This window comes from Halichoerus grypus, chromosome 11 (assembly GCF_964656455.1).
Source record: "Halichoerus grypus chromosome 11, mHalGry1.hap1.1, whole genome shotgun sequence".
Lineage (NCBI taxonomy): Eukaryota > Metazoa > Chordata > Mammalia > Carnivora > Phocidae > Halichoerus > Halichoerus grypus.
The window spans coordinates 23,661,052-23,949,409 of NC_135722.1; the positions used below are offsets into that span (position 1 = coordinate 23,661,052).

Genomic DNA, 288,358 nt, shown 5'->3' on the forward strand with positions numbered 1-288,358 from the left:
CGGTGTCACGTCTTGCAGATGAGGAAACCGATTCACGGAGAAACTAAGTCATCAAAGGTCCCAGAGCTGCTAAGTAGATAAGTTGGTTTCAACTCAAAGCCAGGCGGCATGACTCCAGGGCCCTTATCCACCAGTGTCAGTGCTTCTCAAGATGTGGTCCCTGGACCAGCAGCCACAGCACCTGGGAATATGTTAGAAACGCAGATTCTTGGGCCCCCCTCAGACCTGCAGAATCAGAGCTCTCCAGGTGATTCTGGGACGCCTTGAAGTTCGAGAACCCCTCACTATGCACTTGTGCTCCCCCCTCCACCTGCAATTCGTCCTTCTGGAGCCCAGAGGAGCGCCGGCCGCTTACTAGATGAATGAATGAGCGCTGTCACCCGCTCATAACTCTCATTCACAGTCCTTCTTCCTGTCCCTGAGGTCAGAAGCACCAGAAGAAAACCCCGCACCGTCAATGGAAGTGCCCTCCTTCATCCTCTTGGGGCACCTGCACTGGGTTCTCCTCAGACTGGACAACTCGGCCATCAGATTCGCTCACCGGTCAAAACCGGTGCCGGAGAGGGGCTGGCTGGATGCTGAGACGCTCTTTGGTTCCCAGCCCAAACCTGGGCATCTCCAGCGACGGCGCGGCAAACAGGTGGCAGCCCGGGCCCGGCCCTCCGCCCCAGCTGTCCCCGCCTTGGCAGCGGGCCCCTGCTCCGTGCCCCCTGTCATATCCCGCTGGAAGCCGACTCAGCGGGCGAGGCAGCCCCGGGCAGGCAGCTGTGTGTTTGCTCACCAGAGAGCCGGGCACCGGCTTATGTGGAAGGCTCACGAAGGCAGGACAGGGGCAGCCACGAAAATGCCAGCATGTCTCAGCCCCCCCGCCAGCCAGGGGGGCTTTTCCTCGGTGATTCTGTTGTTTGTTAATGATGCCATGACAACCACGACTGAGCGCTTCCTGTGGGTCAGGCGTCCTGCATTACAACAACCCTTCGGTGGAGACGCTTATGATCATCCCCGTGTCACACGTGAGGGAAATGGATCCAAGCTGTCAGAGCGGATGCGCAGTGAGGACAGGACTCAGACCCGGGTCTGTGGGACCCCACGCCTCTATGGTTAACCATGGCTCGAGGGAGGGAACCAGCATGGCGCACGTGAACTTGGGCCTGAGCAGGCTAACAAGGGCTCTTCATGTGGCTATGACCCACTTCCCCATTCTTCCGGGAGCATTTCTCAAAGGCTGCCACTGTTCACAACCATTTATGGAGCAGGTCCTGTTTTTGTTTAGAATTATGACATCTTGTTTCCCATAAATATACAGTCCATGAGAACAAGGATTTTTTTTTTTGGATCCCTGCTGATTTCCAGCCGCTAGAATAGTACCCGGCACACGGTACGCACGCAATAAGTATCTGTTAAATGAATGAGTGGCCCTGACCTCCAGATCTTGACCTGTTGAAGCCACAGGGAGGATGTAGTTCTCTATTTGCATGATTTTTTAAAAACTCCATTACCACAGGGGCAGGGCTAGATCTAATCAAGATAAATGCTTTTGAATTGCGGGATGAGTAATGAGCTATGAGGCAAAGCTAAGTGTGTGGTGCGCCCGTTGACTCCCCAGAGCACATTCTAACACCTACTGAGGCTGTTGCTGCTGCAGACTCTGGACGTGGGTGGCATTACTTGGATGGATGATCTTGGAACATTCCTCCTCTGGCTTTTGCAGTCCCTGGAGACATGCTGACTTTTGGTGTTCTTGTCTTGGAAAGTGAATTCCGGGAGGTGGTAAGGCAGAGGGACGCAAAACTTAGGCTCTTTGCAGTGCTATGACTTTGAGATAGGCCACGCACCTTCTCCAAGTCCCATTCTCCTCCTCTGTAAAATGGGGCTAATAACAGAACTTCCTTCCTATGATTACTTTTATCACCACCATCACCACCCCCAGCCATCATTACCATCATGCTTTGAGTCTCTAGGGAGCTCCCCGTGTCCAGTCCTGGCCTGTCAGGCCCCTGGTTTCACCAGGGATGGACAGAGAGGTTATGGGCGCTTCCAAAGGCAATGGAAGCAGAGGTCAGAGTGAGGTAGCCATGAGATGATGTGGCAACCTCTAGAAGCTAGAAAAGGCCAGGAATGGATCCGCCTCTAGAGCCCTGAGCAGAAATGCAGCCCTGCCATCACCTTGATTTTAGCCCAGTAAGACCACTTCAGTGAGACTGAGACTCTGATCTCCAGAAGTATAACTTAATAAGCCACTAAGCCCAACAGCATTAAGAAACTAATACAAGGGCCTCTAGTCTAGCTTTATCCTTCTCTGAAATCAGGACTCCAGCTTCTATTTTATTCCATAAAAATCAAAACACACTTTTTTATATTAATTAGTTCTAGCCTGGAGAAAATACAATTTTCCAATAATACACTCTAAGGCCTGTCCCATGGGTGTTTCTGGCCCTGCACTAGTCTGCGTATACCTGTTTGTGCTCTGATCTATCCACCACCTTCCCTCGCTCAGCTCCACACTGCAGAGAACTACATTTTCGAGAACCTCCTGGCAAATGGCTTCCAGCTAGTTTTGGCCAATGGGCAGCACTGACAGAAGGTACGAAGAGGGGAAAAGCCATAGCAGTTCACTTTCTCACTCTGCCTTGGGTGGCATCTCCATACTGGGATGGGAGGACAGTCAGAAGCCTGGGTTACGAGCTGAGTTTGCAGTACTGCCGTTAACAGGGGACCGGGGGGACCGCGGTGGGGTCATGAGCCATGGGGTGCAAACCAAGAAAGTCCCCCCAAACCTCTCCATCTACCCTGTCCCTAGAGCTGAGGAGACAGCACTTGTCCCGAGGGCCTCTCTCTTGGGGGGGGGGTGCACAGACCATGCCCAGCACTGGGCCACCAACAGGCCGTACCCCCCCACCGCAGACAGCTGAGTCTGGCAGGAGGGGCAGCGGCCAGCTCCATCGCCCTAACTGCCGTGTGGTTTGCTTTCATCAAGGAAACAGCAGGGATTCCAAATTAAATTCCAACGTGCAATTTATTCAAGATGTAAGGCCCATCGAGAGACTGTCTGCAGACTGCCCGGCCCTCCCGCTCGGAGGCAGACGTCCTGCTGCCCGGGCTGCCACAGCCCATCCTGGTCTCCTGGGACCGAGGCCCTCCAGAAGGGGGATTCTCCCTGGGCTGCTGGCCAGCTGCTTTCCCATGTTACAGATGGGGCTGCTGAGGCACAGAGAAGGATCTTGAACATGGAAACCGTCCTGGGAACACGGAGGCCAGCGCCAGCATGGGCTGGTCGGTCTTTGGGAATTGTGCATGATGAAGTATCTGTCTGGCACACCCTGAGGATGACAAATGAGCTAATTGTGAGCGGTAGTAAGGGCCGTGGGAATCTCACTTGGAAAACCCAATCAGTCCGTCAGCATTCATTTGCCTGAAAGAGGCTTCTGAGCAGAGCTCAGGCTTCAGACCGATGGGCCACCCCCTTCCGGGCAGATCCACCTGCCAGGGCTTCCGGACCCGTGCCTAGCACCTATTCCCCCCCGGAAGGTTTCATGAGTCACACAGACCCCAGAATGGAGATGACAAAGTTGATGGGAAAGCACAGAGGTGAGGAAGCCCCTGAAATGAGTAGGTACCTGGTGGGGACGGCTCGTGCGCACACGGGGCTGCACTCTGGCTCTTTCCTCGTTCAGTTCTGCGCTGACAGGCAGGTGGGGGGTGCCGGGCCCTGAGAGCCCGCCTCTGGGGCAGCAGCCTGTGATGGACATCAACAGTTTGCGGCCAGAGACAAATTCCTCCCAGGAAAGCTTTGCATTCAGATGAGAATTAGAGCAACATGCCCAAACACCCTTTGGGGTTCAGGGGTCCCTACTGTGCGGGGGTGGTGTAGGGACACCAGAGTGACGTGTGCTGAAACCCAGATTATGTGCGTTCTGGAAGGAAGACTTTGCAGCCAGCCAGCCCTGGCTGACAAAGCTGTGTTTCTCTGGGTTCCTGGGGTCAGCTCCCGAAGCAACACCGACTTCCTACCATTTAGCAGACAGCACCGCGCCTTTGGGGAGTGGATTGATTTTGAGGGCAGTACGGCAACAAACGATCTCTAGAGAAGCAACATCCAGTTCTGACTGAGAGCCCGGAGGTGGGAAGTGGACATTTCGATCCAGGCCTGCTGCCATCCTTTGAAGGAGGCAGGCAGTGACTATCACGTACCAGTTTCCTTGGAGGAATGGGGAATGGAGAGGAGGGGACACTGCCACAAAATGACTGGAAGTCTAAAACTTAGTGGTTGCAGCCTGGCCTTTGAACTCAAATCTGACATTGAGGCCTTTCTATGTTTAGGTCTTAGAACAAGCTCTTTTATGTCTCAGGCCCTCAGTTTCCCAATCTGGAAAGTGGGTGGAATAATAATATCCAACTCTCAGGCTTCATTCGGAGCAAAGATCAGCAAGTTTTTCCATTAAGGGCCAGATGGCGAATATTTTAAGGCTTTTGGGCCAAATGGACACTGTTGCAGCTACTCTACGCTGCCATTGTGCTTTGAAAGCAGCCATAGAAATAATAAAGAATAGTAAATGAATGGACATAGGTGTGTCCCAATAAAACTTTATTTACAAAAATAAATGGTGGGCCAGACTCGGCCTGTGAGTTACAGTGTGCTAACCCCTGATTAAGAGATTATATGAGCCAGTGCAAATGATAGCAAAAGTGCTTGGCACAAAATTGCTGACCAGTAAATGTTGCTATCATCATCATCATCGGCATTATTGCTCTGCATTTGGCCATTTGGATCATCAGGTGCTGCCTACTAATTATCTCTGTCTCCTCTCCCTGCCTTTACCAACTTGTTAAATCAATTTCCAAAAGGGTACTTAAGTGGATTAATTCAGACTCCTGGGTGCAAATGCATTCAGGATTTTGCCCTGAAGTGGTCTGCTTAATGCGGTTTCCCAAATCTCTTAGCAGGACGTTTCTCCAAAGAAGACATACAAATGGCCAACAGACACACGAAAAAATGTGCAACATCATTCGGCATCAGGGAAATACAAATCAAAGCCACAATGAGATACCACCTCACCCCAGTCAGAATGGCTAAAATTAACAAGTCAGGAAAAGACAGATGTTGGTGAGGATGCGGAGAAAGGGGAACCCTCCTACACTGTTGGTGGGAATGCAAGCTGGTGCAGCCACTCTGGAAAACAGTATGGAGGTTCCTCAAAAAGTTGAAAATAGAGCTACCGTACGACCCAGCAATTGCACTACTGGGTATTTACCCCAAAGATACAAATGTAGGGATCCGAAGGGGCACGTGCACCCCGATGTTTATAGCAGCCATGTCCACAATAGCCAAACTAAGGAAAGAGCCCAGATATCCATCGACAGATGAATGGATAAAGAAGATGTGGTATATATATATGACGGAATATTACTCAGCCATCAAAAAATGAAATCTTGCCATTTGCAATGATGTGGATGGAACTACAGGGTATTATGCTAAGTGAAATAAGTCAATCAGAGAAAGACATGTATCATATGATCTCACTGATATGTGGAATTTGAGAAACAAAACAGAGGAGCACAGGGGAAAGGGAGGGAGAATAAAGTAAGACGAGATCAGAGAAGGGAGACAAACCATAAGACTCTTAATCATAGGGAACCCACTGAGGGTTGCTGGAGTGGAGGGGAATGGGGGGATGGGGTAACGGGATGACAGGCATTAAGGAGGGCATGTGATGTAATGAGCACTGGGTGTTATATGCGACTAACGAATCACTGACCTCTACCTCTGAAACTAATAATACATGATATGTTAATTACTTGAATTTAAAAAACCCTGGAAAAAGAAAAAAAAAAAGAAAGCAAAAATATCAATAAATCCACTATCCAGAGATTAAAAACAAACAAACAAACAAAAACCAGGCAGCTTGAATCCCCGCTGAAGTCACACTGATAAGACCTCCCATTCAGGGTTTCTATTGCCCTTCACCAGGGACCTCATTTGCAAGATGGCACGGAGTTCCCACTGTTGCTTGAGGAAGTAGAGACGATTACAACCATTTTGTGGACAAAGAACTGAGCTTTGGTTAGACTGAGTGTGTGAAGTCACGCGGAGGGGCGGGAACTGGGCTGAAATTTGGTCTCAGGTCTGTGGACTCGAAATCCAGGGCTCCGTCCCTGCTACCATGCAAATTTGCTGGTTTAAGCAGGAAAGGAATTCACTGAGTCAGTGGCTTGGAGAATCTGTGGGAGGAACAGAGAATCAGGGTTGGGGCTGGGTAGGAGAACACCACCCCAGCGATATTTGCTGGGGGGTGGGGCGGCTCCTGACACGGGAACCACAGCCACCCCAGAGACGCTGGGCACCTTTGGGTGCTTGCCCCTGCTGCGGCCTGGAGCCGGACGTGCCTCTGCCACCTCAGAACCAATTATTCCATCTGCCTGGTGCCTCCTTCTTCACCTCATTCTCTTTCAAAGGGGAGTCTTCAAGTGAGGGTCCTAGGAGCGGAGCCTCGGTCACGTGTCAGGGCCCTAGGTCCCAAGGAGCTTGCACAAGTGAGTCACTTCTTCCTTGGGGAGGCAGGACTCCTAGGAGGGGACTTACCCCCCAAGGTGCGGGGCCAGCTCCCCTTGTGGGTATACACCCCGAAGAAGTGAATGCATGGACTCAAAGATCCACCTGCACACCCTCAAACACGCGCCAAAAGGTGGCAACAAGTCATCACGCCCGTCTGAGGATGAATGGATAAGCTAATTGTGGGAGATACCTACAACGGAATCTTATTCAGCCTTAAAAAGTCGGAAACCCTGCCACGTGCTGCCACACGGGTGACCCTTGAGGCCATTGTGCTGAGTGAAATAAACTAGACCCAGAAAAGCACTTCCGCTCATATGAGGTCCCTGGACTCTTCGTGGAGACAGAAAGTAGAACAGTGCGTGCCAGGGCTGAGAAAACCGGGTGGGGGGGGGGGCGTTACGGTTCAGTGGGGACAGAGGTTCAGTTTGGGGTAATGGACATTTTCTGGAGATGGATGGTGGTGATGGTGGCACGACAACGTGAATGTGCTGAGCGCCACTCAACTGTACACATGAAAGTGGTTACAATGGTAAATTACACGGTATGTATTCTCTTACCACACACACAAGTAAAGGTGCTGGGCATGACAAACGTCCATTGCCAGAACTTAGGTTTGCATTTTCCAGAAGGGGAAATGGAGGCCCAGAAAGTGACAGGACTAATTAGTGCCAAAGTTGGCAACTGTCTCCGTCCCCGGTACTTGCTCTTTCCAGAAAGACACTGCTGGTGGAAATTTGGATGCCGGCTCCTCAGCCTTGCTCCCTCCAGGTTCTAACAAGTTGGACAGGGGCCAGGCAAGCAATTAAATAAGTGAAGTGGACTGGATGGGAGACGGGAGGGAGACACGGTGGCCATGATGAGCAAACGTTCCATGCGAACAGGCCAGGGGCTCCTCAGCGCTGGCAAGCCCGACGTGTTGGAAGGGAGCCCATGTGCTCTAGCTTATAGTTCTTCCAAAGAAGCCAGACATCCAGATATGTATGTGAATTTGCCTGAACCTTAATCATTGGCAACAGATTCAAACAAAAAAAATAGTCAACAAGCCGATGAAAATATATGTATGGATTGAATACTACCCTTGGGTTTCTGGTTTGCAAACTCAGTGATGGGTACAGAGGCAAGGACCCAAGATAAAAGTTTTGATAATAAATGCAAGTGCCTGGTAATTTTTCAAAGTATAGGCTCCCCAGTAAAGGTCAATAAGTAAAACATGGCTATTAACTAAGACCCAAAGGAGAGCCTTCTGTTACATTCTATCTCCCAAATGTAAAACTTTGGATCTTCCAGGGGAGGATTAGGACTGCAGATTACACTCGGAGGGCTCTGAGTCACCCCGCTTGCTCCAAGGAGCATGAAGAGACCTATCTTTAAATCTCAGTAAGCAAGGAACGGAGCTTGGGAGGGAGGACAGGAAGGAGAGGGGAGGAGAGAGAGAGGCGGACAAGTAGGACAGGAGCAGAAGGGTGGGAGAGAGTGGATGTGCATTCCCCTTTCAAGGCTGACTCTTCTGGAATCTCTGAACTCTTGTTCCTGCTTCGAGCGATCTGTTCTCTGGTTGACATGGCCCGATTGATATGTTTACCTGATTGACTCTTACCTAGTAAATTTGCTTCTGGGAGGTGTTAGTGAGCAGGGGAAGGGGCCAGAAGCCTTACACTTTCCAACGTTTTTTGGCTTCCAACTTATTTGACTTGACAGCCAAACCTAGGGTCAACCCACCGGCCATTTCTCTCAGGGGAGGAGGCATGGATCTTACTCTCATCTGCAGGAAGCCGCTCACGCAACACCCACAACTATCCCATTTTGAGTTTCCTTGGGACCCTCCGTGGGCAGTAGGAAGTTCTGTTCAGGGTCAAAACAGATTATTAGTAAAAGTAACTCCAAAGCAAAGCCTTTCCTATTTCCTGACACAAATTGTCCAAACAGCTTACCAGAAATTATACCAAATAATATAATGGAATCATCCCAGCATTGAAAACGATGGACTCCAACGATTGGGTATACCTAGAAAAATTAAGGGTCAAAAATGAAATTCCCTTTCCTCATGAATTACAAAGAACTTAAGGTCCAACCCTCGTTGGACCAATTTGCTACATAATAAGAAATCTCACCTGGAGGATGGAGGGTCTGTTCTGGAAACGACTGCTTGGCCCGACATCCTGGTCCCCCCAGTGGGCTGAGGGCCCGTTGGCTCCATTCTCACCTGAGGTTGGGAACCGTGCTTCCCGGAATCCCCTTCCCCGAACGGCTCCAGGGCCAGTGTGCCCATGAAGGGAGCTCGTGTGAGGCATGGAAGGCAGAAGGGCAACGGCATCGTTCTTCTTGGGGCTTTGGGGGTGAGATCTGGCTCATGGCTTTACAGTCCTGTGAGCTCTCCCGCCATGTGCCATTTTGGAGTTAACGTGGCTTCTCCACTGCCTTGTAAGCTCTGGTTTCTCCCCATCCCTGCATGAGGCCGGCGACATTGGTAAGGCCATCACTCGGACAGCTCTTGCCACATCCGCGTAAGCCCTCATTTCCACATTCAATCCCTTATTTCTGTAATGCTTGCGGGGGCTCTAACAGATCCCGGCAGATACACACCGGGCAAACATGAACGTCATCTTCACGAACGAGCCACTCACTAGATTTAAGCCGAGCCAGCAAGTGGGGTCAAGACACTCACTTTCAGTCATTTCCCAGCAACTGATTCCAACGGGAGGGGTGAGTTATTTAAGCAGCTTCCTTTTCACTTAGAAGGAAGCCATCTCCTTCTTTTCTTTCTATGATAACTCTGTAACTCCTCCCTGTTGGAGCTAGATGCCCGCGCCTCATCCCTGACCCCAGGATGCCACCATTTCCGAACAGGGACTGGTGATCCTAGGAAGTTTCCAGGCATGTCGGTGTGCCCTTTAGCTGATTCACAGACTGATACACCAGAACGTACTCCAGGATGAAGGTCTGGTTCAAGTTCTTCTGCAAAAGAGTCCCGTGTCATGCAGGGTCGCTGAAAGAGCAGGCCCTCTGTGGACTTGTCTTCAAGTACCACCTCCATCCCTAGGTCCTCTCCTGCACAGTCCAGTGTATTATCTCTAAAGTCAAGGTATTTCTTAAGTTGGCTCACCTCTTGACCCTTGGATAATATTAGCATTGGTCCAAATTACATTTCCAGACCATACTTTTCGAACACACTCCCCAAAGCTCCTTCCCAAGTTCCCATGTACCACTTTGGTCTAGGAATCCCCCCAAATCATATAAGTGGTAACTAGATCTTAGTCAAGAGTGAGCTCTGATATTTCTCTCTTCCAAGAGTCTCCAAGTGGCCATAGCTGAGGCTGCCAAGATGGCAGTATGAAGATTCTAAAGGGACGTGGGTCATGATGGTTCTCTGATGGAGAAGAGTATCCCACGTGTCTGGAGATGGATGTTCCAGGTAATAGGAATAGCAGGAGCAAAGGGCCTGAGTGGGGAGTGTGCCTGGTGGGTTCCAGAACTAGCAAAGGGGCCAAGGCAGCTGGAGCAGTGAGATGGGGGAGGAGAACAGTAGAAAATGAAGTTGGATAGGTAATGGTGGCTGATGGTGTAAATGTCTAGCAGACCACAATTTTGACTTTTATTCCGAGTGACTTGAAAGTTATTCAAGTATTTTGAGAATTAGGTTGAGGGAAGGCAATCTAAGAAGACAAATGATAAAAGATATGTGGGGTTGAGAAATCGTCCTAATAGGGGAGCCACATTTGCTTTGGACAGAAATTTTCACGATCCTGGACACTGAATCTGGTTAGATTCAGAATCTGGTTGGGTTTCTTCTTTGGGGAAGGGACGAGTGTATTTTATGGGAGGAAAGAAGTGTACGAACATATATTTGGTCGCTGGTGCCAAAATCCACTTCTGGTTCTTCCAGGACACATATCCAATCTACCCTCCCAGCCTCCCTGTAGTAGGTGTGGCCGTGAGACTGACCAGACCCTGGGCAAGGATGTGAATGGAGGGGTGTGACCACTTCCAGGTCTGGCCCATAAATGCTGCCTGTGTGTGCTCCATTTTAGAGAAAAGTCCATAGGATTTCTCCATGTACCTTTTCCTCTGCTGGCCCACTGGGACGATTTATCAGGATGAACTTAAAAGCCCAGCAATGGCAAATACTGCCTGGTACTGGAACTTAGCAAGAATCATCCTTGCTCAGTCCACAGACCCACACTGGGTCTGAAGCATCAGTCATGTTAAAATAAACAAGCTTGCCCAATACTGCATCCCAGTCCCCCATGGTCATGCCTTCAAGCCCCCACTGTGATGGGGATTCAACCTCTCAGCTCCTGTGACACCAGCTGTCCCAGAATTTCCAAGCTGTGGTTCTCTGGATATTGATGCATCCTAGTTCTAGGTGGGCGGGGGGCAGATAAAAGGGTTAATTTGGAAAGCTTAGTTAACAGCGTGCATAATCAAGTCTAAGTCTTTGCATAGTGTAACAAGGGTGAAAAATGGGACTGTATTTTTGATCCATCAACTTAAAAATCCTGTGCAAGTTGGGGATGACTCTTGGTGGGATAACTGCACCATTTCTATGCTTCCAGGGGTCTGGGGACAGTCCTGAAGCCCACAAGACAGTTCAGGCTTCCTTAGGGCGGAATTCCTCCTATATGGCTTTATCCATGTGACCTACACCAGATGAAGATCTCATAAAAGCATACCTAACCCAGGCCCAATGTACCTGTGGCCTGAAACTGACCTACCTCCTAGAGGCAGGCTAGAGAAAGGCTCTGGTCTCCTGAAATTTTCACTGTTAACACTGCCTCTGCTCTTTTCAGACCTACGCTGCCTGAAGCTTGAAGTTACATGCGTTTTCTTATGTGTACCAGAAATTGTGCCAGCCAGTTGTGGGTCCCATTCCTTGGTGAGGCTCTACAGTAGACATATTGGTATTTTGTCTACTACCAGCCCCTCCCATATGGGAATCACCCCTTTCCCATTTCATGTAATTCTGGCAGGACGGTAAATCAAGAGACTGATTCCCACCCACGGTAGTGGCCGTATGACCCAGGATGATCAGTCATAACTCCATTTAAGGGAGTTTCTACAGACTCTAGGAGAAGAAATAGTATCTCTTTTTCTGAGATTGCAAACTTAGATCTTCTGGGACCCTCTTTTTCACCTAACGTAAGGCCATGACACCAATGCTGAGCAAAGCAGGGCTCTGAAGTTGAGAGGGAGAAACAGATTCCTAATGACAGCTATTGAGCAACTAGATCCAGCCCAACCTGAAACCAACAGTTCCACAACCTTGGTCTTAGTTGCATTAGCCAATATATCTTTTCTAAAATTTAATACAATTAAGCATGTTATGAACTGGAATTCTATCACTTGGGGGTAATTGGGGGTGATCCCATGATCTTACCTAACTATAAGATGTCAAGGGAGTCAGTTTATTTTCTCACTGACGTTTTTCCTGAGGGTCTCACTGGGTGCACTTATCACACCTCCACTGTAGTCATCTGAAGCCCCTTCCTTTTTTATAGTTCTCTCTTTGAATCTACTGCCTTGCCTCAGGGTGGCAAGCTAAATGGAGAATATGGACAATACTTCTCAGAGCACTCATGGCCACGGACCTTTCTCTGAAAGACAGACTGTTGTGTCAGTTTATCATGTTAGAGAATCCCTAGCGAGAGTAATTTTTTGACTAGGACCTCTGCGTTCAAAACAACTGTTTAGGACCTCATTGGGAAAGCCTCCACTCATCTTAATCCTGTATTTTCTTATTCACTGGAAAAGAGCTTATAGGGTCAATTAAAATTAATTTCACAGGTCCTTGAATTGCTTGCCTCATAAGTTCTCCTATTTTTATTTTTATTTTTTTGGAGACTGGTGCCATTTTAAGGGTTCTAATATTCCAGGCCATTATTAACATACTCTTTCTCTTCTATAATGCCTCTAGCCATGGATTCATGACCCCAATGTAGGAATGCTCTTTTATATCAAGGGATGGGGGATCCCAGCCCACGGGCTAAAATCCAGTCAGCTGCCTATTTTCGTATAGTTTTATTGGCACACACCCACACCCATTTATTTACTGTCTACAGCCGCTTTGGTCATGGCTACAGAGACCATATGGCTGCAGAGCCAAAAATATTTAATATCTGACTCTTTACAGAAAATGTTTACTGATTTCTGCTTCTCAACCATTTCTTCATCCTGGCACCCAGTAAATAATGGTACTTAGAGAGATGAAGGAGTTAATATCTTGACAAACCTCTGGAGGATACTGCTTGGGAAGGTCTCCTCTAGAACACCTGAGGCAGGACATGGCCTGGTATATACTTGGGACACCTCTGATAGCCCAGTCTTCTTTTTGAGACACCTGGGGACAAATACATGACCTAAACCTTGGTTCCGTACATTCTGTGTTTAGAAATCCATATGGACTTCAGTCTTGGCCAAGGCCAGGGTTATTGCTCTGGCTCGTGGGTGATCTCTTGGGCATCCTGACTTTCTGTGGAAACTATCCGTGCAGCGTCAATTAATATATAGTTCCAAAATGAGACTGAGGAAAGCACAAAGATGTTACCATCACTGGTGGGGCCAGTGATGAGCCCCAGTCTGAGCCAGTGGGGTTCAAAACTAATGACCAGCTACCTGTTCAGGAGCTGGGGTGTGCCCCTGAATCTGTGGTCAGAATCTGTTTCAGCTGTCACAGTCACTTGTCCTGTTCCCTCAAATGGCACGCTAGTGACGGCAATTAGTGTTCATCTTCTGAACCGACACTCTGGGTCCCATGATCCTCACTGGTGTCCATGACTTCACTTCTGTATTTCAACCCCACGAGCTATGGAATCCTTAACGCCCATCACATTTTGAGGTCCCATCACTACACTCTTCCTTTTTCTCATTTTATTATGGCGTAAATTCACTGCAGAAGCCACGAGGAGTGACTGTTCACTCTTCATATTGCCATAGAGGAGAAACATGGGTTAAGAACTATTCACACCAATAGAAAGAATGAAACTGCAAGTTTATTTGAAAGTATAAAAATTAAAAAAAAAAAAACAAAAAAAAAAAACCCAAACCAAAACCTAACCAAAACACAAAAAGCAACCACACAACAAACTTTCCAGTTTACGTCAACTTTGAACATCGCACACTACTTGTCAACCACTTTGTTGCATTTTTTTTAAAAAGTCAATTTTGGAGGGCGGGGGCTGAGTCAGGGGATAAGCTATAGGTTACAGGGATGCGAATTTGAACATGAAAATAAAAAGAACTTGCTGGTCTCATTTGAGAAAAAAAGAGCAGAGATGGTTTTCAGGCGGCTGTAGAATTAGGCAATGTATAAAAAAATAGCCTGGATGGAATGAGTTAAAAAATATTGCTGGCCACTTATTTGCCATCTTGAGTAGGGGGAAAAAAAACAGGAAAAAAACCCTGCAGCTTTGGTGTCTTATTTATAGATTTTTAAAAAGATTCATTAAAAAAATCACATCTATAATAAAAATGTCCCTGTATTTAAAAAAAACAACAACATTAATAGGCTTTCTTATCTACTAAGACCATTTGTTTTTCCTAAGATGCCTGGAAGCAGAAAAGCGAGTGAGATTAATTCACTGCGCAATTAATTAAAATTAGAATCCCTTTCTCTAAACAACTTCCAAAATACCAGAAAGAAGCACGGGCCGATCAAAGGGAGAAGAAATAAAGTCATTCTGACTCACAGGAGATGAAAAGCTCAGCCAGAGTTCCTAACACACTCCGGCTCCCATTGAAAGTTCTTTCTTTATTGGCTTACGCAGAAAATAACTCGTGTTATTTTAAAAAATGAAAGATGCAAGCAACTAGGCTCCTTTTCTTTAACTTAAAAAAGACAGAAAGAAATCACCAAGTGGCTAGCTTTCCTGTAACACAGTTTGGATTTGGTTTAAAAAAAAAAAAAAGTCCCGAGAACAGGATCATTAAATGCCACGTTGTCCCCCCACTCGTGCAGGCTGCACTGAAATTCGCATCAGCGAGGTCACTGAACATTTCTTCTGCTACGTAAGGAAGTCCTGAATGGGTGACCGCTGCCTGGAGTGGCTCCACCTGGTTCCAGTTTTGTCCCCCATCAGTGTGGGTTCTTGCCAACGAACGCCCACATTTCTCCCCACTATTTCTCCAGGGAGTGGGCCCTGTGGCTGGCTGGGCACAGAGAAAGAGGAAAGCTGGCATAAACACAGAGACTACGAACCGAGGGAGAAAGGCATCCCTCTTTCTGCATCCTTCAAGAACTCGATAAATAGCAACTCAAAGTGCAACAATGCACAAAGGCCCGGCACACAGGTCAGTCTGGAGTGACTCGGTATCGAGGCTCAGCGGGACAAAGGTGTGATCTCCCTTCGCATCTTTCTTTGGACCTCACTCAAGGAGAAACAAACAAAGAAGACAGCTTTCCTATACACATATAAATAATCCCTTAACTAGAAGGGAAAAACCAAACACACTGTTTCAAATGCATTTCTAAGAGATTAAAAAAAAAAAAAAGTCCGAATGGCAAATATCGACTCCAAATTATCTACTGACCAAGTCTTTTGGAGGAGAAACTATGGCAGGTCAGAAGAAGCCTGAGCCTGACTCTAACCCTGACATGAATGCTGAATCAGGGTGCTGGTTTCTGGGCCTTGGGCAGGAAGCGCGTGCAGCACAGGGAGCCAGGGGCTCTGGTGGGAGGTACTGAATATGGTTCTCATGCGTGTCAGGAACCACAGTGTCCTCAAGTCCAAATGCACAGGTACAATGACTTCTGGAGGTTAAGGTAACCTGGGAAGCTAGTGCGGAAAGCTGCATGAATGGGCAAGACAGGCTGGGAGTGCTTTCCAGGGACAGAGGACCAGATCCGATTTTTGGCCAATTCAAGTTGGGTCCTCCTTCCTTGGCTCCCGGCAGGTCACAGCTGGAGGGGTGACAATCCAGAAGCCAGGGAAGGACTGTGGACCTAAGGCAGGCCCAGGCTCTAGATAGCCTGCATTTTAGGAGCTGAGAACTCAGATGAATGTATGGCAGGGGCTCCCTGCCTATCCTGGGATGAGGCTGAGGACAGATGCTGCCAGAGAAAACCCTCAAAACGAGAATTCTCGGGCAAGTTTCAGAGTCGTTCAGAGAACCAAAATGGCCCTGCTGATAGCTAAAGGGCATAACTCTTGGCCAACGTCTCCTCTGGCCACTGCTCCGCCAAACTGAGGACAACATGCACGAGCGTGCAAGGCGGGGTTTGACGCTCACCCGGATTCTTCGAGGGTGGCCATCCATGCCGGCCTCCTGGGAGGGTCATCCAACCCCCGTCTCCCACGGAGCTGCAAGGCAGAGGCCCACAGAGAATGTGGTCCAGGGTCTCCTGCCCTTCTGAACATCCACCATGGCATGGAAGCACTGCGTTCTCGAGGGCTCCCCAACTCCTGCCTTACCCTGCTGCCTGCACACTGAGGCTGCCTATTCAGCAAGATGCCACCAGTCACAGAAGAACAATATGACAAGTGAGGTCATGATCCTGGGCCCCAAAGGCCGAGTGACCTCCCAGACAAGATGCACAATACATCAGGTCACCCGAGAGGCCAGCAAAATGCCAGGTCTCCCTCGAAAGGACATCCCTGAAATCTGGGGCGGGGATGGGGGGGTGGGAGGGGGAACAGAGAGACACCCTCCTTGAGGCACCCTGAGGAGCTTCCCACGAGCGAAAGTTGTTAGGATGGTAACAAGTCAGAGCAGATGGACCCACATGGACCGTGGAAGCGGCGGATTTAGACTTCTGCGGCGCCCTGGCCTGGCACGGAGTCCCTGGGCCCCGCGGCGCTCTCGGGAGGAGGGCCGGCCTGCCCGGGGCTGCGGCCGCCGTCTTCGGCGCTCAGCAGGCTGCTGGCCGCCTGGGAGCCCGCGCTGTCGGTGCTCCCGGAGCGCGAGCGGTAAGGGGGCAGGGCGGCTTCGTTCAGAGACTCGGTGTCCGACGAGTAGGGCGGCGGCGGAAGGTCGTACCACGCGGGTCTGCAAGGGAGAGAGCAGGATGGGGCGGGAGAGGCAGGGGAGAGCAGAGGGAAGACAACGCGTTAGGAGCCAAACCCCCCTCCGCCCCTGCCGCGGGATGCTGATGTGCCCCCCGAGGAGGACGGCTATCCGCGGACTAGGGTGACCCCTACAACAAGACCAAGGGAGCGGGGAAAGGTCGGGGTGCTGTGGCTGGCGCGTGCCGAATGGGCAGTGCCCAAGCCATGTCCTCCGGGTCGGCCCAGGGGCGGAGGATGCACAGCACCAGCCAGGGAGGGGCCCTGGGGCCGAGTGGCTGGCCGGCTGATCGGGCTGAACCTCTGATGGTCCACAGAATTTGGGGTTCTTACTGAAAGCCAACTTTTCCTGGCTGGCTGGGCTTGGGGGAGCGGGGATCTTCCGATTGCCTGTCCCCTCTGTCGAAGGGGATAGTAGGGACACTGGCTTGCCGTGCAGGAACTTTGCAGAAAAGACAGTTTATTTTGCAGCCCTTCCTGCAGGCTTCCTGCGAGCCGAGCACACGCTACCTGCTTTACCTGCACCACCTTACTTAACGCTCACGAGAACACTAAGCGGTGCGCGTTACTTTTATGCCCATCGTACAGGGGAGTGAACGGAGGCAAGGGGGCGTGAAATGACTTGTGTAGGATCACAAATAACTAGCAAGCAGCTGCTCTGGAATCGAAACCCAGGTGTTCTGTCTTCGGATTCGGCAATTTTAACTTGACTCTACACTGGCTGGTCCAAATGAAGAGGCTGAGTGGTGAGGGAGGTCCTGGGCTCTTCCCCTTATTTGCAAAGATGTCCTTAAACACTGCCCTCCAATGTTACCTCCACCTTTTATGAGGAGGAAAAACAAAGATTCAATAACACAAGAGCTGCCACAGGAGAGGGTCCAAGAGCTGCCCAGTCAGCCCGGGTGCATGACCCACAAAATGCCTCTCGCCACACACGCTGAGCCCCGGGCTCAGAGGAGGAGAGCACAGGGGACCTAGAGCCAATCGAACTTCCAACATGGGTTCTCTGGGATACCCTGGAGGTCACCAAAGAAGGGAGGAGGAGGCTGAGCCGGCAGGATTCAGGTCCACCAGCTGCTTCCACTATAGAATTCTGCCTTTTGACTCTCTGTTGCGCTTTCTGGTACAATCCCATTTGAAATGAGGGTCTTACTGTTTTAAAAAGCTTGAGAGTGCTCTATGCTACCTCCTTTATTTTATAAATGGAGCCAAGCAAGGAACCCATCATTCATTCATTCATTTATTCATTCACAGTACAAACCAACCCTCTAATACAGCCTGGCCACTGTTCTGTGGTAGCAGGTGAGGCGCTGGGCTAGCCAGCAGCCTGGACATGGGTCAGCATGGCATCACCAGGCAGGAACAGGGCTCTGAGGTGGCCAGGATCCTAGCTCTATATCCTTGGACAAGTCGCTTAAAATCCCAGAGTCAGTTTCCTCATCTGTAAAAACTGAGGCACTGCCCCAGCGACCTGCAGAGAGGATTAAATGAGATGATACGGGTGCCTGGGTGGCTCAGTGGGTTAAGCGTCTGCCTTCAGCTCAGGTCATGATCCCAGGGTCCTGGGATCGAGTCCTGCATCGGGCTCCCTGCTCAGCGGGGAGGCTGCTTCTCCTTCTCCCTCTGCTGCTCACCCCTGCTCATGATCGCTCTCTCTCTCTCTCACTCTCTCTCAAATAAATAAATAAAAATCTTAAGAAAAAAAAAAAAAAGAGAGAGGTTGCATGTGAATTGTCCTGCCAGGACCCAAGACACGCAGGGCCCTGCTGCCACCGCCAGCAGCTGGGTGCCCGCATCCCGCTTTCCCCAACGATGACCTCCTCCCCCGCCCCAAACCTCCGCCGTCCAGCACGCACCTCTGGTCCAGGAGGGCCTCTGAGTAGGAGGGCGGGGAGCCCACTTCCGAGGCGTTCTGCTCGGCCTGGCTGGCCACGTACTGGATGCCGTTGTTGACGTTGTAGGTGACGTTGCAGTGGTGGGGGTGGTCCAGGACCACCAGGCGGGACAGCAGCACGGGGTGCTGCAGCCGGTGCACGGGCAGCGTCATGAGGTTGTTCCTCTTGCGCTGGTGATGCAAGACGAGCGCCAGCAGCGCCACCACCAGCACGAAGATGACCGAGCTGCCGATGATGGCGTAGGTGATGCTGGGGTAGTACACGAGCTGGTTCTCCGACGTCACGAACACCTGCCCGCTGCCTGGCTCTGAGAAACCCCGGGCGGGGGTGGGGGGAGAGAAGGGGACAGAGCTTACCGCTTTGGCTCATCCTCCTGCTTCAGACTCAGTCCCAGCAAGTGCATGCAAGTGTTGGGAGCGACCCGATTCCCAGCAGCCAGAGAGCCCAAAACCACCCCCGGTCCAGGAACTGGCGAATGGCTAAACAAAACGGGGGACAGCCACACGACGGAGTATTATTTGGCCATAAAAAGTACTGATACGTGTTACAACATGGACGAACCTCAAAAACATCATGCCAAGCCAGATAAGCCACGCACAAAAGGCCACCTACTGTGTGATTCCCTTATTACATGAAATGTTTAGGAAAGGCAAATTTATAGAGACGGAAAATGGGTCAGTGGTTGCCTAGGGCTGGAAATTCACCAGAAATGTGTACAGAAGTGAAGAACACTGGTCGGTACACGTCTGAGGTTCCTTATGTCTGCAGTGTGCTTACTTTACGCCCGGCCCTAGCCAAGCTTCCAAGATAAAGAGCCAGCGGAGCACAGGAGAACATCGGGGACTCCGGAACCAGACTAGGTTCCGATCGCTGCCTCTGTGCCGTCTGGAACGTACTAGGCACCCCTTGTAACGTGGTAGCCTCTCCGTGCTGTAATCTCCTCATCTGTAAAGCGGGGAGAGTCGTGGTGCCCACATCGCTGGGCTGTGGTGAGCATGAAGTGGGTGAATTGTGACAGAACGCTTCCAACAACAGCGGACCCCGCCAGGCAGGTACTGTTCCAGACAGACACACGCTTTATCCCCTCTACTTGCCTCACAGCAACTCCGTGCATCGGGTGCGGTAACTGCCACCTTCTTTTTAAGGGGAGCAAAGTGCATCTCAGAGGGTCCAAGCCCCCTGGTGAGGGTCCCAGGGTTAGGAGGTAAAGACTGGTCTGACACCAGCGCCTTGCCCCTCACACTGTGTCCTGCACCCCCTGACCAGACCCGCTAGGCAATCTGCAAGCATTTCCTCAGGGCCCTCAGGCAAAAGTCTGGGACACGTCCAACCCCCACAGGTTGCCAACACCCCCCTCTCCCAGTGTACTAACAAGCCGTGCTTCAAACACCCAGGTAAGGGAGGGGCTTTCCAGTCAGTGGGACATGCCTGGCAACCAAGACCCGGTGCAGGCTGGCCCAGGAAACCAGCGTAGCCCCTCCCCGTCAAGAGCTAGGGACCCCTTGTCTCTGCAGACGGAACCACAACCACCCACTGCTGTGGCCCAGCTGGAAGAAAAATCAGAATACAGCCCAAGTGAGCAAATCTGGTGGCCACCCCCGTACCCGTCCCACCTCTGCAGCACTGAGGTTTTCATGGATCCACAGGAAAAACGTAGCCGTGATGCAACAGCAAGAGCAGGGACCGCCGTGTGCTAAGCTTTACTAATCCCTCGTTACTAGACGTGCACCTGTTCTGTTCGTCACAGTATCCCCAATCGGTCTGCAGGATGGTGCAGGCCCTCACTACATGCCTCAACTCAGTGGGAAAATTATCTGTGTATTCGCACACTCTGGGAAGGTAAGCGCTATCACTATTATTATTATTATTATTATTATTATTATTATTATAATATTCCTATTTTCCAGATGGCAAACTGACTCAGAGGTAAATTAACCGATAGGTCTCTAGTCAAAAAAACCACACAATGGGAAACACTCTATCTCCTCCCCTTTCCTGATATAAGCATCTCTTGATTCCCAAAACAATCCGAATCTGCGACAAATGAAGATCTTCCCCCCTCAAGCTCCAGGCTTTGTGTTCATTTTCTTTCCAGTCACACTCAACCAGGAGTGAAAAGCTTCGATGTTCTGGCAGGCCACCGTTTCAAGGATTAACTGACAGTAAGCTCCTCAACAAAATGCAGAGCATGCGGCAGACAGTGGAGGGACGGAAGCAGTTTGGGATTTTTCCCGAGACAATTAGCTGTGGCACTCGGGGGGTTGCTGGTGTTCTGTCTGCTCTCAGTTTAGCTAACTAAAAAGCGGGTGGGAGCTCATGTGTGTGCGTGTATGTTTCAGAGCTCAGGCTTAAAAGAAAATATCCTCTTTATTTTGTGATCTCCAGCGCAGAGCTGAGGGGTCGAATCCTGGGGCCATCACTTCTAGCTGTTGCTCAAGCAAGTGACTGCACTCTTAGGAGCCTCGGGTGCCTCCAAGTTTAAAATGGTGGTGGCGTGGGGTGCCTGGGTGGCTCAGTCGTTAAGCATCTGCCTTGGGCTCAGGTCATGGTCCCAGGGTCCTGGGATCGAGCCCCGCATCGGGCTCCCTACTCGGCGGGAAGACTGCTTCTCCCTCTCCCACTCCCCCTGCTTGTGTTCCCTCTCTTGCTGTCTCCCTCTCTGTCAAATAAATAAATACAAAATCTTTAAAAAAAAAAAAAAAGAAAAAAAAGCTTTAAAATGGTGGTGGTGGTGGTGGCGGTGGTGGGTAAACCACGGTAGCCAAGTCCTTGGGAGGGTAAAATACAATATATATGCACAGTGCCTGGCAAAGGTTTGCCCTCGGTCAGTGCTCGTTCTTTTTTGCTTTTTTATTGTGGTAAAATATATACATAACATAAAATTTACCATTCTCACCATTTTTAAGGGTTTGGTTGAGTGGCACTGAGTACATTCATGGAACTTTTCATCATCCCAAACTGGCTCATGCTAATTCTGAGTGGTCACATTCTTTCCATTATCCTCATACCAACTTCTCAGAGGCAGAGGCGGGGAGAGTCCCCTTTGCAGGGGGCAGGATGGAGGTGGGAGTAAGGATGGAGTGGGTTCCTTTTTAGAGAGTTGTGTCTCCTAGAAAATGAAAGCCGGTGGATTTTCCTCTGGAAAACAAACAGGCCCAGAGATTTTAAAACCCTGACTTCTGTGTAACCACTTGAAGTTTTAAGAACACAAGAGGGAGCGCTTTAAAATGAATGGAATATGAAATGACTGGAAATCTTAACAGTCTCATTTGTCTCTGAAAGCAGGCCCTCTCCAGATCGGCCCACTTTGGCAGGCGAGAAGCGGCAATCACATTTACTCGAGAAATTATGATGTTACATAACTCAGTGGTGCCTGGTCTCGTTTGTGCTCTGTGTGTAAAATGTCATCTTGTATTAATTCATTAACTAGATTCACTTTTCTTAAGAGCTTAATGAGCCTGCTGGCCAAATTACTAATCTCAGAGTTGCCTGGGCCCTGAGTTCTAAGTGCATAATCCATGGATAATGAAGTTTCCATTTATTCTGGCTGTCCCTCAAGCAAATGCCCTCATGCTCTGCTGTCAGACAGCTTGAATTCCCGTCCCGGATCTGCCGCTAAGACTGTGTTATTGCAGGCAATCTGGTCACCACCCAGAGACCACTGCACTCTCGAAACTGCCAGAAGCTGCCGCCCGCTGCGCTGCGTGTGGGAGGGCGGGCTGTGTTGTCCCCAGCTCCGGGGCTCTTCTTCGCCTCAGGGTCGTCACAGATTTCTACAGTTATCACAACAGTTTTCTGCCAGGTGGCAGTCAAGTGTCCTGAGGAGGCGTGCCTTTTCCTAATGCACAGAGAGGTGCTGTCTGGTTTGATGGAGGCAAGGGGGCGGGGTGGATGTGACACTTGAGACGTGGTGTTCCTTTGCTTCTAAAACATTCCTTCCTCCAGAAGCAAATCGAATTTCCTAGAAGGTACAATTTCTCACCTATCACACTGGCAAAGGCAAAGTTGGAATTTCCCATTTTTCGGGCCAGGTCTTGGGATGACAGGTGTTAATTATTATTCACGAATGCAGCTGGTGGGAGGGTGAACGGGTATCACCCAAGGTGGTGACGGGGTTCACCATACACATCAAAATAAAAATGTACATGTCCTTTGGTCCAGCCATTCCACCCTCAAGAATCTATTTAGTAGATAGACTCACGCACACGAGAAGTAACTTTTTAATATGCATATTAATTGAAGCATCATTTGTAATAGCACCCATATCACGAATGATCTGAATGTCTCCCAGTGGCAGCCGGGCTAAATTAACCATGGTGCCTCCATAGGATTCCACACCTATTTAAAAAATCAGGGCAGCTCTACATATGCTGATGGGGAACAATCTGAAAGAGATCTTGACCCATGAAAAGAAGCAAAGTTCAATAGAGAACACATGGAATATTTCTAGGTGGCCGCACGGAACTGTTAATGCTGGTAGGTCCCAGGGTGGAGGAGAGAGATGAAGGCAGATTTATTTACTCCCTTCTACTTTCTACTCTTGGTACTACATTGTCCCTTCTAAAACCATGCCTATTGTCCACCACCTTTGGTACTGCCTAGGCTGACGTGTCTGTTTGTTTTCCTTCCTTCTCTCCCTGTAATGTGAGGACCCCTCGGGGTCCATGCCTCACAGTCACTCACTCACTTGACAACCCCCACTGACTCCCCACTCCCCGAGTATGGCACCATCGCCTCCCACCTGACCTCTGGAGTCCTGTTCTGGAATGTTCACTGTCCCATTCAAACTGACTCATCACTCCTCTGAAAGATCAACTCCTGTGTGCCTTAAAAAAAAAAAAAAAAAAAATTTAAAGTCTGTTTTTCTCCAGATTACATATCTTAAAAAGTCAGGTTGCTACTGGGTATTTACCCCAAAGATACAAAAGTAGGGACCCGAAAGGCTACGTGCACCCCGATGTTTATAGCAGCAATGTCCACAATAGCCAAACTGTGGAAAGAGCCAAGATGTCCATCAACAGATGAATGGATAAAGAAGATGTGGTATATATATACAATGGAATATTATGCAGCCATCAAAAGGAATAAGATCTTGCCATTTGCAACGACATGGATGGAACTGGAGGGTATTATGCTGAGCGAAATAAGTCAAACAGAGAAAGACATGTATCATATGACCTCACTGATATGAGGAATTCTTAATCTCAGGAAACAAACTGAGGGTTGCTGGAGTGGGGGGTGGGGTGGGAGGGATGGGGTGACTGGGTGATGGACACTGGGGAGGGTATGTGCTCTGGTAAGCGCTGTGAATTGTGCAGGACTGTTGAATCTCAGATCTGTACCTCTGAAACAAATAATGCAATATATGTTAAGAAAGAAAAAAAGAAAAAGAATGTAGCAGGAGGGGAAGAATGAAGGGGGGGAAATCGGAGGGGGAGAAGAACCATGAGAGACGATGGACTCTGAAAAACAAACTGAGGGTTCTAGAGGGGAGGGGGTTGGGGGGATGGGTTAGCCTGGTGATGGGTATTGAGGAGGGCACGTTCTGCATGGAGCACTGGGTGTTATGCACAAACAATGAATCATGGAACACTATATCTAAAACTAATGATGTAATGTATGGGGATTAACATAACAATAAAAAAATTAAAAAAAAAAAAAGTCAGGTTGCTTGAGGTATCTATAATTTGCACACAATCCAATGTCCCCTTTTAAAATGTGCAGTGAGAGGAGTTTCACAGAACGGAACAGTTGCATAAGCACGACCACAAACGAGACACGGAACCTTTGCATCCCTCCCCAGAAGTTCTCTCGTGCTCTTCTGCAGTCCATTCACCGCCCCTGGAAAACACTCATCTGTTTTCTGCCCAAATGGATTTACTTTTTGTCACTGGAATCATACAGTATGGAGCCTGTTGTCTGGTTTCCTCCGCCCGGCATGGTGCTCCTGAGATTCCTCCATGTTTCCGAGCATCAGTACTGCCCTCCTTCAGAACATGCAGTCGCACCCCGCTGTACGCAGGGATCACGACTTGTGTCCAGGGAAGGAACTGGGTTGTTTCCAGTTTCCGGAATACAGATCGTTGCATGGACATATATTTTCTGATTTCTTGGGTTTACACCTTAGGGGTAAGGCTGCTGGGCCACACAGGAAGTGTACGTTTAACTTTCTAAGAAACCCTCACCCTGTTTCTCCCCGCAGGTGCCCTGCATCCTCACCAGCACTTAACACAGCTAGCCATGCCAGCAGGTGCATAGTGATGGCTCCCTGGCGTGTTCAGTGGCATTTCCCGGTGACTAATGATGTCGCACCTCCGCTCACATGCTGATTTACCACCTGTAGATCTTCTTAGCTGAAGTGTCTCTTTAAATCTCTTGCCCATTTTAAAATTTGGTCATTTGACTTAGTGAGTAGTAAGGATCCTCCATACGTTCTAGGATACAAGCCCTTTTCCAGAAATGTGTTTTGCAAGTATTTTCTCCCTGCTTGGTGGCTTGTCTCTTCCTTTACTTTACAGTGCCTTTTTGAAGATAAGTGCTCAAAATTTTTTATGAAGTCTATTAATGATTTCTCTTACGCTTCCCGTTTTTTGTACTCTATCCAAGAAATCTTTGCCTAGGAGACATTTCATAGCTTTAGCTCCTACATTTATTTCTCCGATCCACTGCAAGTTAATTTTTGTTTATGGTACAAAGTGAAGTTCAATGTTCTTTCCTCCCCTCCCTTGGGATAATCAACTGTTCCAGCACCATTTGTTGAAAGTCTATCTTTTCCTATTGAATTACCTTGGCACCTTTGTTGAAAATCAACTGACCATACAAGTCTGGGTCTATTTCTAGATTCTCTATTCTGTTTGACTGAACCATATACCAATCTTCATGCCAGTAAGTGTGCTGGTAACTAGAGCTTTACAGTAAGTGTCAAAATCAGGTATTGTGAGTCCTGTATGCTTCTTTATCTCCCAAACTGAACTTTTTTCTGATTATAAAAATTCATGAAGAGTTGGGGGAAATAAAAAAAATCCATTAAAATTAAAAGCAAAATAGAAATGTTCATTGCCCTCCCTCCCCCGAACCTACTAGAACAAAACAGTTAAGAGTTTGGTATAGACCAGGGTTAGCAACCTTTTTCTGCCAAGGGCTAGATGGTCAATATTTCATCTTTGTGGGGCACACAGCTTCCCTCACAACTATTCAACTTCACTGTTGTCATACAAAGTCAGTTGCAGACGAAATATATCAGTGAATGAGGATAGCTGTGTCCCTTACATAAATAAGCAGCAGCTTGGCTCACGGGCTGTAGTTTCTTGATCCACAGGGTGTACGGTTCAAAACTATTCTCCATGCACATCTACACACACAAGGCCTTTTGTTCCTGCTATACAGATATTTCTGTGTGTGGACATCTTTCCTCATCCACCCATACCTTTGTTAAAGAGTAGCTGTGTGGGATCCCACTACTTAGATGCATCACAACTTACAAGCAACACCTCGCTGATGTACATTTAGGTTCCTTCCTGTTTTGTTGTTGTTGTTGTTGTTGTTGTTGTTGTTGTTATGACCAACAATGCACAACACCATTCAGGTAGACCATGTGGACCGTGAGAGCCATAAGAGTGGAGCCAGGCTTGCTTTCTCCACCATTCTGCACCTGGTGCTCAACACATGTTGAATAAGTCAATGACCTGTGGTCACTGGTGTCATTTCTTAGGACAGACTCCCAGATGCTGGTCATGTCCTTGGCCCTCTGTTCTCCCACGTCTGAACATTCAGGCTGTCTTGAGCTCTCTTCTCTGTCCACATGGAACCACTATGTGTGGTCAATTTCTACTGTGCGGTGTTTCTCCAGTCTCCGCTTCTGGGCTCCAACTGCATGGCCTCATCCATGCCCAGGCTAGGAAGAGAAACTGCCTTGGAGGTCTTTCCATCTTCAGCCTCTTGTCTTCCAATCCTTCAGGCAACACACCCATCAGTCCGTGTCACTGTGTGATTCTTGTAAAATTCTTTGAATGAAGGCCCCTCAATGGCTCACATGGCCCTCGTTGGCTAGGCATTCAGACTCTGCCTTGGCTTCCCAGCACCAACCCGCAGGAGGTATGGGGAAAGAAGTCTAGGGCTGGAGAGAGAAACGCTATTTGCCTTGGGACCTATACCCCACTCCTGATGTGAATTAAATAATATACTAATAATACTAACCACCACCACTATCCATATTGGCTTTGGACTCAAAAACAGAGTAATAATAATGATATTACCATAATAATGATCACAGCAGTTCTTGCCCTACCAGCAGTATCTTCTGTGTTGGATGTATATTCATTCTTAGATTTCTTCCACCATCGGTCATAAGCTGAATGATGTCCCCCCACCCCAAAGATAGGTCCACTTGGAATCTCAGACTGTGATCTATTTGGAGTAAGGGTCTCTGCAGATAAAATTAAGGTAAAGCTCTCAAAAATGAGATCATCCCAAATGAGGGTGAACTCTCCATCCAGTGACGAGTGTCCTTATAAGAGGGAGAAAAGGAGAAGATACCAAACAGATGAGGGAGAAGGCTGTGTGAGGTGGAGACAGGGAGTCAAGTTGTGCAGCCCAAGCCAAGGAGAGAGGCAAGGACGGATTCCCCTCAGAGCCTCCACAAAGAGCCAACCCTGCCAGTGCTTTGATCTGGGGCTTCTGGCCTCCAGAGCAGCGAGAGAATACGTTTCTGTTGTTTTAAGCCATCCAGTTTGTGCTAGTTTGTTATGGCATACCTAGGTAACAAATACGCCATCTTATGGAGCACACCACTTTATAGAAGAGGAAGTGGGAACCAAGGGAGGTGAAGTAACATGCCCACGTGCTCCAAAGCCTCGGTTACTATTCACAAATACCGCTATAGCTTTCCAGCAGAAAAACCGACTGAGCCACCAGGCGCCCCAACGAACCCTAGGTATGATCGATAGCTACAGTACAGGACTTCTCAGAGGCTTTACCAGGCAAATGTTCACTGTGATGCCTCACGAAAGGATGTGGCTATTTCACCAACCTCGGTGCTATCTGAGATGGACAGGACCCCCATCATATTCCAAAAAAGCACATTCCCATCATTCAGGAAGTTGTCGTTTTACAAATCAGATAGGGGCATCCCTGGCCCTATTGTCAGGAGGAAGCTCTCTGGCTGCAGCTAGCCTCTTAGGAGGCGGACGCTGGGAAGCAAATGCCTCGGCCCCCTCCCCTCTCGGTGCAGAGCAGCCCCCACCCCCACCCCCGGGAGGCGGTGCCCGGTTAGGATTCAGCAGCACGGTCCCGATGGAAGCTGGCCCAGCACCAGGAGCCTCGACCATGCAGCAGCTGCTGAGTGAGAGACGTGAGAGTGCGCCCGGAGGGCTGCATGACACCCTGGCCCCCTGACACCTGACAAGACGGAGTCGGCAGGAGCTGATCCTATTCAAATGTGCGTGAAGCCCAAGGCTGCCTTGGGTCTGCGAGTTCGCAGGGCTCCTGCAGATCAGCTCACGGGTGCGACGCCTGCCCGGGAAACCTGATTACCCAGGGAACTGCTCAGTGGGCGCCCTTGGAGCCTCTGAATGCAAAAACTTTCTGAATAATTTAGGGGAAGTGGCTGAAGAGAGAAACATTACGAGAGGGGCTCCCAAGAAGGAGCTTTACTGACATGAGTGAATTCCCCCCTTCTGGAGATTTCAGCAAGTCTCAGCAATATGACTCGGGGCCCCCACACCCCAGAGGGAAGGGCTGTTTTGCATACCCGGGGGTCGGGTGCCCCCATCCCAGTGCTCCCAGTGCTCCCAGTGCCAGCAGGATGAGGACTCCTCAAAGAGGAGCCCAAGACACAGCTGATCCCAATGAGCACCCCGCACACCAGCCCCTGGCTGGCCGGTTGTGGTCTCACACCCTCCACCACAGCCACCCTTGTCCCGGCCGCGGTGGTCTCTGCCCCACCCCCACTCACCCTCTAGCCTCTGTTCCTTTAGCTGAACAGTGCGCCTTCTGAAACCTAAATGCCTTTGTTTGTGGCATTCCCCTACTCAGAACCTTCCAGCAGCTTGCCATATACTCAGTATAAAGTCCAAATCTTCACCATGGTCTCCTCTTCTGTCCCTCCCTGGCTTCTTGTGCTGCACACTCACTGGCCTCCTTTCTGTGGTTTCAGAACATGCCAAGCACATGCCTGCCCCAGGGCCTTTGCCCTTGCTGTGTTCTCTGCTCTGGATGCTGCTCCCCGGGCATCTGCTCACACTCTATCCCACCCAGCTCCCTGCTCCTAGGTCAGTGTTAGCAGGAGGCCTTCCCGAGCCACCGCCATGCCTCTCCATCCATCCCCTCCCTTCCTTCATGACACTTGACACCCCCTGTCATGTCCACTGTATTTGTATGCAGTCATCTCTTTCCAACAGGAATCTAACTCTGGGTGGGCAGAGCTGTATTCTGCTCAGTCATCCCTGTATCCCCCGTGCCCCAGAGGGTGCTCTGTACAACTGTGCCGGAGGAAGTGGGCAGAGCGTCTCTAACCCCGGTGGCTCTCGAAGTCTGGTCTCAGCATGCTGTCCTCCTGCCAGAAGCACTGCGTCTTCCACATGAGACTGAGCCCCTTATGTGCCAAGTGCTTCATGGCGAGGAGCTCAGCCTCACAGGTGAGAAAAGTAAGTCCCAGAGAAGTCAGGTCATGAGTCCGGGGTCACATAGCTAGGAAGTGACAGCGCTGAGACTAGAGCCCTGGTCTGTCTGACCAACACCCAGAGATTCACAAGGTAGAAGCTCTGCCAGCTCAGGATTGTAGAAAGCTCTGGGTTGTAGAGAATTGTGCCAGTGTTCAATGTACAAAAACACAGTCCCATCCTTCTAGAACCTTCCTTCTCAAAAATTAGATGGGGGCATCATGACCCCTTCCTAGAGTCATCTAGAGACCTACCACCTCACACGGCTGGGAGTGTGGAGCCCGCGCACGTGGGCTCCTCTCCCGAAGTAGCCAAGATGGTGCCCAGAGCCAGCCAGGCCAGGCCAAGCCTGTGGAGCCCTGCAGACTTGACCGGACTCTGCCGCTGCCCCCAACCCTGCCTGACAGTCGCTAATAATACCACGCACCCGTCTGTTCTCATAGGGAGGGAAGGTGCAGCACGAATGGGGAGAGCGGGACCCAACTAAAAAGGTGGTTAGTCCATGTCTAGGGTTTTGACTGACTGGCTCAGAGTTCTGGTTTTGCCACAGACCACCTGAGTGACTTCGGGCAGTTGACTGCACCTTTGTAAGCGTCCTCTGTAAAACGGATTAAAAACCCATACCCAGCACAGAGTTGATATGAACGTTAGAGGCTACTGTGTGAAATCGGAGCCAAGGGAGCCGACGGTGAGCTCGCTTCTGTGACTTCCTAGCATCCGCACAGGCTGGTCCCCTCACGTGGTTAGAAAGGGCCTCGTGAGTGCAGGCTAGCGGAGAAGACCACTGCCCAGGGAGGCAGGAAGGACGGCGGGATTTTAGGGACACAGAGGCTGTGGCCTTCCAAGGAATGAAGGGAACTGACACTCCCTGGTGGGCTAGTGGTTAGACTTCCACACTCTCTCCAAGGATGGAAGGGAGGAGCCGAGGAGGAGAGTCAGGCCGGGAGCACATTCATTTATCCACTTACGCGGCCCAGACTGCGGGGCAGGCCGCGTGCTCAGTGCTGGGGATTCTAGACCCAAAACAGCAGAGACCTAACCAGGAGGAGCTCACTGCACAGACAGGCTCTGGGTCCCACTTCTCTCCAGCTCCCCGATGACCTCTACTGCCTACGGCCCATTCTCTCCAGCTCGGAAGGTTCCAGGAGCTGTCTTGGCTACTGTAAACCAAAAATATCCCCAACCCATCCTGACTTTCTTGTTTAAAAAACAAAAAAAGTCCCATGGGGGCTGCAGCACCTTTAATGGGTCCCTATTCCAAGCACATCTGGTGTCCCAATTTAACGGCGGACTGAAAAAGTTTACTTTAAAGGGCAGACCGGCAAATGGCTGAATCCGAAGAGAACCACGAAAACCCCACTGAACCATTACCATGGCAACTCAGGTTTCTAAAATTAACTGGAAGGGGGGGGGGGTCCATGCTGCCAGCCTGCCCCACATCAGATGGACCTGGCAGGAGCCGGGCCGGCCTGAGCTCGAGGGAAATCAGGGGACCCATCTACCAGGAGGGAGCTAGGACTCTAGGACCATCCAGGGCCAGGAGACAAGCACCAGGAGATCAGATGCAAAATGGGAGAGAGAGGGGAGGGGAAAAAGACACAAGAAAGTTGTAGAACTGAAGACAAATGGAAGCAGACATCTTCCTGGGAATTCTCAGTTGTTCTTATCCTAAGAGATCAAAGGGGTTTGGGCCCTCCCCGCCCCTCACTTATGCCTACTCTTGGGCAAAGGGGGCAGGGAAGCATCCTTGAAAGGCCCTGCATTTTCAGCAGGCTCTACTGAGACAGAGAGCATTGCCAGTGGCCCCTAATTTACAAGCTGCTCCTGCCAAGGAGGGCGTCCTGGCTTGGCGGAAACCGCCTGTGATCCTGGAGCTCTCTGAGCTCTCTGAGGCCTGCTAAGGACTGCTGCACACCCTCAGAGCTTGATCCCGGCCTCTGATGAGGGAGGGTGCCAGTGATAACCTGGGGAGCGAGCTGGTGAAGGGCCTCTGCTAAGGAACAGGCACAGGGCACTTACAGAACTCGCTGGAGGATCAGGAACTTAATTGGCTGCTTAAGGTGGAAAAGGGCATTTTTTATTAGGAACTCAGCTCGCTACCAAAACTCAGTGCTGAGGGTAATTGGAGCGAAGGCCCGGGTGGCCTTTTTAGAACTCTGTTCAATTGTGTCATGGCTTTTAAAAATGTCAACAGAGCGCGGTGGAAGGCAGGGGGAGGGACGGACGGTAATCTAGACCTTTGGTGCCTCTTCTACTGCAGACTACAGGAAGCAAAAGCCGGTGGGAGCCGCACGGGAGGGGTGTGGGTCTTGGTGATGAGCTCAAGGACTGGGATTCATGTTCTCAACTTTCCAACCATCAAACGGGAGACCCCCGCGGCACTCTCTCTCTGCTGTGCGAAGGGTGGCTTCAGGCAACCCAGGTTCCCCACCTGACAACAGAGGCCGCCCCTGCACGCGTGTGCACACATGTGCACGCGTGTGCATGCGTGTGCACGTGTGTGCATGCGTGTGCTTGCTTCCAATGGAAGCCCCGGCCTCCTGCAATTTGCTGAGTCAGGAGGGCCGTGCAGAATTACTCTTTCTACTGTTTACTGTATCTCTTAACCTAGAGTGTTTGGTGCAAGCTGCAAAATTAAATGCTCAGCAGACATTCTTTGAACTCGATGGTCAGTTGGTTTCTGGTCCGGTAATAAGGCTCGGGTCTGTGGAGACCGCAGCGTCAGCAGCCCAAGCGGAATCCTGCTAACTCAAGCAGGATGTAGGGGCGGGGGGGTGATGCTCTGATGAGTTGGTGAGTCCCGCTTAATCATACCCAAACAGCCTTGCAGGGAGACGCTCACCTTAAAAACCAGGGAGAGGGAGAATCTACCTCAGGCATGCCGTCCTCACGGCAGATAAGATCTCATTAGTGGGAGCTGAGGACACAAATAGCGTCAAGTGGGCGCCTGGGTGGCTCAGTCGTTAAGCGACTGCCTTCGGCTCAGGTCATGATCCTGGAATCCCGGGATCGAGTCCCACATCGGGCTCCCTGCTCAGCAGGGAGTCTGCTTCTCCCTCTGACCCTCCCCCCTCTCATGCTCTCTCTCTCTATCTCATTCTCTCTCTCAAATAAATAAATAAAATCTTTAAAAAAAAAAACAAAACAAATAGCATTAAGTATCCATTACGATCCCCCAGGGGCATCCCCGGCCCCCCCAGAGCCAGACGTCCCAGCTGGGTCCTGCCTTTCCTTTTCCATTCACGACCAACTTGTGTCCAGGGGCAGGTCCTGCCAACTCTGCTCCCGGATTCTGGGACAAGCTACCACGATCTGCTGCTTGGATTCCCATATGAACTTCCTAGCTGGCTTCGCACCGTCCAATCTTGCTTCTCTCCATTTTCCACAAGGCATGCAGAGAGCTTTTTTTAGGAAGTAAATAAGATGGCTGCTTTGTCCTCGAAATCCAACTTCCTAACAGCGGCCTCCAAAGGCCTCTCTGATGTGGCCCTTGACGCTTCGACAACCTGACTTGAGCCATTTGCCTTCTAGCACCCCGTGCTCTAGCACGGCCTGGCCTGCTGCCTGCTTCTAGAAATAAAGTTTTCCTGGAATACAGCCATGGCTGTTTTTTATGTCTAGTCTCCGTCTGCTTTTATGCTACCGTGGCCGAGCTGCATAGTTCTGATGACAGGCTCTAGGGCGCACCAAGCCCCAACTACTGACAGTTGGGCCCACACGGGTCTAATTTTGATCCCTGGAGCAGACCGACATGTAATGAGCAATGAGCTGAGAGGTACACCCGCTGCTTTCATCCAGGGCACAGTCTCTTTGGGAAGTCACTCTAATATCCAAAACGCGGCAGTCGTGATAAGCTGACAGAACTGCACAAAGGAGACGGAGAAATAGGGATATCAAGGAAGAAATCAAGCACACCCCTTCCCACCATGCCTCCCCGGCTCTGGTTTTTTGTTGCTTGTAGAAGCTGGTGACTGAGATTTCCCAGAGGACGTGACAGACTTGGCGTCAATCCAGGATATGAACTACCCAAATGGTTAAAGATTGGCTTGCTCTCTGTGGTCACCATCTCCCCGACAGGCTGCCCAGTCCTGTCTTCTGAGAGGTGTTGGGAGGTCTCGTGTTTCCACTTCCTGAAAGGAAGACTGATGGAGGTTTTAATGTTCTCTAAGACAAGGTGCTGGAGGATCCCTTCTAACACCAGAGGGCCTCCTGGGCACTGGGTCAATGAACCTGCCTGTTCCAGAAGAGATGGGTAACTACAGGGCTGGAGGCAATGGAGGATTCAGTTACCTGTTTGATTCTTTAAAGATTTTTTTTTAAATTTATTTATTTGACAGAGAGAGACACAGCGAGAGAGGGAACACAAGCAGGGGGAGTGGGAGAGGGAGAAGCAGGCTTCCGGCTGAGCAGGGAGCCCGATGCGGGGCTCGATCCCAGGACCCTGGGATCATGACCTGAGCCGAAGGCAGACCCTTAACAACTGAGCCACTCAGGCGCCCCCCTGTTTGATTCTTTAAAGAGGAGACCATCATCACATAGCCCCCACGGCCATTTTCAAATCCACGCATCCCTGTCAAAATGTTTCCAGACACCGAAAACAGGCCAGAGAGCTCAGGCAAGCATTTTTTAAACACTAATGGGGCTGTGTTAAAACCAGCAAGTGAAGAGATCAAAGCCTCCTGTCACTGACAGAGGACCCAAGCTGGCCTCCTTAAGGAGAGAAATAAGAGGACGTGATGTGATCAGTCCTACAATGGGCAAAAAGCAGAGAAACATGCGTATTCATTGACCATTTACTGAGCATCCACTGGGGGACAGCCAGGGTGTCAGGAGATTCTGGGTCACTGCCATGGGGCTGGAGTTACTGGAGAATGGACAGGGAGTCCAGGGAACCTCAGAGCTCCCATGGCTGCTTAGATTTTTTTTTAATTTATTTTTTGAATAGGCAATAGATGTCTGGTTCAAAACTCAAAAGGTAAGTAAGGATCTGCAGAGAAGAGTAAAGCTGTTTCCCCTATCTGTCCCCCAGCCACCAGAGTCCCCTACCCAGAGGCAGCCACTGGTACCATTTTCTTTTTGTGTGGGCTTCTAGAACAAGTCCAGGCACATATTAGCAAATAGTTACTACTTTCAGTACACATTTTAAACACCTATTATTTTTAGTTAAGGTTCTTTTTTTTTACCTAATGAACCACATCAATACACTAATTTTTTTAAAACCAAGTACCATTTTGCCTATTTAATAAATACCTATGCAGCCCTTACTATAGGCCAGGCTCTCCTTTTTTACTTATTTTGAGGTAGGTTTGGATTTATAGGAGAGTTACAAAAACAGAACAGAGAGTTCCCATATATCCTACATCCAGCTTTCCCCAACGTTAACGCCTTACCCAACCACAGAACGACAGTCGAGACTAAGAGGTGACGTTAGAACGATTATATTCACTAAATTCCAGGATTTTTTCAGACTTTTCCACTTCTCCACTGATGTCGTCCTTCTGTCCTACCACCCAAACCAGAGCATCTGCTTCTAAGCTGTGACAGCTTCTTGGGTCTTTCCTGACCTTGACCCTTTGGAGGAGACTGAGAAGTTATTCTGTAGGCTGTCCCTCCATGTGGGCTTCTCTGACGTAGTTTCACGATCAAAGAGAAGATGTGTTCTTGGGAAGACCGTCGCAGAAGTGCTGTGCCTTCTCAGCGTGTCCTCCCAGGGGACAGCTGCCACGTATCCACTGCCGATAACCATGGTTGTCTGGTTCACTGAAGGAGGCATCTGCCCAGACTCTTCACTGTCAAGTTACAGCTTTTCCTTTTGTAGTTAATACAACCTTGGAGGAGATCCTTTGAAGCTATGGAACTATCCTGTTTTCTGCTTAGACTTCAGACTTTCCCCCACTGATGTTGGTATTCATCAGGGATCTTGCCCGCAGTAATTATGACTCTGCTGTTCTAATGGGGCTTCTCAATTTCCCTCATGCCTTCTACATTCGTTACCTGGAATTTAGCAGGAAGGAAGAGTTGCCCCTTCCTCCTATTTATTTATTCAGTTACTTATTTACAGCAGATAGACTCATGAATATTTATTTTACTCTCCAAGCTATAATCCAATACTATTATTATTTAACTTGTTACGTGGGTTGTTCCAACTTTTGGCCACAGGGCACTTTTCCAGGCTGGTTCAGCTCCTGTAACCTGTAACCTTTCAACACACCCCTATGAAGAAGCAGACTCCCCGCCGAGCAGGGAGCCAGACTCGGGGCTTGATCCCAGGACCCTGGGATCCTGACCTGAGCCGAAGGCAGACGCTTAACCGACTGAGCCGCCCAGGCGCCCTGACTCTCTTTTCTCAAGTAGCTACGTGGTGTGTTCCTTGTAGAGGTGTGCCACTGCTTATTTAACCAGAACCCATGACGGGCACCTAGGGTCTACTTCCAATCTCTTCCTATTATCATCTTTTACAACAAAAACGTCCTTGGGGATGGGTCATTTCGCAGTTCAGCCATTGTTAAAGTAAAGCCTAAAGTCTTTACAAAGGCCCCCGAGGCGCTCTCTGACCTCAGGTCCTGTCACTCCTTGCCTGCCTACCCAGGGTGGTGGGCAACCCTGAAGATGGCCCCTCTGATTCTCTGCTCCTGGGATTCAAGCTCCTGTGCGATTCCGTTCCTGCGAGTCGGGCTGGACTTATTTTCTCACTTCTAATGAACAGAATATGGGAGAAATTACAAGCTGTCACTTCGGAGCTCCAGTGGCGCAATCGGTTAGCGCGCGGTACTTATACAAGCTGTCACTTCCAATATCAGGTGAGAGCCTGTGGCTTCTGTTTTGTCTTAGGTGCTTGTTCTCTCTCTCTCCCTTGCCTGCTCTGAGGGCCACGGTGGGAGCTGTGTTAGAGAAGTCTGGCAAGGACCTGAGGGAGGCCTCCCTCTGCCAGCCGGCTGGCAAGGAGTGGGGGCCCTCACCCCAGCAGCCCACCGGGACCGGAACCCTGCCAACAGCTACACGAGTGAGCTTGGCTGCGGCTCCCCCCATGCTGAGCTTTCAGATGAGACCACAGTCGCGGCCAACAGCTGTGAGCGCTAAGGAGACACAGCAAGAGGTACTCGTGTACAAAGGGTTAAGTCAACTCACGTCTTAGAAACTGCTGGAAGTGGAGAGCAGTCTCACTAGTCACAGGGCTACAGGTAAATCATTCTAGATGCCCTTCCTTCTTAGGACTGTCGCTCTCTTGGCCTACTGTGTCCTTCCCAACATGTCCTCCTAGCCACATCCTCAGCGGTCTTCAAGGCTCAGACGGCCACTGAGCTACTTTCTCCATGACTTCTCCCCCACCCCCCAGCCCTCCAACTAGAAATAACTTTTCTCTGCTACAACCTCCCACTGCCCCTCACCTGATCCCCCGCAGGGCACTTCTTATTCTCTCCCTTGCTATAGAGTTACTGACACAGCTGATTTCTTACAAATTTCTAAATTTCTTGAGTGTTGGATTCCCATTTTAGTCACATTTATAGCGTGTTCCTCTTGCTTCCAAGCACTAAGTTCAGGCTTACACACCTATATCGGGTACTTCATAGTATCTGTAGAACCGGTAAGTAATAATAAGCCTTAAATTATGGGTTTAGAATCCACTTACAGTCACAATGCTTACCACACACAGTATCAGCCATTATAAGCATTATTATCACCACTCGGTATTTCATAAATGCATGTTCTCTTTTCTCACAAGGATTTAGTTCCCTGGGCTCCCCATGGTTTTCCTCCCCAATTTTAGAACTTCCAAGTTTAGAGGAAACAAGAGATAATTCCTGGCCAAGAGCTGGGGACCTCGGGCTTAATTCTGTTGTTTCAATGTATCAAGCGTCCCTTCCAGTGATGCCTTCACCCAGAGCAACAAGGAGACACTGGTGTCAATGCCAACCTCAAATCTGTGCTGGAGCCGCAGGGCAGAAGCTTCCAGGCAGAAGCCAACCAAATTCCTGTCAATTAATATTCTACTCATCATTTCTGAGAGTTTGCTGGCCACTCTATCATCCCAGCAAAGCTTTCCTGCAATAGTATCTATGTCCAGTTGCACTAATTGAACACACAAATGAGGGAGATAAAGGAAGACTCAGCTCATTGTATATTTTTTGTTGGCTCCAGAGGAGGAAAACTCATCATCAGGCATGATTACAGACTCCCCTTGAGGTCTCCACAGTACAGACCGAGGCTGGAGCTGTTCTGAAGCATCTTGTCTGATGGCAGATAAACAAGCTCTTAACCCTTTCTTGCTCCATACAAGACTTAAAAGGGAATAAGAGGAGATGCTGATTTTCTTGCTTCCTTTGGTCTCGAAGCTCCTTTAACCCTGAGTCTTAAGCTAAAGATGCTGTCATTTATGGCATTTCTCCCATCATTGGTTCTCTTTGTGGATAAATGATGAAAAAAAAAAAAAATACAGGGCCAACCCTGAGAAGCCCGTGACTGTCTTGACCCTTGAAAGTCACTTTTCAAGAAGCAGAGGGGAGAAACAGACGTGCTGAAGGAGAAGGCCCTGGGTCTTCATGCTCTGCAGAGACGAGCTGTGGGCTTCCTTGGGCCTTTCACACTGATGGGAGTCAACTGTGGGGGGGGAGGTCCTGCTGATGGTGGGATTCTCAGGGATGTCCCAAGTTTGTGGAGACCAAGAAGGGACCATGGTTTGTCACCTTACCTTCTGAACTCACAGGTTTTGTTCGAATTAAGAATAAGGCAAATGCAAATCGAATGGGACAATTGAACATTGATCTTGAGCCCTGGGCAGAGCTTGGAACATATAAATCTTAGTTCCAGAGAATTCTGGCCTCCTATTAATGAAGAGGACAAGGAGCTGGGAGCCTGGGGAAAGTGGGGGCTGGAGGTGCCCAGGGGCAGGTGGTCTGAGCCTTGGGCCAGTAGCTCTCAGCAGACTTCTGCAAAGTAAGTGTGACCTAATGACCCGAACAGGATGCTGGTAGGAGGTGGGAATGTCTAAGGGTGGAACACTACCTTGGGAAAACTTTGTAAACGTAAGAACCAGAGGAAAAGTGAAATCATTAACAAAGAGACTCTGATGACAACAAGAAAACCCCAAAAGGCCCAGAGGAGAGAGAAGCCCCATGAGTGCAGCCCCACTGCATACCCTGGGAGAGGCAAGGGATCGGGAGGCGGAGGACGGGGCCTCGGTCAGGGTGGCCACTGGCTGGTTTGCTCTCCAACTTTGGGCAAACTGCTTACTTTCTCTGTGCCTCAGGTCCTCACCTCCTGATGCTGCCCCTGACACGGCATAAAGACTCGGCTCAGACCTGATCCACCTGTAATGCCATGTTTATGATGGGGAGATATCCAGGATGTCGTGCCCGGAGCCTCCTGGTCTCCCTCTGACACACACACCGTAACACGCTTCTGTCTCACTTCAGCGAGTCCGCCCATAAATACATTCAGCCCCAAATTGCTTTAATTACAGAATGAGGAAATTGCTTCACTTGGCGAAAGGTTCTTCCCAGTTCAACTAATGGCAGTCTGGTATGAGCGTGGGTGATGGGATTTTTTTTTTTTTTTTTTTACCAAAGCCATCAAGCTTAATGAGAATTGGAAGAGGGCCATGGAATCAGCATTCACTGGGGCCCAACCCGGCCCTTCTGGTGAGCTGTAACTGCTTGCAGAAATCACACACCATTCCAGATAGTCACCACTGACCTCCAAGAGACTGAGTGCTTCAAAAATCAAAAGTAGTCACTGACTAAGAGAGCTGGACCTAACAGAGAGGGGAAAAGGCTGAGAGGTCTTTCTGCGGTTGTATATTTGGAAATGGGAACCTCAGAAAACATGCTGTGTGTAAAATAAAAACAAGACCCTCTAACGAATGCAGTGAGACACACTCTATATTTCTCTTATTCTTTGCTCTGGAGATTCTAGAAAGTTCTTGACAAGCACCCAACTATCACCTCCTTCGAAAACAGGGAAATCTCCCGAGACTGCCAACCCTTAAGACTTTGGCTCTTGCCACCAGTGGGCAAGACTGAAGATGGCCTTTGTAGGGCCATGTGTTCCTACCTGGTGAGCGGCTGCCCCTGGACATCAAAAAAGGGTTGGGAAGATGATGCTCTGATGTCCAGGACAGGCTCTAGCCTCTGGAGGCTGCCAGACCTGCGTTTGAATCCTGGCTCTACCAATGATTAGTTTTGCTGATCTGATCTTAGCAAGTCACATAAACTCCTGAGCCTCAGTTTTCCTCATCTGTAGAATGGGCATAACAGCAGCCTTCTCCTGGGGTGTTTGAGAAGATCAGACTTGGTCGTTATAAAGTATGTAGCACAGTGGCTGGCAAATAGTATGAGAGCTCAGTAGACATTTGCTGCTGCCCCTGGAAGTACCCCCATCTCTACCACCTCTGTGATATTATTCTTCACAGCTTCTTGTTGGGGCCTTGCTTTACTGGCTGAGATACCCCTGGGATGTCCATCTATAGCAGGAGGGCAACCTCAGAAACACAAGCAAGTTGAATAAATTCCACATGTGGCCTCAAGTGAGGACTTCAAGGATTTCTTTCTTTTTTCCAGCGTGGACAAACATGAGAGTGAACGAGTGGCAAACCACATGGGTCTTAGGGTCAGAAAGAGGAGGGTTCAAGTATCGCTCCGCCATTAGGCAAGTGACCCTGGGCAAGTTCCTTAAGTCTCAGATCTCAGTGGCTAGCCAGATGAGAGAGAATAATACATGTCAAGGGCTTAGCATATTGAGTGGCCTGCAGTAACAGCTCAACCCAGGAGATGTTGTTCTTAATCATATGCTTGTTATAACCCAACTCCTATATCCTGAGCTATAGAAAAGGATGCCCAAGGAATGCCCAACGAAGGGTCTTTGACACAGGCTACATTAAAACAAAGTGGCCTAGGGGTGCCTGGGTGGCTCAGTTGGTTAAGCGACTGCCTTCGGCTCAGGTCATGATCCTGGAGTCCCTGGATTGAGTCCCGCATCGGGCTCCCTGCTCGGCAGGGAGCCTGCTTCTCCCTCTGACCCTCCCCCCTCTCATGTGCTCTCTCTCTCTCTCTCTCTCTCTCTCATTCTGTCTCAAATAAATAAATAAAATCTTTAAAAAAAAAAAAAAAAAAAAAACAAAGTGGCCTATGTGCCAGGGTTGAGCGATGCTTACTTGCCATCAAAATGATAATCTAAGGTATTATTGTTCAGGCCACACCCTGGACAACACTGCATGCCATGCCAAGGGTCCAAGAAAGTCAGAAGTCTACAGAATTAAGAAGAGAGTTTAGAAAAAAGACACCTGTCACTTTCTGCTTCATGATTCTGGGAGCTATTTGTTTGGGGAGGCTTTGCTAATAGTTTGGGAGACTGAAACACAATGCAGGCTCCCCAAGCTAAGCCAGCTAAAAGTTTAATTAAATACAACTGCTTGCTGTGCGTTCCTTTCCCAAATGGCCTCATACATATTCATCACGGTAATTACAGTAGTGAAAAAATCCATGCTCCCCATCTTTCACATGCCTAGAATTTTTGCATAATTACTGTTGAAATTAATTGCAAGTTAGTTAATTTTATACTTTGTTCTTTCAAAACTTAACTGAAAATTAATTTAAAAGATACAAAAAAAAACCCCACACCAAAACCAAAACACAACCCAACAATCACACAACAAAACCCCCAACACCAGCCATTATGGCAAACCTGGTTACTCAGACTTAGGATGCGCATTTAAAATGTGACATGATTCCTTCTAACTCAAATGCAGGGTTGTAGGTGTCAAGCTATAAGAGGCAGGTCCCTGGAGTCAGACCTCTATTTTTCTACCATCTAGCAACAGAGACAAGATTTGTGATGGGTGGAGAGGCCTGCCAATGGTCTGGCTATCTTCTGGCTTTGGGCTTATTGTTCTATGTTGCAACAGTAATTGCATTTCCAGCCTTCAAAGAAGGACAGCACGTGGCCCCCATTATCACCCCACCCAGCTTCCACCCTCAAATGTCTCTACTGATTCCCCTTTTCAGGACCCACTGCAATCTGGCACCCAGGGCACTTCGCTTTCATGCTTAACGAAACGAAACCATTTCTTTCTCCCCATACGGTCACCGCACTGGGCGATCACTAACTCCTTTACTGGGTCACTCTTGCTGACCCCGTTCCTGGGCTCCGTTCTGTGTGGGGCCTGACAGGAAGCGTTTCCTGGGTGCCCACCCTGTCTTGCTCTTGGGTCTTAGGCATACACAGGAGTTTCATTTCACTGCAGCACTTGACATCGTGCCTGATACATGACAGATAACCAACCACCCAATCAACCCATAGTGATTTCTTGACTGACTGACTGAATAAAGAACACTGCCAGGACCCATCAATGCATAAATAAAGAACCGCTGGCAAGCCCACGATCCAGCATCCCCAGCCCCACTTCTACAGAGCAGGAGAGGTCCGTTCAGACAGATGAAGTGTGTCTCTCGAGTTCACATAGCCAGTAAGCGGCTACTCTCCTTCTACCATGCTGGGTTCCTGCTCCATCCTCCTCTTGATGCCCTACCATCCCGACAGTTCAGATGTCTTCTACCAGCCAGTCTCTTAGTAACGTGCTTTTCTCACCCCCGAGTCCTGAAAACTGTTGGTGATGGCCTGAATATTTGTGTCCCCTCCCCAAATTCCCATGAGGAAGCCCTAACCCACATGTGATGCTATCGGAGGTAGGGCCTTTGGGAGGCAATCGGGGTTGGACGAGGTCATTGGCGGGGAGGGGGATTCTTCTCCTAGGATCAGCGCCCTTTTAAGGGGACACCAGAGAGCTTGCTCTCTCTCTCTCTCTCCCTGCCATGCCAGGACACAGCAGGAAGGTGGCAGGAAGAGAGGCTCAGAGGAACCAAACTGGCCTGCACCTCTCCAACTAGGATAGGAGAAAGAAATTTCTGTTGTCTAAAGCACCCAGTCTATGGTATAGGGCAGTTAGGGCAGCCTAAACAGACCAAGACACCATTCCACGGTGTTACTGAAGGACCTTGGTTACTCACCTTATACAGTGTGGACTGATTCAAGGTGAAGCTGTGAGAGTATGAAGGGAAAGAGAAGTGAAAACCAAGTCAAGACAAGTCTTTGTGGCACAAAGGAAGCTGGACGGGGTACCGTTAAAAGGCCAAGGCAGGCACATGCTGACGGCAGCTGTCACCGCACCTGGAACGGGACAGAAGGCATATATATGCTAACAGGGTCCTCAGCCAGAAAGCCGACGTGTCTTCAACTGTGCCACAGAGGAAAAGAATGAATCAACCTGTCACTGAGTAGAAGGGGAGGAGAAAGAGCTAGAAAGTCAATTGCCAGAGCACAAGGCCACTGATGGTCTTTCTTTTTTGAGTCCATGAAAGTATCTCTTTTAAAAGTGACTCAGAGTGACCCAAGCCTTCAGCAATTTCAAGACAAACAATTCATCCTCCAAGAGACTAATAAGGTTTAGGAGTCTCTTATGACCCGAAAAGCAAATTCCTCAACAGGAATTCTTTAGAATTCAGGATCCCAACATAGAGAGGTACTTTAAGAAATAAGGTGATGGGCATGCATATAAATTCTTCCTCCACATGTTAAGCAGAGGCTCCCGGACCAGATAAGCCTTTAAATGCTGGTGGCAAACCCGAGGTATGTTTTCAGAGGGAGCCATAAAGTTTCTGGGTACCATTTACACATGAGAATATGCTCCAGGGAGGCTGGAGGCTCCCTGCAGGGGCCGGTGGGGGGGGGGGCTGTGCAGATAGAGGGGAGCCCAGGCACCGGGCGTGGGACAAGAGCTGCAGGTGGGTGTAAGGAAGGGCCGGCTCCGGTACAACCATCCTGCCTCGCGGGAAGGCGGGGGAGGGCTGGGCCAGGGCGGTAAGCAGCTGCGTCACCAGCTGGAGGGTCCAGAGTGGCTCTCAGCCATCAGGAAGTCAGTCCCGACGGCTGACCCACAAAGGTGTCTGTGGTATGCTGCTTGGTGAAAGAAAGCACTTTCGGGGAAAGTACGTATTCTTTAAGAGCAGGATGCTATTTCTGGGGATGAGGAAACGTGCGTGCGTGCGTGCATGTATTTTTATTCATTCATAAAAAAGATACGTACAGAGACTGAGTAAAATGTTAATAGTGGTTATCATGGGATGGATGAATTATCACAGGTTTTTTGGTATTTTCCTGTATTTTCTGAGTTATTTTGTAATGAACTAATGCTTCGCCTTCCTTTGATCTCAGGACAATCATCCCCTCCTCAGGGAGGCCTGAGATGACCTTCCTGATTAGGACAAGTCTCCTCATTTGTGTTCCCCTGGAAGGAGTTACGTCCCCCTCAGCATGGCACATTCTAGTGGTGCTGTTTTACTCCCATCTTGTGTGTAGGGTCAGCCTCACCCAAGAAACTCTGTGCTCCATACAGAGAGGGACCACGTGGCTTTTGTTTTGTTCTTGTGCACAGTTCTGTTCCCAGCATCTAGTAATAGTAATGATAATAATAATAATAATAATACTATGAACAACAGTAGTGGCAAAGGCGGTGGGACAGTTCAACATTACTTACTACGGGCCAGGCACTATTCCGAGGACTTTAGAACAAGAAAAGTACGGTTGGTAGCCCCATTTTACCAAAGGGGAAACCACAGCCCGGGAAGGCTGTGTGCCCCACACAGTGATTAAGGGCCGAAGTCAGGATTTGCACCCCGGCCGTTGGCTCCTGCGTCCGTGCTCCTAACAACTACACTTTTATCCAGCCCTTCACTTAGCACACAGGGGTCCCCGACAAAGAGCTGTCACTGAAACGCTGATCACATATTACTTTTTAGAATTCTCAAAATGGTCTCTCTTTTCTTAGATGAACGGAAAAAAAAAAATCACTCCCCTGAGAATGAACCATCAGCATGAAAGAGGTTGTTTTGACCAATCAGAGTTTTCTGGAAAGAAATTTTCTTTTTCAGACATCTGTGCCTGGCTCAGAAGAAAAATGTCCCACACGAGGTTCATTCGTTACGAGAAGTCCCAGTGTTTTCACTTCCCTGAGTCCAGAAGGGACGATGGGGCAGACAGGGCTCAATGCCTTTTTCTTTCCACGTTCTACAGCCGGGCCTCTGGCCTCAAGTTCCCATCACTGGATAAAGTCAAAGGTTCTGGTTCCTCGTAAGTGGCTAATCAAAGGGAAAGACAATCCTTCATTTAAAACCTTCCCAGGCTCACGGTAAGAGAACCCAGCCCCCGAGGACAGGCGGTGTCCTACTGCTAAGGTTAAGACGTGCCAAGTGCCTGGCATGTTGCGTGAGGGATTTGGGTAAAACCATGTAGGCATGGGGAATTACTGAGTCCTCCCCCCCCAAAAAACAGGCAGAAGTGGTTTTATTTGCATGGTCTTGGCAGAACAGGACTGTCTGTGGAGCTAAAGGGCCCCCTGTGCATTGTTAGCTAGAAATATTTAACGGATTAGGACCACGGGTACTGGCAGACAGACCTGATTTAAGTTTTTCACATGATGTGGATTCCCCAGGGTAAAACCCAACACGCTGGCATCATTCCAGGGGGTAAGCGGGAGATAAAACTGGAAGAATTCAGGCTGCTCCATTCATTGCAACCCAAGGAAGAAAGCGCCTCCTTTCTAGCTTATTGTTTCAGGATTAGCGTGTGTAATGTCAGTGCCCGGCTGCATACCGATGAGATGCAGCCTCACGTCATTAAGCATGCGAGACGGGTAAACGTACACACTTCAGAGCCTACAGGAGTCACCCCACACTGACAACCTGTCCTACACACGGAACGCGATGCTCCACTCCCCCCTCTTCCGATCATCTCAAAATCAAAAGAAAAAAACATACATACTTTTCCCAACTCCCTTGTGTCTTAGAGTAAGATAAGGACCCATTTTCTACCATTTCTTCAATTCTTTGGCTCATGCCAATGTGAAATAGCTCAGTGAGGCCAGATGCACCCGATTCCTGCCAGGGCTTAGAAACAGATCCAGCTACCAGGCAGCTGTGAAACAGCAGCAAACTGTCAGGATTTAAGGAGGCCAGCTTTTTGGGTGGGGTACACTTCTTTCTTTTTTGTGGGGGGGGATGGATATTTTGGCAAAAGGCTGGGATGGACTAGGACTGTGGCATAAGTACGTCCTTAATTCAGGGGATGTCTGCCTATCCCAGTGGCACGGTGACATCCCTTTCTTTACTCGATGACCCTGAACCTGAGCAGGTATAGACCCGGAAGTGTCCGCATTTTATGCATAAATGGGGAATGAGCAGTGGTGTTTCTCTGGCTCTCCTGTCCTTCCTGCCAAACCCACCATGTGTCATTGTCTGGTCCAGCATCCTGGGTGACTGAGCCCCAGAGGGACTCAGCATGTATTTTTTTTCCTAGGAACAGTGACGGAGATCTGGCCATAGAGAAGCACACCCAGGCACTCGTCTGATGTATCACGGGGACGGTTTTCAGCCCTTGAGTCTGGCTTTCAGAATTATTAGCCGTTTTCTCCTTTTTAAAAAATGTTCAGTTCAGGTTCAGCTGTTCTTCCCGTACTCTGAACCTTAGCAGTGAAAAGCCACTTGAATGTTCAAAAGGGATTAGATGGTGGGACTTCAGAGGCCAACAAACAACAGTGGATCAGCTGGAGCCACATACATGGCCAATCACAAGGGATTAGCTGGAGCCAGCCCAATATTATCAACAGTGGTGAGGTGCGACCGCAGTGGTGGTCCTTACCTGGTACTCCGGGTCCGCGAGAAACAAGCTCTCGGGGACTAATGTGTGATGCAAACAATCATTTGTAATATGGTTCTTATAAGAAAATGCAAAACCTTCCTTATGGGTGCAACACCTTTCCATTCCCACCATCATTCATCTTCATCCTAAATACTATTACAATGATGGTGAGAAGGAGGAGGATGGTGGTGATGACAATGAAACCTTGCCAAGGCTTTCCACATGCCAACATCTTAATGAAATGTTCTCTATGGGTTCTCTGCCTCACTTCCTCTTTATAATAATCCTATAACATAAGTACGGTTGGTTATCATTCCCATTTTAAAGACGGTAAGACTGAGGTACAGAGTTTTAGGAACTTGCGCGAGGTTGCCAGGAACTGATGCAAGCCCAGGTGGGTGGGCTGTCTCCAGAGCCCATTCTCAGGCACTGCAGTGACCTGCCTGCCCTGCCCAACTGTCAGATCTGAGTAGGCAGAAACACGGCTATCATCACCACACTGTTGTAAACACAATGGTGCTTGTTATACTGCAGGTCTCGACAGATACAGTATTTATTGAGTAAAGGAATAAATGAGTGGGTGAGTTGAGGATGACAGAACTTTAGAGGACTGGGGTCCCTGAATATCGGTCAGAATTTCAGACAGGATACAACTTTCTTCTTCGTGCATCCTCACTGCTTGGAGGAACGGCTGAGTCTTTAGACAACTGGGTTTGTTCTTGGTTTCTGACAAAGGTTGTAGATCAGGGAGGGAACCGTGAACCCCTGCAGAACAGGGCTGTATCTCATCACCAAGACTCCAAGTGCTTGGCAGAGATCCGTACACCCAGCAGTGACAGAGGCTTTCCAACAGGCATCTCCACGTGCAAAGCAAGGGGTAGATTTCCGGAGGATATGGCAGTCATTAGGGGGTTGACCAATGTTCCTAAACTTCTCTTCTTCCAGATACACATTAGGATTAGACCTCCCTGTCCCATTAAACATTAGACTTGCCCAGGGACTTTGCTTTGGTCGATGAAATGTGAGAGGTCTAGTTCCCTGGGTGACTAGAATGAGAAGGGCTTGCCCTACCAATCCATAATGGATGTGCAGGGTGAACAAGAAATCAACATCTATTGTTTTAAACTGCTGGGACTTGGGCCCACATGTTACTACAGCATTAGCTAGCACACACTGACTGATACAGAGGGGTAAGTTACACGAACAAAATATTCAGGCCCCACACCTGAGGATCCAGTGTTGTATCAAAGCAACAAAACATGCACACATGAAACAATGGACAGAAGAAAATTCATATGTAAGCAACTGAATGCCAGGTGTGATACTAAGGGACTTATGTGGCTATTTCCCTTTTTTTAAAGATTTGATTTATTTATTTGAGAGAAAGAGAGAGAGAGAGAGTGCGAGGGAGCATGAGCAGGGGTGAAGGGGGGCAAGATGGAGAAGCAGGCTCCCCGCTGAGCAGGGAGCCCGATGCGGGACTCGATCCCAGGGCCCCGGGATCATGACCTGAGCCGAAGGCAGACTGAATGAGCTCCCTATGTGTCTATTTCATAATGATCTCATACAACACTTCACTTTTCAAGGTCCTCATCTGGAAGCTAGGAATAATGACACCATTCCCAGCTCACAATTTTTCATTTTACAAGTGAGGACACTAAGAGGTAAAATTATGTTCCTAGGGTCTCAGCTAGTCCGAAGCACAGCTAAGATCGGAACCCAAACCTGTCAGACTCCAAAGCCTAATGCTCCTTCGCACCGCGCTCAGGGGGAAGTTTGAGCCAAACTGCACGAGGTCAGCACTGGTTACAGCCAGGCGCGCTGCCGAGCCAAGATGACCAGAAGTGACTAGAGCAGCCTTTCTGATGGAAATGAGTTTCCAATCAGCTCCTAAAACAAGTGATGTTCTTACGAGGGAAGCTGGGGAGGGCTCGCGACGGTGTGCAGCCCGCCGCGGTGGGACACACAAGCGTGCACGAGGAGTAGGGTGACCATGCGGGCAAAGAGGTAAAGCAGGAGAGCGGGGAAGGAGGCAGCTGTGTGATGCTTTAAATAACAGGCTGGGGATGTTGTGATTTTATAACCACCGTGGGCTCTTCAGTGGGGGCAGGAAGTGATAAAACCAGTGTTTCTGAAAAATTGTTCCGGCAACTGTGTGGAGGACGAGCTGCAGCAGAGACCCGGAGAGAGACTCACGGCGGCCAGGCAGGAGGTAGGCAGGCCTGGGTGAGGACACGTCAGGGTGAGGGAAGGAAGGAAGGGAGAATTAACTTCCCGACCTGAGCTCTTACTAGTTGCCAGGTATTATAGGCCACGTAATTTGTCCACATCAGCTCACAGAACGTTCACAACAGCCTCGGGAGACGCAGTATTCCCCCGTTTTACGAATCAGGAAACTGAGGCTCAGAGAGATTGAGTGACTTTATCAATATGACACAGGTAACCTAATACTGAGTTGAGAGCTCATAGTATGTGACAGGTACTGTTCTAAGAACACACCTTACGTCCTGCTATTTCATTCTACACTGTAGGGACTACGGTTCTCCCCATCTTACAGAAGAGAAAACACAGGTTCAGGGAAGTGAAGTAACTTAGTCTGAGTCACACCCAGCTGAGAAGCAGCAAGGTCAAGATCTGAATCCCGTTTGGGTGGGTTCCAAAGCTCCTGCCCCGACCCATTACGCTCATGAGAGTGTCTGGCCTCTGTGGCCCCCGGGGCTGGCTGGGCTGCCTGCCCACGAGCAGGCACAGGATCCCGTCTCAGAAAAAGAGCCTCTGCTCTTCACCCCAAGAGGTGCTCTGGGATGAATCAGGTAACACATCCCGTGTCTGCAGTTTGTAAGGAATGTGCCACAACCAATGTACCTAATCCAGGCTCGCCTCGGATGGTGGGAGAAGAGAGAGTAAATCCTTATCCTACTCCGCAGATACAGGCCATGTGGTTTTGCTCTGAAAACCAGGGCAGAATTATAAGTTACCACACAAAGGCGCCTTTGTGCTGCTTTGTGTGGGACCCAAACCCACTTAGAGGGCACCCCGGACACTTCTTCTGGTTTCCGGTAGACCGACATGCTCAGAATTGGATTTTTCAATAAACCACTCACCCTACAGTTATGCTGCACAGAAGAAAGTCAGGTCACGGCTTCCATCACCAAGATGGACCTGGGCTGGGAGACGAGGGGGGTGCCGTGTGGTTCACGTCCAGGCCATCTGCGGCGAGGCCGGGGACCCCACGAAGGAGCTTTTTCTCAGACAGCACACTTGTAAGCCCAAGCGTGGTTACGGACCAATTGTTCCTCCCCGAGCATTCTTCAATTTCCATTTCTATTTTTATCAAAGGAACACGTGCACACAATGTAGAGTCAGAGAGTTATGTGGGCTGTGATAATGGAAATCATATTCTTTGGCCGTCCTGTCTCAGAAGCAATCATGTCCCCCTATTTTCGGTTGGGTCTTCTTGTTCAGCTCCCTACCTCTGCATAACATGCTGATAGGACCACCTCTTGATTGCTCAGGGTTGGGAACTAGCTGCTGACTTAGCACTCTGGAGGAGGAGGACTTAGCCCCGGTTTATGGCCACACACTTTACTTCTAGGCAAAAGTTTCTGTTTTCCCTGGAGTGAATACAACCTTCCCTGCCACCATGTTCTACGGATTTCTCACGGATCCAGACACAGTGCTGTCCCCAAACACGTCGTCCCCAGCTTGGTCAACCTCCTCTATGTTTCAATCCATTAGCGATTCTATCAGTGTCTTCACAGAAACGTCTCCATGAGCATGAGCCATGCCAGGCAGCATGGGGGCTCCCGGAAGCCACACAGCCACCAGAGGGATGCCCTTCACGGCATCCTGGATGGCCTCATTCGCACTCGCTCAGGTTGGATTCCGATTTTCCCTACCCTGTGTCTTCCTTTGTCTTGCTTTACACTCTTCGTTTTGGTAGAGCATATTCATTGGTAGTTTTCTGGAAGGGCTGTCTAGAAGTCTCTTTCTTCTCACTTCTGAAAATGTCCTTATGGTACAGAATCTGAAATTACTTGCTTCAGAAGTGTTGACTCACATCCAGTGTTATTAAGAAGTCAGATGCCATTTTGATTCTTGAACTTTTGTATAAAACCTGTGTTTATGCATGTATTTCTTTTTTTTTTTTTTAAAGATTTTATTTATTTATTTGACAGAGAGAGACACAGCGAGAGAGGGAACACAAGCAGGGGGAGTGGGAGAGGGAGAAGCAGGCTTCCCGCCGAGCAGAGAGCCCGATGCGGGGCTCAATCCCAGAACCCTGGGATCATGACCTGAGCCGAAGGCAGACGCTTAACGACTGAGCCACCCAGGCGCCCCTATTCATGTATTTCTTTATTTTTGAATATTCTCTCTGGAAGCTTGTAGGATCTTCTTTTGGCCCAATGTTCTGAAATCTCATACTGGGGGGCCTGGTGTGGTTTATCCTCATTCAAGGATCTGAACATTAAGGTGGGTCCCTTCCTGTCTGGAAACTCTGTCCTTGGTTCATGGGGAATTTCCTTCAATGTTTCTTCTCTCCTCCCTGGAAGTCCTATTATTTGGGTGTAAATCTAACCATGTCCTTCATTTTTCTTACCTTCAATCTTATTTTGTATTTTTTTCTGTTTTTATAGTTCCTGGGATATATCCTTAAATTTATGTCAAGACTTTTTCATATTTTAAATTTCTGGGTTTCTTCCTGTTGGCTCCTTTAAAAAGGGAGAGGGGGCATCCTGTTTTTATTTCAAGAATGCAAGATTTTCAGCTATCTTTAAGTTTTTTTTAGTTAGTTTTTTTTTTTTTAAGTTCTCTTCATATAGCCTGTTTCCTGTAAGGTACTTCTCCCTCCTCTTGTCTTCTCTATCTCCGTGTGTGTGTGCGCGTGTGTGTGTGTGTGTGTGTGTGTGTATGTGTGTGTGTGTGTGGTGTGTCTTTCATATTCAAGGCTTTCCCCAGGTGGTGGGTGGTTCTCGGCTGCCCGCTCACTTTTAAGCGTGGATACTAAAAAGCTCACGGCGGGCTTCACCATCTGATGATTCCATTGGGCCATCTCACTGGGTATTTCCAACCCCTTAAACCAGTGAGATTCCCCCAGAGAAGATTCTTCTAAACTCCTGACTGGAAGGAACTGGCTGACTATTCTGGGAAATGGCCTGAGGAAAAAGATGAGTGGTTTCAACAATCACTATGGCAACTGGCACTAATCCATTTTCAGAAAGGAACCTCCATCCTCAACCAGGTGCTTGACACCTGGTGTTCCAGAGACCCTGCTGCCCTGGTGTGGGAGGGGCAGTCGCCAGGCAGGCTGCGCCACGCAGGGAGGGGATCTGCAAGGGTAACAGCATCCTGATTGAAATTCCAACCCATCTTCCTGTTTTTAGCCCCACTGTTTTTAGCCCCACAGATAGCTGCCACGGCTATCTCACGCTGCCCATCCCCAGGCCTTCTGGAAGTGAATTCGGTGGCTTCTTAGTTCTCTTGCGTGCCAGGGAAGACTGTATTTTCTGAGCCCACTAAGTCAGTTTCTGCTCATGCAACCGTTCTCCAACTTCTACATCTTTACTGCTGTTGCTATTTCTTCTCCTCTTCTCTGTCCTTGTGAGTTTACCCTTTAAAATACCATTTGAGTGGATTTTCAGGAGGAAGCAGAGGTAAATGTGTGTGCCCGGGCTGCCATTTTAAACCAGAAGTCTTGGAGGTGGGTCGTCCTAGCATGTCCTCCTGAACCCCAACTATCTAAGGCACCTGGGTTTCAGGGAAGCGCTGCTACCAGGATCCCTGGTGTCTGTGTGGTGGAGAGCAATCTCTTCCTGGCATGGTGCTCTTTTCAGTGTGGAAAGAACAGTGGGCCAGGAGTAGGAAAGAAGGGATAAATCCTAGCTCTGATTCCTAGTCGTGGTTATCCTTGGTCTCACCCCAACCCTATGCACTTTCAGGGTTCTAAGTGGGATCAAATGGGGTAACGTGTGTGAAAGCACTTCAGAAAGCATAAATTGCTACAGAAACACATGGCTTTGCTATTACTTAGAGACTCCCTTTCATCTCCCGAAATCCAACGTAATATTATCTCGGCCTATCACTGGGGGGAGAGAGGTTTGTCTCCAGTCATCTAACAAATCACCCTTGAGACGTTCAAAAGAATGTCCTCCAGTCACACAGGCAATACGACACAGGATAGTGTTTCTCACTCCACCAACACTGTCCAATCAATTGCTCAAGCCAGCCAGGCTCCACATTACCCAAACGAAGACTCCAGAATCCCAGGTAGTTTAACCCAAAAGGGATGAGTGAGATGGAACTCTCTTTGGGGGTTCATTCCACAATAGGTCTGCCTCTCAGCTGAGCTATATATGTCCATCTTGCGTCAGGTTAGAAATACAGAAAAAAAGAGTGGCTAAATATATCTAAACAATTAGACATATTACAGCCATTGAAAAAAAGAGTGGGGAGGTAGCTCTATTTGTGGTGATGTGAAAAGCTAACCACTATCTATTAAGCGATAAAAACAAGATGCAGAGCCATGTGAATGAGCTTATCTTTAGAGTGAAACAACAAAACCTTATATATGGATATGTATTGATCTACATACCTAAATATTTGTGTGATATAGATACACACACACCGAGAAAGGGCCTGGCTACATTCTCACCAAACCACCAACGCTAGGCACTTCTGGGAAATGGGATTGGAGGCGAGGAAAGATGTACATTCTCTACTTTATACACTCCTGGGTGGTTGAGAATTTTTTTCTTAACATGGATATATTATTTTTGATCATAAAAAATATTAAATATAAATTCAAGAGTAACAAAGAGAAAATCTGGGAAGAAAAGTAAAGGCAGTAAGAAGTCAGACGAAGATGTGCGGGTGGAGAAATGGCTAAAGAAGCTGCCGGGGTCGGCAGGAGTTGGGGGCAGGTCACACACTTCTGCTAGAGACACACAACAAGTGTACCTCCACACAGCTGGTGACCACAAAAGGAACTTCCTCAGGCCATGACAACAACCTGTGCATTTAGGCAGGCTCCACTACCAACTTAAGGGGAGGAAAACCTCATTTAAAAAAACCTGTAATTTTTGTACAATGAAATGCACACATCTTGAGTTTACAGTTCAATGACTTTTAAAAAATGCAGATACCCAGGCAACTCACGGGGAATTCGTTTTTAACATAATCTCCTAGCTGTATGTGACTGGGTGGGGGGGGACTGAGCTCATTAGCCAGGATCAAACACAGGAATGGGTTGACTGTCTCAACCCCAAAAGCCTAAGATGGGTCAGGGGCTGTTGCTCGGTGTGGGACCTGCCCAGTGGTGCTCTCCAGCCTTCTGTCTGCCATTTCCCAAAGACTCCCTGATTCTAGATCCTCCTAATATGGGTGTCTCCTGGCTCAGCAACTCCTATGTCTCTTGGCAATGACCGTCATAACCCTAGACCACACATGCAATCGGTCTGGCAAGGGTGTACTAAGTGGAAAAGATCCTTGGCTGTGGACCAGCTCTCTCCGACAAGCCAGCTACCACTGTCAATTTCCTTTTTCAGAACGGGAGCTCTTAGCCCCCGTGACGCGCTGGTCCAGGGCACTGTTTTATATGCGTTCACAGTACCCGCACACAGTTGCTCTGGGCTAGCATAATAATCATGGTAGCTCACATTTATTGAGTGCTTGCTATAGCCAAGCATTCTATTCGAAGCAATTTACATGATTTATCTTTACAACAACACCATGAGATGGGTAGCATCATCATGTCCATCGTATATTTGATGAACTCAGGCAGAGATGTGAGTAACTTGCCCAAGGTCGCAGAATTAGTAAGTGTCAGGAGCGGAACCCCGTGAGGCTGTGCGCTGTCTCACTGGGGAAGGACGGGAAGAACCAGGGTTGAAAATGTCATCTCCTGACTTCCTGGCCACAGCTTTCTTTGCCAGACTCCGTGGCCTCTGTGTAATATATAAAACTGTCGAGTCCATCTCTCTTCTAAAAAGAGGTAAATATACAGTCATCTCTAGGTACTGCTAGGGCCACAGAGGGGTCTCTTAGCTCTGTCTAGACACAAAACCAACAGAGCATAATGCCTAACAGTGTTTTATAGCCAGAGGTTTTTATCTTCTTGTTTCTTCTCTGAGGAGCTGGCTGATAAATCAGGCTTCACAGGTGGAGAGGAACGTGTGTTTTCAAGAGTGACTTTCAGGAGCAGAGTGAAGGGCAAGCAATAATGTGGCAAAGTGAAGCATCCTTCAGAACCAGTGGAAATCTCACCTCAAGAGGCCAATTAATCCATTTGAGGGAATAATGAAGACGAGAGCGACGGAGCCCGGGTGCGGACTGTCTACCCGATTTTCCATGACGGAAGCTGGAGCACTCTTTCCCGCCTGCATTTATCAGTCTCTGTCGGGAACACGAGCCGCCCTGTAGCCCCGCATCAGTCAGACCGTGTGCGCTGGCTACAGGCGCCCAGAGATCAGGAGAGGGGATATTAGCTCCAGTGCATCTGGCCTCCTGGGCTCCTAACTCCCTGAATCCCCAGCATCTAAGGATTCCCAGCCTTTGGGGCATCCCCATCGCCTCAGCTTCTAAGAGCAGCATTTGACCTTTTTTTTTTTTTTTTTTAAAGATTTTATTTATTTATTTGAGAGAGAGAATGAGAGATAGAGAGAGCATGAGAGGGGGAGGGTCAGAGGGAGAAGCAGACTCCCTGCTGAGCAGGGAGCCCGATGCGGGACTCGATCCTGGGACTCCAGGATCATGACCTGAGCTGAAGGCAGTCGCTTAACCAACTGAGCCACCCAGGCGCCCAGCATTTGACCTTTTTATTGCACTTAAGTAACTGCTGCTTTCAGATTTGGGCCATCTCATTTGACATACCCCGAGATACCTTAGGGAGAACAAAAGTGAGAGACTTGGGCAAAGACAGGTAAAGCGTTCTACCAAACAACAGGCCAGAAGCAGACCTTCTGTCCTCTGCTCTATTAATGTGGGCTAGAGTGGACAGAGGCATGCTTGTCAAACTCTAGCATAGAGACTTCCAGTTCTGGTCATATGGTGGGCTAGCTATTCAAACCAACTTTCCTATCGGAAAAAAATAACTTACAAAGCTGGAGCAAAATATTTTTTTAAAGCATCTTAAAATGATTGAAGAGGTGATAAAAAGTAAAGGGTGGACATCTGGAAAACCGAGGTAACTTTTCTCCTAAGAGCAGTGGTGGTCTGCACCAGCTTGGGTTTTGGTTTTGCCAAAGACTGAAGTCAAGATCCAGGGCTTGCCCAAAGTGGGAATCTAAGGGAGACCCCTCCTTTACGCTGTGACTCAAAGAGCTAACTCTTAGGGTCAGGAGGAACCAGAAGTAAACCTCCTTCCCCTTGCCTAGAGGACTACAGGGAGTGTTATCTTTGCAACAGGTACAACGAGGGAGATATGGAGGAATTTATTACCACGGGTAGCCTCTCGTGGACTGGGTACCTTGGGTTTGCATTACTTAGATGGTCTCAGGAACCTCATCAATTGGGATTGAAGTGATATTTTACTGGAATACTCCCAGGCACCTAGCAGAAGCCAAACTCTATCTCTCTGAAGAAAGGCGTATTTATCACAGGCTTTAATGAACCCCCACAAACAATTTTTCAGAGACACTGAGCAAGAGGCAGCCCAAAATAACAAGCCCTTGAGGAACCAATGCGCCATGATTAAACCAGTAGGAACAACCGACATCAGACACAGATCCACAAAGACTTCAAATATTAAAACTATCACGCCAAATCATAAACATGCTTGCTATTTTTAGACACAAAAAGGGTCAAATACATCCATGTGCAGGGAATAGTAAGCTACTGAAAAAATGACCAAATAAATTAGAAAAAGAATCACACAGGATATCTAGAAATAAATAATACTGTAACTAAAACCGAAACCTCAACAGACCAGTTCACCAGGAGATTAGAAACAGATGAAAAGAGAATGCATGAACTGAAAGGCAGCTCAGGAGGAATTACTCAGAATGCAGCAGAGAGCAGCACAAAAAGATGGAAAAGACAAAGAAGAAGCTAAGAGACATGGAGTGAGGTGGTCTAAAGGAAATTCAAACTATGATGTGCAACAGAATCACCTCTGGAGCTTGTTGAGATATGGATTCTGGGGCCCTAATGCCACCCAAGTCGCTTCTTCAGGAATACTTTAGGTTCCAGGAATATGCAACATTAACAGGTATGGAAGCCAACTATACTTAAGTAGTGGAATTGAAACTTCTGGGTGGCAGACTTCAGAAGTTAATTTTCTTTCTTTTGTCCAATCTATATGAAGTTTTTCACCTCTCCTTGACTATACCCTTCTCACCCACAACAGCTGGGCAGAATGTGTAACAGACCTTGTGTTATGGCCAATGTACTTGAATTCAGTTGGGGTTTAGACAGCAGAACCAAAACAGGTTTGAAACCCAGTATTTCTACGCAGTTGACCCTTGAACAACATGGATTTGAACTGCATGGGTCCACTCATACATGGGTTTAAAAAAAAAATAGGTATTGTACTGTAAGTATATTTTCTCTTCTGTATGATTTTTTTTTTAAGATTTTATTTATTTGTTTGAGAGAGACACAGCGAGAGAGGGAACACAAGCAGGGGGAGTGGGAGAGGGAGAAGCAGGCTTCCCGCAGAGCAGGGAGCCTGATGCGGGGCTCGATCGCAGGACCCTGGGATCATGACCTGAGCTGAAGGCAGACGCTTAACGACTGAGCCACCCAGGCGCCCACTGTATGATTTTCTTAATAACATTTTCTTTTCTCTAGTTTACTTCATTGTAGGAATACAGAATATAATACATAAAACATACAAGATATGTGTTATTTGTTTATGTTACTGGTAAAGCTTCCGGTCAACAATAGGCTATTAGTAGTTAAGTTCTAGGGGAGTCAAAAGTTACACACAGATTTTCAACTGCACAGGGGCTTAGCACCCCTAACTCCTGTGTTGCTCAAGGGTCATGTGTATTTCCAAAGCAAATGATTTTGAAAAACATTGTTTAAATTTTGCTTTGACTATGTGTGAATTTGCTACTGATGCTTAACATGGTGTTTGGTAAAAGTACATGCTGCCTGTCTTTCACTCACTCCAGCCTATGAAAAGTGCCCCCCAAAAGCTAGCTAACTACCACTGTGTGTCTGGGGCTAGCTCACTTCACCTTTCCATGTCTCACCTGTCCCACCTGTAACATGAGCATCCCACCATCCACATTCCTGGCAGCATGCGTGAAGAGCTCAGCACAGCGCCTCGTACACCGTAAGTGCTCAAAAACTTGGAAGGCATTTTTAATAAATGATGAATCCATTTCCTGAATTGTAACCCCAACCTTACAGACTTCTCTTGTTTTCTCTCCAAATTCCTTGTGCTTTTTCAAAGACAGCACCTTCTGGGCACCACTGTTGCAGCCTTCTCCTTTGTTTGACTCTTAATATCAGGCTGTCCGTGTGTGTGATCATAATTAAGAGCCCGCATGATTAGAGGACACATGTGGTCCCTGGTAATTCCAGGAATGTTGTCCCAAAGATGCAAAAGGTGACAGATAAGGGGGAAAGCCTTTGTGACTTGCCATCATGTTCTTCCCTATAAAATGGTGTCCTGCCGCTGTCAGGGGTCTGCAAGAGCTTCAACAGGGAACCGAAGGTGGCTGGCAACTTTCCACTGTCCCCACTTCAGAAGGCGTGAACAAGGAGGTTGTAGAATCTCTAAAGCCCAGCGACAAGTCTCTCAGCAGCGCAAATGCACTAATAAAGCAGCAGACGTTGCCAAGAACAGAACCTACTCCTTTCTTCTTAAAGGAGAGCAGGATGGGGTGGAAGTGAATGGGGGGGGCAAAAAAAAATATTGAGACGATGTCAAAAATTTGAACCTGGGGGACTGAATTCTGAAGATCACTCAAAGCCCTTATACTTCTTGTCTACATTTCCCAACTTCCTTCCTACGTCCCTTTAAACCCCGCCCCCCCCCCCTTTCTGGTGTGCCTTCCAGCTCTGAAACCTGCAAATTTGCAAACCTCTTGGTGATCAGTGTTCTATAGTTTCAAACCTCATTTATTCTATCTGGAAAGGACTGGATCACAAGCAACAACTTCATGCCTCGGACATAAATTCCATCCCGGGATCATTTCCAAGCAAGCGGAATGCAAGGCCACCTCCTGTTTAAAGCTGAGCAATTTATCCTTCCGAGTTAGTCTCAGTGCACCAATTCCTTCCCGGTCATTTCCACGGTTCCTGTCGAGATAAGCTCTTCATTTCTGCTGTCTGCAGGCTCAGATCAAAGGGTTAGACCCAACATTAGGGAAACAGGATAAGATGTTTCCTAGCAGCTAAGATTGGTCAGCCTGACCTTTTATTTCAAATGCTTTGGGTTGACTGTGAGCTTAAGCTGTGTATGTGTGTATGAGGGAGAGAAAAAGAGAGGGAGAGAGGGAGGCAGGCAAAACTGACTCCCGTCCCCCCCTCAGGGCCCTCTTATTAACAATTTAACGACACTTCACATTTTCAAAGTGTTATCAAACCATTAATAATTGAGCAACTTCTCAAAACAATGTTGGGCTGCCTTCTCAGGAGAGAAGGAAAGCTGTAATTAGAAATATGGCAGTCTATTGAGAGAGGCAACATTTAATTAGTCCATTTTAATTTAATTTAGGTAGGGTCTACACAAAGTAGCTCGCATCCAGCCCCATAGCAGGAGATGCCAGAGAAGTTTCAGAAGGCTCCTTCATGAAAGCCTGGGGCACTTGCTGCCAGGACAGTGGTCAAGGGCTGAGGCTTCTGTGTCTGAAGACCTACCACGAACCCCTGCCTTCACAGGCCTTGGGTAAGTCACTCCCTTTAACTCCATTTCCTCATCTGTATGATGTGAAAAAAGGTATCTACATTTCAAAGATTTGATACGAACATTATTGTGAGGAAATGCTTCTCAAGCACCTAATTGGCTCAGGGTTGGGCCTGCATAACATATAGAAACACATCATCTGGAAAAAAAAAAAAAAAAAGCAAAAAGCAAACTGAGCAATAACTATCCCGGGACAGCAGGTGTAGCGAGGAAGACTTACTTCTTCACCCAAGTCCTGTACTCTTAAAAAGTTAATGTTCAGCCATGTATGTGGTGGAGTTTCCAAACTGTCCCAGAGATCACCCACGGGAGGCCACACTCAACCTCAAGGGTGATATGCCCCCAGATGAGCTCCTGATCTGTCCTTCTTGCAATGCACCGCCCCCCCCATTTCTGCCATTGTTTGTTCCACCCTGCCATTTCTTCAGGCCAAACATGTCGGTGTCATTGTCAACTCTTCTCATACTCTACACCCAATCCATAAGCAATTCTAATTGACCCACTTCAAAACACAGCCTGATTCTCTCCAACCGCTTCTCACCACGTCTACTGGTACCGCCACCAGTCCTGGGGGCGCCCCTCCCATGCCTGGATCACTGTAGAAGCTTCCATCCACCTGCTTCCCTGCTCCCACCACCACCCTGTAAAATCTATTCTCAACAGAGTGGACACAGAGATCCTGTGACAACAGGAGTCAGACCTTGTCATGTCACTCCTCTGCTCAAGACACTCCATGGGCTCCATCTCCCCTGGAGGAGAAGCCAAAGTCCCTCCCACTCTCCCAGTGCATTCACCATCTGGTTCCCAGGCTCCTCTCCATCCTGGCTCCTCCCACTCTCCTCCCTCACACTGCTTCAGCCTCACAGGGCTCCCTGCAATGTCCTCCTAACCTATTTATCATGTTTCTAGTCTGTCTAGAATAGAAGCTCCTTGAGGATGGGGACTTTTACTCATTTTGTTCACTGCTGTGTGTCCAGTGTCTACATCAGTGTTTGGCACAGAGCAGATACTCAACAATATATGTTGAAGAGATGGCACCAAGAAAAAGGTACTCTAAGAAAAGCAGCATGGACACTGTGTCCGTGGCAACTCAGGTCCATCCAGCCACAAGCAGCAGAAAGAGGCAAAGAAGCAGGTGCAGAAGAACTGTGGCTTATGATGGAAGGGACCTTCAAGCAATGCTGGGGGCAACCAGGATGCAGAACTGGATGTGGCACTTTGGGAAAGAAACCAACATTCACAGTGTCTACTGTGATCAAAGCCCCAGGGTGGCCATGTGGAGGGAGACAGCACTGGGCAGTGAAAGATGGGAAATGACAAGGTCTGTTTGGGGAATGATAATCAATCCAGTTTTCCTGGGGCATGGGGACAGGGTATGAAGAAGTCCACTGGAGTCCAAGCTCTGAAGGCCAGGGTGAGGAGCCTACTCTTCTTCTAAAAGGCAAAGGGGATGGTCTTTGGAAAAGGTCTGGGTGGGGAGTTAACACTGGGAGGAAGATTGGGAAAGATAAATCTGACACTGAGTGTAGGATGGATTGGTCTGAGGGAGAACAAGAGGATGGGAAGAACACTTGGTAGATGAACCATGGAGGGCAAAGAAAGGTGCCAGTTTCTGGAAGGAGAGGATCCTCCACAGTAGAGGGAGAGGGGCAGTAGGAAAGCCAGAGCCCAAGGTGGAAAGGATGTTGAGGAAACTCATACTGGGTAGCCTTAATCTTCTCTGTAAAGTGGGAAGCATGAGTTTCTGCAAGATGGGGCTGGAAGACCGAAGAAGAGGATGGTTTAAACTGTGGTAGTAGATGGGCCACCAACTTGTAGTAGATCAATAAGAAGGATCTGTGTCACCCAGTACAGGAAGGGTCTAGCTGAGGCTGGATAACCAGAGTCTGCACTGACATGAGTCAGGACGCAGAAGACTCTTTTGGGGGGAGTGAAAAAGCAGAGTGAGTCTCACCACGGGAACGCAGAGTCACTCATGTACCATTCTTCACAGCCACACTTCGACCTAACTGTCAACACTCGGACAAGCATCATTTTCAAGCTCAAAGAATGACGAGGGTTGTGTTCAGTCTGAGGTCCATTTTGAGGCAGTCCTAAGAGTCAACTTGATTTGCTGAATTAGGTAGCTGAGAAATCACATTATCTCGGAGTTTGGTTTCTCCATGCTATCACTGTTAAGAACTCCACTCTTCCAGAGTAATTTTGTTTCTTCACCACTGATTTTGATTGATGCCCCCGGCGAAAGTTGAATTCACTGGTGTCAGACTTCAGCATGGGGTGCGCATGCACGTGCGCGTACACGCACATACACAAAATTGTTGCTGAAAAGTGAAATAAGTGACATTTACAGCTTTGCTTTCCTTGTGGAGGCTACCCTATTGATCACAACTGACATTTACTTAAACATTTCCTGGCAAAAAATAAATAAATAAATAATAAGAATACCTCCTGATTCTACCTCCTTCTGAAAATGCCAACAAATGTGCCCGAGGCAGGGGAGAAAAAAACCACCCAGCATAAAATCATCTATCTGTTCCCCTACAAAAATGTTATTTTGTTAATATTATAACCTCAATTATTTCTTGGGTTCCTGATAGCTCATGTTGTTAGTCTAACCCTCACCCAGGTATTGATTCTTCTCCTGTTAAAAACAAGCATCAGTAAGGCACCAAGAATTGCCTGTTCAAGTTTCTTCCTATGCCGGGAGGTTATATCACGCATATTAAGTTTGGACAGCATTTAGGTTAAAGCAATCTTAACTTTATGATCTTGTTAGTTTTTAAAGCAAATGTTAATGAAATATGCATTACTTATGGCAAATGGCAATCCCAGTGGGGTACATTTTAATTAGTATAGTTTGTTCAAATGAAAAGCAAATTTAACTCCTCATCGGTCACCAGGCTGCCCTCTAACCTGAGGGCAGAGTGAAAAGAAAAAGTAGAGGAGGAGACAGGTGAGCATTTTCAGACCAACTCTCGAGTCGGGGAGAGAAAAGGGGTGCCCTGACCAGTTCCTTCTCAGCCACAGGAGCACTGAACTTCTCTTCTATGAAGCACTGTAGTGTGTGCACTTTCCAGACTCTGGTCTATCTGGGTCTATCTTTCAATGCAGCAGATTTCCAGAAAAGTCAAACAATGATGTTCGTAGGCTTGTCATTGGCTTATGACTTAGGATACTGTATTAGTTTTCAAGGTTTGCCCTAACAAAGTACCACAAACTGGGTGGCTTAAAACAACACAAATTAAGGTTCTAGTGAATCCTTTCTTGCCTCTTCCTAGCTTCTGGTGGTTGTTGGTAATCCTTGGCATACCTTGACTTGTAGATGCATCATTCCAATCTCTGTCTCTGTCTTCTCATGGCCCTCTGTGTCTGTGTCCAAATTTCTTTCTTCTTATAACAATGCCAGTCATATTGAATTTAGGGCCATCCTAATCTGGTAAGACCTCGTTGTGATGGTTAATTTTATGTGTCAATATGGCTAAGCTATGGTACGTAGCTTTTAGTCCAACATCAGTCTTAGATGTTGCTCTGAAGGTATTTCTTTAGACGTGGTTTACATTTAAATCAGTAGACTCTGAGTGAAGCAGATTACTCTCTATAATGCGGATGGGCCTCCTACAATCAGTCGAAGATCTTAAGAGAAAAGACTGATGATCTCCCAGGAAGACGGTGGCTTCAGACTCAAGACTGCAATCTCAACTCTTCCCTGGCTCTCCAGCCTCCTGGGCTGTCGTGCAGGTTTTGGACTTGCCAGCTCGCACGATCATGTGGTTCTTTCAAATTAGTTAATCAAATCTCTTCTCTCTCTCCAAAGACAGACAGATAGACATAAAGATAGATATTGATTCTGTGTTTCTGGAGAATGCTAATATGCTCATCTTAACTTGATTACATCTGCAAAGATGATTTCCAGATAAGGCCACATTCTTCATTCCTGGATGGATATGAATTCTGGGGGAACATTCTCAAATCCAGCACAGATATGTGGATGAGGGCCCCACTATTCAAAGTGTGATGCCTGGATCAACGGCAATGGTGTCTCCTAGGAGCCCGGTAGAAATGCCATCTCTCTGGCTCCATCCTGAACCTAATGAATCAGAACCTTCATTTTAACGGATCTCCAGGTGATTTGTATGCACAGGAGTTTGAGTAGTCCTGGACTAGAAGATCATGCTTCCAACTATCGTGGCATTTATAATAAAAGGCTTGGAGTCCAGACATTGTAAAAGTCAGACAAGTCTAAAGTAAAGGGTCAGAGAAGAGGGACTGAGAAATAAAGTAGAAATAGCAGGGAGTTTCGAAATAGGTCACGTCTCATTAATATGCACCTTACCAACAGCTGAGACTAGATAATATTTGTCACACGAGAGGACAAAAGAATAAATGAATAAACTGGGCTCTTTAAGATAGAGAGGTTTTCTAATAAACTGGCCCCTATTTACAAGGAAAGCCCTTAGGCGAAAGAGAGAAAGAAATCTCATTTCCACCATCCGAGCCAGGTCACCTCTCTCCCTTCATTCATAGAGGCACCGCTATGCTGATGTGATTACTTGGGGACAGTGTCGCGCTCGAATACTGACGTCCTTCTCTAGGCTCCCACTGTAACTCATGTTGACATGGAGAAATGTTTCATTTTCAGATCCATATGTATGAATTTTTAATGAACTGTGTCAAAGAAATCAAATATTTCCCCCTCTACCCCCACTCCAAGGAATCAGATTTTGACCTCCTGCCAAGCAACTATAAATCATGTTCAGCACGAAGAGGAGCAGGAACCAGGGGCTGCTACACATGGATTAGCCAGTTAATTTCCCTCTGTCAGACATTCAGCTAAACTGTCACAGGATGGGAAAGGGAGGGAAGGAGGGAGGGCAGAGGGAGGGAGGGAGGGAGGGAGGGAGGGAAGGAAGGAAGGAAGGAAGGAAGGAAGGAAGGAAGGAAGGAAGGAAGGAAGGAAGGAAAGAAGGACTGGAAAGAGTAGGCACCCAATGGCTATTGACTAAACAGTTAAAGTCCAAGAAATTAAATCCAGATAAGGTCGTTCGTTGCCTGAGAACTGGGTGGCCCTATCAATCACCAGATACTTCAGAATATCAAGTCCCTGCTCTTGTAGTTGGTTATAGATTTCCTCATGTAAGGTGACTTAAAAGTGGGGGGTGGGGTGGGGGTGGAGAGGAGAGCTTTCAAAGAGTAGAATGAAAATAAATTATTTCCTTTTTCAAGAGCCCTTTCCTAGAATTTCCATGAACTATGCAAAATACAGCAGGGTCTTCCTAAATAAAGCTTCAACCAACACTTAAAGGGGGAGCCGAAGCATTAAAGGCAATTAGATATCATTTCTTGCCTAGCAATGCAGAAGTGATTTAAAAATGGTAATACTCTATGTTGGCAAGGATGATGTGGTGAAAAGGTTCTTTCTATCCAATTGCTTGTGGGGGTGTAAAAAGATACAATCCATTTGGAAAACCATTTAGTAATTAAAGTGCAATGAGCCCTAAGTGTTCATACCTGGTATAAATCCTATCGAAATCTATCTTAAGGAAGTAATCCAAAAGATGAAACAAAGCTTTATAGACCATTACAGCTTTGTGTACAAGAATTCCATGGTAAAACCTAAATGTGGCTCACTAAAATAAGGTGCATCCATCTGATAGAATATCATGCCATCATTAAGAATGCTTATGAAGAGTTTACAACAACATGTGAAAATAGTTACTAATACAAGTGGGGAAAAGGTAGGATGCAAAACTGAATAAATAATATCATTGTGCAGGAACAGAAAGCCTCCATTACATATGTACAGAAAAGAATATAATACAGAAATATTCAAATTTAAATATACCAATTGCTAATGATGATTATCTATGGTTAAAGGAAATATGGGTGAATGTTTCCTTCTTCTGCATTTTCCAAACATCCTATAATAAGTTTGTGTATTTTTATAATGGAAACCTGATCTTACTATGCTTTTGTAAAGCAAGTCAGTTGTAGAAGTGAGATTTTGAAAGGTGTCCCCTTCAACAAACAGTAACGATCGAATCATAGCTAATTCAAGGTGAAACAAATTTGTAAATACTGAATTTTCGAATCTAACCTCCCGATCTGGAACACAGAAAAATCTGGTCAGCTGCCTGCTTGCAAACCATCTCTATCCGTCCAAAAGACTACACTTAAGAAGTGAAATGAAAAGCCAGAGCTGTTGGCTTTAAACTACTCGACTCTAGGATGAGTCAAATAGCTGTCACAGACCCTCCATTTGCTGAAGTTCATTCACCGGAAGGAGGTGAGCCGTGCGGTGCCTTCGAACAGGCTCACAGGGATGGACAGGCGTGGATGGGACTGGACGTTTCTCCTGCCAGAGATCAGCTCCAATCACAGCATTCTCCTTTCTATGCAAATCTGTGCACTTAAAAGCTATCATCTCTTGCGTTTTGACACTGCTCGACCAAGATTTTTTGAAGGAAGCCAGCTGGTTCTGGGAATGAGGAGCCATCTAAGGCCATATGCGGGGCGCAGGAGTAGGGGAACAATTTTGTTTGAGTGATGAGCTTATTGGATATTTTCTAAGTGGCTGAATGCTGTTCAATTTTAAATAAAGCGACACTCGGGTGACCTAAATAGGTCACATGGTGGCAGCAGCATGGCAAAGCAGGACAGGGATGCGAGCTCTTGGGGTGGGCACGCCCCACACCCATGAGTCCCCGTAAGGCACCTGTACACTCTTCCACGGCCTGGGAGCTCACGTACGGGGACAGCGCATGGCTGAGACCCCACAGGACTCAATCACACCGCTGGCTCTTCTGAAACCCAGATGTCGTGAACGGCAGTGGGGAGGGTAGTGTCCTAACTCAGTCTTGCCCCCGACCTCTTCTCTTCTCACTATAGAAGCTCTAGGTCCCCAATTTCCTGACCTAGTCTGCCAGGACTGGGGGAAAGCAGGGAAAAGCGAAGCCATTCGGGACTAATGACAAAGTGAAAAAGGGAGCAAAATCTAGGTGCCTCATTCAGTGCTCTGAACGAGTGGACTTCAAACACTTTCATTAATGACATTTTGAACACGTTCCACCAATGTAGACTTTGACTTATACACATGGTCCTCTGTCAATCCATATATCAAGTACACAGTTTTTCTTTTTCTTTAAGGTAAAACATATTTACTAAAACCCTAGAGAATCACTCCACACACATCCCTCTCTGGAAAACTGTTCTAAGTACTTACTTGCGCGGTTATCAAATGGGCATGGCAGGGACGGGGTGGGTACCAGGGCCAGGAAAGAACGCTTGCCTGCCTTGACAATCTTGTTGAAATAAGGACTACTTAAAGGAGCCCCCACGTCTGGTTGGTAGGTATCTCACGCCAGCGATGTCCAAACTCCATTTTTCCACACTGGTCACTGTCCTCTATCTTGTCACAAGCAAGGCTAAAATTTCATTAATGTGGAGCCTGTAAACTAATTCAAACCAGGCTGGGCTACCATACATTTCTGTTCTGGGCATCAAGGAGGAAGGGTCTGCTGAATATCTATGGTGGAGAAGTCACGGGGGGAATGTTTATTTTTTTTAAAAGGTTTTATTTATTTATTTGACACAGAGAGAGAGAGAGAGCACAAGCAGGGGGCACGGCAGGCAGATGGACAGAGAGGGAGAAGCAGGGTCCCTATTGAGCAAGGAGCCCGATGTCAGGCTCGACCCCAGGACCCTGGGATCATGACCTGAGCCAAAGGCAGACGCTTAACCGACTGAGCCACCCAGGTGCCCCATGGGGGGAATGTTTAATTGCTGGAAGGAAAGAGATTCTTTTCAGGCTCCATTTACATTGAAGTAATCCATCTACCAATTACAAGCAAGTTCTTATCCAGACATTAAAGCAGGCAACTGACCGTGTTGGAAACCAACCAAAACTGCTTATCTCCAGCCTTCCGTAATTCCAGACCTTTTCCTGATCCACCCTGGCTTCCTGCCTAATGCATGTGCATTGCCTTTTCTGCTCCCACTTTTAGCCTCTGGCTTACCCTGATACACGGGAGATGCCTGTGCAGACACACATGGGCGAGGTGGCGAGCAGACCTTTAACTCCCTGGGGAGGAAGATGCCACTCGGCTTCCAGTCCACATTTGTCCTGCTGAATATCACAACTGCTGAGCCCCCCACCCCCCCACCCTCCGGGAGGATCCAGTTCTAACGACAACCCCATTCTATCCCTTATGTCTGAAATACTCCAGAAAATAAGACTGTCAAGAGAAGGGAATGGGGGAAGCTGTAGTATCAGCCAACGCTTTTTAAAAATGGAGACTCCGTACTGAATGGTGCATTCCCACAGCAAATCAAGCATTCACTGGCCACCCCCCAACCCCCCGCCCCCTTCAGCTGAGAGCTTGGGACCCTGGCTAATTAAGTAGTCTCAAGTGGGGAGCTCTGAGCTCAAGGGCTGTCGCTTGGATGTCGGTGGAGGGGCTGGTAGCTGAGGCTCCGATTCTCCCTGCATGCCAGGTCTAGCAGGTAAAGGCTAATGCAAGCAGCAGAACCACAGCTGACCGGGCCTCCCCTCCACCATGTGCACCCCGGCCCAGGGCTCACGTGTCCTTCCTCCGCATTAACATTCTGTCTGGCTTCTCCCTTCACCCTCAACAAGCCTACCGCAGGCTGTAAATAAGGAGGCGAAGGGCAGGGAGGGATGCCAAGGAAGGGTTTCTTCTCAAATGTGGTACGCAGCAACAAAAGTCAGTGTACTAATGTGATCAGAAAAGACCCAAGGAAGATAGGACGTGCCCTCACTTCTCCCTTGATGAAGAATCCTGCCGGTGGGAGGTGATTGATATTCCAATTCTTCAAAATGCATCTTTCTAAAAACGTAGATTAAACTTTCAAAAATAGCTTTGATGCTCCTCCAACTCCTTCTTCTCAGCATCCCCTCCCCTCCACCCGATGCCTTAAAAAATACCACGCCAGGAATTTATATTTGGTGCAAATTTGCTTAGCACACCAAAGCTAAATGCAGCTTATACACTGATCTTGTTGCCAAAACCGCTTACTTGTACACGTATGAGGCTGTAATGGAATGATTTATGGTTTTCGTTAAGCTCTTTCACTGCTGATTTTCGGAGATCTCTCTAGGGATGATTATTCTGGATATTTCTCTGTCTGTGAACTGCACAACTCTTGACAGATGTTAATTCCTTCTCAGGGAGCCTCATGTTAACTGATTTACATGTTTCGTTCATTTAAACATTCAGTAAGCACCCAGGAAGCATTAAGTATGGCGGGGTGTACGAAACTGATTAAGGCACGGGCTTCCGTCCTCAAAGAGAACTTATTCTTGTTCTCACTCATCTGACGAGTCAGGAGATGTGCTGCCACCGTGACCAAATTTACCGGCAGAATCAAACTTCCCTGGTCGAAAGCCACGTCGTGTGTGTCTGCAAATGCATCTGTTCTAGCCCTTTAGCAAGAGGGGCTGGCTATTAATTCCTGGAACAGAAATGGCCTTGGTCTCTGCGAATGGCTGGATTCCATCCATCCATCCCCAAACTGAATCACTAGAAGGTAGGCTGACTCCACAAGGGCAGGGATTTATGCCTGTGTGGTTTGTTTAGTTTTTGTTTTCACTAGTGTTTCTCTTTGTAAGGATATCTACATATTGATGGCTTCTCCGCCCTTTGGGGACGTTTCTGTGGCACCCAGCCTGTAGGGGCTCTGAGGCCCAAGCTTGGTTTCCATTTGCAACGGAGCCACTCTGAATTTCCATGTTGCGACCCAGAAAGTGGGGGTAATAAAACCTGCTCCACAGGATTCTTGGGAGAAGTCAGCGGGCTAATAATGTAGGGAAGGCCCTTCCTACCCAGTGCTGGGCACCCCAGGGGCTCGTCCTTCTTGCCCAGTGGACAGAGACATCAGAGACAGGGAGCCCTGGCCAGGGAGAGATGGGGTGACGGGCACTCCGTGAGGGCACATATCCAGCCTCCAGAAGCTCCCACAGACTCACTGCTTAGCTTTGAGCAGGGCACAAGTCCATTTTCAGCCTTGGATTCTTCACTGTGAAAATACTTTCTCAAACCGAAAATTACTATAAAAAGGTAAACCATGACCGTAAAGGGAATCAGACAGCATTATTTTATTCAAAGATCCTCTCCTCTGATAGCAGAATTCCTGGCTTGAACAACGGGATACAAACATTTAAAAAACTGACCTCTGAGAGCCTAATTAGTAGAAGGATAAACTCCCAGGAACAGTGTTCTTATTATATTATATTATTTTATTTTGCTGCAAGGCTAAATATAGGTTAAGGGGAAAAAAAACTGCTGGGATATGCATTCATGTATCTTATAATTAAATACTTGAAGGAGCATTTGGCCCAATTGGCACTGCTTAAAGGAAATGCGCTCCCCCCCTCCCCAGCCTTATCTCTGGCTGGAAAATCACGCTGGCTTTCTGTAAGTGCAATTTTCCTGCAGGTTTGGGTGGGCAAAGGCCCTCGCGGCTGGCCTGCACACAGAATGGAGGGGTCTGAGAACAAAGATGGGGTGGCTTGCAATATTTCCCACAGAGCGGCCAGTTGGAATTTTATCGTTTTCACCAGAATATTCATTCACCACACAGACTCAGGCTTACTCTTTGTGTCTCAGGCAAGAAAAGGGAAGGTGTGTGTGTGGGGGCGGGCAGGAGGGGAGATGCTTTTAATTTTGTCAGACTGCTGCTTATCTGCCTCAGTCACAGCCACTAAAACCGTGGAATTATAAATTCTCCCGCAATGGTCTTATCAACCAGGAGCCACACGCGGCAGCGCGGGACCAAGCATTTTCAAGGGGGTCCCAACAAAAGCCCCGCACCGGCTGCTGAGGATATGCTAGACACGCAGAGAAGGAAGACTCGGGCCTGGGGCAGGAGGAGAGGATGCCAGGTTGGCCCCCCATCACGTCCTGGCCCCCTCAGAACGAGGATGGGCTCTTCTTGTGGGAAGAGGTAACAGGACTTTGTCGCTTGGATGCTGGGTCCCTGACATCCCCTTTATCCTGGGCGTTTTCACTCGCTTGCACAACATGTCTCCCTGTCTCACCCACTGTTCTTCCTCACTGCCATGCTAACCCAAGTGGGGGCTCAGCCTTTCCTTCATTTCCTCAACTCAAGAAAGTCACAGTCAGAGGCTATGACTTTTAGTCACATGCTCATTCCTTCATGCATTCAACAAAATCTCCGGTGGGGACATCCATCACGCAACAGGTGCTTCTCCAGCTGTTTGGGATAAATACATCAACACAACAAAAATTCCTGCCCTCACTGAACTCACAGGATAGCAGAGGGAGGCAGACAGTAAGTATAATAATAAATTACAGAGGATAGTGCTTTTCGGAAGGAACCAAACCACCACCAAAGAACCCCAGAGCATGGGAAGTGGAAGGAAGAGTGTGCAGGAGTGAGGGAGGGAGGGGTGTTGCAATTATAAACACGGCAGTCAGGCAGGCGACTCATCGAGAAGCTGACACATGAGAAAGAATCGAAGATGGACCCTTGGCTGTTTGGAAGAAGCATGTTCTAATTGGAAGAAAGAGCAAGTGCAAAGGCCCTGGGGTGAGAGTCCTGCCATGTTTGAGGAACAGCGGGGGGCTTGTCCTTTAAAATTCAACGGAACACAAAGGGAATGCACCTGGACAGCAACATTCCTGGAAATAGTTTAGCTGAGGCAGCTCTAGGAACTCACGTGCTAAACTCCCCTTCATAGAATTCCCTGCTGCAGTGGCTTGTTATTAAGTAGAAAACTAACACAGTGGGCCAGGGCCAGCGTAAAATTAAAAGAGAAAGAATATATTACACGTATCAGGGCATGACATATAGAATGCATTCCTCTCTGTTTACTTGATTGTGATGTAAAAATTACTTCTTATTGTGGGTTGGGGTCAGTAGAACTTGGAAGCTACTGACCCACAGGCCACCTTCTACTAAAGCCCCAACCTGCCCCCCATGGGGCAGAGTCTTCTGTCCCCAGCACCTGGGAGCATCTGCCCAAGAGAAATCCAGATTCCTTCTAACGTAGGCTCAAGAAGTTAAGCCCAGAGAGAGGAAGACACTTCCTCACCCATCAGACATTGCTGGTCTCAGGAATGAGTAAAATAGAGACCCCCTCCTTCCTCCAGAGATGGGACACCCTGCTTCCGGACCAGGGCTCCCTTTCCTTATCATGACCCCCACCTGACAGATTGGGCTCTAACTCATGGGCAGTTCGTTGGAAAACAACTCCCTGGCTTGACCAACATTCGTCTGTTCTCTTGCCCAAATACTCATGGCTCACCTGGGATTTTTAAAAATGATGATTAAATAAAATGAAATTTAAGAAATCAACAAAAGCGCTACACACAGCTTCTGAGCGGCAGTGTGGGAAACTCTTCAGTCAACCGCCCCGATTTTTTCTTTTCCAACAAAACCAAGTTTGTCTGGCAGCCCCCAGAGGTCTTGCTTTATCTGGACAACTCATTTCTAGTTTTTGTAATATATCTTCCACCAAGCAGGAAATTATTAATGTCCCCAGTTAAAGGCGTGAGGGGGGTGAAGGTAGGGGTGGGGGTTCTCTGTGACAGCTCTGGGGGTGTAGGAGACTCTGCAGAATCTGGAGACCCCATCAGCCCCTTACAGCACTAGCCAGAGTATCCTGAACAAGGCCCTCTCTTTCCAGCAGAAGACCCAACAGATTGCTCTACATAGAATTTTTTAAATTGCTTAAGATTGCTGCTTCTATTCCAGGCTGAAAATTACAGCCCTTACTCTATTTCCCATCCTCCCCCCAGAGTTCCACGGAGCCCCTGAGGAGATCTGTACTAACAACGACATCATCAACAAAACCCGAATGTACCTTGTGTGGAGAAAAATATTTGCAGCTTTTCAACCAGATCCAAAGAGGCTGTGACTGACACACAGTCTCTCCCAAATGGATTGAGCCTTCTCTCTCTTTCAATCTCTCTCTCGCTCTTTTTTAACATGGTAAAAAAAAAATTACCAGTGTGATTTATGTTGCTTTCTGAAAACATTACAAATCAAACGCTAAAAATTTTTGAAACCCTATTGTGCTGAAGATGATGAATACTGACCTTCCTCCTTTGTCATTCCAAAAGTCGTGTGGGTGGTGTGAGGTGGGAGGGAGGTGGCTGATGAATAAGTCATTGTTTCCAAATAATGCCACATCAGAGTATGAGTGCTGAGACTATTCCTCACTTAACCTCCCCCCAAGAGAAAGCTTTGTGTGGGTAAACAAACAAAACCCAATCTGTGTGTATTTACAGATGCTAGGTCTTCAGAAAGTTATGCATTGCAGTGAGGTTCACTGCCGTGGGAAGATCCAAGATCCTTCAGCTCATGCTGACGATGACAAATGCGGGGGAGGGGGCGTTGTTCCCAGTGGCCCCGGACCACCTGGTTCATGTTCTGCCGAGGCACCTGGCCCTACCCAGAGTCCTGCTGGGCAGAGCTGGCTGGCTGAACACACCTGGACTTTGAGTGTGCAGTGACCATGTGTCTGTCCAAACTGCTTTTAAATTGGGGATGGTGTCACACACACCGCCCCCCCCCACCCCGCCCCGGAAGGAACTAACTGCTTCTGATTCAATCTTGAAGCCCCAACCAAGATGGAAACCACAGGACTTCTTTTTTATCCCTCCAAGTGCTTAGCGTTCAATGAGATCATATAACCTCCACTCAGTTCTCCTCAATTAAAAAGCCAAGGCTTTTTGACCCGGGCTGCACACTGGGACTGCAAGGCTCCATCCCAGACCAGCAGAGTCCATCTCTGGGGGTGGTCTTGGAATCAGCATTGTAAAAACAGCTCCCTGGGCGATTCCAATGTGCAACCAGCATTGAGAATGGCTAAGGAGGTGGAGGGCCAGGTACTGACCTGTCTAGGAATGTAGCCCTCCCTACCCCCCCACCCCCCAACTCCAAGTTCCTTCTCCTGGAACCCTGCAGGTGGCCTCCCAGCTACTGTGAGAGCACCTTGAAGCTGGGAGGAAGACAGGCCCAGGACTTCCAAGGGCCCAGGCTAGACTCCCATAGAGGATTTTTACTACAGATATGTCCACTCCTCTGTTTTCCAACTGTAAACGTTTTCCTGACCATCTACTGCAAGCCAGATATGAACAAGAGACCCTTCCTTCTCCTCAAGTGATGGATATAAAGGGGATGAGAATACGCCACCCCAAAATATGCCACTTTGGCATAAGGATTATTGTGAGTGGAAGGCAACCGAGAAATGGTAGACATGGGAAGAGCCCTCCGCCTGCCCCCGCATCTGCCTAAAAGCAGGGCCTAAACTGCCCTCTGTTGAGGTGACATCATTTCCCCTGTGAGGTATCCTCCACACTTAAACCAAAGCAGAGAACAACTTTTACCAGTAGAGACAGAGAAGACACCGAGGTGAGTCTGTACAAACACCCCTACTAAGGAACACTTACCTATCATTAACTTCCCATATTTTTACCTTCCCACAATTTACCACCCCTAAAAGCCCATACCTTTTTCTTTCGTCTGTTCACTTCTTCACAACTTATCATCCTCTGTTAAAATGGTATGTAAACCCCCGGGTCAACACTTTGGATTTTCAGTTCTTTTCTGTGAAGTCCCCATGCGCATGAAGTTTAAAATATTAATATATTTTTTTTCCTGCTAACCTGTCTTTTGTCTGTTTAATTTGCAGGCCCCTGTGAATCACCTAAGAATGTACAGTTTTTCTCTCCCCTGCAGGTAACTATACTCGTGGACGGTCCTAAGTACTCTGCATTCTCTGCATCTCTCATTTAATCCTTACGCCCAATTTACAAGGTAGGTATTATCTCGCCCATTCTGTAGAGGAAGAAACCCAGGCTCTAAAACATTAAGTGGCTGTCCAGGGTCACAAAGGGAGGAACTGACACCAATCCGACATGTTCTGAAGAACTCTGGAGCCGGACTGGGGAGAAAACAGGCAGCAAAAATGAACTCAGAAGCAAGATGCATAAGTCAACAGTGCTACTACTCAACGGGGTTGTCTCAAAACGAGTTTTTAATTACAATTCTTTAAACAAAAGAGGAAGAAACTCAAATAATTTAGAATTCTTAATGACATTTTGAGGCATAGCTTCAAACACCCTGAATAAATAATGAATGTCACCGAAAGGACACAGAGCAGAGTGGCTGAATCACACACAGCGAGTGCCAAGAGCGGGCTGAAAAAAGCAAACACTTGACAGCGTGCTCTGTGGGTTGTTAACAACATCTGAAAATCTTTCTAGATCAGCAGATTTCCTAGACAGCCACGATCTACTCTGAGGAGCCTGTCAGCCACCAGTTAATTTCTGATCAATGAGAAACCAGAGGATGGCAAATAAACCAGTTCGGACGTGGAAGAGTTGTGGGCCTGAGGTCAGAGGCCATCCGTTTCCTAGCAGAGTTCAAACTAAGGTGGGGAGAGAGAGGAAGAAGAATGGGGAATGAGGAAGAGGTAGAGGCCCGAGGAAGAGGAAAGAAGGGAGAGAAAGAAGCACACAGACAGCTAGACTGAGCCTGAAGACAGGGCAGGCACCCAGGAGAGGCACACGCCGTAGGAGGCCACAGGGCAGCTGCTTGGGGTCAGCTGGTGATCCGTTTGTTTGTCATGGAAAATTTTGTCCCAAATGAGGTCACCGTTGGATGGACACAGATGTCCCTCTGTGTCTTAGTCAGTTGGCTGCTATCATAAAGTACCATAGACCAGGTGGCTTAGGAACAACAGAAACGGGTCTATAAGTTGGTTCTGGAGGCCAGAAGTCCTAGATCAGGGTGCCGGCATGTCTGGGTTCTGGTGAGAACCCTCTTCTGGGTTGCAGACTGCTGAATTTTCATGTATCCTCACACAGAGAAAAGAGAAAAAAGCTTGCTCTCTGGCCTGTTCTTACAAGGACACGAATCCCATTCATGAGGGCTCCACCCTCATGACCCAATCTCCTCCTGAAGGCCCCACCGCCTCACATAATCGCATTGAGATTACGGTTTCAACATATGAACATGGGGGGTGGGGAGGAAACACCAACATTTAGTCTTTTTAAGATTTATTTTTAGTAATCTCTCCACCCAACGTGGGGCTCAAACTCATGACCCCGAGATCAAGACTCACGTGCTCTTCTGATGAGCCAGCCCCTCAAGCACGGAGTCTTTAATGCTCTGACAGAGGGTCCCTCACCAGCATGGACGGTGAAACATACAGCAGATTCCCGACCAGGTGACCCGCTTGAGCCCAGCCACTGCTTCTGGAAAGGGTTTGCGGAGGAGGGCAGAGGTGGCTTCTTTGGTCAGTTCAGTTCAGGACACACTGGTTAGACGGTGTTCAACAGATTTCTTGTCAGCAGGATTTCTCCAAATCTCTTGCGTGATTTCTAAGAGTAGGACGGTATCTCCCACATTTAGGTGACCACAGGTGGAGCGTTGTAGATTTAGGGCTATAAAGGCAGGGCCTTAGGAGCTACTTGGGCACAGAAGTAATCGGTGAGGCCAGAGAGCCCCTGGGCTGTGCCATGTGGGGTCCTGTCTTCTCTTGCACACTAAAGGTGAGAGTCACCACTTATCCATTCTGCCTCACCTGCAGCTTGGGGACATGGGTGGTAGCAGGATGAGTATATTCTTCCCATTTCATTGCACCTGGTGTTTGAAGTGTGACTTCCAGTGGGTGTGATATTCTCAGAGACCAAAATTGGGACTCCGACTGAAGACCAGACCGACACTCTGAAAGAATGCCAGGAATGTAAGGGAACATTCTGGATCAATGCATCACTTAGAGCAGAGGAACCGGCACAGACTCAGGGACAAGTGAGCAGTGCAGATGAAACCAGAACCCGGGGTTCCTGACCCTCAGTCTGAGCTCCTCCCCCTTCTCGGGCTGCCGTCCTGCTCATCTCCTCCTGACGGTGCAACTCCAACCAATGTTTAAAAATTCAAGAGGAGCCGTGTCCTTGTGTTGCAGGGCAGGCATTAAATCCCACCTCCCCACAGCTGCCCAGCCTCTTGCTGGTCTTTGATGACACCTCCACATTACTTATCTTGTAAAAGAAACATTAGCAAGAAAGCAAGCCAGAGAAACTCCCCAAGGCTGGGAGGGTAAATGGCTGCCCACCACTGGAACAAACAAATATGCAAATGGTGTTGCCTTCCCTTCTCCTTTGTTCAAGAAGCGGAGAAGAGAAACAGCAGAAAGGGAGCATTTGGGAAATGGGTCACTGCGATTGTGATGAGATGTTCCACTTAGCCATTCAAGATGAGAGGCTGGCTAATTAGATCACGTACTTGGTAACTGGGTCTACATGTACAACAATTTTACAGGCTGACCCAGAAATAGACAAACCAAGGTAATCCAGAGGGAAGCCTCAGTGCCCCCTGCGGGGAGAAGGAGGCTCACTGGTGAGTCTGGGTGGATGAGCCAGCACACAGGGCAGGAGATCTGGGTGAAGTGGGGATATCCGCCAAGGCATTCAATTGAGGTTGTCTCCCACAACAACCAGAGTTTAGCCAGTGGTCACACAGAAACCTACACGAAATTTACATGTCTCACTCCTCTGGTTCCACCTGGACCCATGTGCTTCCCACAGCAATGGGAGGTGGCATGTATTTACTCTTGGGGTATAAATTCAACACATGTTTACTGTGGGTTGTCTCCTTGCCGGGGGGCCCTGTCCTCAGAAGCAGGGACATAGCATGGACAACACAGAGCTCCTGCACTCACACAGCTCATGCTGGTCAGGTATCTCCTCTAGGCCTGGCATCTCACTGAATCCTCAGGTATGAATATCCCCTTTGTTGGGGACCTGGAGGCTCAGAGCAGGGAAATAACTTGCCCCAAACACACAGTAAATGACAGAGTCGGGACTGGAGCCAGGGGAGCAGGACTCCAAAGTCTTCATTCACAAGCCCTAGTCCTTCCCGCTTCCCTTAAGAGAAGAAAAGACTGTCTGATGGTGCCCTGCACTTAGAACTCCTTTCTCCCTGAGTTAGGGATCCCCCAGAGCACCCCTAGGTGTGACTAGGAGGACTTGCAGGACTCAGCATTTAGCTGTTTTCACGGTTACAGTTTATTACAGGGCAGAAAGCAAAATGAGCAATGGGAAAGGGCCATGGGGCAAAGTCCGGGGGAAACCAGATGCAAGCTTTCAAGAGTCCTCTCTCTCTCTCTCTTTTTTAAATATTTTATTTATTTGAGAGAGAGAGCGAGCAAGCGCACGAGTGGGGAGGAGAGGCAGAGGGAGAAGCAGGCTCTCTGCTGAGCAGGGAGCCCACCCAACTTGGGGCTGGGTCCCAGGACCCTGGGATCATGACCTGAGCTGAAGGCAGATGCTTAACTGGCTGAGCTACCCAGGTGCCCCTCAAGACTCCTGTCCAGTGGAGGCAACAGGATATACTTAATTCCCCTAGCAATGAGTTGTAACAACATATGGGAAATATTGTTCATCAGGGAAGGTCATTAGCAACCCACTGCCCAGGGTTTTTACTGGGGCTGGTCATGCAGGCATTCTCTGTCTTAGCACGTGCCACAGTTCCAGGCTCCCAGAAGGAAAGCAGGCGTCCAGCAAAAACCACACGGTCTATGCAAACACATTAGGCCCAGTGAGCCTCTGAGGTGGTTTGAGTTCCTTCAGGGGTGTCTGGAAAGTCAGCATTCCTTCGTTCTGCCAGTTTGTAGTTCACGCAGCAATGGGGAGTTTGCTGGGCTAGCCTGGGAAGAGAGGTCCACAGATGACACTGAAGACGTCGGTCACTCTGGAGTCAACTCCCCAATCACCCAGCTGCAGGGGTTGGGGTCAAGTCTAAGAAACTCTTGGCACCCCCAGTCCCTTAGTTTATGATCCAAACTTTCCTTGTAATGCTACCAAGAGATAAGATAACAGACTTAAAGTGTCCCAGGTTTTGCAGGAGAGGAATTGTATATTTTGCTTCTTTCAGCTCTTATTTATTGATTTTAAAGCCTAACCTATTCATTTGAACCCATGCTAATAAGAGACCCACGAGTCTCTACGACTGTGTAAGTGGTACTCAACAGGATGAACAGTTCTGGCCAATGAACATTTATTAAGCTCAAAGGAGGAGAGGGACGATTACAAAGGAATCAGATGTGGGACCCTGACCTCACACAGGGTTAAGCATCTATTAGAAGGGTAATCAAATGTCATGGAAAGAACATGGGCTTTGGAAACAGACCTGAGTTCATTACTGCCCAGCCACATCACTTACTAGGTAGCTCTGCGCAAGAAACCTAATTTGTATGGTCTCAGTTTTCTCATCTGTAAAATGGAGGTAACAGCATCCATGTTCCAGGGCTGAGATGACCTAGGTTAAAGGGCTTGGCAGCGTGACCCACGGTGCCTCTGTCCTGTATCCGATGCGAACAGTGGCCCCTATGGTCAGTGGTGTTACTGTGAGTCCATACCCCAGGAGAGCGCTAATTTGTCTGAGCCATGACGGAATTCAGAAGTCATTCCCAGGTGTGATTACGGTTCACTGAAAGGAGACATCTGAATGAGAACTGGCACAACTGGAGATCTTTTGCCTGGCTGCATCTGGAAGGGTATTCCAGGAAGAGGGAAAAGCATGAGCCAAAGGTGGAAAACCAAGGCGAACCTACAGGCAGCGGTGAATAGCACAGATCTGGAGAATCTTCGCTATCAAGCAAGAAGCTCGGCTTTACGCAGTTGGCACAAAAAGCAAGATCATGAGGACTGGGCTTGAGTCAAGGGGACTGGAGGCAGGGAGGACGAGGGGCAGGAGCCCCATTAGGAAGCTACTGTGAAGGCAGGACACACGGGCATTCAGCTCCAACAGGGGATTTTTAAAAGGACCCAGTTACACCTTATTCATTCAACAAATAATGTTCTCAGTCCTGGCATGGGGGTGTCTAAGACAGACACGGCCACTAGGAGGTGGCACAGCTCTTCCCTGGAGAATGTCACACCACAGTTTCCAGGTAAATGACCCCCACCTGCAGCCGTGGTGGTAATTTCAAGAAAGCGGTTTCTGGGAATGGAAAAGGATCCCCCACTCTTTCTGCCTCCCCTACTGCACTCCCCAACTCCATCACCTACCCCCACCTCAGGCCTAATGTACAGAAAAGCAACACTGTGAAAATGAAGCAGGGCTTTACCTTCTCACTCAGCAATGCGGGGGTCGGGGGGAGACAGGTGCGGGGCTCCCCTCGGAATCCCTGCTCTCCGCAAGGATGGCACCTGCCTCGGCACCCCTGGCCCTGCGCTCACGCCCTCACCCCCAGTGGCTGAGTCCCAGGCAATGGCTTTCTTGCCCGTGACCGTCTGAGATGAGCGAGGCAGGACAGGGTAGTGCTGCAAGGCACGGACCCGAGCACCAGCATGGAAGCAGACACGCAGCTCCGACATCTTTAACGAGAAGTAAACAGGAACCGGGGTCAGACTCAAACTCCCTCTCATCCTCATCTCTCACCAGCCCACGGATATTGCTAGGCAAGGTCGGTGGCTCAGTCCAAGATGGTGTCTCTAGAATCATTTGTCTTCTTAGGGCCTTCCAAATTGGGTTATTCTGTCCTTTCCTTTCTATTTACCACATGCTGATACTTTCCTCTTTTTTCCTCTTGCTTTCTGACAACTTAATTTTGTCCAGCAGTTTCTGCATTTGCTTCTCCAGGCTCTTTCCATTCTCTTATAGATTTGATTTGAGATTCCATCTTCTTATTTCTGTACAGAGTCTGTTGACATTGTGTCTTCTCTCCACCCAGTCCTGAATGCCTGCTCACTGCCAAGAAGCCTGCAGAGAGCCCACCCTCCCTGGCCCCCAAAGGCGGTTAAATACTCTCCTTATCTGCCACACTGGTATTTAACAGAACTCCCCAGTTAGCCTTGGTCTGTTCCTCTTTTTAGGCTCTGAGTTTCTTGAGGGCCCACATCTTATTTCTCTTTACAATCCCAGTGCACAACATGGGGAACAGTTCATAGGAGGTGCTAACGATGCTAGCTAAATGGATGGCTAAGCGGAGGATAAATGAGGGTCCATCTTGCTGACTTCAGTTGCCCTTTCAAGAGCCCCTACCACCACAGTCTATCACAAAAGCTTTGAGATAAAATGTTATTTCAATTCATTACCAACACTGTCTGCCTACTTGAGCCAGGGGTGCCCATTCTTCACAGGGCTGGTGATGTGTGGGCAGCAGAAGACAACTGAATTCTCCATATCCCTCGAACCTGGAAGATAAGGTTTGGGAGCCTTGCTGGGATGGAGTCATCCCAAAGCAGCTCCCCCGCCGGCGCAAGTGCCCAGGGGTCACCAGGACCCAGAGTCCAAGAGATCGGAAAACCCTAAGATGGCCCTGTCGCCCTCCTCTTCTTGGCCATCTCTCAGACCTCCACTTAGACCGCCAACCCCTTCGCTTCTACACGCTTCTCATCACAACTGCTATCAGACTCACGCCTTCCCTCTGGTCCCACCAGTAAATATAACTATCAGAAGGATTTCCCCAAAGTAGGCAGCGAGAGAAAAATAATACAGGTCGCAAAGTCCCAGCTAAGGAACAGAAAGACTGGATTTGCTGCTAAATGAATGGTGATGCCCCCAGAGTCAGCACAGAAATGCAGAGAGGAAATACAGGGCGAGGGCATCAGGACGGGGGCAAAGCACCCGCACACACACACCCTTCCTCGTAAACCCCTGGAATGACGGGGGAGGAGTTCAAACACGAACCACACGGGGGTGGGAGACTAAGGGCACGTATGTCATCACTGGTCCCCCAATTTATTGTTTTCTTTTTGCTTTTCTGTGTTTTCTAGAACCCCTATACCAGCTTGTACCACTTACAGAAGAGGAAAAAGAAATAAAATATTAATGGGGAAAACAAGGGAAAGAAGTAAAAGAATGGGTACCTATGGACTGAAACTGGCAGCTCACACTTGCGCACCACAGGGCACTTGGGAAGCTGGGTACCGCTCTGCAGGGCTGGGAGAGGTCAGAGTCCCAAGAGCCTGGCAGGAAATAAACTGCGGTTTTAAATAAATTAGACCACAACCTTATGATGGGATATGTGGAACATATGTACCGTGTTAGGAATTTTTAATGACTTAAGAAATGCCCATGATACTATGTGTAATGGGCTGAATTGTGTCCCACAAAAGATACGTCCAAGTCCTAACCCCTGGTCACTGTGAATGTGACCTTATTTGGAAGGAGGGTCTTTGCAGATGTAATTGAGTGAAGGCCTGGATTTACGGTGGGCCCTCCGTGCAATGACTGGAGTCCCTGTGAGAGTAGGGACGTGGAGATGTGAGGCACAGAGACACGTAGGGAAGAAGGGCAGATAAAGATGGAAGCAAAGAGCGATGTGTCTACAAGCTAAGCAATGCCAAAGACTGCTGGAAGCCACCAGAAGCTAGGAGACAGGCATGGAACAAATTCTCCCTCATGGCCTCTGGAAGCAACCAATCCTGGTGACACTTTGACTTTGGACTTCCGTGCAAGAATACATCTCTTATTTTAAGCTCCTGAGTTTGTAGTTACTTATGGCAGTGCTAGGAAACCAATACACTATGACGAGCAGAAGCAGCTTACAGAACTATTACAGTGATGCTGAAGAGCTGGATGGTGGGTGTGGATTATTACTTTTATCAAGAGAGAAAACGTTATTAAAAATGCACAAGCAATTTGTCATCTTACCACTGATGATTTGCTAACAGCAAAACCCCCTACCACGTTACAGTTCTTACTCACCAGACGCGTGATCTTCAAAATAATTTGGGGAGGTGAGAGCACTGGGGACATTTATACAAATGAGCAGCTAGAGGGTGATCAAGAAATTGACCTGGTGGCTGAGTCTGAACATAAATTTGGGTCCCTTGGTGTTTCTTACCAGCTCCTATTCATTTGGCTATTTACTTAGTTGCTATGGACTGAATTGTGTCCCCACCCCTACCCCCAAATCCACATGTTGGACGTCCTAATCCCCAGCACCTCGGATTGTAACCATATCTGGAGACTAAGGTCTTTAAGAGGTGATCACGTTAAAATGAAGTCTTTAGCTGGGCCCTAAGCTCTTCTGACTGGTGTCATTACAAAAAGAGGAAATTTGGACACACAGGAAAAGAGAGACATCTGACGCGCACGCACGGAAGGAAGACCCATGTGAAGACACAGAGAGAAGGTGGCCATCTCTAAGTCAAGGAGAGAGGCCTCAGGAGAAACCTGACCGTGATCTTGGATGTCTCGTCTCCAGAACTGTGCCAATGTAAATTTCTGTTGTTGAGCCTTGCAACCCAGGTATTGTGTTATGGCAGCCCAAGCCAAGCAAGGCTCTTCCACAGGCTGGAACACATGGTCTTTATGCCCATTTCTCTTTTGCCAATGGTATCCCCTCTGGACTCAAACAGGAAGCAGCAAAAGGCATCATTCCCAGCTACCGGACTGTTCTACCCCATGAGGTTATTTCTGGGCTAACGATAACAGCCAAGACGTCCGGCAAATTCATCTTCTGCAGAAGGTCCGCCAAGCCCAGTGGTAAGGTGAAGTGGTTAAAGCCACATACGCTAGATGTTCCAGCCTCTGGTGGTTTCTCCTTTAGAACCACAGGCTACCAGTGGGGTAGGGTGGGGGCCCCCAGGCTTGGTTTTCTTTCAGGTGAGTTGTGGGGGGGCGGTGCTCCCAGCTGGCTCGGTGAGTAGAACATGCAACTGGTTAATTCAAGCCCCACATTGGGCACAGAGTCTACTGAAAAAAAAAACCAAAAAAACCCCAAAAAACCCCAAAACAAAACAAAAATAAACTCGAGATTTCTCTTTCAGGCCAGGGGATGCTTTGTGACTTTCAGACAGAGGAAGCGAGGCTGCAGGAGGCAGGGTGTGGTGGCCGGGCACAGGCTCTGCCAGAGGGCAGGTTCGGGTACTGGTTTCAACCACTCCTGTGCTTCGAAGCAAACTGCTTCCCAAGCTGAGACTCAGTTTCCTCCTCTGCAATCCTACCCACCTCACTGCTGGGTATGAATCTGCAATGTCAAGCACTTAGCCCAGTACCCACCACACGGGAGGTGCTTAATAAATACTTTTTATGTGTATTAATGGAAAGGTTGCATAGATTCGGCTCCGTTTTGAGTGGTATTCAAATCCTACTGGGGTCACTTGGCCTTCCCCCTCTGCAGTTACATGAGCCTGGAGGCTGGGTTTTTATGTGACTGTACCATGTGTTGAAAAGACTTTGAATTTCCATTCCCAGCCTTTAAAAATCAAGAGCCTTACAGAAACATTCCAACCTCTGAGTTCTTCTGATAAACTGGAAGAAGCAACGACACACAGGGCAAACGCTCTCCTCCACAGCGGAGCCTGGCTGGAATGGAGTGAGTGCCGTCCCAAGGGCCTGGGTCCCACCTGGCCGGCCATACCACTGCCCACCTGCTCAGCCTCCTGGAGACGTTTGTACATATGACCCCAGGTGTAACGAGGAGGGGCCAGGAACCAGACAGCGGGGTCCGCGTGTACCGCCATCAAGTAAACGAGTCCCCATCAGCTTTGACGAAAGGCCGTGTAGTCAGCGTTCCGAGTTAATGATGAGCCACATTTAAAGGAGGCAGGTGAACAAGTTGTACTATTAAGATTTCCACCTCAAGACTTGAGCAGTAGCTATTAAACTGAACATGATTACAATTACAGACAGCAGAATTACAGAGCCGCGCAGACAGACAGATGGATTTTCTTGTGTCTAGCTCATCTGGAGCTCACTTAACAGATCCAGCGGGGGCTTCTGGATGAGGTCTAGACGGCAGCCCGCCCTTTCATCCGAGGACAAACAGCAGATAGAGGCTCAGGGTGTTCCTGAGCTCAGGGCCGCTCTCCCGCATGTGGGACGCTGTCTGCTCAGAACCATCCCCCCCAACCCCAAACACTGTGGGATGGCTTCCCCACACAGTGATGAAAGGAGGAGGGCTGAGAGCAAGCAACAGAGATTTATTTTTCTCAGAAAATGGAACAAATTAGCTCCTGCACATCATATCTGAGATTCAAGGAAAGGTCCCAATCGTATGGCTAAAAAAAAAAAAAAATCACTGATGCTGCAATTTCACAGAGCAAATCAATACTGCAGCTTCAGTGAGAATTTATTGCCCTCAGAAATGCAGAAGAAGCTATGCTTTGAGTCTTAGCCTACCTTCCGCCCAGTTCCTCCCAGTTCAGCGGACTTCCCATGGCCCTGCCGGCTCCAGCTGGCTACCTTTTCAGGTAACGGGAGTTCTGTGTAGACCAGGCCTGTCTCCTCTGGCTGGGGATACCACGTGTTGTCATAGAAACCACTCTCTGAACACCCTGCCCTTCATCTATATCAGTTAGCCGACATGCCCTCCTCCACCATCCCTGCTCCCTTTATTGACCCACTCCCTACCCCCCACGCCCCCCAAGCTCCCCTTTCCCTTGAACTCTGAGCCCTGCATATACGGCAGCCCAGCAAGCGTGTACTGACTACATCTACCGGCTCTGTTCCGGAGCACGTGACCGCTGGGGAGCGAGAACCCCTGGACCTGAGCACAGCTGTCTCCGTTTTCCTGGAGGGAAGCATCCGTTCGCCCACATCCTCCCCCAGCCTTCCAGGACACACATACAAATCCGAACCCTGCTGTCTCTTTACTTTTATCTTGGCGGTGTGCTCTGGGGAGTTTTTACAAAACAAACGAACATGAACTTCAAGGTATGGAGAGTATAAATCACTGCAAATCCTCCCAGGCCTCCAAAAGCTACAAACTGCCACTTAGCCAAGGACCAAAGAAAAGCCCTGATAGGTGATTATTCTTATTAAATAAACACTGCCCTACCTTCACCTTGCATCCTAGTTGAGAGAACATTTTCACATCTATTCACACCATCAGATCCTCAGGACAGCCCAGCTTGAGAGGCAGGGCTGGTAACACGCATATCTCCATTTGGGGTGGAGACTTTAAAAGAATACACAAAGGATTTGGGTTTTTTGTTGCTCTTGAGGGTTGTGTTTTGTTTTTGTTCCCTTTTGTTTTCATTTTGGCCTTCCCTCCTGGTCCTTCCATGGAGACCAGATATTTGAAAGGGCAGACGATGGCTAAAGGTCCAATGTGCAGCTTGTTTGTATGTTTTTTGGGAAGCTTTGGCCTTGGATGGGAAATGGAATCATGGATTCACTGGGGCACACTCACCCTCTGCCCTTCCCTCCAGATCAGGACCTATTGTTTCTCCTTTCAAATATGTTGATTGTACCAGCTCTTTCCATATGAAAGAACACTCCTTATTTAAATACGAACATTTTTTTCAAAAGAAAAAAATACAAACACGAAAAAAAAAATTAAAAATAAATATGTGTGTGTATTTACATTCAACAGTACCCAGAATTAAAATTAGCCAGCATTTGTCACTTTCCATTTATTAAAAAAAGATCCAGGGGTGCCTGGGTGGCTCAGTTGTTAAGCGTCTGCCTTCAGCTCAGGTCATGATCCCAGGGTCCTGGGATCGAGCCCCGCATCAGGCTCCCTGCTCCGCGGGAAGCCTGCTTCTCCCTCTCCCGCTCCCCCTGCTTGTGTTCCCTCTCGCTGTATCTCTCTCTGTCAAATAAATAAAATCTTTAAAAAAAAAAAAAAAGATCCAAAGGTCTCTTTTTCCAGCCTTTCTCAATTGCTCTGTCTGCCCACTCCTGCTGACTCCAGGTCATCAATTTCTTGAATCTGTTTTGCAACTTCAAAGTCCTTCTTTAAATACTTTCGCATACACACTTATATCTCTAGTCAATAGCACGGGTTTACCTCTGTTTTTTAAACTGCACACGAGTTGTATTATTACATTATCAATCAACACCTTGCTCTTTTTTAAAACTCAAGAGCTGCATGATATTCCACCATAGGATTTGTCGAATCCTCTACTGATGGACATTTAGATTGTTTGGATTTTTTCATCATGAGAAACAACGATGACAAGAAAATCCTTAATCACATCCCTTCGGAAACATGGCAAGATTTACTCCAGGGTGACAAAGGACCCTCACTGTTCGGATCTGCTTTGCCCTGTCTACTGAAATGCTTGAGCATCTTCTCCTAGGCTTACGGGTCCCTGAATTTCCTCTTCTGTGAACTGCCTTTGTTAAGAACAAGTAAGCCACATTCGGAGGTAACAGACACAGCTTTCCAAGGCAAAACAGATCAGTCCTCTTCTCTTGCTCATCATTACTGACTCTTCTTTTCATGGCTGCCAGAGGGAATATTTACTTTTCCCTGGCATGGCGCTTAGCCCAATAAGAGATCTGCCACTTTCCAGGGCATTTCCAAGGACGTCAGGTTGACCCCACTCCTGACATTGCCTTCAGGGCTGCAGCACCAATAACCACCCAGTGCCCAACTCTATAATTAGAGAGCATGCTGTCGCTCTTTCTGGCTTCCTGAGGCCAAGGCTTTGGGGAGGATGAGAGGTTCTCACCTGTTCTTTCTGCATAGTTCTTCAACATCCATTCACAAAGGGCACTCCCTGCCTCCCTTCACTCTCATCTCCTCGAGACAATTTAAACACCGGTCGCAGAGAATCTCCAAACCCCTGCCCTCCCTCAACTGGTGAGGTTATAGTTTAGTGGAATGGGCACAGGCTTCTGTTCATCAGCTGGGTGACTACCGGTAAGTGACCTATGATCTCTGAGCATCAGACACCCTCCTAGTAAAAATGTTGGTTGTTGTAAGAATTGGGGAGAAAATACGCAAGAACTGGTTGGAAAATATCAGGCACTCAATTCATGGTACCCAAGGGCAAGCCATGAGGCCCTTATAAAAAATATCGTTATCACGCAAGGCGCGGCTCTGTTGGAGGTATGGAGAAGTTAAGATGTGGACCAGATCCTGGATGGGGACACAAAATGAAGACATGCACAGACTAAAGCTGGGATCATCTAGAACTCACTGGTGAATTCTGCAGGCTGGAAATGAAGTCTTTGTGGAGAAGGTGAAATGCTAACTGGGCGTGGCGCCTCAGGGACACTTGGCAATGTCTTAGAGACATTTTTGGTTGTCACAACCTGAGGATGGGGTTGCTGCTGGCACCTAGTAGTGGAGGTTGGGGATGCTGCTAGACATCCTACAGTGCACAGGACAACCATCCATGATGAAAAATTAGCCACCCCAAGTGTCAGGAGTCTGGAGGTTGGGGAACCCTGTGTTAGGGCATGTGACAGAGAAGGGCCTTCTAGGGCAGGGAGAAGATATGAGTGTCGCATTTTCCTGAGGTTCTAAGGACATTTATTCGGCTAAAGCCAAGGCCACAAGCTGGGGGATAATGGGCGGGAGAGGACAGGACAGGCAGGGTGTGCAAAAGGTAAACATGGCCATGGTTTCTAGTAAAAGTAATGACCTGAGGTTAGTAACTGTCTGGACTCATCGACTCAGAGAAGGCTCAGTGGAAAGCACCACCCAGACCATGGGTTCCCAACCTCCCACCATCATTGACTCGTCTTTATTGCCCAGCCCCCACCCCATCCGCAAGGACCACATGTCCTAACAGCTGCCATCTTCTGAGCCACTGTTCAAGGTAAGACATAAGGGGGCAATCTTGCTGTAACACCTATCAGCACAATGCATCAAGTCCTAATTCATCTGATTCCCATTTTTGATTAACCATGAGCAAATGTAACTGCCCATCCAAACCTCTGATCAGACAACAGGCGTTGCTAGGAGGCTGACAAGAGCCCAGCCAAGAGCAAAAAAAAAAAAAAAAAAAAAAAATCAGGCGTTTCTAATTCAGACTAAAAATGCCAGGTGGACTACCCCCATTGGTATGTCTATGGAACCCTGGGAATCTGAGGGCCCCATTTTGGGAACCCATGATATGGTCTGATCATTTCACTGTATAGAAGATGTACCGGAGGTCAAGAAAAACCATCATTGAAAACTAACGTTGATCTAGTCCTGCCTCATGTGTCAGGCTCTGCGCTAGGCACTTGACACATTATCTCACCAATCCTTCCAGGCTCCCAAAGAAGTAGGTACTATGATCATCCTCATTCACTTGCTTTTCAGAAAGATTAAGAAAGCTAAGAGCCAGGGGCGCCTGGGTGGCTCAGTCGTTAAGCATCTGCCTTCGGCTCAGGTCATGATCCCAGGGTCCTGGGATCGAGCCCCGCATCGGGCTCTCTGCTCGGCCAGGAGCCTGCTTCTCCCTCTCCCACTCCCCCTGCTTGTGTTCCCTCTCTAGCTGTCTCTCTCTCTATCTGTCAAATAAATAAAATAAAATCTTTAAAAAAAAAGAAAGAAAGAAAGAAAGAAAGCTAAGAGGCAGGATCTGAACCCAGATCTCTGTGGCTCCAGAGCCCAGCCTCTTGTCCCCAAGGCAACGGTCCTGTTGCAATGGGCAGCCAGCTGGGGTCACTGCCAGGCTTGGAGTCAATGCTATCACCTTCAGTCAAGTACTCAGGCCGATGCTGCTCAAACACAACAGACTAAAGGGTGAGGGGGCAGCCCCCCAAGTTACTTGCGCCCAGTAAATTCCACCCTCCAGAGACAGGCTGGCTTCTTTTTTGCTTTAGGGTGAACATTCTAATGTTATTTAACCTTAAAAAATAATGAGCCCAGCTGAGCTAGAGAAGTCTGTGAATATAGACAAAACAGTTTACTCATCACTGGAGCAAATAAATATGTAAATGGTTATTCCGCTCCCCTTGCCTTAGTATAGCAGGGAAGAACAGCATTAACAGCATTTTTCAAGAAGTGGTCGAGGATTATGGGGTGGAATTATTATTTATCCATTCAAAATATAAGTCTAGCTAATTAGGTCATAATGGTACTTATTTATCACGTGAATTTGAAGCATATATTGTATTGATCTACAATGTTGTCTGTGGGCACAAGGCACTTATTAATACCAGCTTAGCTCTGCCGAACTGTTCTCATAAACCTTAAGCCCTCTCGGAAACCAATTTAAGTGATCCAGGCTGACTGCAGATGACGAACTTGCTGTGATTACAGTTCTCCACTGGGGCTGCTAGAGTTGGGTGCTTGGCTTTCAGAATCTTCTCCCCCTTCCCCCAAATTGTAGAGAATCTGCTCATTCCGGTAAGAGAAATTGTGGGTAAAATGAACTCACATGGTTATGTCATTAGAAGGTGGGTGGATAAATGCTGAACTTGTAGGTATGTGAACCGAGTCCTGCATTTTAAAACACATTCAGGTGGCCAAAGGATGTAAGTGCCCAGCCGTGGCAGCATGAAGATGTCTCCATTCATCCGCACAAACAGCCCAAGAATGGCCCTATCCCAGAGCCCTGCTCCCTGGTCACACCCCAGTGACAATGGAGGCTCAGTTCGGCTTCATTATGTTCCATGGACTCTTCCTAATGTTTCTGCTGAAGGCTGGCTCTGCCGTTTACTAGCTCTAGGGCTTTGGGTAACTTAGCTTACCCCTCGGTCCACCAGTGGGGACATCTGTGAAACGGGATAATGAGGCCTGTCTACGTGGTGGGGCTGTTGTGAGGTCTACACAAGACTGCAAGCGAATTACCCGGTGCAGAGTAGGCACTCGGGGTGTCATGCCTCAGTTTGTCCTAAAAGCGGTCAGCTGGCTTGCAGCAGCTCACACCATGCGGGCAAACTGCCATGAGCACAGGACTCATTGGGCATGGGCTCGTGGGCACAGGTGAGGAGTATCTTATCCTGAAGGGACGATGCGAGAAAGTCTTTGGGAGTCGGACTTTTGGCAGTGTCGATGCACGAGATGTAACAAAAAGAAAGAATTCTGTGATTGAATACTTTTGGGAAATGCCAGAATCAACCCCCACACCCCCACCCCACTTAGGGATTCCTAATGCACCCAAGTGCATCCAAAGCTTGAAATAGTCCCAGGACAGAAAATGATTGGATTTTTTTTTTTTTAACCATACTTCTTAAATCACAGAATTTTGCTGGGGGATGGGTGGAAGAGGGCACAAAAGTTAGCATGTTAGACACTCAGGTGAATGAAAAGACTCAGAATGGAAAAGAGGACTGAAAGGTCCCAATTGTCCCCACTCCCCCCCCGCCCCCCCCAAGGCCAGAAGTGGCAACTGTCGCGGACTGTCCCAGACTCCACCTGAGAAAGGGCAAACACTGGCAATGTGTCTCCCACGAGTCAGACGGCTCAGAACTGCAAGGGCACAGGCACAACATGCCCCAGAATTTCCCTGGACTCCTGACTGTGCGCGGAGTGAGCTGGTTCCAGGACAAGCCACAGCTAAACCTTGTGTTCACATGATTTCGACAGCCAGGTGGAGACGTTGCATCGCGGAGCGGAGTCAAAAGAAGGTGGAAGCCTCGGGCCACCCAAGCGTCCTCCGAGCATCACTCTTCCCCTGCTGCATCTCCAACACGGAGGAAGAGAGAGAGGGACCAGGTGAGGAGAGAGGGGAGGGGACCCAAGTAATTCGTGTCTCCCTCCACTTAACGTCTGCACGCTGTCGGGCGGCAGCTGCCTTCCTGGGAACCCAGAACAGCCTGGGTCCCCACCCCCACCTTGCCCACTCCGAGCTCTCCTTCCTGCCAGGGCCAGATGACAGATCTTCTGGGCAGATGGGAGCATCCAAGTGTAACTGCATGAGCCTCCCAGCGAATGCAGGGGTGATCCCATTTCTCCACGACGGGCAGCATCAACTGAAAGCCGGGCATGCACTTGAACATCTAGACTGCAGCCTCCTCCCCAATCTGAGAAGGGGCCCCACATGGGCTCTCGGGACAAACACATCTCATCTCCCACACTGCCACTAAGATAGTATGTCAGATTCCCTCTCACGGCTCCATACCTTTGGATTTAGAAATCGCTTCCTTGAGACGTGCCCATACAACAGACCCATTGGGTGAGGATGTGGGATGGGGCAGCCTACCACCGACGGGAAAACGGGAGTAGGAGAACCCAGCTTTTACAGGAACCTAAGAAACTGCTTCTTAATATTGTTAGTTCACCTGCAACACATGCTGCCTATTAAGGAGACCAGCAAAGACACTTCACACAACTTAAACGGCAGGAATGAGAGCTGTACAATGTGTTTCGATTTATTAGCCCCTGCGCGCAGGAAATTTCTCAGGATCCCCCTCCTCACAGTTTCCATAAGACGCTGATGATATAATTTTGCATTGTAGGAGGCAACGTGCAGACCAACACAATCTGTTCCCCAGTGTCTGGTCATCCACCCAAATGTCTGATGTCCTTTTGCACCATTCCTGTTATACCTGGTCCACAAGGATCCAGGCTGATATGCACGCATGCATGTGTGTACATACATATATGTAGACATATATGCATATATGTGTATGGAAATCGGAAAGAGGAGAGGAGTTGATAAAGCCAACTTTATCAGTTTTCAGTTCTCCGAACTAGAACAGACATTAAGAACCCATGTCCACCCGGAGCTGGATCATTCTGTCCTCCAACGTAGAAAATGGACTCAGCCCTCTCAGGGGATAGGGGACACATGTGTCCCAGCAGGAGAGAACAGAAGTACATGGGTGGAGAGCTAACATAACTTTCACCTTCCAGATCAAAAGTAAACAAAGGCAAATTTTTTTTTTTTAATTTTATCAGTGAAGTAGAGTTGACATACAATGTTATATTAGCTTCAGGTGTACAATATAATGATTCAGCAAGTCTATATATTATTCATTGCTCATCAAGGTTAGTGTATCTATCACCATACAGTATTACAATATTATTGACTATATTTCCTATGCTGTACTTTTCATCTCCGTGATTTATTTTACAACTGGAAGTTTATGTCTTAATCCCCTTTATTACAGCTGTCTCTCAATTCTTAATCTGATTTCCCTCAGGTTTCCTTCTTAATACCCCTCACTCACCAACCCCCGCCCTCTGGCAACTACCAGTTTGTTCTATGTATTTATGAGTCTGTTTCTATTTTTTGTTTGTTCATCTGTTTTGGTTTTTTTGTTCCACACAGAAGTGAAAACATAGGATGGATATTTGTCTTTCTCTGACTGACTTAATCCATGTTGTTTCGATCAGCAAGATCTTATTCTTTTTTTTATGGCTGAGTAATATTCCATTGTATTTATACCAGATCTTTACCCATTCATCTATTGATGGACACTTGGGCTGCTTCCATATCTTGGCTATTGTAAATAATGCTATGAACGTAGGGGTGCGTGTATCTTTTCAAATTAATGTTTTCATTTTCTTTGGGTAAACACCCAGTAGTGGAAATACTGAATCACATTGTATGTCTATCTTTAACTTTTTGAGGAAACCCCACACTATTTTCCAGTGGTGGCACCAATTTACATTCCCACCAATGGTGCACGAGGGGCCCCCTTTCTCCACATTGTTGCCAATTTGCTATTTCTTGTCTTTTTGATACTAGCCATTCTGACTGGGGTGAGGCGATATCTCATGGTGGTTTTGATTTGCATTTCCCTGACAATTAGTGACGTGAAGCATCTTTTCATGTGTCTGTTGGCCATCTGCATGTCCTCTTCGGGAAAATTTCTATTCAGGTCCTCTGCCTGTTTTTTAATTGGAGTGGTTTTCTTTCTTTCTTTCTTTTTTTGGTGTAAACAATGGTAAGATTTAATGAGTGCACGTGTATCAGAGACTGGACAAGGTGCTCTCATAATCATGTCATTTATCCTTTCAAAAACAACAACAACACACTATAAAACTCATTTTATTATGCCCCCAAATGGAGGAACTGAGCCATGGGAGGGGAAATCACTTGCTCACAGTCACGTGGTAGGTAAGGGACAGAGCCAAGGACAGGAGTCAGACCTGCTGACTCCAAACTGGTGCCCTGTCCTCCACATCCAGGCTCCCACCGGCTTCTACTTAGGAACTCCTTCAAACAGGCCCCCAACCCCAAGCAAGCTTAAATGGTTTGTTTGCATAACAAGCGCTGCCCGGGTCCTCTCTGGGCACGGGGCTGTGAGGGGCTCCACACCAGAAAGGACACGTGGATAGGAGAGACCACAGCCACCACCAGAAGCTAGCTCAAGAGCAAAGGACAACAATGGAAAGGCACGATGACCTGGGACCCTGACTAAAACCCAGGTGCTGCCAAGCCCTTAGAGATGTCTCTATCACAACACGCTGACTGTGATTCTGTGACCTTTGCCGAATTACTTAACCATCCTGTGCCTGTTTCCTCATCTATAAAATGGGCACATAATAAAGCACTTAGAAGAATGTTGGGCACATAGAATTATATAGGTATAGCTACACTGCATTCTTCCTCTTATGACTGCTATTAGAATAACCACACATCGTCCGAAGAGTGGATGTGTCTCACACACACACACACACACACACACACACTTTTTCTTTTTTCTCGTCTCTCGCACAAAAACTGGTGACTGGGTCACATTTTCCAGTGAATGGGTAGACTTGGCAAAGGGGCCCCTCAATGCAGCCTTCCTTATTGTCTGTCTTCAGCTCTCCTCTATAAATAGGTTCACGAAACTGATGCTTAATAGCCTAATATCAGGTTCATATTAATCTCACCCTGTCTGAGCTTCAAAGGGACAAACTGTTCTATTAACGAAACGGATTTCAGCAGCAAGTTTCCAAGGGATCAGAGCCGGAAAAAAATTACTGGCAGATCTAAAAAGACAAACATCTCCTCGGTGCTCTTTTAAAGGCTTTTGGGTTTAGAGAGCCACCACCGGATGCCGGGGAAATCCAACAGCCTTCGCCCTGGCTGGCATAAGGCCCCACAGACACTAGATGGTGCTAGAACATGTTCGAAAGAAAGCTGCCCCACACCTTGGCCTCCCTGGGCCCTCACCCTTCCCACCCCACTCCCCAGATAGGGTCAGGGAGGCAAGATGTGGGACAGACTGTGCAAACTGGAATACACGACCCAAACGTGGGTAACCAGTCCAATGTCAGTAGTAGTCGAGGATGGTCAAGGAAGTAATATATACTTGTTTTTACCTCCCTGCACAAAATAATTTTTGGCTTTCTTTTCTGGATTTCAAAAGGCAAATCATCACAACAATGTGAATATATTTAGCACTACTGAACTGTACAGTTAAAAAACACTTAAGATCACAAATTTTATGTTCTGTATACTTTACCACAATTAAAAAGAACTGGGGGGAAAAAAGGGCAAATCTCCCCAATAATAGGGACAGCATTTTTATTCACTAAATAAGCACAAAAATGCAGTCAGATACCCTCTCCTGCTTTTGTAGAATGCCCTCCAGCCACAGGGCAACTAAACAGTAGGGATTTCACAAACTGGCTGGCTCCGTGGCCCCAGAGGACCCCGCCAGGCAGCTCCCATCTCCGTATGTTATGAAACCCTCACCTGATGTAAATACCGACTCTCCCGGGTTTGAGAAGGTTCTGATGCAGGTTGTCCTCATCCAGAGCAAGGTTCAGAGCCCCAAGCGAGTCTCCAACGCGGCTGCCGCTGCGCCCAGTCTCACTATTTGCAATTCACTTGTGTCAAAAGGCAAGAGACCCACAGTGAAGCCCGGATTGACCTGGATGGCAGGGCAAGCACAGCAGGAAGACCGGAGTGTCTCAGAGAGCCTCCTAAGTGCCTCACGCTCAAGTGGGAAGAGCAGTCCCTCTGGCTCCCGGCCTTCCATGAGCTGAGACCTGCAAGGCTCAGTGTGGATCCCAGAGGCAGGCTGGAAAGTGCCTCCTGAGAGGGGCCACCAGCAGGGCAGGGGGAGAGTGGGAGAGTCAGGTCACAAAGGGGAAGGGGGGCATGGGCACCAGACCTGGACTCACCTCTGGCGCCTTCTAGAAGAGTGAACCTGGGTGAGTCTCTACATGTTGGCTGCCACCATCACAAAGTGAGGATAATGACAACAGTCCTCACTGGGGGATCACGGGGGTTACTCTGTGCAAAGGACCCAGCAGAGTGGCTGGCATGAAGCAGGCACTCAGACTGGGGCTAAGACCTTGAGAACGACAGGACAGCAGGAGGGGCCCGAAGAGGAAAGCTTGGATGCCTCACGGTCTGGGCTCAAGGGTGTCCCTGGCCTAGACGATCAAACTGGCACCTGCGTGCCACAGCCCTGCAAGGCATTTCGGCTTCACCTGGGCAAGGAGGCACTTACAAGGTGTGTGATCTTGGGCAGGTTACTTAACCTCTCTGAGCCCCTGCATCCTGATCTATAATGTGAAGATAATAACAGAATCAACGGTACAGAGTAGATGTGAGGAGCAAATGAGATCCTCTATATCAAGAAAGGAGCATGGTGGCTCAGACGAGGTGAGAACTCTACGCATGTTCCCTAATTCACTATCGTTAACTATTTCTGCTACTTCTAAGATGGACAAAAATGCACAAAATATAGTCAAAGGCTAAATATCACACTAAGACTAAACCAGCAGCAGCAACCATTTTACTGAGTAATTGCCATACGCCAGCCCTGTTCTCAGAGTTTCGCAAACATGAATTAATTTCATTCTCAGAGTAACCTTACGGGCCAGTACTATTTTATACCATTTTAGAGATGGGAAAACTGAGGCTGAGAGGATTTAAGGAGCCAGCCCAGGGTTAAACAGGACCTACTGTAGCATTTAAAAATGGAACTGCAAAAACCCCTTCTTCTCGGGTATGATTTTATTTCCTGATTTTACCTTTCACAATAAACTATTCGTAAGTGATATTCTTTCAAACCCCTGTTCAACCATTCCTCACCTCCCGTGCAAACCTGCAGTTTTATTACATTACTATTTCCTTAGCATAAATAATAAAACAAAGATAGGCTTTAAAACCTGTATATTTAGCTTCCAAGAGTCATTTTTCTAGTCTTCTATATATTCAGCTCACAAGATCAAGTGTTCAGGGGCATGGGTATTATTTATTTTTGAATGTACATCTTTCTTTCAAAACATGAAAGTAATGCGCTCCGTGTGAAAAAAAATGGAAACTGTCTAAAACCAGACATAAAAGTCCCCAATGATCCACCACCAGAGATGACCACCTGCACATTTCGTGACTTTTCCTCCAGGCTGCTCCTGCACGATTTTGTTTACAGAACCCAGCTCACAAGATCCATCAGCTCTGCAGTGGGTTTCACGCCGGGTGGTGACGCAAATTACTTAGCCATTCAAGACACCCACTGGTCTTACAACATAGGTCCTTTGTAAATTCCACAGAGTTCTTTCCTCCTTTCAACAGAAATTAAAAAGGAAATTAAAGTCACAGACAAACCACAGAACAGCAGGGGCACTGGAGTTCCCTGGGAATGGAAACCTAAGGGCAACTCAGACCACCCAGCACCCTGTTATTGGATCTGTTAATGAGCTTCCACTGGAAAGCCCAAACAAGGCTGACAGCCCCAGGGGATGACCTGGGCACCAGACCGCCCTGCCCCGAAGCCACAGTCCACAGCTAGCTGGCTTCCTCTGGGGACCAGCCTCCTCTTCCTGACACTGTGAGAACCAGGCTCCCCCCATTTCCCTGAAGCTGGGAGTAGGGGAAATGAGGCTGGTAGGGTCTCTGGGAAAACTTACTCTCGGAGAAAGAAAACCCTGCTCTCAGCAGGCGTGAGCACCAAAGAGTGAGGCCGTGCCCCTGGGAAGCTAGTGGAGGTGGGTGGAAGGAGCCAGAAGCAGAGGCCCCAGAAGGGAGGAGAAGAAAGGAATGGAGTGCAGGGGAGGGTTCTTTTTTTTTTAAAGATTTATTTTAGAGACAGAGAGTGAGTGTGTGAGTGAGCAGGACGAGGGGCAGAGGGAGAGGGAGAATCCTGAAGCAGATTCCTCACTGAGTGAGCAGCCCAACGGGGGGCTCGATCCCAGGACCCTGAGATCCTGACCTGAGCCGAAACCAAGAGCAGGCCGCTGAACTGACTGACTGAGCCACCCAGATGCCCCCAGGGGAGCGTTCTGAAGCTTCCAGCTGGAGCCTGCTAAAGCCTCGGAGGCTGAAGGCAAGGACGAGAATGGAAAATGGGACCGAAATGTACAAAACAGGCTCTGTAAGAGAAAGGAGAGCAGAGGCATGGCACGCATGGGTCAGTAGGCACATTCTAGCCTGTGCCACGGCAACTCCAAATTGGCTTCCTCTGTCCCTGGTTGGGCCCCAGCGTAAGCCTGCAGTTTCTTCCATCAGATGCCTCCCAAGGGGACTGAACTGGCATCACAGACTGGATGGGTGGGGTTGTCGGAGGGGACGGAACAGGACCGCAGAGCCCACCAGCCTCACCTTCCTCGTGGCCTGGAATCCTCTTACCCATGGGGCGAGTAGGAAAGTATCCTTTTCCACCAACAAAATCACCTGCCCAATTCTACCAAAAGGATTTATAGAATTTACATGACTATTTACTATGTGCTGCTAATAATTATATGAACAACGGTATTTACTGCAGATTGGGCACTGTACTATAAGCATTTTTACGGCTTAGTTAACTCACTCTCCATAATAACTCGATTATTATCCCCATTTACAGGTGGAAAAACAGAGGACAGAAAGATATAGTCATGGACCTAAGGTCACACAGTGTGCAGCAGGCGGCGGGGCCGGGATTTGAACCCAGGGAGTTGCTTCCAGAGCCCATGCTCTGAAGCAGCCTCCTGCCTGTGTTGCAGAGTCCGGGCACACAGAGCTGAATAAACAAGTATGAGCCCTGCTTGCAGAGAGAGTGCAGACCAGACGGAAGACTTACAATCACTGACACACAAATCTAAGAACTGCCTTGAAGAAACACACAGGACGCTGTGATCAAGAGTATGAAGGCCAAGGGGAGGACAGCCTGCTGAGACACAGTGGCCGGGGAGGCCATGCTCCTTGTAGGGGCAGGGGTCTAGGCAGAGGTGGTAGCACCTGCAAAGGCCATAGACAGGAGAGAGCTCGGCATGCCTAAGACACAGAAAAGCGACCCGTGTGGCTCAGGCCAGCAGACAGGAGATGTGACTGGAGACCGCCTGGGAGCGGGAACATCCAAGGTAAAGAGTTCGGATTTCACCCCAAGTACGGCGAAAGAACTCCCAAAACACCACCCTGCAGAGCCCAATCAGGAGGGCCCTGGTTACGTAACTCGCCACACACTCCAACGCCATGGGACTGTTCCAGTTCACTAGACCCCTCTGGGCATCGCTATCCTCATCTGTGAAACAGAAATAACAGGAAGACCCATCTTACAGGCTTGTTGTGAGTATCAGAAGAGTCAGTTACACGTGCAAAAAACATCTAAGCTAGTGCCGGGCACATAAGAGCTTGTCCGTGTTTCCCTTGGTGGACTCTGCCTCTCAAAGTCCGAGTCTCTGCCATGATCCGATACGTTTCCTTCGTTATCGGGGGAGGCGGTGGTCAGGGTAGAGCCAAGAAAGAGAAGAAACGAAGCAAAATTAATTTGCGACCAATACTGCTTGCGGCCATTACGGTGACAGGCACCAAATAAACACATACATAGAACTGAAGGCCAGTGTCCTCTGCCATCGCCATCGGCCGCTTTGGACGGTTATGCAGGCAGACGTCTACCCTTTATAGAATTAAGCATTCCCTGACATTTTTATTTGCGGCTCTTCTTTTTATTCCTCCCCCGCCCCCCCGCCTTTATTTAGTCTGCTTTCCACTGTGAGGGTCCAGCTGCCGGCTTCACTCGGATGCGCTTACAGTAATTTTCAGTTAAGCTTTAGTTTACGGTCTGTGTAAATAACGAGCTGGAGGTAGACTCAGTAAATGGCAGCGCGGGCTGGAGTCAGAGCTCGGCTCTCCGACGGCCGCTTTAGGAATCTGGGTGGCAGGCTCGGAGGGTCAAGGTGGGGAGGGAAGTGCTCTGCCACAGCTGGGCAGGCATCCTGGGAATCGAGACATCTGCAGGGTCAAGGGCAGGCATTTGTGGCCAGAACCTACCTTCCCCCCACCCGCCGCCTCCAAACTTCGGTGTAAAATACGTTGCTGTTCCCCATTCTTCCCCCCTTTCCCGCACCCACGCCCTTGGCCATGTAACCCTGCAGTTTGGCTCTCTGAGGCTGAGCGGATTTCCCACCCCACGGAGCCTGGGCTTGGCTGTGTAATTTATTCTGGCCGATGGGGCCACGGTGTGTGCCATGGGCAGAGCCTTAAAATGTGCTCGTACAGTTGGGGATGGGCTTTTGCACTTCTAACACTGCCAGGAGAAAAACATGCCCTGGGTGGCCCATGTCTCCCGGAAGAAAGAGAAACAGGTGGAGCAAACCTGAACCCAGCTTGTAGGGAGGAGGTGAGCCTGGCCCCCATCAGCTGAACCCGACCCTCCCAAACTGCGGACCGGGTAGAACTCTCGAGTTGTGTATATCACACCACATTTTGAAATATTCACTGACGTTTACTCATCTGACAATGTTGGCTTGAGTACTAACAATCTGGGAGTGGGGAGTGCATAGGCAGAGGTGGGAGCAGTGCGGGAATGATCTATTCCCTTGCATATCTCCTTCACTGGCCTCTAAATTCCTCGAGGCCTGGGGCTGGGTCTTACTCCTCTCCGCATCTAAGCCTCTATGGTATCAGCACCAGTAGTCACGAAGCGACCGTGACCCCCGGCAGCCTCTTGATCCTGAGTGCTTCCTCCGTGCCAAGCCCTACGCTAAGCCCTTCACAACATTATTTATTGGAGAGTCACAATAAATGAGGAGATGGGTCTGGTCCTCATTTTCCAGAGGAGAAAACGGAGTCTTGGAGAGGCGACTTCATCAGCGCTTAACTCTCAACTGTGCAGAGCAAGCCCATTCCATTCTCTGCCACACACCGAGCCTCCATTTTCTCGGCCACAGCTCCATCTTGAACAGCATCCCCAAGCGGTTCACCCAGAACCCCTCACTTGCTCCCTTGTTGTTTTCAGTTTGTTCACCTGGTCACCCAAACTAAACGGCAAGATCCTAGGGGGGCAGAGATTGTGTCTTTAGACCATAGTAGTGAAGAGCTTCAGCTCTGAGGTCACAAGAGTGTGGGTTTCAGGGGCGCCTAGGTGGCTCAGTTGGTTAAGCGACTGCCTTCGGCTCAGGTCATGATCTTGGAGTCCCGGGACTGAGTCCCGCATCGGGCTCCCTGCTCAGCAGGGGGTCTGCTTCTCCTTCTGACCCTCCCCCCACTCATGCTCTATCTCATTCTCTCTCTCAAATAAATAAATAAAAAATCTTAAAAAAAAAAAAAAGAGCGTGGGTTTCAAACCCAGGCTCTGCCATTTACTGGATGACTGGACAGTCAGGGTTCTCTAGAGGAACACCAACAGGAGACTAGATAGATAGACAGACAGGTGGATGGACAGACAGACAGACATAGATATTTACACTACGAAGCCCTGGCGCAGGGGATTCTGGAGGCTGAGATGTCCCATGATCTGCCCTCTGCAGGCTGCAGGCCCAAGGAAGCTGGTGGTACAGTTCCGGTCTAAACCCAGATGTCTGAGAACCAGGGAGCCAAGGGTAGAAATCCCTGTCTGAGTCTAAAAGCCCAAGGACTGGGAGCACCAATGTCACGAAGTCTCAGGTCTCACGCAGGAGAAGATGGATGTCTCGGCTCAAGCGGAGAGTGAATCTGCCCTTCCTCCGCCTTTCTGCCTTCAATAAATTGGGTGAGACCCACCTGCACCAGGGAGGGCCCTCTGCTTTACTCACTCTACGGATCCAAACATTAACCTCTTCCAGAAACGTTTCAGCAATTCTCTGGTCATCCTTAGCCCAGCTGAAGGGATACATAAACTCAACCATCACAATCACCTTATGCAAAAATCCCACCAGCTCCCTAACCTCATTTTCCTTCCCTGTAAAACGGGGGAGAGGAGGAACTTCTTCAATAGATTCCGGTAAGGGATAAAATGCTCATGCCTGGAGCCCGGCATGCAGTGAGTGTTTCCTAAGACTAGTGATCGCTGCTCTCTCTCCACGGGTTCGCAGGGGCAGGCACTGCCTCCTCCAGGAAGCCAGTCGGTCTCCTGGCTTTGCTGCGCTCTCAGCCCTGCAGGCCGCAGGAAATTGTTCGGCTCACATCCTGGGAGAGAAGTACAGGAGCTCCGCATTCCTAGCCTGACTCACCTGACAGCCCACCACGCGTCGCTCGTTCACAAGAGCCCGCCCTCCCTGCTGGAACACTGCCGGCAGGTACCACTTCTCCTGGATTCCATACCAGGCAATTTTCCCCCAGAACGATAATCATGGGATCCCCGTGCCGCATCCTCTCCTCGGACCCACGGTGAGGCCTCGCTGGTCGGCCGTGCAGCCCCGGAGTGGAGCCTCCCAGGCCAGCACCCTGTCCCCGATGCCGTGGGATGCCCGGGAGTATGCGCCTACTCGATGGCGTGCCCATACTGTTCCTACGCACATTGTGCCATGGGCTGCAACGTCTGCACCCCAGCCTCGCCCCTGCGCTGCACCACCCATCACTCCTCCTCCCCTCCTCCCACAGTGAGGCGGTGATCCCTCTCCCTCGGAGCACCTCTGCTTCAGCAGCATGCTCAACTTAGGCCAGCTCCACAGATCTCACTCCTCTAATTTGCTCCCATAAATCACTCCTCCCTTCCCTTGGCCCCTGCTCTTCTGTCTGGATTGTTCCTCTAGCCATCTATTCATTTCATCCCATTGTGTATCCGGCATATGGTTATCGAATGCCAACTATGTGCTGGGCAGTGGGCACAGGACAGCGAATGGGAGAGGCACTTTGGCCTCGTTGCTGAAGGAGTCAAAGCGTGCGCTGGTGTCTGGAGCTGGGTTGGTGGATTCAAATCTGACCCTTCACCTATCGGCTGACTGACCCAGAGCAAATGAACTAACCTCTCTGGGCTTCATTTTCCCTGTTGATAAAATGTAGATAATAGTTACTGCCTCCTGGGGTTCTCACGGTTTAAATGGATGACACATACAGAGCGTTCAGAGAAGTGCCTGGCACAGAGTAAACACGCACGGGACAGACCCCACTTACTACGACTATGGCAACAACCACCACCACCTATGGGGTAAAAATATCACTATTCTGGCAAAGGCGACTACACGGCCTTTATGAAAGAGAAGAATGTGGTATTATGAAGTCATCCAGAGGGAGGATCTGACCATTTTAAAAAAAAATGTTTGCTGTATCATCACACAGCTTCATCTTCTTTCTGAACATAAATCCCTAGAAGACAAGGACTGTCACATGCTACTTGTGAATTTGTCTCCAGACTAGAAATATAGCTGAGGGAGTCTAGGTAGCGTATTTATTAAAAGCAAAGCAGACAAACGTACAAAGACAATTTCAATGGAGGAAGAACAGTCTTTGCAACAAAAGGGGCTGGGACAACTGGATATCCACAGGCAAAGGGATGAAGTTGGACCCCTCCCTCACACCACACATAAAAACAGACTCAAAACACATCAGAGACCTAAATGTATGAGCCATGACTATAAAATTCTTAGGAAAAAAGAGTAGGAATAAATCTTTGGCACCTGGATTAGGCAGTGACTTAGGAGATCTGATACCAAAAAGACAAACAACAAAAGAAAAAAACACATGCATCGGACTTTACCAAAATTAAAAACTTTTGTGCTACAAAAGATACCATTAAGGAAGTGGAAAAGACAACCCACAGAATGGGAGAAAATATTTGCAAATCATAAAACTGATAAAGCACTTGTTTGGAGAAAATATATTTAAAAACCCCTATGGCCGGGGGTATCCTATGCTGGGAAATGAGTGGAGGGCTGAGAACAAACCTTAGGGTCCCTGATACTGCAAAGTGTAAACAAAGCATTTCTAATGAAAAATAATAAGGAACAAGGATGGAAGCAAAAAAAAAGACAAGAGCAGAACCAAGCTTAGTTGAGGATCCAGCAAATTAGTATAGTTCCTTCTAGTTTTTGTTTCACGTTTCAGTTCATATTCCAGCTTTAAATATAGCCTGTATTAAATATGACGTGAAGCCGTACTTTAACACCCTCTGTGCGAATTTTGCAATTCTAATGGAAAACACGCCATAAATTAGTCTGAGGTGACTTGTCTTTTCCAAATGTCTCAGAGTGTGATCATCTAGAATGGATGATCAGTGACTCCAGAGACTTTTTTTTCTCCCTTTTCTTCCAGATTCTACTTCACCACTTTTGCTCTAAAAGATCACTCTTGCAACCAGAAGGCAAATCTTTGTTCTTGCTCCTGAATAATCAAAGTAAATGTCCTCCACACAAATCAAGATTTACACACGGCTTTTCAACCAGTGCCAGTCCATAGAAATGGAGAGAACCTCATAATGTAGGGGCCTTTCTTACTCAGTGGTGCATTTCAGGTACCTAAGATTCAGTAATATTTGCTGAGTGAACAAAGGCTGATGTCAGATTCACTTCTGTTATTTACCAGTAAGACAGTTTCTCCAAGGACGTAGCCGGACAAACGTTATCATGGAGACACTTCGGAGGCCCCTCGCTGAGCATCTCTGCCTCGCCAGTAGAAGGTCTGCTCCACCCCCTCCTGTACTGAACATTCACCCTCTGGAATGTTCCATGGCTACTTCCACTTTTGTCAGGCCAGGAAGCAAGATGCCAGATGGCACGAAGCCTGTGGCCCGGCTCCTTGTGGGAGGCAGGAAGGAGAAAAACCCTGTGAGCTGGCAGAGGCCGAGCACCCTGGAGAGGTGATTCTTCTACATTTAGTGCTCCTCCAGAGAGGGAAAGGCTTGGGCCTGCAGCTGCATGGTGGTTGGTTGTCCAGGGGCAGCTGCTGACCCACAGGGAACGCAATCCACACTTAGGAGTACCTGCTCTGAGCTAAGTGCTCGGCAGCCTTCTCTCACTTTTCCGTCCCGCAATCCTGGAGGCAGGGCTTGTCACCTTGGTGTTGAAGAGGCTCCGAGTGGTTAAGTCCCTTGCCCAAAGCCACAAAGCTACTAGCCGGTAGAGCTGCTGCCTGACCGCATGCCAAGTCTGAGCTCTTCAGTGTTGTACCGTGAACACGTCTGATAGAGTCGCTAAGGTGAGGGTAGGAGAGGTCTTGCTCCTAAAATTCACACCCAAAGCCTGATGGACTCTTTTCTTTTCTTTTGACTTTCTCCCATCTAATGTTCTCCTCCGTGCCTGGCACAGGGCTGGCCAGGGAAAATAAAGGTCCCCCAGGTCTCTGTGGGTCAGGGATTAGGATTCAGCTTCTGTGAGAAGCACGTGACACACCCTCCATGGATCACACTTGAAGTGTGATCACGCTTGGGGGATGTGACTGTGGGGTGACCAGGAGTAGCTTCGTGTGACTGAGACGTGACACAGCAGAGTCTGGGGGTCAGCAGCCTTTCTGGCCTACGTGTTCGACACCATGTGCGAGAGCACACTCAGGAACACAAGGACCACATGAAAGCTCTCTTGGGAACTGAGGGGCCCAGTGAAGGGTTCGGGCCAATCAGCGGCTCAATCAATGGCTCAGAGAGATGCCTTCCGATGGAATGGGGTTCCAATGAGCTACTGCTGCATAACAAATCATCCTCAAATTTAATGACTTTGATTATCTCTCACAGTTTCTGTGGTTCAGGAATTCAGGAAAGGAGCAATAGTTCTGGCTTGGGGTCTCACGTGTGGGGGCTGCGCAGACACTGCTCTCTCTCCACGGGCCTCCCCATGGTCTCTCTGTGTAGACTGGTTTGGGCTTCCTTACAATATGGCAGCCTGAGGGCAGGTGGACTCTTTACATGGCAGCTGAAGCTTTCTGGAGGGACTCTTCCAGAGAGCAAGGAGGAAGCTGCACTCCCTTTGCCTTCCTAGCCGTGGAAGTCACAGAGTGTGTCACTTCTACGACACTCTATTAGGCAAAACAGTCACAAACGCTGGCCCAGTGTCCAGGGGAAGGGACAGGGGCTCCAGTTCTTGATGAGAAGAATGGCAAGGAATTTGTGGACATACTTTAAAATGGCCACACTGCGGTTGGGAGAAAGAGAGAGAGAAGTAATTCGCTGTGGATAGCACGGAGATGTGTGAGGTGGGGAGGGAGCAACACATGCGGTCACTTCCCCGTATACACAGCCTACTTCCAGAAGGGAAGCAGGCAGGCACTGGTAGACCAAAACGGTCGGAAAAATGAATAAATAAAACATTCTGAGCCACACGGGAAAGGCGGCCTAACAAATCAGCTAGTGAGGACAAAACATCTGTCCTTGGAGATTTCCTTCAGATGCAGTGAGCCAGATCTGAGGCCCACTGGCTTCTGCGAAAAAAGCAAATGACAAGTCAGGCTCCTGTCATTTGAAGAATAACTATCACCTTGATCAAACTCCAAGATCAAGGTAAAAGCTTGGCTCTCAAAGAATCACACAACAGATTTACAATAAATGAGTCCATGAAAGAAGAAACAAACATGTCAAGTGCCTCTCCAATTAGGCACCTGGGATGGCGAGGGGCTGCCCCAGAATACTCAGGCTTGTTTGGTTGAGAGGCCCAGGAAGCAAAGCGCACGCTGAGCGTCCTCTTTTGGGCTGCGTGACTAATGCCACTCACACGAGTCTGGGGTCTCGTGGTGGCCAGGGCAAAAAACCACTGCCCAGGGCAGGCTACTGGCATAAAGCAGCCTCGATCTCCTGGCTCAGTTTACAAAAGTCTGTGGCAGACACAGGCTCATTATTCCCCCAACATGCACCCATTATCTCCTCTTCTGCCTCTCGGAACATTTACTCCTGAGTTTTAGCTGGGCAGATGAGTACCCACAATGATAAAGAATACATGCCCCAGCCTCTCATGCAGCTAGCTGTGGGCAGGTGACTATGCTGAGGTCACTGGATTATGAATAAAGATGAAGTGGCCCATCCTGGTTTTCTCCTTCTTTCCAATGTCTGGGATTCATGGCCATTGGAGCAGCTTTGGGAGCGCTGAGGAGGTCCGAGCGCCCTGTTGGCCCAGACCGCTCATCTCTGGGGTGTAATATGTGAGAGATTTCATCTTATTTAAGGCACTTATTGAAAATATCACCTCTACCTTATTTTAGCCACTGTACTTAGCCAATCTCCTAACTAATATGGAGTTCCCGGACCACCACCAGTCTTCCAAACTAAGAACCTCATGTTGGAAAAAATCAGGGAAGAAACACTTGACGTGGATCCTAAAGGTCCCCAAGGAATTTGCATGTTTCCCTCTTTTCTCTGCCTCTCCCATCTTCCCGTTCCCTGCTGCTTGTCTGAATACGAAACATATGCCTTCCATGACTCAAGGAATGGCTGATGCTGATTATCACCTGTAGTCCACTTGAGTCAGCTCATGTGGAAGGGAAGGTTTACTCTGGGAGACAGAGGCCTTGGGCCTCATGGGAACCAGGGCAGAGAATTGGGGGGCCATACAGAATAAAGCCAACACTATCTCTTTCTCTATCTGGGGGGCTGCCACCTGTGGCCTCTTAGGCAGGTCCTCCAGGCAGACGTGCACCCCTACTCTGAATTCTGCCCTTCCCAACTGTGGCTTCCATGTGGCCGTGCCCTGTCCTTCCATGCTTGCTCAGCCTCTTAAGGCTGACTCAGCCCTGAGCATCTGAGTTTAAGGGAGACATTCTGATTTGCTGCTGGCCAGCCCATGAACAGACTGGCCTTGAGTCATGTGTCCATGCTTCATTGGGTCCACAGTGGCTTAGGTGGTTAGGAACAGTCTTGGAGCATGGAGGGCTGGTCCTTCCAAAGGTCGTGAGTGGAGTACACAATCGGGAAGGAGCTCAGGTTAGGGCAGCTAATACAACATATCTAATATGTGTTGGTATCCAGAATACAGAGCACATTAATTCATACTCTCAAATGCAAGGGTTAATGCAACATTCTTCAAGTTGGTAGTGTTGGTCAAAGGGGTGGTTGTGCATTCCTGGGTTTTCTCTCAACTGAAAGTTAAGCTACTGGAGAACAGAGCAGCTCCTAGGAATTCTCTTGACTTCTCACAGCACCTAGCAGAGTGCTCCCTGCTGAAGACCTTCAATAAAAGCTGACTACCAGTACAAATTTGAGCAGCTCACATGATTACAGAAGGGACAAGATCTCAAGGAAGAAAACTCACAGAAGGAGAACATGGCTCTGTGTCATTTTGTGGCATTCCAGAACCATAGATTAACCAGCCTGATAACCTGCCGAGTTTCCATACAGCAACAAGGAGAAAATGAGAAAGAGGTCCTCCAGGAGCATCTGGGAGAATGTGACAAGATACTTGCAACATCAGGGCACATTTCCACTTTTCACAGGCCAGAGTTCTCAGATAACCACATTAGGGCCAAAAAAGAAAGATAATCACAGGACTGCATAACCCAAGAAGGACGCTCAAGCTATTAGTCAAGGGTAGGGGATGGGGAATATCCAGCCTATGGTCATCAACCCTCCCAAACAATTCTCATCCTGGGGAATTCACAGCATCTATTATTTATAGTTTCCCCAAGTCTCAATTAGACTTCTGCTTGGTGGGATAGCAGAGCCCAATAAGAGCCACAGAGAATCAGAATTCTCATTGTATGCAATGATAATCAGCCCCTCCTATGAAATCCCTTACCAGGGTTGAGCATCTCATTTCCCCTGATTGTCTTCCTCTGACTCTACCTTCCAAGGGAAGCATGCAGGGAGCGGGTCTCCACGGGTCAGCTCCAAACCACCCTGACAGCTTCCCGCCCCACCACGCACCCCCACCCCACACACATACATATGCACACTTTGTTCCTGCCCTACCCCCTCTGGCTGGATGCCCAACCTCCTGCTTGTTTCTGGGTCCATTTTTATTTATCCTTAAAGACTGGGCAAAGACTTCTCTTCTCTGAAGTCCTGCCATTCTAGCCTACGGAAACTGTCATTCCTCACTGTCCCAGTCATGCCCTCATGTCTCCCACGGCGAGCTACTCAGTCCTCTGCTATAGCATTTATCACACTCTTGGGTAATTATCTGCAGGGCATTGTTTCTCCCCTGCAGACTGGGAGCAATTTTAATCTGATCTAGCTGTGTGTTTCTTCCAGAACTCGGGTGGGGGCCAGGCAACAGGAGGCACTCTGCTAATAGTTTGTGCGAATGAGTATCAAGAAGAGTTAGGAAAGTAATAGGGTGCTGGGGAAGGGGGCGATACGGGGAACTGAGGGCCACAAGCTGTCCACAGATGGGACAGACAGATGTCCCCTGCATAATCAAGCAGCAGCTCCAAAAACTTGCAAAGCAGACTTGCAGAGAGGCAGTAAGCCCCACATGGGGTCTGCTGTCTCAGGTGTCCAGACTGGACGTCCCCACATGCCAAGGAGAGGGGGGGACAGATGGACAGACGGAGGCGGAAGCCAGAAGAGCCAAGAGAAGGGGGACATGTGCGAGCAATGAATGGGGGAGCTTAAAGAAATAGCTCTGAAGATTACCATGGGGGCTGCGAGATCAGGAAGCAATTACGGTCTCGAGAGGAGAATCATTCCGACTTGCTTCTCAATGAGGGACAGTTCAGTTCAAGGAAAGGAAGCTTTCGTGATGCAAACACTCAATTATGAAGAAGAAAACCACACAGGTACAGAGAGATGGCAATAGACGTCTCCCATCCTCCTTCTGTTTCTTCCAACGAACTCAGCATCTCTGCCTTTCCCAGCCCAGCTGGGCTCTCAAACTCTCAAATTAAAAGGGGAAAAAAGGCTCCCGCAATCCTGCCATTAATAGTACCTCCAGCAGCTTTATTCTAAGCAAAGCCAAATGAGTTCTTTTGCGGTGACGGTTCTTTCCTAGGGCCCGTCTAGCATAGCTCTTGGCATCCCTTGGTGGCCAAAGCTTTGTAGTCAATACTGACTACCCATCAACTTGGAGGTTGCGACATTTTGGGTTGGATCCCCTAAATGCAGACTACTATTTTTTTAAATATAGAAAGGTCTTTTCCATTCATACTTGAAAAGTTACAATAACAACTAGTATTCTCCCATCTCATGCCCTCCACGATTTCTCTAGAAATGATCTTTGGCTGTTGAGTCACTTGGTTTTATCTTGCTGCATTCCCTCGGCTCTCCTGCATTCTTTGCGGTGTTTGAGAGGGTAGGGCAAGCGGCAATCACCGTCCCTAATTCTTCCTTCCTGGGGCTAGATATTTATTCATTGGAAGCCTGGGCTCCAGCTCTCACCCACAGGCAGTGGCTGGTGAATTTAGGTTGGCTGGGACATCGGGACCGGCCGGGGAAAGATACAAGTGCAACTGTCCTCAGGTCCTAGAAACAGAGGTGCTGATGGTCTCGGTCAGACGCTTGCAGGGGTGCTGACTCGGACTCCAGTTCCAGCAGTGCTGTGGAGACCGGGATAATGAGGCCTGCCTTCCACCAAGTCCAGAAAATAAGCTTCTTGAATTATAAGCTGGGAGACGTCCTCTGAACCAAGCGCAGCTCTGCAACCCCAAAGAGCAGGCAGAGTGGCAACCGCCCCCCCACCACTGCCGAGGACTCATTCTCGACTACCATCCCCTTCACACGCCACAGGCTTTCACTTCTCTCTCGGCCCTGGTGCTCTGGTCACTCTCCAGCACTTCACGCCCCCTCGTTCCTATTTCTACTGCGACACTCGGTGCACAGCTGTGCCCTGCCTGAGTGTGGCTTCCTGGGGGCTGCAGGAGTTTGCTAGAGCTGCTGTGAACAGAGCACCACACCCCAGATGGCTTAGACAACAGAAATTTACGGTCTCGCCGTTCTGGAGGCTGGATGGTGGCGGGGTTGGCTCCTCCGAGGGCTGGAGGATCTGCTCTATGCCTCTCCCCTAACTGCGGCTGGCTTGCTGGCAATCTTTGGAGCCCTTTGGCTCATAGACGTATCACCCCCAATTTCTGCCTTCGTGTTCACGTGGCGTCTGTGTCCAAGTGTGTCCTTTTTTATAAGGGCACCACTCAGACTGGATTAGAGGCCCACCTGACTCCAGCAGGACCTCATCTTAACTAATTACATCTGCCATGACCCTATTTCCAAATAAGGTCACATCCTGAGACATGGGGGGGGCGGTTAGAACTTCAACGTATGAATTTGGGGGGAGGACAAAATTCAAGAAAGGCCAAGGCCATTACTGTATCCTGTGTATGCAGCCCAAGCCCTGGCACATGGAGGCACCCCATGACCTGCCCACTGACAAAACACCAGTATGGACTGCCTGTTGGCTCTCTCTCGCTCTCTCTCTGTCCCTCCCTCCTTCAATCTCTCTCTCTCTTTCACACACACACACACACACACTTCTACAGAAGAAACAGGACAAAGCTGTCACTGTTAGCTTCTGGAGAGGTGCCAAACCTCACGACCAGCTTTCCAAATTCTCCTTGAGCATTATCACCAGGATACAGCAGGCAAGATAAAAAAACCGCAACCCAATTGCCAAAATACTCAATTAACTATCTTGGCATTGGTGGCTTTTTTAGAAATGCTTAACTCTCCAGCATCTCTCATGGAGTGGGAAGGTGGACAGGCATCATTAGTCTTTCCTACTGAAAGGAAAACCTGAGTACAAAAAGAGGGGAAATGCACTAGCCTTCGTATGCAGCCTTCCCCTTGAGCTCACAGGACCAAGGGCCGGGCGTGCACAGACCACCTGGAGCTCCTGGTCCCGGGCGAGTGGTAACCAGATGGCAGTGTCACAAGGTGGCATGAAGAATGTTCGTTTGTTGCCATCCTGGCTTCACCATTTGCTCGCTACGTGGACAAAACAGAACCACGAACAACCCATGTGTTCCTCAAGCTCTTCATCTAGAAATGGGAGTCATTTTCTGGGAGAGGACCTTCTCTCATGGGAATTTTGTGGGACTGAATAGGAACATACAGGTACGATGCTCAAACTGGTGTCTGCCATTTACTTAGTGCACGGAGTGATGGCTACTCATGTATGTATGCATCGCCTATGTGCCTCAGGTCCTTTCCCAGGCCCGACCCTCTCACCGTCACCTGAGTCTTCAGAAGCTCTCTCTGTGATGACAGCAATCAGAACTGGGACCCACTTAAGAGGTATTCATTTTATTAGTTATTCGTTATTATATAACAAATTACTCCAAAATGTATAGGCTTAAAAAACCAAACGTGTATTTTCTGCCAGTTTCCATGGGTCCAAATCCCAGGAGTGGCTTAGCTCTGCCTCAAGACCTCTTACAAGTTTACAGTCAAGGTGCGTGTCTGGGCCACAGACAGCTCAAGCCTGGGCTAGTTGGAGGAGCCACTTCCAAGCTCCATCAGGCGGCCTCTGACAGGACTCAGGTCCTCGCTGGCTTTGGATCAGAGCCCTACCCAGTTCCTTGCCACGGGAGCCCCTCCACGAGGCAGCTTGCAAGATGGCAGCCGGCTTCCGTCCGCATAAGCAGGAGAGAGCAAGCAAAACAGACGCCAAAGTCTTTTCTAATCCAATCTTGGAAGTGGCAATCAACTGTGCTGTACTTTCTTTACTCAAATTGAGTCGCCATCTCTACACCCATGTTCACAGCAGCCAAAAGGTGGAAGCAACTCAAATGTCCATCAGCGGGTGAATGAATAAACAAAATGTGGTACAGACATACGATGGAGTATTATTCAGCCTTAATTAAAAAGGAAGGAAATCCTGACACACACTACAGCATGCATGAACCTTAAGGACATTCCTCTAAGTGAACTAAGCAGTCACAGAATGACAAATACTGTACGATTCCACTTCCATGCGTTGTCATAGAGTCAAATTCACAGAAACAGAAAGTTGAACGGTGGTTGTCAGGGGTTGGAGTGGAGGACAGGGAGCTGTTTAATGGGGACAGAGTTTCAGTTCTGCAAGATGAAAAAGTTCTGGAGATAGGTCGCACAACAATGTGAATATACTTAACACCATGGAACTACACGCTTAATGGTTAAGGTGGTAAATTTACATTATGTGTATTTTTCCATAATTAAAAAAAAAAAACAAACCATGCCAGTCATAAGGTCTTGATCACATTCAAAGGATGGGATTATACCAGGGTGTGAACTTCACCCAGGGGGTAAGGATCATTGCAGGATGCCTACCCCATTCGGTCATTTATCCAAAGTTGAAAAGAATCAATGTGTTTAATTAGGATTGAATCCACCATATTTGAGGCTACCTGAGTGCTGGCCACACCCTACATCTTCCCAGCAGTTCCTGCTGACTCCCAGATGTGCTCCTAAGAAACAGACAAGCCACATGCAAGCCTGCTTTTGGAATTGCCTGGTAAATGGGCTGTGTTTCCAATCAATGAATCCCCAATTAAAAATCCATTGCACCACAGTGTTCTTTGGTCTCTATTACATCTCGAATGGAACACAAAAGTATGGTAATGAATGGTTGCACTTTCACGGTCCACTCCCACTTCCAAGTCCTGACAGTCTGTTGTTAGTTTTAAAGGCCAAGGATAAAGAAGGGGACTGAATCGGGATGAGCAAGGAGGGGAGGAGAGGCGCACACAGCTGTGTCTTTAAAGTGGAGACACTGCTTTTTCATACCCTCATTAAGTCAGAAGAAAAGTATTTCAAGCACCCTATTTCCTGTCTTTGGGCCAGTTCTCTCCACTCCATCCAAATAAACATTATAAAATATAATTTTCTTTTCCCACATCAATCGAAAGCAAAGACGCATTTTTCAAGGGCTGGGAGTCCAGCAGAAGCAGATAGGATAGTTTCTGACTAAATGAGCTCACGTGCAGAAGGTGCTCAGCACAGTGTCTGGTGCATACTAGGCTAGATCAATGTTCGCTGTGAATAGGATGACCAATGGGCCAAACCCTGTGCTGTGTAAGACCATATTTTGTCTAGTCAAGATGCCTCTGAAATTCTTCAGGAAGACACTGCATGAAGCTCAGTCTCTCAAAAGCCCAGTACGAGTCAGGTTTGCGCCCAGCACTGGTACAATGGTATTCCTTTGTTCAAGCACCAAAATTAGGAGCCAGTTCACATTTAGAAGCTACATGATAGAGAAAAGCATAGCCTTTGGTACTAGAATCACACAGAGAGCAGGAGGATGCTCACATCCTAGGAGGAATGCAGCACTGCAGACCGGCCAAGGGGCCAGCAGGTCCAGATTCTCATCTCATGCTCACTGTGGGGCATATTCCCATTTAGGGAATGACAGAATCATCTACTCTATTTAAACAACAGTAAAATACTTATTAATAGATTGTGTATACTTGAACTTGCAAAGCTTAAACACATATACACTGTAATACGACATAAGGTACAAATTAAACACAGCTTCCTGGGGCTCCTGGCTGGCTCAGGGGGTTAAGCGCCCGACTCTTGATTTCAGCTCAGGTCATGATCTCAGAGTCGTGAGATCCAGCCCCACGTCGGGCTCTGCGCTGAGCGTGGAGTCAGCTTGAGATTCTCTCTCCCTCTCCCTCTGCCCCTCCCCCCTGCTCAAGCTCGCACGCTCGCTTGCTCCCCCTCTTTCTCAAAAAATAAATAAATAAACACAGCTTCATAACATAACACCCTACAAAGACATCTTTTCTAGTATACAGCACTTACTGAATCCACTCTGTGCTGGGCCCCGTGCTACTAGGTAGGATCTGTGGGATTCGAGGGGGGGAAGAGGCACGCTTCCTGTTCTTTGGTAACTAGCATCAGTGCCTCTCCACAACGGGCACCCTTGCTCGGAGGCTGTCTTACTAAAAGGCACCAGACAGCTGTCCCCCACGTCCCAACGGGACTTGTTTTCTGAGAGCTCACTTTCCACAGGACTGTCATTTGGGTACAGAAGGCACAAAGCTGAGATTCTAAGGGAAGCTTCACATCATGTATTTGCCAAGAGCTGGGCTTCGTGTGCATGTGTCCACCTCTGACTTACTCTACACCTCGTGTTTATAATACAAGAATACAATGCAGAGAGAGAGAGAAAGGAGCTGGACTTAGAAATACAAACTTCAACCAGCCATCAGAGAGATGGTTCTTAAGGGCGAGCAAAAAATCTGCTTCAGCAAAATGCAGGGACAAGCATGTGGAGGGTAGGGGGATGCTGCCAAAACCAAGTTTTAGACTTAGGGGTAGTTTTGCTGAACATCTCATGGCACCATTGGTGAGTCTAAGATACATGAACACATAGTAAACTATATAAGAAATAGTATTTACAGAAAATGTTCCTCCAGCCCTCCTATCTATGCTCATACTTCCTTGACTTAGTGATTGTTCTTCCCTACTTGATATCCATCACAGCTGATGGCAGATGCCATAGGAGACAGACTGGCATATGTTTTGGTTTATAAAAATTTGACTTTGTGTGAAGGCTAGAAGCACCTTACTGTTCGATCAGCAGTTTAGAAATTCCCAGGCAAGGGGAGCCCGGGTGGCTCAGTTGGTTGAGGGTCTGACTCTTGGTTTCAGCTCAGGCCATGACATCAGGGTGGTGAGATCGAGCCCTGCATCAGACTTTGTGCTGAGCATGGAGCCTGCTTGGGACTCCCTCTCTCCCTCTCCCTCTGCCCCTCCCCACTTGTGAATTCTGACCTCTCTCTTAAAAAAAAGAAAGCGGCTCCTGGGTGGCTCAGTCAGTTAAGCATCTGACTCTTGATTTTGGCTCAGGTCATGGTCACAGGGTCGTGAGATCAGGCCCTGCATCAGGTTCCACACTGAGTGTGGAGCCTGCTTGAGATTCTCTCTCACCCACTCCCTCTACCCCCACACCTGCTCACTTGTGCATGCTCTCTAAAAAAGCAAAAAAAAAAAAAAAGAACAAAAGAAAAGAAATTCCCAGGCAAATTACAGGATTAGAAACCTCTCTAAAGTTAGTATAAAACAGTGGGTTCTCAGAATTACCGTGTATTTGAACCACTTGGAGGACTCGTTAAAACACAGACTGCTGGGTTTACTTCCTGGGTTGATTCTGTTCATCTGGGATGCAGCCTGAGCTCTGTGTTTCCAAAGAGTTCCTACATGATGCTGGTGATACTGGTCTCGGGATGATACTTTGAGAATCACTAGTAAAGGGAAAACTCAAGGAGAGGATTTTCCAGACGAGGACAATCAGAAGTTAATTCTACCCAAGATTCACCTCCCAGAGCTGTTCTCTGCACAAGTTTCGGCAAAATCTATGTTGATAAACATTTTATCTTTTCTTGTCTATGGACCTCAGGCATATAGACTTGGACTGGTCATAATCTCTGATGTGTGACCTACCCTCACCAGTGGCCTACATAAGACCCATTCATTCATTCATTTATTTATTTTTAATAACATAATAAACATCAGCCAAAACAAAGGCTAGGACTTTGAAAAGGACCTACTTGTAATTTCACGGAGCTTATTCCATCCATCCTGCCTCCCAACATATGAGCTAAACAATTAGCCCCCTTCCTCTTGCTTTTCTGGTTTATAATTTTATTCAATCTATAAACTGTGGTACACACAGCAGAATACCGAATAACAGTCCAAACAAATGAACTCTACCAACAAACAATAATGTGGGTGAATCACAGCAATAGGATATTAAGTGAAAAGAGTAGTGACTGCATACAGATCGTATCAGTTTACAACATTAAAAATATATACTTTTTACGATGCCTTAATATGGATATACATTTTTAAATCTTTATATATTTTTTTAATCACTGAAAAAATACGTGTTTACCAGAAAAAAAGTCAATGAGTAAAGAAAAGTGCCTGGTCAGTTTTAACAGAGGAGGGTACGACCCCGCTGTATCCTTCTGGACTCCCTAAAAAGCTCACCTTCCCATCCCCCCAACTGCATCCCTTCAGATTCCATAAAATTGCTCTGAGATCAAGAGTCCTGATAGGAGCAGACAATTCACACAAGAGGGAACAAAGTAGTAAACAAACACACGGGGGAAAATGTTGAGCTCATAATCAGAGAAATGCAAATTAAAGCATTTGGGAAGCTATCATTCTATGACTACTAAATTAGCAAAAATGGAAAAAATAGGACAGCAGTGATGCCTGGGATATGAAGGTGAAACTGACAGGCACAGACCAGGCTAGCACCCGTGTAAAGAAAAGAAAAAACTGTTTCCAACAGCTGCATGTGGAGGTGTAAGCCATGAACTGCGCGGATGTCCCACTGTGCAGAATTTATCCTGAAGAAGTAATTCAAGGGAAGGAAACAATCCAGGTGGGCCCCAACAATGCAACAATTTAGAAAACCACGGAAGAGCATCCTGACCATACGCAACCCAGCCGGGGCGAATTACGGTTTTGAAGAGAAAACATACATGTGATACTTCATATGGGAGAAATACGAAATCCAAAATGGTAGGTGCGTTAGAGGTAAAAACAAGGGTAGAGGGGCTGCAAGGTAAAGTGCAAACATTAACATGGCTGTTGTATCTGGAGGGGGTATAGGTGTTGCTTTCGGTGTTTCTGTGGTGTGGTGATGCAATTATTTTTTTAAAGCTTTGGAGGCTTCCTACCTTGAGAGCTTTCACAGCTCTCCTCGTCGCTGTTGTCTTGACAGTTATTTTGCCCATCGCAAATGAAGCTCTTGTCAATGCAGAGGCCATTCTTACAGTGGTAGCGGGCGGTGGAACAAAGCAGAGGGTTCGCCGCTGTGAAGGGAAAACAGAGCAGGTCACCAGGGAGGCCAGCAAGTCCCATGCAGAACTCCCAGAACCAGGAGTGTGTCCTGCTCAGGAAGCAGGGAGCTCACGGGAACCCCGAGAACCTTCTCCAGCCACACAGTGTGTCCTGCTCAGGAAGCAGTGAGCTCACTGGAACCCCGAGAACTTTCTCCAGTCAGAAGCATGTCCTGCTCAAGAAGCAGTGAGCTCACAGGAACCCCAAGAACTTTCTCCAGCCAGAAGCGTGTCCTGCTCAGGAAGCAGTGAGCTCAGGGGAACCCCGAGAACCTTCTCCAGCCACAGTGTGTTCTGCTCAGGAAGCAGTGAGCTCATAAGAACCCCGAGAACCTTCTCCAGACAGAAGTGTGTCCTACTCAAGAAGCAGTGAGCTCACAGGAACTCCAAGAACTTTCTCCAGCCAGAAGTGTGTCCTACTCAGGAAGCAGTGAGCTCACAAGAACCCTGAGAACTTTCTCCAGCCATAGTGTGTCCTGCTCAGGAAGCAGTGAGCTAACGGACGCCCCGGGAACCTTCTCCAGCCAGAAGTGTGTCCTGCTCAAGAAGCAGTGAGCTCACGGGAACTCTGAGAACTTTCTCCAGCCACAGTATGTCCTGCTCAGGAAGCAGTGAGCTCACGGGAACCCCAAGAACCTTCTCCTGCCAGGAGTGTGTCCTGCTCAGGAAGCAGTGAGCTCATTTCTAAGATGGCTGACTCAAAGACCATCCTGGGAAACTGGCCAGCCAATGAGTGGGACAGGATAAGACTTACCCTGTCGCATTCTAAAAGCTCCTTCTCCCAAGTCACCAGGCAGTGCTCTGTACCATACCAGTGTGGCCAGAAGGTAATGCCTCACTCCACATGGTTAACCTCCAGGTGCCTCTGAAGGGCCTGAGGCAAAACCTGAATCTCCCGGGAGAGTCACGTGTGAAATGGTTGGTAGCGTAAGACACACAGAGAAGCAAAGCCAGAAGGAGGAGCTGAGTCAGGGAATCTGTGAACCTCTGCTACCCAGGGAGTGATGGGATGATCTGGTGGTCCAAGAGCTATGTTGGATTCCTCTGGTTCTGTAACTATGGACTGGCCTCTTAATCCCTCAGGTACCTTTATGGCTCACCACAGTGAACTCAGTGGTCTCCATTTCTTTGCAATCAAAGAAGCCCATTAACCTACTTGGTCAACCTGAACAGCACCCCTGTGAGGGTCCCCGTTCTAGGCACTTCCAGAACCTCAAAACAAGTAACAGGTATGGTCACTCCCCTCAAGGAAGTGGGTGGCAACTGGCCAGTGGGAGGCCAACGCAAAGCTACTTAACAACACACAAGCAAATCTCCACAGAAGATCAGTATTTCCACAGCACAATTTACCTTGTTCCCCTGTTCCCTGCAGTGCAATTCAAATAAGGCTCATTCCAGAGCTCTATTTTCAATAAATGAAGTAGCAAAGTAGGAATCAGTGCAATCCCAGCTCTGCCAGTTATGAGCTGTGTAATCCTGAGCAAATTACTTCACCTCTTTGAGCCTGGGTGTCTTTGCCTGTAGATGGGACTGGCTATGTAAGTTGTGGGGCCCAGTGCAAACTGAAAATGTAGGGTCAGCTGTTCAAAATTAAAAATTCAAGAAGGGCCCCTTCCAAGCTGAGCTGGGCCCTGTATAACCATGCAGGTGACAGGCCCGTGAAGCCAGCCCTGCTTAGAGCATTAATTTGTCCATCAAATGAGACGACATGTGAGCAAACGTGCAGTGCAAAATCTGACTCACAGCACATGCTCAGGGAGCGTTAGACATGCTCCCCCAGTTATGTCTGTCTCGGTCCCGTGAGCGTGTCCCTCCCAGCAAAGGCAATACTGGCGATGATGAGGAGGGGACATACTGGATGTTGGGGAATGAACTGAGCCCACACCTGTATTACACGTGGTAGGAAGAGCACCAGATCGGGGTGCCAGGCCCAGCACGGAGATTGCGATGGTAACAGGGGCAAGTCAGCTGTGATGTCCCTTGGTGGACCTCAACTGCAAGACAGCATTTGTGATACATCTTCCCCACACGCTTCACTGAGCTATTGCTACGATACACATAGATTAAGGCTGCGAGGGCTGAAGACTTCACAGGGCTTCATAAACCCAAAGGACTGCAGAGGTTTTTGGTTCTTTTCTTTTTTAATATCTTTAACTATTTAACTCAGAAAGTTTGACTTGAAAGGTCAGAGGAGACAGAGGGACAGAGGAAGCCAGTGCTCTCGGTTTTAAAAAAGATAAGTGTAAAGTCACGCAAAAGTAGTCTGGCCTGAAAATTTAAGTTTTAATTATTTCAATTGCTGTGGGCCAGAGGACGGTTCAACTTGATCAGAATGAAACCAAGGTCTGATTTCAGCCAAAACCAAAATGGGGAAGCTCAAACCACAAATCACGTTTGGTTTCTGTCCCAGGCAGCCCTCCAAACCCTTCGGCCTCCCGTGGTGGTGGCCTTCAGCTTCCCTGGGACCTTGTGGGTCACGTGTTTGCAGCCAAAGTGTCAGCAGCAATCAGCTCGCTCCGATGGAAAGGCGCTCTAATTGGTCCAAGCTGGGGCAGCTGCACAAGTACGTGAACACCCTGGTGGGGGATCTGTGCTCAATCGACCTTGCTGACAGGGCTGGCATCCACTTACTTTTCTTCAGCCTCACACCCTTTCAACCCTACAAACTCACGCACGGAAAAGAAGTCATCTGTGTGCACGCATGCACATATGTGTACACATATACATTACATATATGTGTGTGTGCATGGATGTGTATAGACAAACCACACACATCTTCAAGATGAACTAATATTGACGATACCTTAAAACACAGTTCCAATAAAGAATCCAGACTGACTGAAAACCAAGTCACAGACTGGCTTTAATGCATATAACCAAGCGGACTAGTAGCCAGGTTATATAAAGATCTCTCACAACACAAGAGGAAAAAGACGAACAACTCAGTAGGAAAATGGGCAAAGGACACGATCAGGCAACTGCCACAAGAGGAATGGCAAATGGTCCATAACAACCGGAAAAAACGTTGACTGTCATCGGTAATGAAGCACCACTTTGACCACAGCAGACTGGCCAAACTTAAGGTCTTAACATACCAGGCTGTTGGCAAGGATGTGGTGGTCTCGGGGACCACCAGTGGGAGTGCAAATTGGGAGAGCGACCTCAGAGACCGATTTAGGAATATCCAATAAAAAGGTGCCCATGCTCTCCAGCCCAGCGATGTCGCTTCCAGCTACACACTCCAGGGAGAATCCCGAAAAAACAGAAATGTTTACTGAAGCACTGTTTGTAAAATAAAAAAAATGAGAAATGACCCAAATGTTCACCCACAAGAGAACAGATACAAGGTGCTACGTCGGTACCACAGAATTCTACGGCAGGAGGTAGCCAACTTTTTCTGTAAGGGGCCAGTTCCTAAGTATTTAAGGCTCTGCTAACCACTCTGCCTTTGTCTCTGTCAGGACTACTCAGCTTTTGCCATTGCAATGCAAAGCAGCCATAGAAAATCCATAAACAGAGAGCATGGCTGTGTCCCAATAAACTTTACTTATAAAAACAGGTGGTGGGGCGCCTGGGTGGCTCAGTCATTAACCGTCTGCCTTCGGCTCAGGTCATGATCCCAGGGTCCTGGGATCGAGCCCCGCATCCGGCTCCCTGCTCAGCGGGGAGCCTGCTTCTCCCTCTCCCTGTTTCTCTGCCTACTTGTTCTCTCTCTTTCTGTCAGATAAATAAAATCTTTAAAAAAAATAAAAAAAATAAAAACAGGTGGTAGGCCAAATGTGACCCAGAAGCCATAGTTTGCCAACCCCTGATAAACAGTAGTAAAAAGTCAATCAACCAAAAAAAAAAAAAAAAAAAAACCCAAAAATCAACGAACCAGAGTCAAGATGGGTAAGTATCACAAATATGGTAGTGTGGGAGCAAGGTAAGTTCAGGACAGTAGATGCCTCCGGAGAGAGGGGAAAAGGATAGAATCCGGGAAGGGGTATATACTGTGAACTTCTAATGATATCTGGTAACATTTTATTTTAAAAATCTAAAGCAAATAAGGCAAAATGGAAATATGATTTTTTTTTAATTGAGGTAAAACTGGCATATAACATTAAATTAGTTTCAGGTGTATAAAATAATGATTTAATATTTGTATACATTGTGAAATGATCACCACAATAAGTCCAGTTGACATACATCAGCACACAGTTACAAATTTTTTTTTTGTGATGAGAACTTTTAAGATCGACACTCTCAGCAACTTTCAAGTACACAATACAGTATTATTAGGTATAGCCATAATTATATCATTATTATAATATATTGATAATAAAATAATTATTAATTATAATATAGCTATAATAATATAACAATAGGCAATGTGATTTTTTTAAAAAGATTTATTTATTTGTGAGAGAGAGAGAGTGAGTGAGTGGAGGGAGGGGCAGAGAAAGAGAGAGAGAGAGACTCTCCCGCAGTCCTGTAGAGCAGACTCCCTGCTGAGCGCAGAACCTGACGTGGGGCTCGATCTTGCGACCCCGAGATCATGACCTGAGCAGAAATCAAGTCAGCCGCTCAACCAACTGAGCCACCCAGGCACCCCGGTAATGTGATTTTTAAAACAGCATTTGTGGGGAGCACCTAGGTGGCTCAGTCAGTTAGGCATCTATCTACCTTCAGCTCAGGTCATGATCCCAGGGTCCTGGGATCGAGCCCCACGTAGGGCTCCCTGATCTGCAGGGAGTCTGCTTCTCCCTCCCCCTCTACTGTTCCCCCTGCTTGTGCTCTCTCGCTCTCTGTGTCAAATAAATAAATACAATCTTTTAAAAAAACCAGGGTGTTGGGGACACAGGTGTTCACTTAATTCTACTTTGCCTTTTCAGTATGTTTGAAAGATTGCACTAAAAATTTTTAAGTGTCTTGTCTGGCAAAAATGTTTCAGGGATCACTTGCTTTCCTTTTCCATTACTCTTCCCTCACAAAATGCCCTCTGGCCCACAAACATCTGTTTTTAGTATCTTCCACACTTAGATGGCCAGTTGCTGACACAACACAGGCCCATGCTGGCGCTCACCCACATCTGGGGTTCCTCCTTATCGACGGCCCCTCGTAAAACAGCATATCCTCACCACCACGCTCCTTATCGTAAAACAGCATATCCTCACCACCACCCAACTGGAGGGCAGAGAAACAGAGGCAGAGGAGGCTACAGGAACACTCCCCAAACCCAGCAGCGAGCCAGAGAAAAAGGCAGTGCGCATGCCCTTCAAGGGCCGGGAGCTTCCTCCTGGAGGGGCCCTCAGGGCTTCACCTCCCTCAGGATCTATTGATTCTCCACCTATGTAAATTCCAACAAGGCTTGCGTTCGCATTGCCAAGACCACAGCAAATTAGAAGGGAGCGGATTTGCTGCCTGCCTTTCGCAGACAAACCGCCGGCAAGAAATAAAAGCAGACAACTATGGCAGGAGACAGAAAAGCTATAAAAAGCTGCCTTAAGAATTCCAAAAGCAGAGCAGCCTAAGATAGTTTCAAAAGAGACCAGAAAGTTCTAAAAGGAGCCAAAAGCAACCCTGTATTACAGCCCCGTCTAAAAATTAACGTTCCTAAGAAGGGCCCTGCGCTATCGCCAATCAAGGTAAACACTGATTAAACCGGGATGCAACACATCGCAGAGAGATCCCTGTCAACCACGGTCCTCCAAGGCATAAACACTTCCAGTTATTGGGCAGACTCGCTTAACCAGAGGAGCAACTCCCCCCGAAGTTTCACTATATTTCTTCCAGGGTCTCTGCACCTGTCAACCAGGCTCAGCCACACTTCAGGGTGAGCGCGCATGGGACGATGGCGGACCAACCCTGGAGGCTCCGGGCAGACGGGGTAGAGTCTTACGGGCTCCGGTGGTCCCATGGAACCCTACCTGGGACCCTAAAGGAGTAACTGCTCGATGGAGAACTCATAAACCGAGCAGAAGATGCTTCCTACATTAGGATGTTACGTCTCAGTATTGTCTAGCAACACTTAATGCGCTCCAAATGTATGTTTTCTTTGTCCTTGGGAAGGTTTACCAGTCACCGAGAAATGTATTACTTTACTCAGTTAACTAGAAAGAGGAACATTATTTATCTCAACAAGGACGGAGAAAATTGTCTGTAGTCGATTTCAAAAGCTCAACAGCAGACTCCAAAGCTCCTCAGTTATTATTAGCACAACAAACACAGGGATCTGAGGATCTGTTTCCCAGCCCACAATACTCAGGAAAGAGAACTTGTCTCTCCCTGCCAGGGGGGAGAGAGGAAGGAGTTAAGGTTAAGCTCCGTGGTTAATTCAACTGGCAGCGTATACTTCAACCACATCTGAAGAAGAAGGACCCAGGGCCCACTGCGGTTGCCCAAAAGCAACTGACCGGCTTCAAGACAGGAAATGAAGCAATCTGTCTCTAGCAGGATGTAGGAAATGTTGCCTTTAATCCATTTAAAGTCTGTGAAGCCGGCCCCTCTTCCACCTCAAAGGGTTCTTCATCAAACACATCAATGAGAAACTCCTCATCACCAGCTCCCTTGCTTCCCATCTGCTCCCCATCCCCTAGCAGTTACTGCTTACTTCCTCACTGAGCATCCCAACCTCATGGCTTCCAGGGAGAGCTTTGCTTTCCAGCTCCAATTTCCCTGGAAACCACGAAGCTGGGAGAGATGCGCTGCCCGGAGCCTTCCTCTGTGCCAGGATGGAGGGCCCCAAGCCCCTCTGCAAATCATCTGTCCCATTACCAAGCACTACTCCCTTTGTGCGGGAAAATGCTTGTAGCCCCGACCTTCAAAGAGGCAGCCTGGGTGCAGCCAGCTGCGGGTTCTTGCCTTCCTTTCAGGGGCTGCTCCACGAGGCCTCTCCCAGCAAGCCCACTGGGCCAGCGTGGCCTGTCTGTGGCCACGTTCTGGAGCTAGCACCTCTTCTGAGTCTCTGCCGGCGGGGAAAGGCTTACCACTCCGGGCAAGATGCAGGAGGCTGAGTCCTCAGTCCTGCTGAGTCTCTAGCGGCTCAGAGGATTTGAATTTTCAAACCCCTTCTCGAGTCCACTGGGTGCCAGCGGCAGAACTCTGATTCACTGCTGATGACAGTTTGTTTCCTCCTCCCTCTAAAGGCTTCCTGGACATGCCCACCTCCTGTCCAACACCCACGCCTGCCTTTTATCCAAGTCCACTGCTTCAACCACCGCCTTCCCGTGGATGGCTTCCCAGACCTTTCCTCTTGCAATAAACATCACTCCCCTGACGCCCTGTGGACACTGCGGCCTGAATACCCCCTCACCTCACACCCTGCATGTCTGAAATGGACGGCCTCCCCTCTCTCGCTCTTCTTGTGACTCCATTCCTATTAAAGGGACCACCATGTCCCAGCTCTTCAGGCTCCAACCACGTTTGACCTTTTCCCTCTCCTCACCCTGCACCTGGCTCAGGTTCAACTGCTCCTCATTGGGTATAAAATACAATCTCCAGGGGCACTTGGGTGGCTCAGTCAGTTAAGCATCTGCCTTCAGCTCAGGTCATGATCCCGGGGTCCTGGGATCGAGTCCCGCATCGGGCTCCCTGCTCAGCGAGGAGTCTGCTTCTCCCTCTCCCCTTCCTTCCTGCTCATGTGCATTCGCTCTCTCTCAAGTAAATAAATAAAATCTTTTAAAAAGGGGAGGGGAGTAATATTACCAACCTAAAATGAAATTGTACATGCAAAGTATATAGAAATGTGCCATACGTATAGTGAGTGCTCCGCGATCATCAACCAGGTGGCTTCTACACCCTGCAGTTTGCATACCCCCCAGCCTCTACCTGGGCCCTCAGCCTGAAAAATCCCCATGGAACTACAGGGCCAATTTTTAATGGTACCCATCCACCTAGGTCCATCTCCTTCAACAGCTCCCTCTGATGAGCCCAGAAGGAATAATCTCCCCATCACTGGTTCCCACAGCACTCCCAACAGCCAACCCCGTATTATAATTATTTGGACTGAGTATTTTTGTCTCCCTTGCTTGAGTGTAATCTCAACAATGCCAGAGTCCTGTATCTGACCCTTCTCTACATCCTTTGCAGTATCTTGCACAGGCCTGGCATAGAAACTATGGAGAGAAGATGAGAATCTGAAAAAAAGGTAGGAGCTGGGGTTAATGAACAATGTATGGCTTAAATATGCCCTCTGGGTATACATCTGAGCCCGCAGGAGAGGATCAAGACATCCATACGTTAGGAATACATCCTGGCTGCCTGTCTTCCTGCTTTAACCCTTTGTTTGATTAGCTGGTTAGCCCACTCATTCAACAGACATTTACTATTGACTCTTCCCTTTAAATAAAGCACTCTACTAGGCACAAGGGATAAAAGAAAACCCAGTCTGTATTCTTAAAGAGGTTACATTCTAGTGGGGAGACAGGCAGGTCAATATGCAATGAAGATAAAGCACGAGAAGTGCGATTTAGTCCACATATATTTACTGCATTGCTAAGGCTTGAGCCAGACTGCGCACTTGGCCCTCGAAATACAGCTGTGAACCTGACAACAATACCATCTCAGGAGGTCACAGTGTGGCAGGGAAGACAGAATAAACACAAAGCAGTACTAAGGACAGTGAGGCAGGGGAAGGAGACAGGGGAGGAAAGGAGTCATTTCTTTATAGGGAGCTCAGGGCAGGCCACTGTTTTCCGGGGGCATTTGTCTGGAGAAGGCCCAAGATGGTGTGCAAACACACATGAGAATGAGCCAGCCCAGCACTGGCAAACCAGGGGTGTTTCCCTAAGGAAGCAGGTCATTTAAGCAGAAGGAAGGAGTCTTTAAGGAGACGTTGATGAGGGGGCTTTGGAGCACTAGGTGGAAGGGTCCCCCTACTGCAACCCCCCTTCTCCCCCAGCTCATGCGATGCAGGCCCGACTCCTTGAGGGCGCCACCGAGGAAATGCGGCATCTAATCTGGCTGACACGAATAGAGCTTTGGGAATAAGGCAGCACTGAGGGGCTCTGTGAACAAAAACCACAGGTACACTGGCAAAACCAGGCAGCTGTTCAGGGGGACAGGCAAGAATTCGTCAGCGGTGGAAGAAACACAGTCTAGGACATGGTGGTTCTTCTGGGCACAGCTACATTGAAAGCAAGAGCAGGAGCTCCTTAGCCTGAATCAGTGGTCCATGGAGGTCGCCCAGGCCACCCTGCCATCTTGGTTCTGGGCAGGAGTCTCCATCCTCACCGAACAAGGATCCAGGTCAGGGCTGTGCGGCCCTCCGAGCCAGCGTCCCACCTCCAGCCAAGGACATCTGAGCACAGGGGAGAAGAGGGGGCCGAACGCAACCAAGGGAGGCAGGACAAAAAGCAAAGGGGTAAAATCTCAGCATGTGAGCCTCTAAGAGGAAATCCTAGTTCTTGCTTATCTTCACTCCTGAGTTGATGAATGCAAAAGGTGGGAAAATGTGTCCATAGAAACAAAGTTCTTTAAAAACAGGACTCTCCTGGGATGCCTGGGTGGCTCAGTCGGTTAGTGTCTGCCTTCGGCTCACGTCATGATCCCACGGTCTTGGGATGGAGTCCCGCATCGGGCTCCTTGCTCAGCGGGGAACCTGCTTCTCTCTCTGTATCCCCCCCGCCCCCGCTCCTACTCTCTCACTTGCTAGCTCACTCTCTCTCTCTTTCTCAAATAAATAAATGTAATCTAAAAAAAAAAAAAAGACTCTCCTGTTATTTATGAAAAGTCAAGACATAACCCAACAAAACCTCTCTTTTATCTTTATTTCTTTTTACTATTTTATTAGAGAAAATTTCAAATATCCAAAAGAGAGACTGGCATAGTGAACCCCCATGTTCTGATCACCTGGCTTTAAAAATTATCAACTCACTGACGATTTTATTTCAATTCTACCCCCATCCCTTACCCCTGTGATTTCATCTTTATATACTTCTTCATTATTATACTTATTATTATAAATATCTAATATGGTATTAGATATTATATATGTATATGTACATACACATCTTTATATATAAGGACTTTTTAATAAACAGAATATCGGGGCACCAGGTGGCTCTGTTGGTTAATCATCCGACTCTTGGTTTGGCAGCTCAGGTCATGATCTCGGGGTCCTGGGATTGAGCCCTGCATCAGGCTCTGTGCTCACTGTGGAGTCTGCTTGATGATTCTTTCCCTCCACCCATCTCTCTGTGCATGCACACACATTTCCTCCCGCTGTTCTCTCAAAAAAAAAATAATAATTCTCACACGTTAGGAAGCTAACAATGATGCCTTAACATCATCAAATATACAACCACAATTCACATTTTCCCAATTAACTCAATTTTGTGTGTGTGTGTTTTTAAACAGTTGGTTTGCTGGAGTTGGGATTGAAAGAAGATTGGTACATGGCATTTGACTGATTTGTTTCTCAGTCCCCTTCAGTCTGTAGGTTCCCTCTTCCTCTAATTTTTCTTAGAATGTATTAATGGATGAAATGGGAGTCCTGCAAAATCTCCCACATTCTGGATCTGGCAGTCTGTCCCCCAGGGGGCCGCCAACATGTTCCCCGTCCCTGAATTTCCCGTGAATTAATGGATGGTGTTACAGAGTGCATGTTGTGTCCCCCAGAGTTCATATGCTGAAACCCTAACCCCTAATAAATGGGATGATCTTGGGGAGGGGAGGGCTTTGGGAGGAGCCTGGGATAAGATGAGGTCATGAAGGTGGTGCTCTCCTGATGGGATTAGGGCCCTTATGAGATGAGCAGCCAAGGGATTTCCCTGTGTGCGAGCACCAAGGAAGGCCAAGTGAGGACATCAACAGGAAGAGGGCCCACACCAAGAACCCAGCCATGATGGTACCCTGCATGTTGGTCTTCCAGGACTAAGAGAAGTAAGTTTCTGTTTAAGTCACCTAATCCATGGCCTTGTGTTATGGCAGCCAGAACTGACTAGGGCAGATTTAGAGGCTCAATCAGATTCAGGTTGGAAGCAGAGGCAGAAACAACTCACAGTGATGATGTGTGTTCCTGCTAGCTCACATCCAAAGGCAAACAACATTTGTCTGTCTCTTTTCTTGTGAGGCTCAGACTGACTTGTGAGAGGTTCCAATTCCGGGTCAGACGCACTCATGACACCGGCCCTGGCTCTCTCCCTGAATGCAGCTGCAATAAAAACCTAGCCAAATACTTGGACAAATACAGCGGCTCTTTCAGATTCTGCGAAGTAAACCAGAGCAGCCCAACTGAGGAAGAAGACCAAAATTTGAACTATTGCTGAAGTGGTTGTAGGTTTACTATTCCCTCCCTCCCCCATCAGAGTCGCAGGAAACTGGAAAGGATCAGAGAGATCGTGGAGCGGGAGTCCATGAAGTTATTTATGAACTTCTAGGCGGATCCCCAGGTGGCACGTGTGTGGATCTGGTCCTAATCAGCACACCCAAGACTTTGAGAACCAAACTCACAGACCACCGCCCAGGTCTCAGACTGACCAGAGTAGGTGAAGAGGTACCACGGATCCAAACAGCACTGCAAAAACAACCACAGCCCACCGAGGGGCTGTTAGGAATTCAGGGCCTGACCCAACAGGGTCATTTGCTTACTAAAACAAAAACATCAACATTCTCTGTAGGATTGAAACAAGACCCAGAGTGTCATACATCATCATCAAAATATCCAGAATATAATCCAAAATTACTTGCCTTGCAAAAAATCAGGAAAATCTCCATTCTCAAGGGAATAGATAATCAACAAACACCAACGGCAAAATAAGACAGATGTTGGAATTATGTGACGAAGACGTTAACGCAGCTATTCCAGAAAGACTCCAACAAGCCAGCAATCACACAAACTTCTGACACAAATGGAAAATAGGAGGTCTCAGCAAAGAACCCATAAGATATAAAGAACCAAAAGGAAACTTTAGGACTAAAAAATACAGTAACTGAAATTTAAAAAACAAAAAACAAACAAACAAAAAAGACCACCCTGTATGGGCTCAAAAGCAAATTGGAGAGGACAGGAAAAAAAGTAAACTTGACAAAAGGCTAATAGGAATTATCCAACCTGAACAATGAAAGGAAAAAATGGATTAAAAACTGAACAGAGCCTCAGGAACCTGGGGGACAATCACAAAAGATCCAAAGTTGTTATCCAAATCCCATAAGGACACACAGTGCTTGAAAACAATCTGAAGAAAGAATAGCTGAAAAGGTCCTAAGTACAGCAAAAGATGAAAACTTACAGATTCAAACAGAACCCGACACAGAATAAACTCAAAGAAATCCCCACAGCCAGACACACTATACTCTAACTGCTGAGAGCCAGACTGGGAGAAAAAAAAAATCTTCAAAGCAGCCAGAAAAATGATGCATTTTCTATGGGGAAACCATTTGCATGGCTGCAAATTTCTCATAGGAAACCACAGAAGCCAGAGGAAGGGCATGGCATTTTTAAAGCGTTTTAAAAAAGAGCTGTCAACCCAGAATTCTATATGCAGTAAAAATATCCTTCAGGAATGAAGGTGAAATCGTGACACCATTGGATGAAGGGAGACTAAGGGGATGTGTCACCACCAGACCTGCTTCAAAAGAATGGCTAAGGAAAGGCTTCAGCGGGAAGGGAAATGATATCAGAAGGAGACTTGGAACCTCAGGAATGAAGGAAGAGCAACCAAAATGGCAAGTCTCTGGGTAAAGAGAGTAACAGACTGTTCTTCTCCACTGGAGTTCTTTAAAATGCATTTGAGACTTGAAAGCAAAAATGAAAATATTGCCTTTTTGGGTTCTGAATGTATGGAGACGTACTATCTCAGACGACCAGAACGTAAAGAGATCGAGTGATAGGGTTTCTACATTCTACTTGAAGTGGTAGAGTGTTAATCCAAAGCTGTCAGTGAACAGATGGATGGCTGGTCCCAGGCATGTTCAGCCCCATCCATACCTTATAAAGCTCCCCATCAATTTTTCATCTAATGCTTTCAGGAGCCACTGATGATCCATTTCTTCACCAGGGTTACAAAACAGATACTCTAATCCTCTCATTCTTCCATGTTAGTTGGTATTCTTCAATTAAAAAAAGAAAAAAAAAAAAACCCTTTCCTATCCGTTGGCTATTTAATTACTCACCAAGTACAAAGCATCTAGGAAAAGGAGGATAAATGCTGGATTCTCTCCTTTTATTTACCAGTTTCAAAATAGTGAATTAGAACCCATTATTTTTAGATGTTAGATATGCCAGAGGGAAATGCTGGCTTAATCCCCAATGACTGAATTTGGAATGGATATAATTAAGTCATTTAGACAATTAAACACCAATATCCAAACATTTAAATCAGACAGGGTCTTTAATATGGCAGAGAATATGCAGAATGGCACAATCATTTAGAATGTATGTACTAGAATGTATCACACTTGCTTTTTATTGCCACTGAATTATTCTCTAGTATGTACATATGAATATATATATATATATATATATAAAAAATTCCCCCTTAGATTATAAGATCCCCATGGACAGCAGGAAGCTAAGATCAAGCTGATACACACTTACTAAAGGACTTAGTGAAATATAAAACAAGTACATCCTTGGACATCCTAAGCCAAAGGCGAAATGCTAGTAAATAGGTCTTCCTCTTCATCACTCACAGCTTCGTTTTAAGTCACCAGGGGTTTTCAAAATCAATTACCCCTTGCCAGCCACCACACTGAACGCTTTTCAGGTACCACCTCATCTAATTGCCACAACAACCCAGGAAGCAGGCTCTTGGCGTCCCCAATTCATGAAACGAGGACACCACTCTGCAAGGAGATTATAAAGCACAGCCAACCCAGCTTAATCAGGGCAGAACACAAACCTGGGGCCAGGCTTTTCAGCTCGAGTCATTCTGCTCAATCAGGCTGCTACCTAGTGAGTGCCTGCCTCCTCCTGCTAAGGTGGGTTTCTGCTACTCTACTCTCCATTCAGCATTCTAGCCATATTTCTGCCATCTGGGATCCAGAAGATGAAATAAGGCAAAAGGAGAAGGCACACGGGAGAGTTATATACTATACTCCTCGTCCCCACTGCGTGGGCACAGCAACTATTCCCTGCAAAGGCATAAATAACAGGGGACATGGTCCCCCTCCTCTTCAGAGGCTTATACCAGAACCAACAGGGTAAGGGAAAGTCAGTTTCTCAAAGCAATCACTGAAGTCATTACAACATGTTTTGAAAAAAAATTAATAACATAAATAACAATTACATGAATAACGACAACAATCCTAATGAATAACATGTACGTGTATATACACGTACACATACATGCATACATACACAGAGAGAGAGGGAGGGAGGGAGGCAGAGAGACAGAGAAAGGCCCGGCACAAAAAAGCCCACATCCGAACCAGGTGCCATTCTGGGCAGTTTCATTTTCCTCCTTACGCTTTTTTATATTTTGCAAGTTCCAAAGCCATTTGCTGGGAGAGCTGATACGGCACAAAAGGTCCCGGGGAAGAGAAGCCAGAAGGTCACTGACGCTGTTGTGTGTGAAGTGGTTTTGGACACAGAGATGCTGGCCAGGAAGGGACTGCGTGTCTCCGGGCCATGGAGTGGGAGCTCCACACCAAGACTGCTAAGAGGCGAGGGGGCGGGGGTCAGAGAGAACAAGAGGGGGCGTGTGTCTGTCTGCGTGGTGCCTTGGAATATTATACAGCAAGTAAAAGGAACTGGGGCAGTCCCACAAGACAAGGAGAACTTTAGCTTTCTATACTATATGGGCGTTTTTTTCAAAAATATTTTCTTCCGATACATATAAAAATACATCAACATCTTTTTAAAAGTCTTTCGAAGTGGGAAGGAAAACCAGCACATCAACCCAGGCTGTTGAGTGGGACAGTCCATCAGAGGAGGGGCGAAGGAGCAGAGAATCGACTCTGCCCATCGTGACCTGCGGGACCCTGGCTGAGCTCCCCGACGTCCCAACACTTCGGATGCCTTATCTGTTGATGAGAACCACACACCCGCACCTGCAAAGCTATTGTCGGAGCAGAAGACAAAGTATGGCCCAGGCCCAGAGCACTTCGGAGAGTCCCCACGAAATGGGAGCTGAGCGCTTACATGTTTGCACAAGCAGGATGCGGGGAAGGAGAGAAGACACCCGAGCCCACGGGAGTGAGGAGCACAGGGAGGAGAGGGGCGGCGCCCGAGGCACCGGGCCCAGCGGAATGAACAAGGGAGGGCGGCCGGGCGCTCCTGGTACTTACTGCAGTTCTCTTCGTCGCTGCCGTCGGGACAGTCCTCAAACCCATTGCACTGGAAGCGGCCGATGATGCAATGGATGCCACTGGCGCAAGGGAAGAACGTCGGGCCGCATTTGGACTTAGCCTTGGCTGTAGGAGGCAAAACAGGACAAAGAGCAGGTCATGAGCAGCTTACGTTTTCTGACCCCTGGCATACCCATCCCACCAACTGAGCGTGCAAAGGGGTCCCTTCACATTTCCCTTGAAGTCCCCAAAGATCTCTTACCACCCGCCACCCACTGTCAACGCCCAGCCACACTGGGAGCCCGCACGCAGCATCCTCGAGGAAGGCGGTGGCTAATCCTGCTGTGCTGACACGGCCCCTGCACAAAGCAGGGCTCAGCCAGAATGTGCTGCACAAAGGAACGAACGGGTGAGCCGATGGGTGTTGGATGCAACCTACTCTGAAGGTGCTAAGGAACCATTCACAATTCATTCCCTGACTGTCGAATTAATTGTCTGCATTTAGTAAGTGTTTCCCATTCTAGGCAGCGTGACCAGAGCTTTCCGTGGATGCTCTCATTCAATCCACCCAGCAACCACCCACTGGCAAGGTGTGCAGAAAATAATTAACACCACCGGACGGAGACGGCTACCCTGCAAAGAGGCTTGCTTGCCTGCAAGGTTGGCCCTTGCGTGGCTGACTTCCGGGAACTTGGATTTCGGGAAGGTTCGCACCATTCTCTCCTAAGAACGGCTCCCTGTGCCTAAACTGTTTATTCGAACGGTGCAGTTTATGCTGAACACCTGCTTTTCTTCTGGGAGTTTGGGATTGTGGTAGATGCTGGGCAGACAGCGCCTGCGTAACCAGCCCCCACTAAGAACCCCGGGCACTGAGTCTGTAACAAGCTTCCCCAGGAGAAAATATTTGTCACACGCTGTCACAACTTGCTACTGGGGAATTAAGTGCATCCTGTACCACTTCACTGGGAGAGGACTCGAAGTTTGATCCTGGTTTCCTCTGGCCTTCCCTCCATTTGTCTTTTCCCTTTGCTGATTTTGCTTTGTGTCCTTCCACTATCCTAAGTCATATGACTATATGCGGAGTTCATGGAATCCTCCCAGCAAATCACTGAGCCTGGGGGCAGTCTTGGGGACCGCTGACAAGGATGGGTATGGTTCTCATCCCAATGTCAGAGGTGTGCTTTGAGGGGTAAAGGGACTCACCCAAAGCCACACAGTTAGAAAATGGGACACTGGGGTGAGGCCCTTGGCACTAGACTCCAGAAGCCCAGCTCTCTGCCAGTCTGTCACTTCTCACAACAGAAGCCAGACGCCGGTTCAGAGAAATTCTCCTTCCGCTCCTGCTGCACAGACAGTTTCAACAGAAGCTGCTGCAACTGGGCTTGACTGAGTGTCCTGCTGACCAAACAGCCCTGCGGGGTAACGGGCTCCCCTGGGCACGGCGCCGGCTGCTCTAGCTTGTGATTCCAGGGTGTAAGATCAGAGCTATTGCTGCGTCCCAGGTAGCGGGCCCCGACCAGCGTCCCTCTCGTCTCCTGCCTTAGAGGCAGGACCCATGGTCCTCAAGAAGGAAGGGACATTTCTTGGGAACAGACAGGTAGTACGTTACCTTCATGTTCCTGTCGTCAGGAACATGCCAACTTTGGCAAGCGTGATCCACAATCAACAGGGTTTTAAGGCCTGGGACGCGCCTAGGTTTTAAAAACTCCCAACACTTTGTTTCAACCTGGAACTTCTGTAATGGTGCTGGTGTGCTCTTCAAAACCACAAACTTGGGAGACAGAGTCTGGGTTCAAACTGTGGCTCTACTTTTTATGAACTTGGGCAAGTTTCTAAATATTAGTGAGTCTCAGTTTCCTCATCAATAAATCGGAGGTAACATCTACCACCCAGGGCTCTAGGGAGGATTCGATGAGATAATCTATACAAAATGCTTCTTAGCACAGCCCATGGTATACAGCAGGTGCTCAATTAATGGTAATACTAGTGCTATTTACCATCGTCATCGTCAGTTGTAGAATTTTAAAAATTACTTCTTGGGCTGCTAATTTTTTTTCCTGATCGCCAAAGTTAAAAAAGCTCGTTATGGAAGATCTCTATGAAGTGATACGAAACGATCTCCAGGATATACTGTTAAGTGGGGGGGAAAAAAGCAAAGTGCAAAAGAGTATCTATAATATTTTCACCCTCTGTATGAGCAAAAGAGAGGGATATAAGAAAATCTACATGGATTGGTTCATCTGTGCAGAAGGAACACAGGAAGGACAAACCAGAAACTAAAGAGCCTGGTTATATACAGGGGGTGGAAAAGGGGTGGAAAGAATGGAGAAATGAGATTGGAACGAGGCTGCGGGATGAGTCTATATAGCTCTGACTCTTAGAACCCCAATATTTCACACACCCAAACAGTAAAAAATTAAAATCATCCACACGGATGTATGTGTGCAGACACTCAAAATATGATAGAAACAGCAAAAGTGAATGTGACTGGATTATAGATGAGTAAGCCCACCACACTGAAGGCTGTGGGGAAGAACAGAACCAGCCTAAGTAACTCGGGAAACCGTTACTTTGCCTGGATTCCATAAGGCTAAGGAAAAAGAATTGTACACAAATAGGGCACTTATTTGTCACAGGGTTATGGATTAGCAGTTCTGAAACTACTTTCTGTGTACTAGGACTGAACAAATAAGTAAATATATTGCAAATAATAACCGTGAGGTTTCTCACTCTCAGAGGAAGAAGTTAGAAATAAGGAAAGTGGAGAGGCTAAATGATCCCTGAGGCTTTGGACTGGAAGTAAAGGCATCAGTATGAAGTCAAGATTTGTAAAGATAGACAGATAGATAGGCAGAGAGACATACAGATAGATAAGAGAGAGAGAGACAAATATTTATAGAATTTTTTAAAAGATTTAATTTTTTGAGAGAGAGAGAGAGAATAGCTCGTGAGAGAGCACAAGCAGTGAGGAGAGGGAGAGGCAGACTGCATGCTGAGCAGGGAGCCTGATTCAGGTGGGGCTCACTCCCAGGACCCCAGGGATCATGACCTGAGCTGAAGGCAGACACTTAATCGACTGAGTCACCCAGGTGCCCCAGGAGAGAGAAATATTGATCTGGTGTGTGCATGGGTCAGCATACATACATGTATTTTCTAGTTCCATCTGCTAAGAAGGACGAGAAGCAATACACTCCAGTAGCCAATGAGCACACCCAGCACCAGATCGTGGTTTCTAAATACCATTATCCATAAAGGGAACCAGGGCTCCTTGGAGAAGTGGTTAATTCCAGGGGGAAATTCAAGATGAACCTGGAGTGTCTTGTGTTGCCAGAGAGTAAAGAAGTGCTCAAAATATGATGGAGGCATGTGAGGACACAAGAGTCAACCTGAAGGAACTCCCCAATGGCCAAAGCTACGACACTTGAGTGACAAAATAATGACAGTTTTGGACTATACCCCAGAGAATACAATAAATATCTGTGAGTCCATCCGGCATCATAAATCATTGGATAAATAAGTAAATGTGGAAGAAGGGAAGTATTTCCTTATAGAAGAATTCCAATGGTTAAACAGAGAGTGGATGTGGGAAATAGAAAGCCACCATTTAGCAAACACCACAGTAACTATGGTTAGAGGCAAGACCCAGCGACGGATGCTCACACGAGAGGACCAGCAGGCCTTGCTCTGGCCACCCTTTCGGGGCTGCTGATTGGCTGCTTATAGGCTTGGACATCTGAGAGCTGTTTCCTCGTAAACCTCCATTCACAACGTCACCGCAGCTTAACAATGCCTAAAGCCCCTATCACAGCATCATGCAGCTCTGGACACCTCTTTAGGGCACAGCTACCTGGGGTCCCTGCCTGGCTACGCGGGCCTCCTTGCTCCTCCAGGAGCTGTCACTCACAGTCCCACCTCGGGACCTGCATGCACCCTGCCCGTCCCCCTCCCAGGGTCACAGGGCCCATGCCTCCACTTACTCAGACACTGGACTGTGGACCCAGAAACTCGGACTCCCACCCTCTGCCTCTCTAGCCGTCCTTCTGCTTCTCCTTCTTTTCCTTCCTAGGAAAGGACATGACTTTGTGCTGTGCTGTTTGTATGATGACCATACACTCATTTAAATACTTTCGTTCACCACTTTCGACGGAGCTGTACCACACAGTACCAACACCAGGGAATATATACTTGCTGAATACACAGATGAGCCTGGAAAAGAGAGTGGGACTGGGTAACAGTAGCTAGCTGGCTGAATGTCGACTATGGGTTAAGCATTATGCTCTGGGTTTTAGAAATATCACCTCGTTTACTCCTCACAAAAACCCATTTCACAGATAGGAGAGCTGAGGTCCAGAGGTGAGGGCGCTTGACACTGCTAATAAACAGAGTCAAGGCTCAAACCTTGCTCTTGACTCATCTGCTCCTCTGCCTCTTTAGATATTTCTAAGCCCTAGTCCAGCTCCAAAGGACTAGGCTTTAGGAGACGAAGAAAAAAGAATATGAATAATTATAAATGAATTAGCTACCCTTCAATTAACCAGCTCTTTGGCCCTGCCCCCTTTTCAAGAATGACTAATGAGACCTGCTGCCTCATCAGCGGTCTTGGTCAGAGGCAGACGTCCTGTTACGATTTACACCTGCGCCATCGGACTCCTGCTGAGGCAACCTGTGAGGCGGATCACAGGCGGCCGGCCAAGCACCTGGCTGAGGCTGTGAGAGAAGCCAGCCGCTGACAGCAGGCCTCCCCTGGCCGCCGTTTCCCCGAAGGGGGGAGATTTCAACGTGAAACTCAGCAGCCCCTGGCAGAAGGTGGGAGGCCGACTATGTCTAATATCGCCCTGACGAAGGTGGGCAGGGTGCCTCCAGGCCACCGATGACCTGACTTCACTATTTTTCGAGGACCTGCTCCCTGAACTTTCCAAGGAGGCAGCTTTCACCAGTGGGAGGACAAGAACCAGCGCTCTCCTGGGGGTGGGTTTCTTTCCCAATCCGTGTCCTCTCCCTCGTTAGAGCCTGATTGTCACAGTTCTGCTTTTCACGGATCCGTAAATTAAAAAAAATCAAAAAGAAAAAAAAGATGGGGGTGCATCAAGGGCTGAAACAGTTACCAACTTTTTATTTTGCCAGCGAGGACATACACCAACACATCTGCAATCATCTCTGCTCACTCTTGTCCTCCACGGAAAGCCGCTTTAGCCTCCAAAGGCAGGACAAACAACACAAGAGTCCTCGGACCAGTACTTGGGGATTATGTCAGGACTAGAGGGGAACCAGGAGACGTCCCCGTGTGGCCATGCGGTGAGGCCCGCAGAACAAAGACCCGATCCTCGCAGGCACAGCTTCACTCAGTAACTAATTCTCACTTTTCACAAAGGAGAAAACTGAGGCCCAAGGAGGCAGTCTGAGCCTTGCCCAAAGTCACACAGCTATTTAGGATCAGACTGGTCTAGAATCCAGTTCTCAGTCCCCGAGTCTAGCCTCTGTCAATTACAATATGCTTGAGGCAGGGTGCCACCGAGTCACGCGCTGCCAAATCCCACCCGGGGATCAGATTTGGCCGAGATCCCATGAGGCTGAAAGCCCCTCTACCACGTGGCAAGAACTCTCCAAGCCGTGGAGAGAAACGCTCTGGACCAGGCATCAGGCCTGTGGCTCCCAGTCAGCCCCAAAAGGGCTCAGGGCTGCTCACTGGTCCTGGGGATGCGGCGCTGCGGCGTCCGTGGCTACCAGCCCAGACCCTCCCCACGTGGTCCTTCCACGAGAGTCGGACAAGAGCCACCATGCCAGAGCCTCTCTGTTCAGCCAGAACAGCCGGGAGCTCGCTCATCAGACCTGCAGCATCTCTCAGGCTTTGGCAACCGCTCCAGCCATAAACACGGGTATCTGGGGTCTCTCTTCCAGATGTCTGTAGTTGGCCAAATCAGCAACAGCTGCGATCTCCACCCCCCTGCTTGCCTCCAATTCCTGCTCCAGGATCCTGCCAGTGTGTGCCTGTGACAGCCCAAAGAACCAGAAGCAGGAGCCTTAAGCTCTTCTGTAAAATTACCATCCTGGCTTTTATAAACTCATGACACAGCTCACTGTGAAAAATTCAAACTACAGAGAAAACGCACAAAGGTCAACGTAAAAATTACCCCGAATTGCCGCCACCCAGCCAAAGCCACTGTGGACATTTTGGTAAACGTGCTCCTGAAGCATGGTCTCAAGAACCACTGTGTGCAAATGGATCGCCCTAGGACCTCATTAAAATGCAGTAGGTCTGGGGGCGCCTGGGTGGCTCAGTTGGTGAAGCGACTGCCTTCGGCTCAGGTCATGATCCTGGAGTCCCGGGATCGAGTCCCGCATCGGGCTCCCTGCTCGGCAGGGAGTCTGCTTCTCCCTCTGACCCTCCCCCCTCTCATGTGCTCTCTCTCATTCTTTCTCTCTCAAATAAATAAATAAAATCTTAAAAAAAAAAAAAATGCAGTAGGTCTGGAGTGGAGCCTGGGATTCTGTATTCCTGAGACTCCCAGGTGATGTCAATGCTGCTGGTCCAAGCACTTCCCTTCTGAATAGCTAAGGACCATGGTCTTGTTCATTGTTCGATCTCCAATGCCCAGAGTGCCTGGCGCACACGTTACTCAATAATTACTGACTAAATCAATACACAGAAATCTGAGCATATAGCTTTGCTTAAATGCACCCAAGAAACACGATGCTATTCGAAACTTGCTTTTGTCACTTGCCAATCTATTGTGACATCTTTTCATGTTGATAACTACGGGCCCACACTATCACTTTTACTGGCTACAGGTAATTTTACTGCATCTCTGCACCCGTAAGTCCCATGACTGATGCATACTTGGGGTGTTTTCAATAAACAATGCACACATAGATGCATATGTTATTCTCCCCACTTGTACAGTATCTCTTGAAGGTATAACTGCTAGGTCCCAGGATATGCATATTTCACATTTTGGCATCCTTTTGATCATCGACTGCCTCCTCCCAGAGGAACTGGTACCGTCTTCTGGCCACAGTTGGCCACAGAAACAGCCTCCGGCCCCAGATCATCCATCAGAGATAGGCCGATTCTCCCCTGCTGGCAATGATATTCCTAGAAGCACACAGGCTGAGAACATCCCACAGTTCCTCTATGTTTGTTAGGTTGGTCCTTCACTGCACCCGGTGCTCTATTATTCTCCATTTATCTTTGTCTCTCTTCATTTTAACATCTGTGTATTTCATTACTTTGCCAAGTAGGAGACATTCCTATCCAGTCAAGGAAACCATGACTCTTCTTTTTATCTTTTAAAATTTGCACCGGGTGCAGAGCATCAATCTTTGCTGGAATTGGTTTCCCTGGTTTACACTAATCATGGGCTAATGCAAAGTGTCCCTCCTTTCAGGAGATGCTCCTTGAGCTAACTTTCCCAGGCTGCATTATCCCCTCTAAGGGCCCGACAAAGGGCAGGTTCTCACTCCAAGGACGGTCCTGCTTGCTAACATTTCTCTAGAATGTCCTGTCCTGTGAGGCAGTGTTTAACAAAGAAGGTTGTCAATGATCCTCCTGCAGAAGAATCTCCAGGGATACCTCTCCCCTAGGGGAATCTGCATTTGTATTAAGCACAAAGGATTCCAACGAACACTCACATGCGACCACCCCACCTGACAGATTCTACTGATATCTTATGCCCCAAGAACAAATGACCTCATCAGTCCTTTCTTTCTGATGTTGCCATGGCATAGACCAGCAACCACTCCAGGAATTGTGGCTACAGGGCTCCTATAGGGCCTCCTCTGCCTACCAGCCCCCGTCAACTCTAGCACTCATATCCCAGATAGCATAGGAGAAACCATGGGCCTCTTGATCTTTCTCCATCTCAACAGGTTCTCTCTTCCTCCATGTTTACATGCAAGACACAAAATCACTCTGCTTTACATACAAAAGCTGCGCGCTCGTATTCAAATAGTTGCTGTCCTAGCAAAAAGGCCCTTTTAGAACTTCAAAACCCCTCAACCAGTTCTGTCCACATTTTAAGGATTTACACTTTACCTGTGCACAATACAAAATAGGGATAAAGGGCCCAAAAAGTGTCTACTGCCCCCTCTGGACAAATAACAAACTATTCCTGAGCATCCTGCTACCTGTCAGGCACTGAGTCAGTTCTGTGGTGATTCAAACAATACTCCCTGAGAGTGGACAAGTCAATGAGACTCTGCATGCAATGCCAGGAGTGCTCTGATGGGGGAGCTAGAGGACACCCAATCTCAAAGTGAGTCTGAGGGCAGAAAAAGCTGCTGAAAGGAAAGCAGGCCTCAGCAAAGACACTTCACATATAGCTACAGTGGAAACCGATGTAATGTTTAGACACTGAGGCCTTGCTCATTTATTCATTCCACTAATGTTAATTCACAAACTCTGTGTCATACCCGCAAAGAATAAGGATACACTGGAGACAGCTCTGCCACAGAGAAAAGTTTATAGTGTTGGTGGGACTGTTCCAAGAAGGAGGAACAGCATGTGCAAAGGCCCAGAGGCAGAAACAATGTGGTATGGGGAGAACTGAAAGGGGGTCAGTATGAACTTGTTTCTCAGATCAGTAAAAAGTACCTGGTATGTTTTCCTTAATTAAAAAAATGTAAAACCTTATTTCTCATAAGAAATGTGCCATGAGCTAGCTGCAATGCAGCTCACACTAAAGAGAATTATCCACACCAAAGTATAAATCAGAAAAAAAATCAGATTATAAAATTCATGTAATTTGAATCACCATGCACAATGCTCCCCCCCTCCCTTCCCCAAAGTGAACGCCTACATGTAGCATCACTGGCTGAAAACTTTGCAAAAAGTAATGGATCTAAAATTGCTACTATATTCAGTCCCTTGGTTCATTTTGTAAAATGTCAAACCGTGGTTCCCTTGAAAAGTCAAACATGACTTCATGGTTGGAAGCAAGGAAGCAAAAAGAGCCTTATAAAAAGTAACAGGCTGTTTTAAAAAAGCATATGCCTGGATTCTCTAAGAAGCCTATGAGAGGAAAAAAAAGACAGGTATTTCATTGTGGTCCTGATGCAGAGGACAAACACCCCAGAAAGCTAAATCCACACCTGGAATTCAGGCCTTTGCACATTCATCATTACCTGAGCAAAAAAAGCCCTTGGCTTGTTCCAGCAGTTCGACTCTGTGTGACTACTGAAGTGAACTCCAAGTTTTATCGATCAGATATTGCAATGTCTTCCTCAAACACCATATTGGCTGCTTCAGAGATACATATTGGGGAGTGGAGAGAGCAAAAGATCACAAGCTCATTGGAATGTAAATACAGAAAGAAGGCATCTAGCTGCAACAGCTTCAACAGAAGACTGTCGGATAGAAAATTCTTTCCAAACATCTCCTCTTTCATAAGAACAGGAGGTGTACAGCCTCGGGGCTAAGAAGTCAGAAGGGCTTAGGGTTCAGAAGCATCTGAGCTTCTATGCCCCTTCTGCCACATAATAGCTGAGACCCTGGACAAGTCACTGAACCCCCCTTGACCTCAGTGTCCCTGTCTGTAAAAGGGGCATAAAGATAGCACAGATCTCATCGGTTGTTGGAAAATAATATGAGATTTTCCATGTACAGAAAACAGCGCAATGCTTGACATCTAGTAGGGATCTGATCGTATCTTCTCCTCCCAAACATGGTCCATGGGTCTACAAACTGCTCTTCTTCCCATATATGGATGGCCCTGAGAAAAATGAGGTAGAAACCAAAATAATGTTTAGACTAAGGCCTTACTTGTTCAGTTATTCACTGCATTCATGTTAATTCTCAGACCCTCTATGCCACACATCGGACCAAGTGGGGTTGCAAAGAGAATCAAACATTCAAACATAACTTCTGCTAGCAAGCTGCCCCTAGCTAAAGAACACCTGGCCAAGAAGAAGGAAAAAAACAAAAAACAAAAAAAAAGAAGAAAACAAAGGGCAATAACAGATCATTGCAATGAGATGTGGTAAGTCCTTTATAAGCTGGATAAACATTTGCCTTTCAACACTGTACTACTGTCAAGGTTCAAATACTGCCTCCACCACTTATTGGACATATGATTTATGGCAACTGATTTCACCTCTCTGTGCCTCCATTTCCTCATCAGGGAATGGCAATATTAATAGTACCTACCTCACTGGGTTGTTGTGGGGATTAAATGAAACAACACAATGATCGCTTAGTCTTTCTGCAGAACACAGTATTAGCTATGATGGTTAATACTGTATTAGCTATGGTTACATATAGTACATATTAGCTATTATTTAACATGGTACAAAATATAGTATTGCATATAGTGTTTTATAATATTGCACAGCATTATTACACAGCATTAGCTATTATTATTACTGTTATTATTTATTACTACCATTTTCAAACAGTTTCTGCCCCAGTCTGGTGGGCCCAGAATGCACAGCACAAAAGAGCACCATGTCAGCTGGTTAGGAGATTAGTAGGGGTGTGTTGGTGAAGAGAGAGAGGGAAGGAACCTTCCAGGCAAAATGAATGATGAGAATAAAAGCTCAGAATTGCGACAGGGTGGGCCCGTCTGTACAAAGATATGGGAAGGTTTAGGGCGTGGAGACACAGATGTGGCAGGAGATGGGGGTGGGAGAGGCAGGAAGGGGTCTGGACACTTAACCCAGGAGCCAGCCAGTGGACATCTTTATAAAGGAAAGAGGCAGGTCAGATCGGTTTTTTATGAAGAAAATTTTTATGGACTCACAAGGAAATGATGAGGCTCTATAACATGGAAATATCCTCCTCACTCCCAAAAAGCCCTGAGGGAACTGAAGAGTCAAGTCTATAATATTCTTTGGGCTTTCAGGAAAAAGGGTACTATAAACAATAAGGGGATTCAAAGTGCCTGTCCTGGCCCTTTAAAATAATTTTAAGAATGAAAGGGAAAAAAGTCAGCAAGTTTGAGATTAGGACATTATCTTATAACCTAAAGGTTTTTTTTTTTTCAGGTTATTTATTTTAGCTATTTGTGATGCACATACATATGTGCATGAAGGTATGTTTATATGTCTCTATATATTGGAATGAAAATTCCAGAGAACCCATAAGCAGGAAACCAAGACATTCCCAACTGAGTCTTCTATAGACAGAGTTTGAGAGGAAAAGCTCTAAAAAGATAATAAATAAATGTGGGTCAGATAACTTAGCTTCCGGAGGCTTTTCACTGCTTGGAGGAAAAACTTCCTGACAGTGGATCAGAGTCCCTGGGATGAAAAACAGATGTGGGAACAGACATGCTAGAACAGACTAGTTTCCAGTTTAAAAAGAATACTTTGATAAAGGCATCATCCAAGAAAAGGTGATATCCGAAGGGCAACTCCTAAGAAATGGTGGGGGGAGGAATGAAAAAGAAAAAAAAAAAGTGGAGGGAAGGGAAGGATGTGAGAATCAAAGTTCTCAGGTTTGAATAAAAATGAATAAAGGATAACCCATTCTACATCACTTTCCATCTTACTGGGCAATGAGGAACATCACCTTTGCCCAAAGAAGAAGGTTTGACTTTTCAGAGCCTCTACCCCCTCCCACCCTCTGGGCCCTTGGTAAACGCTGAGGTTTCCCTTCCACTTTCATTTCTGTGCATACTCTCTACCTTCAGACTTGTGATTTCTGATCAGCCTCCTGGAAGTGTCTCTGACAGCCCCCCTCACGTGCCCCTCCCCACACATCCACTGAAACAGAAGAAGCCTGGAGCTCAGACTCTCTCCTGGATTGTTACTGAGACACCAGCAAAGAGCACCAGAGAAAGGCCTATGATGGAGGATTAAATGGTTGGGAGACCCAAAGAACAACAGGGCGTGCCTTCAGAGACATGAGCTGAGCAGGAGGACATCCCATCTGTCACGGGGTAACCTGAAAACAACTGCTTCGGGGAAATACTGCTTAACCCACCACAAATCTGGCTCCAGGAAAGGTTTTCACCAAAGCCATCTGGAGGTTTCCATGATGCCTTCAAAACCAGTCACAGGAATCACATAATCCCATGGATATCACCTCTTTGTAGCTATGGGCTGGCTTTAAAAACAACGCACTGACCCTCAGCTTCTAACTTATCCTATAAGAGCAGTGACTCAATCCTGACTGCACATTACAATAACCCAGGAAGCTTAAAAAAAAAAAAAAAACTATCCCAAAAATCAAGGGAGCTAGAGTGACTATACTAATGTCAAACAAAATAGAAGCTAAGACAAAAAAAAAATATTCCTAGAGACAAAGAAATGGTCACTCCATCAGGAAGACATAATTATATGTACCTAAAAACAGAGCCCCAAAATACATGAAGCAAAAACTGACAGAACTGAAGGGAGAAACAATATTTAAACAATAAAAGTTGGAGAACTCAATACCCCACTTTCATAATGGATGGAGTAACCCGGCCGAAGATCAACAAGAAAACAGATGACATGAACAACACAATAAACCAACCACATCTAACAGACATCCACAGAAGTCACGATCCAAAAGCAGCAGGACACACATTCTTCTCAGGTGCATATGGAACATTCTCCAGTGTATTCCAAACCTATGATGTTCAGTCATTAAAAAACCTCAATAGATTTAAAAGGGATAAAATCATACAATGTATGTTCTCCAATCACAGTGGAATAAAATTAGAAATCAGTAACAGAAGGAAATCTGAGAAATCCACAACTATGTGGAAATTATCAATAATTACCAATACCGAAATAACTATGTAAAAATTAGCCGTGATTACCAATACTGAAATAACCAATGAGTGGAAGAAGAAAACACAAATAAAATTAGAAAATACTTTGGGATAAATGAAAACAAAAATACAGCCTACCAAAATTCATGAAATGCAGCTAAAGCAGTATTGAGAGGGAAATGTATAGCTGTAAATGCATATATATTTTTTTAAATCTCAAATCCACAAAAAAACCCTTTTTTTTTCCACAAAAAACTCTTAGAACAAACAAACAACTTCAGCAAGGTTGTAGGACACAAGATGAATATACCAAAACCAACTGAATTTCTATATGCCAGCAATCAAATATCCAAACATGAAATTACTAAAACAATTTCACTTACAATAGCATTAGGAATAAATTTAACGAAAGAAGTACAAGATCTGTACACTGCAAATTATAAAATACTCTCCAAAGAAATTAAAGAAGAATTAAAGGAGACATCCCATATTAAAGAATTAAAGAAAGATATCCCATATTCATGGATTAGAAGACTAAGTAAGACAGCAATACTCTCCAAACTAATCTACAGATTCAAATGCATATGGATCAACAGAATAAAATTGAGAGTCTAGAAATAAACCATCACTTTTACAGTCAATGGATGCTTGACAAGGTGCCAAAAAAAGTCACTAGGGAAAAAGACAGTCTTTTCAACAAACGGCTGGACAACTGGATCATCCACATGCAAAATAATGAAGTTGTACCCCTACAATTCCATACAATGGAATGGTATTTGTTAATTAAAAAGATGAAGTACTGATGCATGATCCCACATGGATGAACTTTGAAAACATCACGCTAGGTGAAAGAGCTAGACACAAAGGCCACATCGTATATGACTCCATTTAATGTTCACAATAGGGAAATCCACAGAGACAAAAAAAATAGAGTGGCTCCCAGAGACTAGGGGAGGGAGGAATGGGGTTTCTTTTGGGGGTAATGAAAATGTTCTAAAATTAGGCAGTGGCAAGAGCTGCATACCTCTCTGAATACAACTAAATAAAGAAACAAAGCTTTCTAAGAACTTCTGGGATCCAAGAGAGTGGTGACATCAGAAATTAAAAAAGTTGCTCTTTTCCAGGAAGATACTAAATTGGCCAAATTCCTGCCCAGTTCTTCTGGTTTGCTCCCCAGGCAACATGTGGCAAGACTGGGGGTGGGATGGGGCACCTGGCTGGCTCAGTAGGCACAGCATGCAACTCTTGATCATGGGATTGTAGGTTCGAGCCCCATGTTGGGTGTGGATATTACTTAAAAATAAAATCTTTAAAAAAAGTACTGTGGGTGGGAAGGGAGCAGTGAGTGCTACTGACCTCCAGTGGGCAGACCAGGGAAACTACTAGATGTCCCATAATGCACAGGCCACTCCCCCCACCAAATAAAGAATTATCTGGCCCCAAAATGTCACCAGTTTCAAGGGTGGAGAACCCTATACTAGGAAAAAGTCAATCCTGAACTTTTGCCTTTTCTCATTTAAAGAAAGAAATAACTCTCTATTAATGGTGAAGAACAAAACACAAAGGGTTAGGAATCAAACGGAACCTGGATCCTAATCCTGATTCCACTCCTTCCCAGAACTGAGACCCTGGGCAAATTAACTAACTGCCCTGGGATTTACTCCCTCATCTGTAAAATGGGATGATGAAACTGACCTTACAAAGTAGTTGTAAGGATTAAATGAAAAGATGCCTGGTATCAGTAAGGGCTAAGCGCTTTTTTTTACTATAATTATTGTTTTTTTGTGAGGCCCCAAAGTGGCTTAGGACCAAGAAATGGGTGACTGGGTCATCGTAAAATAGGATGATTTTCTCCAGGAACAATTAGTATATAAATTAGGACATTTTATGAGCTAATAAGCAATTGAGACATAACCGTTGACATTCTTCACTGGTATATTATGCTCTAGCCAAAGAGAGACTGGCCAAATAGGCCGTTGCCATAGTAATAAAAAGTTTCTTTGAGTCTGACTCATTTTCTTCCCAGTAAGCGCTTTCTATTTGTCAGGCTACACTTCATGTACCTGTTCACTGCACAGTGGCAGGGACTCTTCCACCTACTATACCTAATATCTTCCTGCTGCTCAAAAACCAGTTTACTGTTGTGGAAACAGTACCAAAAACAGGACCAGAGGATGGGCTGTCTTTGCTATGGGTCTTTGTAATGGAGCTCACCAGTTAGCAGTGGATAGGAATGGCTCAACAGGACATATTAAACCACCCGGGCCTTCCAATACTCCACTAGACCAGGCAGTAGCTTGAGAGCCCCTCATCCTTACCATAAATGAGGGAGAAAGATAAAGAAGCTAACACTTACTGAATGTTTGTCATGGGTCCTGAGGCACTCTGGTGGACTTTATCCAATTTATATTCCACCAAAAAACTGAGAACACGGGTTACCCACATTGCCTAGAGAACATTGACAATCAGAGAGATTAATGTGCCCAGGGACACACTTTCCATATATATTTGTTTTTGCGCCATCTCAACTCATAAATTGTTTGAGCTGGCTTAGGGGAAAAAAAATCAGTAAAAAACAAGGAAAGTGGGAGTGCCTGGGTGGCTCAGTCAGATAAGCGTCCGACTCTTGGCTTTGGCTCAGGTCATGTTCTCGGGATCATGAGATCGAGCCCCATGTCAGGCTCCACGCTCATCTTGGAGTCTGCTTGAGATTCTTTCCCCTCCTCGCTCTCCCTCCCCATATTCTCCCCCACTAATCACACTTTCTCACTCCCTCTGAAATAAATAAATAAAACCTTTAAAAAAACAAACAAGGAAAACAGAATGTTATGGGGGAAAGCAGAAGAAAAGAAGGTAGTAGGCAAAATACATTTCATGAAGTCTTACAGGATTATTAGCACCAGGGCTCAAATTTTAGTATGAGTCTCCTAGTGGCCAAAACAACAAAGGAAACATGATAAGGAGTCAGAGTGAAGTGTACAGAACACCAAAACCTAACCATTTAAGAAAAAAGACAGTCTTGGGACTCTCCTCATAACCCAGACATAAGGGAATAAACCACAAAATGTGAAGACAGTCAAAAATTTGAACCCAGAGCAGACAAAATCCCAGTTGTGAAAAGGGTGGCATAACATGTGTGCGCTCAGGAAGGATGGGGGGGAATGCATCGTTTGTATTCCACATTCATCTCCTCAACAGTGTGGTGGGGTGAGGGGACGAAGCAGCTTCGGCAGTCAGACTGCTTCCACTCCAGTTCCAGCTCGGGCCCATCTAGCAACACGATCTCCAGCAAGTTACATAATTTGGGTGCCTCAGTTTCCCCAACTGTAACATGAAGGTGGTGATCATAGTAGCCAACTCATAAAGCGACTGTGGGCAATAAATGAAAGTCATTTAGAGCACTTCTTAGCTCCACCGCATAAATGTAAGCTATTACTATCACCCCTGCTCCCCCCACACTCCACGGTAACTCATGATGTCCGGCACTGTTCTCGGCAGGCATGGACACAGCCCTGCACCAGGCGGGGCGGGAAGGGGGTGGGTCTCGCCCTCGTGGAGCTCTCACAAACACAGAAACAAAATCAGACAGTGCCAAGTGTTCCATGGAGATGTAAGAAGATGTGATAGTGGGTGCATACTTGCTTTGGATAATCAGGAAGGGAATTTCAAAGGCAGAAGCAGTTCCAGTGAGATCTAAATGACACGAAGCAGTCAGCCATGCAGGGATGAGAGGGGAGAGCAGCCTGGGCAGAGAGCCCATCACAAAAACACACCGACGACCATGACCGGCAAGACCCTCGAATAGGAAGGACAGACACCAGGTGGGGCTCGAGCTGAGTGCCCAGGGGGCGAGGAGGGGAAAGCAGAAACCAGGTCTGGGAGGGCTTCCCCAGCCCAGCGAAGAAGTGAAAGCGATGGGGGAAACATTACAGGGGAGTGATTTTATTTACTTTTCTAAAAAGATCACTCAGCTGCCCTTTGGAGTACGTTGAGGCAAATGAAGCAAGAAGCCATTCCAGGAGGTGACAACAGTGCCTGGAGCTGTGTGGGAGTGCGGAAGATGGACAGCAGTGAAGGGACTCAGAAGCTTCTAGACCACTGGGGCTGGAGCAGTCCTTGGGCGGGGGGGGGGGGGGGGGGGGCGGGGGGGGGCGCTGTCCCTTACACAGTAGGATGTTCCGCGACATCCCTGGCTTCCACCACTAGAGGCCAGCAGTGTCCCCAGTTGTGACAACCAACAATGTCTCCAGCCAGACACCGCCAAATAACCCAGGGGAGCCAAAACCACCCTGCTTGAGAACCGTTGCTTTAGAGCTAGAGCTGACCCGGCTTGCAAACAGATGAGATCAGAGAGGGGGCGGTTAGCAAGAGGGAGGCCTCAAGGATGATTCCTACGTGTTCGTCCATAACAAGGTAAGATCATCTCAAACCAGTGCTTGCCTTGTCTGCCACTGGGCCCATTGTTGATTTTCACAGTCACACAGTCATTCATTCAAACAGCCCACTGAGTCAGCCATACCCAATGCCAGGGAGGCCAAAGGACTTAAGGAGCTTACAGTCTAAGGGGGACACAGACATATAAGTGAGTCAAGTCGGTACAGGACACATGCATTAGAAGAACCCATGAGACGGAGGAAAGCACAAAGGAGAACATGGCCCTTTACTCCTGGGGGAGGCAGGGGAGGCACCATGGAGGCTGAAGGCTGTGCTGGAGGACAGAGTCCTAGAGGGAAACAGCATGTGCAAAGGCGGGGGTGGGGGAATGAGCCTGGGTGGCTGGGGACATGTGCGGGGGGGTGGGGGGGAGCTGCAGCCGGGGAGACAGGTAGAGCCAACCCCAAGGCCTCTGTGAGTCACACTCCAGAGTCCCCCTTGACTCCATGGGGGACCCAGGAGCCACTGGAAGGCTGCTGTTATTCATATTCCTCACAGCAAGGATTAAAAAAACCCTCCAAAGCAGGTATCTAGTGAGTGCTCACAGTATACCAACCCCAGTGCAGGGCACTCACTCTACATAGATAAGGCGCCTCATCCCCTCCTCCACAGGAGAAAGTGGCAGCCCAGGGAAGTTCAACGACTCAGTCAAGACTTCTCGGCTGACAAGGGGCGGGGCCAGGTTCCCAGGCTGGCTGGCTCCAGAGTCCTCTACCTCCTGTTTTAAGCAAGGGACTAGCAACATGATCTGATACGTGGTTCAGGAAGATCATTCAGGAAATACATATTTGGGCCTCACTAGTTCATGGAAGTGGAAGAGGTCTCCAAGGTGAAGGGAGAAGGAAATATTGGATGGGAAGGAAGGAATTTACTCCTGGTGAATGATGATGCAGGAAACAGCCCGAGAAGGGCTCCCCACCAGGGAGAGGGCAGCTCGGAGACACTGGATGGAACCCCAGCAAGCAAACGATGGAAGTGAAGGACGTGGTCCATGGTGTCTGACACGGCTGGGGGGCCAGGTAAGGTCAGATCTCAGCGCTGGATCTGACAATCAGGGGTTTCCTGTCATCTTCTCCTGAGCAAATTCATTACTGTAGCGCATGCGAAAGCCAGATGGCAGAGGGCCAAGTACAAAGTAGGCACAGAGCAGGGGCCTGAAGGACTCTGGTCTGAGGGAGAGTTTGGGGCCAAGACAAGGAGGTGAGCTCCCAAACCCAAGGATAGGTCAGACTCTCCTGGGGAAACAGGACGCACGCAGAGTGGCCTAGCCCCAGTCCAGGCCTGTCGTCTTTGCCAAGATGGCCTGAATCCACAGACGACTCTGACAACCACAGAGGCTTAGGAGCCACTGAGTGGGTAAGTGTCTCTCATAGTGCGGTCCCAGACACACCTTCAGCTCCAGGGTCCCATCCTCAAGCTGGTGATTGGGATTCCCCAGGAAGGTCCTGGGAAACCGCTTACTGAGGCCTCTGGATCATTCCGATGCAGCCTGGAAACCATGGCCTCTAGACCCTCTCTGCTCCCAGTGTAGACCAGCCGCATTGACAACCCTTGGTGGCGGGGGGAGGTTGTTAGAAATTCAGACAATCAGCCTTCCACCACACCCACTCCATCAGAATCCGTAGTTGACCAAGACCCCCATGCCTTTTCGATATATAGATATCGTTTGAGAAGTTCTAGACTCGAATGGAAGGAGGGTCCTGGGGGAGAGGGGAGAGGTACCAGGCACCCTCCTGCCAGACCTAGTTAGTGCAGACTGCCCTGAGATCTGCCTGCGGCTGATTTTTACAAAGACAGCAAAGAATCGCTGAAAAGAACCTCCATCCAGGTTCTGATGCTTCAGGCCCCTGCCGCACCCTCCGGGCAGAGGAGCAATCAGGCATAACTGCAGACACTTCACATGCAATCCTTTCCTGCATGGGAATGGGATAAGCAGGGCATTCAATATGCCCTCCTGTTACAAGGGAGGCCGGAAGCTGCATCGAAAGCCTGGAAACCTCTCGGCACACACCCGCCATGGCACACACTTACCTGCAGGGGGCAGCAGAGCAGACAGGTCAATCTGCTCACTCAAGCCTGACAGTCGGCCGTCCTAATGTGACTCCACCACCCAAAGCCTCAGCCAATGACTTAACTTCTCCAAGCCTCAATTCCTCATCTGTAAAATGCGGATACTGGTAGGACTTAACCCCTGGGGCGGTTGTGAGGACTGAATGAGATCAGCCACACAGAGACTGGGTATAGTGCCTGGTCCACAGTTCCGAGTTTTATAGTCTGACCCCAGAGCCCCTACAGTAACATGCTCACTTAGGTTCACCACCATTCTGCATAAGCCTCAACAAACCTAAACCCATTTGTTCAGGTGCCTGAAAACCGTTCTGCATTTTCACAAAGGGAAGGACATTCGATTTTAAATCACAGGCAGCTGTAGTTGTTAACGGGGCTGGAGAAGGTCAAAAGTCACTTGACAGATGAGAAAACTAAGGCCCAGAAAAGCCAGAGTGCATCCCCACGGCAACAGTTCTCTGCCCCAAAGCATGCTAACCCCAGGAAGACCGGGGGCTCGAGTCCCTGACAGGGCTCTGGCTTCTCCTCTGAGCGCAGGCACTGGGGCTGTGGGCTGAAGGTGCTGTGAGCCACCCCCCACCCCGGGGTTGGGCCAAGCACAGTGAGTGTCCCTGTAAGCCCGGAATTAAATGGAGAAGCCGCCGAGGCTGCCGGGTGCCCTGTGTTCCTGAGCACGAAAGCCCCTCATTAGCCCCTGCCTCTCATCTTTAAATCCAAGCAAAATATCAGGATACCATGACTGAGCTGGTAATAATAGGTGTCTACGCAAAGGCTTAGAGAGAGACAGAGAGAAAGACAAGGCTCTCCCAGAGGTCACACCCCTTGAGACCCAAAGGAAAAGGAGAGAGCCTGGAGGAATATTTACCCTCAGAAGAATGATTAATTAACAAGGAGGAATTAGGATGGAGGAAGCTGAAAAGGAGGACAGGAGGTTAGGCTGTTAAAGCAAATCAGGCAGGTGACCCCTTTAGAAGTCCTGAGGGAGAAGTTGTGTGTGTGTGTGTGTGTGTGTGTGTGTGTGCACGCGCGCGCGCATGTGTGTGTGTCTGTGTGTATTATAGGTGGAAGGAATCCTATTCCTGCTTAGCAATCCCATCTGGCTCCCCAGTAAAAGAAAACCAGCTCTGAGAGAGCAGTAGTACAAGAGGGATACAAGAAGGAAAGCACAGATTTGCTCCAATAAGTTCTTGTAAACAGTCATTGTTCTTTCATTGGTTCATCCAACACATGTGTAGTACTGAGCATCTTCCATGTGCCAGCAGTAGACACTGTTTGGTGTGGGGATAACAGCGAACAAGATGTATGCAGGGCCTTTCCTGGTTGTCCTGAAGCTTCTAATATTACCTAGAAGATGGTACCTACCACTCTTGACTGCACCTGCTGGTTTAAAAGTCAAAGGCAGAGAAGGGTTATGGGAGCAGGAACAAGGCAGGGTATGTACCTAGAATGAAGAGGAAGGTCAGGAAGGCTTCTGGGCAGGGATTTGGTTATAGAATGAGAGGTTCTGTCTATCTATCCATCCATCCATCCATCCAGCAATTCATCCACTGATCCATCCATCAACCCATCTATCCATCAGTCTATCCATCAATCCATCCAACTATCCATCTATCCATCCAACCACCCATCCATCCATCCATCCATCCATCCATCCATCCAGTTACCCACCCATTCATCCATCCATCCATCCATCCATCCTTCCTTCCTTCCTTTCCTTCCTTCCATCCATCCATCCATCCATCCTTCCTTCCATCCATCCATCCATCCATCCATCCTTCCATCCATCCATCCATCTTCACCCTTCATAAGCAGCAGCCTCTGTTAATTTTTTTTTTTACAGTTCTGTACTCCCATCAGCAGGGAAGTCAAAGAACTGGGTGATGTCAATCCTATAAAATAACCATAGCTCTGGGAAGATGCCAGAGAAGTAGGTTTCTACATAGAAGAAAAAAGGAGAGCTCAATAAAGTAAAATCACACGCCCTACGTTCCATGCAGAGTCAAGAACAAAAAAAAAGCCTGCACCCCCTGCTCTGCTCAGCTGTGGCATACCAGCCTACCCTAAAATTCACTCAGAGAGGCACTGTTTTGTTTCCTCCATTATTTGTTTTGTTTTGATTGTACTCATGTCCTCTGCAGTCACGCACAGGCTAAATATGATACCACTCCTATGTAATTTTCCCAAAGGCCAGTCTCACATAGAAGACTTTAAGGAGGACTGCTGATCAGTGGGAGCAAAAGCCTGGCAGAATTAGCAAATTAAGTGATGAAACAAATCTGCCTTTGTCCTCCCACTGTCTGGAATGAAAAACAAAGTATTTCTGAAATGCAGAACACGGGGGGAAACTGGCTCCGGAACGAGAATGCTAAGGAGGAACACAGGGGAAGTGTGTTTCACATACGTATTGTATTCACAGTCGTTCACACTTGCCAAGATGTGGTTTGTATCAGAGCATGGTTATACAATCCATGGTTCGTGTTTCTTCTAAAATACACCCTGCAGTACAAAGGGAAGAGTGAGACGTGAGGGATGCTCTAGGAACCATGTCCGTGGCCTTGTCTGTGAGGATGGCTGACTGCTAATATTAGGGAGACTGCTTTAAAAAGGGACCCCACAACTTCTTGGATGAGCTCATACAACGTTTCCAGGCAGCCCCTGTCATAACACGAAGGGGCCTGGCTCCTAACGGTTCATGGCTCATTGGCAGGGTCAACGGCACTGAAGGGACGTTGCCCAGAATGGCATTGTCCAGAAACTGTCTGCAACCAAGAACAGGTCTCTCCTGGGGTAAGAAAGACAATCCCAAGCAGACATTCACCAGTCACTTCTGATTATTAGAGCAGTCAGGTCCCTGACACCCACCATTCACTGTATGAAAGTACCCTCTGCTTATATCCTCATATTCATCACCCAGTCACACAGGCAGCAATTAATGAAGTTAGAACTTGAAATCGCCCAAAGCCTGAGCGGGTCTAAAAACAGGGAACTCGTTAGTAATGAAGGCACCCCGATGCTATCATTAAAGAGTCCCAAAAAGCAGATGTGGGCTCATCGTGCAAAACAAATTTCCGAGGACTCTCATCTACGGTAGTTGGAAGTAAGCTCTGTCCTGGAAAAGGACAATCACGATGCTGTCTTCGGAACTGCAGGTGCCAAGAAGGGAGCCAAGAGGGAACGGGGGCTTGTTAGGGAACCGGTCCAGTGGGATTCAACTGATTTTGTCTGTTTACCGCAGAACCCTCCATGGAAAAAAAATCTTATGCAAACCCACCAGGTATTAAAAGAGAAAACTGTAGCTGTTTTGCTCTCACAGAGACGAGCCTAAGTCAAGTCCAAAGCCCCCTTTGCACTGCTGTCCTCCTTCCTCCCACTGCGGCACTAACCCTTAGCACTCCAAGAAGCAAAGTCCCAAACACTGACAGGCATCTCACCCCTCGCTGTAGAGATGAAAAGTCAGGCCCCAAACCAAACAGCTGGATCCTTGCAAACTCCTACTGGCCTTTATAGCAGATAGTCTAGACCCTTCGCACATTAATTCCTACAATCTAAGCAGCCTGACTCTTTGCATTTCTTTTTCAATCGTCCTACAGCTACCTGATGCATGGACACAAAGATGATGGTGTGATTATTAATAACAGTAACTAATTCTTCTCAAGAGTTAAGTGTTAAGCATTGTCTAAACACACAGATGTCAAATCTGTGAGGTATTTGATTATTCCCTCTATTTGATTATTCCCTGTTTTATACATGAGGAAACTGAGGCACAGAGCGATTAAATAACCTGCCCAGGATGCAGAGGAACCAGGACAAACCCAGGCAGGCTCGTGCCCCCTGAAGCACTCCACACACTGCCTCCCATGCAAAAATAATAAGATGTTAGAAAAGAAGAGTAGTCCATTACCCCACCTCCCCGAGACACCCACTGTTAATGGTGATTTAATCTTGTTGGCGTTCCTTGTTGAGATTTACAAAGGCCGGGCACCTCTTGCTGAGAATCTCATTTCTGGCTGAGATGAGGGCATTGCCTTTCGTGGGCAGTGCAGGGATGGTACCTGAGATCCGTCCGCTCTCCTCAGGAGACAGCACGCAGGAAAGCACCTTAAAGCAAACAGTCACTAACCCTTCGCACACGGCCATCACATCGCGCGGCGCTCTGGGGTCAGAAGGTTTTGCTCTGGAGGCCAACACACTAGCTGGGATGCTTCTCACCTGCCTGGGCTTCTTAGAAGGGATGCTTGGCTGGGTATCCTTCCTTCCCTGATATCTTAAGAGGCTGACAAGACAAGCTTTGTCCTAACCTCCTCCTTCATCGAGATTCATACCCTAGGGCAGTGAGCACAAGACTCCCGTGGGCTGCTGGTGAAGATGCAGATTCCTGGGCCCCCCGCCTGGAGATTCTGTTTGGAATCACCCCCAAATCTACGTGAACAGATGATGAATCAGGTGACCCACCAAGCCCACTTTAGGAAATGCTGGTTGGGACTGTCCCTAGAGCCCAAGAGCCCCGGGGGGTGACAGCCAAGAGCTTCATTCAGTTGCTGTTCACGAGAAAACTCAAGGAAACTTAGTTGTTTAGGTTTGGGTTTTTTTTATTTTTTGGTTTTGTCAAATTTAGGTGGAGGAGCTTCCGCCTGAGCCATCGAGAGAACACTATGACACTCTTACTCATTCAGGAAAGGTATTAGTCATGTCACTGTGGTAAGTCTGGTGACTGTCAGACAACAGCGGGCCAGCATTTACGACTGTGTGACCATGCCTTTTGCACAGGACAATTTCGAGCACAGGACAATGACAAGAACTGCATTTGTTCAATGTTTACCGCGTGACAGGTATTGTTCTAAGAGCTTTCCGGAGAGCCATTTAATCTGCATAACCCAATGAAACGTCACTATTCCTATCCCATTTCACAGACGTGGCACAGGAAGCACAGAGAGGTGCAGCAACTTGCCCGGGGCTGCACAGCTGGGAGGCGGTAGAGCAGGACTTGGGCCAAAGCCAGACCTCCCATGAGCGGCTCTTAGACACTGACCAGGCAAGACAGGTGTGCTAAGACAGGACCATCCCTGAGGGACCCAGGACTCCTCCAACTAGGATATCCCATGGGCCTGGCAGAACCACTCGTGGACCCACACAGCAGTCTGAGGTTCTTCCTCCCCTCCTCTTCCTCCTCCTTCCTTCTCTCCTTGTTCAGGTGCTAAACCATCATGGCTCTCCCTGTCTTCTCCTGCTCCTGCCCCCAGGAAATCTCCAGGGTGCCTAATCCCATCCTGGGGTCTGTGTCTCAGCAGACCTACGTAATACAGCCTGAGTCATAACTGCTACTCCACAGCCTGTCCCCAAGGTCAGGGTGGCCAGACAGGCTCTTCCCCAAGCTACCATTAGAACCATATTCCAGCATGCTGTGAAAAAGCTAACTGAGGAGTGGAGGAAGGGGGGGCGGGGGGCAGGGGCTCACCTCCATTTCCATCTCAGGAGCAGCTCAGAGGTGGTGGCAGCATGGGAAGGGAGTGGGCACGCAAGGGTGTTCGGCCTTGAGTCAAAGCACCAGGCACGGTCACTGCTGTACCCCAGAAACACACCCCCACTGTGGGCAGCACGTGACACAGTCTCCCTTGCCCCTTCCCGGCATCAGACTGGCCAGTACCCTCCATCTCAGGGAGCTGGAAACAGCCTTGGTTTGGCTTTTAACGTGAGACAGCAAGTGGCCAAGGCCCACCACGTTCTGCATCAGGACCATCTGCTCCCTGTCAGGCGACAGAGCCTCCCCCGGCTTCCCGCCGGCTGCCCCGCCTGCTGCCCGGGCTCTGGGAGCATGGTGAGTATCTGGGAGAGCGTCAAGGGGCAGGCTGTGCCAGGAGCTCAACAGAAAATGGCCCAGTGACAGGCAGCACAGTGATGGTGATGGGCTCGAGCAAGCTCCTGCCACGGCTTCCCCACTCATTGGCCGAAATGTTCAAAATGGCCAAGAGAGAAAAATACATCACGCTGGGTGACCACCCCAAATCACTGTGTAAGCGGGCCACCCTCCCTGAGCATTTTCTCTTAGCACAGGAGGCCGGTAAACATCACCAGCTTATTGCCAGATCCCAAAAGAACTCGAGAAGCCAACAACACTTCCACCCAACAAGAGTCAACAAGGAGCCAAGATGGTTTTGGGTCCCTGCATATTTAAATCCCATTGAGAATCGGAGACACCGATTACCTACCTGCCTCCACACCCTCATCCCCACCCCCCCAAAATGAAGGGCACTGATGATAGAAATAAGCAACTCAGGTACATGCAAGCCACTCGTTTCCAAGGGACTCAGAGAAGATATTCTAATTTGGAATGAACCCAATGCTTTTCCAGGCAGTAGAACATGAAATACCCACAAAGAACTGATCTCAGTCCCTTCCCTTCATCCACCGATGCTAGAAAACCTGTTACCCCTAAGTCATTCCCTACATTTTATGGGACTCCTTTTGCAGGAACCGGGGCAGAGGACATGATATTAACAATGTGAAAAGCCAAAAGTTCCTGAAATGCTTTTTTCAGAGGAGTATACAGTCAGCTTTTGACCTCAAATCCACCCCCCACCCCCCACATCTTCTCCCACTTTAAACCATCAAAGACTATTCAAGTGTTACAAGCAAACGAATCTCTCTGGTCACGTGTCTGCATTACATGAATGCACCACATCCTCTTCTTTTAATTATTACTTTCTCATCTGTCTCTGAATTTTTTAAAAAGCCATCAGGCAACTGCAAACTAGCTGTGTCGCAGATGAAAGCACAAGTCTGCATAAAAAAAATAAAATAAAAATAAAGACTGCACGGTCACAGCCTAACTTGGATCAGCAAAATTTGTCTCGATGTGCCAGGAAAGAAAAAAAAAAAATTTTTTTTTTTTTTGACATCCTGTGATTTTGCAGCCATTTAAATTTTATTAGCCATTATGGAGCCTGTTACCACTGACAACATGGTGCGGCTACAGCCAAGTCCTAGCACCAAGAGCGTGTCTGAACGACAGGGACCCAGGCGACCTGGCCACACTCATTCTAGCGTGAGGGAAGAACTCGAATACCCCCAGCTCCGAGCCACTTCCTTAAGGTTCTCCCCTTGCGGGCAGGGAAAAGACAGCACGCGGTGCCGGTAACAACAGAGTTCTCTGCACAAGGTGGGGAGGGCTGGCAAGACGGAGTGAGGCTGGTATTTGTGCAAGAGCTGATTTAAAAGATGACTTCAAGATGACTCCATGCCACCAACTTCTCAAATGGTGACAGTATGGGCATGGGGATCGGCAGTTCCTGAGAAAGTGGTGGCAATTCCCCAACAGCAACTGGCGTCACCGGCGAGGAACAGCGGAAACCAGAAGGGATCTGACAGGGTTTCTGGTAGATGCCACGTGAGTCTCTCTGTCAGCACCAGATCGGACTGGAATGACCCCAGCAGGGAGGTGGGAGGGGAGCCATGACTAACGAGACAAAAGTTTGTAAGAGCTGGGGGTATTGGTGACTTCAGAAATGAAAGAGCAGCTCTCCTCCAGGAAAAGACCAAATTGGACAAATTCCTCTCCGTTTTTCTCTAGGTTCTAGAGTACCTTACACCTCAACCTCTCCCCCAACCAGAGTCTGGGGTCTCCTGTCCCAGTTCCAAGGGAGGGGGCATCAGGACCCTGGTAGAGAGTCTGATCCTTCTCACCCTCTGGGGGGTCGATGGGGGCTCGAGAGCACTGTAGTTGGCATAGGGGATCCCCCATCCTGGGCTGCCCCACAGCACACCCCTCAAAACAAACATCATGGGGTCCCTGGGTTCCGTCTTCTGAAAATGGTTCAGGGAAGGGCAGATGTTCATTTTGACAAATGTGCTGCTGACCTCAACATTCACAGTACTTCTGAAGTAGAACTGTCCACCTTCCTCAGCTTAGACAACCTGCCGGAACGCAGAATCTACAGAGCACCTTCCAGGCCATGTTTGATGACTGCAGGAGTCCCAGAGAAGCCTGGATCAAAAATTCTCTGGCCACCCTGGAGACTCTCCCTTTCAGGGAATCACGTACAGCGGGGGAAGGCAGAAGATGGCAGAGCGGGTCTTATTAATTACCTGCTATGCACCAGACGTCAGCTCCTGCACGTCGGATTTTCCCACACCCCATTTCAGACCTGTTCCCATTTCACAGATGAAGAAACTGAGGCTCCACAAAAGGAAGTGACTAGCCAGGGGCGGAGCTGGGATCTAAACCAGAAATGTGACTCCACACAGCCAATAAGAGTACAGCTAGAATTTACTGAGGGCTTACTATGTCCCAGCAGCTACTTAGAAGGTTTTTAAGATTTTTAAGCTCATTTAATCCGCATAGAAATTCCACGGGATTTAAGGAAACGGAGGCTAAGTACCTCACCCAGGTCCCAAAGCTCACCTGTGACAGAGCCAGGATCCAAGCCAGGCAGCATGATTCCAGAACCAGACCCCTGCCCCCGACTCTGCACCTGCATCCTGTCCTCAAGCACCCTAAGGAAAACGTACACATGGTGCATCTGTTGGTTTGGAAATGTCACGACTTTGGGCTGAGACATCGCATGCTAACAATCAGAGAAAATTCTATTTCACTGAACCCAACACACCATGGATTGCAAGGCATGCCGCTGTTTTACATACAACCAAGAAAGAAAAAACTTGGCCAATTAAAACTAGGACACCGTGTTTTCCTATCCCATCCATTATAAGAGGCGTCTCCACTCCAGAGATGGGAAAACATGAAAAGATGCCTGTCTCAGAACTAAAGAACTACTGGAGGCCTTCACATGAACAAGATGGTGAGACGCAGGACAGATGGAGCTTCTCTGAGCACAGAAAAGTATCCTAACGTGAAATCTGATCTTTCTAGAATACCTGATAATCCGGACTTTTAGGTGCAAGTTCCCAATTTAGAAACACTGGAAGCTCATCTCTGTTTTTAGTGTCCTTGGCCAGGACACAGGAGACCTGACTACAGCCCCGCCTGGCTGGGAGCCCTCCCCGCTTCCTCCAGGTGGGCTGGAAGGCCGAGAGCTCCCAGCAAGGTACAGTAAGAGCCCCTCCCAGCCCCGAGGAGCTTCAAGGCAAAGAACTCCCACAGGCTGCCTACACACCCACTAGCAGTTCTGAGTACTCTTTCATCATGGAAAGGGCCCATAGAGCCTTCGGAGAGAGCATGGCACCTTGACTTTGGACGTCGAGCGACCCATGAGGTGAGAGAATGCCTCTCTGTTGTTGGAGGCCATCCAGTGTGTGCTATTTTGTTATCACAGGCCTAGCAAACGGATATACTCGGAGAGTTTCAGAGCACTCTGTATTTCCCTCCAGGGTGTAAAAAATTGCCAGCATCTTCAAACAGCTACAGGGCCCTTTTAGAAAAGTGAGCAGCAGGTCAAATTCGTGTTAGGTCAAGTAGAGCTCGACAAGCCAGAAAGTCTGTGTGTAGCTGTTGGGTGACCACCTGGGAATTCAGGCTGCGATCCCAACACCTGGACTGAAAGCCTCTCCTCACGTGGGTGCAGGGCACAGGGGGCATGCCCGGGGGAGTGGGCAGGAAGAGGACCAGGAAGACTGTCTCTTGTACAAGTTCTAGGCCGAAAACCTTGCAGGCCGCTGCAGGGCACGGTGCGGGTTTCAGGCCAGTGTAGCGAAGGCGGGGACTGAAGAAGGCTATTCGAGCAATGAAGCAAAATGCCATCATCAAAATCCACTTAGGTGCTTAATTGTGCAGGGCTGCCGCAGAGCTGGGAGCAAGCTGATGTGGCCACTCTACGGGCGGGGGCCAATGGCAGGTCCATTAACCAGAGGTCCCCAACTGCATGCAGGACAGCTCCCTCTAAACGTCCCTCCCTGCAGCCCCGAGAGCCTGCCAGGCTCATCTCGGACCCTCAAATATTTGTTCCTTTCCCTTCTGCACCAGCTGCGGTGTGTGGCTGGCTCCCTGGAGCTCTCAGCTAAAGGGAATTTCAGAAGAGCTCACGACTGTGTGTTCAAGACTCTCTAAAGGGAAAAGAAGATATTGACCCAGTAAAGAAGGTCCTGACCTGGCTTAGGTTCTCCAAGGGAGAGCAGGAAGAGGGGGGGTGGAGGAGAAGGGAACGTGAGGTTCTGGAAGAGGTGGGCCAGGGGCGGGCTGGACCAGTAATGTCCAGCATTGCACGGGCCAGGAATGTCACAACAGCCTTGGATTTCAGCAAGAATGTCATAGTGCTTATTGAGGGAATAATGTCGGTTGGCATTTACTGAATGCTTAACCCGTGCCAGGCACCCAGCTCCAAGCCTCGCATACATTAGCTCGTTTACGACAACAGTGCCCTGTGGTCAGCAGGGCTGATCTTCACCCTAGCTGTACCAGCAAACAGTGCCTATTGTTCAAGGTCAGACCCTTTCTTACTGGCTTATGGCCTGGACACAGCACTATTGTTTTCAATATCACCCCTGGCGTAGGGACCATCACTATCCCCCTTTTACAGATGAGGAAATAGGTACAGTCAGGTAAGATGGTGCCCAGGGCCTCAGAGGTCATAAATGGAGGCTGGCCCAAGGCCCCTGTTCCCAACTACGGGATTTATGGTCTCACATTCGAGATGAAACCCGTTCAGTGAAGTGGGGGGCACGCCCGGAATTACCTAAGATGTTTTAAAACAAGTATGTGAACAAACAAAAAGACGGAGTTCAAAAAGAGGTGTCGTAAACACACACAGGTCGTGGATTCCTCCCACACAGGGAATGCCACGAAGGAGAGCGAGCTTTCGTTCTCGAGTGTTTAATGGATGGACCGTTAAACCGCAACGATATTCTCTAGACTCTTGTAAGTTCCAGTTTTGTTTTGTGAAGCCCAACGTCTTCAGAAGGCTTTTGAAATTCAGCCCTTAACAACGGCTAGCCAGATCCCAGATCTGGAGGAAAACGGACATCTCACACGGCTCCTGGGCCCGGGGAGGCCCAGCGGCATGGCCAGAGGGGGGTAATAAAGGGCCCACTGCAGCCCAGATGGTTTTAACTGCCCCCGGAAAGTGAGTGTATCAGATTCCCGGGGCTGCCACCACAAAGTACCGTACTCTGAGCAGCTTTAAGGAACAGAAATTTCTTCTCTCACATTTCTGGAAAGAAAACTGCAATCGAGGTATCAGGCCTCCCTCCCTCCGAGACTCTGGGTGGACGTTTTCCTGCCTCTCTTCAGCTTCTGGTGGCAGCCGTCAGAGCCTGACGTTCCTTGGCTCGCAGCTGCATCACCCCGATCCTCTGCCTCTGCCGTCAGCTCGCCCTCTTCCCTCAGATCTTCACACTGTCTTCTTGTAAGGACACCAATCACGCTGGATTAAGGGCCTACCCTACTCCAGGATGAACTCATCTTAACTAATTCATCCTCAAGGATCCCAATTCCAAATAAGGCCCCAATCTGAGGTGCTGGAGCTTAGGAGTTCAACATATCTTTCGGGGGGACAGAATCCATCCTATAACAGTACGCTTCTTACTTTCAAATTATTAAAGAAAAGAGCAGAAGCAGGATGCCTGTGAATGTCACCTGTTACATCAGCACGTAACAACTTTTTAAAAGATTTTATTTATTCATTTGAGAAAGGGTGCAGCAGCACGAGCAGGAGGGGTGGGGATGGGGCGGAGGGAGAGGGACAAGCAGACTCCCCACTGAGCAGGGAGCCCGACACTGACGGGGGGGGGGGTGGCGGGAGGGGGGCTGGGCTGGATCCCAGGATCCTGAGATCACAGCCCAAGCCTAAGTCAGATGCTCAACCGACTGAGCCACCCAGGCACCCCACCACGTAACAATCTTTTAAGAACAAAAGGGAGATGGGTAGATGCCCGGATTGGTTCACTAGAGCTGTGGTAACAAAGTGCCCCAACTTGGTGGCCTCCACAACAGAAATGTATTGTCTCACAGCCCCAAAGTCCAGCAGTCCAAAATCGAAGTGTCAGCAGGTGGTTGGTCCCTTCTGAGGGCTGTGAGCAACCACTCTCCTTGGCGTTAAATGGCCATCTTCTCTCTATGTCTTCACGGAGTCTTTCCTCTTCTGTATCTCGGCATCCAAATCTCCCCTTTCTATAAGGATACAAATTTCCACTTCCCGGTTTCTAGGGAATTCTGCATGTGAGCCAAGTACTGGTGCCTTGGTGGAACAGCTGAATCACTGCTGACATTTGATACAGATAATAACTCAGACTCCAGTTTCGTCCCCTCATCTCTGCCTGCCCATTAGCACCAAGCTTACAAGAAAAACATTACATGTGGCGCCACCTAGAGGCAGAAGATGAGAAAGACGATAAAAAGGAAAGAGAGTTTCTGTCCCCCCCCACCCTATTTTCCTCCCCCTTTATATTTCTTGGGTGTCCCTTATTCCAAACTTGTCCTCCGAAGCCTCTCATGGATTTCTGCCATCACACCAGAGCAATGAAAAGTCGTGCTCAAGAAATGGCTGTAAACAGTAAAAGCAAGTAAAATTCAAGTTCCATTTTCGTACTTTTCTGTCTCTGGACTTGGCAATCCATTAAAATCTTATCATTTGACAAGATCCTTGAATTCATCCCCATCTCCTCTCCACCTCCACCTACACGTGCACCCGTGCATGCGCACGCACACTCAGCCTGAGACGTGAAAGTCCGTACATGCTTGATCGAAGACATCGATCAATTTCCTTTTTCAAAGAAGAGCACTTCGTGACACAGAACTCAAAACTCCAAGACCTCTCCCCCATGTGGTCAGGACACAGAGAGATGGCAGCTAAAATCTGACACCAAGCTGGAAGGAGATCTTAAGGCTCGTGACTCCAGGTCACATGTAAGTTCCAGAAATTTGGACTGCTGCTTTATTATTACAGTGTGTAGCAGTAATTACACTACAGTCTCTTCTTGCAAAGACTCACATCACTAATGGCCATTTCAGAAATCATCTGCAGAGAAGTACATCATCAACGTTTCTCGGTTTTTTCCAAAAGCAGGTTAGTAGTGATAACATACAAAGGAATCCAATTTGGCACGATAACAGAGACCCAGGTAGAGAAAGCCTGTGGTCTCCGGTGGAGGAAGCTGATGGGCACTTATTCTCTGGGACAACAGGCCAGTTCTAGTAATCTCTCTGTGGCTCAGGTCCCTCATCTGGAAATAACAACAGTCCTTTCTTCATAAGGCTTGTGACAATCAAATGAGTTAATATAGCGCAAAGTGCCTGGGACAGGGCAACCCAGAGGAAACTCTCAAAGTATCTCTGCTGTCGTGTGTCTTCCACGTTTTTCTAAAATATCTCTATTCCTTTTACTACCAAAAAAAAAAAAAAAGTTATTTGAATAAAATGATCATTGAGGGCATTTTATCAACCAAAAGCAGAAATTCACTCAAACTATCCCAAAATGAGCGTCTTCTCTCAAAACCCTAAGGCAGAGGTTCTCCAGATTCACAAGGTGGAAAATTTAATGACTCAACCCGGGTGGAAATTTTATTCTAGTCCATTAATAGATATTTCACAAAGTCAGAAACATGACTAGTAAACAGGCTATGGGAAAACACTCAATTTCTTTAGATAATTTTTAAAAAAATAAAAATGAAAATATATAACTTTTCTACTAAATTGGCCAGAAAAAATATTTTTTAGAGATATTACCCAATGCTGCCAAGACTAAAATAAAACCAGAATTCTGACACGTTGCCAGCGAAGGAGCACACGCTGATACAAACCTTTAGCAAAACAAGCGGGCACTGGTTTCAAGAACCAAAAAAGGCTCCTGTCCTTTGACCCAGTAATTTCACTTCTGAGAACCTACCCTAAGAAGATCTCTCAAAACAGGAGGAAAGTCATGTCCACCCTCATGTTCACAACACTGAACACTATTTCTAACAGTGGAAAGCTGGAAACAACCTAAATGCCAAATCATGAGTCAATAAACTATATGATACCATGTGAATGGACGGTTTTTGTAACCATTAAAACTGATAGAGAAATATGAAAAAATACATTAAAATGTTAAAAGGTCAAAATGTTACCAGGGAAAAAGATCAAAATATAACACTACATATCCACAGTGATTTCAGCTGGGAAAAGCCCTGAATAAAAACTTCCAAGATGCTAACAGTGGTTCTGTTAGAGGTCAGACTTTAGGTGCAATGTTGTTTTTCTCCTCCCCGTTCCCCCAACTTTTACAGTTTGTGGTTTTTATTATGTTTATGATAAAAGAAAAGTTTCTTCCTGTCTTATGAAAATCCTTCTCACCGCCACATATCCCACCACGACAGAGCTCTCCAGGCTCTTCCCTCACCCTTTGGAAAGGGCAAGAATTCTCCTTTTTTAAGTGTACTATCTTCAAAATGCCAAAGTTATTTCACAGGATACTTGACGCAATCACCTCTCCGTAGCGAGGAAATCAGCCACCTTCACTCTCCTCCCCGTAAGTACCACACTGTTCCAAAGAATCGAAGAAAGGACAAAGAGGTGGCATTTGAATTCCACAGCAGCTGCTCTCAAAGGGCCCTCGGAAAGATGGTGCAGTTGGGACCCTGAAGACCTCAGCGGGGCCCAGCCTGGCTCGGGCTGAAGCCACCGTGTATACTGCCCTCCAGGTGTGGATGAGTTCCTTCAGTGACCCCAAACATTTAAACAGCCACCACAGGGCAATGGGTAGGTACACCACACCAACGTGATGGGACAGGAGGCAACCTCACAAAACAACAATCGTGAAGGCTAAATATGGTCATCTGGCAAAGGGCCTCTAATGTGAAGTAGAAAAAAGCGGGTAACTCCATCACACGTCGCCATGACGACACCTGTCTGAAACAGTATGTATGGACTGACCCATGACTGCTAATGTTTACACACTGCTTACAATACCCAGGCGCTGCGCTGTGTGCTCAACGTGCATTTAACCTTCACAACAATGCTTACCAGAGCCCTGTTCGTCTCACTTTGGATAGGAAGACACTGAGGCACCAGGAGGCTAAGGCATTCTCATTCAATCCTCCCCAGGGCGAAGGTCTAGAACGTCCTGGTAACTTCCCTAAGATCATGTAGCGTGTGATCTGGGCAGAGGGGTGGGAGGGAACACGGGGATATGGACAGTCTATCTCCAGTGTTCATACCCTCAACCCCTGGACTGGGAAGAAATATGTAAGAAATTCAAAACGCAAGTAGAATTTGTTTTAGAAAAGGACCTCTTTTCCTTCCCTCTCTTACCTAAACCTTTTAATGTTCTGTTGTTACGATTTAAAGACACAAAGAAAAAAAGAAAGGCAACAGAGGAGAGGTTCTTTAATGCGTGTGTTTGTGTGCACGGTTTTTAAAATTATGTTTTGATTGAAACACTAAATAAATGCCAGTCAAGTCTTTATTATGCCTGGGGGTTACGGGTAGGAAATTAGGAGGAAAAAAAAAAGACCGAGAACAGCCAAGACAAGCCTGTTCCAAATCAAACCCAACAGCGCCAGGCTGCTGCCTGCCCCATCTTTCTTTTTTTCTTTTTTTTTAATATTCTCTTTCCATCACCTTTTCCAGTTTATGCATGAATTCTGAAATCATGGAACTGGACTGACACAAGACACAGAATGTCACAGAGTATCCTAACATCACAAAGCTGCTATTGACAGAGCTGGGAATAAAACTTAAGTCTCAGGTCCAAACCCCGTATGCTTTCATTAAACTGACCCTGTCCCGAATACTCCCGGCTCAGCTACAGAAAATCAGCATTTACTAGAGTTCACAGACACACTGTATTCCAAAAATGCTCATTGCACATCTTCGTGGAGTGTTTAATAATGCTCAAAACTAGACAAATTACAGAGTTCGTGCACACAATCTCATGTGTAACTCAAAATTACAAACGTTACGTTTCTAGCAATTTTGAAGACCTGGACACAGAGAAAGCTGAAACAGACATTAATACTTTTTTTAAAATTCTGCAAAAATAAAAATGCATTATGTATACTGGTCTGTTTGGAAAAAAGTCACATGCAATAAACAAAATGAATATTCCCCCCACACACAAAAATATTCCTAATCCACCCCCTCCCAAACCTTCTCTGAAGAGTGAGGGGCAGGCAAGCAGGGATACCGGACCCCACGACAGACGAAGGGCCAGTCTCTGAGTGGGCAGCCTGCCCAAGGGAGTGCATCATGAGGATGGGCAGGCTGGCTCCAGAGGTGGGCTCCAACCCAGTTTTCCTTCCTGTGCGTCAACAGACTGGGCCTCAAATCCCAGTAACAGCTACATGAAAGTTCAAATTATCATCTCCTCAGCCATTTCCTCAGCTGGCTTCCAGAAAGAGAGCAGATTCGGAGCCAGAACACACAGTTCTCCTGTCAGTGAGGCCCTGTGGCCTGGTGCCTGAAGCCCACGGACGAGCCAAACAAGAACCAGTGTCCAGCTGTGTGGTCCCAAGGCAGTGACCCACAAGGGAACCCTGGGCCCAGCACTCTTCAGGTGTCACTCCCGCCTGCCAGGGTGCCGGGGCCGAGCTCACTCTGCAGCGCCCAACTTTGGAGCAGAAGAGAACTACACTCTACAGGGCAGGGAGCGTGATCATCCAACACGCCAGACGCCCTCACTCCCATCCAGTGCCTCCTTTCTTGTAGATCACCACAGACTCAAATCTCAGGCATATTTCGAGGGCACAGAATAGAAAAGAGGCTGAAGAAGGAGGTGGGTGGGGAGTATTCTTATCCTGGCGAACCCCCAGCTCCTGGTGGTGCCCATTTGAAGGGGATGCCCAGGCCATATTAGCAGAGCAAAGGGCAGGTGGCAGCAAATTACTATCTACTCGCTACCAGCTCCGTGTGGGCTACTTGGCATGATGCTACGCCTTATTTAATCAGAAAGAACATTTCACAGCGTACAAGACGTGAAAGATGGTTACCAGCCCGGGCCTTGGGGTCAGGCAGCCCTGAATTCAAATCCAGATCTGCTCCTTGCTCGTTGGGAGATGCTAAAGCTACATAACCCCCGGGAGTCTCAGAGTCCTCATACATAAAGCAAAAGCAAAAAAGACAGCGCCCCAGGGTGGGGGTTAGTAGAGCCTGGTGAAGGGGTCCTCTGTTGTCCCTGGCAGAGCTACGGGGTGGAGAGGGCTGGGCTGCCGGCCAGAGCCCCAAACCCACCAGCCTGCGGCATGCGGAGTGAGCAGGGTCTGAGCCAGATCAGGCCCTCATCCCCGCGGCCCCAGGACTTTCCCCCCCCACCCCGACAAAGGGCCTGGCCACTCACGGCACTCCTTCTCATCACTCTTGTCGAAGCAGTCGGGCAGCCCGTCACACTGCCAGGCGCCGGGGATGCACCGCCCGTTGCCACACATGAAGTTGCCCGGAATGTTGCACTCGTTGGTGAAGTTGTTCCCAGGGAGCAGCTGGCTCTCTGCAGGAGAGAGGGGACGGGGAGGTCAGACGGGCAGAGGTGGCAAGGAGCCACGCCCTCACCACTGAACGGGCTCTTGTTCGACGTGGGTCACGTACGTCAGACTTCCGGTGGGCACCCTGACTTCCCTGGGCCTCAGTTTCCTCATCTGCACAATGGACGGACAACCAACCCCACCCCAGGCACTCTAAGAGAACTAAATGGAAAAATATGGGGAATGGCTGTAGCAGGTGCTGGGCACACGGCAGGTGCTCACTGACTTTCTTCTTTCTCTGTCGAAAAACTCGGTAAAACCCAAACATTCTTCCAGGCCATCAGCAGTGGCTAAAAACGAAGGTTCCAAGTCAGGAGTGAGCACTGGGCTCCCACTGCCTCCAACAGCAGGAACTTCGGGCTCCTTCCAGGCCTTGGACTCCGGGACCCTACAACCACTGAATATTTGAACCTGGGCCAGTCAGCAGGAACACTGGAAGACCATTTCCCTTCAGCCCACCAACCCACCAGAGGTCACATGGGGAGGAAAGGCCAAACTGAAGCTTGAACTCAGGCCTTCTAACCCCCACGGGGGACTCCGAGGTCACTGGACTATTTGCCAAGAGTTCCTGGAGGTTTAGAACCAAGCCCCAAGATTTAGATCCCACTCCACTGAGCACAGTCACCAACTGCCAAGGCCCTGACACGAAAGGGCCAAGTCTTAGGCTGGAAAGCAAGCAGGGAAGGCCAAGGTCATGGGGGCAGTGGTGCTGAATTCATCCACCAATGGACCCCAGGGCAGATTTTCAAGGGAGCCAGGATCTGACGGATCTCATCGGTCTGAGCCAGTGTGGTCAATGGCCGGGGGATAAGGAGCCATCTGGAAGTAAAGTTGTCTTAGGGGAAAAGGAGAGAAAAAGACCAGGACCTCCACGGGTCCCTCCTGAATCTTCAATAAGCATTTACTGAACATTCATGACCAGATACCTGTGCAGGTCCTAACCATTTCGAGTTGAACGCTGGGGCTCCCCCCTTCAGGCCAGGAGGGCATGAGGGTATGCTAATGATCTTACTGCCAGGTGCAGAGAAAGAGGGGTGCCCAGATCTGCCTGGGACCAGAAGAGCAGAGCAGGGCCCACGATCCTCTTTCACAAGCTTTACCAAAGAGAAGCATCTCATGCCAGATCCCTGACATGACCTCTGTTTCATGCCACTAGCCTTTGCGTAGCTTATTTTTTTTATTATTATCTTACGTTAATCACCATACATCATTAGTTTTTGATGTAGTGTTCCATGATTCATTGTTTGCATATAACACCCAGCGCTCCATGCAGAACATGCCCTCTTTAATACCCATCACCAGGCTAACCCATCCTCCCACCCCCCTCCCCTCTAGAACCCTCAATTTGTTTTTCAGAGTCCATAGTCTCTCATGCGTAGCTTCTTATTTTTACCTGTGAGTCTCCAAATAAAACCCTATGTACCCTTTTGCATACAACATCTGTTACTCTATGAACTGTTCCCCGACTTCTCCAAGCAGAAATGAGCCCTTACTCTGTTGTGTAGCTTTCATACTACCGAGGCCATGCTAAAAATATTTTACAATGGAACAAGTAGGTAACAACAAATTGGAAAGGACACAGTCACAGGCAAGCAGAACCACGTCAGCCACGGATATTCCTCGTAGACCACCCACCCCACTGCGCTGAATTAATATCCACGTGCATGTCTCTCTACTGAAAATAAGCTTCCGTAGTTCACTGAAGAATTCTAGAACAGAAGCTGTAAGTGAGGAGGGGCCTCACCCTGCCCCAACTACCCACACCAGAGCCCTGAACACCTCCCTGACCCCTCCTCACTCCGCCACACGGAGGGCCAACCCACCCCACCCCCACCAAGCCCCGCATGCCGGTCACAGTGCCACAGGCTCGCCTCCAGCCCAAGTGACCTCCAACCCCTACCAGCATGCCGCCACAGTCTCCCAGCTTGGCCTCCCCACCCCCCTACCCCCCGTCCTCCTCTGTGGCCAGCAGGACCTTTCTAAAGAGCAAATCGATCATGACACTTCCTCACTTTGAAAAGCCATAGAATGCCCTCCCCCCCCATGTTCTTAAGATAAAGTATAAAACCAGGGCGTTAAGGAAAGGTTCCAGGAAAGAGGTGGCATTTACAGTGGCGGTTGACAGATGGAGAGATGAAACACAGGGCCCTTCAGGCCCGAAGAAAAGAGCGCAGGGAGGCTCAGCCCAGGGCACTGAAGGGGACGGAATAAAAACCGCACAGCTCTGATTGTTAGGGACTGCAAACAGATCGTGCCTGTTTCCCTACCCCAGCACCGGGGCAGACGTGACGCGTCACGGCACTCTGTCCCCTGAGCCCACACTCAGCATTGGACTCCCTCTCAAGACCGGACTCCAAAACACCACCGCCAACCCTGAGAAAAACGTGAAACCAATTCACCACCTTCAGGGAAGAGCAATCGCAGGAGAAGGGGAATCATAGGAGAGAAGCCTGGAGGGATGGCCAGGTGCTGGATCCCAGCCAGACACAGAATGCACAACCCAGAACGCCCACCCATTCCACCTGATGACTCACAACTGCTCTGGGCTTCACCAGCAAGCTCCCTGGGAAGTCTTCGGGGCTCTAGAACGTAACTGTCATTCTGTTTGGTTTGGAAATCACTCACGCTTGCCTTTGTAGAGCTGGCTCCTCGAAGGCAAGCCCCCTGGAAAAGTCACTGCAACTGTGAAATCTTGCTCTAATAAACAGATTTCCGGAGCCAGAAAATCGGTTGGATTAGTTTGCAAAGTGCTTGCTCCCGAGAGTCCATGGGCTGGCGGGACACGGACTTGACAAATGAGAGGGCGTAGAACAGACACTAAATATCCGCCCGTGACACATAGGTGGTCCTGCCAGCCACGGGCTTGCGGAGGTTCAGGGGCAGGACCAGAGAACACTCTGTGCTTCTGAGCAACTCCGCGATGCATGCACGGGGCACGGGGCCTTGCGCTCCAGGGAAGTGACCATATCACCGAACTCAAAAGCATGAGGAGCAACCAAGGCAAAGAGAAGTTAAATCCTGTTGGCTCTGAATTTGAAGATCTTCCTTAAACCCATCCGATGTGCTTTATTAAAGTGGCACCATCCCATTCCAAACCACCATGCTTCTTGTCCCCTTTAAACAGGTGGTTCTCAACAGGGGACCATTCTGTCCCACTCCCCCGTGCCCCCCCCCCGACTCCGGGGGACACAGGCAGTGTCTGGAGACATTTTTGGTTGTGAGTTGAGGCCAGGAAAGCTGCACATCGACAATGCAGAAAGCTGCCCCTCACAACAAAGAATCATCCGGCCTGAAATGTCTATAGTGCCGAGGCCGAGAAATTCAGGAAGTCTGAGGAAACCATTTCTCTTCTCATGCCCCCCAGTTCCTTCTTCCTCACAGCACAGTGGGATTTTAAAGTGCTACCGATGGCCTCTCAGAGCCCTGATTAATAAACCTACGACTCATGTTGTGGTTTCCACGGCCTGTCGTGATCTGCCCTGTCCACCTCTGCAACCTCACCTCCTTGATGAGGAGTGTCCTCCCAGCACCGAGGACTCCGCGCACGGCCACCTGCTGACCCCGTTCCTCCGCCCACCCTTCACCTGGTGTTACAGGTTCAACTGTGCGCCCCACCCCCATTCAATATGCTGAAGTCCTATCCCCTAGTACTTCAGAATGTGGCTATATTTGGGGACAGGGTCTTTAAAGAGGTGATTAAGGTAAAATGAGGTCATGCGAACAGGCCCTGATCCAACATGACTGGTGTCCTTATAAGAAGAGGTGAGACACAGACGCGCACAGAGAGACCACGGGAGGACAGAGGGAGAAGACAGCCATCTGCAAGCCAAGGAAAGAGGCCCCAGAAGAAACCAGCCCCACCCCAACCTTGAGCTCAGACCTGTGCGGAAACACATTTCTGTCGTTTGAGCCAGCCACTCTGTGGCACTTTACTATGGCAGCTGAAGCAAACTCATGCATCGGGCTGATCTTCTGGCTCGTCCTTCAGCCCTCGGCTTTCCATCACTTAATAGCCAGGACCTCTTCATCGACACCCAGTCTAATGCGGGTCCCCCTGGTTTTTCACTCTGACAGTGCCCTGTGTTGTCCTTTATCCCATCTGTGCTTTCTGCCGCGTCTACACTCCCTCCCCACCAGGCTGCACCCTCCAGAAGGCAGAGGGGCGCCATTTCATTCAGCGCATCCCTGGCCCCAGGCCCCCGGTAGGTCCTCAGCAGGTGTCTGTGGGTGCTCTAAGAAGAAAACCAAGCGTTCGGTTATGATTCATTCCCACCCCTCACACTCTTCCTTGCAAAGTTCCATCCACTCCCTGCCTCATCCCCAAGAAAGCGAGTGGGATCTGGACATACATAGTTAAAAATAAGGAATATAGGGGTGTCTGGATGTGTGCAGGTAAATTACTACCCCTTCTGCTTTAAAAGAGATAAGAAATCTTTCCAGCCCGACAGCAGGACTTTCTAGTGGCTGAAATACTTATCCCATCTCAGTGTCGTGGGATACACTTAGAATTCAAAAAAGACAAGCATTAGCACGCAGTTGGCTAGCTGGGGTTTCTCCTTCTCCCTTTTCTTTTTTCATTAAGCTGAAAAATGAAAGAGTTGCCCATTTGCACTGCAGCACATCACTTAAACTTAAAATAACTCCACCATCTGCACCAAGAACGAAAAAAAAAATTCCAAGTCCTCCCCCAGCGGGCAAAGGCAAACATCCTGCTGCAGCAGCTTCTTCCAAAACTTCTGGCACCCACAAATTTATATTTGATGAGGGGGCCAAGACTGGAGCAACTGCAAAATCTCAAGACAGCTGCTGCATCCACCCAAACTCCCCTTCTGGAACGTGCACTGTTAGTGATGTCGACTTTTCCAGCTGAGAAATGGGAAATCTATTCTACCTGCCGGGGGCCTCCACATGCTCTGCTCTCTCCCTCCACTAATCCCCACTGCCGGGACGCTCCTGGCCACGATGCAGAGCAGAACTGACATCTGCAAGCTATCGACAGGCCCTGCCTTCCGATTTCTGTCCAACTGCCTTCGTTTTTATCCTCCGTCTCCTGGCAATCCGGTCTGCAGGCTCAAGGAACAACAACGCAAGACACAAACATACGTACGGACAGCTCCGCATGCTGTTTTTCAGCTCTCAAATAGAGCTGCCCTAAAACCTCCCCGCAGAATTAACACACCTCTTCCCACTGCCCGGTGCCAACAGGCATAACGCTAGGGGGCCACTGGAAACCAGCATCTGTTTTCCCGTTGACTCCCTTCTTCGACATGCACAGACGTTCCATGTCCTGGCAAGATGCAAAGCACCAAGGGAGCTGGTCTGCCGTGATTTGTTTGTAAACATGCCTGGAAAATCCCCAAAGGTCCCCCGGACTCCACACTGCTCCACGTGGTGGCATCCGGAACCAGACATCTGTCCCAAGCACAGCCCAGAGCCATTCTGCTCTCATTAGACAAATGGCTTCCTGCTGAGCTGCCTATGGGCTGTCATCAAAAGGGAGCCCAGCGTGAGGGTGAGCCTCTGGCTTCCAGTACCTACGCACAGCCAGGTCTCTCGCTCTAACTCTGCACACAGCTCTGCCCCGGGAGAAGAGGCCAGTAGCCCCAAACTCTGCCTACCCATCTGTTCAAGGAAGATACAGCCCAGGGAAACTGGTGAGAAGGTATAAAATGTCTCATTTACACAGAATCCACATTTACACATAAATGCATCCTATTTACACTGACACTGATGGAAGATCAGGTGTAATTTTGCTGCAGGAACAACTGATGGATGGAGCAAGTCACCTGAGCAGTGAGTGAGCCTAGCTGTCTGCCTAGCATCTGCACTTCACACGTTTCTTATTTGCTCTTCGCAGGAAATGCAAAACAGCAACCCCTACAAGATGATAAATGCTTTGTTTCCTTCCCAAAATGAGTTAGCAAAGAAAGCCAATGGCCAGTATTGATGGGGCAAGCAAAGAGAGAGTGAAGAGGTCTAGGAAAAGGACAGCTCTTCACCAGGAAATAGCTTTATAAATTATTTTTGTCCCATATTTATAGCCTCATTAAGGGCCTGAAGCTGTTACTTACATTTTTTAGTTATGCTTCATTGCACTTCATGAGGAAAATTATGTAGGAATGGCATTAATGTCGTGGGGATTTGCAGAGCCTTCAGGATGCAGCCCCTGCAAGGTCCACGGTCCACAGCTCGGCGGGGCGGCGGGGAGCAGGGGGGGGTGCTAGATGGCAAGGATGGAGGGCGAGGCTCCTCGTGGTGCAGACCCTCAGAGGTGGGCACGGAGCCCCACCACACCCTGCTCCTTGTCCCTCCTTAGGCTCCCCTTAAGAGCCCTTAAGAAATTGGTTATTACTGGTTATTACTGACTTTCCCCTAGGGAAGATCTAACTAACATCTTCTACTGCAGCGCTCAACACACGGCAGGAGTCTGGCATCAGTTCTTCTTATTCCTTTACAACAGCCCTATGAAACAGGCAGTCCGTTTTGCAGACAAGGAAACAGAGACTGAGGAAGTAACCTGCCCAAATTCACAGAGCTAGCAGCCGGCACAGAGGTCTGTAAACTTTTCAGGCCAGGCCGCAAATATTTTAGGCTGTGTGGGACAGGAGGCCAAGTTAGAGATGTACAGGTACTTATATAAAAGGAGGGGAAAATATTCCACAAAATTTTTATTGGTGAAATTCAAAATGTTCTAATAATTGAGAACAATTTTCCATAATATAGAGCTACTAAAGAGAAGAAAAGAATTTGCAGGGGGGGGAGAGGGGCAGGTAACATTGCACTTGACTAAGGTTCAAAGTTAGTGTTCCCTATCATCAAAAGCTACTGCAAATGTTGAATTTTTTTCACCGTTTAAAAATGTTAAAACCATTCTTAGCTGACCTGCTCTCCCTGTGGGGTCAGCAGCTAGTGAGGTGCCAGGCACCCTGCACACGCTCCGTAAACACCTGCTGACTGAAATAGGCATGATGCATCTGGCCCCTTCTAATTCTGACCCTCTCACGTTCTGCGACTTTATCTAAACCCTACTTGAATCCATTTATATTTCCAAAATACAATGGGTAAATGAGATCGGGTCTGCAGACACTTCTGAGCACACAGGAGGAAAGGGACAGAAGTGAAGAACCACCAGATGAACTCTTATGCACACCGGTGCCCTCGCCAAGGGCCGACTGCAAGTCAGGCCCAGGCTGTCGGGCCCCGGTGAGAAAGCCTTCTGTCTTTTTAGCTTTGCAATCAGCAGCAGCAGGAAGTGCAAATCGGGCAGTGAAGCTACTCTGAAGGACGAGACAGGGGACAGCTTTATGACCAATTTTATCAGGCTTGCCGATAAGCCAGGCTTAAGAGAGGGCCAATCAACCCTGCACTTAAGCACCTCTCAGAAACAGCCACAGGGTCAAGAAGGATTCTGCTCTGACCCCAGGTTCAGCTCAGCCCTATCTGCCCGGGGATGGCTGTCATAATCCCTATAGTCCCTGGGGACCATTCTGCAGCCTACCTTGCTCAGCACAGAGACACCTAGGCAGGGTCAATGTGGAAAATGAAAATACCAAACCAAACCAAGGCATCAGGCCAGAAAAGCAAAATGAGCTTCATTTCGGCTGAAAATCATATCTTTATGAACTCAGGGTAAGGAAGGATTTCTGAAATAAGACTCAAATGCAGCATAGACCGTATAAAGACTGATAAATACGACCACATTAAAGTCTAAAACTCCTGGTCAACAAAAGATACCACAAACAAACTTAAAAGGTAAGCCACTAACTGAAAGACTGCATCTGCCACATTTATGACCCACAAAGATCGCTACCTAGGATGTTCCAAGATTACATCAGGAAATACAAGCCACCCAATAGGAAACAGGACAGAGCGTATGAACAGGTACTTTCACTGATGAGAAAACTCAAATGTCACTTAATATATTCTCGAGCTCACTTGTAATCAAAAAGTAATTAACGGAACCAGAAAGTTCTCTTTCACACCCATCAGACTTGCAAAAATTTGAAGTCTGACATTTTCAAGTGGTGAGATGATGGGGAGCAACAGGAACTCACACACATGGCGGAGTAACTCAGTAGAGCAACCCGGTAACTTCTTGTGAGGCGGAAGATGCTGCTACCCTTTGACCCCACCAATCCTCTTCTGGCACATACCCCAGGCCCGAGGAGAAATGCACGAGAGACAGCAGCCAAGAGAACCTTCGCTGTTGGTACCGCTAGGATATAAAATTGCAAGACAAACTGAATGTTCATCAAAAGGAGAATGGATGAAAAAATCAGGACACATTCATACAATGGCATACTACCCAGGGCTTCAATGTAACAAACTGGGGTGGCATGAATCCACAAGCTGAGAAACCTAATGCTCAGTGAAAAAAAAGCAAGTTGCAGGGGCACCTGGGTGGCCCAGTCGGTTAAGCAACTGCCTTCTGCTTGGGTCATGATCCCGGAGTCCCGGGATCAAGTCCCAGGATCGAGTCCTGCATTGGGCTCCCAGCTCAGTGGGGAGTCTGCTTCTCCTTCTGACCCTACACCCTCTTGTGCTTGCTCTCTCTCTCAAATAAATAAATAAAATCTTAAAAAAAAAAAAAAAAGGGTGCCTGGGTGGCTCAGATGGTTAAGCGTCTGCCTTCGGCTCAGGTCATGATCCCAGGGTCCTGGGATCGAGTCCCACATCGGGCTCCCTGCTCCTTGGGAGCCTGCTTCTCTCTCTCTCTCTGTCTCTCATGAATAAATAAATAAAATCTTTAAAAAAAAAAAAAAAAGCCAGTTGCAGAATATCACTAAAATCAAGCTGGAAAACTCCAAGACTTTAATGGATAAATACAGATGCAAAAGTATTTCTTTTAGGGGCGCCTGGGTGGCACCATTGGTTGAGCGTCTGACTCTCGATTTTGGCTCAGATCATGATCTCAGGGTCGTGAGATTGAGCCCTGTGTCGGGATCCACGCTCAGTGGGGAGTCTGCTTGAGATTCTCCCTCTGCCCCTCCCCCACACGTTCAAGGGCGTGCTCTCTTTCTCTCTCTCTTAAAAAAAAAAAAAGTTTTTTTTTTAATGTACAGGAAAGAAAAATAGCAAATTCAGGGGAGTGGTTACCCTCTGGCAAATGGGATCAGAGGGGACATGATGAACTTCAAATGCAAGATTTCTTTCCTTAAAACAATCTGAAGCAAGCATGACGGAGTATTAGAATTCAGTGGAGCCGGTGGAAGGCACAGGCTTTGTGTTATTCTTGGTACTTTTCCCTGTCCTTCAAAAAAATGTTTCATTAATAAAATTTATTACAAAGAACAAAAAATATGCTAATATTTGAGGAAAATCTCTGAAAGACATATGGAACCATTTACCACTGATATCCTAGCTTCAAAAGCCCCATCAACTATAAAAGGATGAGAGATAAAAGGGGGCAAGTGTTCACAGTGGGGAAAAAAGAGCCAATGCAAGGACATCCATCTGGGAAATTCGGTCTATCATGAGCTCTTTTCATTTGCTGAAGGCAGCAACAGTCGCAGAATAGTAGCAGCAAATTGTGGAGGAAAAAAAATACACATGTCTCATAAGATAGATTTACCCACCCAACTCGTTAAGCCATGACATTCCGAAAATAAAAATAGCAAGGCCCAGCCAGAAGGTCAGATATTCTTTAAATACTAACTCCCTGAGACATCGGGGTGGGTGAGGCTGTCTTTCTCAGAATAGCCCGTGCCATCTGCCCCCTCACCCCTCCACGAGGGGCTGCAGGAGGCCAAGCAAAGAGGGGCCTGGCTCTGATCTGGCCCGCCCAACCACAACTGCCAAATGCCTGACTCTCTATAGCTGTGTGACTTCAGATAAGTGAGCTACCCTCTCTGAGTTAAAGTTTCCCGCTTGCAAAACTGGGGTAACCCCACCTCCTGGACAGGGCTGCTGAGGGATAGAGAGAGAGAATATCTATACATATAATAGATAAAGGGATAAAGTAAATATAATAGAGTAGTTGGCGGATACTTGGGGTTCAATAAACCGGACTGGTATTGGTTACTCCTTCCTTGCCTCCATGCATTCTCCCTGACTCTCCTCATAGAGCTGGTACTGACTGACACTGGTACTCAGAGGCCGGGGCCCTTTTCTCTACCTGCCTCCCTGGAAAGGGCATAGCCCGGGCAAGTGGGGCTGGCTGCCTAAGAGCGCATGTCACCTAGGCACAAAAAAAGGAGACTTGGGGGAACAGACCCTGGGTTCTAAGAACATAGCTAAGGAGCTCACAACGTGACCTTCACTGTGTCTCTTCTAACACACACCAGTCTCAGTTTGCTAATTCCTAAGAAACAAGTAGCACTTCTTGGATCATCCCTAGGGATCTTTAAGAGCAGCCAAACTATAAACATGACTCCACCCTTCGGGACAACGTGGTTATGACGCAGGTCAAAAGAGAAAGGTACGTGGGCTTCACCATCAGGATCTGGAGGACTTGCTCCGCATCCCCAGGCCTCAGGTTTCCCATGTGTAAAATCAGGCAGGAACAGATGACGTCCAAGTTCCTTTTTAACTCTCAACTTGCTATTCCTGCTTCTGTGGACACAGACGCAGTCCCCATGGCAGGCAAACACTGGCCATCTGCCTGTCCTAGATACATTCCTCAGCATTTAAAAATAATACCTGGGATTACATAGAGCTCCTCCCCTACAGAACCGAAAACATCCCCGCGAGGCAGGTACTCAAGGCACTTCCTCCTTTTTCAGTACAGAGGGACTTCAGACCTAGAGATCAACCAGCCCGTCAAAAGGCAGGTTCCCACACCCTGGGAACCCAAGAGGCTCTTGCCTGTGCTCGGACACCGCCCGTCCCATCCACCTCTGCAACTGGAGGAAGTCACCTCCAGGGCACCCGGAATCAGACCTGCCTCCCGTTCCCTAGGGACTCAAGGGCCTCTCGGGTTCACTCTGATCATCCACTATCTTCTATCATGCCTCAGCAAATGGACGGTGGCTTGGCTTCTCACTTCCGATCACGGGAGGAACTCTGCCAGGGAAATCACAAACGCCAGCCTGTTACCACCAAGCAAGGGCGGAATACATACTAACTGGTACGTCTTCTTAAATTTTCTTAAGAGGTTTAATCCATTAAACCAGTCCAGCCAGCTTCTACAATCTGCTCACGCGGGCACACTCCCTCCGCTCGGGGCACAAAGACAGGCCCTCCATCACGAGGAATTAGCTGACTTCTTGAGCAAATGATGTTTGTACATCTAGCAAGTGCCAGAGTTAAGCAGTATTTACTGCTGGCATCCCCGCCTCAGTATGCACATCAGAATGAGCACGGCTTTCAGAGCGAGCAATTTACCTTCTAGAGAGACTTGTTGGAATTGGTAAATCAAAGGGCTGACACTGTGAAGACTAACCTGTTTGGGTTTTCCAGATTGCGGAGGGTAGCTTATGACGACGGTCCGGAAGAGAAATCGAATTAAAGATGAAAGAGGGATTATAGAGCTTGTCTCGCTCAGGTCAGCCCAGGAGCCCACAAACTCTGAATTCTGATTCCACCCCTCCCCAGCTCAGGGAATGGCTTTACCCTCTGGGCCTCAGTCTCCTCATCTATAAAATGGAGATGGACCAAATACAACCTTGCCAAGCTCTCTGGGCAACCCAAGGGCTGTTCTGGCCATCTGGTACCAGAGTCACACAGGGGCAGAGCTGAAAACATCAGGGGTCTTGGTGTGTTCCCCTCACACCAGAAAACCTAAAATAACTTAAAAGTCAGTGGAAGCTTCTGGGATTTGTACACATTTTATAAGACAGCATGCAGACAGAGGACATAAGATGAGCCAGAGTTCACTTGTTAGAGTTATTATTATTCACTATTAAATAATTACCATTACATAAAGGCTAGATGTAATGTAGGCACGTAATATGCCATTTGACACAAGACATACCGTTCTAGTGTAGTTACACGATTAATAATTAGAGGAAGGGTGATCTCAAGTATAAAGGGACCCACCTCGAACTGTACACAACAGAATCCCACCAGGCAAGAGGAGACATCAGAAGGAAGCTGCTCGTTGATAAATGATTTTCAATAAATTGAGTGTGCCCCACAGGGAGGCTCCGGCTGAGGCTTCTACAGCGCTCCACGAACAGAGGCAGCTCAGCACCGAGACACTGGGAAGAAGTCCGAGGCCTGATGAACCCAAGACCATGACTAACCTTTCAAAAGGTGCAAATCCTCTAGTCTGCACCATCTTCAATCCCCGGACACCCAGCTGGTTTCCACCCTCCTTTACTTCCTTGAATCTGTCCTCACGAAGTCACCAGTGGCCCCCTAATTGCTCAATCCACAGGCTACTGCTCAAGCTTTACCTTATTCACCACTCCACTGCAGTGGCCCGGCTGGCTCACTCACTCCTCCTGAAACTCGGCCTCCCCCACGCACCTGGCTCTCTGACCATTTCCCCTCAGTCACCTGGAGACTCCTCTCCCTCCACGCATCCCTCAATGGTCTTCAGAGTTCTGCTTCCCGTCTGCTTGAGAGATAGACACGTGTTCCCTGGATAAAGCTGTCTCATCGGCCATTAGGTTCAGCCCCCAGCTCAGCACTCTCCGCTGTGACTCCATCCTCCTCCCACAGCTGCACACTTCCATCCCCTACTGCTCAAGATCCTTCCATCCCTAGCACAAGCTCAGCAGGTCCAAAACGGAACTCTTGATTTTTCTTCTCAACCTGCTCTTCCTGCCATCACTGGCTTTTCTGTTGGGAGAACCACCAGCCACCCTTCTCCCTCACCACCCCCCCCACATCAATCAACCAGTGCTAACTATTTCCCACCCCCATCCTTCCTCACCATCTCTACCACTCCCAACCCCCCAGTTCGAATCCTACTCTCTTGCCTGTTTTGCATTAATGGCTTCCTCGCTGGCTTTTCCTGGCTCCGGTCTCGACTCCTAAAAGGCATCTTTCACCAACAGTAGAGCAAATCTGACCATGTCACTCACTGTTTCCAATCTTCTCTTGGCTCCCATCCCATTAAGGGTAAGGCCCAAAGTCCTAGGGTCAACACTGGAGGCCTGTATGTCCTGGCCAGTCTATCCTACAGTTCAGCCCTAGCCCGCCCGGGTGACTTTACAAGCTCCCATCAGACCTCCCAACATAACCTCCGCAAACCTCTCTCTTCGCTTCGCACAGTGCTCCGTTGTCTGTGTGCCCATCTTCCCCACCATGAGTAACTTCTACACCAGCAGAGGGAGTGTGTCCTAATGTAGCCCAGAACCAAAGACAGAATGTTTGTTGGGATGGATAGATGGAGAAAGGCAGGGAAAAAAGAGAATGAGGACATTTTAAATAGTGTGGGTGGATTGGAAATGCCGACAGTGCTTCTTTGTGCTAAAATATTATGAAAATCATTTTCACCAAACATTTTATGGATTATTCCTACAAGTCAGGATTATTCCTCAACCCTGTGGACAGTCCACATTTGTATGCAGCTTAAGATTTATGGAACAAAAACATATTTCTTCATGCTCAGATAATAATTTGATCTAAAGTCATTTATTTAAAAAATGAGAGTGGGGGGAGGAACCAAAAATATTTTTTATTCCTATTATTATTCTCCTTCCTGAGAGGTCCATGGACCCTGGGATTTTCTACAAAGCAATCTTCATGCCTGGCTTGGCTTCACCTTCAGCCAATCAATCATTCTTCATGGATGAATATAAAATATTCAAAGGTAGCCCAACACTTTCGACCAGAACCTGACCAGAACCTGAGCAGATAAGAGCCTGCCTCCAAAACTCTTGGGCAAGAGAACTTTGTGTATGATATGGGCTGTCAGCAAGATCTGGCCCAGCTGCCCAGGAAACAGATCCAACCTTCCGAGATGACCCATTCTCTCAGAGCCAGCTCACAAGAAATCACAAGTGGACACGTTCGTGGGGCAGGGAAACAGAACCAGGTTCAGGTGCATCTAGCAGCTGAAAACACCTGTAAGAGTCAGCCCTGTTTCCGCTCCATACTGGGCTGGAGGCAGCCTCAGTGAAGCCTTCAGGCCTCCATCCACACGGAGGCTGATTTCCCCTCTCCCCAGGGTAAATCCCAAACCATCAGCACCCTACACTTGGCCTTTGGTTTGTTTCTTTCCGTATCCAGGGAGTAATGACAGCTGTACCAAAGACCATGGCATTCTGGGCTGGGACTCTGCTCCAGACCAGGCAAAGCAGCAAGCCTTCTGCTAGTGGAGGCAGCGAGGGGCGCCTGGTGGAATGAAGGGGCCTACAGGGGTGTGGTCAAGGCTCTGCCTCCGTCGTCAATGGCCATGGGAGCCCAGACACCCAGGAGCCTGGCAACTCCCGTTCCTGGCAGCCCTGACATCCTCGGCACCGAGAGTCCAGTTTGTTTACCAGTATGGAAGGTGGCGACTGTCCCCAGGCTCTGGGTGTGAAGAGAAGAATCCTGGCTCCCACGTGAACCTGCCAAGAGTTGAAGTAGTAGCCCTGATCTAGGAAATTCCAGCAGAATAAAGAAACATAATGAAGCAGAACTGCCAACACGGCTTGAGAGACTCTCCCTGTCCCTTCTTTTGTCGATCATGCGCCTTTATGCTGAAGACATGAGAGACCAGGGTTTTTCAAGAGAAATGAGGCAAGGGATCCAGCTTCTCACTGAATGTTGGCGATAATCAGCTCCGACAGGCGCCAACCCCTGCCTGGCACCACTCACTTTCCTCTGCACACGACGCTTCGCCCCGTGCTACACAAATGATAATGCATTTACAGACAGCAGGGACTTTCCAGCCAGAAGGAAAAATTTCACCTAATTAAATAAAAACAAACAGAAAACCAGTGCCTTTCACCAGTGCCAAGAAGAAGATAGACTACTGATCTTTTGTGGACTTGAGAGGCAGGAATGCCAATCAAGATGATGTTCTTCCTCAATCTTTTAGAGCAATCCTCTGCGTCCCTAGCTGCAAAGAACGCCTTAAAAATCAGGAAGAAAAGTGCAAAGAAGAATGGATAAAGAAAATGACCAAGCAGGTCAGAGAACATAAAGACGGCTAATACACAGAAGGAGAGTGCACAGCCTCACTAGTAGTTAACAAATTCAAGTGGATATGCCATTTTTAAAAACAATCTGAGAGGCCAAAGCTAAAAAGATGGGTAACTCTGAGAGCTGGTGTGGATGTGAGGAAGCTGGGACTCTCATCCTACTGGTGAGAGTATAAATTGGTGCACCCTCTTGAGGCCATTTGGCAGAACCAAGCACTATTTATAGCGCTTACCTTTGGATTCCATTTCCAGGAATCCATGCTTAGGAATATATAAATGCATAGAGAAACACATAGGGTTTTTCTCCCCCTTTATACCTACTTGTCACGCTCAAAACAATAAGAAGTTAAATACGGACCGAGAGAGATAGGTAAACCTGATATGCCGTATCCGTGCTAGACCACAGCCTGCAGGAAGAACATCCACAAGAGGGTCAGAGGGGGGGGAAGGAAGCTGCAAAACAATACATATAACAAAAGCTATTCCTGTTGATCTCTAGAGATACACATGATAATATCAGGCACCTGTCTTTACCTTCGTATCTGCAAAGTCCTAGAACATAAACTCTCAGGGAAGAACCTGAAAAGTCTCTTAAAAATAGGAGTATGTTGTTATTGGCATCTTTCCTTTGAAACGAATTCCTTAAAATATCTCCATGGTAAATATGGCTGAAGAAGTTAGAAGAGTAACCAAGATGATCCGGTTGCAAAGCACGGTAACAAATCACTCACCGGCTCGCGCACGCACACGCGCGCGCACACACACACGCACGGCTGTTAGCATCTTTAACCTTAAGCAGCAAAAGCCAAAAGGAAAAGGTCCTCCTTGTCGCCAACTTACGACATTCAAAAAAGACGAAGCATTCCCTGAAACTTTAGAGAAGTTGGGCGAAAGCCCTTTTACATAATGATGAAACGAAAAGCCCCAAGTGTTGGCCCCCAGCTAAAAAACTAAAAAAATAAATAACCCAATAGGGAATCATTTGGAGAAACCTGGGCGTGGCTGTTTCTTAATGAGTTATTCTGGGAAATAACCCAAAGGCTTTACTCCGTTCTATTCCGTTTCGGAACACAGCTCCACTCCACAAGAGAGCTCCTGAGCCACCTTGCCACGGCCCCGCGCCGCCCTTCCCTCCTGCCAGCCCCACATCGGCGGCCTGCGTGGGAGTCCGAGCTCGGACTCTGATGGAGGGGGAGAAATTCATTTGTCCGCTGTGAGGAATGCAGCGTGTCTCTCCAAGGCGTGCCGTGCTCACTGCGAGCCCACACTTACAGCTTGCTTGGACTCCTGCTTCCTCACCACTGGATCATCCAGGTGGCAGGAGGCCCCACTTTCTGCTGGAAGACGGGGGCGCGTGCAGCAGGAGCACCGAAGCTGGTGGGGCGTCTCTGGTCGCCAAGGTTCCGGAGTCGCCCTCTCAACCTAAGTTGGGTGGAGGGTCATCCCACAACCCACCTCCCGGGAAAGGGGACAGAAATTAGATGTTTTTAACATTGAGTGAAAGGAGCCAGACACTCCTAGTCTTGCCAGTGCAGAACGAGGCAAAAGCAATCTCTGATGTGGGAAGTCAAGAAGAGGGGTGGGAGGACCAGGTGGGGTCACAGAGGGGTTGCTGGGGTCTTGGTAATGCTCTATTTCCTGATCTGAGCACTGGTCCCCAAGGTGTGTTGGCCTCGTGCAGATCCACCGAGCTCCCCACTAAACATCTGTGCCCTTGTTACTATGTATGTTAAATTTCTATAACAAGTTTACTTAAATAATAAAAGGAAATATTTCCAATGGGAAGCTGGCTCCCAGGCACCGACTCTGTCCTTTCTTCTCTACAGCCCCAGCCACTGGCAAATGGACTCGTCAAAGTCACGCCAAGTCCAACGGTCCCTGGTGCCATGGTGTGGTGACGGGCAGGGGACTGGCAGTGTGAGCAGTGGGGAATGGAATGTCCAGCATTTATTTTTAATTGATTTGCTCATTTTCTCCTATCAAAACAGCCTCACTGCTTTTCTCCAATGCCCAAAATGGCATCAGCCCCACCTGGATAAACCCCAAGCACGCAAACTTCTCAGGCCTGGCACAAGGCTCTGCGGTCCCATCTACTGAACCCGTCTGAAGAACGAGCCTGCAGGAAGCATCCGGAAGGCCTGCCAGGCTGCTCCAGCTCGCAATCCAAAACGAGTCTAAACCAGGGGTGTGACTCTCCTCCTCCAAGCCGACACCATATCCAGTCACCTTTGCCCTCACTCCCCAAACTCTCCTGGGGTCCGTCTTGGTTATCAGGGATACTTGGGGTCTCAACAAACTTCTCCATGTGTTTAGTTTGGGGGGTTGCCCTCTTTTGTTAAACAAAAAGGGTTTTTGTTTGTCTTTGACAAAAAGACAAACATAGAGTTTACAGAAAACTATATGGAGAGAAAAGTGATCCAGAATGATTTATAGTCAATGAGCCCACAAAGTAGGCAACTGAAGGCTGATCTCTACCTGAAGCTAAGTGAGAAGCTGAACCTGATTCCTTCCCTCTCTCTCTCTGGCTCCCTCCCTCCCTTGCTACAATCATCCTTTCAAAAAGGCCCTGCCAAGTTACTACCACCACTGCCCAGATGTTCGGGGAGAAGAGCCTCAGCTCAAGGAAAGCACAGCTGGTCGTGGCTCCCCAGCAAGGAGGCTGCTACTTCCGGAGGGCACGGCAGGAAAGCACGGAGCAGCGAGGACCGCCACCCAGCCAAGAGGAGTCTCTGATCTGAAGACATCATCGGGATACCCACCCACTGCATCCTTCCGGCAACTCTGATTTATCTGGCACAACTGGGACCATCGTTTTATATAACGGTGTTACCGCATTTTCATTAAAGGCCAGGTTGATAATACCATGTATTGTGTTTCCTACACAGATATATTACGTTCCTGTCCAGCACCCCTCTGTCTGTCTCTCTCAGGTCAGTTTCTTATGTGCCCACGAAACAAACAGCTTCTGTTCGAACTTCAGACCAGAGCAACTCAATCTCCTGACACCTCCCCCACCCCGGGAAAAATCCCAAACTTGTGTAAACACGGAAAGACCTGCTCCAAGCTCAGACTGAGAGCAAGGCGGGTGGTGAGATGTGCAAGGAACACCTCAGGCCACGCTCACCCGACCCAAGAATCACAGACCCACAGTTCAGCAGCAAGCCACAGATCCAAAAATCACACAGGAAAGCCTGAAAAAGAAAGAATCAACTGAAGACTTAAAAAAAAAAAAAGTTTCTTTATTAAGGGGGGCCGGAAAGGGGGTTCCAGTAAACCCAGACTTGATCAGCTGTCTTCCGGTGCCTTCCAGATCCTAGCAGACAACACATAAACAGGAGGAGCTGAGCCCCGGAAGGTCCAGCCTCAGGGGGCAGCAAAGCTGGTCAGTGAGAGGCCAGAAGACTTCAAGGAACAAACCCCGAACACACTCCCTTGGGGGTTACAAGCATGTGAGGAGGAGAGCAGGGAACTGATTCTATTAAACACCATCCAAAGGAAAAGACGCCCGTCCTTCAAAGTCCCTCATCATAAGCAAGCTGCCAAGAGGCTGAGGGACCCTGGGAGCAAGCACATACTTTCAGGAAAACATCTGCTTTCACCAGACTCCCTCTGAATCAGGCGCTATCCTCAGTACTTATTAAAGAACAAGAGAGAAGAAAGCCCAGAAACATTTACAAGACCGGTTAGGTCTCAGGATGTCCGTACAAATAAGAACAGCATCTCCAGCCCTACATACACCAAATATAATCATCGATGGGCAAGCCAATGTAGACACAGATCTTTTTATAGTCCAAAATTAAGAAGTAACTTCAGAACTGTCACAGAGAAACAGGAATTTAAACATCCCATGGATTTCCATTCTCTGCCCCAAGCACCGTGCTTTCTTCCTACTTTTTCCACCCACAGTGTTTCCCCGGTTCAAAATTCCCAGAGGCTCACATCTTTGATAGAGATAGAGCATTCAGAATTCCTAATCTCTAATTACTTAGACTAGAGATGGGAGGTGATCCAAAGGCACTGATTAAACTCAATAGGAGGAAACTACCTTCAAGGACAGTAGCAACAAAAAAGCATTTCGTGTTAACAACAGCCGTGGCTCCGCCCACCTTCTTGGACCACAGCTATGCAGACGATGAAGTCACACACTTACAAGTGCTGGTGACAGGCCACCCTTCCCTGCCTACATCACGGCACACCCACTGGGTGCTAGTGCTTTGTGCATGTTATTTAATCCACGTGGCATCCCTACTGACCACATCCTATCCTCATTTTACAGATGAAAAAACTGAGGTTCAAGATGCCAAACAAGCTGCAGATCAAGGTCCATCTGGCTCACCAAACACTCTTTCCTCCACCACCATCGTGTTCCCAAGACAGCACAAACGGACCGCCTTATTATGAAGAACGCATGAGCTGCAACGCCACCCTTTCAAAGTCACAATCAGAGTCTTCTTGGGAGAGCGGAACTTCTGACACACAAATCCTAACAATTATATATCTGAGAGCCATCCGGTCTGAAACTGGGCAACTGCTGTGTTCCCACCACCAAACTGCCTGAGCTAACGTTCTCTCTGACAATGACACTGAGCCGCTGCACCGGGTTCACAGAACAAGATGCTTATATTTAATATCGACCCGTTACCTGTTTTGTGGTAAGCATTCATTCAATTAACTGATGCATTCAATCACCCAAAAAGAACTTACTGAGCACCTCATATACTTCAGGTTGTGGCACGTACAAGGTATGAGCACACTCAAAGCCTACAGTTAACCAGAAGAGAGGACGTGCACCTAAGTCACCATAATTCTAAAACCTGGGGTCTACTGATGCCATAAGAAAAGAGTAGAAAGTGGGATGTAGGAATCACTAAAGGGGAAAAATCTATTCCAGGGAGGCACTGTGGAATGCCGCACAGCACAGTTTTCAACCAGGCTGGCTTTGCAGAGTGGGTAAAATGTAGACCTGCATTCCAGACAAAACGTTAAGCTAAGGCAGAGGCAGGAAACCCAGCAGTCACGAAGAGGAAAGAGGGACAAAAGGCTGAGAAAAGCTTTAAAAGCCAGGCTGTGGAGTTCAGGCTTCACTTCGCACACAATGAGAAACCAACAGCAACAGTCCTTTGTTTACTATTACTAAGTAATCTCTACACCCAACGTGGGACTCAAACTCACGACTCCAAGATCAAGAGCTGCGTGCTTTACTGACTGAGCCAGCCAGGCACCCCAACAGCAAGTTTTTGAGCAGAGGAGTGACATGAGGTGAGTAATACTTCAGGTAGGTTAACGTGACAGCCCCACACAGGTAGACAGCGGGGTAGGGGAGATGGTAAGAAAATCTGGGTGGGAAGCTACTGGAAATGTTCAGGCGTCTATTTGTGAACCAAAGAGTTGGGCCTTAATTTACTAACACCAACAGATAGTCCCCCTTCTAACAAGAAATATTACGAAAGGCTGGTCAAACTTAAATAAATAAATACATTGAGTCTCTATTTGCTGAAGGAGGAGACAACGCAAGTCATCAATCTTTGGCTCTAGAAAACAGCAGATGGTATTTTTGGCAGCAGATCCGCTGCCCTAGTTACACGTTTTGCTTAGGCTAAGGGTGCACTTTGTTTGCATTTCCTTAGACTGCACCACTAGAGCGCGGGGCAGGCAATCCCAAAATGTAATTAGCGATAAAGAAAGTTACACTGGGCTTCAAATTTGCTCGTTCACATAACCCAGACACAAATACACCCGTGTAGAGGACATCCTTCCATCTCCTACACTCGGGGCATATTCTGAGGCCTAAGCACTCCGTACACAATCCTGACCAGTTTCCTTCAAATCTTCAAAACCCCAGAGGCAACAAACACAGATTTAAAAAAAGCAGAATCAGATTGGAATTGGTGGGTAGGATCAGATTGGAATTGGTGGGTATGTGTGCAAAGCTGGAAAATTCCTGATCCTGGTTACTGATTTCTGGAAAATAACTGCTTTGTAAGACAAACAAAACAAGCCTTCTGAAAACTATGTTTTCTTAGACCTGCCTCTTGATGTGCTTCTTTCCGTAATAATAATAATAACAAAGAGGCTCATGCAGGAGATGAAGTGACTCATGGCGTTTTCTGCAGGGATTAAATTTCTGCTACATTCTGTAAGCAAATCAATCACAGACGGAATGGCATGTGCATTTGAGCAGCACCAAACCCACTCATGGGGGTCCAAGCATGGGATAGAACAGGGCGGGAAATCCATTCTTTCCAAAGAGCTTCATTGCATCCTCCGATTCTACCTTCACCCCTTTCAAAAGAACCCTTTGGCGAGGGCAAGGGGACATCCACCTCTGTTCTACTGGAAACTGATTTTTTCAGGGAAGAGAGTGAAAAACACCACAGTCCCATCTTCTGTACTATTTTCTTAGGCTTCTTTTCAGCCAAGAGACCATGACGGTCCACAAAATTCTGCAAGGAGAATTCATCGTAGGTCTTGCTGATAAGGACTGTTCCCAAACCAGTGGACCTAAACTGGAGTCTGGAAACACTTGATTTTAATGAAACAAGGTCCATCTCAGGGCAGAAAAGGGATGTGGAGCCTAGGAAGTGATGCCAACATACGGAAATGAGCTCTCCAGGGAAGTTCCAGGAAGAAAAAGGTGGAAAAGCAACCACGGAACAGCATGTGGGAGAAGGACAGGCGTTAGAACAGTAAGATCCGTTTCACCAGGTACCAGGAAGCAGGAGGAAAATGAAGGTGCGTACTTAGGCATTGATCTCAGGCTGCTGGAGAAGGCAGAAAAAAATACAACGGAGGGAGCTATCTGGTACAGCCCCACTCGGAGAAAAAGGCAGGCAAGAGAATGGTCGATTAAAAGAAATAAAATCACTACCATACACTATTTTCATAACCAAAGTGGTAAGAGACCGCTGTAATCTCCACAGTTGTAGTTCTGCTGTAAAAACATGTTTTTAAAAACAGGGCCTCAGTGGAAATAGAAAGTCCAAGCTGGAAAGCCTACAAGGAAAATAAAGCAGTACTTCTGCACACAGCACAGTTTCCTGCAGAAATGCAGTGAGTAAGGAGGGATTCATTTCTTAGGAAGACAAAACAAAGGTCTCAGTTCTCTGGAACATGCTTATTAATACTGAGCCAGTTAAACCCAGGCCTTTCCCAGTTGCAGTCCACCAGCCCATAAATGTTTAGTAGGAGGAGACCCAGGCACACAGGCACACACCCACCGTGCTTGAGCGCCACATACATGCATGCGTACACACAGAACACACCCCACATCTCTCACCCCACAGGACTGGGATACCCGCAGAATGGGCCATGCATTTGCAAACCCAATCTTGCAAGAGGAGCATTTCTTTCTTTTTTTTAAGATTATTTATTTATTTACTTATTTGAGGAGGGGAGGGGCAGAGGGCGAGGGACAAGCAGACTCGTGCTGAGCTGTGATCGTGCTCAGGACCCTGAGATCACGACCTGAGCCAAAACCAAGAGTCGGGACACTCAAGCGACTCCGCCACCCAGGTGTCCTGAAATAGGAGCATTTAAAGCTTTGGTCCCTGGGCTCCAGAGCTTCTGGAAAGAAGCTCTCTCCAGATTCTCTAGTCCTCATTATACTTTTCAAGCCTTGAGGCGGTCCCAAGGCTGAATGGGAATCCCACGTTCTGCAAAGCACCCTGGAATTGGGATGAGGGAGGCTTCTCTTTAGCAACAAGCCCACCTCCCATTGACAGCACCGACTCAATCCGACCCATGTTTTCCGACGTCGGCGTAGACACACAAATGGCTTTTTGAGAGAATCGAGGATTCTACCCAATTTGTTTCCCAATGCTGCCTGGTCTGTGTAGCCAAGTGTACTTTACAACTGATAAATAATATGCCCTCCCCGAATATAAACGGCTCTGATGATAATTACCATTTATTGAGTGTTCTCTATGCGCCAGATGCCTTTACAAACATCTAATATTTATAACAGCTTTAATCAAAGGAATCATTAGCTCCATTTCACAAATGAGGAAAGGCTGCTCTGGGAGGTTAACTATCTGCCCAAGGTCACATGTAGTAATTGAGGATCCGGGCTTCATACCAGGGCTGAGTCTGCCTACAATTCATTTTGTCTTCTGCCAGACTCTTTCATCCGGCCACAAAAACATGACCATGGGAAAACCCAGCCAGCTCACACCCTCCTCCCAGCACCCCACAGAACAAGAAGCCTGCATGTCCGCCTACAAGATTCTCCTGCAGGTTTCCCCCCAAAAAGAAAATTTATGAGGATTTACAAAAATCACTGGTCTGCAGAGGCTGCAAAGTGACTTCCAGTTTTAAGAACTAACAAGAATCTCCCCAGAGCCGATTATGAGGGCTGATGCAGCTCATAAAACAGACCATAAAACCATTTCTGTTATATTAGTTTTGTGTTTCTCTTTTCTAAAGGCTCGTCGGGGGGGGCGGGGGGGGGGCTGCCGTGGAGAGGCCTTCCCACGGCCTGCGGTCTGCCCACACCCAGGGAAGCCTGAAGACTTGTGTCTTGGCCTCTTTCCTTCCTTGCCCTCATCAGAGGATCTCAAGTTGGTACAAAGGAAACATCATTAACCAGCCTCCTCTACCAGAGGGTGATCTCAGATGGGTCCCGGGAGCCAGTTCTCATTTACTTAAATGATTGAGATCTCCAGTTACTCAATCCTGCAACACCGGCCAGCAGCTATAATTGCAGAGCAGGTAGGCTAGACTCACCAATCTGCCAATGTGGTGCCAGCTAACGTTGCAAATTACAGGGTATAAATTTAGCAGGGTGGGTCCTGACACACATTCTTGCAAATTACATGTTCCCTCGCTCTTAGAAAGCGCATTAATTACCCCGGGTGCGTGCACTGTTTTCCACTTACCGGGGGCTTTCAGGAGAGCTTGAGAGCAACTCAGAGTAATCTGCAAAGATTAAAGCATAAATAAGTAATGCCCACTGGGGAGGTGAGACTTTTCCAAAGCTCCAGAATTGGGATTGTTAACGTTCTCCCCACGGATAGAAAGCCCTCTGTGTGGAGTTGAAAACGGACTGACCTGAATCGAGACCCAAATAGGGGACCGGGAGAGCTGAAAACTGAACATGCTGGTGATGTAAGAGCAGCAGCTTCGTTCCTCTTGCAGGGAAAGCGATGCTTTCCCCGCAAGAAGAATGCGCATCAGGTGCAGCAGGGCAGATGCGGCCCGAAGTGAGGGCTGGACCCATGGGCTCGAGCCCATCAGATTTCACCCCGTGTAAGAGAGCACTGCCTACGTGCCAGGCACTGAACCGTGTGCACGAAGCCTGCATTTTCACTGATCTGTCCCTACAGCCGCACGAGGCAGGAAGGAGCTAGTGCCAACTTTATGGAGGAGGGAAACCGAGGCTCAGAAAGTTAAATTCCTTGCCCAAAGTCACACATAATCAGAGAGTAGTGGAACCAGGTCTGTGTGACACTCAAAGTCCTGCTCTGCAACACAGGAACCCCCGCAGATGCTCGTCAGGGCTCTGGGGAAAAGAGAAACACCCCCCCCCCCCCCCCCCCGCTCATTCAGTGCCTCGGATGGGCACACAGCTCGGTGCCTTCACGGGAGCTGTTCCATCTAATTCTTAGAACAGCTCTGGGAGGTGTCCCATCCCCTCGACTGCATCCATGAGAAACCAAGGCCAGGAAAAGTCAAGATCATCCAGCTCCTAAGTAGCAGAGCCCAAAATTTAGCCCCTCTAGAAGAGCTCCTAAATTCTTTTCCCCTCACTGGAGTTAACTGTAAATCCAATAACCAGGCAGTCTATGTGCTTCAGGGTGAAAGGGGGCCAAAGTGCTGGAGCTAGAGGACTATATGAAATGGGACTGCGCACAAGGGCCCCGAGCCCATACTTGCAGCGGGATGGGGAGTGAGCTGGCCGTTTTCAAGGCACAGCTATCGTAGACGCTGGTGGCGGGTTTTTAAGTTACTCGGTTGGCATTTCTCCTTCTGCTTTACCGGAATGAGCTCTCAACGGCTACCATGTAACTGGACTCTAATCAGGGGTCCTTCCCTCTCCAGCCAAAGGAAGGCTATGTGATCGAAGCTGAACTGAAACGAAGTCTCCTTCCCTGAGTGTGACTTCTCAGGCAAGAGGCAAAGGCACCGAAAACAGCCCATTCCTTCCAAGAAGCAGACGAGGCAGGACTCTTTTTACTGTAAGACGAAATCTCTCTGACACGACCCTGCTTGGAAAGCTCACAGGTTTCCTGATGGAAGGGATTCCACTGTAGCCAGAAAGCAAGGCTGAGAAAACGCAGGTAGTATGGGGGGAAAGCAACACGTGAGTTCCCTAAGATCTGCATACAGTCTACACTTCCACAGAAAAGGGATCTGGAAGGGAGCGTGGCTGGCTTCCAGAGACACGCGCTCACTCCGAGAGGAGACACTGCCCCGACTGACCAGATACGTTAAGATCAGGCCTTCCTAAAAGTGACTTGTCACAGCCAGACCAGCATCTTGTCGCATCTAATATCGATAGGACATTTCCTCTCAGTAATCATCATTTGGTGGATTAATTAAGCTTGGAATTCCTGAGCCCTCAAGGTCATGACCTCAATCCTGACTCCAGGAAATTGCACATTCTTTGCCATAATTGGAAATGTGTATGGCTTTACCTAACAAAAATGTGTACGGTAACCTAATAACACGTGCAAGGTTACATTGCACCAGAAGGCTAATGAGTAAAGCTGACAACTTGTACAGGAAATGGCTGTCCTTATATTAATAAATATGTAGGAGGACTGTGAGCTTCTGTTGTATAAATATCACCTTATTACTTAGGTGGTCACTCTCCCATCCTTTTCTACTAAAAAGTGGGAAGCAATGGGGTAGGTACACCATAGGGACCCTTGACCCACTTAACCAGGCCAAGATAAAAATCAGCGGAAAGCCATTTATCTGGAGCAACAGTTGTGAACTCCTGAGGCCCTTTCTGTGAGGTGAGACTTACTGCCCTGCAGCTAGGTAAGATTCTGGGGGACCCTCCCCAGTCTGGGAGAGGCCTGACACCTGGATTGGGAAAATCCAGTATGGCCCAGGGTGGGTGCTAAGACAAAGAGCCAGAGCCTTTTAAAAAAAGCAGGGAGGAGGGCAGTTAACTGAATTTTCAACAACAAATAACAGGAAAAATAGCAATAAAAGTTATTTCTCACAATTTTATTTTAATTTTTTTGGAGGTCCCCCTGAGGTATTTTTCACAATTGTAATGGGGATGGAGGCCATCTGTCATACAAAGTAGGCTGCACTTTGACTCTCAAAAGACCATTTCCGCCTAATAATTCGATTAAAAGATATTTCTTTGATAAAGACAATGCACAGTAATGCATAAATGGAGCTTTTTAAAGACGTCCTCCACAGAACCTTTCTGTGGTAAGTGGCCTCGAGTGTGCGACTTGGAAATACGATAGGTACTTTCCATTGTGAGCACGCGTCAACATGACACTCAAACCTCGAAACATTATGGATTTAATACCTGAACGGTCAGACTCTGGAAGACAACCACCTTCTCCTCAGAGTCATTGTTTTCTCCAAGCTCTCTTTCCAACCATAACCTGCTTTTCCGGGCATGTTCCTGACAGAGAAGGTCCCACTGAACTGCTAGAACACGCAGCCCTGGGGTCTGGGTAAACCAGTTCTACCGTGCCAGCAGCCAAGACTTCCTCCAAGAAGCAAGGGCTCCACTAGAATGTGATTGTCCACATCCTGGCTTTACCAGGTCCTGCTGCTTCACCTCAAGGCTGTCTGAGTCATCCTTCCTTCCCTCCTGTATCTGACTCTTCCCCACTCTGCCTGGACCGTTACGGCAGCTTCCTACCCAAGCGCTGGGCCCCTGAGCTCTTTCCCCACAGAGACTCTTCACACTGAAGACTGATCACATCGCTGTCCGCACACCATGTCTCCCCCCAGGTCCTACATCCAGAACCCCGCGGGCTACAAGACTCTCGGCCTCCATGACTGAGGTTTCACTTACCTTTTTACCCGCCTCACAAGCTACACTCTAGACACCCCACATAATCGCCCATTCTCTAAACGTGCTTTTTAACAGTATGAAATATTTCAAACATATAAAGAAGTAGAGATTTTAACATAATAGACTCATATACCTAGACCCCCACATTCACAAACACTAATATTTTGCCATATTTCATCTTTCTTAAGGAATAAAACACTACTGAGATGGATGGTTGAGAGGCCCCTCCCAACTATCATCCCAGAGGTAACAACAATCCTGGTGTGTATCTTTTTTTTTTTTTAAGATTTTATTTTATTTATTTGACAGAGAGAGAATGCGAGAGAGGGGACACAAGCAGGGGGAGTGGGAGAGGGAGAAGCAGGCTTCCCGCCAAGGGCAGGAACAACTGAGCCCCCCAGGCGCCCCATGTGTATCTTCTTTCTGTTTTCTACTTTTATCACACATGCATAATTCAATCACATGTGCATTTTATATATATACTATATATTTATATATACACCGAAATATAACATACATATGGGTGCATATATATATAATGATGTACATACACACACTATATACATATATACTACATGGACAAACAGATAAACATACAGTTTTTGAGGTTTTAAAATAAACTCAAGTGGCCTACATCACAGATCTTTCCTCTTTCCCACTCTAAAGTTCCTTAGAGATTTGCCCACATCAGTGTGTAAAGATCTAGGCTATTCATTTTAGTTGCTAGATAGCACTCCACTTTATGATGGCGCCATCTATTATTTACTCAGTCTCCTTAAATGGTCAATAAGACTGTTTCCAAGGTTTCACGAATGCAAACAGAGCTGCGGGGAACATCCTCGCACACGTCTCCGCAGGTACATGCAGAGACCTTCTCTTGAGCCACAAGGCTGGACCCACAGGACACATGACTCACCTTTCCTAGATGTTGCTGTGCCCAGGGCCCCTGATGAGTGGGTCACGATACTGTCGCTTGTGCTGGACCCTGACCACTGCTGCCTGCACCCGAAAGGGGCCTCCATCCAGGATGGGATTGCCAGGGGCCAGGGGCATGCATGGCATGCCCAGAAAAGATGAACAGGTGGCCCGTAATTCTTCCCTTAGGGTCTTTAGGAGTAGGGCCCATGCTGGCCAGTGACACACGGGAGCTGAGTTGGAAGAGGAGGAGGGAGAGGGGGCTGGGATGGTGTGAACACAAAGCCTGAAGGCAGGAGTGGGGTAGGATGAGAACACAGCAGGCATGCAAGGAGAAGCTGAGAACACCCAGCAGCAACCGTGCAAGTGTCAAGACAGATGAGCAACGGAGCAGCCTCAGTCTGGGCCCCGGAGGAGTAGCCCTGCTTTAAGCTCCTCTCATCAGGGAGAACTTCCTTCAAGGATCAGTAGATGTCACCTCTGCCATAAAGCCTTCCTCAATCCAGCCAACAGAATCACGTGCTCCCTCCTCCGTGCGCACAGCACTCTCTGCACCTCTCTTGGAATGCTCACTCGGTTCCAGGCTGTACCCGGTTAAATGACTGCACAGTGGCCCTCGGCACAAAAGGGTAAGGGCCCCAGTGGTACACACGTTCCACCATTATTCTGCCCCCTGTACACTGGCAAGCATGGGGCTCTGCACACATTAGGTGCCCACTCACTGCTTCATGACTGAACAAAAGCTGCGAACACCTGAAAAGCAGGGCGCACGCCATCTCCCTTTTCACCAAATATCCAGGGCTTTCCACGGTGCCGGGTACAGAGTAGGTCCTCATTAAATGCATGCCCAACAAGTGACTGAAATGTGGGCTTCCGTGAGCCCACGCATCTGCCTGAACTACTCTCCCCGGGCTCGTACTGATGATCAAATTTCAAAGTGGAGGTGACCAAGCCAAAGGATAATTTATCTCCCTAAAGAGGCTAAGTGTCAGTTAAATTGCTGTATTTAATAGGGCCTGACTTAGATGGGCCATTCTGAACAAAAGCAATAACCAGCCCGGTAATGAGCCTGCTTTAAACTGCTATTACCACTACTACACTGAGTCCGTGGGATTCCTTGAGCCGTCAGACCCAGGCCCCAATCAGAGAGCTGCAGCCTTCACAAACAAACCCCACGCTCCCGGACCCCCACCTTCCACCTCCCTGGACCCACGAGGACAGTCTCCCAGGGAATCCAGGGTAATCCTCTCCAGAGGTTCATTCCAGAATTGTTTTGGTTGTTTTGTTTTTAATCATCTTGTCCACCAGGCTCTAAGTGATCTCAGCACACAAGCTTGACAAAGGGTGAATATGCTCCGGCCCAGAGGAGACAGAGCGGGAAGGCCTCAGAGAATCAATCTACTATTAAATGTGTTTATTCTCTTTCTTGGGTGCATCCAATACTTATTAGCCCCGAGGAATGTTTGCCATCATCAAAGGAGAGGGAGGGAAAGGGCCTTTATCTGCCACGACAGATTATAATCTCCAACAGATGAGACGAACAGAAGGCACACGCATACTGAAACTGGAAGACAAAGGAATGTGTGCAACCAGAAATCAGCTGAGTGCTTCAGTTCAAAAGGGCAGTGGAAAACACCTCCTCCGCCTCAGCAGTGCCTGGAACAGAGGAAGAGGGAAGGGAGGGACATGCTTTGGGACAGCCCTCCTCCTGCAAACATCTTTGAGGTCACCTGGGAGAGTCAATTCCCTCCGGCAAGACAAGGCAGCCAGGTGTCTTCGATAAGCTCAACCCGTAGCCATCAGATGACCGGCACGGAAAACACAGCGGTAAACGAAGAGGTCCAGAGTCAGACAGGCCTGAACTACCTGGTGGAAGCTGCACAACCTGCTTGGGCCTCAGCAGCTGATCTGTCCAGTGGGAACGAGGAAAGGTGCCACCCAACCAGAAAAATAGCCATCATTTCTGAGCACGGAATACGGGCCATTCTGTACAGGACGTGCTGGGCACGCATCGCCCGTCATCCCCCAAGGCGAGCATATCACGGTCCGCGTGTGCTAGAGGAGAAAACTGAGGTTCGGAAGGGGAGACATTGCATTCCCAAGGTTACACGGGAGCGGATGGTGGGGCCGGGCCTGGAGGCGGGTCTGCCAGAGCTGGGAGCATCTCAGCTTCTCTTGCTGAGAAGCTGGCACAGTTTGGGGCCCCTGGGTGGCTCAGTTGGTTGAGCGCCCGACTCTTGGTTTCAGCTAGGGCATGATCTCAGGGCCGTGGGATGGAGCCCTGCGTTGGGCTCCGTGCTCAGCGGGGAGTCTGCTTCTCCCTCTCCCTCTGCCGCTCCCCCAAATCTTGCATGTGCACACACACTCTCCCTCTCTCTCTCTAAAATAAATAAATAAATCTTTTTTTTTTTTTAAAGATTTTATTTATTTATTTGATAGAGACACAGCGAGAGAGGGAACACAATCAGGGGGAGTGGGAGAGAGAGAAGCAGGCTTCCCGCTGAGCGGGGAGCCCGAGGTGGGGCTCGATCCCAGGACCCTGGGACCATGACCTGAGCCGAAGGCAGACGCTTAACGACTGAGCCACCCAGGCGCCCCATAAATAAATCTTTTTTAAAAAAAAAAAAAGAAGGTGGCACAGTTTACAAGAGACTGACCCCAAAAGAGGTTAACCATTACTGTTTTGTTACGTATTATTTATACCTGCTGCTCTCATTATCTTTGTTGTGCTCCTAGCCCCTGGCTTTCTCAATCCAGGCAAAGAAGGACAACGGTTCTTGGTCCAGAAACAGAGCTCCACCCCACACTGCCACCACGCACAGGGGCCTCTGGCTGTTGTCCTGAAACCCAGCCAATGGCGGATTTCCCTTCTAGGCACCAAGGGGGCAACCCTAGGAGCCCTGCTGAAGACCAGCCCCCTGGAAGTCCAGGCCGCTCCTCCACGCACCTCCTCCTGCCAGCCCGGAAGGAGTGCACAGGAGGTTTTCTGTTCCTGAGGTGGGCCCCTTGGACCATCACCGCATTCATAATGGGAAGAAGGAAAGAAAAACCTTTAGATCCACGTGCGTCTTTTTAACACAGGAAATGGCCCTGCTGGGATGAAGCAAATATTTATGCAAATAATTAACCAAGGAGGTACAGCGTTCTGTCCAAATGTTGAGCAAAATGTAGTGAAAAAACAGCCGTGGCCAAGAAATGGCCTCTCATAGACATAGGAGGGGAGAGCAGGTCTAAATCGGCTCCTAGGGCCCCCGAAATGAACCCTGTAGAGAACGCAGTACAAGTCTACACAATGACCGGGCCCCTCTGGGTACCTCCACCCCCACCTCCCTCCCCATCCTCTACTCCAGGAAAATTCTCTTGTCTGCATCTCTGGCCAAGGCCATGTTCATTGACAATTCACTGACACCAACGAACGGGGTCACGAGCTATAGGGAAACACCAGCTTCCCTTCTCTCCTTAATTTCCTATAGGTATTTTCTCAAATTTCTATCAATCCCTACCTTGAATTTTACTTTCAGTGGAAGGGCTAGGGAAGCCAGGTAGTCTAAATGACAGGCAGCTAGAAATTTCTGAACTTTTTACCCTGCGATACTCAGAAAATAGCATCTTTTCTTGAAAAATAAACAAGTGGGGCTGCCTGCCTACACTGTGGCCATGTGGTGTTCCATGTACTGAATACCGTGCTCGATGCAAAACTATGCAACCAGCCATCCTCTGGGGCATGAGCTTTCCTAACCACTCCAGACTCCATGTGAAGGTGTTGACAAGGAGGCTATTCATTGCCAGTACCTTTTCTTAACCCCAAGTTCTGCTCAATCTTTTAAAAAGACCTCTAGGCTAGCGCAGCTGGTGTGGGTGTCAGAAGACAGCTTATGGTCTCAACTTAGTCATTAATACACTGGGTAACCTTGCACCCACTTCTTAAGCTCTGGGACTCAGTGTTTTTCATCAGTAAAATGGAGAGGAATCTATAAAATTTTTCCATAACCTGGAAAAATCAATGTGGTGGGTCACATCTAGCAACTTTTTAAAGAAACAGAATGGAATAGATTGGACTCAACCAGAATGTATCAGACACAAAAGAGTAGGTTTTGATCCAGCTTCATGTAAATGATCTAGCTTGTGCTACAAATGTGATTTTTTTTAATTTTCTTTTTAGATTTTATTTACTTATTTGAGAAAGAGAGACAGAGACAGTGAGAGAGACCACAAGTGGGGAGGAGAGGGAGAAGCAGGCTCCCCGCAGAGCAAGGAGCCCGATGCGGGACTCGATCCCAGGACCCCGGGACCATGACCTGAGCCGAAGGCAGACACTTAACCGACTGAGCCACCCAGGCGCCCTGCAAATGTGATTTTTAACAGCCTGATTGACATATAATTCACATACCATAAAATTTACCCACCTCAAGTATGCAACTCGAGGTGTTTAGTATACTCAGAGTTACATAATCATCACCACATCAGTTTAAGAATATTTCATCACCCCAAAAGGAAACCACATACCCATTAGCATTCACTCCCCAGCTCTTCTCAAACCCTCACCCCAGCCCTGGGTTACCACCAATCTATTTTCCATCTCCATGGATTTACCAATTCTGGACATTTTCATATAAACAGAATCATACAACATGTGGTCTTTTGTGTTTGACTTATTTCACTTAGGATAATGTTCTAAAGGTTCAGTCGTGTTGTAACACACATCAGTACTTCATCCCTTTTGATGGCTGCATAATATTTCACTGCATGTATAGAACACATTTATTTACTCATCCATCTACTGATGACATCAGGGTAGTTACCACTTTGGAGCTATTATGAAAAACACAGCTATGAACCATTCGTGTACAAATGTTTGTGCGGACATATAAATGTGTTTCTTTGGGTCACTGTCAACAAAGTTTGATGCCAGTGGGCTACAGGGGTAATACCAAGGGATAGCTACATCATTCTATGATTTTTCTTTAAAATCAATCTATCGACTTTTTGCTTTGAAAAGAAAATAAAGATTATCAAATCAAAGCTGCATTCCTATTGACACAGCCATCAGGGGAATCTGTGGGCAAAAGTGCTTCACTATCATCTTAAAGAACCTAACATTTCAGACAATTTCAACCCTTGGAATATGCAACTTCGCTATCCAAACAGGGCATTTCCATGGCGACAGAAGCTGCTGAACCATCAGCAGAATTCAGGAATAGGTCAATTTCCTTGTTTGAGCCAGCTCCAAGTTGATCAAATTCCAAGATGTAAATTCCTACATCGCAAGGTTTCAGACTCACAAGAGCACTCACAAGATATATGGAGGCCACTGCAGCTCTTTCCACCACACACACACACACACACACACACACACACACACTATTCAATTTATAAACTGTTCCATATGAAATCTGACTCCTACAATGGTGGCTATAAAAGAGCTGATGTCAGAGGAGAGGCAATACTCAAAACCGCTTCCCTCCACTAGCAAACCTGCATTAATAATTTAGCTATTAACAGCCATGTAACCCAAGGAGCTTGAGAGGGACGACTCTGTGGTCATCTGGGACACCAGGAACATCTCCATCGCTGCCCCCTCTCTACTTCAAAATCCGAGACTCTGTTGTCTTAAAGAACTTGTCATCCTCAGAGAAAGGGTACATGACAAATTTGTGAAATCTAAGGAATAAATACAATTCCTATATGCTTAAATTTATGGCCCTCACAAAGCCTGCAAAATATGATAAACCATTATAGGTTTTTCCTGTCTCCCCTGCCTTGGCCACAATTAATTTCACCATGTCTGAGTGTAATACAGAATGTAATATATGGAGGCGGGAGATTTAGAGCCCTCATTGCCTTGCAGTAATAAGCTTCTGCAGTTTGGGGCCCCAGAGGTAAAAGAAGCAATAACGACAGTCCTCATTTTGGGGAACCATTTGTGTGCATTTTCTGTTTTGCATCGTTAAGCAAGACAAAAGTGCCAGAAGGAAACCGACAGTACCGGGCGAGAAAGTCACTCAAAATCTGAATGCCAAACCCATTCCGTAATTGAGATGCATGGCATCTCATATACATACCCTAGAAGAACATCATATTGCAAATAAAAGCTGTGCATTACAAAAACAACAACAACAACAACAACAACAGAAAATGCTCTGGTTTTATTGATACTATAAACCTCAAAGGTCTGAAAATACAGCAAAATTCAGTTAGAAAATTCCGCGTGGGTTTTCCCAAACACTCTCCTGAGAAGAGTAATGGAAACTATTATTTATTGAAGGCCTACTGTGTGTGCATACTGTGTTAAGCCTTTACCTATACTACCATAGAGGGCAGAATTGTGTCTCCCCACCCCCCAAAGATAAGTTTAAGTTCTGACCTCCATTACCGGTGAATGTGACCTAAACCCGTAAAGAGGGTCTTTGCAGATGTAATCGGGTTAAGAAGAGGCCGTCCTGGTTCAGAGTGGATCCGAACCCAATGTCTAAAAGAAGTGGCACTGTCAATCAGACCCAGATTTTAAATGTCTCATGAATTCAACGCAACCAACATTCGCTGAGTGCTGAGAAAGTGTGAGGAAGAGAGCCTGGTAAGAGATTTACAGAAATACAGCCCCTGACTCTGAGGAGCCCAGGTCTTAAATTTTTTTCTCAAGTACATGGGCCTGAGCACATGCTTGGATTTAATGAACCCATCATCAACAGGTGTGCTCTCCACCATCTGTGACAAAGAGTGGTACTCACCTCCATCTCTGGCATCTATACCACCATCCCCATCTGCACCGCCCCATTGCCCTCACTTCCCAGGTTGACTAGTTTGGGCCAATGGAATGTGGGCAAGGTGATTCCTATCACTTTCAGGGTTAGGAACAGAAGAAGCAGCACATGACAATTCCTGCAAACTCTTCCCTTGCTACGCCGATGTTCCAGGCGGGAGAGCCTTGATCGGCCCTGGACAAAGTCACCATGAGGAGTAGAGCCCCTCCCATTCCTGCCACCCCCCCTGCAGAGTCTTTGTGTAAGTGAAGAGTAGACTTGTATGTGTTAAACCAATGAACTACTGGGGAAATTTATTACTGCAGCAAAGGCCTATCATACTCTGACTAATACATTCTCTAATATCCATCCTTATGTGAGCATACCACCATAAATAAGCAGCAGGTTACCTTCCAAGACACAGAGCCTGAGTGGAGCCCAAGCATGAAAGGGCCCCAGTGAGGACCTTCAGCATCACCATCCCATTCTCCTGAAAGTTCTACCACCTCGGCAGGCCAACTTATGGAATCTGCAGAAACACTCTCTCCCGTGGAGCCTACTTCATGTTCTGACTCATCTCAGATGAAAACCTCGAAATGCTATAGTCTGATAACTGAAGGGACAAATGCAACGGACGATCCACAGAATCAGAGAGAAGGTGAGTGAGGGAGGCATCAAGTAAGGAAAAATGATTCTCGAAATGAGCTCTGCAGAGATGCCTCCCAGTCAGCTTGGGTAGGAGGGCTCCAGGGGAGGGCACAGAGTCTCTCCCCACCCACAACCCACCCCACCCAATTCCCACCTAATGAAACTAGCCCAGATGACCTGTTTTACACATTTTGCTGCCATGTCACCACTTCCTCAGAGAAAAGGCAAGACTGGCTGGAATAGGACTCTCAGTTTTCCCACTGAGGATGTGCCCCCAGACAGGTCATTTCACCCCAGAGAGTCTATCAACCAAGCAATAATACCCTGCAGGCCCAGCAGGAGAAATTAACCGAACTGATTGCACAAAACTGCCTGACGTACTGTAGACAGTCAACAAATACTCTTTCTCTTCCCCACCAACATAAATACTGGCCAAATATGTCTGTTGCACATGGGGCTGGAAATGTTTATTTTGCAATTAGTAGTGTGAGAGCCATTTCTAACATCTTTGAGGGGAGCCCAAAATCTCTAGGTAAACTAGAGTAACGCTATTTTCCCAAAAATGGAGCGATACAATTCAAGTACTTAATGAGCACCAAAAAGACAGCAGATTTCTAATCAAGCAGGGAAAAAAACCCTCATAATCAGCAAACTGTTTCTCCTCTTCCCCATGCAACTAAATAGGGGAGATAACCCAAAAACCTGGAGGATAGCCTCCCGAGCCACCTAGACATGAAATACCTCCAAACTACTAGAATTACTGGCACAACCACCCTCTATCTCGTTGCCAAGGTTAAGGAGAATGGCAGAGCACCTTTCACCATAATAAAGAAAACTTCCTTCACTGTGGAAACTAAGCTAGGCACTTTGTATATATCATCACTTCTAATTTCCAGAATAATTCTACAGGGTGGGACAGGGGTCTGTGACAGTGACAGTTTAATAGGCCAGCCCAGTTTTTGCATTAGCTTCTTCCGGTTCCTTTCGGGGATTCCTCCCCAGCCTCCATCAGAGATAATGGGCAGCCATCTCCTAGTGTATGAGCTTCCTAGGAGAGCTGTAAACCTAGGTGGCCACAAACTGGCTGGCTTACAACAATAGAGGTTTATTCCCTCACAATTCTGGAGGACAAAAGCCTCACACACAGGTTTGGGGTAGACAAATCTTTTGAGGGGTGACCATTCAACTCACTAGACCTCACTACAGTGGTCTAAGCTAGCCAGTCAGAGCACCTCATGCCCACCTCTGCCCCCAACCCTCCACCCAGCCATACAACCCAGGTGGGTCCACACAGGGTACTAACTGGACAGAGAGAGGGGGCTGTAACCAGCATTGTCTACTAGAAACACAGTGACGCCACGTATGTAACTTATGTTTCTAGTAGCCAGAAAGTTAAAAGGAACAAGTACAATTCACTTTAATAATACATTTTATTTCACCCATTATGTCCCAAGTAGGGTAGATACAGCCCTTGTCTTCAAAGAGTTTACAAAAGAGGCCCCGAACATGGGACTAATTACACCAACCCAGAAAAGCTGAGGAAATAAAACTGAGGAAGGAAGGACCAAAGAGCTCCAACTCGCAGGCCGTGAGGCCAAGTAAGAAAGGACCTTTCTTCAGCTTTCGATGGAAGAACAAAGAGTAGAAAATGCAGCTTTTCTGACAGGCGCCCCAAGCGTGCCTCGAATACCCACACACACACCATGTTCCCAGCCTGGGCAGGGCAGGGCTACCGCCGGCTCCTGCTCACAGCTGAAGCTAGGGCAATGCCAACTCGGGGGGAGACGCCAAACACCCTTGGATTTCCGAGGCCATACTGCCAGAGGGCGGTTTGTGATGATGGCGGTTTGGGCAAATTGCAGGCTAAGAAAGGGCCCCATGGACCTGACTTCCCTCCCCCAAGGGAGGGGGGAACATCGCAGTATTAGGACTATCTACATGACCATTAGAGAGATGGACTCTTACAAAGTATGAGGAGATGAGAGCAAATCTTTCAACAGGATGTGTACCTGCCAACAGAATCTTCCGTGTTCACGAGTTACTTTGTTCCTAACAATATGAAGAGCCTACCGGGTGCTAGTCTGTGATACCCCTTTCTTATAAATGCTATCCCATGTAGTCCTCACAATAATCCACTGAGGTAGATACTGCCTCCATTTTGCAGACGAAGAAACTTGAGATCAGAGAGGTTAAGTGACATAGTCAAAGTCATACAGCTGGGGTCCAGGCCCAAATCACTCTGCCTACAGAGTCCTGGCTGTCCCTCCCTGTCGACCTTCCCACTGAGGTCTGTATTTCCCCGAGGTGTGGCCTACTGACGCGGAGCATGGGGAAAAGAGAACTGAAAGAACCAGTCACAGCTCTAGGTAGACCATGGGCCCCCGAGAGAAAGATTTCCTAGATTTTTTTTTTTTATATGACATTTCCCAACCAATATGAAAACCAAAACCTAAATGATAATGCCTTAACTCTCCTGGGGTCAGCAGTGGCCCAGAGGTCTCCATCAGCAACTTCCAAACTGAGGTCCCCAGTGGCTGGGAGTCCTGAAGGTTCCCAGGACTGGTTCAAAAGGGCCAATAAAACGTGTCCACTTGCCTAAATGCCGAGCAATTAGCACATCGAATGTCTTTGTTCAAACACATTAGCGTGGTAACAATAACTACATCCTTCCAGTGGACTCCTCTCTCAGTTATAAATGTCTTCCATTAATGTTTTAACAATACAAATTATTATCTAATAATTGCAGCTTGGCAACAAGCTATTTCAAAACATCTGGTTTGTGGGGGAATATTCTGAAAGAAGTCCTCGGCTGGGTTAGACAGAAAGGAAATAGACTGGGATTTATCAGCACCTGTGTTGTAATTGGGAAAACCAGAAACCGCCTCCATGAGGTGCCCTACAAGAGCCCAAGTTTACCATTAACAATGTAACATTTCTCATACTGTCATTCTCCCAAACTGCTTAACAAAGCTCACATTCCTTCATTAACCTTCATGGTGGGTGAGCAAAGTGAATTAAAATTTCCATTTTATGTATGCAAAGAGAAACAGTAATCCCATTTCTAAAAGGAGTAACTCAAACCAACTAATCACCGCCAGTAGGTTAGTTCCCTAACGAGATTGTGCCCATCCTGATAAAGTCACTGGTGAGAAGGAAAGACAAATGCCAGGGAACCCTGGTGGTAATTCCCTCTGTGGTTTGACTTTCTATGGGTCATATATTCCTCTCTAAGAAGCCTCAATTTCCCCAGCAACAGAATGGGGATACTATCTGCCACCTGGTAATGAATGAAGATCTAGCTATAAATTACTTTGGACTGCCTGAATGATCAGCATTATGCAAATTGGTGGTACCATTACAGAGCAACTAAATACAGTTATAAATCTTATAAAAATACTTCCATGGAAATTAAGGCTCAATTAAGAGGCTCCATTTAAAAAAAAAAAATCTCGGGCGCCTGGGTGGCTCAGTTGGTTGAGCGACGGCCTTCAGCTCGGGTCATGATCCCGGAGTCCCTGGATCGAGTCCCGCGTCTGGCTCCCTGCTCGGCGGGGAGCCTGCTTCTCCCTCTGACCCTCTCTCCTCTCATGCTCTCTCTCACTCTCTCTCTCTCTCTCTCAAATAAAAAAAAAAAAACAAAAACAAAAAAAAATTAAAAAATAAAAATTAAAAAAAATCTCTATCACCTTGTTATTTTAAAGGCAACAATATTTAAAGCCAGCTTGGCCACTCCTAGAGAAGGGATAAGTAGAGGCCGCTTTTAGGCAACCAACTTGAGCAATGGAAATCTGAGTAAGGTAGAAGGGTCCACAGTGACCCCCTGACTGAATCCAGACAGGGCCATCAGGCCACCCACCTCAAAATAGCCACCATTAAGTCCTAGGTGACCAAGGGGCTACTTACACCGGGACACAGGTACCAAAAAAGGAAAATCCCATACGTTCCCATGTCTCCTCACCTTCCCCTTTAACCACAGCCCCCCACCACTGCCTCCTGGCAGAGGGTCTCTCCTCTGCTGTCCTGCCGGCCGCTCCCTTGCAGTGTCTTCCATAAACTTCTATCTCCTTTGTTCTGCCTCCAGTGAACTCTTTCATCTCCCACGCCGCTGGCCTCCACCGAATCAGGTGGCCCCACAGGATACAGGACCTTTCTCTAACAGTCTTGATAAAGCTCCACACTGATAAACAGTTGGCTAATAAGAAGAGACAAGACAAGGACACATACGGCAAAAGAGTTGCAAGGCAGGCTGGGATCAAGGGACCAGGAGATCCCCCTCCAGGAGACAGCCACTGGCTCGGGAACCGTGTCCCAGGTACGACATCCACACCGTATGTCTCTGCACAGAGCTACAAGGTCCGGTACGTCTTATAAATTCTCTCCTGTGCAGGGTACCTAGGGAAAAACTTGAGCTAACTTGACTCAATATAACCTTGCGTACCCAATGCCTTCAGAAGAGGCAAAAGAACAGCAACAACGTAAAACAAATGGACCAGAAGCTCTGAGACTCACGATCCCAACACTCGTCGAACTTGAAAAGGTATCTGCACCCCCATGTTCACTGCAGCATTGTTCACAATAGCCAAGACGCAGATGCAACCCGAGTACCCACCACCGGATGAACGGATACAGAAAATGTGCTTCAGTAGCTATACCCCTCAAAGCGAAAACGGCACTGAAGCTAAAGAACCCCTTCTCGCTCTAACACCCAAGGCATTAGGACTGCTAGGAAAACCACTCTGAGTGTGGGTGTTTAAAATGTAAATGTTTCGATGAGCTGACTCTGGAGGGCTCAGCTGGTGATCAATTTACCTTTAACTATCTTTTCCTGCTCAATAATTTGCTCTGGGTAAAGCAGTGCCTCCCCCTTAGGTGAGACCATGAGGCTAAGAAAACATGGAAACCCTTCCAGGACTGACACCTGGAGGGGCCCTCAAGTCTAGGGCGCTGGGTCCAGCCACAGGCGCCAACCACAGCTGTGCTGGGGACCCGAGGATGTGTGTGAAATAGCCCCCACTGAACCCAGGAGCTTAGGGACCTCAAGGAGAGCTGATGTGTGCAGGAAAACACTGAACACACATCAGTACCAGACACGTGTCACGTGAATGTCACGAACAGAACGGAGGAGGCTGCCCAGCCCCGGACCGCCCTACCACCCCGGGCAGGGGACTGGATGGAGCAGCTCGGCACTGCCGTATGTATGCGAACCTCGAGGGAGCATGAGGCTGGAGAAAGGCAGGATCCAGCTCACAGAGGGCTACAGTTTGCATTTCTGCCTTTGCCAGAATGGGGAGAGATGCTTCAATGCCATTTCCCTTCCTCCCAAAAATGTGAATGAGCTCCTGGTTATTTTCAACTGGCCAGCTTACCCTGCATCACCCCGGAGCATCATAAGCCGTCATGAATCAATAAAAAGAGCTCGCCCTGGGGCATGTTCCATGAAGCCTTGCAGCCCTGCAAACTGGCATCCACAGCACAGAGTGGACGTGGGGTTCTGGCTCAACGCCACTGTCCATTTTCCCTAACCACCCCCCCAACCTTAAGGCACCTTATCGGGCCTCTCCCTACCTGGACTCTCCAGGATAACTCTCATTCTTCTTTCAAAGCTGCCCGGGAGGATCGGGCATGTTTCCCATAATGTACTAACCTAGCAAAGCCAGGTACCGCGGCACCCTTTCTTGTCCTAAAACAAGAGTTCAGAAGTAAGACTCTAGTATTTGCTCTATTTCCCTTCATAATTAACCCCTGCATATACCCCCTATTATGTGTTTTTTCTTCCTGCAGTTACTAGGAGGGCTCCCGATTTGACCTCAGCCCATTGCTTAGTCTCTTTTGCAGCAGAATGTGGCTGTGAGACTACATTTTGGCCAACGGATGTAGACAGAAGTCTTGTATGTGACTTACAGGAAGGATCCTTAAGAAGGAGCTCATTCCGCTAAGGGTCTGTCTCCTTCCTCCAGACTGGAATTCAGATGCCATGGCTGGTACTCAAGCAGTCACTCTAGGCCATGGAGTAGTTAGCAGAGAAGGCGTAAGAAAGAAGCCTAGGTCCCTGATACATGGAGCCATCAAGCCACCCTGAATCACCTACCTCCAGAAAGCTCTGAAAGTCACTCAGTGGGCTAAGCACATGCCTGAGCAATGCAGTTTTCATGCTAATAAATCAAGTTACTGAATTTGGCTTGAGTTTCAATAGACTGAGAGCACCCAAACAAAACACATTTACAAATATATTCTAAGCACACATATTTCCAAGAGTCCAAGAAAAATAAAAAGCCAAAGCGATACAGCTAAACTTGCACACACAAACACATAGGCATGCATATGCACGCACGTACACACACACACACACACACACACACAGACCACCGAAGTCACTCTCCACCCTGCCACACAACAGAATTCAACTCAAACAGATTCTTCCAGGAAAAGAAGTCCCATTTATTCCAACATCATCTCAGATACTTCAAAGTGTCTTTCCCACCCCCACTACACTGAGTTCCTAGAGAGAACAGACTGTGTGTTTTTCAACTCAGTATACCCAAGTGCCTACCACAATGCCTGGAACATGGTAAGTTTGATAATGAATGAAACCAAATTCATCCACTGGCCCAGGAGAGGGTTAAAGAGTGTGCATAAGACATACCAACATCTTCCCTCCTGGTGGCATCTGCCAGTGTTTCCAGTAAACATCCGTCATCCATTCTCCCGAGGCCCCCCATCCCTCTCTCCCATACACAAGCCCCCTGCAGAGGCTCCCCTGGACAGCTCGCATCACCTCCTGCAAGGGACAAACTTTCCAGCCCCACCACCTATAAGTCCTGGGTCACCTCCACCAACCTTCCTTTTCCTACTAGGACACTGACCCTCCACATTTCTGGAAGAGCAGGATCCACAGAATTAATCCCTCTAACAATCCTTTTCTTGATTGTGAAGGCCCATAAGGATCTAAATGTATACACTTCCAAGTTCAACTTCTACCATGATCCAATTCACTGGCAACAACTTTAAAGAATTACCTGACAGGTTTATTGCCAACATCAGCTCATTCAACCCTGATGGTCCCCAACTGTGGGACCAGTTCAGTTCCCCGGCCAGCACCCTAAACTCCTAGGGAAATGAAAGTTCTCCAACTCCTCCTACCCGATAGCGAAATGGGGCCCTCTCTGCATCCACTGATTCTCCAACCCTGCCAAAGGCATATTCTAAACAGCCATTCTCCTGAGCCTGGCCACTCAATTCCTTACTCACTTGTTCTGAGAAGTTTTTACCAGCATCAGCACATCTGAACAACACTAAAATTCTTTTTTGGTCTCACACCCTTCCACTTTTTAAAAAAATCCCTTACTACCCCTTCTTCTTCCAAGTCAGCTCTCTGTCCTGGCCCATGGACAGGTTCCATTCCCCTCCCTCCATCAAGAATGACTGCATCCTCCTATACCCGTCCACCCTGTGCAACTCAGCGCCCGAGCTCATACCACAGGCACACCAGTTCATACACTATTTGTGGTAGCTGCAACCCATCATCTTTTATTTTATATTATTTTTTAGAGAAAGAGTGCATGGGGGGGAGGGGCAGAGAGAGAGGGAGAGAGAGAATCTTAAGCGGGCTCCATGCCCAGCGTGGAACCCAACGCAGGGCTCCATCTCACGACCCTGAGATCCTGACCTGAGTCGAAATCAAGAGTCAGATGCTTAACCGAATGAGCCACCCAGGTGCCCCCATCATCTTTTAATTAAAGTTTAAACCCTCTACTGCCAGCAGACCAATCAGTCCATAACAACCTTTGGGAAACTAACTGGGTATTTGCGGCGGGGGGGGGGGGGGGGGGGGGGGGACAAACCATAGGTAATAAAACTGATACAAGGAAGTGTGAAGAGAACACAGCTGCCAGAATTCCCATCCTTCTTCCAGAGGCCTGTTCTGCATGCTCGTGCTCTCCAGGGAAGAGGACTGGTACCAATCCATCAGCATCTCTAACCCCCACACACGGTTTGTCCGATTACCGCACTCTACTGGGATAACACTTTCAAGTTGCAACATCACACTGGATTTCATCTCGAGGCAGTGGTGCAGCTAAAAGGTAATATTCACCAATATGAACATAATCTCTAATAAAACAGAGAATTCCAGCTCAAATGCATGGAAGTAAAGCTGCAAACTTCCTTTACACCCAAGCAGTTGCTAGGTTAACTCAGTCTGGAGACACGGAGTGTGGGCATGAAGGTAGCAGGCAGCCTTTGTGTCAAGTTCAGCCAGGGAATGAAGCCAGCTGCCAAAGGGCTCAGAGAAACAGAGTCTGCAGCTGGCCAGGGTTGGTTAGGCTCATGGCAGGGAGTCGGGAAAGATGAGCACCTCCTCCCCATCTTCATGCAGCCTTCTCTTCCTCTACCACGCCTCCAAAGCTGGTGGGGCTTCAGAAATGGGTTCAAATATACATAGAAATTTAAAGTATAGTAAGGTAGGCTGGCAGACATACTCTTAAGAAGGCCCCTGCAGAGCCTCCCCCTTCTCCGGGTGTCAAGCCCTTGTGTGATCCTCTCCCCTGGAATGTGGACAGGACCCATGACTTGCTTCTGATCAACAGAATAAGGCAAAGCAAACAGGATGTATGCAATTATGTTACAGAACATTGCAGGGCCCCTCTTTCTCTTGCTGACTTGATGAAACAAAAGGTCATGCTGTGACATGCCAAGGAACAGAGACCAACCCCCAGCCGACATCCAGCAAAAAAATGAGGCCTCCATCCAGCTGCCTGTGAGGAAATGAATGCTAACAACCACGCGAGTTTGGAAATGGATCCTTCCCCAGTTGAGCCTCAGATGAGACCGCAGCTCCAGCTGACCCCCTCGACTAGAACCTTGCAGAGCCTGGCTATGCCATGCCCAGTCTCCTGTCCCACAGAAAACATGAAATAATAAACGTGTGCTGTTTTAAAACACCAAGTTTGTGGTTCTATTGTTACACAGCAATAGAAAGCTAATGCAGGTCAAGTCTGGGGACAGGAAGGGATTATTTAATAAATGAATGGAACACACAGATAGCCACCTGGCAAAAAATAAAGTTGAATCCCTGACTCACACATGACACCAAAATAAATTCCAGATGGGTGAAAGATTGACATATGAAAAATGAATCCAAAGAAGAAAACATGAGTTTTTTTTTAATACGTAAATCTGGGCAAAGAAGGCCTACATGTGACATGAAAACCTAGAAGAATTTCTTCATCTAGAAAGGATGAATGCATCTAACTAAAGTGAGAAAATCTATCTGCCACTTGTATCATGGAGGGGTTAACTTCCTTAAAACTAGTTCCCACAAATCATAAGAAATTAAAACAGATCCTACACATCAACAAGAAAAGATGCTCAGTCAGGGGCACCCAGGTGGCTCAGTCAGTTAAGCATCCAAATCTTGATTTCAGCTCAGGTCATGGTCTCAGGGTTGTGGGATGGAGCCCCACATGAGGCTCTGTGCTGGGCGTGGAGCGTACTTAAGATTCTCTCTCTCCCTCTGCTTCCCCCCACTCTCTCGCACTCTCACCCCCCACCCCCCCAGAAAAAGAAAGAAAGAAAAGATGCTTACTCCTTATAAGAGAAATAAAATAAGGCACCAACTGCGATAAAATGTTGCTAACACAGTGGGTTGGAAAGCAGTGGGGAGATCAGCACCCTCATTTATGGCTGGGGACAGGGAGATTGGAACAGACTCTCTGGAGGACAGTTCGGCATAACCATCAAAACATCAAATGCACTTAACTCTTCAACTCAACAATTCCACTTCTCTAGATATTTAAAAAAACCTACGTATAAGGCTATTTAATAGAACACTGTTTGTCACAGCAAAGATGTAAGTCATCCTAGCTAGCAACAGCAGATAGATTAAATAATTTATGGTACAGCCACATAACAGAATGCCGTGAATACCATAAACCATAAAAATAAATGAGGCGGCTCTTTCTGTTCTGACAGAGAGATCTCTGAGATATATTCAGTAAATAGACAACAAGAATAACCAGAAAACAGGTGCCTTCAGGGAGGAGATGAGGGGGGGCTGGGGATTAGGTAAGAGGGAGACTTCTCACTGTGTGTTCTTTGGTACCTTATGAATATCATACCATCTGGTTGTGTTTCTTTTTCAAAACAACAAAATTCAAATCAAAAAAATATATGCAAATGGTAGAAAAGCACGTAGATTATAAAGACATTAAATTGATGTTACATACACACAGTATTATACACATACCCCATGATATAAAGACCCTACAAATGTTCTATCTGTGTATTAGATGTTATATATTCTATATTAAACAGCTACCTCTCAAAGAACACACAAGGATCTGAGGACTCGTTTCCTCTGGGCTGGAGAACTGGTATAACTGACTGGTAACTAGTAAACTGAGTAACAAGACAGCAAGGGCGAGAGAGGGAACTATGTTCTCACTATGTGTTCTTCAATTTTTGTACCATTATATGTATCGCCAATTTAAAAACAAACCATTAACAGACAAGTTTAAGCCCCTGTGCTTCCTCTGGTCCTCTATCTTTCTTCCCTTAAGACACCCTGATGGATCCTCCCACACTCCCCTGCTCGAGACTCCCTGTCTTTGTCTCCAGTTGAAGAACCCCAGGTGTCCTAAATAGCGAGCATCAGAGAGTCACCCCGTTGAAGGTGTGGACTTGGCAGCACCATCATGCCATCACCCCATCTGTCCGTCTCCACACAGAAGCGGAGTGACCTGGGGCAAGATGCTTAACGCTTCTGAGCCTTGGTTTGTTCATCTACAAAATGGGGTTAATACCCTTCTAGGTAATCCCTACTGTACTGTTTTCTAGGGCTCCATTGTCCTAAACCAGATGGCTTAAAACAGCAGAAATCTACTCTCTCACAGTTCTGGAGGCTAGAAGTTCAAAATCAAGGTGTCGGCAAGACTGTGCTCTCTCTGAATGCTGCAGGGAAGAATGCTTCCTCACCTCTCCCCTAGCGTCTGGTGGTTGCTGGCAATCCTCGGCGTTCCTTGGTTTGTATCTACATCACTCCAATTTCTACCTCTGTCTTTACGTGGCCATCATCCTCAGCGTGTGTCTGTGTGTCCCTTCCTCATAAGGACACCAGTCCTTGCAATCAGGACCCACCCTAATCCAGTATGACCTCCTCTTAACTAACTGCATTTGCAAAGACCCCATTTCCAAATAAGGTCGCGTTCAAAACTGGACTGGAACATACCTTTTTTTTATGGACACAATTCAACCCACCTGGACGATCATGGGAAGACGGCAGCGAGAATGCGGCAAAGCCTCGAGAACACTGCGGGCAGGGGCGCACAGCAAACGTCCGGCAAGCGGGAGCCTCATCACTATTAGACACACAAGGGACTCGTTTTCTCCCACACAGCAGGCTCCTTCTCAGAAGATCAGGCCTGGATTCTCCACTCTTCATAAAAACAAAAACCGCAAGCAAGAAACCAAAAGCTAACAAGCCGGCATCCTAACGGCTGATGTGTTGTTAAGACTTTAAAAACAAACCAGGGCTGGGTACCAAGACCCTGATGTAAATACTTTATCAGTGGGTCTGCCTGAGAAAACCCCACACATGCACGAGGGCCCCACACGCCTCCTCCTGGGAGGAGCAGGTCTGCCAGGAAGGAGCCCCCTTGGCTCCTCTAAATGCAGAAAAAGCTTTCCTCAAGGTGTGCACCTCTGGTTCCATCATCTGGCTGCCTTCCAGCGGAGCAACAACTTCCAGAAACAAAGGCCTGGAAGCCCTCAGGCTGTAGGGGAGATAAAGCCCCAGGCTGAGGCTGAATCCTGGGCAGGCACACTGCGCCTTCCCAGGAGAGCCAGGCAAGACGGTGAGGCCAGCGAAGCGATGCAGAAATCCTGGGGGAAGCCCCTCTCTTCATTCCCCCCCTTGGTGGAAACCAAAACACCCATCAAGACGATCAAAGCTGCTGCCCATGCTGTGAGATTGACTTTGACTGAGCTCATGAAGTCATAAGCTCCCTGCAGGGTGGATTTTCTCCGTGGATATTGCTGGGAAATTAGGAAGTGAGCGGCCTGGGAGACCCTGGCCCCCATTAACCAACTAGCCAGACAGAGCTTCCATTAAAAGAGGAAAATGTCTGAAATTCTGAAACCGTCCTTGTACAGCTGTTCAAAGATTCCCTTACGAGCTTTGTGGTTCATGCCAATGTGAGAGAGAGACCCCCCTCCACAGAAGTGAGGCGAGAAGAGTCTGGGCTGAGAGGGCTGGGGCCAGGGTTCGAATCCTGCCTGCTCAGGGATCTCCCTCCCTCTCCCTGAGCTGCAGTTTCACGAGAGGGACAAACGAGAGCCCTGGAGCCCCAGCTGCCACCTTCATGCAAGGACCCCAACCCGCATACAAAAGAGTGAAGCTGAGCCGGGCGCGGTGCACACACTGGACACCTTTAAGAAAGGACCATTCGTCACCAAGTGGAAATCTGTGTATCTGTGTCATCCCATCTGCCAATTGCCAAACAATGATCCTGCTCTTGAGGAGCGTCGCCAACCGAAACGGTCCCCAAGTCACAAGACGACCAACCACACAAGTCCCCAAGGGAATCAGAAGTGCCTCCACACCTCACTACGGTTACTCCAAATAAATTAAATGAGTCATTGAAAAGGTTCCCAAACGGCATGCCAATGCCATCCGGAGTTAGGGACCCACATGCAGAAATAAAAGGTGTCAGGCTCCGTGCGAACCTCAACTACGTGACCCCGCCATCAGACCCCACCGTCAGACAACTCAGATACACCAGACACCTGTGCCTTTAGGTCCCCACCTGGCAAACGGGTCAGCAGCACCTCTGCCCCCCCCACCCCAAGGCTTCTTACAAGGATTAAGGGAGAGATGTCTCCTAATGCCTTCCTGCCAGGTGCTAAATAAATGCTCGGTCTGCCCCCTCCACTACTCTTCCCTCCCTCCTCTCTGGCTTTCTTCCCCGCTCCCGTGGTCACAAGATCCCTCCCCAGTTCCTGTGGACATGGTCAGGTCTTCCTGCCCTAGAATACCCTTCTCGAAATCCTAAACACCCACAAGCCTGAACGCCGCCGGGCACCTGCATCCTCCCGCTCCCCCGACCCCTCAGCCCTGCAGCTTCCTTCCCCATCCCCTGAAGTCATGCCTGGGGACAAAACAGCTTCTACCAGTAGGTCCCAAATGTTGTGTGTGGGAACACCCAGGTCCACTGCAAGGTGTTCACTGGTCAGCAACAATCTTAGACATTCAGGAGCCATTGCTGGGAACTCCCTACAAGTAAACTGTTCCATTTAAAAAGACCATCTTTTTTTTCTGAGGATGAGAAATTCCTACATTTGCGGAGTAAAATGTGATTTCTTTTATAAAAGAATGGGTGGGTTTTTTGTTTTTTTTTTTACGTTGTTCTCATTTGATCAAATAAAAGTAGGTGACCTGACATCAGGAGCCCACCCTTTCGGGGTTTATTTTTGATCATTTTACTGGTCCAGAAATCCAAGTCTGGGACTCTCCTGACGCCTGGTGGCCTGCACTTCCTCCCTAGCTCAACTGCTTGAGCCTCACTTACAAACCCAGCTTCGGCTCTCACCATTCCAGGGAAATGGCTGGCTCAAAGGTCGCCAAATCCAGGCCCCTCCCCGGCAGCCTGCATCTGACAGCACATGCGGGCCCTCCTAGCACTCGCACACACGGGAGCCTGCGTGCTGCCCAACCCCAGTCTGGCTACACCGCTTCCATCTAGGCCAAGGCCTCCCAGTGGCCACCACACAAGCCCAAGCTCTCCCTGGCATGCGTGCTCTTCACCACCACCACTCCTTCCCCCCTCCAAAGCATGGGGCCGGCAGCTGGGAAAGCCCAGAGCCCGCCGCCTGTCCTTTGCCCAAGTCCTTGCAAGGTGCTGGCTTTTCTGAGCATCAGTCTCTTACCGGGTCAAGTAGTGATGGTGACAGTCCCTATCTCATAGGGATCTTTTTTTTTTTTTTAAGATTTTATTTATTTTGTTTGAGAGACAGAGAGTGTGAGCACGAGCAAGGGGGGTTGGGGGGAGGGCAGAGGGAGAGGGAGAAGCAGACTCCCCGCTGAGCAGAGAGTCTGACACAAGGCTCGATCCCAGGACCCCAAGATCATGACCTGAGCCAAAGGTGGACGCTTAACTGACTGAGCCACCCAGGCGCCCCTCCTAGGGATCTTGAGTAAAGCATTTTCCGTGGTGCCTGGGACACAGGAAATGCCAACAACCGGGACACAGGAAATGCCAACAACTGGGAACACAGTTAGGAGTAGTCGTAGTAGAGTATGCCCTCTTTCCAGCTTTGGCTCCCACTGCTCCTTGAGACTCCAGCAAAGCTGTCATCTTTGGGGTTCCCCAATTATACCGCATACCTTCCTACCTCTGGGACTCTGCGCATGCGAGCCTGGCGTTCCAGCCTATCTCCCACCCCTTCCTCCAAGTCCGCATCAGGACCTCCTTCCCAATCCTTGTTTATCCATCACAGCAGGAGTAGTGTGGACCTCCTCGGTATTCCACGGCATCGGGTCCGTGCCACTCTCAGGGCCGGACGGCTCTCCACACTACTACACCACACCTTACCGAGACCTATCCATGAGCACACTCTCCCTCTCCTGCCGCACTCCTTACTTAAAGTCAGGGGAAAACTTGGATATCCAGCAGGACTTGCCAGAGTGTCTTACAGATAAGGGAACAATAAATAACTGTTCTGAAAAGCCCCAGTGATGTAGTCCCCGATCTATCATTTTAAAACAGATAAGCTGATACAGGATGAAGACCTCCTGTGTCCCATGTGAAATGTCCTCCCAGGACCACGGCTAGCACTGTTTATACGGGTACACATACCCACACACATATATATACAGGGCTGTGTGTACACACACACACACACACACACACACTTCCATCCCCACATCACACACACACACACACACACACACACACACTTACTTCCATCCCCACATCACACACACACACACACACACACACACACTTACTTCCATCCCCACATCTCACACACACACACACACACACACACACACACACACACTTACTTCCATCCCCACATCACACACACACACACACACACACACACACACATACACACACTTACTTCCATCCCCACATCTCAGGAAATGCCTGTGGACGGTAAGTAAAATTCGAATCCAATGGGATTTCAATCCATTGTCCTTGGGGCCTGGCCCTTCCTCCCCCCACAGTTCTGACTACTTTGCTCTCCCATCAGCACTGACAACTTTGTACTTCTGACTTCTGGGTTGTTTTGCTTGTCTTCTTTGGGTTTAATCTTTACCACATTATTTTACTACCTTCATCCGAGTCACCTTCTCCAAGCGGCAGTGTTATTTACTTATTTTACAAAGCCAGCCTGTTACTCTGTTTTGTCCCCTCCCCCCTCCCCCCGTTTCTAAATCCACTAAATGGCCTTTTTACGGTACCCAATGTGTGCAAATACCTCAAGTCCACGGAGATTTCCATTTCTTCCCATTCTGCTCTCATCCTCCATTTCTCAAAGAAATGAAAATTCTTTAAATAGAAAAGGGAACAACCAGGGCTTCCTTTAAACAGTCCCTCTAAATGTATTTAGAGAAAGGGCATTTCTCTTTCAAAATCTTTGAGGCTGTTCAGTTCACCTTAGGAACTCATTTTAAAGGAGGTACTCCAGAGAACCCAGGAAATTTAATGACCCTCCCCGAAGCAAGCTGTTCATTCCCCTGAAGTCAGCACCGAACCAACATATGGAAAATTACCATCAGTCACTTTGCCTGCATGACGGCTCCGCAGGGTATGCATACCCCCTTCGATACAAAACTTACTATGGGACAAAGTATTCTAGTGCAGTACCACAGACCCAGGTGAGCCATCTGAATGTGCAGCGGAACTCTAATATATCCAGAATTCTCAGGACCCTGCTTCCAGAATCCACTTAGCACTGACCCTTCAATATATCCCAGGTCACGTAGGAGACCACCCCCTAGAACTGGTAGACCAGCCCAAGGGCAAACTCCAAATACTTAGGTATTTTCAGAGCCACTGATAGGAAGAAAGCCATTTGAATGTACTTCAGAAAGACCAGGAAGGCAGGGAAGAAACATCTCAGGAAGGGGGGAAATGGGAAGAATATATTTTTTAAAAGTCATGTGAATATGAGTCAGAAAAACCTCAGTTCAAGTTCATGAAATTTTAGGACTGATAAATGTCCAGTGGACCAACAGTCCTCATCTCTTGTTTGAAGACTACAAATGGGATCACAATGGTCTCTAGTTAAAAATACCCTCATGGCTCTCAGAATAAAACTCAAAAGCCTTAAGTAACCTGCTGTATGTACGAAGTGATGCGCATACGTGTAGGCAGAAACTCATACTCATTCAACAAGCATTAACTGAACGCCCACTTCCGTGGAGGCCCTGGGGATCCGGACGTAAATGTCACTCCCAGCCCTCAAACCCAGGCTCAGAGCATGGATTAGTTAAGCACGTGGGGCCAGTGCTGATGAAGCCCGGGGCACTGGGCTAAGAGGTACCTTGCAGGCATGGCCTTGTCCATTCTCCCCAAGAATGCCATGAGGCTGGCAGTATCCTCATCAGGGGTTAAAGAGCCCACTGAGGCACAGAAAAGCTCTGCAACCAGCCTAAGGTCAACAGCCAGTATCTGAACCCAGACCACCTGATTCAAGAGCCTGCCTTCTGGGTCATCACGCCCCCATACCTCTGGCAGCGGTGGGGTCCAGAAAGTGGCTCCCCACGGCTTTGCTGGTTTGCTCAGCAAGGCGCACTCTCAGTTCTGTGGTCTCAGCAGCTGTCACAGAGTCAAGCACGGGCCTGCCTTCTAGATGCCGTGCCAGAGAAGCAGCACCCTGACACCCTGAGTCCATGTCAAGAGGAAACATTCTACCCTTCAGCAGAACTAGACCTTATCAGCCGGCCCTAAAAGCTGGAGGTCCGGACCTGGAAATTCCCGCCACACCAACACGGACCAGCCTCTGCGGAAGGCCCTCAGGCTTCTCCATCTACATGCAAATGGAGGCGGAGTGGGGGACGGGCTGAGGCCTGGCCCGGGCTTGCCACACTCCCCTGGCTCGTCATTAGGGGAAAGGACATTAAAACCACTTTGTGCCCTTGGGAAACTAAGAACCCTAAATGCTAAATACCAGGAGAAATGTGTGAAAACAGGTGCTCTCGTAAACCACTAATGGGGGCAGAGGAGGGTAGGACCATTTCAGAAGGTGAGCTGGCAAGATCTGGTCAGGTTAGAAATGCGCAAACCCTTTGATCCAGCAACTCTACCTCGAGAATATTATAAAGTCCTGCTCTGGTGCACAGGATTTCCACAGCAGTGGGGCCGGTCGTGGTAACAGCTTAAAGGTCTTGTTAAGGGATGAATAAACAAAGCGCAGTATACTCACACAATGGAATAGCTTACAGCAGTTAAAAACATACAGCTATATTGGGGCGCCTGGCTGGCTCAGTCGGTAGAGCGTGTGATTCCTGATCTCGGGGTCATGAGTTCAAGCCCCACGTCGGGTGTAGTCTACTTAAAAAAAAACTCTATCTATACGTGGCAACGTGGGTGGACCCCAACACTGCAAGAATACCTAAAAAGTACACACAGTGGGATAGCATTTACGTACACTTGAAGATGTTATGCACTGGAGACAGACACACACAACTATGGTAAAAGATTAAAACATAAACAGAAAGGATATACCTCAACTGGAGGACAGCAGTGACCTCTGGGCAAAATACAAAGTCCTAAGATGAGGGGAAGTCTTTGATCAGATCTGATTCTGCTTCTCTCTTTTAAAAAAAAACCTGAATTAAAATAACAAATGTTAAAAATCCGATAAAGATTGGCGTGATAGGTACATTGGTATCTGTACATTATTCTTGGAGTTTTTTTATGATGTTTGAAAGATTCCAGAATTTAAAGTAATTAAAACAGCATGTTATTTTAAAGCACCCAGGTTACTCATAGTCATCTAGGTTTAAGAACCACTCAAGTATAGGGGACGAGCACAAATAAATTGGAATACCATGCAACTGAGTCCAACAAAATGCAAAGCAGAGGCAAATGCAAGGCAGGGGAAGCCGTCAGGAAGTGAGATTATGAAATATTACTCAGTCCTGGGGCGCCTGGGTGGCTCAGTCGGTTAAGCGTCTGCCTTCGGCTCAGGTCAAGATCTCAGGGTCCTGGGATGGAGCCTCGCATCGGGCTCCCTGCTCAGTGGGGAGTCTGCTTTTCCCTCTCCCTCTGATCCTCCTCCCTGCTTGTGTGTACTCTCTCTCTCTCTGTCTCAAATAAATAAATAAAATCTTAAAAAAAAAAAAAAAAAAGAAATATTACTCAGTCCTTAACAAAGAAGGAGATCCTGCCACTTGTAAAGCCACAGATGGACCGTGAGGGGATTATGGTAAGTGAAATAAGTCAGATAAAGAAAAATACTGTATGGAGTCTCCCTTATATGGGGAATCTAAAAAAAAGAAAGCCCAACTCATAGAAATAGAGAACAGATTGGTGGTTGACAAAAGTCAGGGGTGGGGGTAGAGAAATGGGGATAGTGGTCAAAAGGTACAAACTTCCAGTTATAATAATAGTGACGACAGCTAACAACCCCATACTGTACGTCTGAAAGGTGCTGAGAAGAGTAGATCTTAAAACTTCTCATCACGAGAGAAAAAAAAAAGGTGTAACTCTGTGAGGTGATGGATGCTAAGTGAACTTACTGTGGTAATTGTTTTTGCAGTATACCCATATATCAAATTTTTTAAAAAGTCAACTTAATTCTGTGGTTGGGGGTCAAACACGGGAGGACCGCTTTCTAGACAAGGAGATTCACTGGCAGGGTCCTGAAGGGTGAAGAGGAAACTTTCTTTGAGAAACTGTGCAAACACAGACACGGTCTAAATCAACAGTCGGACCAGACAGTAAACAAGGGCATACACTCCACACATAATGGCTGCATTTAGCTGTGGGGGGAGGAATGAGCCGCAAGCCACCATCCCTTCTCAGAATCATTTCTAAAAATCCAACAGGAGACGGGCATCGCTTGGGCACCAATACCATCTCCAAGAAAGTCAGAGCAAGGGTTATTTGTTTCAGCTGACCCCGCTGGCAAGGTGAAGGGAGTATTCCCACCGAGGCCTGGGTGCCTGGGCACGAAGTTGCTGGAAGGGCTAGGGGATGGAGGGACTACCTCTGCAGAGCCCTCCGGCGCCATGCCCGCTAGGATCCACAAGCCAGACAAAAGCAGAGCCCAGATTTCCAAGTGAATCAAGAGGAATTTTGTTGTTATTACTATTACTGTTTACTGTGGAATGGTTTCAGCCTTCTCCCCGCCCCCATCAGTAACACTACCAATCTGAATGCGGAAGGGAGCACAGAGGTCTCCTCTCCCCCCAACTCTTGTAAATCACTGTGTGAAATGTATGGGGAGTGAATTCGTGTGAAGCGATGGATTGAAGTGCTGGGTAGACAAGAAGGTCCAATGCCAGGCAACAGGCTTTGGAACAATAAGCAACAACAACACCAAAGCCCAGGTCAGGTCACAGCGTCCTGAGAGAACCTACAGGGGGCGGCGGGTTCAACTTGCACCAAATCTCAAGTTTTTGATGAGTGGGGACTATCAGGGCCAGATTTGCCTAAATTTAGAAAAATCAGGAAATGCCATGGTGTCCCCCCACGCACCAAGGGGCAATTTACAACACACACACACACACACATACACACACACACACACACACACACACACACCCTCTCTCTCCCTCTCTCTCTCTCCCTCCAAATTTGAATCATTCTGTTTCATAAGAATTTTCTTTCCATGTAAGAACTATTCTTCAAGAGCAGCTTCATCCAAAAGACCTTTCTGAGATGATGGAAATGTTCTGCCTCTGCGCTGTGCAAAAAGAGAGCCAACAGCCCCATGAGGCTACTGAGCCCCTGAAATCTTCCTGGTATGAATGAAGAACTGACTTCCTGATTGATTTTATTTAATTTTAACCAATTTAAAGTGAAGTAGCACATGTGGCTAGTGGGTAGCTTATTGAGAGAGCAGGTCTACAGCATCCGTCTTACTGTCTGCATAGTATTTTAGCATTTGAGGGGATAACTCACTTTCTAATGAGTCTTTTGTCTGCTTCCAGCGTCTCACCGTTGAAAACCAGGCTGCCACACACATCACTGTGGCTGAATGTTTGTACGCATCTCAAAACTATTTAATTAGGATAAAGTCCTAGAAGTGGAATTGTGGAGACAACAGAGAATGATGTTTCTTGGCTTTTCCTACATGTTAACACCATCCACTTACAATAACATAGATGTGAACAGTATCTTACCTATTACTAGATATTTTTGAATACACGATTCTCATGGGATCAAAACCACCACATAAAATTAGATGGGGCAGATAATATCCCCTATGTATAGACAAGGAAATGAGCTGAGAGAGCTCGCCACTGACTTGGTTGGGTTAGGTGGTTTTTATAGCCACCCAGCCATTCTGGGTGACAAATGATGTCAGACCATTTGTTGCCCCCCATGACTTTAACAAGGGAGAATGCTTATGCTATATTCACAAGTGAAAAGAGCAAGATATGAAAATACATTCCCAGCATGATCAGAAGTATGTACAATAGAAGAAAACAAACCAATGTGTTAACAGTCTTCAGTCTGTAGCACTGTAACTTGTTTTTCTAAATTCCTCTCCAAATTTTTATAATAAACCTGAATAATTATTAAAATAAACAACTAACATTTAGTGGGCAATTGTAAAAGCTAAATGCTTTATGTGCAGTATCTCATTTAAACTATTTCCACATGGCAAGGACCATTATTATTCCTATTTACAGATGAAGATACAGTGGGTTGATAAAAGTTTAAGAAACTTGGCCAAGGTCAAGGCGGTGAGCAGGATGCGAACCCAGGCTGACTCCCTTGAAAGCCTATAACCCCAGCACCACATCAGCACTTCCCCGAACTTCAATATGTGCATAAATCACCCGAGGATCTCATTTTTCTTTTTTTTTAGGAGGGGGAGAGGGAAAATCTCTTTTTTTTTTTTTTTTTAAGATTTTATTTATTTATTTGACAGAGAGAGACAAAGCAAGAGAGGGAACACAAGCAGGGGTAGTGGGAGAGGGAGAAGCAGGCTTCCCACGGAGCAGGAAGCATCGGCTCGATCCCAGGACCTTGGGATCATGACCTGAGCCGAAGGCAGACGCTTAATGACTGAGCCACCCAGGCGCCCCGGAGAGGAAGAATCTTAAGCAGATTCCACGCCCAATGCAGAGCTCGACACAGGGCTTGATCTCATGACCCTGAGATCATGACCTGGGCTGAAATCAAGAGTCCGACACTTAGCCAACTGAGCCCCCCAGGCGCCCCTCATCTGAGGATCCTGCTAAAGTAGATTCTGGTTCAGGTGATGCTGGTTCAGGTATTGCTGGCCTGCCGACCATACTTTGAGTAGCAAAGTTATACACGATAATCCTTATGCTGTAATCTTAAAGGAGAAAATACACTCTACTCAACCAGGAAAATGTCTGCTCATACTTTAAAAACTATCAATGCTTGCTAATCTGTAAAAGCAAAACTATACTTTCCTTCTCAGTAACGTTCTCAAAGCCTTCCTGGCCATCCCTATGGCAGGCCCTAAATTGCCCTTGGAAACTCTCCTGCACAGACACTGGCCCTGGGCAGCCACGGTGCTGTCAGACCTGCGCAGCCCAACTGGAAGCTTAATCAACTTTCTCATCTCATTAGCAGGGAGGACTTTTTATCCCCACAGCTTCCGTTAGCAAACACTTCCCTGAGCCCAGGAAGCAGGTGTGTGGAAGAATGCCTGCCGGGAGTGTCCAGAGGAACATGTCAGGCCCCCCACCACCACTCCCCACACACTTTCTGTCTGCATTTCCCTCTTCTCATGGACATTTTCTTTGAAACATTAAAATTATGTATCCTTTAAGTATTTTAACCTTCCAAAATTTGGCAAGCACTAGCTAATTTTATACTTGAAGAACCTTCCACAATTATGAATTAAAGCACCCTTTAATTATGTTCCTAATTCTTCATGTCTTTTTATATGGGATCATCAGATATTCATTGTTTAATGAACCTTTAGCTATATGCAGTAACCCTGTTTATCTATCTTAATGCTTAATGCTATGAAATTACTTATCTGATGCCATAAAAGTAGCCCTTGCATAATGGATTTTATTTCCCTAACTTTTCATTCTATTTCTAGCTCTTGATTTTTACTATGTCTCCTACAATGAATAGGTGGGTGATTTCTTTTTTTTCAGTAAGACTTAGTGACAGTTTGTTTTACATTGATTCTTATAACTGATGTATTTATATCACTCTCCACTTTTCTCTAAGACTATATATATTAATGCACTTCCTTCCTGGAATCATTTATGTGGTTTCAGCAGCAAATTTTTATTTCTTTTGAAATTAGACCAGAACTTAACATTAAGTTTCTTACTAGTTAACATTTTTAACAGTGATATTTTACAAAACACAACTGTTTTCACCTTTTCCTCCTGGTAACTTCACCTATTCATTAAGCAAACTATGCAAACTCCCTTCAAATGGAATTAAGATGCAGAGCAGTTTTTACTGACCTGTCCGAAACCCTTTTATATGCCACATGCTAGCCTCACAACGTATGTCTAATTTATCCCCTGATTTTAAAATGGTGATCATCGCTTCCCTGTCCAAGACCTCTTCCTCTTTGTCTTTTTTAAGCCACGGGTATCTCTGGTAAAGATCTCCGTAGGTCTTTGAAAATGAGTGAGACCATTCCAAAATCCAGAGTAGAAATGATGTGCCACCAAAGGGCACAACTAGCTTGACTAGGGAAAGAGAAGGTTCATGCTTCCTTCGCCTGCTTCTCTTCTTCAAAATCACAGTCCATGTTCTTCGTGTCACCTCCATTCCTTCCAGGAAACTTACGGGATATCCTATTGTGTGACTGACATTATGCCAAGCACTGACTCAGAGGCTGGACCAGACCAAGGCAGCCGTCAAGGAACCTGCCTGACCCCATTCTGCCCCGTGGAACTTTAATCACACAAGAAAGGAAGAGTTCTTTCTTCTGTTGAGGATTGTGGCTGAGTCACATTTTATGAGTACCTTCAAAAGATCCCGATACTCTCTCCTTGATGCTGGGCAGTATTCCTTTCCCCGAATCTATATATTCCAATGTCTGAGCATCTCCAACTCCTCTGATATGTTTATAATTCAAACACTGGGCATCGCTATCATATTTTCAACATCTGTTAGTTTTTCCTGTATTGTCCTTACCACCTCCTTGGGCACCATAAATGACTTGGGGCATGCTAAATCTCCACCTGACTGCATCACTGCTGCCCATCCTAGGTCCCACCAGGATGTACACTTTCTCTCTAACACTTCCAAGGCTGGTTCTGTCTTTCACTCATACAGAATATTCCTGACACAAGCCATGTCTTCAACCTCATCTCTTCTATAGTAGTTGGCACCAACTCTCTCCAGGCCTGCTTCCCCAGGCCCCGCCAGCCAGCCAGGCTCACGTGCTACTATCATGCTTTTTAATCAAGTTTATGCTGATGCTTTCACAAAATCTGTTTTTGAAACCCTTTCTTCAGTTCTGTTCTGGTTTCTCTCGGCATCAACATTTTTTTACGGTGTTGGGATTTTTTTCTGATGAGACACCCTTTGTTGTTAGTCACCCTTCCATTGTTCCCCAAACCCCCCATTTTATTTTTATAATAAAAAACAAGTTATATTTAGAACTTTCCAAACCAATTGAGGAGCTTTTTTTTTTTCAACTGACCATGGAGCTACAAGTGTGATGAGAACTCCTTTTTCGGCCACATCCAATTAGTTTAGTGACTCCCGGAGAACACTGCTCTGATTCAAGGCTGGGGCTGAAGGAAAGTTCCAGGGCCGCCATCAAAGATGATGCACTTCTGATATCCCCAAAGCGAACCTCACTGGGCCTTATAATAACAAGCAGGGATTTTTAATGCAATAAAATCAAACACCCTTTATGCTTTCATTTCTCTATGCCAAGAGACACACAAGTGTCCCACGTGGAACACTGGCTCCTTGGGTTTGCAAGTCTCCTCAATCAAGTTATTCATAAATTCCATGTCCCTCCAGCACCCAGTTCCCAAAGGCCTGTTCCAGAGTAAGCTAAATGGCTGCCCTCCCTCTCTGTGGCCTCTCTCCAGGCCTCTCTCCAGGCCAGAGACAACCTCGTCTTCACACTGAGCTATTTGTCTGTCAAAAATCACAGCTGGATCTGAGCACCAGCCAATTCACCCAATTAACCGTCTCCTGATATCACAATGACTCATGAAAAGGAGAGGACATGGGAGAGTTTGGAATCCTGAGGCTCGCTCTGCTCTGCCTAGAGCTATTAACACCTGGCAGGCCTGTGGCATTACTTGTTCACAAGGCACGACCCACTGCCCACAAGAGCCCCTTGGTTTGAGGCAACGAGATGGGGCAAATTATTTTTTACTTTCTTTCCAGTGCAGTACATTAACATTTCACCTTCCACAATAAATAATATCAATGACGAGTTCAGAAAAAGTTCTCCCGTATGTGAACCATACAAGCTTTAAGCTCAGGGTCAGAAAAATTAAAAAAAAAAAAAAAAAAACAAACTTCACTTTTTCTTTTTTATAGGAGGCATTATAATCAGCACTTTATTTTTGTCTGAAAACCTATTTCTGGACTTTATAAACAGTGGGCCTTTATCTTTGGCACCCAGCGGTATTTGAGGGAAGTACTGACCAAAAAGAAATTGCTTCAGGTTGGCATTCCCACAAAATATTTCCATCAACAGGGGAGAAAAAAGTCTCCATCATTAATACATTCAAAGGCGAGTCTCCTGGTGTTGAGATAATTGCTTGTTGTTATTGTCCCTTTTAATAAAACAAGCCTCCACAAAGGCCAATTTAAATACCTAAAATGACAAGTTCTCCATAGGGAGGAGTGGCAGAACATCAGTTTAAATCTGCCAAAGACAAGCCACTTGAATAAATCAACTGAGGACACCCTCTGACTCCGATGGATCTCTAACATCATTCTAATACGACAAGCATGGAATCATTATTGACATCACTACCCAATGATGGAACTGTCTAGCACAAGCTAGGGAGTACTCTTGCTTCCTCTAGCATACCTGAACTTGAGTTGAGTGTCTATTTAATGCCAAAGCAGTAAAGCCAGTGGTGAAGAGCACAGGTCCAAGTGGTAGGGTCTTCTGTGCCAATTCTGAAACCACCTCTTATCGGCTGTGGACGTGGGAAAATCACTTAGCCTTCTAGTTTCTTCATCTACAAAATGGCAGGGCATACCACCTACCTGAATAAACTGCTTGAAAATGAAATAAGATTCATGCACTGAGGAAGCATTAAATGAATTATGGTATATACATATAACAGAAGATGTTTTTAAAGCTGCTTTTAAAAGATGGATAGATATATAAGAACTGAAAGATGGTCAAGAAGATGCATACCTTTGGTATTGTAACACGTTTCAAATCAGGATGTGCCTAATTTATCTTTAGTATTAAAACATTTCTGAAATCAAGATGTGCTCAAACAGCCAACAGCATCTTGTGACAGCACAGGGTGGACGGATGCTGTGATCTATCGGTCCTGGCAGGACCTGGGTAGACGTGGTCACAGCCATTCCTGGTGTCCTCACTTCTGTCCAGTTCTGTGCATTGACACTATGGCAGAGGTTGGATCCACCTGCTATTCAGAATGTCTCTTAAAAGATTACCCTAGGGGCGCCTAGGTGGCTCAGTCGTTAAGCGTCTGCCTTCGGCTCAGGTCATGATCCCGGGGTCCTGGGATCGAGCCCCGCATCAGGCTCCCTGCTCAGCAGGAGGCCTGCTTCTCCCTCTCCCACTCCCCCTGCTTGTGTTCCCTCTCTCGCTGTGTCTCTGTCAAATAAATAAATAAAACCTTAAAAAAAAAGATTACCCTAAAATTCTGCATTGAAATGAAAAATTATCATGTCTACAAAAAGGCAAGGAAACAGTGTAAATTTAGTGACAGGGAAGAAAATATCTGTCATTGGAAAAATGATGCAATTCTGTAATTTTTTGCAAAGCAAGAGCCAAGAATTTTAAAGCACTTAAGAGAGAGGGGCGTCTCAGTGGCTCAGTTGGTTGAGTGTCCAACTCTTGATTTCAGCTCAGGTCATGATCTCAGGGTCATGAGATCGAGCCCCGTATCGGGCTCCATGCTCAGCAGGTAGTCTGCTGCTTGAGATTCTCTTCCCTCTCCCTCTGCCCCTCCCCTGTTTGCGCAGGTGAGCACCTGCTCTCTCTCTTGCTCTCTCTCTAAAATAAATAAACAAATCTTAAAAAAAATAATAAAGCACTTAACAGAGGAAGATACTCACAAAGAGCTGAAGCCTTACTGCAAAGAGGAAATGCCAAATACTTTGGAATAACTGAACTGTCCAAACAGGAGTAGGGGGTGGGAGGAAGATGTAACCAATTCACCAGCTCAAAGCAGAAGTGACAAAATAGTATTTAAGTATTTACATGAAAAAGACATAAAGTGAAAACAAGACAAAAGGCTACAAATACAAACAAGTACGAGCTCATTAAACTGCAAGTGTGTGTGTGTATGTGTGTTTGTGTATAAATCCCTAGTACGGCTGAAATGATAGGTACCAGTTAACAGTAATTTAGGAAAGGAGAGAGGAATGTAACTGAAAGACGAAGGAAGATTTTAATGTTTTATTGTAACGATCCTATTTTGTTTGAATTTTTTAATGAGCAGGTATTTAATGTACTATTTGTGTCATGTTTTCAACTCAAGAAGATTACAAGAAAATAATATATGTACAGCCTCAGCACCCTGCCAGAGAGAGCAAACCTTCAATGAGGGGCAGTCCTTACTATGCACCTAGATACCACAAAAAGACACAAGAAATATGACATATTCACAGATCAATAAAGAAGGTTGTTGCGCACAAGCCACAGAAGAAATGTCTTCTTCAAATCCCAGAAACCAAGACCTACACAAGTCTCAGAACACCAATGTGTGTGTCCCAATATTCTAACTGGAAAGCTAAAGAAGCACCTCTGAAACCTGTTCAGGAAGGACCCACCCATTAAATATCCCCAAAGATGCCATATCCACATGCGCCCAGGCTCTGTGACGTCCCCGCAGCTCTGTTCCCATCACGGTCGGGGATCCATCAGTACCCCTCCCATTCATGAACGCCTTCGAGATACTGCTTGCAGAAGAGTGCCTTCCCAGGTAAGGAAAGAAGGTAAACAACTCCATGTCCCTCATCGGATCATCTGGTGCTTCAAGGGCAAAGAACACGTGTGACACAGCTTCATGCCCCTAGAGCACGGCGCGGTGCGTGGACAGGGCCAATCTGGTACCGCGCTGATGAAGAGCCCAATAAAGCTTTGAAAAGAATTTTCTAGTCGATCCAAAGACGAAAGGGAACCCACACTGGCGTGCTTGGGAAGCTAGAGCTCCTCCTCACTGGAAGGCTCTCGGAAGAGGACTGGATCGGAGACGCAGGTGCCTGACCTGAGGTCACACGCACTTGTCCCCTGCCAGCCCAGCATCCCTCATCGCGGTGCCTCCTTTCTTCCTGCACAAAAGACAGCAGACAATGCATGCTGCTGGTCTGAAGAGAGGAGGAAGGAAAACACTCAAGGGAGGCTGGACGCTGAACAAAGAGAAACGACAGCTGGAAGGCAAAGTGTCTTAAAGGAATCCAAGTGTTCTCAAGCGACACGGAGCCTAACTCTAAAAAGACTTCAGAGAACAAAGTCCAAGATGAAAATCTCCCCCAAACCAACTTGCCGCTGGTGCCAATGATTTTCCCCGCCACCTGCAGAACCGACTCAAGTTGTAAAGCCCTTTGATGGGAAGGGAGAAGGAATGACGGGGAGGGGAAGGGGCGCCGAGAGGAACAATGACTGCTCTGTAGAGCTGAGGAAGGGGGACTTCCAGGGTTAAGATTTCAACACACAGCTCCCAAGGCTGACTTCCAGGCAGGGCGAGCCTCCCCGGTTTAACATTCAGGGAACCAGGTGGCTTGGGTCATCAGCCGTCACCTTCCTCGTGGAGTCTCTCCCCAGAGAACCGAATCTACAATCTAAAATTCCAGAAGTTTTCACTATGATACAAGGGGAAGTGAGAGAAAAAGGGGGCAGTGCTGGGCATGTCTAGTTACGACTGTATTTTCCCACTGAGCTTGTGGGGCGGTGGAAACAGAAAGCAGAAACCAGATGATTAAAAGATCCCTTGGAAGGAGGCCACCCTGACCCAGTGCATCTAGAAGACATTTCTAGGATGAGCAGTCACAATGCTCAAGATGCATGGCGAGGGGGCTTGCTCACACTGGACCAGGGGTTCTCAACCACGGGTGACTCTGCCCCCAGAGGGCATTTGGTAACGTCTGGGGACATGTTTGGTTGACACAAACCAAACCTCCTGCGGGAGGTGAGGAGGAGGAGGAGGAAGCCGCTACTGGCATCTAGAACCAATGATGCTGCTAAATATTCTAGAATGGCAGGGCAGTCCCCATAACAGAGAACTATGCAGCCCAAAATGGAGCACAGAGGCTGGGAAACTCTGCACTAGACCAACCCCATCCCCGCAACCACGTCCAGAAACTCTAACAGCCCGGCCTGAAATAAACATCTGCCATCCCTCTGACTGGGCAGTCGCCCTATCACAGAAGTCCACTTATCCTGGTAAGCAATATTCAACGTCAAGCAAGTGATGCGACAAGCAAATGCTGCATCTTCAAAGTACCTGGCTGCTCTCTCAGCCAACATTTTTAAAGGCTCTCCCCAGTATCCAAAAGAGTAGAATCTTCTACAACAATTACAAAGAAAGAAAGGCCCCTTTACATACACACACGCACACACGCACACACACACATACAGGAGCGACCATCTTAAAAATCTCCTTGGTGGTCAGGTACAGACACTGGCAAAAAAAAAAAAGAAAAAAAGCTACCCAAGCATTTCCAAAATATTCCAAAGAGAGAGAGAAAGAGGAAAAGAGAACAAACAAGAAAACACCACAACCAAAAATAGCTCCTGGGGTATCTAAAAAACTAAATTTGTCCCCAAGGACTATCTCATCGCTAAGACTAGTTCCATCGGTCCATGGCATATAGTAGCTTTTATTTTCTTAACTGTAAAATATAACAAATGTATAAGAAAAGGGGAAGGGGCTCCTGGGTGGCTCCGTCAGTTAGGCATCCGGCTTGATCTCAGCTCAGGTCTTGATCTCAGGGTTGTGAGTCTGAGCACCAAGGTGGGCTCCACACTGGACATGGAGCCTACTTAAAAAAGAAAAAAGAAAAGAAAAGAAAAGAAAGGGGGAATATATACAAAGAGATCTCAATGAATGAAAACAAACCCCCCAAGTGACTACAATTCAGGGCAAGAAATCCAACCGTGGCCCATGGTATCTTCCTGCCAAGCATAATGCCTCCCCATCATGCATACATACATCATGCTATTTTGAAAAGTTCCATCTTTCCTCAAGGACTGAGATTTATTTTATGTATTTCCCATGAACACCAACCGCTTAAGTTCACAGCAGTGACCACAAAGTGAACAGATTCAGGGAGGAGGGGTGTTTATGGAAACAATTTCATTGACTGTTAAATTCACAAAAGCAAGTGGGAGGAAAGGCATGGAGGCTGCGTGCATGATTCCTGCAAACAAGAAGTCAGAGTTAGTATCCAAGCTTCAGTCCTCACTCTGGCATCCTGGGTCTAAAGGATCTCTTAAGCCATAAAATGACTTCCTGCCACACAGTATCATTGGAAAAACTCAACAAGATCATGCGTTTAAAGTGGCAAGCAAAGCATCTCACACATACATGTGCCATAAATATGGGGTCCCCTTTACTCCCTGTGCCCATGCAAACAGGCCAGGCTGTAAAAGTCAACTCTTTAACGTGAGATTATTTGACTACCAACTCTCCTAATGCCAACATTCTCTAAAATGTTCATGAAGGTGAGATACAAGCCCACTTTCAAGTTACCCTGGGGACTCTGGTAAAAAAAAAAAAGAAAGGTGTCTATGTCAGCCTTGGAGGCCTGGAATTGACCACCCTGCCCTTTCCTACTCACACTGCCGCTCCTCACCCACGCCTATCAAGGTCAGAGGCCTAAGTGGGCCATCAGATAAAAACCCCTCACAGGCCAGGAGGGAGCCTTTGTCCCATCTCTTTGAAGATGAAAAGCAACAAGGTGTGTTTATTTGTATGGGTGCACAGTGCCCAGCCTCCTGGCCCGCGAGGCTCCTCAGCTAGTTAAAAATCATAATACAACCCACCTGCTCACGCCATTAAGTAGATCTTTCCAGGAGAAAAAGTCAGCACTCACACTCCTGGGAGTACACATGGGGGAAAGTCAAGCGTGTTCACTGACAGAAAGAGAATGTCAGGGAGTGGAAGCCAAGGTCAGCCCGGGAGGAGGTGAGGCTGACTACCTGCAGGGCATGGCCACCATTAGACACATCTCACCATTTGTGCGCTGAAACACAGCAAATCCACCGCGTGAAGAAAACCTGGACATTGGATGGGCCGGGTCTTTCTCACAGGATACATTAAAAAATAACAGCTAAAAATCGATGCTTCACTTCCCTGACACAAACAACATAAACAAAGGAAGAAAAAGAAAACACAAAGAGGTGTCTGAGAAGGTTCCTGAATAATAAAGGCCTCCAAATTGCTCTTGACATGTCAGTGGCCTTCCAGCCCTGCAAAGACCCAGAACTGAGAGTAGGGCTCAACTCAGACCCCAGTTTTCTCCACAAACTCTCAAAGGGGAGACAGCAGTCCGAAGTATTGGCTTTTATAATCTCTCTTGTTGTTTCAACTTTCCAGAAGAGGATCGAGAAGCTGGATATGGGATAGAAGGGTAGAGCCTCTGTTCCCACTATGAATCCCAAACTGAACCACACAGGCTTCTCTCTGGGCTGGGAGGCCGGGGCACCCAGTGGCATTAAGAAAAATGACCGAACCTATTTCTGGTAACACTGTGGGTCAATGCAGAATTCATGCCAAAAAGATGATGCTTAATGTAACACGAAAAATGCACACTCCCCCAACCTGCCTAGAAGTTTCTAAACCAGCAACTGTGATTCAAAGCCACACAGGTGCAATGACCACAGAGAATGGAAAACCACCACAGGGACAAGTCAGGCAGTTCCATGACCCCCAATCTCTCTATCCCCACTCTGTTTATTGAACCCTATTTTATACGTACACACGTATTAAATAACCAGCATTGACCAGAGAAGGACAAAATTAACTTTACAGCCATTTTTACAGACATGGAGACTCCACCAAAGCAACCCAGTACCAACTGGGAAGTGCAAAAAATAAGTTTCCACTGAGCCACAGAAAACTCGGAGGACACATACAAGAGCCAGCTTCCGGACTGTCCCACTTGGGTATTATCATGGGACCTATCACGGCTCCGTACATGGAGAGCATGAATTCAGGCACGTCTTCCTGAGATGCCCAGAAAGCTGGCTGTTCTAGCAGCCCCCACATAATCATTCATACCTACCTGTAGCTGCCAGTGCCCCCTATGCACTCCCTCCCTGGTGTGGCTTGATAGTTCAGGAGAAACAGGGCACTCTCCCCCAGACGTGGCTGAAAACCCACAGTAGCCACCACCATTCCACACTCACTGGAAGACACAGCAAACCCACATCAAAATGGGGTCTCCAGGAGCAGGGATGATGTCATAGGTCTGAGAGGGGAAAGGCTGCCCAGTGGATTCTGAGGATGGCCAGGACAGGGGACTTCAAGGAAGGTGGGAGATTTCTCTTTCCAAATGCACATGTTGGGGGGGGGCAGCTCAGAAGGAGGTGAGCCTCAACTTCCCAACAAACAGCACCACCAACACCTCCACAGCAAGCAGCTACGAGCACTTGGGGAAATCAGGCATAAATTAGATACATGGATAGCACGAAAGTCAGGCAAGCTAGCTTCTGCTGAAGAAAGTTCATTGGGCCCTGTCACCCACTTTCTGGTCATCAGCTGCCCAGAAATAAACGTCAGGGGGCGGGCTGAGCCGAGGAGGGCAGCTGACAGCTGTGGCCAGCGGGCCGGGGCAGAGCAGGAAGGGCTCCTGGGCTGGAATTCAGAGCGTGCCCACATCAGCAGAAAAGTTCCAGGGGACAGCACGCTGTCAGGAAGGGAAAGAGGCTTGCTGCTTCCCAGGACCTCAGGATGCACCACCACGGTGATGCCAGGTTCAAAGGGCCGCCAGATGAAGCCCGGGTGCACTCCCACGGGCACGTCGCCAGTCCGGGCGCCCACTGAGGGACAAGTCGGGGTGGTCGGATGTCAAATAAACGTTCTGCCCCCAGGATCAGTGGGAAAGATTAATAATTCCCAGGTCCAGCCCTGCTTCATCTCTCTTTACCTAAGCCAAACACAGTCCCAGGAAGGAGTGGAAAGAAGCGGTGATGCTACCCGCCCGACGTCCAAGGAGGAAACTGAGGCACAAGGGTGCACGCGAGAGATGCGGGAAGAGGCCCTGGGGAGGCTCGCACAGCGCGGAGCACAGGGAGGCTGGGGAGAGGGGATCAAGGAGGAGTTCTCTCCCCTCCCCTCCCGTCCCCTCCTCCCTTCCCCAACACACACAACACACTCACGCACACACACACACACTGGAGCTACGCCCAATCGAGGCAGTAGCCGGGCTCCCCGGAGCCGGGCTGCACACAAAGCCCCGCCCGCGCACACAGCACTCGGCACCAGCCGGCCCGCACGCCCACACAATAGGACGGCGCGCACCCCGCCGCGGCCCCCTCGCCCCGGTCCCGGCCAGCCCGGCGCCGGGGGCCGCCCTCCGTGCACGCCCGCCGGGAGACGCAGCCCCGGCGCGGGGAGGGCGCGCGATGGCCGCCCGGCCGCCGCGCCCCCGCCCCGCGCCCCGCAGGAAGTTCGCCCGACGCCCTCCGACTCACCCGCGGCGCTGCTCAGCAGCAGGCACAGCGGCCCCAGCAGCCACATGGCGCGGCCGCGGCTCCCGCTGCCCGGCGCCGTCGCTGCCCCCGCGGCCGCGGCGCTGACCCCGCCTCTCGCCGCGCCGGCCCCGCCCTCTCCGCTGTCCCTCCGCCCGCGCGCCCCGCCCGCCCCGGCCCGGCCGCCGGCCGCGCTCCGCCGAGTTTGGCCCGCGCCCCGCCGCGCGCGCCGCCGCCCGCGCCCCGTCCCGCGTGCCCGGTCGCAGGGGCCGCCGAGAGGGCGTCCGACCGCCCGGCCGCCTCGGCCTCGCCGCCTCCCGCCTGGGCTGCGAGGATTTCCCAACAGCCCGGGCTCTGTTCTCTGCCTCGTCTCTTTCTTTTTCCTCCTCCCTTAGCTCCTCCATCCTCGAGGATGGGGCGCTCACCCCCTCCCCCAGACCCAAGCTGGAGTTATTTACTTAACTACAAAATTAGTTTACTCCAGGGAGAGACAGAAAAAGTTTGGAAGAAAGGGCCAAATATTATGAGAAAATGTGCATTTTATTTTTAGTAGCGAGAGTGGAATACCAACCAGTGCTTTTCAAACTTTACTATGCGTCTGACACACTTGGGCTTCTTGTTAAAATGTGGACTCTGACCGCGTAGGTCTGGGGTGGGGCCTGAGATTCTGCTTTTCTGACAAGCGTCTAGGTGGTTCCGAGAGACTGCCATCTGAGAACCACACGTGGAGGAGGGAAGCTAACACCTTTAAGAGAGTTAATTTCATCTGGATCTCGAATACCTATACCAATGGAACATTGGGGCCCCGATTCGCGGAAAAGAAAAAATGTAAAGGCATACGCCCAGATGCAAAATGAACAGCTGCTCGAATGCAGTTGGAGCTCCAAGAAGCATTAGTGAAAACTGCCAAAGGATTTAGATGGTGGAAGAATGCAGTGCACAACTCTCCATCCCCTCACCCTCCCTAAATGTGTAAAGTTGTGTAACTTTGCACAGTTTGCAGAGTAGTCCTGCTGCCCCAACAAGTTCACCCCCCCCAAAAAAGAAAAAAACTAATAACGATTGCCAAAAACTGGAAATAACTCGTGTGTCCATCCACTGGTGAATGGATAAACAAACTGTATTATATCATTTAATGGAACAACATGAGCAAATACCAAAAGCAAGCTAAGAAAAAGAATCCAAGTATACCCAAAGGGTATATTCTGTATGATTCCATTCAGAAGACCTGGGAGGAGGAGGGAAGCTAAACTGTAGAGACCAAAATCAGATCACTAGTTACCCGGGTCTGGGTCTATGGGAAAGAGATGAGTACAAGGGGCACAAGGGAACTTTATACATTTGTCAAAACCTATGCAGCTGCATTCCTAAAAGCCACACCTAAAAAGGGCTAATTATACTGTATATAAGTCATACCTGTTTGGAGGAGTTGAGAGGGTGTGGGTGTTGGGAGGACGAGTCAGGGAGACTGTAGCCGGGAATCCCGCATCACATTGGGGATGCACTGAAGGCAAGCTGAGATTCAGTGATGTTTTAATTGTCAGCTCTAATCTGGAAACATGACAGCTGAAGTGGATCAGTTCAAAATTTAAAAATACCAATGACAGTTCAAAGTAATGAGAAAATGTGATGTGATGTAGGAAAGTTTAGCAAGTTCCATGTTACAAAATAGTTTGTCTAGTATGGAAAAGATAAATAAATTCTCCAAAACATTTAGCATTCAGGGATTATATCCTGGAATCCATGAACAGTAGAGAGACTATCCCATGAGCTTCAGGGAGTTTTAAAGTTCCTAAAATTGTGTGCAAGACTTCAGGCATAGGTGGGTATGTGCATTTTTTCCAGGAAGCCCCTAGCCTTTGCTAGTGATACCCAAGAAAGCAAGTAATTTCTCTGTCAGCTGCTCACTTGCCTTCAACCATTAGGAATATAGGACAACAGATCTGACCTACCACCAATGTTGTTGTTTCCTTAGGTTCCTTTTGGGCACATGAACTTCAACTTCAGGAATGATTTAGTATACTTGGGTTACTCTCCACATGTCTCTGTCTCTCATTCTCTCTCTCTTTCTCTCACTTCTTTTAAATGTACTAATGTCTTTGAAATGATTTGAACAAATGCAAAGCTCTCTTTAAGTTCAGTTGTTTTCATACTGAATCATTCCTTACCTCCTCCCCATATATGCTGGGCAGGAGGTGAACTCACTCTTTATACTCCATTACTCTCCTCTTTCTCAGTTCTTTAGAATCCCATCAAAAACACAGGGCATTCGGTTTCTGGAAAGCATGATATGTTCTAATGTTAATTGTTCAGGTCACAGAGGGCCAGTTGCAAGTCTTTTTCACAGTTGGTTTAATAAAAATCAGAACCAGATTGCGTTTGTTACTTATTTACCAAGTGACACACTCTGTCCTTGGATGTGTGCTTTCAACATGGCTTCCCTTTGCTGACGGAGAGACGAAGGGATTTGGTTCCTCTGTCACTGGTACAATGCTCCACAGCTCCCTACATTGTCCCATCACTCCACACGGCCGGCCCCAGCCACATCACGGTTAAAACGCACAAGTTAGGCTTGAACTCCAGGGTCTGGGATATGCTCCAGTGCTCTTTGCACTTGTCACATCCTAGCTCTGTGACCTTGGGCAGGTTATTAGCCTCTCCAAGCCTCTATTCGCTTATGGGTAAAACAGGCACAATACGAACACTATGATCTTAGGGCTGCTTTCAAGACGAAATGAGATAACGTATGTAAACTCTTTGGCACATGCCTTGCACACAGTAATTGCTTAAGAAAAGGTAGCTGTGGTTGTGGTTGTGGTTCCTATTACAAAGGTAGCTGCTGTGGTGGCCAGTCCCCAAGATGGCTCTCAAAGATCCTTGCCTTCTGGTACCCACGCACGTGTACAGTTCCCTCCCCCACAGAACGGCCTCTGCAACCAATGGATATTGTGGAGGTGACGCTGGGTAACTTCTAAGGCTGGGTCACAATGGTCAAAGCAGCTTCTTCCTTGTGTCTCAGATGCCTGGCTCTGGGGAAGCCAGCCACCATGCGGTGAGGACACTCAAGCAGCCCTGCAGAGAGGACCATGTGAGGAGGAACTGAGCTTCCTTCCAACTTGCCGGCCATTGGAATGAGCCATCTTGGAATGGTTCAAGCTTCTAGCACCAACGAAGCATTCAGATGAAAGCAGCCTTCAGGAGACATCCTGAGGTGGAGCCACCCAGCCACTCCCAAATTCCTGATCTAGGGAAGCCGGCAGAGATCGTGAATGTGTATTGTTGCCTTAATCTACTAACTTTCAGGGTAATTCACTATGTGGCAATAGATAACTAGTACATCTGCCTTGAAAATCATCTGTAGGATTGACTTCATGGTTCTATGGGATGTTTTACATGAACGAATACATGGAAAGCACTTAGAACTTTGCCTAGTACATAGTAAGCACTCAATAAATGTTAGTTTGGTTGTTATCATGGTTTGTTTTTCTATTATTGTCATTATCACTACCTTTCTTCCAAAGCATCTACGATTCGGACCTTTCACATTTCAAAAAGACCATTTCAAACTTGAAGAAGAATTGGAACCATCTAGAGGAGTGAAGAGGCAGAACCACTAAAAGGACTAAGGAAAAACTGTATTTACAAAAAGTTTCCTGCAAACAAGGAGGCATTTGCTTCATTAGCTTCGTAAAAATCAGGCAGAGAGGTAACAAAGTTCTACCTCCGGAGTCACCTCTGTGGCACACGGTTTCACAGAGGCTCCAAATGCCCTGCTCCTCTTTCCTTCGTGTGCTTTCCATTCTTCTTTCTTGTATGTGAAGAACACAGAAATTCACTTGAGGATGGAGCCAAGGAAGGCTTGCTCCACTCCAGACTGGGGTGGGTGATGGAAGCTGCCTACTGAGAGACTATGTGGTGGATGAAGACACTATTTCTCTTCCAAAAAACACCACACACACACACACACACACACACACACACACACAGACTTCCCCCAACATAAATCAGGAGACCACGGCTTCAGGTGACTGAGGGAATAGGCTTTGAGGCAGTTTGGTACACTTGAACTCCTAGGTCCCACCGCTTACTAGCTCTGGGAGGCTGAGAAAGTCACTTTGTCTGAGCCTCAGTTTCCTGTGAAATGGGCATAATAGTTGCTCCTGCCTCCTAGAGTCATTGTATAAAGCAAAAGGATCCTTACTCCTTCCCTTAGTTATCTGACAAACACTTATTGAGAACCAGCTCTGTGTCAAACAGCGCTCTAGGCTCTGGATTGTTGCAGTGAGCAAAGCCGTGTCCCCATCTTCATGGAGTTCACAGTCTAATTGGGGAGGTGGACACATACCAAAGGAAGCAATGACCACATAGTATAACATCTGGTATCATAAGGGCTATGGGAAGCATTTACCAGAGCTCCTGGCTCAGAGTTCCGATTTCTTCAGCTCTTCTGACTTAGGACCTACATGTGAAGGGGAAGGAATACCAGGAAACGTGAAGGTGAAAGCTGCAGACATCTGTGTTGGGCAACCTCTCAGATGACCCCCAAGGATCCCCCTTCCTCATATTCACACTCCTATGTCATCCCCTCCTTTGGGTGCTGCCGGACATAGTGACTCGGTTCTAACAAATAGAATACTGCCAAACGCATGGGATGTTGGTTCCAAAATTAGGTGACAAGAACACTTGGGGTCCTATTCTCCACCCCTACCTTCTGTCTGTCTGTCTGTCTGTCTCTCTCTCTCCCTCTTGTTTACAAGCTGCCTTTTTGTGAACTGCCTTATGGAAAGGTTCCAATGGCCAAGAACTGTAAAGACCTCCAGCCAACAGCCAGTGAGGAATTAAGGCCCTGAATCCATCACTCCAGAAAGAATGAAACCTTGCCAATAATTACGTGAGTGAACGTAGAAGCAGATCTTCCCCTAGTCAAGCCCTCAGATGAGACCACAGCTCTGGCTGACAGCTCGACCACCACAAACACTGAGCCTGTGAACACTTAACATCATTGCATCCCACCCGGTAGCCTGCGGAAGGCAGTGTGAGAGAATCATCACTAATCAAGGGTCTGTTTCTGACATCGTACATGTATGATCATACTTATCTTCACAACAACCTCTGAGTCAAATATTATCATCCTCTTTGCACAGATGGGGAATCTGAGGCCCAGAGAATTCAAGTGACTGGCCCAAAATAACCCAGGGAAAATGGAGATTCAGAGCCAGATCCTTTTGATTCCAAAGAATTTCCACACCACCACATTGAACCTTACTGCCTTCTGTAAAACAACAACAAAAAATCTCCAATTCATAAAACTCAGAATGTGTTTGCAGCTTGAAAGATACTACATTCACTGGGTTTAGGGCTAGAAAGGTAAAGATGCTCAGCACATCAAAAAGAACTTGATTTATTATGTAACACAATTCAACTCCTAGAAAACTTCTCTGAATGCATCTAATTATTATAGTTCCCCCCCCACCACCAAAATGCTGAGCAGGAGAGTCCTCCCAGCTAGAAATTAAAGTCATCCAGAGCTGCCAAATGTGTGTGTGTGTGTGTGTGTGTGTGTATACACACAAATGTGTATATATATATATATATATATATATATATACACTTTTTTAAAAAAATCTACTAACCTACAGAAAAATCCTGCTGGGAACCAACAGAATTCTTGTAATTCATGTTTAATATAGTCACTAGCTTACGAAAGAGAGATCTACTGACAATTACTAATGAAAATGTTGCATCATCTGAAAGGATGAAATTTTTACCTCTCATTAAAAAAAAAAAAATGCAGCTTGTTATTTATTTTAATGCCTCAGTTTCACTGCCCCTTGAATGAAGTTGTCTATATTCTAAAAAAGGGTGATTTTTCACTTGTGACCAGTCCTGGAACCCAGAAACAATTATATGAAAATGAATTTAACCTGCAATTTATCATCAGAGCCATTTTGCCAGTTTTCATAGCAGGCCCATTTTTTTTTTTTTCTTTCTCAGTTGGAAAGGGGGGGAAAGGTGGATTCATTAAATGTGTAAGCCTACTCTTGGCCTATTAACTTGAGAGGAAAAACTGTCCTTGGACTATATAGATCTACACTGTCCAATGTGGTAGCCACCAGCTACAATTGTCTACATGTAGCTGCATTGAGAACTTTGAAATGTGTCTCTTCTGAATTATGACATCTCGAAGTATAAAATGCAAACTAGATTTCAAAGACAGTACAAAAAGGAATGTAAAAGATCTCCATAAGATCACATGTTGAGATATAATATTTAGATATAGAGAAGTAAATAAAATAATATTAAAGTTAACTCCACTGGTTTCTTTCTGCTTTTTTAAGGTGGCTGCTGGAGAAGTTTTAACTTCATATATGATTTGCATTTGAGGTTCACAACATACTTCTTTTGAACAGCGCTGATACAGATAATATTTTATTTGGTATATGAACATATGACCCTTATGTCACTGTTGAATATAAATCCACTTGAAGCTCACTCACTTATGAAGCACGTTTTTCTTTCCAGTTTCTCCATCAGACTAATTCTGCCTCCAAACCCTGTTGACCTGATATTCTAGGCATCCAAGTCGATTGATACAAAAGCAATTTTAATGTCATAATATCAGTATGACAAATGTACCACAGGATCAAGAAGGGAGTGGAAGACATGAAGAGAGAAGAGAGAAACCATCTTTTTAAGCAACATGAACATTTGACACTTGATTTCTGAAAAGAACCCAACACTGAATAAGATCTCCATTTTTAGTAGGGAAATTTATATAGTAATTAACTAACAAGCCAAAAGTCACAGGAGATATTCACTCAGTGACAAATGCAAGAAAATGATCCTAGCCTACCTGGGTCTGATGACCTTACCCAAGTAACTCACTCTCTTTCATAGACAAACAGGTAAGCAGTAGATTTTAATAAGAGCACTCAGCAAAAAGACCATCTGGAAGGTAAACAGATTTACATTTTCAATCAGACTACATTGGAACATTTCCCCCCCCCCCCCGCACTGTGAAAACTCTGCTTTAATAATGAAGGTTGTTTTTCTCAGAGCACCTCAGCCTACTTCTTTTAAACACCTCTTCATTTCGAGCTAGATTCTTTGGGCTTGATTGATTTTAATGTTTAAAAGCTTAGTTCTGAGAGCTGTTTGATTGCCTAATCTGGAGCTGCTGCTATGTGGGTTTGTAGTTCAACCTGTGGGATGGGGGCCGGGGGCAGAGAAAAAGGATTTTTTTTTACAGAGTTTTCAGTGAATTCCCGCACCCAGTGTGGAAGGGAGAGAACAAAAAAGACCAGGAAGGGAAATTTTTACAATTTCCAGGACCCTTCAGCATACATATAATGAAAACACTGTAGAACTGTGTTTTCTGTTTCTGTTTCCTTCTGTCAGTCATTAATCATAGCTCCTTAAATGTAGCTAGAACTTTCTACCTTGTCGTTCAAGCCAGAAATCCGCATGGACCCCTTGCATTCCTTCTCTCCCCAACATGATCAGTTACCACCATTTGTTTATTCTACCTACTGAATGTTTCTTGAATCCAGTTTACCCCTTCTCCTTCCCTCCTGCCCCTCCCTTCCTTGAGATCCCATGTACCTGTGGCTGAGCTGCTTCAACTCTCTCTTAACTAAACTTCTCAGATCTTGTCTTGCTCCTTCTCAATCTGCTAGAAACTTCCATGGCCTCCATTGTCCACAGGACAAGCTTGGGCTTAGCTGAGTACATTCTTTATGAGCTGCTGCTGAGGCTGACTGTCATGGGGGTCGGGGGTAGAGAGAGAGGTGAAAGGTGAGACCAGAGGAGTGGGCAGGAGATTTTTGGTCATGATAAGGTCATGGTAAGTTTAGTCATCATCCTATGAACATTAGGAAGTCACAAATGGTTGATTTTAAGCAGGGACCTGGCATGAACAGATTTGCAAAATCTGTTTTGTTAAAAGCAAGGGTTCTTGAATTAAAATAAAATAAAATAAAAATAAAAGCAAGGGCTCTAGAATCAAATTTAAATTCAAAGTCTGACCATGCCACTTAGCTGTGTGTCCTTGGGTAATTTATTTAACCTTTCTGAGCTGGTTTCAACTATAAAATGGAGGTAAAGACCCCTATGAGATAGGCACAATTGTGACATCTAAATTAAATAGCGCTTAGCGTATTACTCGGCACACAGTAAATACCCTACTAATTATAACTAAATATTATTATTAATAACTCTTAATCTTCATTTTTTTTCCAAGAAGCCTTCCACATACCTTCAAGGCTGAGTTAAGCCTCCTTCCCACGTGCGCTAGTAACACCCTGTATTTATCCCTATTTGTAGGACTTAAGATTTTGATCATAATTGCCCATTAAGATTGCCTATGTGTTCTTTCCCCCACTGAACTATAGCTTCCTAAGGCTGGGAACTATGGCTGATATGGCGAAAGTTCCTTCCATATTTACTGAATAAAAGAATATCTTAGATGGCTTCATACTTCGATTTGCATGATCCCTTTTATCCTATCTTTATTCCCACTTTACAGTTGAGGAAACAAAAGCTCAGAAAAATCCAGTTCTAAGCACAAAGTCCTATAGTCAATTATGTGAGAGCTGCAACCTGTCTCTTTCTTGTATACCACCATGGCCTGGAAGATGAAGAAGCTGAGGGCAGTAACACCCTCTAAAACGACCTTCCGAGAGGAAAACGGGTGTTTTCACAAAGCTTCATGAAATGGCAAAGTGACGAATAAAACATTTCAGCTGGAAAAATAATAGGTAGCCAGAAATCAACCCCAATCCTACCAGAAATAATAATTCCAGGAAATGGAGCTACATACTCAAAAGGGAATATACTCCAGGATACACATAATAAAGTCACCTTGGCAATGCTTGTGCCTTTGTGGCCAAGCCAGGGAGGGATTGAATTTAAAAGCAGATTTCAAGGAGGACATTTGCCCATGCTAGCCCATCCTAAGGAGTGTGCCAACCCACCCCACAATGTTCAGCTCCCTGCCACATAACCGTGAAGCCGATCACAACAAAACTCCAAAGTAGTTACAATGAAAATTTCCAAGGGGGAAAGATCAGACTGTGGTAATGCTAGAAGCTGTCCACGTAGGTCAGTTGGCTTGAATGTCACAGCATGGTGCCAATGAAGCCAAAGTTGGTACTGGTATGGGCCAGTTGGCTTTGCATTGAGGGGGAAAGATATTCTATGGTCACTGGCTAGAATCTTCATCCTCACTTGTCTTGCCAATGACAATATTTGGGATCAAAAGGGAATTGAGTAAAAGAGTTTAGAGAACTTAATGTCAATCTTGACAACCAGGACTGACATTCAGGCAGCATACATCAGTCTAGACAGCCAACTGTCAGAATAAAAAAATTATTAAAAAATTAAAAAACACTTCTGGACTAGTTGGCAAATAGCACTGAGTCCCCTGAGTGCCTCCTACATCACACCCGCTGCCCAGCCCCTCCCCCAAGCAAGAGTGAGAAGTGCCAGGAAAGGAAAAGAAGTATCGTTTCCATGAGTTTCCAGGATTTTATAGGATTTGCCAAATGTGTCCAAAATGAAGCAATGTTTATCAGTTTGTATATTTTTCAATTTAAATAAAACACCGAATGAGAAAAAAAAAGTCTCAATGTGCATCTTGAATTTTGGTTCCAACATTAGTTTTCCTGGGAATAGAAAGGTTTTTCCATGAGAATAATGCCAGCAGATATTTACTGGGAGCTTTCTTAGGTGGGATCCCCCTGAACAGAGCTTGAGACAAGGACTTGGGTGCCGGCAGTTTATTGGAAGGTGATCCCAGGAAGCAGAAGTGGGGGAGGGACGATAATGATGACAGCTGGAGAAAAGTCAGTGAAAAGGTGCATTTGTTGAGTTGGTTAGTGCTGTGGGCAACAGGCTCAGTCCCGATTTTGCACCCTCTGGGGTCCGCATAGACCACACCTCAAATTATCCCTCTGAATCGGGGAATGAGAAACTTCTCACTGACTCATGTCTCCCATTGGTTGAGAGTTAAACCTCTGCACTTCCAGGTTGCCCCTCTTTGGAAAAGACCCTGAGGCAGAAAAGCTGAGACACTCAGTGGACGCTGCTGGTGGGACTCAGCGGGGGGAGAGGAGGGGACCTTCCCCTGTAGCCACAGTGCAGATCCTAGGTGGGCCAAGTGAAGAGGTTTTCTGTAGACCTTACATTCCAAAAGTAGGTCCTATTATTTTCCTCATTTTCAGAAGAAGAAACAGAGACATGGAAAGGTAAAGTATCTTATTAAAGGTCACAGAAATGGCTGAAATTCAAGCCTGTGTTATCCAACTTCTGCATCTAAGCTTTTAAGCACATGAAAATATTGCTTATAATGAGACTTCCAAAAAGAAAAAAAGAGCAACTATTTGTGGATGGGGGGAGTGAGGGAGAAACAATAGTAGGGACGATTTTATATAAACACTCCCTTCTTTTTATGGAAATAGAGAAAGATAGCCAATCTGGCTGTAGATTTCTAAAACTCTGAAAAATGTCTCCTAACGACTTGACACAGAATTACACACCACTCCCTGCCCCCAAACTCTCCAATATCTGTACATATTTAAAGGTGCAAATATTGCCCATTATTTCCAGTGGAAGCCCATTGGGTATGGAGGCCACTGATGCTCCACACCACAGCTCTAGGAAGGCTGAGGACCCATTATTTAGTGCAATTCTCGATGCAGTCTATGATTCTTCCTGGCTGGGATTTTTAAAGAGCACTGTTCCCTCTGAAACAAAACAAAAATGTTTTGGATAACGTTAAAGACAGATAACATTTAGAGAGATAAGTACAGCTGTCTTGTCCATGTTCAGCTGGTCTACCGATAGAGCGAATGAGAATTACAATTTGGGACGAATTTATTAACAAGCCCCTCATAGCACTGGGAATGTGGGGGAATATTCTATATGTGATGTGCCAGCCATCTGCAGAGATAAGCAAAGCTGGAGATCAGAGACATTCGGCTCCTGTCAGGTTCCAGGTGAACGATCTCCAGGTTGGCGAGGAGAAACTTTCTGCTCAGGCGATAAAGATCCTGAAATGACATGGTTCCTCTCATTAGAGCCCTTCTGGCTTTATCTCCTCACGCCCTGTGCTCACTCCCAATTTTATTTCACTGGAAAGTTCTGTAAGTGAATTTGGAGCTTCTGAGTCATGACTGAGACCGAGCAGGCTGCTCTCATGCTCTGCCCCTAGGCCCTCCTGTCCAACAAGGTCTGTCAGGCGTGCTGTCTGCCCTCCTTTAAATGAGATGCTGAGGGGACGTGTGACACATTTCCTGTGGGCACTTGGTAAATCACAATTAGGAAGCCACCACCCATACTTTTCTCCTAGTGGGAGAAAAAGAAAGAGGAAATGCTTGAAAGGTCTACAACACCCAAAGAGAAAGAAGCATGTAGGATGCAGCCGTAGAGAAGATAGTGATTGTTTCCAATATGTGATGCTATGGAAGCCATTGCACCTTGGGTCAGTCCCAAGGGGAAGTGCCATCTGATAAAGCCCAGGCCAACCAGATGAAACGAATTGACAAGTTTTTAACTCGTAAAATTTCACATATATCCAACATGTGTCATGATCTTTTTTCTTTCCTCCCTGCTTTATACACTGCACACTATCCAGCACCCTCTTCCTGAAATTTCCCAGAAACATTTGCTATGATCATTCATCCAGCACATATTCCTTCCCTTCCCTCTCACACTGTGAGACGAGGAGGCTTCCCACCCCCACTGATGCTGGACCGGGCCATGTGACTTGTTTTGGCCAATAAAATATTAGCAGATGCAAAAGAAGTAGAGGCCTTAAGTTTGCTTGTGGGTTTTGGCTTGAGCCCTTTTGCTCGGGTGATCTACTGTGACAGCATGCCTTGGGTCTTTTCTGCTCATTCCATGTGGGCCCCGGATCAAGCATAAACCCTGGAACCAAGCCCAGGGAGCCCACAGTCCAAAGCAGAACCACCCAGCTAAGCCCAGCCACCATCGGCCTGCCTACAGCCAACAGCACACCCATGTGCAGAAACCTCTGTTGTTAGCCACTGGGTGTTGAGTCACCTGTCCTTGGCCACCATGTTTCTTTGTCCTTCTCTTTCATTCTTTCTGATTCTAATTCACAAAAACCCAAAAGAATGGCATCCCTCTCTTCAGAGGAGAAGAAAGGGAGAAAAACACAATGGAGGAAAACCAGAATCTTCTCCAAGACACAGAGAAAGGAAAAAAGGCTGGAACCCTTCATGGGTTGGTAATTGCTGAATTGTCACCTGCATAATAATAGCTGCCATTTAGCTGTTCTGTGACAGGCACAGTATTAAACACTTCATAAACCCCAACATATTGGGGCGCCTGGGTGGCTCAGTCATTAAGCATCTGCCTTCGGCTCAGGTCATGATCCCAGGGTCCTGGGATTGAGACCCACATCGGGCTCCCTGTTCAGCGGGAAGCCTGCTTCTCCCTCTCTCATTCCCCCTGCTTGTGTTCCCTCTCTTGCTGTGTCTCTGTAAAATAAATTAATAGAATCTTTAAAAAATAAATAAATAAACCCCAACATATTGAATCCACCCAGGATCCCAAGGAGTCAGAATAAATATCACCATTTGACAGAAAGAAAACTGAGTCTTCCTAAGGTCGCCTATCTTGTTATTAAGGGAGCCAGAGCTGGGATGACAACTCTGGTTTAGGCAAATCCCATTTTTTTTTTTTTAAGATTTTATTTATTTATTTGAGAGAGAGAGCACATGAGAGGGGGGAGGGTCAGAGGGAGAAGCAGACTCCCCGCCGAGCAGGGAGCCTGATGCGGGACTCGATCCAGGGACTCCAGGATCATGACCTGAGCCGAAGGCAGTCGCCCAACCAACTGAGCCACCCAGGCGCCCTAGGCAAATCCCATCTTAGCGAGCAACCTAGACGGTGAACCAGTCTTAAAATGAAATACCATTCTTCAATGTAACAAATTGCAAAGATTAGAAACACTCTAACACTGAGTCCTGGCACAAGTATGAAAGCGGCATCCCATAAAATACAGGTGAGAATGCAAATTGGTGCCAACGTTCTGGAAAGCAACCTGGCAATATTTATTAAGAACCTGAACATTCGCCTACCCTGTCATACAGGACACAATGCTTACCTTGCTCCTCGGTGTCTGGGGCCTTAGCTGGGAAGACATGACGAGCCAGACGTGACTGGAAATGTTAAGAGCAGGAATCATCTAGAGGCTTCTTCTCTCACGTGTCTGGTGCCTGGGATGGGATGAGTCAGAGGCTGGACTCAGCTGGGACTCCCAGCGGAAGCATCTACACACACGCCATGTCTCCATCCAGCTTGAGCTTCCGCAGTGGATTCTGCACAAGCAAGAAATGAACGCTTGCCGTGCTAAAACACTGCTACTTTGGGATTTGTGGCTGCAACAGAGCCTAGCATATTCTGGACAAATACAGAGCTATGTCATGTAATGAGCTGTACCTGAATTTACCTTGTCGTGTTGTCTCTGTTAGCCTGGGGGTCAGCCTGAGCAATGTCTTTCTGTTCCATCATGGGCAACCTGCAAAGCAGAGCTGCTGCGCACCGAGGCACGTGATATGCGTGACACAGACCAGGGTGCCCATCCTGCCACGCCACATACATGTGTGGCTGTGGACAGGTTACGGAATCTCTCTGAGCCTCAGTTTTCTCATCTGCAAAATAGGAATGATGATGTCAGCGCTGGTCTCAGGATTCTTGTAAGAATGAAATGAGATGAAGTACCTATTATATGGGACTTGGCACAACAAAGCACTTCTTAAATGTTCGTTGTTGTATTAGTTCTGCTATTATACGGTGTCCAGAATCTCTTCATCTGATGATCAGGATGGTATCAGCTATGCATAATTAAAAGAAAAAACGTCGTCCCATTCAGAGAGGATTTAGCATGTTTCCTGTGGTTTGGGTTTGGGGGAGGAGGGGAAAGGACAAAAGAGGGGATGGAGTCCTAAAGCCATAGGTAAGAAGTGAGGAAAAGACTTCCCCTTTTGATGTATGAAATATCTACTTATTTCTATACCGCTTGGTTCCATAGGAGAAGAGTGAAGGCAGATTTCATGCCATCTCATGATTTGGAAACAAAAACAGACACTAAAACAAGAACGGGGACATAAACTAGAAGCAGAAAGTAGCTCCGTGGGAGCGTTGCTGCGGACTTGGGCCAAGTGTCGCAGGAAGGGCCTCCTGCTCTTGCACAACGCAGGCGCCGGGCTCCCCGGTCACGCCATGCCCAAGGTGGGCTCCCGAGGGAAGGGCGGTGAGCTCAGCTGCTGGCAAAGGTGACTTCAGGATGGTGCTGGCCATGTGTGCTGAGTCACCCAGGGGTACAAGGCACAGCTGCCAGGCCCCGGGGGAAGAAATGACAAGAAGCATCCAATTTGTGTGTTCATCACCAGTGCTCAGATCCAGAAGAATGTCTAAAAAAATCTCTCTGGCTTGCACTTTTTAGGCCATTTAATTTTTTATTGTTGAGCACGAACAATGAAACAGAGCAGTTTCCTGTTTCTTGGCCCCAACCCCCCACTGCTGAGGAATTTGGGTTTAAATTGCCAGAGAGGAACATTTACATTCTATAAATTAGCTTCACTAAAGATGCTTAAGCGTTTATGAAAACATTCCCATTTTATACTCAGCTTTATAAAATCTTAAAGGAAAAAAAAAAAATCCCAAACTGCCATGAGAAGCTAAGCTGGCAGAGAGAGCAATCTGCTCAGTGCAAATATGCCAACTGCTTTACAAATGAGTAATATGGAATCAGGATTAAGAGCCTGCAGATCGTTTATCAGTGACAAGGATTCTTAGCCTCTGTACTCCAGGCCATGGAGACTCTCACAGGCTAAATCCTATGCCTCAGAAGCAATATACAGTATTAACTCATTTATACCCACATTAATTCCAGTGGCAGGGAATCCCACTGTGTCCCACCTCGGGTGCCCAGGACAGGTATTTTGATGTACAGCAAAGAGTTTGACTTCCGGGGAGACCCGGGCTTAACTCCTGGTTTAGCTACTAACCAGCTAGTGACCTTAGACAGTGGAACTAACCACTCAGAGACTCAGTTTCCTCCTCTGAAAACTGGGTACAATAATGACACGCAGGTACTCATGAGGGATAGTCCTCCTGGTATCTTCACTTCTGGACAAACAAAATAAAGGCAACAAGACTACAGAGGAGTTCCATCATGTATGCATTCAAATAAATGTGTTCAGACACATATGCCCTGCCATCGAGAAAAAGAGTGTGTGCCAAAGAAAGAAAATGAGAAGCTCTCCTTCATTTACTTTTATACCCCCTTCCCCGTATTTTTCTGACTAAACCTGGGCCTTCTCTGGCTCTAGGGAAAAGCAGTCACGGCCAAAAGCAAAGAGAGACTGAAGAAATTAATTTTGGCTTGTGATTCCGAGGGTGTTGGTTTAAGAATAATTTTGACTCTTGACTTTATAGACATTTCCCCTTAAGTGCTTACTTTAAAGTCTTTGGCCTTCCCATTCTGCAGCCCCCAAACCGCTAAACACACAGTTCTCATTACCCCCTTAATGTCAGGTAGGCGGTTGGCCCAGGAACATAAGCGTTGGTGCTGTCTGGCTGCTAGGCCAACAGACTGTGTTTCGTAGTCTAACTTCTTTGGACATCAGATACCAGACCCCTGACAGAGAGGGGCCGAGGGCCGGCACAGAGGTTCTTGTTCACTCAAACTTATTAAAGCATCCAAAGGGTTTCCAGCACATTCCACCTGCTTTTTATCTTTTCTGTCCATCAAAATTAGGTGATTGCCTTGATGGATAAAAATCATGTCTGAAGCTCTACGCTGAGCCGCACTTAGAGGTTACTACTTCCAAGGATGAATACCATGTGTAATAATCCTGCCTGCTAACCACACGCTATCACTCTTTGCACGGTTTTATCTTTGATATGACACATTTATTCTCATTGCATTTCATCACAGCCTCAATGGACAATGGCTTAGCAGAGAGGCAGTGCTTGCTTAGGGATGTGTTAGACCAGCATTTCCAACAGAACTTTCTGGGATGATGTAAGTTTTCTCTGGTCACATTTGGCAATAGCATTTAACATGTGACTGGTACAACCCAGAATCGGAACTATAAATTATATTTCATTTTAAGTAATTTACATTTGGAGATTGTTGTCCTGAGTGGCTATTTGCTACCTTATTGGACAGCACAGTGCTAGACGCTACCCACTTAGGACTTGTGCTGGACCAGTGTTGTCCAATAGAAACACAATGGGAACCAGAGATGTAATCAATTTTACTAGTAGCCACACTTAAAAAAAAGGAGAAAAAAAGAAATGAAATTAATTTAAATAATATACTTTATTGTTATTGACTCTTCAAAATACTATCATTTCAACATGTGATCAATAAAATATTAATGACATTTTTTACATTTTTTTCCACACTAAGTCTTCAAAATTTGGTGTACATTTTATAATTACAATATATCTCAGTTCAGACTAGCTATATTTCAAGTGTTCAACGGCCAAATGTGGCTAGTGGTTACCATATTGGACAACACAAGGCAGATATTAGCTACCCTGGGGCTAACTTTTCTACCTGTAACATGGGCATGTTTACAGCAACTATAATCTAAAACACCCTTGTATTTAACTAAGGGATGCTAAAGAATTTTTAACACAGAGTATTAAACACAAAACCAAACTCACTACATTTATTTTTACCAAAGTATACATAGCTATGCAAAATATTTGGAGTTTCCTTTCCTTTCTAACTATGTTTCTTGGTCTTTTGCTTTGAATTACATAAATTCACTAATTTCACTAACATGTCAATATTTACTGCTAATTATACAAGAACAGTTCTACAACTTGAAGAAATGCAATGTGATTGTGTATCAACATTCTTAAGCTCAGGGCCTAGTAATTTCCATATCAATAATTTCCATTAGTGTAATGGGACACAATAGAAGCTGTTCCTGGAATGAAAATATATAATGAAAAAAGCAATCTTAGAGAATCACTTGGCAGCAAAGTAGGTAACCAATAAGCCAATGACCTGATCAATGGGTATTAGGTACATTAAATGCAGAAGATGATTCAGAAGTGTCCATTAGCAGGAATTTTAACAAATAAATTACATAAAAATAATCAATACAGCTGGCTGACAGTGTAACCTGTAACAGTGGATTCAAAGGCAATTGCAAAGATTTGCATTGCTCACACTTGAACGCCTTCTCAAGTTCAGCATTGCAAACTACACCTCCTCCCCCATCTTGAGTCCCTTCTTTAATGCTTTTTCTAAATCAGGTTGTTGTTTCATCCTTACCACGTACTCATGAAAAATGGATAAAGGCAGTCATGTGGGTTTTCTGTCTCTCCAGGACACACCTTGCTGAAACATGCTCAATATTTGTTAATGGCTTTGAGGCAGGAGCCATGAAGGTACAGCTTTTGCTTTGGAAGACAGAGGCAAAGAGAGACAATACTTGAGAAGGACGTAGCATGGGAAGGGGGGGCAGTTGTAAAGTCTGGATGGCTGCCTTTTAAACTTGGACAGGAAAATTGTTTTGTAATGATTGTCCACAATGTCAGCCTGGCTCTCCACTAGAGAAAGGGAAGCAGAATACAGTGCCTGTGGCCTTGGACTCTGCCAGACTAATCAGAATCTTTCCTTCCACTTTACAACAGTTCGCGTCCTTTGATTTTGTTCATCCAATAAGCGTTTATGCATTACAAACTTAGCAGACTGGGAGAAGACAGGATAATGATACCACTATTATGTATTATTTAGCTGGTATTAAGCTTTCATTTGCTTCTCCGGCAGAAGAAAGATTGTGCTTTGCTTAGGAAAGCAAGCAGGACTGGGCCACAAGTCATCATGCTCTGCCTTCAAGGGGTTTAAACGATCCTAGGATACCGCAGGGAACCCGGGAGCCCCTCATGTCTTTCTTCTCTTCACTTTGTTAGAAAGGAAGCAGAGGGCTAGCCTTTACTGAACACCAGTTAGGTTATCAGGCACCCTGCTAAGCACAGGTAGGTAATACCTAATTTTATTGACTCCCCCCCCATCCCACCACCACAAAGTTGTTGCTAGTAATGGAAAAAATACATTATTTTAAACAGAGAGAGGAGAAAACCCTCTGCTCCTCCCAGTAGCAAAATCCCAAGATTCCAGAAGACAAGGTCAGTAGAGCCCTTTGATACTTTTTATTCCTAACAAGGAAATTAATCTAGAGGTGGTGAGGTGAGGCTCCTAGCTACCCCTCTTTTTTTTTTTTTTAAAGATTTTATTTATTTATTTGAGAGAGAGAGAATGAGAGACAGAGAGCATGAGAAGGAGGAGGGTCAGAGGGAGAAGCAGACTCCCTGCCGAGCAGGGAGCCCGACGCGGGACTCGATCCCGGGACACCAGGATCATGACCTGAGCCGAAGGCAGTCGCTTAACCAACTGAGCCACCCAGGCGCCCCTCCTAGCTACCCCTCTTTAATGTTCAGGCAATGGTAGAGGTATTACTGGGTGCCAGGATTAAGCCATTTAAAGTGAGATCAGAAAAAGCAAGAAACATCATCCTTTCAAAGAAGCAAATACTATTAGGTCTCAAGAAGTACAATTTGAATACGTCTTTGGGGTAATTTCCGGAAAAGGGAAAGAGTCCATTAATTATGCATGTAAAAGTAAGCAACACATCCATTGCTTTTGAGAGAATCTATGAAATAACTATTAAAGGGATGTTAAAGGATAATAATTTTAAAGGTAAAATCATAATTCATAGTGATATAAAATGAACACATGTCAAAGATTTTACTTCCTTCATTCATTAATTAGGGAACCAGTAAGATGATAGGACAGGTTGAAAGGAGGATTCATAAGGCAGGTACCTACACAGAGAGGCTGATACAAATTTGCTTAATAGATGCAAAACTGGCTGGAGGGAGGATGGTGGGGACAATTTTCAAAATTCACTTGCGTGTTGTGGTAGGCAGAATCCTGAGATGCCTGGCCCCTGGTGCACATATCCCGGATCGTCCCCTCCCCTTGTGGTTGGGCGGGACTGTGGATCTGATGGATTTCTCCCCACGATTAGGTTACAGCAGGTAACAGAGGTGAAGGGATTTTGCAGATGTAATTAAATCTCCGAGACTCTGAATTAATCAAAAAAGAGATTATCCTTGAGTGGGGCTGACCTAATTAATCGAACCCTTAAAGACTACTGGACCCTTCTTAAAGGAAGAGATTTGAAGTATGAGAGATTCTGCTGGCCTTTGAGAAGCACACTGCTGAGCTAGAGAGGACCACATGGTAGGGAATGGCAAGGGGCCTCTAGAACCTGAGAAGTGACACCAGCAAGAAAGCAGGGACGTCAGTCCTATAACAGCAAGATGAATTTTGCCAACCACCAGTGAGCTAGGAAGAGAAACCTGAAGCACAGATGACGTCAGTGTGCTGAAACCCTGGGCAGAAGACCCAGCTAACCTGCGCCTGGACTCCTGACCCCACAGAAAATCCAGGATCATACATGAATGTTATAGGAAGCTGTTCAATTTGTGGTCGTTCGTTAAACAGCAACAGAAAACTCATATACATGTCTACAGAAAAGAATTATTTGTAATGCTATGGCTGAGCTACAACTTACAATGTTGCAAAACGGCTCAAGGCAATGAAAAGTGCAGAGACCTCAGAATCAACCTGGAAGACAATGCCTAGGTTTTCATTGGATGCATCCAGTAACCCATTTGGTCCTTACCAGGAGCAATATTTCATTTGGTAAAGTGCCTCCTTCACAGACAACACTGCTTGATTTTATTTTTTATTTGAAGAAAACCTTTTTTGTTTTTCCTTGGAATGGATTTAGACTACATTTTAATTTGTTTTTCTGGGCATGTGAGGGGGTGGGGGGTGGGGGATGGCTCCCTACCAGGGGTAACAGAGTGGAAATCTACAAAGGCTCCAGAAAGCACCAGCAGGGCTGAGCACCATTGCATCAGTCACTGCTGAGCAAATGGAACTGGGCAAAATTCAACCTGGGCTATGAGGGTGATGTTCCAAGTGCAGTGAAAGTTGAGGTTGATCTCATCCGCTCATCCATTTATTCCCTCAATAAACAAATCCAGTGCCCACCTGGTTCTAGACACGGAGACAGTGCCCAATGGACACAACACACTCCCCATCCTCACAGAGTTCACACTATGGAGGAGCAAAAATAACCCAGATTTGGAGATCTATATTGAAAAGTACCAGATTTGGAGAACTATAGATTTGACCATTGTGGTTAGCCATGAAGACTTTCCTGAGGTTTAAAGGTTGAGACCACAGCCCTGTGGGAAGAGTTTCAGAGATCATTCGGTTGCTAATCCTCCTAGGAAGAGGCAGATCCAGGCATAGCGAAGGAGAGTGATGACTCCGGGTCCTCAACTGGTAGATGCGCAGGTGCCAGACCCCTAAGGAAATACAGATTTGATCCCTGGTGTTGGGTTTAGCCTCCGCTGCCCCATGGAGGCTGCCCTGCACCCCTGGATAAATAAATCCAGAAAACAGAACATAATACATTATGTTCTCTTATGCTGCTCTGTCTACCTCTGCAGTTAGTAATAATGATAGCTTACACGTGGAAGCACTTTGCATATAGTAACTTATTTAATGTTCACAATAGCCCGTGGAGGGAGCTACTGTTACTATGCCCACGCTACAGATGAGGAAGCTGATGCAGGGAAAGGTGAGGTACTTCTCCACAGCTGCACAGCTACTGAGTGCGAGAGCCGGGACTCACGCCCAGACAGTCTGGCACCAGAGTCCTCGCTCCTAACCTTCCCAGGGAGCCGTCTTTGTAATAAGGGTTCCCTTGGGCATGGGCAAGAGCCACATGTGGGAGTAGTTCTCAAGCATACTCTGCCTTGCGATTTACTTTGATTACCCCAAAGCTCCAGTATCCCCAGTAGCAGGAGTCCACGTCCGGCTGTCCTACGGGAAATTAAGGGATTTTTATATTCACCTCTGGCCGCAGCGTGGGGGCATGCTGACTGCACCCCAGGTAAAACTAAGAGTTATTTTACCATCCTTGCAAATCTCTCATCTACTTCAAAATGCTTCTTGCCTCATCTCTGAGCCTCTGCTTTCTCCCCCGGGTGTTCTATCTTAAATGTATACTGCTCATGTCCCCACTAGGGTCCAACCCCGGGGGCATGAGCTGTGATGGCAAGCCCCTGCAGCTGCCCACAAACAGCCAGTCATACCGACGATGACAGAGGGTTTCAAGTTTCCTGTTTACAGTCACCGTCCAATGGGGAGCTCTCCGGGAGAAATTAAAGACTGGCAACAAATTAACAAGGGTTCAGTTATTTTACAAGGGAGAACAATGGTTCCTCTGACCACTTTTGATTCATTGCATCTCTGGTTTCCATGGAGCATCATAAAAGGATCTATGTGTGTGTCAAGAGAATGGATGGAGAGAAGCGGCCCCGGGCAAACAGGAGAGGAGGCTTCTGCCTGATGGGTCTTCATCCGAAAGTGAGTAATCCCCAGCACTTGGTATTCAGTTCCTGAGTCCCCGTGTAGGTGGCTGCCCTGCCTGGGAAAATGACAATGACTAGTTCCAGTGGTTGCTTTCTCCCCGTCTCAGAAGATCTTTGCCCCCGAGTTGTGGTCCCTTTACAGGCTTATTTATGCTTGCCTCCATCTTTTCCCTTTATAGCAACTTGTTGGAAAAGCTGCGTAGGCAACCAGAGGGGACTGCTGAACTGCCTCTGCGAGGGAAACAGTTGAAGAATTTTCAGGGGCTGACTCTGGAACTTAGGGGTTCTTTGGCTCTCTGTCTGCCCGGAACCCGTCCCAGCTTCTTTTTACAACTCCACCACCCCTTTCCCCCTTCTCCGTCACGTGATTTTAGAAGGTTTAGAGCCCTGACTCAAGGGAGGAGCATGTGATTTAGGCTCAGCCAATCAGTGTGTGGCATTCCCTTGGCCGCCAATGATTGGTTCATTGATAATCATGTGACTTAATTGGAGCCATTTAGAGAGGCAATAAGGGTTTCGGTAGGAATTCTGGGAAGGAGATTCTCATTTTGTTCTTGCTGGACTCGACTGAGGCGTGAGGCTGGAGACCAGGTAACCTTCTTACTGCCAAGAGGGAGCAGTGGTCTTAGACTACGGTCAAGCTAGGAAAAGAACAAGAGAGACACCGACTCTTGAGTACAGTGCCTGAGCTCTGGAATCAGTCTATGTCTGAGCAAGCCCTGTTTCCAGACCCTCGGATACGTTATTCAATACCATTTCCTTCGGGCTTGTACTGTCTTGGATTGGATTTTGTTTCTTGCAACTGAAACAGTTGCCTGTTTCCCTATAGGGAAAATTGAGAGAAAGCTTCGAGAATAAGAGCTGCCTGAAGAAGGGCCATTCACAGCCCTTCAGGCAGGAAAGTGATCCTCACCTGAGGGTATTGGTCCCTTTACATTTATCGTGAGAAAGCAAAATCTGCAAAATACACTTTTAGAGCCGTTAGCTTTTCCATTCCCTTCCATCTAAACCTGACATTTTTATGGCGGGGAAATCTGTCTAGTTTATTATTCAAGTTATTGCTGGGCCTACCTTAAAGTGAACAGACATGGGTTGAAATCCTCAGTAAAAGTCTTCCGTATCTTTTTTTTTTGGTCACCATGCCTTTTAAGTGCTTCCGGTATCCTCTCAATTATACCATCTTTCTAGCTAAGTGATGGTATATGAAGACATTTGGCAGGGGACCCAGAATCACCTGAATCATGCCTTGGCCTACCAACCCCATCTCTCCCCAGTGCCCCAGGGGAGCTGTAAGTAGTTATTTTTAGAGAGAGCTTTGGTCCAAAACCTGAATGGAAATTCAAGTAAGTAAGGTTGGACCTCATGTTCTTTCTCTTCATTGTTCGGTTCCAATGCTCAGATATAACCAGTCAGTTGACCTAGACCTTCTTTTTCTGGGAGTGCTAAGCCCAGAAAATTAACTGTTTTGGTTTGCTGGTATGGGGTTAGGATAAGCCACTCCATCTTGGGCCCAATCTGGTTACAGAGTCAAGAACTCTGAATCTGCTTCCAGTGGGAGGATGAATATGTGTCCAAGGAGAGAGAAAGTGAAGGGGTGGGGAGAGGGGCATCTAGGGCCGCCCTGCCTTTCTGGCCACAAGGAAGGCAGAGAACAAGAGACTATTCATATGTTACATGTGCTGTAACCTTATTTCTGTTGAAATGTCCACCTCTGGAAAGTTGTGAGCCAATAACTGTCTTGGAATTAATCAGATCCGTACTCTCTCAGAGCAGAACAAAGCAGGAGGTAAAACAAGAATTTCTGAAAGGTTGTTCTTCATAGTTATGTTATCAAATTACGATAATGCTGGCTAAGATAACAAATCATCTCTAGAATTTCAACAGCCTAACACAATACAAGTTTACTTCTTATTCGTATAACAATCTAAGGTGGATCCTTCTCACTGACGGGCTGCTCTCCTATGCTTAGTGATTTAAGAACTCAAGTTCCTTCAGTGTATGTAAGGCTCCACTTCAAGTTTAAGTTAATGGCTTTCAACTTTCATCGTACTTTGTCATGACCTGATGAGCTTTAAAAATGCTACTACATGGGCCCCACCCTAGGAGATTCTCATTTCCCTGGTTTGAGTAGCTGCTTGGGCACCCGTATATTTAAGATACCCCCAGAGGAGTACGAAGGTATTTCACTAGAGCATTCCCCTAAGGCAGTTGTTCTAATGCGTGGTCCCCAGACCAGCAGCAACAACGTTTGGGAACTTACACAATGTGCAAATTCTCGGCTCCCAACCACATATGTGGAATAAGAACTCTAGGGTGGTGCCCAGCAATCTGTGTTTTAATAGCTTTCCAATTGATTCTGATGCATATTCAAGTTTGAGAATCACTCTCCCAGAGCCTCAAAGTTCGCTGCATCCAGGTGGAAGGGGAGAGAGGGAGTTTGAGGAGCACACCTGCTATTTACCTACCTTGGACTGGCAATGACCTCACAGTCTCTTGGCAATATCCAGTAACGTGGCAGAGAAGACTGGGAAACGGGACCCTCACTGGGCAGCCTGTTCCTGCCATAATCATACATATTAGAGTTGTCTAGAATTCCACACTGATTCAGGATGGAAGAAAAATGAAAGGCAATTCTAAGTTCTATGTGTAATGTAAATGGTCAAGGCTCCTAGGTCGTGGGAGTTGAGACTAAACAAAAACCTGGAAGAAGATATGCAAATTATTTGTTTTGATAGAGAATAGTATGGGTTCCTTTGGACAGAAAAACTAACATAAAAATTTCAATAACTTATAAGCAACATGCCCTGTCTTGTAACAGACATTTTTCATTAAAGTGATAAAATCTCTTGAGTTCTCCTGATTAGATCTCTCTCTGATTCACATGGTTTCCATTCACTTCCCCCACCAGCTCAACAGCAACTCTGACAAAGAGATGGGAGATTGTGGATCTGTAGGCACAAGGTCCTTTCAGAAGCCAATCCCGAAGGAATCTCCTCACCCAAGCCTCCACAATACTGTGACGGCGAGAACAGACATTAAATAAAGTCCGGCGGTTTGTGGTTCGCGTCCTGGCTTTGCCAATTCTTTCCTGTGTAACCTTGGGTGAGATGTTCAGTCTCTCTGGGCCTCAGGTTCCTCTTCTGTGAAAGAGTTAAAAAGTCCCGGTTTGTAGAATTATTGGGACAACTACATGAAATAATAAAGGTGCCTTAAATATCTTAGGTCTTCTAATCTCCACTCTTCTCTCCCGACCTTCAGGGTGGGCATAGAACCGTAGACCCGTGCAGATGACATGGGCCAGATTCTGGTCTCCATTCCAGGAGAGTGCCATCTGTTGAGTTTAGGCTGCCTTGTGATACAGAAACAATTCAGGCCATTGTTATCCCCAACAGGACACATCCAGGTGAAGCTCTTAAGATGCTTTGAGGTTGTCTGAGGGTGGCTAAGTCCCACCCATTCTCAGTAAAGCGATTTATAGTGAGAAGCCTTTCAAGTCAGGCCTGCCTTTCCGGTCTGCTCTTTGGTGGCAGGGCGATGGGCCTTGGGCTCTGTTTGTTGTATGATGCTGTGGTTTCTACCTGCTCTGGCTTAGGTGGTTTGTTTCATTCGGACTAGATGCCAAGGGGACCATATGGTCCAGTGAGCTAAGAAACAGCAGATGTCTGGGGAGACTTTGTGTTGTCTGTGACACTTCAGAAAGTGACTCCATTTCTGGAATCAGAACTACATTTCTGTAGTGGTACAGAACAAAAAGAACCTGTCACATTTGAGCACAGAGACATTTGAGCACAGAGACAACTCTGGCCGTTTGAATGCTTCAAGCATATGCCAACCCCTGGAAAGCTAAAGTCTAATTTGGGCTTCGTGATTCTTTAGAGAGGTCAGGTGACCAGGGAGGGGCTGGAGAGGAGGTGATACCAGGCAATTACTGGCACTTACAATTTTGTGCATCCAAAATAAAACAGATAGTTCCTAGATGTTTTAATATCCAGATCTCAGAGCCAGTTCGGAGCTTATAACAATACAGTGACAAACATAGTAAACTCATATACGTACAGAGCCTTCCAATCTATAGAACATTTTTGTAGGGTGTACGGAAGCTGATCCTTTCCATTTCCTGGGAGCACATAAGTTATCACACTTATTTGATTGGTCAGAGATCCTTGGGTGGCATGGAATATATACCCACTACAAGGTATCCGCTGCATGTTTTAGTCCGGTGGCAGGCAGCACTTCCTACGTAATGCAGCCCTGCAGCAAAGGGGTGTTTTTCTCCCCAGTCTTGTCCGAAGCTAAAGCTTGGCAATCGATCCTTGCTGCCAAGTTTACAACATGGTTGGGATGGTGAGAGCCCTACAGAATTCATGTGAAAGGTAATCCACATCCCCCCCCCCCCATGCAGCTGCTCTTAAATCTACAAGGACATGTCCCTACACGAAGTCTCTGGATATTGCACTGAGATCGTCACATGTCATTAACAAAGTTCAATTCTGCAACTTAACTGATTGGAAAACCTGATTCAGTTGCAAATTTGTTTTTGGCAACTGCATCAGCATCTTCCCAAAATATATTAGAGTTGCCATTGACAGATGGTTCGAGATGGGCCCAGGGAGGCTGTTGACAGATATCTTGAGATGGATCTTATTACGTTGACATATCTAAAGAACGTCCCATGGGAAATGTCTTCACAGACTTGGAGGCTGACAGAACAAGATGGAAGCCCTTCAAGAGAATTGCCAATAAAAAGACTGAAAATGGGCACAGCCTTCTGGAGGTAATCTGGCAGTGTGTAGTGAATCTTAAAACATTCATACCCCTTGACCCTGTATTTGTCTTTTCAAGTTTTAGTTGAAAGTGCAGCTCAGACATGTGTGCAAAGATTTATGTGTAGAGCTTTTCACTGTGGCATTAGCCACAGAATAATGAAGAACTGCAAATCATCCAAATTCTGCAGTTTGAATACACTGATTATATTTATATCCACGCTTACTGTGATAAAAAGAAACCAGGTGAAGGGCTGTTTGGGTAGAGTGATCTAAGTTTTGCAAAAGGAAAAAAACGGGCTGGAAAAAACCATTTTCTAAATGTTAATAGTGAGGGTCTCTTGGTGGTTGATATAATGAGTAAATTTTCATCATTTTAGGGGTTTTTTTTTTTGTATTTTTAGTGAACTCCCTGAGAATATGCTACTTGAAAGGTCATTTATATAAACAACAATTTATAGAAAATTTTGGATAGGAAAAAAAATCAGCAAGAACCAACACAACTATTTAAATTTTTATATCCTAGGCTCTGCCTTTGTACATGGAAATTTTTTATATAGTCAGAGAATACCCATAGCTTTGTATTCTTTTTTTTTACAATCTAAGTAAGAATAACACTAAAAAAATCTGATGAATCTGGAAAATTGTGTGTGTGAGAAAGAGAGAGTGTATGTACCTATACACATATTATAATATAAAATATTAATTGTTTGAAAATTGATAATCAACATATGTGGGATAACTCTGATTAAGATCAGAAAATCTGCTTATCCAAAAAAATTTAACTTCTACCTCTTTCTATAGCCGAACTAACTCTCTGTAGGCTTAAAATCAGGGATATGAAACTAACCCCTCAAATTTTAACCAATTTGGCAGATTTTTGAAATCAACTAAATATTCTTTAAGAATATAAAATCTGAACACGACTCAACCCACTGGAAAGAGAGAATAATGGATTTGAAAAACCAATGGCTGAAAAATCTATTAAGCATTAGGAAGCAGTAACAGTGGTAAGATTATTTCTGAGCTAGACACACACAAGAAATTGAGGATGACGGCCCAAAACAAGAGGCTGTGGCTGTGGCATTGACTTGATGTCCATGATGACAGTAACTGCCAGGGAAATTAGGAAAGTATGAAGATTCAGCATTTAAAATCAAAATGAGGCTTGATGCAGAAAACAAATCTACTGCCTTCCAGAAACAATGCAGAACCTGCAGTTTTTATTTTACCAAGGCCTGCCTCACATAATTCAAGTCAAAATATTACTTTCATCAGAGAATTATTTTTGTTCTTCCGTGAAAGAGCACAGGAAATATGTTATGAAATTACTTGCCAAGGTTAAGAAATCTCATAATCTTGACAAGAGGGGGGGCGGGGGAGGAAGAACTGTGCCTTCGTCTAGACCAGTAGTCCTCAACTGGGGGCAATTTTGTCCCTTAGGGAATATTTGGCAATGACCGGAGACAGTTTTGGTTGTCACAACTGGGAATTTGGGGAATGCCACTGGCTTCCAGGGGCTAGAGGCCAGAAATGCTGCTAAGCCTCCTAAAGTGCTCAGGACAGCCTCTCCAACAAAGCATTGTCCCCCCAAATGTCAGTAGTGCCAAGGTGGAGGAACCCTGGCCCAGCCAGTGACAAATGATCTAGGAAGAAATGACCAGATGCAAGGTCCCTGCCATTTACTTTCTACCTGGGGGAGGGTGAGGTGGAGGGGGTTCCTAGGGGAGGGACTCCTTTCTCCTTTCTCCTCCGAGGCCAGGTAGAGAAGGATGACCCCTCACTCCTGATGGCAGAGGCCACAGTTACATCTTTCATTAGAACTAGATGAGAAAATTTAAATATGGTAAAAATCTTGATTTCATTGGAATTTATAAAGGCAAAACTCTCAGTTGAGTCAGATTTATTTTTTTTCCCTATACGAGGGAAAAGGAGCAAAATACATGGAAGAAAAAGCTTATTTTGGGAACTTCAAAAACATGTCCGAGGGTCAAGGACAAATTCTACCCAATCTCCTGTTTTGTTTTCTGGACAATGGGAATTGGGGTCCAGAAGGTTTAGCCCGAGGTCCAGCCTCCCTCAGCTTTCAAAGAAGAATTAGATTGCATTGGAAATAAACTGTGCTTCCTAAGGCAGGAAACTCAATTCATAGTTTTCGGTAAGATTTTCAACATCAAGGGTTAATGTGAAAAGGATTTTCTGGTTAACTCTTGAGATGACCTGGAACCTCCCATTCCCTGGGCATTTTGACAGATCGGAGTTTTCCTGTAGTTAACATTCCTTAAGACGTTCTTGACATTGGCAAGGTTTATAGGAAGGGCTACCGACTGTGTTAAAAACTCCAATCCAAATTTCCCCTCTCTACATTTTATGTTTGTAACATTGGAATGCATTAAAATAAGCATGTAACATTTCTGTGTAATGAAGAAAAACAAGTCAGCTCCTTTGCTTTTGAAATCTAGATAAAACAAAGCATTCAATAGGTAGGGAAGAGTTAACAGCAGGAGAGGGTAAAATTTTGGTTGCAATTTACAACATATTCCAGATGGGCAGCGTTGTGTTCTGTGTCAGTTTGGGGGAGTTCAGAAAGTTTGATTTAAACATTTGGTTGATAGTCTTGCGAGGAACAAACCACATTGAAGTAAATGGTTTTGCCTGAATCCACCTAATCTCATCCTGACAGGTGCCCATCCGGGCTGGCAACATTTGGGACTAACTCTCCTCCAACGTTCTTGCTAACTGGCAAGAGCAGACAGTATGTGAGTCTGAGTATGTGAAAGATGGGGGAAAACTAACACAAAGCCAAACTCTGAAACTCCAATCAGCTTTAATTAGGCAAGAAAAATCAACAGCTTGAGAATATACACCTACTGAGAGAGTGGGACCCGGAGGGCTGCAAAGTGTTTCTGGGTCCAGCTAAGGATCTTGCACCCCATCACCCACCTCCTCTGGCTTTTGGGTTTTCCACCATAAATAAGGTGTTAAAGATGGCTATTTTCTGTTCCTGCCAGATGAAGCAATGCTCAATTTAGAAAAGGCAAAAGGATCCTTCCGAGATCTGGTGCTAGGATGTGGTTCCCACATCACCGTCTCTCTCCCTGAATATACAGAACATCCTAGATTGTGCAAATACTCATAGCCAGGGTCAAAAGGCTGTTAGCCAGAGTCTACCCAACAGGACCTCCAATCAAGGTACTTTGTAAAAATGTATAAAACATGGAATAGTGGAAACGTCGTCAGTTTTGGTTCTCAGACCCGGGTTTAAAATCCCCCAATGGCTTTCTAGTCATGTGAACCCTAACGAAATCAGTGTGTTTCTCTGAGATTCCAAGTCCTCGCTGGTGCAATGGTTTCATCCTGATTGGTGCATAGCACGCGGTGAAGATTAAAGGCAACCAGCTCAGGGTCCAGCACTCCGCTCCCTGCCCCCTCAGTGCTCAGCTCTCACGGGGACTTCTTGTTTGTACTGTGGAGCGTTCTGTTTAAATACTTTTTAGGGAAAAGAATTAAAGCATTAGAAACTGAACCAATAGTGAGGATTTAAATCAGACAAAGCCAACTTTTGTAACCAGTTCTGGGACGGACTTAGGGCAGGGATAACTCATTGTCTTCTGTTTTCTACACACAGCATTCTGACTAATGGGAACAGGAAGTTCTTAATGATGATCCCCAAATGCTGGGGAATCCTCCATCATCCCTGAAAAGGGACATCGTGTTCTCACAGTACTGGTTAGGACTCTTCAGAACTAGCTTGGATCTGGATTTAGATGGGGGGTTTGGGGGGGAATTTCAAGGTGTCTCTTGGAGCCAAAACTTGTGTCCACTTCTCTCTGTGTATCTATTCCGTTGTTACCTTCCCAAGCATCAGCTTTTTCTTCACATCTCAAATGGCATAAAAACAGCTGCCTGATGATGCTGGAGGTGTTTTTTGTTTTTGTTTTCGTTTTTAAGATTTTACTTATTTATTTATTTATTTATTTATTTATTTATTTATATGACAGAGAGAGAGAGCACAAGCAGAGGGAGCGGGAGAGGGAGAAGCAGGCTTCCCACTGAGCAGGGAGCCTGATGCCGGGCTCGATCCCAGCACCCTGGGATCATGACCTGCACTGAAGGCAGATGCTTAACTGACTATCCAGGCACCCCAATTCTGGAGGTTTTATATTACAGGCCCAATCACACAAAGATACTGATGCAACTAGATAGTGTCCCCATTCCAAATTCCAAGGGAAGAGGAGCTGATTGATCCAGCTAGGGTCCACCGTGCATCTCAGCTGCAATCATCTGTGACCGGGGAGGGAGGAACCCATCATATAGACATGATGCCAAGGCTTACTCCTGCCATCCTGAGGATGGGGATAAAGGAGGAGTTCTCAAGGGTGGGAGAAGAGGAATGTCATTAGGCATCGACACACTAAAGGTATCGTTTCACTGTATGCAGTAGGAATGAAAGTGAATAAATACATTTCAGAATAATTTTTAATAGCCAAGGTCACAATTTTCTGCATATCCCTTGGTTAAGCCAAAAATTCATTTAAGCCAAACTTATTTTGCCCCGCATCCCAACTGTAGCAGACCCAGATGGTTGCCTACCTAATAGGCGCTTCCCCTTTGTTCTTAGCTGGCAGGATCCCACATTTAGTTGGGTGTCCACCCTTCCCTCATAATGGTCATGGAAAGGTGACCCTATCCCTGTGTTTAGAAGTAACTTGGTCTAATGGTTGCATTGTGATCCCATTTATCTTTCCAGTGATTGGCTTAGGAATAGGCATAGGACACAGTTGTGACCACTAAAACATGATGCGGAATCTGCTGAGGGGCCTTCTGATAATAAAAAAGAAACCCACGGGAACACTCCCTATTCTTCTAACACTTTTCTCACTAATAAAAAGAAACCCACTGGATCACTCCCTATTCTTCTAACACTCTTTATCTAGGTGTGATGCCTGGAGCTATGGCAGCCATCCTATGATCATGAGGGGACCTAGCATGAGGATGGAAGAGCAGTAAGGCAAAGAACTTAGGTCTTCGATGACCCATTTGAGCCACTGGATTAATCCACCTGGAACTATTTTACCTCTGGGATTCTTACTTTATTTATTTATTTATTTATTTATTTATTTATTTATTTCAAATTTGAAGTATAATTGGCATATAACATTATATTAGTTTCAGCTGTGCAACATAATGATTCAATATTTGTATGCATGGCAAAACGATCACCACAATAAATCTATTTAACATCTGCCACCACACATAGTTACAAATTCTTTTTCTTGTAATGAGAACTTTTAAGATTTGCTCTCTTAGCAACTTTCAAATATGGAATATGGTACTCTTAAGTATCACCACCATGTCATACATTACAGCCTAGATTCTTGTTACTTAATAAAAGAAATATTCCTATTGTTTAAGCCAGTTGAGTTGATTTTTTGTTACTTGCACCCCCAAACATCCTGATGCACCTCTTAATTAACACAAATCACAGAGCTACAGAGAAGACATACTTTAGTAAAAGCTGACTTCGTAGCATGAAGAATAACCCCGCAGATGCTTTCCCCTAATGTCCCTTAGGCAACATTGGTACGATAGCCAAGAAATCATAAATCATCTCTAATGCTCCCAGAGCCTTATCAAGACACAATATTTTGCAAACAGACCAACATTATTTTTGTGTATTTATAAAAAGCAACTCAAAGGAATGATTTGTTCAAAGTAGGTTTTCTATGCTTCAAAGTCCTGCTCCTTTCGACAGGGAGTTGGACAAGTTTAAAGCGGTTTCATTGTGCGTTCTGCTTGCTCAAGTTTGATAGGCCATGTTCTCATGACAGGTCTGTCCCTGCAATGGGCGTCTGCGATGCTTTGATGTGGGCTGTGTTCGGACAGCCTAATACTTGGGGAAAAATGTGCTGAAATTGAGCAAGATTGCTTTCTGCCCAGCTGTTCTCCAAAGGCTCAGACATTTTTAGCACTGAGCAAAGAAGCTTGTATTTGTTTTGACAGTCTTGGCAGGGAGAACAATGGTTGATTATCCCCGCACTTTACTAACAAATAAGACTGCCTCCAGCAGAGATAAAATATGGGTCTTGACTTGATTGCATTTCATGTCCAAGGGAATTATCTTCTATTCAGTCTGATGCCCTTTCATTATGCAGTGTAGCTCTTTCTTTCTTTCTTCTCGCCTCCCACAGTAACCCATGGATTTCACTCGGAGAAGGTTGATTCCCCAAAAATCACTGTGGGCATGGTGATTTGATTATCATACAAAACATGCATTTTCATTTCTCTAATTTGATTTCTTGGAAGCTAAATTTTTTGTTTGTTTTCAGTTATCCAGATGTGCATGGTTAGTTTCTTCTCTAATTTTCGATCTGCTTGCTTTTGGTATTTGTTTGTGCTGCTGATACCATTTGAGCAAACAGGAGTCTTGGATTTTACATCAGAGCTACCTTTAAAAGGGCTACCCCAGGGGCACCTGGATGGCTCAGTCGTTAAGTGTCTGCCTTCGGCTCCGCTCAGGTCATGGTCCCAGGGTCCTGGGATCGAGCCCCACATTGGGCTCCCTGCTCGGCGGGAAGCCTCCTTCTCCCTCTCCCACTCCCCCTGCTTGTGTTCCCCCTCTCTCTGTGTCTCTCTCTGTCAAATAAATAACTAAAATCTTTTAAAAAATAAATAAATAAAAGGGCTACCCCAGATGCTTTTCTTCACCCAGGCAGAGAAGTGTCTTGCATACAATAATTGTTTTCTTTAAAACAAAGGAAGCTTTCGGTGTTTTCATGAAAACGTTTCTCTTTTTTGCTCTATTATTTGCTACTTTCTGGGTAATGCAAGGACGTTAGTAGAATACTTTAACTCCATTTATTCCCTTCTGCCAAGGTAGGTTTGGGGAGGTGTTTATGAAGCTAAACCTCACCAGGTAAAAAGTTAGGGGAAGACATTCCAGGAAGGGAGGGGGCAAGCTTGTGTGCTCCCCTGTCCGACCCTTTGTCTCTCTTCCCTGTGACCTGGGAGGCTGGCCGCTCTTAGGGCCTCACCAAGCAGCCCTGCCCTCTGGCTCTCGGTTTTGCAGCCAACGGGAGGTCCTGAAAGGGGACTGCAAGGTTAGAGCGGTTGTGCTATTTCTTCTCTCCCTCCCCCATTCTCTCCAAGCCTACCCTGGCTCTGATAGCAGCTGCATTTTCCCTGGGCCACAGCTCCTGTTGGGTGGCCCCTCTTGCAAGCTCCAGCGTATCTGCTAAGCACTCCTTCCTCCAGTTTCTGGAGACATTTGCAGAAACTGGTGACACCTCCCTTTTGCGGTTGGTCACCAGGCGATTGGTTCCCTTAACCTAACCCTCACCTCTGTCCATGGTCCCTAGGGCAAACTTCCTGTGAGGGTGCCATCTTTCTCCTGTTGTGACCCTTGATGTGGATGCATCGGGGAGAGAAAAGTAGGGTGTGTTCAGGGACAGTCTAGTGTGGTCTGACCAGGGAGCTGAGCTGAGGGAGGCCCGGAGACGAACCTGGGGAATTAGGAAGGGGTCTTATGAGGGTCTGCCCAGTCCAGTCCGGGTTTTGCCCTGTGGGCTATGGGAATCAGATGGAGCTGGTAGAGTTAGAGTGACATGGCCAGGCCTCCCCTTTGCAAGGGTCGCTATGGTGCTGCCGAACAGAGGAGGGATTGGGAAGGAGGGGCTGAACACAGGGAGCCTGGGCTGGGAGCAGTTGCTATACTAGTTCACATCCCGTGGCTGCCCAGCGTACAGATGATCAAACCCAAACTCCTGGTTGTGGTCTCCAAGCCCTAGTTGATGTGGCCTCAGCCTACCAGTCTGGCCTCAGTTATGCTTCCCCCCCGCTGTTCACCACAACTTTGTCAAACTGTCCTTTTCTCCCCTGGCCAGTAAACACGTCAAGGGCCTTCCAGCCCCAGGGCCATTACAGCTGCTGTCCACCTGCTGGGACACAATGCCCTTCTCACCATTCAGGTCTCAGTTCAATGCTTACATCCTCCCGGAGGATTCTAACAGGGTGCCCTCTCTCAAGGGACTTGCTCTGGAAGCCACATATTACTGGAGGTTTTCTCCCCATAGGACTTATTACTGTCTGGAATATTTTCTTTACTTCGTTGTTGACTCCTGTATCATCTATCTCCTTCCTGTACGTAGAGTACGTCAGAGAGCGACCTGGTCTTACTCACCAGTATATCTGGTGCCTGGAAGACTACCTAGAACAGAATAGATGCTCAATCACTATTTTTGGAATGAATGAATGAATAAACCTATCTTTCCACTGGGCTCCCCAACATCTACCGCCCACCAGACACACATTCCACTCTTTATTGTCTCTACCCCACTCCTACATTTCTCTCGCCAACAAAATAAGGACCTTTTCAGCAAAGACCATCATAGCTAATGCCAAAGGATGGCTCTGTGGGGGAAAGATACCCTCGGGAAGTGGAATCTGATGTGGTCTTCAGAGAGGCAGGGGGCTTGTCTGGGAATAGCCATTCGACAATGAATTCAGGTCCTAGAACGCCAAAAAGCAAACCCAACCAAAAATACCAAGCCAAAACATTCACAAAAGAAAAGCAGTTGGATACTCTTAGTGTTCTAGTGCTATATAACGAATACTCAGCAACTCAAAACAGCACTCACTGTCTCCCAGTTCCGGAGGTCAAGAGTCTACACAGGCCCTTCTGAGCTCTGATCAGTGGACCCGGGGGTTGAAATCAAGGTGTCAGATAGCTGAGCTCTTGTCTGAAGGCTCTAGGGAAGCTTTTACTTTCAAACTCATTCAGGGTGTTGGGAGAATCCAATCCTTGAGGTTGTGGGACTAAGGTCCCTGTTGGCTGGTTGTCAGATGTGGATGTCTCTCTCAGCTCCTTAAGGCCACTCGTACTCATCCTCACAGAGCCCCTTCGTCTTCGAGTGAGAAGCAGCGTGCCAAATCCTTTTTGCTCTTCAAATCTCTCTGACCTTACCTTCTGCCAGGCTTTTCCGCTTTGAAGGGCACATGTGATTACAGTGGGCCCACCCGTTAATCCAGGATAATCTTCCTATTTTAAAGTCAATCGATTAGCAACCTTGAGTACAACTACTAGTAAGAGCTTGCTAGGTCCAGGGAAGCAGCTTGTCCACTGCCCAGACAGAGGCAGGCAGGTAGATAGGCACACAGTACAAATTTCACTCATTTCACTATTTGTCCTGTGGCTGGCCTCTCTAACAGTCAGGAGAGAGCTCTCTGAATTCCTGCCGCATCCTAGGAAGCGGAGCCAAGCCCAGTGGTAGCTTCAGCCTCAGGAATGTCACAGCACAGGTGCTTCTGATTTATTGAACTCCTGCATCGAAGACAAATGTGGGGTTCTACTGCATCCCGTTTGTCGTGCTTCCTCCCTGCCTGTTTTGCTCACTTGTCTCTTATCCCAGGCTTGTGGTAAAGTGTGTTGGCATAGATTTGGGTGCAGATAACAGCTGCCTGGAGGTGCCTGGGAAGGTGTGAATTCAGGACTGTCACTTCATTTCCCATTTAGGCAGCTGGCCAGCGCCTAGGTGATTTTTCTGGATTTGCCAAACACACATCTGAAGATGAGACGAGGGAGAGGGGGTAGGAACAGGGAGGCGGCCGGGTGCTGAGGAAAAAGGGCTTTAGAGGCAGCAAACCCTTGACTTCGCACCCACACCTGCCACTTCCTGTGTGACCCTGGGCAAGTCATTCAACCTCCCTGGGCCTCACTTTGGTTATCATTAAAACACAGGGCTTTGATCTATTCCTTGTATATTGCTTTTGTGGATTAAATGAAATAATATTAAAGTGTCTGTTAAAATGCTTGTCATACTGTAGACTTTCATTTCTGTTAGGGCCTTTACTCCAATCTTAAAAACGTGCTTGGCAAGTTAGTTCACTGCTCAGTGCCTCAGTTGCCCATTTGTAAAGCCGGGACAACAATAGTACTTCATAGCGTTGTTGTGAGGCTTAAATGAAGTGAATTTCTGCAAAATTCATTAGAATGGTGCTAAGCACATAAAAAGTTTTCAAGAGGCATGCATGATAAATCACATGCCCACATTGTGTCCTCATCTCATTTAGGGTCATGAGGGAATGGGATAGAGAAGGCTGGAAACGTAGGATCCCAAGGTAGGTCCAGTCTCCTTAAGGATAAGGAAGTAACTACCTTTCTGCTTTTGTGGACTAACCTTCCTTTCCTGTCTGGAATGGAAGAGCCTTCCCCCACAGGGGAGGCCTAGCTAACTCCCTCTTCTTTCTACATAAATTCAAGAGTGCAGACAAATTATGTTCATGATCCACCACGGCATACTAAATGATCCCAAAACTTAGTGGTTTAAAACAAACATTTAGGTTTCTGGGGGTCAGGAATCTGGGAGCATCTGGGTGAAGAGCTGTGGCTGACGGTGTCTCAGAAGGTTGTGGCCAGGGTTGTGGTCAGAGTTGTATGAATCTGAAGGCCTGACTGGGACTGATGGACCTATTCCCAAGATGGTCACTCCTTTGCCTATTGGCAGGAGGCCTTAGTTCCTCAACACCTGGGTCTCTCTATAGAATGCGGTGTCCTTAAAACATGGCGCCAGAGGGTGGAAGAGAGAGATGGAAGCAGCGGTATCTTTGTGTCTCATGACCTAGCCTCAAATCGGACACATCATCTTTTCTGCAATATCCAATTGGTTAGAAGCTACTCACTAAGACCAGCCTACACTGAAGGTGAAGGGAATCAGCCTACATTCTTTTGAGGGAGTGTTGTCAAAGAATTTAAGGATGTGATTTAAAACCACTATACCATCATGCCAGTAATGAGAGGTGCATGGAAGGTTAGGGAGGGAGGGTGATTCCCAAATGCACCAGGGTCTTTGTTCTTTGTCCCTTTAACTACCTAGTTTATCTTTCCTGGAAAAAAGATTTGAAATTTTCCATTTCTAGCAAAGTTAAAAATATGTCCAGAAATAGAACAGAAAATGCTTATATTTCATACCACAAACTCTTTGCAAGTGCTTTCTATAAGCCGTGTCCTATACTGGGCATCAGAAATAAAGAAGTGATTAATATAGATTTCTGCTCTCAAGAAACTTGCTGTCCAGCGGAGAGAGAGAGAGGTAGAGAGGAAGTTGGAATAACATAGGATGCCAAACTAATATTATACTGTATATTAACTGACTGGAATTTAAATAAAAATTTGAAAAACAAAAGAATAAAATAGGATAAGGTAGTCTTTCCTCCTTGTTTTCCATTTCTATACTCTCTTCTTTCCCAGTACTTATTATAAATAGTCATTCCTCATTTATTTGGTTATAGTACTTGTTTATTACCATTTTCCTTCCAGTATATGCTCAGTGCCTAGCACTTGACTGCTACGTATAATGCTCAGTAAATACTTGTCAGTGAGTAACTATGATATGATGAGTGCAGCAAACTGTGGCAGCAAGTAGGACGGATACCTCCCCAGCCTCAAAAGAAGGCTCCCTGGAGGAAACGATCCTGTGTTGAGATTTGACGTAGGAATAGGAATTATCGAGGTGGAGCATGTGTGTATTATTCCTGTTCTCAGGAACAACACCCTAAGCCAAAAGAGTCTAGTACATTCAAGGTGCTGCAAACACTTCTGTATGTTGGAGGCTAGAAAGAGGCAGGGGTTGGAGTGGGGTATGGAGAGCAAACTGCAGAGGGAGTAATGACAGGTGAGAATAAAGATACAGCAGAACTAGGTTATTGAGAACTTACCTCGTGAGAAAATCTGAAGAGTATGGACCTTATCCTAAAAGCAATGAAGGAAAAATTGAGGGTAGGAAAGTAGGGGAAGGGCAAGGCCAGGGACCAAAGACTTTGTTGTTCTAGCAAGGATGTGAAGGGCCCCGCCTCCGGGCCCCACTTCCAAGGTTTGCAAGTGGGGCTACAGGTGTCCCAGGGGCCAGAGTCCAGAAAGCTACATTGCAGAAGTTATTTCTGGACCACCTTTCTGCAGAGTGCATAGCCCCCCACCCCCAACTACTCTGGGGGTGGGGGCAAGAGCATGGAACACCATCTATCTCCAGCCCATAAGGCCAGCCTTGCTGGGCCCCCCCTCCAGTGGCCCTCAGAGCTTGTAGAAACCAAACCCTGCTGCTCCTTGTTCTCTGGCTCCCTTTCAGAAGCAGAGTTGGAGTGGGCGCTTCGAAGCCAATTATTAGAGCATAGAGACTATGAGTTGGAAAACGCATTTTCCCTGCAACATGAGAAAATGTGCTGCTTCCTAGGATCTCCCCACTGGAATCATCTGTGGAACATGCAGAATAACAGAAAAGCAGTTTTCTCTTGGAGACATATGGAAAACAGTTTGTTTGCTTGGAGAAAAATCATAACTTGTTGTGTTTTTTTTCCCTCAGAGGAAAATTAAAACTCTCACACATTAAGTCCTTTCAATCCCTTGTTTGTCTTGTGCTTTTGAACCAAAATGCAGGCAGGGGGAAAGTGGTGCTTGTAGGTGAACAGGAAATCTAAGTTGGAAATCTAAATTACAGTGGCCAAACTATCGGAATTCCAAACTCAAATCACCCCTTCATTGTCTCGAGGGCAAGAATGGGGTCATTAGGCCACAAAACTAAATGACACATCTTTCTCAGAAGGGAGGATGGCCTTGTTTGCCTAGTAGTGTATGCATCGGTGGGGGCAGAATGATAAATAATGGCAGAGTGTGAAATCTCCAAACATAATTTCCAAAGTAGTCTTGAAATAATCCTTCCTTTGGAGACCTGATATTCCCAGTCAAGATGGAAACAAAAGAAAATGGCCTGTCTTTCATTTGGTTCACTGGTCCAGAAAATGGGCCCTGGGAAGATAAAGCAGAGCTGGGTGTTTGAGGTGAATAAAAGGAGCCAGTAGACATTCATTGGGGATTTTCTTTGCCCAAGCGTCTCCTCAACCTGGTCTTCCCCTCCCTGGAGACCCACTGGAGCTGCCTTCTTCCTCCCTTCAGGATGTCTCTTTGAACAACCTCAGATGCTCTTTTCTTGGTAATAAGAGAAACCATATGCAGGGCTTCAAGGATACATTCTGAATGATGATTTATGCCAGCTTGTTCACAGCCTCCTCTCCCCATCCATAATTCTTTCAGAGAGCATTTAGCTGATTTGGAAAAGGTATATCAGATCTCCCAGAGAACAGTGTGCATCCTAACTCTGGATGAATGTAATTCTGATGGTTCTCTGACTGCTCAAACCTTTACAAACTGAGTAACACAGATGCACAAAAGACTGCTTGGTGACTTCTGAAGAGAAAGTTGATTATCCCTTGGGAGGGTGGGACTGGGAGTAGGCAGAGGAGGTGGAGACTAACTCTCCGGATAGGCTATTTGAATAGCCTTGGGGGTATTTCCAGAAATAGGACTTAAATGAGCCAAATTCATCATGCCCCCCTCCTTAAAAACATCTTACTAAGCACCTAATATGTGCCAAGAGCTTTACTCAGTGCATGTAAAGATTTACAAAAAACATGACCAGTGAACCTCAAGCAAAGGAAACACGTGAGGTGAACTCCCCATTCAGTCTAGTTTCCTGCCAGAACACACTTTGCAAATGGCAGCACAAGAAAGTAGACTCCAAAAGGCAGCAGTGGTCTCACTGTGTGGAGTCGACAGAGTTCAGGATGCTGAGGTGGGCAGAATTTATGAGGTAAGATATCAAAGAAGAAAGAACTGAACAGAGAAGTTGCCTCAGAAATCTGCATTCAGGTCTCTTTCAATCTTTGGCCAGATACCAAGGCGTGAGTGTATAACCCCTGAAGGACTAGATGGAGGACAGTGAGAGAAACTACGAGCTGGAGGGAGATTCTTGAGGTTACACAGTGATGGAAGACAGAGCTGCTAACATACAGTGTAGCTATATTATTGAACACTCTGGGCATTCAGTTGAGACCCCAGAAAGGCCAATCCAAAGAATAGGACTACTCTAGCCCTAGCACATGGACAATTCTTGACCCACAATAACAAAGCTTTAAAAAGCCCCAATAGGGGCACTTGGGTGGCTCAGCCAGTTAGGTGTCTGACTTCAGCTTGGCTCATGATCTCAGGGTCCTGGGATCAAGCCCCGTATGGGGCTGCCCACTCAGCGGGGAGTCTGCTTGTCCCTCTGCCCCTACCCCCTGCTCATGTGCGTGCACACTCTTTCTCACTCTCAAATAAATAAATAAATACTAAAAATTTTTAAAAAATAAAAAAGCCTCAATAGGCTCATACTAGACCACAAATAAATTAAATGCTTGCCAGAGTAATAACTCAACACTCCATACTCAACATTCTTCAAGAAGAAAACAACATAATCCAAACTCAACATAATAGCATTCATAATGTCCAACATTCAAAAAAAATTGTTAGACATACAAAGTAGCATGGACATGTGATCTGCAGTCAACCTAGAATTCTACATCCAGCAATAGCCTTACTAAAAATAAAGGTAGAAAAAAGACATTTTCAGATAAGAAAAGCTGGGTTAATCACCAGTATACATGCATAAGAAATGTTAAAGGAAATTCTCCAGGAAGAAAGAAAATGATTGCATAGGATATCAGATCTATATGAAGAAGAGTATCAGAAATAGAAAATATGTTGGGTATAAATACAATAGACAGTCTTCTTATTTTTTAGATTCTTCAAAAGACATTAGACTGCTTAAACCAAATATAGCAGCAAAGCATTGTGAGGTGTATAATCCATGTGGAAGCAAAATGTATGGCAACAATAGCACAAAAGATTAAAAGGGGTAAATGAAAGTATATTATGTAAGGTTGTCCAATGTGAGGAGCTATGAAATCAACTCAAGGTGGGGGCACCTGGCTGGCTCCATCAGTAGAGCGCATGACTCTTGATCTCAGGGTTGTGAGTTCAAGCCCCAAGTTGGGTGTAGAGATCACTTAAAAATAAAATCTTTAAAAAAATTAAATAAAATCAATTCAGGGTAGACTGTGATAACTAAAGTAAGTTTATTTTAGTCCCCAGGGCAACCACTAAAAATTAAAACAAAGAGGCATAGCTAAAAAGCAGGTAGAGAAGATAGAATGGAATGCTGGAAAACATTTACTCAATCCAAAGAAGGAAATAAGAAAGAGCATAAATGGGACAAAGAGAAAACAAATAGCTAGATGGTAGAAATCAACCCAACCAAATCACTAATTCCATTACATCTAAATACACCAGACAGTCTAACAAAAAGAACAATACTGCCAGTCTGGATTTAAAAAATGAGACTCAATTATATGATGTTTATAAGAGACACACTTTAAACATGAAGACACATACCAGTTAAAAGTAAAAGAGTAGAAAAAGATAACCATGAAATAATTGGTTGTAAAGACACAGCAGTAGGTATATTAATATCAAAATCAAGGATAATTACCAGGGATAAAAAGGAACATTACATAATGACAAAAGAATTGATTCACTAAGAAGACATGCAATTCCTAAATGTGTATTTATCTATTAACAAGCTTCAAAATACATGAATGCAAAACAGATAGAATTGAAAGGAGAAATAGACAATTCACAATAAGAATTGGAGAAGTTTATCCTCCTCTTTCAAGAATTGATAGAATGTGGGCGCCTGTGTGGCTCAGTCGTTAAGCGTCTGCCTTCGGCTCAGGTCATGGTCCCAGGGTCCTGGGATCGAGCCCCACATCGGGCTCCCCACTCCGCGGGAAGCCTGCTTCTCCCTCTCCCACTCCCCCTGCTTGTGTTCCCTCTCTCGCTGTGTCTCTCTCTGTCAAATAAATAAAATCTTTAAAAAAAAAAAAAAAGAATTGATAGAATGTATAAACAACAACAAAAAAATAGATAAGATATAGAAGATTATCAGCAAAGTTAACCTAATTGTCATTGTATTGAACACAACTCAACAATTGCAGACTATGTGTTATTTCCAAATGTACATAGAACACTCACCAAATAGACCATAAACTGGGCCAAAAAAACACATCTCAATATATTTCAAATGATTGCCATCATAAATTGTGTATACTTGATAATAACAGAATTAAAATAAAAATTAAGAGCAAAAAGATCTCTGGCAAATCTAAATATTTTGAAAGTAAACCACACACTTCTAAATAACCATGAATCAAAGAAGAGATCACAAGAAAAATGAGAAAATGTTTTGACCTGATGATAAAACCACAACATACCCAAATTTGTGAGATTCAGCTAATGAAGTAGAGTAAAATGTTCTATCTAAATGCATGTATCAGGAAAGAAAAAGGGTTAAAATCAATTTATACAAGCCTTTACTTTCAGAAACTAGAAAGAGCAAATTATACTTATAGGAAATATAAGGAAATAATAGAATATAAATCAGTGAAATAGAAAGTAGACAAACAATGAAGAAAATCAACAAAACCAGAAATTTTCTTTGAAGAGAATAATGAAAAGGGTAGATCTCTAGCTAGACTAATCAAGACAAAAAGAAAGACAACACAAATTACCAGTATCTAGAATGAAAGATGGGACACTAAAGATACTACAGTTGTTAAAAGACAAGATGACATCTAACAACCTCATGTCACTAAATTAGAACGTTTTCATAAAATCGACAAATTCTTTGAAAGACACAAATTACAAAAGTCACAAAATAAGAAGTATAACATATGAATAATTCTATATCTATTAGAGAAATTTAATTTGTAATTAATAGCACTTCCACAGGAAACTCCAGGCCCGCATGACTTCACCGGTAAATTCTATCAAACATTTAAGGAAGAAATAATATCCCTATTACACAAACTTTTTCAGAAAACAGTGCAGGAGGAAACACTTTCCAACTCATTTTATGCATCGTGCATAACTCTAATAAGGAATTAAGGACATTAAGGATATTACAAGGACATTACAAAGAAAGAATTACAGATTAATATCCCTCCTGTGTCTATTTGCAACATTTCTGAATGAAATATTAAAGAAATTGAATATTTTGAAAGGATATAATACATCATTACCAAGTAGAGTTTATCCCCGTTACGTGAGATTTAACATTAGGAAGATTGCAAGATACTGGGTCAATGTACAAAAATCAATGGCATTTATATAAAAGAGCAACAAACAGTTGGAAAATAAACCAAAAAATTCAATATCACTTATCATAGCATCCAAAAGATGAAATACTTGGAAACAAAGTTAATGAAAGGTATCTAAGAACTCTATATCGACAACTATAAAACACTGGTGAGAAATATTAAAGATCTAAATAAACAGATATTTCATGTTCAAGGATGGGAAGATTCAACACTGTTAAGATGTCAGTTCTACCCAGATTAATCCATAGAAACATCACAATTCCTATCCCAGCAGTCCTTTTTTTTTTTTTTGGTAGAAATTGACAAGCTAATTCTAAGATTTATATGGAAATGCAAAGGTTCTAGAACAGTCAAGTAATTTTGAAAAAGTACATGGTTGAATGGCTTATATCGCCTGATTTCAAATCTTACTATAACACTACAGTAATTAAGACAATGTTGAATTGATGTAAAAATTGATAAATAGATCAGTAGGACAGATTGTAGAATCCAGAAATAGATCCCCATATATACCATCAATTAAGTTTTTATGTCAGAGCTAAGGTAATTTAATGGGGAAAGGAAAATCTTTGTTTTTGTTTTTTGTTTTTTTGGGGGGGTTTTTTAGGTGCCAGAATAACTGGGTGTCCAAATGGGGGAAAAAATGAGTCTTGACCCCACCTTACAGCATACTCCCAAATTAGTCCACTATAAATCAGAGACCTTAAGTTAAAAGCTAAAACTATAAAGCTTCATAAAGAAACAGAAGAATATCATCCCTAATTTGAGATAGACAAGGATTTCTTAGAAAAGACAGAAAACACTAGCCATAAGAGAAAAATTTAATAAATGAGATCTTATAAAAATTAAAACTTTTCTTCAGTAGAGAGACCATGAAAAAAAGTCAATAGGCAAGCCATACACTAGAAGGAAGTATTTGCTCATACAATCTGACAAAGAATCCAGCATATATAAAGGACTCCCACAACTCAATAAAAAGAAGACAATCAGCTGTAACTAACAGCCCAAAGACTTAAACAGCCACTTCTCCAAAGACACAGAAAAAGCCCATAAGCACATCAATAAGGTCTCAAACTCACTAGTCATCAAGAAAAAGTAAATTAAGGTCATAATGAGATAACAGTGCACAGCCACTTGAATGACTAAAATTTAAAAGTTTGACAACACCACCACGTGTTAGTGGAATTGTGGAGCAAGGGGGACTCTCATACATTCCTGGAAGACATGCAGGATGGGACAAACACTTGAGAAAACTGTTAGTCTGAGAACTCTAGGAAATCTCTCTTGGCTTCCCCCAGTACCCTCCCCCGCCCAACCCTGCCCATCTTACATACCCCAGAGTGAGCTTTTTAAAAAGGAAATCTGATTGTGTAACTTCCCTCCTTAAAACATTTCAACAGATTCCATTGCCCTTAAGTTCAAGTTCAGAGGTCTACAGGGCCCTTCATGATTAGGTCTCTGCTTACCTCTCCAGTCCTTTCTTAGGCTTCTTCATTTTTCACCCTTTATCCCTCAACCTTGTCCCAGTAACGCTGCTAACAAACGGCCCCCAAACTCAGTGCCTTAAACAAGCAGTCATTTATTCTCATGGATCTGAGGTCAGCTGGGGCCATTCTGCTTCAGGCTATGGCAGCTGGGGTTTGGGCAATATAAACTGGGGTTGGCTGGGGCACCTGGGTGGCTCAGTCAGTTAAGCATCTGACTCTTGATTCCAGCTCAGGTCTTGATCTCAGGGTCATGAGTTCAAGCCCCACATTGGGCTCCGTGCTGGGTGTGGAGCCTACTTTAAATAAATGGAGAAATAAACTGGGGTTGGCTGAGTGGCTCTACCTCTAGATGCAGATAGTGGATTGGCCTGAAGGTTCTGTTCCATGTGTCTCTCATCCTCCTTGGACCAGCAGACAAGCTGGGCATGTTCTCGTGGCAGTGGCAGAAGCTTATGGTGGCAATTGGAACACCTAATGCCCAAGACCTTAGTTCTTAAGATGCCCCTTAAGACTGACACATTGACACATCTACCAGGTTTCAGGACCATGTCAACGGCAATGCAGGGAGATGTACCTTTCACTCTAAGAACTGGGGCCAATAGCTCAACCTACTCCAACCCCCATGCTCCTGGTCAACTGAACCATTTTCAGCACCCTTCCAAGTATCCTGGGCTCCTCTTCTGCCTTCATCCCATTCTTTCTGTATAGACTGACAACTTCTCACCCACCCTCAACTCCTCCTGCAGCCTCCGTGCGTCAAGGTCAGGCCAGTGCCCTGCTATGTCCTCCCATAGTGCCTTGCACTTCCCTCTCCTGGCTCTTACTACACTGTGATGAGCTGTTCACCTGTCCGGACCCCTTATCTCCTCTGAAGGTTTAGGTCATCTTGTTCTTGATGTGTGAGGCAGGCATGGGGAAAGTTCATTCCTGTGTACAATCTTTAGTTCCTGGAAATAGAGTACGGGGTGTGTCATGTGTTGGGCCTCAATACTTTAGGAGGGCCCAACTGCACGTGGGGTGACATACACTTTTCTCTGGGTTACAGACAGAAACGAAAGCATAGTGGATATCTGTTGCTTTTGCCTGCCCACATCTCTTTGGCCTTTTAGAAATAATAGCAGCTTGCCTTTGGGGAATCCCTCCTGCTTATGTCCCCTGCCTGGGTCAAGGTGGAGCTAACCAGATGTTCTCCCCAACCAGTCTGAATAAGGTGGAGCAAACTGATGGGAGAACAATTTGAACAGACTTTTCTCAAAGGCAATTCTTTGATACATCTGCCCATTATTAGCTCCTGCTACCCAGACTCCCAGAGCTACTGGGGTTCCTACTCTCGATGAAGTTCTTAAATTCAGCTTTTCCTGGGATTCTCAATGCTCTCATAAATCCTTTCAATATACACCTGCATTTCATTTTAATTAGAACAACCAGAGTACATTTCTATTACTTATTCTTAACAAATAATTAGAGCTGATACTTAACCAGATGCTCAGCAACTTCAGGCCCCACCCTGGGTCTCTGCTCTCTTCTTCCTGGCCGCCGGGAAGCGGGGAGGGAGCTTGCCAGCTTTGACTTAGGGTTAATTGACCTTTGAGTGCTCATAAAGCTCATTTTGAGAGGCACATCTCTGGATGATTTAAGGCATCTTTTCTTTGCCAAGGAGGGAAAAGAATTTCCTCTGACAGCTGGAAAGACAAGTGGCTACTGCATACCAAGTCCCACATGTTAAAAATGTACCCCATAATTATATTTGCAGAGCAGGTCTTTTGAGTATTCTTAGAGCTTTGAGGAAGGAGAGAGTTACTAGAAATTACCAGGGCGGGCAAGCGAGAAGGTGGCCTAGGAGCACTATGTTGCACGTCCAAATAAATCTCCCTGCTGAGGAGCCTCTCACTGATTCATTCCTATCAGTATCTCTAGGTCTATATCATCTGTATCTATACATCTATCTATCTGTCTATCTATCTATCTATCTATCTATCTATCTATCTATCTATCATCTATCTATTTATCTATCTATCATCTATCTCCTCTCCTGTTGGACGTGAATGGACTCTCAGAGGCCCTGGGCATTCTTACATCGTCCGTTGGCTAGACAGCATGGAGCTGGACGCACTAACAGGGTACTTAGCCAAGCTTGCCGAAGAGGCCCAGGGCACAGCTCACTGTGGGCTGATAGTCACTTTGTGATTAAGCTCCCAGTTGTCTGGTGACACAGGAGAACAAAAGCATCCACCCGTTAGTTCCTTCTTGCCAGAAACTTACTCCATCCACGTAAGAATAAATTATGGAATCCGGTCCTAATTTGGAACGAATGACACCTTTAGTTTATTTTTAATTGTCCTTCTATGCAAATTTTTCTTTTCCTTTCTAATTTGTCATGTGAGAAAGTTAAATTAGTCTGAACATGTGGGAACAGACTCCACCGATTTTGAGCTTCCTCCTTTCTTCCCTTAGGCATTTAGTCAGTTCTAATTTTTGGACTAGATTTGTTTGGTAAGTCAGAGAGAAGATAACAAGACAGGGGGGTGGGGGAGGCAGGATTTTAAAGATAGAAGTACAAATGGAGCTGCCGTCTGAGGTCTCAAATTAGGATGGAAAGGACATTCTCTACAGCTATATCTTACCGTAATTGAAAGTTTAAAACAGAGTGGATTTGATTTGAATCAAGAGGCTGCAATTAAATTTATTTTTCTAAAAAGTGCACTCTTAGTATGTAATATAGCCTAATGCCTGCTCTTCACAACTAATTCGGAGGGAAGGATATATTTCATTGTGAATATATTTCATTTTAAAGGGTATCTTTCATTTTAATGTAAGGATTTTGGAGAGGCCACAAGGTGTGGTGGGAAATGCATTAGGTTTCCAAAAGACCTGAATCCTTTCTCCTGTCCCTGATACTTACCTGCTGGGCTGACTTGACCTAACTCCCTGACCTCTCTGAGCCACAATTTCTCCCATAAAAGACTAACCTCCATCCTGTCATGCCTAATGTACAGGGCCACTGAGCTCCATGAAAGGGGTTACTTGGTAAATGTGAGCTGCTCAGAGGATTTGCAGGACGCGTTCCTGAGGAGCAGGGCCCAGCATTCTTAGCAGCCACCGACTGACTTGATTTTGCCAGGTGCAGGGAACTGGACTAGTCCAGAACGTGGTGAGGGCCACAGCCTTAGGTTCACCTGGAATGGGTTTCCTGACTCCACTGTTCTGATATACGTCACTATGCGTATAGTGCGAGGGTAAGATGGCAGAGCTTTCGGAGGGCAGTCTCGCATTCTTTCTTAAAATTACTACCCTTATACCTATACTTCTAGGAACATATCTTGCTGAGATGTCTGCACAAGTCCATAAGGAATAAACACAGATGATATGGATTTTTACTGATTCCCAGGTCCTATAAACGTGTTAATTCATTCCATCCTCACAACAACCCTGTGTTATCCCCATTTCACAAATAAGGAAACTGAGGCACAGAAAAGTGGAGTAACGTGCCCAGGGTCCCAGCGTTGGTAGGTGGCTTTCTGAGTCTGTCTGGGCAGCTATCACAGAATACCATAGACAATATTAACAACACAATTTTATTTCTCACAGCTCTAGAAGCTGGAAGTCCGATCCCAAGTTGCCAGCATGGCCGAGTACCGATGGCTGTCTTTTTGCTGTCATCTGCACATGGTGGGAAGGGCAAGGAGCTTTCTGGGGTCTCTTTTATAAGGTCACTGATCTTATCCATGAGAACGTCATCCTCACGACCTAATCACCTCCGAACGGCCCCACCTCCGAATACGATCATATTGGAGATTAGGTTTCAACATATGAATTTGGGGGCCATGAACATTCAGTCGATAGCCATGGCCCGGCCGAGACGTGAAGCTGGGCGGTCTGCCTCCGGATCCTGCAGGTCAGCCATTTTGCGGGGGCAGATCCAAGTGTTTTAGGGCCTGAAGTGCATGCAATTTTTGAAAGCCTCTTTAAAAAATTATAAATACAAGTCAGGCACAATAGTGAATATTTATTTACAACGAGAAGGGAAATCACAAATATAACATTATTAAAAGCTGACAAATACCATAAGCATCACAAAATTCAGAAAACTAACATCATATTTCTATTAATCTACTGCCTGATGCACCCTGATCATGCTTTTTTCCCCCACATTTCTTTTAGGCTTTGATCACTTCTTATACATAGGATGACAATTTTGAAGTATTTTAGAATAGGAAGACAATTCACTCTTTCCTATAGCATAGTAAATCGAAATTTGTTTTTTCATGATTGATAGCTTTGATGCATAAAACATCCCATTTCACATAGACATACCCACTGTTTGTGGTACTTCTACACATCGGTGCCCTACAAAGACAGAAATTTTGATAAATTCTATTCTTCATGATGCCCATCAAAAAAGAGAAAAGCATATGGTACATTTATAGTGGTATATATATGCTGCATTATCAAGTCTGTTTCTGATAGATTTGGGTGAGAAACAAAGCCCTTTTCCTACCTGTGATGATTGGAAGAACCTTCTGCAGACTAGCCCCCGGCTCTGTACGTTTTGGACCATTTCTCTTCCACGCTCCACAATTCCATCCTGTTGTCCTCAGGCCTGTTTTTACTGAGTTATGACTGATGGCCCTGAACCTTTGTATCTTGACCTTGTTAGCTGGCACAGGGGGTAGGAGGAGCATTTCTGGAAGCTGTCCTTACACTGTACAACTAGCGACTGCTTATATACCTCTCACTAAGCCGATCCCAGGAGGGGCCTGGGTGACGAGGGCCCAGAAGCATTAGCTTCATCGGCTTTCTGGATTTGCCTCATGTAATTCTATAAGAAGGATGCTCATCACAGCTGGTTTTTAGTGGTAGAAAACGGGGTGAACCTCAATGGCCATCAGCCCAGGACTGGTTAGAATAGGAGGCGTCTAGGGCTTAGGAAAAATGAACAAAATGTCTAGATGTGGTAAGGAGAGGTAATCTTCCCTTCAGGGTAAAGTAGAAGATACAAGTGGCAGGATAAGGTGGATAGTGTGACCCTGTTTAGGTATTTATGACTACTAGCCTGTTTGTAAATGCACAGACTCATTTTGGAAGCAGAGGTAAGACGCTGTAGGCAGCGTGACTGCCCCGGGGCGGGGGGTTGGGCTGAGAATTGGCAGGAGGGCTTAAGGAGAGAAATTTTTAATTTTTAATTTTCACTTTCTCGTTTTCTGTCCTGTTTCAATGATTTGACTTGGAGTATATGCTAGCCCCAACTAAGAAAAAACGGAAATGTGTTCATTCATACAACTTGTTTTGCAAGAACGTCGGGCACGTCTGGAACCAGGTGCTCAGAAAGTGTTACCAGGAATCTGGCTTTTTACATCCTTTGGCTGATCCTTCTTCCTCTTTGGCTTTATCCCCAGGCGGGCCCTTCCTTTGTAATGGCAAATGGCCTTCAGCCACTCTAGACTTAAACTTTTATCAGCTCCGCGATCCCAGGGAAAAGAGAGAGAATTCCTCTTCCCTAAGGTCCCCAGTACAAGTTCTGGGCTTGCTTCAGTTCTGTGCACACATCCATCTCTGAACCACTCACGGAGGCCAGAGAGATGAAGGAGGCCGGACCTGGTGGTGCGGTCAGTTTCACCCAAACCGCATGGGCGGAGCAATGCGGGAGGAGGGGGGAGGGGCTTCCACCTAGGGAAATGGAGGTGCTGTTACCTGAAGTTGAAAAATGATCCTGGCAGGCAAGAACGGCCATCTACCACACATGCATTCCATTTACACTTTTAATGGGAGACGGAATTAAAAAACAAAACAGTGTGGATTGTCAGGGGGAACATCTCAGAGCAAGTGAAATATCTCACTCTTTTGCTGGTAAAGCAAAATAGAAATGATTGATGACAACAATTGAATCCAGAGTAGAGAAAATTCTTTTTGGCTATCGTTCCCAAAGTACCTAAAGTTGCATTTGTTTGCTGAGAGAATTAGGCTGATTGAATAATTAATGGTTAATGTTGGGTTGAATTAAATAAATTATAGTATTATCCATATGATGGGGAATATTCAGCCATTAAAATGATGTAGTGGATGAATATTGATATGGAAAAATTCCCCACAGTTACTTTTAGGGGAAAAAGGCACATTGCAAATAATATTAACAATATGATCTCACACTTTAAAAAACTGTGCATATATTTATGTATAGTGGAAAGACTCAAAACTAACGTGCCAATGTTTCATCTGTGGCCTCCGGGTTAAGATGCTATGAATGGCTTTTATTTTATTCTCTTTTCATATGTGTATTTTCTAAACTTTTTCCAATAAATATTTATTAGTTTTTAAACATGATTTTAATTTTTATCAAAGTCATTACTTTCAAAAGTCAGTCTCATGAAGCTTATAAAAAACAGTCCCTGCCACCTCGTCACCCCAGTCCTCACTTACAGATGCAACCACTTGTAACCCTTTTAAATGCTTCTCCTCATATTTACTTCCATTTTTCTAAATAACTTGTTTATATTGCTATTCTTGATTTTTCAGATTTATATATCATATGTTGACTTCCTAATAAGGAAGATGAAGACTCACCCTCGATAGGGCACCCTCACATACAATTCTCCTCTCATACACCCTATATGGCTTAAATCACCTCTTTTATTAAATTCATATTGTGGTTTTCATGATTAGGATCATATAAATATTGTCCACTGTCAAGCCAAGTTGTGTATTTACATCTCCTTTCCTGAACACCTTTTATTTTTTTTAAGATTCTTATTTTTATTTTTTTAAAGATTTATTTATTTGAGAGAAAGAGAGCTCGAGTGCGTGCAAGTGGGGGTCGGGGCAGAGGGAGAAGGAGAGAGGGAGACAAGCAGACACCCTGCTGAGTGGGGAGCCCAATGGGGGGCTCAATCCCAGGATCCTGAGATCATGACCTGAGCCGAAATCAAGAGTCAGATGCTTAACTGACTGAGCCACCCAGGCACCTCTAAAGATTTTTAAAGTAAACTCTACACCCAACGTTGGGCTCAAACACACAACCCTGAGATCAAGAGTTGCACGCTCCACTGACTGAGCCAGTCAGGCAGCCCCTAAACACCTTTTGAAGACTTTAATTTGACCTGCCACCAAGTGAAAAGCTGTTAAGTGGAAAAAATAGTTGCCTTGATTTTAATGGGGAAAACATGGCTGTATCCTAACCCAACGAAAGACATCCAAATGATTTTCACAGAGAGAAAAATATATCACTGAATAATAAAAACAAGTTTAAATAAATAATACACAGTAAGTTGAAAGTAAATAAACCCTTTATATACGTAAGGTGATGTAACAAAGGCTTATTTTATTGGCCGAATGAGGAAGAGGGCGTGGCAGTTGGAGGAGAGCATCATTCTCTGGAAAGCATGTTCTTGCTGGACCATTGTCTTCACCAACGCTTTTGGGTTCATGGTTCTCTTTCACTCAGGCTACACTTGAAGTTGGAGTATGGTAGATGCTTTTGGAGTTAAGTAAAGGCTGAAAATGAGAGTGCTTCAAATCACATAGAAACAGCACGCACATCCAACAGACG

The 288,358-nt window shown here is 47.1% G+C and overlaps 1 protein-coding gene, 2 long non-coding RNA genes and 1 other non-coding gene across 8 annotated transcripts; 2 read left to right on the forward strand and 2 right to left on the reverse strand.

Moving 5' to 3' along the window:
• Positions 1-2,997: 2,997 nt before the first annotated feature.
• On the reverse strand, positions 2,998-3,811 carry LOC118546565 (uncharacterized). The gene is made up of 2 exons (XR_004922652.2): positions 3,618-3,811; positions 2,998-3,320 (listed from the first exon to the last, which is right to left on the reverse strand). It is a non-coding gene; the product is annotated as an uncharacterized LOC118546565 (long non-coding RNA).
• A 9,708-nt stretch (positions 3,812-13,519) lies between these two features.
• LDLRAD3 (low density lipoprotein receptor class A domain containing 3) lies at positions 13,520-236,153 on the reverse strand. 5 transcript variants are annotated; one of them, XM_078058196.1, is made up of 7 exons: positions 236,040-236,153; positions 233,578-233,697; positions 167,550-167,696; positions 131,159-131,284; positions 115,787-115,921; positions 18,405-18,750; positions 13,520-16,531 (listed from the first exon to the last, which is right to left on the reverse strand). In XM_078058196.1, exons 2-7 carry the CDS (start codon positions 233,627-233,629, stop codon positions 16,291-16,293), a joined length of 1,047 nt encoding a protein of 348 aa, XP_077914322.1. In that variant the 5' UTR covers positions 233,630-233,697; positions 236,040-236,153; the 3' UTR covers positions 13,520-16,290. The 5 variants fall into 5 exon arrangements, with proteins under 5 accessions (XP_077914322.1, XP_077914323.1, XP_077914324.1 ...); XM_078058197.1 differs by lacking the exon at positions 233,578-233,697 and having other exon boundaries at positions 236,040-236,150; XM_078058198.1 differs by lacking the exons at positions 233,578-233,697; positions 236,040-236,153 and adding an exon at positions 179,707-179,849.
• On the forward strand, positions 220,509-220,581 carry TRNAR-CCU (transfer RNA arginine (anticodon CCU)). Its single transcript has one exon. It is a non-coding gene; the product is annotated as a tRNA-Arg (tRNA).
• Positions 236,154-257,310: 21,157 nt separating the features above from the next.
• Positions 257,311-260,605, forward strand: LOC118544753 (uncharacterized). Its single transcript, XR_004921752.2, has 2 exons — positions 257,311-257,538; positions 260,452-260,605. It is a non-coding gene; the product is annotated as an uncharacterized LOC118544753 (long non-coding RNA).
• Positions 260,606-288,358: the final 27,753 nt, after the last annotated feature.

Coding starts and splice junctions, on each gene's coding strand:
- LDLRAD3 (XM_078058196.1), bottom strand. CDS start 233,629: ATGTCCAGGTTTTCTTCACGCGGTGGATTTGCTGTGTTTCAGCGCACA. Junction 167,697..233,577: donor TGTGTTTCAGCGCACAAATG/GTGAGATGTGTC, acceptor TCTCTCCTGCAG/AGAGCCAGCTGCTCCCTGGG. Junction 115,922..131,158: donor CAGCGACGAAGAGAACTGCA/GTAAGTACCAGG, acceptor TTCCCTTCACAG/CGGCGAACCCTCTGCTTTGT.